This window comes from Lontra canadensis, unplaced genomic scaffold, assembly GCF_010015895.1.
Source record: "Lontra canadensis isolate GAN:19392208 unplaced genomic scaffold, GSC_riverotter_1.0 scaffold148, whole genome shotgun sequence".
NCBI classification, from domain to species: Eukaryota; Metazoa; Chordata; class Mammalia; order Carnivora; family Mustelidae; genus Lontra; species Lontra canadensis.
In genome coordinates, this window is record NW_022631142.1 from 2,380,797 (window position 1) to 2,638,278 (window position 257,482).

At 50.9% G+C, this 257,482-nt stretch overlaps 1 protein-coding gene across 1 annotated transcript; it reads right to left on the minus strand.

Annotated features, from left to right (window-relative positions):
* Positions 1-23,761: 23,761 nt before the first annotated feature.
* On the minus strand, positions 23,762-240,647 carry GLIS1 (GLIS family zinc finger 1). The gene is made up of 11 exons (XM_032844153.1): positions 240,552-240,647; positions 239,198-239,501; positions 108,370-108,547; positions 101,583-102,462; positions 44,636-44,797; positions 39,979-40,089; positions 37,056-37,188; positions 32,460-32,616; positions 27,485-27,663; positions 26,707-26,874; positions 23,762-24,264 (listed from the first exon to the last, which is right to left on the minus strand). The coding sequence occupies exons 2-11, from the start codon at positions 239,457-239,459 to the stop codon at positions 24,134-24,136; spliced, it is 2,361 nt and encodes a 786-aa protein (XP_032700044.1). The 5' UTR covers positions 239,460-239,501; positions 240,552-240,647; the 3' UTR covers positions 23,762-24,133.
* Positions 240,648-257,482: the final 16,835 nt, after the last annotated feature.

Below are 257,482 nucleotides of genomic sequence, written 5' to 3' on the forward strand. Positions count from 1 at the left end.
GTACACTTGGAATGGGCGAGAAGTATAACATGTGAATCCCATGCAAGCAAGCGGTTATTGAAATAAAAACGTGAGTGGGGATACCCCTGGTGGGAGACAGCCCCACCCACTGGTCACTAATTAAGGCACACAGCCCACGCTACGTGATGGATCTGCTATTTCCAAGATGCTAGCCTCCCGCCAGCATGATCACTGAAACTTCGGAAGCCATCCGCCTCCCCCGCAGGCTAGCTCCTAGGTGTGAGCCCACGACCACACTTCTCTCCCTGTTAATTGCATTCCTGGGTTGGAGGCAATACAGCGCGGCATCCCTGGTGATGGAGAAAGGATTCTGCATGGCCACAGATGGTGCTCCTGGCGGAAGCATCCAGCAGAAAAGGCAAATCTATACCCAGATTCCAAGAGGATTAATTGATGGCGCTCCTCATAGTGGAGACACCCACTGTGATTAACTTGCCATCATCATGGTTCCTGTGGAGTGGTGCCCAAACTGGGCAGCACTGGCCCGTGTTGCAGACAGACCGGGCCCTCACCAGTGGCAGTAGCCAAACCAGCTTTGGTAGGCGGAGGCCCATGCTGTCGAGCCTGAGAGGACCCTCTACCCCAGCTGGTATGGATGGAATGTGTGTGTCCCCCAGTAATTCATATATGGAAGGTCCAACCCTCCCATGTGGCTGTATTTGGAGACGGGGCTTCTACGGAGGTAATGAGGGTTAAATGACATTCTAAGGGAAGGGACCTGATCCCATAGGATTAGTGTCTTTCTAACAAGAGACACCCGAGAGTTCCCTCTCTTCCTTTCCATGCACACCAAGAAGAGGTCACGGAAGCCCAAAGTAAGACGGCACCACCTCTAAGCCAAGAGAAGAGGCCACAGAATGAAACCCACCTTGCGGGCACCTTGACCTTGAACTTCCCAGCCTCCAAAACCATGAGCAGTAAAATCCTGTTGTTTAAGCCACCCACTCTGTTATGGCGGCCCATGCAGACTAATACAATGCCTGCCATGGTCATTTTGTTCATGAGCCCATGGATGGAGGCCAGGACTGGCTGGGGAGAGAGTCGGACTGATGTCCAACTCGTCCCCCCAGTTCGCAAAAGCCTCTTCTGCAGTGACTACCCTCTGGCGTGCGTCTACTCAGGAGAGGAAGGTCTTCGCTCCTCACCTATCTGGAGAGGCTGGGCGGCATACCTACTGACCTGCCCCCAGCTTTCCAGTCTTGTTCAAGTCGCTGAGTAGCCGGCTGACCCCGGAACCTCTGCCTGTGAATCAGTGTAAGTGCATACCTCAGGCTGTCTCTCCTCCCGAAGGGGGCGGGCACACACCCCTGGAAGCACCTCCCTTCACGACTCGCTTTGGGGAGCCCCGAGTAGGGCTATAATGGCCTCCATCCACTCCAGTGCACACTCATGTGTAAACCTGGGGCTTCTAATGGTTTCTCTTCTGCAGGTCACAGGGACTTCCCCAAAGGAATGGTGGAACACCAGCAGCAGGTCCAATGGCATCTAAGCCATATGTCCATTTGATGTACTTGTGCCTGCTGGACCTGTTCTCCCCAGTTTTGTGCACGCGTCTACATGGAATGGGGGAGAGTTGCTGCTCACACCCAGCTTTATGATTTGGAGGGGTGGGTCCAATCCAGTGTGTTTGTTTTCTTTTGCTGCTTGGCAAATCACTACAGACTTAGCGGCTTCAAACAACACTCACTTGTCATCTCACAGGGACTGGAGGTCAGAAACTGGGTAATCGCACGCTTGCGTTCTCTGCTCGGTGTCTCACCAGGCAGAAATCAGAGGGACAGCCCGGACTGCAATGTTATCTGAGGCTTAGGGTCCTTGTTCAGACTCATTCTGCTTGTTGGCAGAATTTGGTTCCCGGCAATTGCAGGACTGGCGTCCCCCCCTTCCAGCTGGCTGTTGATTGGAAATCACTCAGTTCCTACCGGCCATCCTCTGGTCCTAATCACACGGGTCTCTCCCAGCATGCTAGTTTCTTCTTCAAGGCCAGCAGGAGAGTCTCCCTCCAGTGAGCCAGGATAGGGTCTTAGGTTACATAACCCCAGGCGTGACTGTTACAGCAGAGGGAGACTCAAGCGAAGGGGATTATACAGGACACATACCCCAGGGGGAAGGACCCTTGCCATCATTTCAGAATTCTGCCTGCATGGGGTGCCATGGTGGCTCAATTGGTTAAGTGTCTGACTCTTGATTTTGGCTCAGGTCATGATCTCAGGGTCTTAGAATCGAGACCTCTGTCGGGGTTCAGCTCTAAGCTCGAAAGGGAGTTTGCCTGAGATTCTCTCTCCTCCTCTCCCTCGCTACTTAAAAAAAAAAAAATTAAGTAAAATTCTGCCTACACACCTATCATCTTATAGGGTCCCAGCAGGAAACAGCGTGCTGAAATTGGGATAAGTTAAAGAGGGGTGTGTCAATAAGGGAACTCCTAAGAAGATTTGGTAGGTAGTAGGAAATTACACTGGGTTAGTGCAGTGGCTGGAGAGTTTGTTAGCATCCCTACGGCTGAAGAAGTGAGGGGACCAAGCAGCTAGTGGGACCTGGAAGGAGACAGTCATGTGGAGAATCTGCTATGACAGAGCAATGATGTCCCTCCCAGGGATACCCTGGAAAAGGGAGCCAGGAGAATAATGACTGTAACCTCTTCCCCGCCACTCCAGTCTCCTGCCAGGGTTCCTTGATGCTGAGCTCAACCAAAAGCCAGAGGGCAAAGGAGCCCCTTAATATAGTCCCATATGTTAGCCCCCTGGGGCCCAGAGCAGGGGAGAGGACAGGGGTCAGGGGAACAGAGGCACCAGGAGGACATCCAGCCAGCAGCTCAGGTCACACAGCCCTTGGGTGTCCCGTGACTGTGGGGTCCGGCCCCTCCCAGAGCCAGTGGCCAGGCTGGGCTGCTTTCTAAGGAGGAGAGCTGCCAGCAGGGGAGAGCAGGCTGGGCTCTGGAAGCTCAGCAGCATGCACTGATTCTGAGGGGCACAATGGCGATCGCACCCCGCCTGCGCCCCCATCTGCCCCAGAGCTTGCTCACCCCACTGGGGCTGCTGGGTCACATGGCCATGTAGCAGGCCAGCGGCCTGGACAGAATGTGGAGCCCTCTCTTACTTCAGGTCCATCCCAGGCTAGCAGGCCTGCCAGGTCCCCAGGAGATGATGGTCCCCATGTGTGTTGTAGACAACCCAAAATCCAAAGAGACCCTTCCAGTATGAGCTTCTTGTGCAGGTGTCATTGCTACAAGGTGTAACAGCACGTCTTTCACGGTGGCAGCAGTATTCCAGATTCTAGCCTCTCCTGCCCTCTGATCTCCTCCGGGAAACCAGACACTCAGGGAGCCCGGGGCATGCTGTCTACGGGGGTCATGGCTCCTCTGGACATAGCACGGGGTGGAGAAGAGAAGGGAGACACGAAGGGAGAGTAACCACTACACATCTCCAGCCTGAGGGACAAATCAGAGCCCTCACTTTAACAGCCCCTGCTGGCCCCCTGCACCCCCATATTTCCTCCTGCACCCCCACACAGCTCCCTGCATGGGCAATGGCAGTGGTCTTCTGACTGGCAGGTTTGCCTCCCTCTTTTCCCCACCCCTCACTTTGATTTCCATAAATAGAGGGATCCTTATAAAATGGGAATCAAATGAAGTCACTCCCCGGCCCAAACCCTGCAGTGGCTCCCACTGCTCTTTGAGTAAAACCCCAATCCCCGGGCCCAGTCTTGGAGGTTCTGGATCAAATGGCTCCTACCCAGGCTGGTCCATGAGACAAATTCACCATGGGTGCATTCATGAGCCTCTCAGGTTTGCTTGTTTGTTTATAATAATGTGATAAGCACCCACGAATCCATCGCTCCAGACAAAAGTCCTCTGCCCAGCCATCTGGTCCCCAATCCTGCTCTCACCTCCCCCACCCACGGTCACCAGCATCCTGAATCCCAGTGCCTCATTTGCTTGCTTTCCTTTTTTTTTTTTTTTAATTTCATCACATCCATATGTATTCCTGAATGGCTGGTTTTTTAAAGTTATTTTAGGCTATTGTCTTTGGAGCAAACTTTTTTCACTGAATATTACATTGCTCACACTCACCCATGTTGCCGTGGGCTGCTGTAGCCCATTTGTTTTACCTGCATTCTCACACTCTCCCTCCAGCTGGTACTCAGGTGTGCGGGTTCCACTGTGGGCTGGTGCTACTGAGGACATCACTGCCCAAGCCTCTACTGGCCCATCCCTCCCTTCACCTTCTGCCACTCTTCCCCTCACCCGCCATATGCCAGCAGGCTGGCCTCTTTGTACACACTCTGAGTTCATCCCTGCCTCAGGGCCTTTGCACCTGCTGTTTGCTCTCCCTAGAATGCTTTTGCTGTTTTGGCTCTTGTCTCTGTCTTTCTGGTTTCAGGGCAATGTTACCTTTCAGATGCCTGCCCTGGCCCACCTGAGTCTACAACTCTCCCCTCCCAGGAACTGTCCCCATGGGCCCAAAGTCTTGGGCAGCTCAGGGAAGGATGGCTGGAGCACAGGGGCACAAGGTTGGGGTAAGAGATGGGCCAGAGAAGCTGTTCAAGAGCAGATACAGGAAGCCTTGAATGCCATGGTAAAGAGGCCATGCACACTTTTGTCCTCTATAGTATGTTAGGATCAGTGCCCTCTATAGTATGTTAGGATCAGTGCCCCCAAAAGAAGCTAGTGCAGTCAGGGTTCTCCTCCGGACCTCTGAGGACAGGCAGCTCCCACATATGCTTGAACACAAGGCAAATGGGGTTTCCCCCCAATTTATCCCTCAGAAGAAAAGGGGTTGCCTCATAGTGGAGTCTACATAGTTTTACACTTATGGAGCTCTTGTTCAATTACTTTATTTTGAAAAACAAAGTGTTAGTTGGGAAATGCCTGATGGATTAAACAAACTCTGGTGTTCTGGACAGTTCTAAGGGTTACTGGAAACTTGGTAGAAAAGAGAACAGAGAACCTCCTCACTGGCAGGGTCACCATTCAGAGGGGTGTGACCTGACAATCATCAGAAGGGGAAACTGAGGCCCGGGGAGGTGCATAACTTCCCAGCATGCAGACCCAGGCCGAGAATACATGGTCCCTGCTTATTAGGCCTTTGGGCTTTTCCAGGACAGTATGACTAGAGAACAGCAGGCCAGCCACAAGGCGCACCAAAGCTCTCGGCTTTCTGGGCCTTGAAGGCCGGAGTGAAACTGTGTGTTTTGTAACCAGGAGACCTGGGTTTGAATTCCCAGCTTCCTCTCCAACCAGCCTTGGGACGGTGGGCACCTTGCCTCTCCTCTGGGGACATCAGTTTCCTCCTTTGCTGAGCGGACATAATGGTAGTGCCCTGTCCTGGGATGTTGTGAGGGTCAAGCTGCTGCAGAGTGGGGAGGCCCTCATTCCTTGGAGGCCAAAGGGCGGGGTGAGAGCCTGCTGGAGGGTGCCGGTGGTGCACAGTGGAGACGGGCAGGAGCGGGGCTGGGGGCGCAGCAGGTCCGAGAGCTCTCACTGTGGGAGCATGTGTTTGCCACCACAGGCCCTGAATGTCTGGTAAAACTCACAATTTGTTCCAAAGAATAAACAGCATGAAAGGGGGTGCAGAGGCTTCGTCTAGGCCTGGTGGTGGGGCGGGGAGTGGCTCGGAGGCTGGTTTCCATTTAAACCAGATTTGGAGGCATCTGTTCCTACAGGGCCCTGGGTCTGGGAAGCCCTGCCCGATACAGACTGTGTGCTTGGCTCTGGCCCTGAGTAAAGGACACAAGGCCTCACTTTCTCCATCTGTGCAGCAGAGGGAACAATGGGATTATTCTATACACTATAGGATAATATATGCAAAGTACTTAGAAAGTACCCAGGAAGGATGAACTCTTACTCTTCTAGGAGACACAAGTGTCCGTGTTCTGTGATATCCAGAGGGATCAGCACTAGACTGAGGAAACCTGGGACCTGTGGGACCTGTGGGACATGCGGAGGCGCTTGGCCAGCTTGAAGAGACCGAGGTTTCATGGAGGAGGGGACACTGGTTTTCCCCACATAAATTGGGGATAAGGTGGACAGAGATGGGTCCTGGCAGATAAGCAGCATGTGTAAAGGCTCTGAGGTTGGAGAGAGGTTTTCATGTTTGAGAAACTGAAAGGAATTCTCTGGGGCTCAGAGATCCAGGGGCTGGGTCACATGGTCATGACCTGCCCTTAGAGGATGCCCAAACTAGCCCGGGGCATCCCAGAAGCCTCCCTAAAGGAAGTGACACTCAGGCTTCGTGTTGAAGAATGAGAAGGCATTAGTTTGTAAGGAAGGGAAGGAAGGGTGTTCTAGGCAGAAGGAACAGCAGATGCAAAAGCCCAGAGAGCCAAGGGAGCAGGGCCTGATGTGGGATGAGCCTGGTGAGCTCATTGGGTGAATGCGCTGAGTGGGATGAAAAAGTGTCTGTTGGGTTCGGAAACAAGGTGATGGGGTGAATGTGGGGCAGGAAGGGTTAGTGAGAGAACACTGGCATTCTGAAGGGAGGACAGAAATAGGAAGTGGCTAGTGCGGGCAGGGGGCCCGGGCGTGTGTGAAGATGAGCTGAGAGTGTCTCTAAGTGCTGCTGAGGAAAGGGCAGAAGAAAGGCTGCAGAAGGAGGAGGCAGGGGATGGGCTGTGGAGGGTGGGGAAGGCTGTAGGTATAAGAGGGCCCTCGGATAGTGGGTCTGGGGGAGTAGGAGAGGAAGCCTGTGGTGGAGGCCTGGGGGACAGGAGAGAAGGGAGATGAGTGAAGGGTTGCTGTGAGCTCCAGGGGAGTCTGTCGCCAATACCTGGACATGGCCAGCCTGTGGGGGTTTCCAGTGTGTGGGCACTGAATGAGTGGAGGGGTGTGGAGTGGGGAGAGGGGTTCCAGGCCCCGAGGCTGAGGCTGCCCTGAGGTTGGGATGGGAACTCCAACTCGCCCTCAGCCTCAGTGACCATCCTGGTAGTGCTGGGGGTCTGGGGCAGGAGGAGCTAGGAGTCAGGCTGTGGGGAGGGAGGACAATGGAGGCAGTAGGAGGAGAGGGGAGTGCCAGACCAGAGGATTCTGGGGTCTGGGCAGGGGTAAGGGGTTTGTGGGAGTGGCTCTGGCTTCTCATCTGGTTCCCTGGTTCTGGGAGCCCTCTCTCCAGGACCAGCCAGAGCAGGATGGTGTCTCCCCCTCCCCTCAGCACTCCTGCACCTACTCCCTGGGCACATGTCACCCCTGCCTGGCATCTCTAGGCTGTTCTCAGAGTCCTGAGCTGCAGGGAGATTAGTAATCTCCAAAGTCCCTTCTGATGAATTCGTTTGGTTGTGGTGTTCAAGAGCTTGTCCAAGGTTTCACAGTGAGTGCAAGGTGGATCCAGGTCTCTGGCCCCTTCCCCCACTGGGAACAGCTCCCTGCAGCCTCTGGGCCCCCCAGTCTCCTGCCACCAGCCCTTTAAGAAGTGCCTGTGGGGAAAGCTGAAGGAATAGCCACTAGAGGGCGCCATGACCCAAGCCAAGCAGCTACTCAAGCATGCGTGCTTGGGGTCTTTATTATATATTTCTAAGGGGCTGTTAGCTGCAGTGGGAATTCTTAAGTTTATCATGGTGTAGGGTTTCTGCTGTCCTTGAGAGGAGGTAGGAGGACCAGTTCGGTTCTCAGATCTTCCAGAAGCTTCAAGCCAGTCCTGCCAGTGTGCTCTGGGCCTGTTTCCCCTTGGTCTATGGTGGTGTCTTATTCTCTTGGGTGGGTGAGGGCAGGAGAGGGTGCAGAATGGCCTGCATGTCCCACACACCTGCACTGTCTGTGGAGGCCTCCAGTAGTCCTCCTTCCTCAGGCTGCCCCCAAGGCTCCAGAGGGCTCTGGAGTTTGCTGAAGATGTTTCCACGCTGGCCTACAGCTCTCTGGGAAATCAGGGCCAGGAGCCCTGACCCCGCTGGCATGGAGACTGAGGCCCAGGGAGGCGAAGGCCTGAACATGCCCACAGCCCCGCACTCTGGGCCTGGAGGCCAGGGTGGGCTCTGTTTCTTCCATCCTTGTTCAGAGTGCCCAGGAGGCAGAAATCCCTAGAGACCAAGGTTAGCGGTTATGGAGATACTCATTAGCCCAGTAGAAGGCTGCCTGGAGGAAGGGCACTGAGCCTAGACACAGCCCCGGAGCGTGGCTGCCAACCTTAGAGGGCCTCCAAAGGGCTGGGACTCTGCCTCTAACACTTGCCCCACGTGGGTCTGAACCAGGGGACCAAGGACCATCGGCCGAGAAGGCACTTGTCCCTCTGTGGAGGCCACCCCAGGCTGGGAGTGCCTCCAAGCTTGGCAGTCACATTTTGGCTACTTTTTTCTTTCATTCCAGAGTAGTAACTGACACCCCCACTTCCTGCTGGTGAGACCCTTCCCCCTCCTTGTCCCTCTCCCCGTACCAGCACAGAGAGTAACCGCTGCCCATCCAGCCTAGGGGGGAGCCGCCTGCCTACTGCAGACCATGCAGCCAATGTGACCTGGGAAGTTCAGGGAAGAGTGTTCCAGACAGAGGGAACAGCATGAACAAACGCCTGGAAGCCAGAGGAAGAACTGAAAGATTTGGAGGGGAGGGGATGATGGGAAGAGGGCCTAGGCTCTGATACGGGGGACCTGAGGCCTCACTGAGGCCTTTGAGCTTTCAGTTGGGGGTAAGGGAGCTCGGATGTCTCTCACACTGGTCTGCAAGTGTCCTTTCACTTGAAAGTCTCCCACCTGGGGGCTCCCATTGCTAACTGTGTGCACCTACCCCTGGTACGCCCCTGAATACCGCTCCCTAGCGTTGAACTGACCCCGTTGGAATGCAGGCTGGGAGGGGGCAGTGGAACGGGATGCAGAAGTGGGCCTGTGAGATGGGGGTGGAGGGGGCAGTGAGGAGGTTGGGTGGGAAGCAGCTGATTTGTTTTAGAGCAAGAGGCTCTGGGCTGCTTTTCTAAACTGCAGCATCAAAGGCTGCTTGGAAACGTGTACAGAATAAGGTGGAATATTATGGAAATTGTCTCCTCTGCTTTGTGGCCTGGGAATTCACGGTCATTGAGAAGAATTTCCCCTGGTCCCATATTTTCCCGTCTTTGAAAGTAAAGCTTGTGGATCAAATAAATGCAAATACATTTCTTCTGAACTCAACTGGCTTCACCAGCCATAACATAAATGGACTGAACTTTGTTCCAGCCCTCCTTCCACCACTGGAGAGTCAACGGGACTCTTTTCCACATATTCAACGTGGTGACGTTCCTGTTCTCATCTTTCCTGTGACCATCACTTGCAGTCATGGGCCCCCGAGAGCTGCCTGGCAGCGGGGGACCCGGGCCCCGCCCTCATTTGGCCATGCCAATACTTACCCAAACCTCAGTGTCTTCTCAGCTTGTCTTCTCTTACCAAGAGGGATTAATTACACCGATTGCTCATTCGTTTTTCTTTTTCTGAAAGTCATGCAAACACATTGTTTCAAAGAACCAAATAATGTACCATGGGCTTTGACAAAAATCACCAGTCCCCACATTATCCTTCTCTCCCAGCTCCCTCCCAGCTGCACTTTCCAGAGCGGCTCCATTCAAACCCTGAAGCCGTTTCTTCTTGTCCACTTTCCTAACTAGTACGACATGTTAACTGCTGTTCCTGACTCCTCGCTTGAAGATACTGCTATTGGCTTCCTGGGGAGGGCAGTGACAATCTTTCCTCCAGTGCTCCCACCTCTTGTCTCTTCCCCAGGCTCCCAATAGTTGTGGCACACAATTTCAATGAGCAGAGGCCCTGCATTTCTGCTCTCATGACTGCGTAACTGCTCTCAGTTCCTCCAAGCACTGGAATATGATTATTTTCTTCTTGTATTTTTACGGTTTTCCAGAATTAAGAATGGCCTCGTTTTCTCATGTGTCTGGTTTTCTATGTTCCTCATACTAATTCTTTCCAAACGCCTTTTTTTATTTATTTAAGGAATCTCTGTACCCAACGTGTAGCTTGAACTCACAACCCTGAGATCAAGGGTCGCATGCAGTGACCACGCCAGCCAGGTGCCCCTTTTCCTGAATCTGCTGATAACCACGCACACCTCCTCTCCGCATCACTGTCCATTCTGCCAAACGTGTCAGAGCCTGCGGCTGCCTCAACCCCTGCTGCACTGCCTCCGCTTGACCTTGACCTTCACCTTGACGGTGTCTTGCGCTGATCTCCTCTTCGTAAGGTCCCGTGTCTTCTTGTCCTTGCTTTATTCTTTCTGCGGAGTTTATTCCCCAGTACTTTTTGAAAAAACTGGCATGTCTGAAAATATTTCTACACTCACCCTCAGTCAGTCATTTAGTTGGGCATAGAGTTCTAGGTTGAAAACTGTCTTCATTCAGAATGTTTTCGATCTTCGCTCCACACGTTTCTCTCTGTGTGCTCTGGGTATCGCTCTGAGAAATTTGATGGCATTCTGGTTCCCTCTCTTTGTATGGAGCTTTCTGTTTCTTCTCTCCATCTCCTCTTTTAGGGATGACCTCCTTTATCCCTGGTTTTCTGAAGTTCTCAAATGATGTGCCTCAGTGAGGGGCTTGTTTTCATCCATTGTACTGGGCACCCAGAGAGCCCCTTGAAGCTGGAGGCTCACATCCTTCCATTCTGGAAATTTATCTTATCATGCTCCTTTGATAACTTTCCTTCCTTCGCTTTGTCTTTTCTTTCTGGAACATTTATTAGTCAGATATTGACTCTTTTGATGGATCCTTAATCCTCCTTACTTATTTTTTTTTCCTATTCCCAATTTCTATGCCTTTTTGCCTACTGTCTGAGCAATTTCCTTCATGTTACCTTTCACAATTTCTATCAAAGATTTCATTTCCATTATCTTGTTTGTTTGTTTGTTTTGGTTTTGCTCTGCTGCTTTGTGGTCGGTTTCCTCCAGGGTTTATCCCCAGCATGTTCCTGGTGACCCTTGCTGGCATTAAAAACCCACAGGAAACTGGGCACCTGATTTCAGTTGGGGAGGAACAGGAATTGTTGACTGTGAGCTTCACTGGGGTCAACTGGTGGCAAGTCAGCTTTTTCAGGAGGGCTCCAAGTGCCCATTTCCAGAGGATGACTACTGTAAAGAACACTCCCCCTTCTCCCATCCTGGGTGTGCATGGTGGGGGTGGGGCCGGGGGCAGCTGCTCGGGTATTTCAGGGCCAGGATCCCCCCTCCTTCTGTCTCTGGAGCATGACCCCCATCTCTCGGTCTCCTGGGAGTGGCTGTGCAGGCTGGGAAAGGGGGTGCCAGGGAGCCAAATTGCTCCTACATTGGCTTGCCACCACCCCCCTTCTTTTTAATCCGCTCCCTTCCCTCTTCCTTAAGGCACCTTCCCTGGTGCCTCCAAGTCCCGAGTCTTTCTGAGGCTCTGCATCAGGCAGTGCTCCCTGTGCAGCCATGGAGCTGCTTCTGTCCCCGGTTCAGGCTCCCTCCCCACCAGCCCCATCTCCCACCCACAGCTCTCCTGCTCTCACGGTCTTTATTTCTATACTGTCACCTTCACGGACTTGTAGAAGGAGATGAAATCTACACTTATGTCTCATTTCTCTCCACTATCTCAGTTAGACTTTGCTCGTGTCAGGCCATCAGAGGGGAAGGCTCACTGTCACTATAACCGCCAATATCTGTCCTATGCTTGCTCCATTCCCAGAGCACTGCGAAGTGGTGGGAGTCCTCGTACCACCTTGTAGCGAGGGAAATCACAGATACAGAGCTGGGCCCAGGCAGGTGGGTGACTCGCCCAAGGTCACCCAGTGAGTCCAATTCCTCAGCCAGAGTAAGGGCCCTGGGTGGACCGGGTTGGCCGACCCCTCCCGCCTTCCCCCCTCCCCCTCCCCCCTGCTGCATTGGACTGAACTGTGCTCAGTGCTCTGCTCAGCCCACGTTCTCTCTCACTGCCACACCTTTGCACAGGTTGTTCCCCTGGAGAAGGAATCAAAGACATCGGGTGAAAGCTTGCTTGTAAGAATAAAGATTACCCAGACTCCCAAGGTGGGGGTGAAAGCCCTCAGCTCACCTCCCATGAGCCTTTGTGTCTGCAAGAGCCCCGCCCCACCCACAGTCTTTCCTTATGGTCTCTCTAGAAATAAAATTCTTTCCTTTATCAACTTTGGTTTTGTATAAAAGGTTTGCTGCCGTCTGTGCCTGGGATGTATGCCCTTCCCAGCAATTCTTTTTTTACTTGAGGAGAGTTTTTTTTTTTGTTTGTTTTTGTTTTTTTAAATATTTGGTGCCTAACCTGTTAGTTTCCTGTCTCTGAGGTAAGACAGCTGACCAAGCAAGGGACAGGGTTTCATACTGATGAGAAACACAGTGCCAGTGGGAAAAATAATAATTAGTCATTTGTTGCTGCTGCCAAGACGGTCACTTAATAGAATGCATGCGTTTTGTCATCATCAAGAGGTTTATAAGAAATTCAGCACGCAGACTCTCTTTTTACAAAAATAATTGCTTGGGGTGCCTAGGTGGCTCAGTCATTTAGCATCTGCCTTCGGCTCAGGTCCTGATCCCAGGGTCCTAGGATCGAGCCCTACATTGGGCTCCCTGCTCTGCGGGAAGTCTGCTTCTACCTCTCCCACTCCCCCTGCTTGTGTTCCCTCTCTCACTGTGTCTCTCTGTCAAATAAATAAATAAAATCTTTAAAAAAATAAATGCTTTATTGAGATACAATTTGTATACCATAAAACTCATGCATTTAAAGTGTACAACTCAATGAGTTTTAGCATATTCACGGAGTTGGGCAGCCATCATTACAATCAATTTTGCCTTCTCCTCACCCCTAGAAGAAACCCCATACTTATTAGCAGTTATTCCCCATTCCCTCTCAAGCCCCCATCCTGGACAAACAGGAATCTATTTTCTATAGCTCTACGTTTGCCTACTCAGGACATTGCATATAAGTGGAATCATATAATATGTGATCTTTTGTTACTGGCTTTATGTCCCTTAGCTTAATGTTTTCAAGGTTTGCCCATCTTGCCACAGTATTAATACATCATTTTTCACTGATCAATAACATTTCATTGTATGGACACACAACATTTTGTTTACGATGTACGTTTGAGTTGTTTCCCCTTTTTGGCTATCACACATCACGCTGCTCTAAACCTGGTCTTTGCCTGACTTTTTGATGACAGCCATCCTAGTGGATGGGACGTGGTATCCCATTGTGGTTTGGATTTCCATTTCCCTGGTGATGTTGAGTATCTTTTCACGTGATTGTTGACCATTTGTAAATCTTCTTTGGAGCAATGTTAATTCAGATCTTTTGCCCATTTTTCAATCAGCTTGTCTCTTTATTATTGAGTTGTAAAATTTCTCTCTCTATTCTAGATACAAGTCCCTTACCAGATATGCGGTTTGTAAGTACTTTCTCCCAATCCATAGATTGACTTTTTACTTTCTTGTGTCCTCTGAAGCACAATTTTTTTTAACTTTAGTGTCTAATTTATCTTTGTTGTGTTAGTGCTACTGTGCTTTTACTGTTGTATTTAAGAAAATATTGCCTGATCCAAGGTCATGAAAATTTACTTCTATATTTTTTTCTTACACTTCTATAGTTTGAGCTCTTCCATGGAGGTCTTTGGTTCATTTTAAGTTAATTTTTGTATGTGACATGAGATAGGGGTCCAACTTCATTCTTTTCCATGTGGATAGCCAGTTGTCCCAGCACCATTGGTGGAAAAGACTATTCCTTCCATCATTTAACTGTCTTGGCATCTTCTCCAAAACTCAACCAAAATGTGAAGCTCTATCTCTGAAACCTCAGTTTCGTTCTATTGATCTATACATCTGTCATTACGCTGGTATCACACTGCTTCAATTGCTGTATAGTTTTGGAGTGGATTGTGAAACTGGGAAGTGTGAGTCCTCTAACTTGTTCTTATTTTTCAAGAGTATTTTGACTGTTCTGGGTTCTTTAAATATAATATGAGTGTTATAAATATATTATCAATTTCTTCAAAGGATCCAGGTGGGATTTTGATAAGGACTGTGTTGAATCTGTAGATCAACTTGCAGAGTATTGCTATCTTAATATTAAGTCTTCTGATCCATGAAGATGGGATATCTTTTCATTTATTTAGGTCTTTTTTCATTTCTTTTTAAAATGTTTTGTAGTTTTCAGAATACGTGTTTTGGACTTCTGTTAAATTTGTTACTAAGTAGTTTACTCTTTTCAATGCTATCGTAAATGAACTTTTTCTTAATTTCATTTTTGGGTCACTTATTGCAAATGCATAGAAATTCAATTAACTTTCGTGTATTGATCTCATATCCTGCATGCTTGTTATAATCATTTATTAGGTCTAACAGTTTTATTGTGGATTCCTTAGGATTTTCTATATACAGAATCACATCACCTACAAACAGAGATGGTTTTACTTCTTTTCAAAACTTGATGCCTTTTATTTCTTCACCTAATAACCCTCGTTAGAACTTCTAGAATCCTATAGACATCAGTTAGGTTTACTGGTTTATAGTATTGTTCAGCTCTTCTATTTCCTTGCTGATCTTCTGCCTAGTTCTTTTTTTTTTTTTTTAAGATTTTATTTATTTATTTGAGAGAGAGAGCGTGAGGGTGAGATCACAAGCAGGGGGGAAGGGCAGAGGAAGAAGCAGACTCCCCGTTGAGCAAGGGGCCTGACACAGAACTTGATCCCAGGACTTCAGGATCATGACCCAAGCTGAAGCCAGACACGTAACCAACCGAGCCACCCAGGTGTCCCTCTTCTGCCTGGTTCTATCTATTATTGAAAGTGAGGTGTTAAAGCCTCCAACTATTACTAATTGTCTGTGTCTCTTTTCAATTCTGTCAGTTTTTGCTTCATGTATTTTGGGCTCTGCTCTTCAGTGCATTTATGTTCATAATTGTTATATTTTCTTGAGGGACTGACTGTTTTGTCACATATACCCCTTTATCTCTAGTAACTTTTTGGGGGGGGTTATTTTAAAATTGGTTTTGGACAGACTTTAAAAAAAATATTAGAATTGCAACTTCTCCCACAGGTTCCTGCTAGGTTCTAGGCGAGGAAAACCAGAGGCCTGTTTCAGGCTCTGTCAAATGGTCACTGTCCCCTTTTCCTTCTCCCCTAGGCAACAGTTCCATGCCTCAGTGTCCCTACCTAATGAGAGGATTGGGACTTATAGCTGCTAAGATTTTCTTTAGCCTTTTTTGGGTTCAGACATTCTGCAACTAATACTAATACCACGTTATTTATTAAATGCTTACTGCATATCTAGCACTTTCAGATAGCTCATCCTATTTACATACCTTCTAGTAAAGTAGAAATCATTTTTGTCCTTATTTTATAGCTTAGAAAACCAAGGCTGAAAAAAGCTGGAGTATATTTGGAAAGTAGGAATAGGCATGAAGAAGTAACAAGTGTCAGCATCAACTCCATCTTCCCAAGACAAACCACTCTCAGCCTTTGGAAGTACATTTGTCTAAACTTTCTTTTAGACGTGTATGTATTTTTAAGAAAATTGTTTTCACACCACATATACTACCTTCTTTCACTATATCATGTACCAAAAAATATTGAGGGAAGGATTTCCTCACAGTCAGAGTAATAAAAGATAAAAGAGGCTGCCTTGTTGGCGGTAAGCACCTCATCAGCGAGAGTGCATGAGCAAAGCCCTTGGTTCGCACAGTGCGACAAGGGCTCTAATGGGGGCTGTTTACGAGCCTGTCTTCTCCTCTGGACTGCGAGGCTGCCCAGGGCTAGGACAAGACTGAGCAATCTCACTTTCTTGTGCCCAGCTCAGAGAAGACGTGGAGACAGTTTGATGAATTGATCAGCATGAGCCAAGGGACTCAAGAGAAAATGAGAAACAGCTGAGTCTAAAGACTTTCTGGGCTGGATCTCTTCAGGAAACGGACTTGTGACAGAAGCATCCTGGCCTGGGTTCTGCACTCAGAGGGAACTTCCTACCCTTCCCTATCTGTAAAATGGGGAATAGCCTTTCTGGGATGGCTTGGGTAAAACTCCAAGTCTTGTTGACAGATGGACCTTGAAGCCATGAGACTCGGGCGTTGAGGCCATCTCCTGGGGTGAGGGGTCCGGGGGCAATAGCTGTGTGGGAGTCGCCAGCCAACCTGTTGGCATCCACGCTGGGGGACGTACTGAGTGTTTTGTTGTGTGGGAACAAGTCTTGCGTAACTTGACCTGGAGCGACTCCTCAGTACACCTTACATGTGACCGTGGTTTTCCATTTCTCAGTGGAGGGCATGGAGGCCCAGAGAGAGCTTATCTAAGGACACATAGCAGGGATTTGAATCAAGGTCACAGGCCCTGAGTTGACAGGCTGGGGTTTTCTGACCAGTGAGGCCTCTGCCCAAGACAGCCTGGGGTGATATGAGCACTGCTCTGGGAATCCTGAGATCAGATCCACTGCCAAATTGCCACATGTCCCCAGTCAATCAGACCATCGTCCTGGGCCTCAGTTTCCCTACTTGCAACGTGAAGTTTGGTTTAGAGTTATGGGGAGACTACTTGGGGGCAATATGGTTGGAACAATATGGTTGTATTTCTTGAGCACCTACTATATGACAGTATTGTCCCATTTAATCTGAGGGCCGAGAGAGGGTCATTGTCCCATCTGACACAGTAGAACACCGGCCTCTGTGAGGTGACCTGCCTACAGCCCCAGTCAGAGCAATTCTGGAGACACAGGAACCACTGCTGTCAACACTCTGGGCCTCCCCATCTTTTCAAGAGCCGCAAGCTCCGAGCCTCAGTTTCTCCGTCAAGAAGAAGAGAATAGCATGTGCCCATCACATTCAGGCCTCTTGGGCATGGCGCCACCTAATAAAGCCAGGCTCCCTGGAGACGCAGCCCAACGTGCAGCGCCTTGCTTGTCCTGGCAGACAGCCTCATGCAGGGCTCAGTGACCTCACCCTGGGGCCATCCTCCACCTCCCGCTTTGCTTCCTGGCAGGAGAAGCCCCTGAGCTTCCTTTCTGAGGGATCAGGCTCCAGTCCCCTGCCAGGTGCCCCTCGGGTTGCTCTGTGTCTGACGGTGGAAGTGAGACCGATGTGGAGGAAATCTTGGGTGAGGGCCAAGTGCCAAACATGGGTGAAAATACCAGCTCCATGTGGCGCCTGGATGGCTCAGTGGATTAAGCCTCTGCCTTCGGCTCAGTTCATGATCTCAGGGTCCTGGGATCGAGCCCCATATCAGGCTCTCCATTCAGCGGGGAGCCTGCTTCTCTCTCTCTCTCTCTCTCTGCCTGCCTCTCTGCCTACTTGTGATCTCTGTCTGTCAAATAAATAAATAAAATCTTAAAAACAAAAAACAAAACAAAAAAAAAACAGCTCGCCCAGGCACAGTGCAGATCTCCTGTTCCAATAGAGCTCCTGATCCCCCACATGGTAACTGGGGTTGACTCCCAATCCCAGGAATGCATCGCAACCTGACATCCTAACACCTTGTGGGAGTTGGGGGACACCAAAGTGCTGGGGTGCAGAGGCTGTCAAGGGGCAAGGGCTTTGCTCTGGAAGACAGGAGCCCGAAGCCTGGCTGGCCCGTGTGTGAGCCTGTGTGTGAGTCATTTCACCTTTCAGGTCATCAGTCTTCTCATCTGTAAAATGGGGATGATAATAAGCCCTGCCCTGCAGGGTTGAGTGAAGGTTAAGTGACCCCCTGTGTAGAGCACTCACAATGCCTGGCCCAGGGGGAGTGGGAGCCATTAGTAGAACCCCTTGACCAGAGTTCCCAGCCCTCCCTGCGTGCACCAGAGCCTCTAGGGAGCCTTTCCCACACAGAAGCCCTGCCCTCCCTCAGAGAGCTGATTCCACTGCTCAGAGGTGGGGTCCGGGTGGGGAGGTGTGGAAACTCCCGGATGATTCCAATATGTTGTCAGTGGGGGAGCAGATGGTTCTGCTTCAAGCCACACATCCTGCACGTGGGTAAACTTTCCTTCCCTGGGACTTAATCTCTCATACATCCCAACCTTCCCTCACTGCCCTCACCCTCGGGGCCAGTCTGAACTCTTGAGCCTTGGTTTCCCCATCTATGAGGGGCAATGTTGGCGAGATGCTGTCCCACCTGTGGCCTGGCCACCTTCCAGACTCCAAAGGCGGACAGAAGCTCGTGTGCTCCAGCCTGCAGCTCTGGGGCGCACGGCTCTTTCCCTGCAGCCTCCAGACAAGGTTTGGTTTCTCAACACAGAGGCTCCTAGTTGGGGAAACATGAGAACAGAGGCCCCCATCATGGCTGCCCCTTCCCGCTGTCCTGGGCTGCCCGGGTGTGAGGTCTGCCAGCCCCGAACCTCTGAGAAAATATTTAGGCAGTAACCCAAGCCTCGGCCACCTGCTTTCCCTGCGAACGTGCAATTAATCACCTGGACACACACTGCCCTGAGTCCAGCCTCAGGAATGATGCTGGGGTGGCAGGCCCCTCATTGCCTGGGTAGGCAGGAGACAGCTGTGTCTCAGGTTGGGCCTGAGAAGCGTGTGGAGGGTATGCGGTCCAGCTCTTGACCCAGGAACAGGACTGCTTCATAGCTTCCTGTCCACTCTTGCTTGCACACCCCCAAGGATGGGGAGCTCAGTTCATCCTAAAATAGTCCATTCTGCTTTAAAGGGCTTTGCCTTTTAGGAATCTGAGATTTGCCCCCATCCCACCCTCTAGGGTCCCAGCCTGCTTGGGGATCTCCCAGGATAGTCAGCTCCCTCTTTCCTGGCACTCTGCAAAGCTGTGGAGGTGTCTTCAGAGTCCCCCGCGTCTCTTGTACTCCGAGCCACACTTCCAGCACCTGTGACCAGCTTCAGGTGTGAGGTGAGGGGACTTCTCCCTGTCCTGGCCCATGTTCTGCAGACACTCTAATTGGTCAGTGGCAAGTTAATCTAGAGAACCATCTGTGTGCCAGGCACTGTACTGGGCTCTGGGGACACAAAGCTTCCCAAATGGCCGCTGCTGTGACAAGATAGGCCTACAGTAGAGGCGAAATTGGGCTCCGGACCCTCCTCTAGGGCCCTAGTCTGAATTTGCCTTCTGTACCCATCTAGGCTGCCAGACAAGCAAGGAAATCCCAGCCTGGCCACACTGGGATTGGGTCCATTTTTTTTCTTCTGGAAAATGTCAAACATCCACAAGAGTGTACAGATTATTATAACCAGGCCTGGAGAAGAGTATAATGGGCCCATTCTCCAGCTTCAAACTTTTCCACTTGAGGCAAAGCCTGTTTCCATCCCCTTCAAGCCCCCACCTCCTCCAAATGATCCTGAAACCGGGCTGGCCCTGTTCCTTGCTCTGACCAAACCCAGCCCCACATCCCATGCTCCCCCAGCCCCGTGGGAGCTCAGGCAGTCCCCACCCTCCTGCAGACACCCGGCACGTCTTCTGGTGGAAAGGCCTGGCACGCGGCTTACTGGAGGCCCGCTGCCTCCCCAGCCCCTTGATGGACTTTCTGCAGAGCCCGCTGTGCCATGGGCCTGGGGCCCCTGGGAGTAAACTGAAGAGTTTTGGCTCCGAGGCCGCAGCCTTTCCTTCCTGGTTCACGCCCCGTTTGCATTTCCCTCGAGAGACATGATCACTTAGAAACCTATAAATCCCTGGCAGGGCTGACGGCCCAGGCGAGTATATAAATCAGGACTTGGAAAAGCCGAACGGTTCCCGCGGGCTGGCGGAGAAGGGAGTGTGCCAAATCTCCACGGGCTGCACCCCACGACCCAAGTCGGTAGGGCCCTGGGGCCCAGTGCTGGGGCCACAGACCAGCTCTGGAATGCCAGCTCTGCCCTCACTCTCTGGGACTCAGTTCTTAACTCTGCAAAATGGGCTAATGACCCTCACCTTGCGGAGACAACATCGGTTCTGGCTGAGCAGGAAGGCAAAGGGATGTGGTGGGCATCCAGGTGGGCTGGCAGGATGGGCTGGGCAGAGGCCGTCTGGGGACCCGGAGGCCTGGGTTCTCCACTGCTGGCCACTGTCCTGCTCTGTAAACTGTGGACACTTCGTACTCTTGGGACCAGTCTTTTCATTCGGAAAATGAGGGGCTAGATGGGGTGGTGAGCTCACAAATACGTGTTATGGCCCTGATCTGCATGAGGTTCTGCACAGACGGGGCCCAGGTCCCTCGCTCCTGGCTCTCACGCCCCACGGATGTATTCGACAAACAAGTACTGAGCACCTGTTGTGTGCTGCAGGGGCCGAGCAGCCCACCATGAGGAGGGCAGAGCAGGACCCACCGCCTGAGTTTCCAGGGAGGCCTCACCCACTCCCTTCACAGCAGCGGGCAGAGGCACGTCCCAATGGCACACCCCACTCCTCCCCTTGCCCCGTGCCCTGTTCTCCATGTGCCCTGGGTTTCTCCATCCGTGGGGAAGGGGCAGAGCCAGTGGCCTCAGGGGACCTCTTAGTTCTAACGGTCTGGATAATGGGGACCCCAAGGGCCAGCAGCAACAGACACTCTGGAGTCAGAGGGAGTCCAGGCAGATCCTGGGATGGGGAATCCCTGTGCCCACCATCAAGGGGCCCTGGGCCTGACCATGAAGGGCAGAAGGGCAGTTCCTTATACCCGCTGTCCCCAAAGACCTCTGGCAGGTCATTGAGAAAGGGGTCGAGTGACCTGAGGCCCTTGCACCAAGGGCCTTTCCCATCAGCACTCTCCTGGGATGCCCTTTTTGGGTCCTCTCCCCCAGGCACTAGGGCTCTATGTTGCCTTAGGCCACAGACAGCAAGGCAAGAGTCATCGAGGAGGGGGCAAGGCAGGGAGAATGGGGCACAGAAGAAAGACTTGCAGTTTAAAGAAGGCAGGAGAAAGAAGAAAAAGAGACACGGGGGTGAACTGGGGCAGAGGAAGCAGAAAGGAGAGAAATGGGGGGACAAAAGGGCTCAGCAGAGATGGGGAGATGGAGGGTACAGGGGCAAAGAGCTGCTGGGGGACTAGGGGGACCAGTGAGGGAAAGCACAGAGGGACAAGGAACAATGGAAGACAGAGGGACGGGGGAAGGAAGACAGAGGGACAGGAAGAGACAGAAGACAGGGACAGGGGAACAGAGGACAGGGAGAGGGGGACAGAAAACAGAGGGACAGGAAGAGATGGAAGACAGTGGGCCCCTGATGGAGACAGTAATGAGGCAGAGTGGGGAAGAGATCAGTCTCAGCCTGGACTGGACAAAGGGCAGGGCAGCAGGGGCTGCCCCGAGTGGCTGGGCTGGAAGGGCAGTGCGGTCACCTGGCTGACTAGGGCAGCTTGTACCCTGGGTCCCGCTTTGGGGGCTCTTGGGCAGACTCAGCTCCATTGCCCTACAGACCCCACAGGGCCCCAAGTGGTGGTCCATCCTCCAGGGCCGCTCCAGGTACGAGATATTAACCACTTCCACCTGACCCGAAACCCCTGTGTGTTGCGGGGGGTGGGCAGTAAGCACCCTGCCCTGTGTTGGCAGCACAGTCCTGGCCGCAGGCCCTGGCACTTGGTCAGAGCTCAGGAGGGGCCGCGGTTCTCAGCGTTTCCTAAATAAGGGACGAAGAAAGCGTGGTCGGGAAGGGAGATCGGGTCCAGTCTCTTGGCGGATCCTGCCCCAGGGGCCCAGTTGCTGCTGTGCTCCCTAGACCAGGATGGAGACCTGCCGGCGTCTGGGAGGCGGGAGGCCTCCGGGTGCCAAGAGGAGGAGCGGAGGCTCAGCAGAGACCCCAGCAGGGGAAGGCGGCAGTCACATCTACAATTCAGGGTCAGGATGAAAGCTGCTATGACTGAGTCCCTACTGTGTGCCAGGACTTTGTCTCCAGCTCGCTCATCTGTCTTTCCTCTTTCTCTTTTGTTTCTTTTTGCCTTTGTCCCCCTCTCTCCCTCTCTCTCAGAAACTAAATGGGATCCAACTGCCAGCTCCTTGTGTGTTCTCCTGCTCACGGCGCAGCCCTTTCATTATTAATAGAAATATGTCCTCATTGTACAGCTTAATTCTGCTTATCTGGAGTGGATTAAGTGCTTACAATGACATGTAGTATTGATTCTGGGGCATCTCTGTTAAAGGAATTTTGCCACGACCTAATTAGTTCCATAAAACCAGTGGAGGATGGGACTACGGGACCAGGGGCGCCTGGGAGTCAGGAGCCCTGGGTCCTCGTCCCAGATGCCCACTTGCTGTGTGGCATTAGGTCAGAATCTCCCCACTAGAGGCCAGGACTGCCTGTTCTGGGAGCAGGAGGTGGGAGCCAGGTTGCCCTGAGTCCTTAGGGCTGGAAGTGCCGTGGGTGAGAATGTGTGTTCTGGAGCCCCCTCCCTGGGTTTGAATCCCTGCTCTACCACCCTCTGGCTGTTTCAGGTCCCTCCGTGTCTGCATCTTTAAAATGGGTTCACTGTCAGGCTCTGGAAGGAAACAGATGGGCCTCTGACTGGGGCAGGCGACGAGGGTTTAAGGAAAGGGCCACGTACAACAGTGTGGATGGCTGGCAGACTGACAAGGGACAGTGCGGTGCCCTGACTTTCCTAAGAGTGGGAGCAGTTTCAGCCTCCAGCCCAAGCCTGAAGAGGGAGGACAGGGGGTCACTGCTGTGACCGGCACGTTGTAGGGGGGTCACTTGGTTGGAGCTGGGGTCTTGAATGAGGACAGAGCCTGCCCAGGGACCCTTGCTCTCCCTCTTCCTTCCCAAGCTGGGCTCCTCACTTGCTAGAAACAGCTGGGAGGCAGAGGGATGGGAGCCCCAGACACGGTCCCCACAGGTTGGCCTGGACACAGAGCAGGACACATGGCCTCCCTAGGTTGCAGGGGGAGACCGGGCACGTATACAGGTGGCAGCCTTAGTCCTGTCACCACTTGGCTGGGTGGCTTCTCTGAACCTCAGCTTCCTTCTCTATAAAGAAGGGATTGGGGGTGCTTGGGTGGTGTTGTTCGTTAAGCATCCGACTATTGGTTTCAGCTCAGGTTGTGATCTTGGGGTTGTGGAATCGAGTCCCGCGTCAGGCTCCGCCCTCTGTGTGGAGTCTGCTTAAGACGCTCTTTGCCCCTCCCCTACCCAGCACTCTATAAAATACATAAACCATTAAAAAAAAAAAAAGAAGGGATTGATTAGATCTTTCCACCTTGCTTTGCCTCCCTGCCTCAGTCTTTGAACTGGGTTTGACTCCTGACTGCCCTGCCTCAGGACAGGGCGCTCCTCCACAGAGCTGTCCGAGGAGAGTCCGGCACACAGTAGGTCTGCAACACCCGCGCCTCCCCTTGTCTCATTTCACTTCGGCAATGCCGAGGTAGGAATTTTCCTGGAGGACTTCTTCTTCTCCTTTTTTTTTTTTTTTTTAAACCAGGTGACCTTCAGGGTGACATGGTGAGATGCAGGACACTGTCCAGGCCATCTGTCCAGGCCTAGATGAAGGGAAGGGAGCCAGGCAGGGGAGGACAGCAACCCCGAGTGAGCCTCGGTGCCCTCAGAACTGGTTTCCTTCCCCTGCCCAGACGGCGTGGAGTAGGGAGGGGATCTGCGTCTGGGCGGGGAGGCTGTCTGTAGCCTGACCCCCATCTTCGGGAGGTTGTTTGGACTCTGTCCTGCCTTCCCAGGCCTTCCCTGCTGACCTGAAGCCAGAGCCAGCATGAAAGCGCGTTCCAGTGGCTGAGAAGTCAGCTCAGAGAGCAAAGGTCTAAGCCAGCTGATCTGGGACCCAGTTTGAGCCTTAGCCTTGGTCTGCTCACCTGCCTTGCGGCATGGTCCTGGGACCAGCAGGCCGTGCGGGCCGTGTGAGGCAGCCCCCCTTCCCTGGGCCTCCGAGCCCCTCGCCCTGACTCCCTTACACACCCCTCCACCCTGCTGCCCGCCTCAGCCTTGACGCCCCCTTGCGGGCACAACCAGGCCCCCACAACTTGTTTCCAGTTTTTAATGTTTTTCTTGTAAAAAACCCAAAATATAAAAACTGGAAGGGGAATGGAAAACAAGTTCTGTACATTTTATATACACGAGGTCTGTGATTTCAAAACCGTTGGGGAAAGAAAAGGAAAACACAGGCGAGGGAATGTTGCAGCTCACGGATCCTGATGGGCACCCCTGCGCCGCCAGCTCGGGCTCAGGCCGGCGCTCCTGGCCAGTGCTGGCAGCCGCCGCAGCCTGGCACCCTGAGTCTGTGGGGAGCTGAGGCCTGCTGGCTCAGGCTGGGTACCCAGAGGGTGGGGACAGACGGCCAGTGGGCAAAGCAGTGTCTGCCATAGAGGGGGGCAAGGGCAGGCAGGGCCTTCCTTCAGGTGTCCGTGTAGATGGACGGGATGTGACTCAAGCAGTGGTCAAAGGCCCCGTTGGGGAAGAAGCTGCAGTCCTCGGGGCCGCTGGATGCCATGTCTTCGGATGGCTGTGGTGGCAGGGCCTCGTAGCCTGTGGGTACAGTGGGGAACAGGGTCCGGGCTGGAGAATGCAGGGGCTCTGCCTCATCGTCTTTGCCCAGCCCCCTCAACCCATCCTACTGCCCAGGGTCCCTTTCATAGTGTCTTCCGCAGAGCCTGCTCCGAGGCTTTACTCTTCCAGAGAAGGTTGCTGGTGGGTGGGATGAGACGCTCTAGGCCTAGCACTCTCCCAAGGGGCCGGGGCAGCTGGACAGACAGATGGTTGGCTTGGGGCAGTCTGTCACCCAGTGCTGGACTATAGGGCAGAATGCAGGGAAGAGAGGGAGGGCTGTCACAGTTCTTGCCCTTGGGGGCTTGTCCCCTCCTGGCAGAGGGAACCCAGCCCATCCCCACTCTTTCAGGTTCCTTCACCTAACCAGACACGAGAAACCCAAAGAAGGAGATGAGCACTTACTGGGTTCTTACTGAGGGCTCTTAAAGTCTTAACTCACTTAAGTCTCTCAACAATCCTGTGAGGTAGGAGTCACTATCCCATTTTACAGCTGAGAAGACAGGCTCAGAGAGGCCAAGACACTTGCTTAAGGCCAACTGCTTCTCAGTCGGGGAACTGGGATTTGAACCCAGATCCATCTGGCCCCAAGACACCTGGTTCTTCCATTGGACGTGCTGTCTGAGTGGGGTCACTGCTCAAAGGCCCTCAACCTGGAGGGTCTTATCCAGTCCGCCCAAAGAGCCAGGTCCCTGAGCTGCTGTCACAGATTTCTATAGCCTAACATAGGCAGCCTCAGTCTTTCCATCTGTGCAGTGGGATTAATCTGAACTACTCCTGGGGCCCCATAGTGCCACTCTGTGAGTCTGGATCAATCCATGTCTATTCTCAGCTTGGTGGGAGGTGTAGGCAGCTTTGTGGGTCCTGGGATGGGCCCCGAATGCTGGGCTGCCACCCAGATAGCAGGGGAGAAAGGAGGCCACAAGAATCCACTACATTGGTGTGGGGCATGGAAGCTGCCTCTTGCCTGTGCTCGTTCTTTGTTCCTGCTGCTAAGCCCAGAAACCCCGCTGCAGGCTGCATGGAGCAGGGGAAAGATGAAGGGTAAGAGCCGGCAGTGCTGGGATTGGGGCCAGTGCCTCACCACACACCAACCCACGCGTGTGCAAAGAGGAGACATACATCCCCCACCCCCCGTGCGCACCCTGGGAGAGGGTACACGTCTGCCTATGATGCACAGAGGTGACACGCCCCCATTCCCAGACACGCTTACAGCATGCTTGAATGCAGTCTGTGTGCACAGATTGGAGTCCTGGAATGGGAACAGTGTGTGTACAGTGTGTGTACAGATGGGAATAAAGGGTAGGGAGAGCGCGTGTACACAGTGCATGAACATCAGCATGAGTGTGACATCTGCACATGCATGTAGACACGAGCACCTGTGCCCTGTGAGCTCCTTAAACATGCAGGGGGGCTTGTAATGCTTGGAATCTGCTTGTATGGGCCCTATGATATGCACAGGCACCACGGACACTCACCACAAATGTGCGAAGAAAGAAGACACACACAGACGGGAGAGCACGTGTGTGAACGGGAACATAGGGACCCACGTGCAGATGTACCCACAGGCTTCTGGGCACTCGTCTATGGCCTTCTTGTTGTCCCTATGTCCTTAATCCTCTACCCCCAGCTGCACACACCCAGAGCTGTCCAAGGGGTCTCTGGCATGGGGCCTCAGGCTCCCCTCTGTCTGAGACCCCCATCCTGCCCACGCCTTGTAGCTTCCAGCTGGCTGCGGGCCTGGAGGCTGACTTGGGGTGGGGCTTGAGGAACTCCGGGAGGGTTGGCCCCAGCCCTCAGATGCCCCTGCTCTGATCGGCTCAGCCCTGCTGGTCTGAGCCCGTCCACCCTGGCCCGTCACTGGCTTTCTCCACTGCAGCGGGACCCTTCCTTGCAGAAGGCCCAGGGCTCCATAGGGGGGACACAGATGCCACACAAGGTACAAGCACAACCTCTAGGCTCCGTACTTTCCTAGTGTTCCTCTGTACTTTCCTGGAGTGTGGCCACTCCAGCCTCGTTTCATCTGTTCGACAGAGATCCGTCTTTGTCTCTTTCCCTGTTGTACCCCCAGGGTCTACAACTGTGCCTGGCATGCAGTAGGTGCTCAGTAAATAGTTAAAGGGCAACATCAGCTGGACTGTAAGCTCCCTGATTCTTCTCTGTCTTCAGAAACCTGCCAGTGCGCAGACATGTAGCAGCTGTGACAACGTGGAAGGAACACTGATCTGGAGACAGGCAGGATGCCCATCCCAATTCTGTGGGGTTCTGGGACCTCTGGGAGCCTCGATGTCTCCTTCCACCAAATGGGGATGACTCTGCCTTTTCGGGCCATCCCAGGGCTTCAGGACAATGTACATAAGCACCCAGCCCGGGGTTGGGCCATGGTAGGCAGTCAGGGAAGGGAGGCAGGCAGGTGGGGCTTACCGGTGGCAGATAAAGGTGCGTTGAGGCCGTGGTAGCTATTGGGCCGCAGGGGGTTGAAACCGTGGGCTTCCCCGGCCAGACCGTCCCCGCTGGCTGCTGGCTCAGCTGTCCGGTAGCAGTCACCGTAGGGGAAGCAATTCTGGATGGAGTGGAAGGTGCCCTGGTACCCTGCAAAGGGAGGCAGCAGGGGCTGCGTCAGCGAAAGATGAGTGCCCGGGGCGAGAGGGACCGGCCCTGCTGCGCTGTGCCGTCTCCCATATTGTTCTGTCCCTCCACACTGGGTGTGAAGGAGAGAACAGAGCTCCAGGGGGAGAAGGTGCCAGCAGTCCTGGGCCCCTTTCCCAGCTCTGCTGGCCGCTGGAAGGGGAGGGTAAGGTGGCCTCATGTGGCGGCCCCTGACTGGAGTCATTTGTGGCTGACGCAGTGCTCTGAGGGAAGGGACTGTCGGCCCCCCACTGCCACCTCCTGAGATGCCTGCTCCCTATCCTTCCTCCAAGCAGCAGGCTGTTCCCACCTGGTCAGTGCCAATGTTGTTCCCTTCAATGCCTTGTCAATGGAACAAACTTTTTCCCACCCCTCCAATGGAATTTCCTCAAGGAAGTGCCCCCGACTAGGTGTGTTGGGTCACTTGACTCCTGGCTTCTCCCACAGTGACCCTCAGCGCCCCCCCTCATTCTGATGCCCCACTGTCTCCCCCATCAGTGCCCCATACCCCTCGGGTACCCTGAGCAGAAGTCAGTGGGTATCTATGGAGAGAGGCCCCCCAGACAGGGCTTACCTTGTGGACTGGGCAGAGGTGGGGGTGGAGGGCTCTGGAAAGGTGGGTAGGGTGGCTTGCTGGAGAGTGTGGGGAAGGGCTGGACCCCTGGAGAATGGCTCTGAGAGGATGGTGGCAGCGGTGGTGGCCCAAGTCCCTTCAGTGGGCTGACCATAGGGGAGAGGAGGCCGGGTCCCAATCTGGAGAGAACAGAAGCAGTCATCAGCAGGATAGGCTCTGGGGGCCAGGGGGCCAAAGACATGGCTGCTGCTGCTTGCTTCCCTCCAGCCGTGAGGAGCTTGCTACCTGATCTGCTCTTACTTAAGGCACTGCAGTTAGAAGAGGAAGCTTTTACTCTAGATTATGTTCAAACTGGAATTAAATTTGAAAGTCATCTAAGCTTGAAAGTCCAAAGGGATCAGTAAAGAAGAACTTCTATCTGGTATTTAGGACTGGCAATCAGCAAGGAACACTGGTTATCAGAACGACCTTTGGAGTTGACAGAACTGTTTTAAAACCCATCTGCTCTCACTGGCTGGGACTTCAGCAAGATGCTTAATGTCTCTGAGCCGTGTGCTGCTCCCAGGGTTGCTGTGTCTCCAGCTGGGACACTGGGATTCTCATGACCTACGTGAAATACCAGCCGCCCCCGCAGGACCACGCTACTCTCACTCTGCACTTGCGCTCTGGCCACCGGGAGAACAAGCCCCAGAAGAGCTGCCCTGACAGCCCCATGGCACTAAGAGTCACCACCCACTGAGTCCCCGCCTCACCTCAGGCCCTGGGAGAGAACTTCTTGTGTCCGCCCCACACATCAAAACAGCAAGGTTCAGAGACGCGGCTCACCAGGTTAGTCCTGGCCACACTGACCTCACGGGTTAGGATGAGGGTAAAATTAAGTAAGTCAAAGGGGACATAGCACCCAACATGATGTCACATGTATTCTTAGCCACTCCATGAACCAGCATCATTATTATAAAGATGTAGGGAAAGAAAACAAGCAGATAGTTCTGATGTCTAAGCTGAGCTTTCTTCCCCCACACAGTGTGCTTTCAGAGAACTTCTGTCTCCATCCTTGCACTTGCATACCTCCCGTGATGGGGGGCTCACCACCTCTATTCATACAGAGCCTGAGGTAAGGCAGGCCTGAGCCTGTGCTCTCTGGAAGCTCACTGTCTGGAATAAGGTCATGGTAGCTGAGAGCTGTTCTGTCACCCTGACCGTAGCAGAGCTGAGGCAGGTTATCTAACTGGATGGCATGTCCATACAGCGTGGGGTCTTTCCTCATGCTGCTCCCTATACCTCTAGGGTCTGCTCACAGGAACCAGCCTGGCCCTGGGGCCAGATGGACTTGGGGGCTCTGGGGACCAGCCTGTAAAGCCCTTAGGTGCATTGCGGGAAGAGGCAGGGGGAGCTCAGAGTGTCCGCTCTCTGATTTGCCTTGGGGATCTGTTGAACCATCCACCTTAAAATATACTACAAATCCAATGTCTCAGCTAAGATGACCGTTATAGGCCAGAAACACTACCCCTGCCTACCCTCTAAACATGATGCGTTAGGGGAACAGATCAGCCCCTTTCTCTAAGGGAAGCAAGGCTATCCTGAAATGGAGAAAGATTTAGGGAGAGGCCAGTGGGCCCCAGGTCTGTAGCTCTGCTGGGTCCCCCCACCTGCTCCCTCCAGCCTGGGCACCCTCTGCTTACTGCCATCATTCAATGTCTGGAACCCCACCGCTGTGAGTGTGCTGAAAGTGACACAGGGGGCCTCTGTGCTGGCCCCTGGTTCCCAGCCCCCCATCTCACACACTGCGGGTACCTCCTCAGCATCAAATTGACGAACTGAATCCTCATCAAGGCCCCATGACCTTCTTATCATCCTCATGACTATTTTTAGGCTCCTCTCACAGAGCCGTCAAGTGGGAGAGGGTCTACCGCTGTGGTCTATATGCCGTGGTGGGCTGTGCGTAAGCCGTGTGTCCTCACAGCAGGTTCTCTGGCTGAGGCTGGGCTGAGGTGTGGCCCGAGGGGAGGCTGCATGGTGGCCCATAGGGGACCTATCCCCCTTCAGGCCCTCTGTGTGATGCCCACCTGCCTCACGCCCGGCCCAAGCTTGCACCCACACCAGCCCTTCCCTGACTTCCTGCCGGTGCCCTGCCCTGGGAGCTCCTGCGGGAGGGCTGGGCCTTGACTCTCAGGGGCACCGTGCTCAGCCCTGGGCTGGGGACACCGCAAACAGCTGATAAACACTAACCAACGGGTTTTTTAATTGCTCAGCTGCAAAACCCAGGGATTAACAGCGCTGCAGAATTAAGGAGAACCAGATCTGAAGGAGGAAAAAAAAAAACATGCATTCTCAAAGTTTGTTTTTCCTGTCTCAAACCTGCCATAAATTCACATTTGCCACCTTCACAGCCAGTGAAATTAAACAGAACACGACTCTCTCCACAGCTGACATGAAGGCTGAGGTTACGCTGCTCTACCTGAACTCTTTAAAAGGAAAAAAGATCATCTGGAGCTCCTCTTCTGAGTCATGCAAATGATTCCTAAATCAAATATTTTTGCTTCAATTGGAACCTATAAAAATTAATATAAAACCTCACTGGCTTGGCAGACTGAGGGCTTCATACCTCGTATGGGGCTGGGGGGGAAAACCGCCCTTTCGGCGTCTTCTCTGAGCCAGGGTAAATAAATTTGGTCATGAAGTCAGGCCCTCTTAGCATATTTTTGAGTGAATCAGATAATTCTGTCAAACTCTTTTAAACGTCCCAGCAAACCACCAGGGAGCCTCGAGTGGCCTTCCCTGTTGACTTTGGCAGGAAGGGGAGGCTGAAGGCCTTTTCCCTCTGCCTTGCCGCTCTTCTCAGGGGCTGAAAAAAGAAACTCCTTCAAGCTGGGCCTGGGCCTGCTGTCGGGCTTGAGAGCCCTCCTCTCCCACAGCCCAACGAGGGAGGCTGGGTGCCTGGCCCGTTGGGACGACTCGAGCAGGCATGGGCGCTTGGATGGTGGGCTGGGCTGTCCTGGTCTTGTCATCACTCTGCCACTCGCCACAGGAATCCCTGACGGGCACTTACACGCAGGCTGCAGGCAGGTGATGAATGAGGCAGAGCAGAGGGCCTGGGCCTGAGCGGGGAGAGACCTCTGTGGTTTATTTTAGTTTGGTTGGAGACATTTTTGGGGCTGGCGTGTGGGTGAGCAGGTGGCCTGAGCTGGTGGGTGGGTGGGTGGGGTAAAGTGGCCCAGTGTCTGTGGAACTGGCACCAGATGCCACGTACAAAACCAGCAGGTGTTGTGTCCGCTGTGGCTGCTCCTCACCATCTTCCTAAAGGAGAAGATTGTAATACCCATTTTATAGAGGAGGAAACTGAGGCTCAGGGAGGCCTGGTTCTCTGGGTCCCCTTCGGCTCCTCCTCAGGCTGCTTCTTTGTGGCTCTCCATGCACGCACCCCCCAAGTCTTCCCTGGTCCGTGAACGGCACTTCTGCCTCCCCAGGGGCCCATCCCGGGTGCCTCCTCCCTCCCCGCCCAGCTGCGTTTCCTTGCTGATTCTCTGATGCCTACTGGTGTTCCTCCTCTCCACCCAGCAGCCCTGGCTCAGGCCGCCACCCTCCCACATTCGATGCTGCCTCTGGAAACCAGCCCTACACTGCGGGCCATGCCGTCCTCCCCAAACTGACCACATCACTGCTCGGCTCCCTTTGGATATAGCCCCGCCACAGGCCGTGTGATCTGGCCCTGGCGACCTCCGTCCTGAGCTTGTCACCCTACACAAAGGTGCATGTTTCCCAGAACACAGCAAGGCTTCAAGGCTTCACCGTGTCTGCACTCCCACTGCTCCTTCCTCCCAATCTCTCCACTGGGTCAACTGCTACTTAACTGTGGAGGCCCTGTCTAGCACCACCTTCAGGAAGCCTTCCCTGCATTGTCCTCCAATGCACTGGGCTCTCCTCCAGGCTTCCACAGCCCTTTCTGCTTCTTCCCTCAGAGCCCTTGTCCTGCGTGGTCAGTCCCTGCGGTTCTATGTCCCTTCCTCATGGTGAGCTTCTCCAGGGCTGGGGTCATCGGTCACTCGAGCATGGGGCCCAGGGCCAGCCCCCTTCAGGGGCTCAGTAACTGGACGCTGACTGACTGGATGAGTGAGTAGCAAAAGGAGCCTAGTTCGGAGTCTGGACAGCAAATTTGGTGATGAAGCCAGGCTGGCCCCAGGCACGGACAGGCCAAGGCCAAGGCCAAGGCTGTGGCCTTGGGGAGGAAGGGCAGAGAAGGAAGGATACTGAGGCCAGGTCTTGGGGGTCAAGTTTGATCAAGTCCTGCTAGTGATAAGTGAAAGTGGCGGGGAGGGCAGGCTGTAGGGCTATGTGAACTCCCTCCGCACATTTGCAAGGAAAACAGGTTTTGGCAGCACCAGGGGCCAGCAATTAGCACATTTACCATTTCCAGCCAATTAAGTGGCCACAATGGGAACCACATTGAATACAGAAAGAGGCCGCTCCTCCTTGCAGTGATCCTGCATGACGGGCCCCTGGACAAACCCTGCGGGCGGGGCAGTGACCACAGTTGCTGTGGCCAGAAGTGGTGGTGAGAGCCAGACGAGCACCTCCGGAGTGAGCAGCAGGCAGCCTGCTCGCCAAACATGTGGCGTGAGCCAAAGAGAAGCCGGAGTGAGGCTCCCGAGGAGGCCCGGTCAGGCAGTCCAGGATGCAGGGCAGGGCACAGTGTCTTCAGCAGTCGCCCTTACGGGGGTGGGGGGAGAGGAGGAGCGCACGCGGCGAGGCGTCAGGAAGTCCATGTGCCAACACCCGCTGCCTGGTGCGTGGCCTCGAGGCACCAATGAGACCGTGCACAGGTGTCAGTCCAGGATACGGTACACAGTAAGCGCCGCATAAATGCTGACAGTTTGCATTATCAGTGATAACCATGGAGTGTGCAGGACGCCTCCCCTCACCTGCCCCTGTGCAGGTGTCTGCTTGTGGTCCCGGTGGACCGGCTTGCTGTACGTACCCGTCCCTGGTGCTCTCAGCCGTGGGGAGAGGGGACAGATGGTGGTGGGAACTGGTGCTGGCATCCAGTGGGTGGTGCCTGGAAGGGACCTCGTGCATGGGGGGCAGGATGCCCGATGCGAGCCCGTTATGGGGGGTGACAGAGCCAGGATACATGCCTGCAGGGAAGCAAACAATTACCACTGGGCTTCGGCCGCTCCCTAGAGATGGTTGTGAACCACCCAGGAGCTGTGTGTCTGCTGTCAGAAAGAGACAGACACGAAGTGAAACCAGCACTGTCGTATTAACAGGAGGTCGGGGGCCCAAACAAGGAGGGGATGGCCCTGCTCCACTGTTTGTGCTCTGGCTACAGAGCTATATATGGGCCTGAGGCTGTCCTGAAAACAGCGGAGGACTGAGAAGGGGCTGTCAGAGGCATCAGCAGGCCAGGCTGTGTGTGTGTGTGCACACTCGCTTGCATTTTTTTAGGGTGGTGGGTTGTATGGAGCATGCTGCCTCAAGTCTCCAGAGCTGTTCTGTGTAGCCCTAGAAGCAGACAGGGATCCTAGAATGGAGAGAAGCCTGAGAGAGACTCAGGGCTTGGCCATACTTCTCACAGGCAGACCTGGTGTAGAATAAGGGGCTGCCTTTGGAGGAAATGAATTCCCCGTCTCCAGAGACATGCAAGCACAGCCTGGATGTCCACCATGAGGGGTCCTAAAGACAGGGTAAGATTGTGCTCGCTGGATGTCAGGCTGGCCTAGGAGACCTATGAGAAGGGACACCACAGACGGTTGTACAGGCTGTACACAACACAAGGGTCCCGACAGAGGAGAGACAGCAGCCATGCTCTCATCTACAATTCTAAACCTCTAGAAGATGCCTGCAAGGTGGTACCACCTTCTACCACCTGTTACTCCCAAGGGTCTCACTCTTGTTAAGAAGACAGGTAGGGAATGAATCAATGGAGGACATTAGGTCATAGTTGTTGCTACAGGGGTCTAATGGAGGGTCTGGGAAGTAGTTACTGAGGCTAGTGCTTCCCAAATGCCTTCACCAAGGAACCCCAATTAGAAGGGAGAATGGACCCCAACTCTGGGACTAGAGCCTGAGAGGGACCCAGCAGAGGTGGCAAATTTTTCCTCTATTTTATCTGAAGAAAATGGGACCAATTTTGTTCCCCTTTTAAAATCTGGCCACATTTATTTCACTTTTATGACACTGACATCATTTTTCTAGAAATTAAGTCATTATATTGATGGCCCAGGACAACTCTGCAGGCTCGGGGCCACACCCAGAGCTCTGATGCAGGGTTCACACTGATTAGTCCGAGCTCGCCTGGGTCAGCTGCTGCAGTCTGAACAGCATCGTGGGTCCAGACCCAACGCTCTTTACCATGAAGACCACCCGAGCACACAGCACACTCTTTTCGTGGATGGAGTCAAGAAGGAACTTTTACATTCTCCAGTGGCTGGGGGCTTCCAAGGCTAGCCCATCCCAGGTGGGCCCCTTTCGTCCAGACCTGCAGCTCAGGAAGCTACCACCAGGAATTGAACAGGCTAGGGGAGCCTCCCTCCCTGAACTGTAGCGAATCAGGCCTCCAAGTGATACCAAAGAAAGCCTACTTAAAGCCAGGCCAAGGAACTGGCCTGGGGTTCCAGCTCAGGCTATGTCCGAGATGTCCACGTAGGGGCCTGTGGGCCACACTTCACTGTGGGCTGGCTGTGAGACCCCAGGGCTCTGAATGGGCTCTTGGGGGGCCCTCTGCCTCTCAGCTCCAGGCCTTACCCCTTCCCATCATGGAGACCTCTGGTCCCAAGGGCAGCCCCACCATCCATCCACCACACGTCCCTCCCTAGCTCTGTCAGGAAGGCACTGGAGGGGGTTTCTGGGGATAGAGCCTGGCTCGGCACTGCTCCTGGCTTGCTCCGCTCACCACTCTCCTGAGCATCTCACCTGCCATCTTGAACCAATTTGGAAGCCTGACAGTTAGGAAGGTCTAGAATCCTGATAAATCCTGCTCTCTCTCCCTCAGCCGTGCTGACCTCGTGCTTTTCGTATCCTCGCTGCCCATTACATTATGCTGGGTCTGCTAAAGGAGCCTGCCAGATAAGCTCCTGAGGGTTTCCTGTGAAGAGAGCTGGGCCTTCCAGTTGAGAGACAAGCTCTTGGGAGTTTACTATCATTAGACAACGAACATTTAATGTCACCTTTGCAAGCTCCTCCCTTTCCCTCCCCACTCTGTTCTGGACTCCTCTCTGTCCTAACACTCCTTGAATCTGCCCTGTTTCTCCCTGCCTTTGCCTACTTTCCCCTGTCCAGCCCTGTGCATGCTGAGTGTGTAGGCAGATGGCAATGGCGATGATGGTGGCACAGCATCACGAGGGCTGGCGGAAAGGGGATGCCATGGAGCCTGCTGGCCTCTCCCCAAAATGTACCATTTGAGGCTATAAATCACCATCTTCCATCATCAGCCTTGAGTGCTTGACCTCTGGCCCTACCATATTCCCAACTGCACCCCAAGCCTTTGCTGTGTGGCCTGCAGAAGCTAGTGGCTGACGGTGCAGAGGGATCCAGAAGTTCTGTACCTGCCTGGCTGGTCCTCGTCTCCCCATGGGCTGGAAGCAGCCTGCAGACAGGGACTAGCTCGGGGCCTTGTACCCAGCAGGTGCCAGTACGGTGAGGGGAGCATCGGCGGCTGGGAGGCTGCAGACTCTCTGATAATGGACAAGGCCTGTGGCTGCACAGACAGCCCAGGTTCAAGTCTGGCCTCTGCCATTGACTGGCTATGGAGCCTCAGCTTAACCTCTGGAGGACTTAACCTTAACCTCTGGAAGACTTAACCTTAACCTCTGGAGGACTAAACCCTAACCTCTGGAGGACCCCGTTCCCTCATCTGGAAAAAAAAAGAGCAGAGTAGTGTGCACTTTTTGAGGCGGATGTGAGGGTTTTGTTAATATGGGCACGTACAGTCCCCAGAGCAGCTCCTGGCATGGTTTCGGTAAACGGTGGGCCGTGCATTATCACGAGATGGGGGAGTACACAGTTCCTCTTCTCACTCACCACGGGTGACAACAGCAATACTTGCGATAAAATTATCTGCCACTCCGGGTTTATAGACGTGATCACATTGCAATCACGTTTGTTGTCATAGCAGGTCTCGGGGAGAAAGTGAGACTCGAGGCAGGGAAGATGCCACTCGCTCGCTGTCAGAGCAGGCGTGGGGTTACCCGGACGGTCCTCCCATGCTGCTGCCTCAGTGACTCTGCTTCTCCTCTGCAGCATGGGCTCATGGGGACCGAAGGAGAGGGTGTCCATTTAGTGACCAGCCCGAGCAGGTCCTCAAGACATGGCTATTCCAAGTCTGGCCCTTTTCCCTGGGAGAGGCCCCGGCCCGGTATCCTCGAGAAAAGACTTCCAGCCTGGACCAGCTGCTGACTTTTCCACGTGACCTTGGGTCAGTCCCCCTCCTGCCCAATCCTGAGTCTCCCCAGATTAAAAATGAAGGGGCTGCAGGGACCTCTGCCCCAGGCCAGCCACTGCTGATCAGTCACGGCCCTCCTTCCCGCTGGGGCCTCAGAATCCTTAACACATCCCTTATCCTTACGTCTCTTCTCGCCTGCTATTTCACCAATTCTGACCTTGTGAGAAGAAGCCCGTGGAAGAGGGTGCGATCCCTGCTCCATTCTCCTGGGGTGTCCTTGCCCTTAGAGACCTTTGTGAGCACAGATCCCTGTGAAGGGCAGCCCAGAGGAAGCGTAAACACCTTCTATTCCTGAGGCTGTCTGGTAAGGGCTCTGACAGAGTTTTAAATCTGCTGCTACTTCCACACTGAGGGGAAAGCATTAAAAATGAGAAAATAAAAAATGTTTAAGGTGGTTAGAGTAATTCAAGAAATCCCAGAGGGTGGGAAAAGCTTTCCTCTCTGATCCTGTGGTTTCTGTGGGGGGGCGCTGGGGGCACAACACCAGTCTTGTCAGTGGGAATCTCCCGTCAGGCCACGCCGCCAGCCACGCAGCAGGGATTCCTGCTGGGGCCTAGGGAGGACAGGCAGGCCACCTCAGCTGGACCAGAGGCTCTGAGCGTCCGGCTGGATGGACCTGCAGGGTCCCAGGGGTCGAGGGGCTCCATGTCTGGGCTGCAGAGTTTTAGAAGCTGGAAGGGATGACGGCCACGTGGTCCATCCTCTCTGAGGCTCTGTTTTCTCTTCTGAAGCCCGCTGTGGTGGTGTGGAGCCCTGGTGGGGCACATGGGACTCTGGCTTGAGGCCTGGGCCTGAAGCCTGACGTGGGGCCTGAAGGAAGTACAGGAGCTGCCTCAGCGACGGGCTGGAGAGGAGGCCGGCCGCGTGTACACAGCGGCTTGGAGACGAGAGGGAGCATGAGGTGCTCAGGAACCGTGTTTGATGTGCCAAGGCTGGGGTGGGCCTGGCCTTGTGAGGTCTCGAAGGCCAGGCTGAAAGGAGCCTGGACTTCCTCCTGTGGGCAAGAGAGCCACAGGAGAGGGTGAAGGAACGTACGTCAGGGGGGTGGGTGCCTGCGTGGCCCCTGGGAGCCCACAGAGCCTCACCATCTTCCTGCAGGGCTGTGCTGCCGGCCCTGCCTCCCTGCACACCTACCTGGGAGCAGCTCCTGGCCCAGGGGGCGGCCCCCCTTCCTTTCGCTGGCAGCCAGCTGTGTGGACCCATGGAGCTGCTGCAGGGCCAAACACTCGGTCAGGACGTCAGCCTCGGTGTCAGGGCCCGCGTGCAGCTGAGGAGCAAGCAAAGGGAGAGAGGGTGTCAGTGTGAGACCACCCACCACCAGCAACACTGGGCTTAGGGGACCGGACAGGAAGGGCTCCAGAGGAAGACCCTTCACCTCACTGCTCCTCGGCTTCCCCGTTTGTGAGATGGAACTAATTATACATGTTGGGTTAGTTCAGGGCTGAGAAGCAGATGCTAAGAGAAGAGTGAACAGGCCAAGACTTTTGCCTGAGAGAAAACCAGAGAGCTGGGCAGGCTGGGAGAGCTGTGGGCTGAGCTACAAGTCTGACCCAGAGTGAAGCGGGGAGGGAAGGAGGTTGGTAGAAGCGTCCTAGACTGAGTCTTCAGGGAGCAGCCGTGTGTTGGAAGTCAGGGGTCCTGTGTCCCCCGGACAGAGGTTTTGCCTCAGTATCCCTGCAGGGTCTGCCACACTCAGTTCCTGGCTGGGAGCAGCCTGCCAGACGCACAGCCTCACTCACGGGCCCAGACCGGTGTCCAAGGATGCAGCTGGGCCCTCCCCCAAGCAGCCAGCGTGTGCCGCATTCTCGTGGCTGCCACAGCGAACTCGTGTGTAACATACAGTGGGCACAGTGGAAGTGTCTTTCCTTCCTTCCCCCCGTCCCCGCATCTTTCTTTCTTCCTAACACGAGGCACAGTAGAAACAGCCTAGGGCTAGAGACAGAAGACCCGGGTTCAAATCCCAACCCATGTCTTCTGACTCCCTATGTGACACTAGACAAGTAACTTAACCTCTTCGGCTGTCCCCTGCCTGTAACAAGCAATGACAACTCCTCCCCCAACCTCCGGCTGCTGTGTGGAGTAAGGAGATGACATCTTTGAACGAGCTTGTTGAAGGTACTGTGCGAAGGGCTGGCTGAGCCCCACATGGTCACGTGACAGTCAGCATACTGGATCCACATACGGACTGAAGTCGCTGGCTGAGAGCAGCCTGGGCTGGCAAATATTTTGGCCAACAACTCTCAGTTGTCCTAAAGGCAGGCTTGAGCTCTGTACCCCAAAGTTCTTCACCTCCCCAGAGAGGGCAGATGGGGACAGGGTGTGGCTGGTTGAGGCCCTTGGGACCTGGGGCAATGAGGCAGGTCTGCACCCTCCCAGGGAAATCCCAAAGCCTGACTATCAGAGCCCTGAAGATGGACTTGTCCAGACTCTTCATTTCACCTGGGACAAAACTGGCCCAGAGAAGGCAAGAGCCTGGTCCCACTCGGCACAACAGCGGAGGGTCAGCCCACAGGCTTTTCCCCCACTCCCAGGCCAGAGAGCTGGCACCCAGGCTGGGGGATGGCTCGCCCAGCCTCCCGACAGGCTCTCAGCTCCTTGCCCCAGCAGCTGCTTTCCATGTAAATTCAGTTTCTGGCAAAAGAGGGCCAAGGCGTGTTCTTGCAGACCGCAATGTCGATTGGATTAGGAGCAGCAGGAGAGGAGCATTAAGGAAGAAAAGCATTTCTAATTCTCCCTGAAACGCAGCAGGACTGCCAAGGAGCTGTCATAATACAAGGGTCGCTTTACCCAGCAAGATACATCATCCCCGATGGCTTCTAATGGATGCCTATGGTTGGGAAGCTTGAAGATCTGCGGCCTCGGGTCCCTGGGGCTCAGTGCGAGCCAAGCACAGGGCCTGGGAAAACCAGGGCAGCATTCTGGTCCTCGGGCACCAGTGGGCTCAGGATAGACGCCTCCTTGGCATAGAGCCCAAGCCATTCTGCATCCCTGCCCGGGCCCTTCAGCCTGAGAGCAGTGGACAGAGCTCAGGCCCTGGAGACGGGCATGTCTGGGGTGAGACCCTGGTGGTCTCCCCTGCGGTTCATGACTCCATGCTGGGTTCAGTTTGGCCCTGCCTTGTCGCAGTGAGGACAGATGGGGTGTTCTCACCGGACAGCTCAGGTGTAGGATGAAGACCGAAGCCTCAAGCTTGGCTGTTGCCTCCACCCCGCCATGTCTTTCCAGCAGAGCCCTGTGTGTCCCAGACCCATCTCTGTACATCCCCACCCCACAGGACTGAAGCAGGCCTCTTTCTCCAGCCTCTCTGCCTCTCTCGGCTTGACTTACAGCCCTATCCACAGTTCTTAAAACAGTGCTTGGAAAATGATAGGTACTGCATAAATGCTGCAGGGTGAATTAACAGGCTCTCCCTGCTCTGTCCTCCGCTGTCACGCTGATACCCCTGGACTGGCCCTGGTGTTTCTCTTCATCACCCCCTTCCCTTGCACTCAAGTACCTGCCTCCCACAGCCCTGGTGCTCTTCTGGAGACGTGGGTTGAGCCCAGGGGTGGGCTGAGCTCCAAGTGGCAATTCCATCCCCCCACTGCCCTGGGTCCCTCTTGCTCCCACCCCAACAGGCTAAGGCCCCCTTATCTGCACCCCTGACTATTCTCTGTGGACTTCTACTGTCATCTTTATTATATTCTACCAAATGAGCTCTTTAGGTCTGTCTCTCCCTGCCAGGTCCCCATCGGAGGATGGGGGACTCTGCCTGCACAGAGCCTGCCATCAAATGTTAACTAAGCGAGCTAGGGCAAGGGGGCAGATGGATAATAGAGAAGCTGTATGTGGACGGTCTGTGGGTGGATAGATGTCTGGCTGGCTGGAGGTGAGCAAGTGAACTCAGGGGCCGGGGGGCGGCCGGTCTCGGACGATGGACAGCAGCATACCCAGGTGTGTGGAAGGGTGAATGCAGGCAAGGCGTGCAGGTACCTGGCTTGTCGCCCGATAGGGGTCTGCGAGGCTAGGGGTGCGGGGGAGACACTGGCAGAGGTGGGCCTGGAATGGAGACTCTTACCTTCTTACGCACCTGCTGCTCTTTGGCTGAATGGGCCTTCACGTGCTTGCGGAGGGAGCTGGGATCCGTGTAGCGCTTGGAGCAGCCGGGGATCTGGCAGGCGTAGGGCTTCTGTAACATCAGAAGGGCAGAGGAGGGGTGAGGGAGCAGCTGTCTGGCAGCCCAGTGTTGCACTCTGTGAGCCGCAGGGGGAGGGGAGCCAGCTCACACCCAGTCCCTCCCCGTGTCCCCAGCCAGGAGGGGTCTCACTCAGCCAGCCCTGCCAGGCCTCAGAGTGAAGGAGGGGTTGTAACTCCCTGCTACCCTCATGCTGGGACCTCAGAAAAGTCAACTCCCATCGCTGAGTCTCTCTTATAAAATGGAACCACCTGAATTCTAAGCATTCTCCCAGCTTGGACACTGGCTCTGAGGAAAGGGCACCCTGTGAGCCCACGGCTGCAGAGAAGGCACGAGTGGGCAAGGAGTACAGTGAGGCGGCTGTCTTAGAGGAGGAGGAGGGGGAAGAGAAGGGACAGCACAGGGCCAAGCTGGAGTACGGCAGGGACCCAGGGCTGGGAGTGACTAACCACACCTTGCAATGGCTCCAGACACCCCAGATTGCTCTGGTCGGTGAGAAACCCAGATCCTCAGTCCAGGGATCACAGGAGGCTGGGAGGGAGCTGGATCTCAGACGAAGGCCTGGGGAAGCCGGGGGTCTGGGCCCTTTGTGTACTTTCCCCTGAGCCCCTATCTCATTGCTCATCTAGAGCCAATCCATACTTTCTACTGCCTCCCCTGTTCCTGCCTGGGGCTCATACTGCTCTCTGTGACCCAATCTCACCTCCCACCACTGCCAGAGGACCCTTGGCCATGCTTTCACCTTTGAAAACCCCTCCATGGCTCCCTTGTGCGCTCTGACACAGCCCATCTCCCAGCACTGAAGGCCCTTTGGGACTTGGGCCTGCTGAAGTTCTCACCCCTCCTCCTGCCCCCATCCTTGTACACCCATCTGCCCAGCCCTTCTGGAATCTTCTTTCCACTTCTGCTCCCTGACCCACCCCCGGGCAGCACTGAGCACCCAGCACTGCTGGCCTTGTTCAATGTCTTTCTCCTACGAGATAGTGCATTTCCTCGGGGGATGGTCCCTTCTGATTCATCTTAGGTCCCAGGGACTGACTCAAGGAGCAGCTCTAAACTGAATTCTGAGCTTTCCCATAGAGGGTTCCACAGGACCCTGCTTGGGGTTCCAGCTGCTACTGGGGCTTGAAACCTTCCATCCCAATATATTTTGTGGTTCTGATTTCTCTAGGCCCTCCGGCCTCTAGCAACTGTAGGGAACTGGAGGGTGTGTGGAGGAGGGGGTACGTCTCAGATTAAGTACCGGGGACGGCCATGTTCCTGTGAGACACACCCAGTGGAAATGCCCCCCCCACCCCTCCCTAACCTCCAGGCAACTCGGTCCCCACTGGTGTGAGGAGAGGCCAGTCCAACTGCAGACCCAGGGACCTCATGGGGAGGGGGAAGCAGAAAGAGATGACCATACCTTGGTGCTGCTACGGACAGCCGCCAGGTTAAAGAAGTGGGGGAGAGCAAAAAGAAAGAGACAGAGAAGTGAGCGGCTTGCCTCCCTGAAAGGAAGGTGCTAGGCAGGAGGGCGGAGGGCACGCCTCAGACCTGCCCCTCTCTAGCCACGTGAGACACAGACGTGTATACACACACACACACACACACACATTCTCCTTGGGCCCTGCTCCCACCCCAACACATGGACATATGTACACATACATGTTCTCCCTCGTGGGCCCCAGCTGGTCAGGCCCCAGGCCCTGTCCCTCAGGGACACTGATACAAATCCGCACACTCTTGCCAGAAAGCAAACAAACAGAGCTCCGAGTGTGCAGGCGCACTTGCCTGGAAAGGGCACAAGGCCCATCTCCGTGTTTGTTTTTCCAGGGCCTGACATGTGCAGAACATTCCTCCAGCCCTGCTCCTCTGTGAGCCCTCAGGAAACCCTGTGGCTGTCCCAGGCGGCAGCCAAGCCCAGGCCTGGGGAGTCACCGTCCCGGCCCCGGAGCCTCTTTAGGAACAAGGACACTGGTGCTGGTGCAGGAAGGATGGAGGGCCATGGCCCATATGGCCCTCCAGGTCTGTGTGTGGCTACTCTCCACTGGAAACCTGTTCGGCTTCACACCACTGTGGGAGAAGCACGGAGGAGGAAACAGAGGCTGACGCGTTGCCCAAGATCGCAAAGCGAGTGTGTCAGTGACATTCTGGGGTGGGGGGGGGCTCTCCTTGCCTGGGCACAGGAGACCTGATCACCCTCTGCGCAGTGGCGGTCAGGACTCCGAGCACCAGGGGACACAGCCGGGTTTGGTCAGCTTTCAGTCAGCAAGTCAGAGCAGGGAAAGGAGGGACTCACGTTTGCCGTGTGGACCGTATGTCATGCCTACACCTGCATTGTTCCAGTTAATTTCCCCATGTCTCCCTGATGATGTAGGTGTTTGAGGAAAGTAAGGCCCAGAGAGGCTAGGTGGCATTCCTTGGAGCTCTGGGCCCAGGTGGAGGGCCAGACTTAAAACCTGGCTGGCTCTCTCTAGTCTGTTCTGCCACTTTCCTGCTCATGGTGAGAATCCCATGTTCTTTGGCGCCAGAGGGGAGCTGGGAACATGACTGGGTCCCTTCTGGAAAACAAGGCCCAGCCCACATGGGCTGACCTACTGGCCTCTGTGTGCTGGGAAGGCAACCTCTCTGGGCAGGATCGCCAGAGCTCTTTCTGTGGGGATGGGCACAGGTGGGAGCTGGGCTTCGCGGCTGTACCTCTAGGGCTTCACCAGGACCTGTGGGGAGATGAAGACCTGCCATAACCCTCTGGGCTCACTGTGGGCCTGACCTGACCTAGTCCTCACAGCTCTGTTCACATACCAAGTGGGGCCAGAGGCCTGCTGCTTTGGGGCTGGGTCCAGGAAATGCAGCAGGAAGGGAGGGAAGAAGGGGGCAAGTCAGAGTAGGTGACCCTGAGAGGCCCAGAGGGACACTGTTCAGGCTGGAGATTGCATGTGCAGAGGGCCTGGCGCTGTTGGTGCTGTCCTGCGGTCTCTGGGAGACATAACCAGGGGGCTTGGGCATGGGCTATGCCCCTCAGGGCCTGGGTGGGGACCAAGGACCCCAAGGCCAGGCTTGTGAGAATGTAATGAAAGCAGGGGTTGGTGAGAAAGCCTCACTTCACGTCCCCAGCACAGCCTGTGACAGCAAAGCCTGAGGGGGGAGGGGTGGAAAGAAGGGTTGGGTTCAGTTGGGGACAGGGCTCCTTCTTCCTACCCTGTCCCCTGTACTTAGATCCCTACTTTCCAGGGGGACTACTACCCCGGCTTTTCCAGCAAAGGGTCACTGGACTCTGCCATGTACCAGCTGTGTGACAGTCAGTGACTTTATCGGAGTCTCAGTTTCTTTGCAAAATGAGAATTGTGGCCTTTACCTTGTAGACTGTTACCAACATTAAACTGGGAAGAGTGTATGGGACACTGGCTGTGAAGGAAACGTACAGAACATCCTGGCCAGGACCTAACCTGCACCCACCCTGTGATTTCTCTATGTTTCTAACATATTGGCTCTTGGCTTTCCCAGCTCACTCCCAGCTCTGACTGCTGTTGTTACTCACTCTTGTGGGCCTCTGTTTCCTCATCCATGTATCTGTCTGTTAGACAGCCTGGGCCCATTGGCCACTTGGGTCTTCCAGTCCCCCACCAGCAGAGTCCCCCAACGTTTACCCAGAGAGCAGAGAGATACAGACATACACTCTGGATGCAGACCTGTCTCCTGCTGTACTTGGGGAAGGGGTCCTCCCAGGCCATATGCACCCCGGGGACTCGGGTGTGAGGTCCAGCTCCAAGTCCGCTCTGCCACCTCCCAGCTGGGCAGGCACTGAGCCTCCTGGAGCCCCACTTCCCTCAGTTATCAAAAGGGTCAGCGGTCCCCTGACAGGCAGGGTCAGTATGAGATCGTGGGAGACAATGTTTTTGAAAGTGTGCTGCTAACCGCTGAGGTCTGGATGCCCAAGAGAGAAGCTGGGACCGACACTGTGACAAAGCTGAGGGTTAGTGCCGTTTGACCCAAACGAGGGAAAGGGGATGGACATACAGGGATCTGGGGCCCAGATCTAGAGTCGGAGGCCCTGTTCACCTCAACCCCACTCCCACCGTGCTTAGGGGCTAAAGGACAGCCCTGGAGAGGCTCTGACCTGTCACCATGGAGGGTGTGGGATGGGAAGAACAGGGAAGGCCTGCTCTGCGGCTGGCTGATGGGTTGGGGGAGAGGCTGCACAGTGGTGAGCCCGCTCTCTCCATGGGGCATGTCTGGACACTGGTGCCCAGGCCAGGAGCCGCAGGCTGAAGCAGTGGTTCTCAACTTGGAAGACTTTACTTCCTCTTCCCCGGGCTATTTGGCAATGTTGAGAGACATTGGCCACAACCGGGAGATGGAAAATTGCCCCTACCTATCGGACAAACGTCCCATAATAACAGGCCTCCCTGCTCCTGGCATAGTCATGCTGCCCAGAATGTCCAGGACTCAGGACAAAGGCAGGTTTCCGCGCGGGCCCTGGCTGCTGGCCTGCACCACACAAGGGAGGGAGCGTGCATTCCGCCCACCCCTTCCCCTCGGCCTCTGCCCTTGGGCCTACCGTGTCCAGGTGGGTGCGCTGGTGCTTGGCGCGGTCGCTGGAGTTGCTGAAGGCCTTCTGGCAGCCGGGGTGCTGGCACAGGTACGGCTTCTCACCCGTGTGGCTCCGCAGGTGGATCTTGAGGTTCTCCAGCCGTGAGAAGGCCTTGCTGCAGCCTTCAAACTGCAGGAAAGGCTGGTGAGGGGTGCTCTACAGCCCCAGGGGGAAGCCCGCTACTCAGCCTGGGAGCGGCCCCAGCATCCCCTGCCCCCCAGTCCTGCCCAGAGCCTCCAGGTGTTCCACTTCAGCTCCCCATGTAGTGATCGGGACCCAGGCTCTATCCGGAAAACCCTAGTGGGTTCCTGTGCCTTAGAAATGGCCGTGAGGGTTAGAGAAGAAAGGGGTCTTCCCCTCTCTGGATCTGGAAGGATCCCCAGTGGCAGGTGGAAATGACATGCTATTGTTGGCAGCACAGCCTTGAAGGGACAGGAGAGCAGGGACAGATGGCCCCGGATTTGGGACCTGAGGCCTGCATGTGAGTGAGGCTTTGGGCAGTGCCCTTGACTGCCTTTATTTCTTCACCTACAGACTTAAGACTATGCGACCACCACTCTGGGCTGACACTGACTGTCAAAGGGCTCTGTCCATCTGGAGCGTGCATCAGTGCTGATCACTGTCAGAATAACAACCCATTTGTAAACTCAGGGTCTTCAACGCTTGTTTGGGCATCCGTCCAGTGCCCACCATGGGCCAGGCCCCATGCTGGGCAGTGGGCAAGCAGCAGTTGTGGCCCAGACACGGCGACGCCCCTGGTCAGGGTGGGTTGGACGGAGCCTCCTCCTGCAGCCCAGGGTGCCCCGTCCCCCCAGACTCTGCCAAGCTCCCCCCACCCCAGAACCCTCGGACTTCTCACTCCTCCCACGCTCTCCCCTACACGACCCCCTGAGGATGTCTCTGATGTAGAAACAGGGCGCCATGACTCTGCCTGAGGCCGGGCGCCCTGTATACCTTCCTGCCCCACAACTCCTGCCTGCCCCAAGCAATAGCAGGAGCCCACCTGGCCACTGCAAGCCCCAGTTCGCCAGTTGCTCAGCCAGGGACACCGTCTCTCTTATAATCATACATCCTATCCCCCGTCAGCCTTCAAAGTCCAGCTCTAATGCTGCCCCCTGGCACATTCCTGGACCCCTGTGTGGCTGGCCACTCCTCCCTGCTTGCCCTCATTGTCCAGGGTGTCCGGCCAGGCCGGCACTCCTGTGGGGCACACCAGGAGCTGGGAGGAGGACCCTGCTCAGACCCGGCCCCGCTCTATCCATGCAGACATGGATAAGCACACTCTTGTACCACACCATAACCCTGAGGTGTGTGGCCTCCACATTCCTGCCTCAGAGACAGAGACTTTGTGTGGTGACCGCAGGGCTGTGACACGGCAAAAACAGGACGCAGGCCCCCTCTGACGCCGAAGCCCAGATGGTTGTGCTATGGCCGCTGCCTTCCCAGGGCAAGTGGGCAGGGCAAGGCAACCCTTGAGGAGGAAGAGACAGAGGAACCAACTCCCGGGCCCATCATTAGTTTCATGCCCCAGCTTAGGACAGACATGAGGACAGGGACTTCGGGACAATAACTGGTCTGGTGTGAGCTGCCTCCACCCTCCGTCTTCTCCCTGAAGGCCCGGCCACAACCGCAGGCTATGCTCCGCTGGGGCTGAGCCAAGGCGGGCAGCCTGCCGCTGGGTTTTAGAGACTGTCCTGCCTCCTGCTCCCAGTCGATGGGCCTTTTCCACTTATGAAAACCAGGAGGAAATCCTGTTTGGGGAGTAAGTTGGCCACAAGCTACTCCTCTACTCTCCTACAATGGCTCCGTGCCAAGTTCACCCCAAAATGAGGTGGAAGAGCCACGGCTGGAAAGCGGGCTGCCTCTTGGCACCCAGCTGGTCCCTTTGTTCCTTCGTTGGCCGCTGCCAGAAGGGTAGACATCTAAGGCCGAGAAGCAATAAGTCCTCAGGCCCCGCCTGCTTTTCTGGACTGTGCGAGAGCCCAGCAGACTCTGGAGGCCCATGCATCATCGTCTTCTCAGAGGGGCCGTGTGCCTGTCTGGCCAGCCTCCGTCTCAGCAGTGGCTTTGTTCAGGCTGCACGCCCCACCCCCCATGGGACGCCTTCTCTTCCATCTCAATGACAATTTAATTCGTATATTTTTCAAAAGCCCAGGACCTGTGGCTTGGTGTTTGCACTCTTCTGCGGCAACCCTGTCGCCTCTCCCATCTGCACACACCCACCATGTCCTCCTGCTGGAGCTGCTCAGGAGTGACGACTCAGAGTGTCCTCGGGACTCTCATGCCCCCAGGCCTTTGCTTGAGCTGCTCCCTGGGCCTGGAATGCCTTTCCCTCCTTCACTCATTTTGCAGATGTCTTACTGGTCTAGGTCTACTCGTGGTGTTCAAGCATGGCCTCCTCCGAGAAGCCTTCCCATCCTCTGCCGCTCCTCTCTGGACACACTCTGAGCCTGCAGATTAGAAGATTTTTGCTGCACACCCATTGCCTTCTTGCCAGACCTCCAAGCTGAGGGTCTGGGAGTTCCTTGAGGGGAGGGCTGGCATCTCCTTTGTAGGACAAAGGCTGGATTAAAGACCTGATCCAGTGGGGGTGAGAACAGAAATCCCCAGGCCTGGGGTGCCTGTGCCCTTGGGAGTGCACCCTCTTCCCTGCAGGGTTCATCCAAACACTGATACCTGTGCCCCAGGTCTGTGCCACACCCATGTTCTACCCCCACATGAAGCAGACTCACAGGCTAGGGCACAACAAGCAGCGGTCAAGGGTGCCCTGATGGGATGCCCATCCCCCGAGGTGGAACTGGAGGTGGCAGCAGGTAGAAAAGGGGTGCTGCCTGATCCAAGACTGCTCTGGGGTGAAGACGCTGCGGGGCCCACTGCCGAGCCTCACCCCCAGCAGGCCAGCCCCCGGACACGCCAGGACACCTTGAGGCTATGGGCTCTGCTTGCAGCTGCTGCCATGGCTCACCTGGCTCTCTCCATCTAACCACCGCATGGATGGCCAACTGGGGCAGAGTGAGGAGGGTGGCACGCTCCCCGGTTCACAGCCATGTGCGCTCGCTCTGCTGGGCCTGTGCTGTGCCTGGGGTTACCCCACTCAGGGCTCTCCAGAGTTCCTCATGCCTTCCGACATCCAGCCAACCCCCTTAGCATTCAAGGCCTTTCCGGGGTCTGGTGTGGCACGACCTGAGGCCAAGGGTCCAGACTTAGGAAGCAAACAGCCCTGTGATCTTGGCAAGTCCGTGCCCCTCTCTGTGCCTCTCTTTCTTTCTCTATAAAATGAAGACAAACAAGCTCAGGCAGTTGGTGTAAGGGCAAGGCAAGGTGCATATCCACATGCGACACAGCACATATTCTCTGAATGTTCTATTATTACGGTAGTGATGGTTCCTATCCTGCCCTCAGAAAAGATACCAGTGAAGGTCAGGTTTTACCGACCCCAGAAGTAAAGAACAGGGGGCCCTGGCTGACAGGCTTGCCATTGGTCCGGCCCTAAAACCCTTTCAAGGTCAGTCCCATGGGGGCACTGCTTGGGTGCCCAAAACAGCCTTTTGGGGTGGGAATGGCCTGACAGAGCCCAATCCATTGGCTATGTGGGGGCTGGGAGGGCAGCACAGAGAGGTGCATCCCCACTGTTGTGTTGTGAGGGTAGAGATGCTTCCAGAATGGAGACATAGGTCTGGTAGCAGAAAAAGAGCCAACAGGGGCCTTGGTTTCTCTGAGGGGGGCTGGAGGATGGGCCCTGTGGCAATGCCACTGTGACCCAAAGGTGTAATGATCCTTCTATGGGGTCTGCAGCCCAGGGGGTGACACACAGGCCTTCCTATACTCCTCCCCCGACACAGTAGTCCCTTGAGGCTCTCAGGCAGATTTTGCCCTGGACAGATCCCTTGTTCTCTGCTGTGAATGTTCAGGTGTATAACCCCGCCGAACAGACCTCCTGGGATGTCCCCTACTCTGGTACAAGGGGGGCAAAGGGGGAGTGGCTGCTACTAGTCCAGAAGGGCTAAGCCACAGTCAGAACTGCTACCTCTTGTGGGAAGAGGGTCCCCCTCAATCTTCAACACAAGCCAGCAGTGTCAGGCAAAGCCCATGACTCTAAAAGTCATCCACGCACCCCATGCAACAGTCGCACACCCCCAACTTTACTGCACACCCTCGTCCCTGCTCGCTGGTACTCTGTCACCTGACCTTCATCTGCCACCCTTCCACCTCCTCACTGTTGGGATTCAGGCTCATCCTCTCATCTCTGTGCACATGGATTCATGTCTTGACTCACTCGGGTACCCCTGTGTGCCTGGCAGCGTGCTGGGAGCTGGGATTTTGGGGCAAAAAAGACCACAAAAGACCGGTTAAGTCCAAACAAAAGAGAATGCATCCAGGCCCATAAAGGGGCTGATGTCAGGGGGCTTCCAGCTGGGGAAGGCAGGGGGGCTCACTAAAGCCTTCTCGGAGGAGCCAGGACTTGATGCCTCAGCAGCGTTTGGACAAACAGCGTGGGAAGCACAGAGAGACTGGGAGGGGTAAAGAATGTTCTGAAGACAGCCAAGGATTTGCTAAGCTAGAATGAAGGGAAGCAGAGGAGAGGTGGAAGTAGAAATGGGAATGTGGGGGGTTCCCTTCGTTCCAATCCATGGAGTGCTGATTCATTCTGGAACAGGTTGAGTTTGGGGTATTTTTTCCCAGAAAACGCCACAGAAACCGCCCCACGCACTCACTGATGGGGCCCAGCCAATGAGTTTGCTCTTCACTTGGGGGACCCTGGTGCTGCTTCTTCTGGCTGGACTCCCAGCCCCTGATCTCCCACCTTCCACCCAGATGCTTGTGCCAAAAACCCATTCCTTCCTCCCTGGGCCCTGTATCCAACCAGCCACCAAGCCACGGAAATGCCACCTCTTAAACAACTTCCCGGTGCACCCTCTTCTCTTCTTTGCCGCCCTGATTCCTGGCCCACACCCCCAGCTCTGCTCACCCCAGTGACCGTACTAGCTGCCGTCCTGACTCCTGCCTCTCCTCTCCCACGAAATCTGGTATCTAGAAGGAAGACTTAAGCCTACAGGTCTGAGTCCTTCCCTGCCTAAATCCCACAGAGTATTCTAGTGCCTGGCAAGTATCAGTCTTCGTCACAGCATCCTGGAGGCTGTGCCCTGGCCCCTGGTGATGGCTTGGTGGTGCCTGCTCCCTCCAGCTCTCACCTCCACACTTCTATGTTTCAGCATCAGAGCAGCCAGGGTGCAAATCCACCAGTTCCCAGCTGGAGTCAGACCTTGGGCAAGTGCACTGGTTGGAGTTCCACCAAAAATGGGGGCATCACTTGGGCACCCCTGGGCACATAGCAGGGAGGTGCTGTCTGTAAGCCCAGGATGCGTGCAGCATTCGGTCTTATTTGGGGTGAATCTGAAACACACGAGCTCTAATAACCAAACACACAGCACATTTATGTGGCCAGGAAAAAACGCTCACATGCCATGGGCAACAGAGGGTAGCTACTGTGAGTGGGTGCGTGGAGACACGGAGAGAGAGGAGAAGAGACAGAAGGGACACCTGTCTAGAAAAAAATGTAAGAAGGGACGTCAGATACTTTTTACTTTAAAATGCATGAACATTAAAATGTTATCTTAAGACAACCCTGGGGTGATTCAGGATATAAGTGGCCAGGTGACACCCTCTTGGACACCGACCAAGGGCTGGCAGCTGCTGTGTGTCTCATGTGGTGTGTCACCAATCATGACAACATGTTCTGCCACTAAAGCTCCCTCCTTGCCCCACTCTGCAGACAAGGAGCGTGAGGCTCATCAAGGGGACACGCCTGGCTCCAGGTCACACGGCTGGTGACTGGCGGAGCTGGGATCTGGTCTCGAGTCTGGCTGATAGGCCTCTCTCTCTGTGCCCCTAACCACTCTGGTCACTGCTGTAGGCCCCCGAGGGAAACCACCAGAAACGGGGTCGCACTCAGCAGCTGTTACAATGACTTCCAACCAGGCCCACAGCCTGGGTTCCATTTCCAGCCAAAGGCCAGGCCCTGCCCAAGATGCAGAGCTGAGGCTGGGAGAGGAGGGTGCCCTTCCTCCTGGCCCCCCAAGACAGGAGATGCCACTGCACAAAGAGGTAAAGCATGGCGACGCCGCAGAAAGGAGCGAGCTGCGGCCGCCGCTCAGAGTGCACGGTCTTGAAAGGCCCAGTTTCCACATGTGGGGTGTGTTACAAAGGAAGATTAAAATAATGGGGGAAAATACCCCGGGAACCGTGAAGCCCCAGACCATCTGGAGTTTTATAGTAACAGGCAGGGGAAAATCAGAACCTAATTGAAAAAAGTCCACTGCAATCCATTATGGCTGCGTGCCGCTCACAGAACCAAGGGCAGGAGATGAAAGACCGAGGGGAGCCATCCCAGGAGCTGGGAAGGGCCCAGCATTTCCCTCTGCAGGCCGAGCCCAAGGACCCTTCAAGTTCTGGCTGGGGGAGGGGGAGGGCCCAGGGTCAGCTGTCGGAATCCAGCTGGGGCTGGGCTCACCCCGCTCAGCATCCTGCCCTCTCTGAGCCCTGCTCTCGGCTGCAGAGTGGCTAAGCGAGACTGCCGAGGGAAACATGCTGTCAGACACACCGTGTGCTGGGCAAGACTGTTCTCTCCCCGGGCCCCTGGGAAAGGAGCAAGAATGCTGCTTCACAGGTGAGGCATGGGGGTCAGTGTGATATGAGCCACAGACCATGAGATCCTGCAGAGAGAGGTCTGCACCGGCCTCCGCCAAGGGACAGTCACAAACAAACTTGGGCAAATCATGTGCCCTTTCTGCCCTCACTTTTCCTCCTCTCTGAAACGGGGCCACTGCTATTGACAGTGAGAAGTAAATGCAAGGATGTGCCCAGTGGAAGAACCGGAACACAGCAGGTTCCAGGTGAATGTCAAGTCTCCTCCCCATGGCGGTTGTGACCCACAGAGCAGAGAGGGCCCGGTTTCTCACGCTCTGGCTAAGAATCTGGACACAAAGGGCAAGGGGGGTGGTGTTGGGGAAACAGGGCATGGGTGGGGGCAGGGGAGGAAATGCCTCCAGTTTTGGCATTTGCCAGTGACTTGCTTCTAAACAAACACATTTCTGGTTTAAGGGTAAAATATATTGGGTTACAACAGTCTGGCAAGACATTCGGGGATCAACTTCTCATTTTTGTGCAAACTTTTAACTTACTTTATAACAATGATTGGGATGTGCGGTGCCAGAGCCTTCTCCAAGATGTCAGATAATTCTGTGTTTGGCCAGCTCGAAAGGCCAGCCAGCCAGGAGCTGAGGTCCCCTCCCCACCCCCTTACCCTGGCAGGGGGACTCTGGCCTGGAGATCACTGTCCTCAGAGCCCCATGGGGTTTCCACCGGAGTCTCCGCAGAGCCTGTGTTTTGCCAGTCCTCAGGGGGTCCAAGCAAGAAGGGGAGGGACAGATATGGAGAGAGTCCTGGGAGGTGAGGCCAGACGGCAGCAGCCTGGACTCTGCTCTGGGAGTTCATGAGGGTCTGGTCTCACTTCAGGCCCACGGTACTACCTGAGTCAACGAAGGACCCGGCAGACGTATACAGGAGGGAGACTGTGACGGGAACAGCAGCTCTCACATTTACCCTGTACCCGGGACTGGGCCAGACTCTTCCTACACATGATCTCCTTTGTCCCATTAGGACAGCATAACAACCCCTTCCTCATGACACAGGCAGAAAGCAAGGCCCAGGGAGTCTAGGTGCCAGATTCCCAGAGCTCCCGTGGGATAGACCCTAGGTTTGCCTCCAGTGCCCAGACTCCCGTGCCTCGGGCCACACTAGTGTCTTGGGCAGCCATGACCAAGATCCCAGGCCAGCGTGTGGGTCCCTTCACACCTGCTCAGCTCTCTGTGGCTTCCTAACCATCCAGAGAGGATGGCGGGCTGGAGGGGGTTGGGGAGGTGCTGTGAAGCACAGAAGGCAAAGGGAGAATGCGCCAGAGGGACCACAGCATTCCCCCTGCCCCCAGAGCCAGTCAGTTTTTACCTGCTCTTGGGAGATTTCCAAGGCTGGATGAGGCTGCAGACCCCCTGTCCCTTCTCACCAGGACTGCGCAGAAGGCTCTTGGCTGGGATCTCTCCAGCACAAAGTCTCTGGGTAAGAAGCACGTTCTTATTCCTGGCAAGCAAGGACCAAGAGAGCTAGGCCACCCATCCAGAGGTTTGTGGATCCCCCAAATGAGGAGGAGCAGAGGGGTGCAGAGTCTGCTCCTCAAGCACACAGGTGGGCCCTGGGGGAGCTCCTGGTGCTGAGCAGAGGCTGGACATCATGGAGAGGCAAACAGCAGCTCTGCCAGGGCCAGGGCCTGGCAGCAGGTGGATGGCATGGGATGGCTGTCGCACATGTGCACTGAGCCCCAGGTGCAGACCGGGAGACTCAGACACATACACGCACCTACACCTCCCGTCCCAACCAGGCCCGGCGTCAAAGACCGAGAAGCCCAGGACACCACCACAAAGCACTGATTCCAACACATGCTTACACCAACAGGGCTCAAGTCAGAGACACAGAGGCCAGCCCGTACACGCTCACACCTCTACACAAGGACCCTCAAGCCCCAGACCCCAGCACGGGCTCAAACACACAGACTCCCCGGGTCCCAGATGCACTGCCTGACAGCACCCCAGCACCACAGCACTGCACGGGCAGACTGCCCCACGTGTGGCCTTGGAACAGTCCGTGTGTGGTGGGGAGAAGACACTCACCCAGAGACAATATCTGGAAACAGCTTCTAGGAGATGAGTGGATAAAGACACATCCTCACACCGTCACAAAACCTGACCCAGCCAGACCTGGGGACAGTCACACTCCCACACACCTCTTTCCACGGCTCTAGGCAGCCTTCAGGGGCCCACAGTACCTCCCGACTTTCCCATGGCTGCTGGGCGGGCTCAGCTTTGGCGAGGGCACACGTGGCCTTAAAGAACCCCAAGGCAAGGCCAAGAACAGCCTCTGGCCACGCCGACTTCTAGCCCAGTGCTCTCTCCTCCTCCCCTGCTCAGCCATAAGCCACAACTGCCAGCCTTCAGGCCTGTATCTGTGTCCTCTGCACACGAGGGCCCTCGATTTGCCTGTCTAGTCATCCCTGTCTTCTAAGCCCCGGCTCAAGCCTCACATCCGCTCCTCTCCGAAGTCCTCGCATCATCCTTCCTGATTCTGCCCCCTTCTGAGGGCTAGGGACCGAGTTCTGCCTGGCTGCCATCATGGGTCTGACTCCAGGACTGCCCATCTCTCATTGCTCACACTTGGCGTGGACACCGCACTCACCCTGGGACCGTGCCAGCTGCTCGGCTTGGCCTCTAGGAACTCGGGCCTGGGAGGGGGAGGCCGGCAGGCAGAGGCTGGAGAGCCACATGGCAGCCCACACCACCTCCACAGCCAACTGCCAAGCAGAAGCACCTGGTCCCCTTTGTTGGAGGCTGTGTCTGACTACAAGTTGCATCGAGGTTGGCCAGTGCTATTTTGAGAGGAGGAGGAACAGGGACCACCATGAACAAAAGGGCCCTATCCAGCCCCCGGCTTCAACATCCCCTCCCCTCAGGCTTGCCTCCTAGCCTGGGCACAATATCTCCCCACCACCAGCAGAGTTGGGGCTCAGGTCTGGTTCCTCTTGGTCCTGGTCCCTATGCGGCTCTGTGTTCCCACCGTAAAATGTGGTGACACTGCTGGCCTCAGATGCCCATTAGGGACATCAGGGCGGCATGCCCCTGCTACTGGGTACAGGACAGCGCTCAGTGAATGGCTCCAAAAGGAGCCCCCCTTTTGGTTCCTCTCCCAAATTCCAAACAGAAACAGTGGGGTTGCGTCCATATGTGAAAACATCGAGGTTAAAGATCCGAGGCCAGATGTGGCTCTGTCACTGGCTGCTATGCAACCTTAGACCAGTCACTTGCTTAGTCACCCAAGGCTTGTCTGCCCAGGACAGTGGGGCAATGGGGGTGAACGCGCACCAGGGTCATCCTGGTGGCAGCTGCGTGACGCCTAGTGTCCTAGGACTGCCTGGGGAAGAAAGAGCCCCCAGACATCACCCCCATCTCCTGAAAGAAAACCTCACATCGGGTCACTCGGAATCCTTACAAATGTACAATGTGTGAAGATCCCGTCTAAGGTCGTGGGTGGCTGTGAGCCTCCTGCCTGCCCAGCGTGCTCTGGGGTTTGGATCTCATAGGATGTCCTGTGAGGCCCTGGGCTCCCACCTTAAGGGGGCGGTGTTCAGAAACAGGCTTGTGAGTGGCCGGGGCAGGGCTGGGCCAGACCACTAGTATGGGCAGTAAAAACCATGAATGTCTGTGGGAGAGTCACAAAGGCTGAGCTTGGAGTTCGGAGGAGACCCACCAGGGAGGAGGGGAGTGACCTGTCCCCAGTGTTCTGGAACCAAGCCAGGCAATTTTGTGTTCATCAAGGCTGCTTGGAGGGTGCAGATGTCTCCCAAAGCTACCAGCTCTAAATTGGGGTGCACTTGCCACCCAATGCCCAGTGCTATCAACAGGCTTACCAGCCTCAGCACCATCACCCCTCCCACCTGCCCCAGCTAGCCACCCGTTACTGACCAACAGAGGGGTGCCAAGGTGGGCTGACCCGGTGCAGGCAACTTAGGACCACACCCTGAATGGGGCTCGGGGGGCCCCCGTCACACCCTCCTACCGCTGTTCCAACCCAGCCCCCGGATTCACGGCAGATGGAAGGAAAGGGGAGTCTTGCACTCACATAGGAGCTAGTGAAGGAAGGTCAGTTACCATTAAGAACATACGACACAAACAAAAACCTAAATGAAATCCAAGCCCTGGAGGGGATAAGAAGTTAAGAAGAGACACAGCAAACCTTTCTGATGGCCGAGTGCCTCAGTGTTCAGAACACTCTTTGCCCTAGTCCCACCGGCATCACAGCAACCCTGTGAGAGGCAGGCCTGGGACCCAGAGGCCTACGCTGGGGTCTCTCTGAAGGGGGGACTGCTGCCAGTGACCCTCCTTCCTGGCCCCAACTTCCCTACCATGCATGGTGACATCCAGCAATAAGTCGGGTACCCCACTGGTCAGCCACGGGGCAACCCCCTGGGCCAGGTATCCAGGGAAAGTCCCTTTCCCGGCCGGGCCTCTGTTCTCATCTGTCAAATGGGTATGTGTGGAATAGTGTTACGGCCCTACTCAGGTGCCTCGGGGAGGAGATGACTTAACAGAAAGCAGAGCAGACAGGAATGAACTTCTGGCTTTTGGGTTTCGACATCCCAGGCCCCAGGGCCAAATGGAAAGATCTCTGGAGGCAGAGATGAGTCATGCACAGTTAAAATTTCAAATGATCTTTCTGCCACAAACCCATCTAAAAATGCCCAACACAGGGCCTGACACAGAGTGGGCTTTTGGAAGTATCTGTTAATGAATGAAAAAAACCCAAATAACAAACAACTGAGCCTTGAGGGAAGTGTGGGGTAGGGCGGGGAGACCCCAAATTAGTAGGGGGCAGGACAGGTTCTGCCAGGAGAAAGAGCCAAGCTTCCCATGTCCCCACTCCTGAGACTGCTCCCACTGGGATAGGGACACTAGAGGGGAAGCAAGACATGCATAGACATGCAAGACATGCAAGACATGCAGTCCCTAAAAGTGGGGAGGCTCTGAGTTTGGGGGCCATGCCCTGGGTGTGCCACAGCACCCCCAGCTCAGCTTGTGGGACCTGAAACAGGGTTCTTTGTAGGTGGGGCCCAGGCCCCCTACAGGCAGGGCTCCGGATGTCTCCGGAGGTACCAAGTGTAGCACCATGGGGGAGACGGAGTCCGAGCTGGGCCTGAGGCAACCTTTCGGAGGGATGGGACACACGCAGAGTCTGGCCAAAGAGAAAGGACGCCAGTACTCTCGAACTGCCAGCATGCAAACGCTCGGCCTGGGAAGGGAGTTCATGGAAAACGTCCACGTTGCATTTCTTTTTCCCTCACTTGAGTCTGAGGACTGCATGTTGGAACCGGACATAAAGAAGTCAGCCGTGCACTCTTTCTGTGCTCTGCGTTTTTTGACCTGCAGGCCGCCCTGGACACAAGGTGCCTCATGACCATCTCTCACAGAGAAGGAGACAGACGGTCCCAGAGAGCCTGGGCTCATGGCGCCCACAGAGTAAAGGGGCGGCATCGGGACTGAACCCAGGGATGGCTGATGCCAAAGAGCTTGGCCCTGTTCTTACACTGCATTCAACCAAAAGCAGATTGGTTAGGAAACACTAGGCCGTGGGAAAGAAAGGACAAAAAGCAAAGAATTCAGTTTCACATCACTAGGACATAACAATACTAGCAGTAACAACTTCCACACTGTCTCTCAGCTTCCCCGAGAGCGTTTGTTTCCCCTAAAGCCCCAGATCCCCCGCTCTTTAGCCCAGCACAGGCTGGAAAACTCTGGAAGAGTCTGGGGGAGGTGCCCCACCCCTCACCTGTGCCTGGGATGCCCCAGGGGTCTGAAGGGGATGGGCAGCTTCTGCCAGAGCAGGCAGGCTGTTTAGCTCTCGGGGGAGCCTTCTTCTTCTTCTTCTTTTTAAAGATTTATTTATTTATTTACTTGACAGAGAGAGAGAGAGAGCGCGCGCGCGCGCAAGAGAAACAACACAAGCAGGGGGAGTGGGAGAGGGAGAAGCAGGCTTCCTACCGACAAGGGAGCCTGATCTGGGCCTCGATCCCAGGACCCCAAGATCACGACCTGAGCAGAAGGCAGACGCTTAATCACTGAGCCACCCAGGTGCCTTCTGTCCCTTGGACAAGGGGAAGACCTCTGCCGCCACCACATGAAAGAAGACCAAGGAAACTGAAACAAACAAACAAACAAACAAAAACACTGTATGATAAAACAGGAAGGGATCCTGAAGGAGAAACTTGGCTGAGAACCAAGGGGGTGGCAGGAGGGGTGTTCCGGGGAGCAGGGCCCCTCCCGGAAGCCTGGCTCTGCAGAGTTGAGCCCGACTGGGGGCTGGGAAGGGGGAGTGATGCCTGGAACTCATTAGCATTATGTCAGGAATAATGTAAAATTAAAACATTTAGCTTTGGCTTCTAAAATGAAGGAGGACAAAAAGAGAAGGATGCCATTGTGCTGAGTTGCATTGCTCTGACTGGGGCACCAATAATTTACCAAACATAAATCTCGGCCTTGCACTTGGACCCAGCCCAGCCACTGAGGGCTGATGAGTCTGCAGCTCTGTCCTGGGGCAAGCGAGCTGGGAGCCTGGGAGGGGCAGGGGGCCCAGGGCTCAGGTGAGGTCTTCCAACTGCTTGCTCCCCACAGAAGGGCCAGGTATGCAGCCTCTCTCCTCACCAGCCCCTCCCTGCCTCCACCATGGCCATTGCCCCCAAATCCATCATCCATCCTGTAGTCAGACAGATTGCTAGATGGCAAGTCTGTCCTTGCCGTTGCACAAAACCCAGTGGTGGCTCCCTGTTGCCTTCAATGTACGACCCACAACCTTCAGGCCTGGTGTTTCTGACTCCCAGCATCTGAGTCTGCAGGCCTTCCAGCTGCGACTGGCTCCCAGGCTCCCGTTTCCTCCCCAGGCTCCAGTTACACTGACTGCTTGGGTTTTCAGAACTTCCTGTACTTCCGGAGCTTTTGCATATGCTGTTCCCTTAGCCTGGAACTCTCTCAGGCATCAAGGCGAACTAAGCTCCAATAGTGGCTCCTCGGCAGAAGCTCTGGGCTTTCCTCTCTGGGTCCACTCTGGCCCTCGAGGAAAGGCAGGGGGGCTGGGCCAGGCTGTGTAGGAACTCAGGACTCAATGTTAGGACCGGCTGGCCTTTGGAGGTCCTTGTGTTACAGATCCAGACCTCGAGGCAGACCAGAAAGGGCAGGGCTGACAAGGCTTCCCTGGGCCCCTGCCCCAGCTCTGGTCCCCTTGGATTCTTAGGGCAGACTCTTTCTGCTCCTACATGCTCATTAGCCGCCCAGGCCTGAGTTCAAGTTGTAACTCTCCTCCAGCTCCATGATCGGCACAAACCACCCAAGCTCTCCGGGATTCAGTGTGTGTTGGCATTCCAAGGATGGAACGAGAGTACAGGGCTCCCCCCACCTCCGCACCCAGGGCTGTGCAGAGTCAGCATCAGATACTGCCGAACACCAATCATTGCTACCTGCAACCCCCCGTGCAGATGGAGAAACAGGTCCGAGGTGACGGAGGATAGGGAGACAGTGGCAGAACGGAGTCCGAGGCTTCCTGCTCTGGAAGGCAGTCTGAAAGCCTGACCGGTGACACAAGACAGATGCCCATTCAGTCACTGGCCATCTGCTCGTCCTCATTCACTCACTTGCTCAGCTAAGAGCCCATAACCAGGTGTCCCAGACACAATGTAGTGTCAAGAGCGAGTCACCAGATAGTAAATATAGGAGGATTCTATTCTAGCACAGAGGACAATTATTGTATATACTGAGAAAAGTCTGGAAAAATACTCTAAAATGTTAAACAGTAGGTATTACTGAGTAGTCTCATTAGGAATAGCTTTTCTTTTTTCTCTTTACTGTTTTCTACTTCTTGATATGTCACACTTTTTACTATATATTTTATACCTCTGTGTTTTGTTGAAGTTTAAAAAGAAATCACAGTGGGCAGTGATCCTTTCTGGACAGACTGAGGTTACAGAACTAGATTCTGCTCGGTTCTACATGTGGCTTGGGGTGAGCTGTCCTGGGAACAGGACTGGAGGACGCTCCCATCCTTGATGTGGAGCCAAAGATCTGAGTCAGGTCTGGATGTGACATTTGCTCCTGTCCTCTGTGAACTCCATTTCCTTCCACATGATGACCTCTAGAGGGGATCTGAGGATCGGGGAAGGCATGGATGTGGAGATGAAGCCCATGACAATGACAGCTGTGTGCCTGCATCAGGAAAGCCAAGGCTCACCCTGTCGGATGCCCTGCCCCGGACAGGCACAGATGCCTCCTCACGGGGTATATCACCGAGCTGTCACACACGTGGTAGCCAGTGATGACCGAAGAGTCTCTGGAGACACGGTGGCCAGTTTAGTTAAATAGTGGTGACAGACGGCCTCACTCCTAGGTCAGAGGACACACAGGCAAATCTGAGCCACAAGTCTGGATGGGGGAGGGCAAGGCTGCTGCTCACCTCCCGGCAGCGGCCAAGAGCACCAGAAGAGTGACATTTCCCACACCCATCTCTGCAGTCTCGGCTGAACGTCTGAGGACACACTTCTGAGCCAGCTGGATGGGGTGTGGAAGTTTGGGGTCAGCCCGATCAAGGTTCAAGTCCCAGCTCTGCTGTGTACTGCCTTGGGTCCTTAGGCATGTTACTTAGCCTCACGGGTCCAGAATTGTTTTCTGAAAAGAGTTAACACGCCTTCCTGGTGGGTTTATTGTAAGGGCCAAATGAGGTAAGAGATGGCAGGGCCCACCATCTCTGGGGTCAGGGCAGGGCTCCACCCAGCAATACAACATGGCAATGATGGGCGTCACGCTCCAGGAAGCCTGTGCCTCTGCTCCCTTCACTCTCTACCCAGAGTGCCCTCCTCCCACCCCTTTACCTGGCAAAATCCTGCTCATCCTCCAAGCTTCAGCTCATAAGCCACCTCTTCCAGGGAGCCTTCCTTGATTCCCCCACTATTAAGGCCAGGCTCCTCTGGGGTCCCACCAAGCCCTGTTCTTCCCTCATCATAGCCCCTAGGACTCCGTATTTTAACTCTTGGCTTCCATGTCCTTTCCTCCTGCCAGCTGGGCGGTGTGAGTCAGAGAGGGGATGAGGCTGGTCCCACTGATGGGCCTCTCACTACACAGCCCAGCAATGACCTGGACACACAGCATGGACTCAGGGCACGTTTGCTGAGTGGAACAATGTGCTTGGTTGGGGTTAATCACCCTTGTCTCTTCCCATCCTTGGGTAAGAAGGAAGATTTTGGGTTTTTTATTTTTTTAAGATTTTATTTATTTTTTTGACAAAGAGAGACACAGTGAGACGGAACACAAGCAGGGGGAGTGGGAGAAGGGGAAGCAGGCTTCCCGCAGAGTAGGGAGCCCGATGCAGGGCTCGATCCCAGAACTCTGGGATCACAACCTGAGCCAAAGGCATACACTTAATGACTGAGCTAGCTAAGTGCCCCAGGAAGGTTCTTTTAAGATCACAGAGTTAGAAAGGGTGTTAGGGGATGTCTGTGGCTGGGGAAGGAGTGACTGGTTCAAGGCTGCCGGTTCAGTCAGTGGTGATACCAAGAGAGGGCGCCAGGTCCTCAGATTCCCCGCCCAGTGCTCCCTGACCTTTGGCCTCAAAGGGACTCTCCTCTCACCCACAGAAAGGCCAGCAGAGCCATCTCCTCCTGCACCCTCACAGAGCTAGCTCTTGACGGCTGGGGTCCCAAGTTCTATTCCACTTTTCACCACCTGCTCCTGCCTCTGAAGGATGGACGGTGTCATTTATCTCTGTAACATTCCATGTTTCAGGCCCTGACCCAGGCAGGCCAAATCCCCCTGACATACCTAGAATGTCACCAAGAGCCCACTCAAGCCTGGACCCATCAAGGGCCCTGCTTTAAAATGTATTTGCTAAGTGCTAGCACCACAGTGGGTTTTCATCATCTCTGGAATGACTGTACATTCTGGAACACAGACTTGGTGAACTTGGCTCAGACCAGGTCTGACAAAGTCTATTTCCCTGCCTCTCCCTTTGCACTGAGCCAAGCCTGGGCTGCCAGGGATTACCAGAGCAGAATGGGGGTAATTTCTCATTAGAAATATGGTTCATAAAGTCCATTTCTATTTTACTCAAGGAGCCAGGAGCAGCCCAAAGAGGTCCAACTTGAGAGTCTTTCTGTGTGAGGGGGCAGCTGTGAGGACTTTAATTTTCTTACAAATCTATGCTGTTGTGTTTTCCACATTTTCTGCAATAAGCATATAAAACATCTACATTTATTTTTCAAAAACTCAAGGACAGAATCCTCCTGCTTCTCCAACTGCCCCCCTCCCACCCCACCCCACTCCCCTGGCCTGCCTCCCTTGTTGCTTCTTTGCACAGGAGAAGTTTCTGCTAAACTTGGGATGAACCTCTCCCCCACTGCCAGTCGCCAAGCTCCACCTAGACCCTGGGTCTGCTCACTTTACCTTCTCAACAACTCTGCATTTTATTTTAAGTAGGCTCCATGCCCAGGATGGGACTTGAACTCACAACCCTGAGATCCAGGGTCCTATTGGCTGAGCCAACCAGGTGTCCCAACGACTTCATGTTTTAAAGAGGACTCTTGGCCAAAGCCACCCCAGGAGTCTGGGCTAAGATCTGAATGCAAGTCTGTCTGACTCCAAAGTACTTCCTCTTTTCTACGGTAACACCTCCCCTCTCTGGGCCTCAGTTTCCCCAGTTGTAAAAATAAAGAGGAAGAGGGCTGAAGATGGCCCCACAGGTACCCTCTGATGCTGGCATGCCCCACCTAGTGTGACTGGCTTCTTTCTCTTAGCGTAATGATTCCGAATTTCATCTGTGCTGTGGCATGGATCAACACTTCATTCCTTTTTATGGCCAAATTAATGTTTCATCACATGGAGAGATCACATTTTGTTTGTCCCTTCATCAGCTGGTGAACATTTCCTTTGTTTCCACCTTTTGTCTCTTATGAATCCTGCTGCTATGAACATTCCTGTACATTTTCTATAGACACATGTTTTCTTCTGCTTGGGGTGTATGCCTAGGAGCGGCATTGGAAGATCACGTGGTAGCTCTACACTGAATTGTTTGGAGAACTGCCAAATGACGCTCCAAAGCAGTTATACCGTTTTACGTTCCTATCGTCAGTGTGAAAGTTCCGATTTCTCCACATCCTTGCCAACACTTATTGTTCCCCATCTTTTTTATTGTAGCCCTCTTAGCAGGGGTGAAGTAGTAGCTCACTGTGGTTCTGATTTGCATTTCCCTGATGGCTAACGATGTTGAGCTACCTTTCCTGTGCTTTTGGCTATGTGTATGTTTTCTTTGGAGAAATGTCTACTCAAATACTTTGCCCACATTTATTTCTTATTGATTTTATTTTTTAATTTTTTTAAAGATTTTATGTATTTGAGAGAGTGCATGAGCCAGGAGAAGGGGGAAAGAAGGGAGGGGCAGAAGCAGAGGGAGAACCAGGTTCCCTCCTGAGAGTAGAGCCTGATGCTTGGCTCGATCCCAGGACCCTGGGATCATGACCTGAGCCGAAGGCAGAGAGGCTTAGCCAACTGAGCCCCCCAGGTGCCCCTTTTGCCCACTTTATATTGGGTTATTTATCTTTTTTATTATTGAAATGTAAGAGTTCTTATTATATTCTGGGGACAAGTCCCTTATCAGAGCTGTTATTGCAAAAGTCAAGTCATTTTCAAGCTAAAAGGATGCCAGCTAATAGGTACCGAGCACTTACTCTGTGCTGGGCCTTGGTGCAGGCGCTCTCCATGTCAGCAGTGTTTTCAACCCCGCAACAACCAGGTATGATTATTCTTGTTCGCTCTGTCATCATCCTCATATTACAGATGGGTCAACAGAGTCACAGAGCCGTACCCTCCTCAGGTCACAGGCAGTGGCAGAGTAGAAGCTCTGGGGCATGAAGGTCATGGTGCCTCCTGGGGCTGCCATGGGGCAGAGATGACAAGGGACCCATCAGAGCCAACATGATGCTCCTGACAGGAGCCCAGGCCACCAGGTGGAGTCCCACTCATGAGATTTTCCATCTCCTTGGCCAACCTCAGGAGACTTGGGTTCCATTTTATTGAGGAAGGATTCTGTTTCCTGATAGCCATGCAGGCTCAAATTAGGTGGAAACGGGTTTTCTCCCTGGAGACTTCACACTACAACTCAGGAACCAACTCCCTGTAATTGAGGGATGATGAGGTTTTGGGCCTTCGATGCCAGAGGGAAGCTAGCCCATTTGCACATTAGCAAGTGAGCATCCATGGCCTGGGCCCGAAGGAGGCGGGTGGTGGTGCCTAGAAAGCAGTGAGCCCAGATGGGACAAGGCCTTGCCCCCCGAGGGTTGGAGGCTTGAGAGACCCTGTGTAGGGTGAACCCAGACTGACACTTTGCCAGGTTCCAGCTGCCCCCCGACATCTGGGTTCTGGGCGCCCACCCAAGTTGGAGACCAGACAGGCTTTCTGCAAGAAGATAGTTAACAATATACTCTTGTTATGAAATCAGAGCAGTGGAAGGTCAGGGACAATGTAGATCCCACAGGGCCAGCAGACTGAGGTAGACTGCACCACCATCCACACGATGGACTGTCCTAGTGCTGCGAAACCCACAGGTGGCAACAGGCCACGTGACCAGGAAGCTCCTGAGTTGTAATGCTATTTCCAGGCTGATTCTCAAATCATCCTCACATAGGCACAGAAAGGTGACTACTTCACCTGACGTGAGGGCCGCACCGGGAGTCGGACCCTTCTCTAAGATCCCAGCAATGACTCTGAAGTTGCCCCTTGGTGAGCGCTTGCTGTGCGCCCGATGCTGTGCTAAGGGCTCTGCCAGGTACAGATGGGACCCGACCCAGGGGAAACAGCACTGAGTTGGTCCAGAGTCGCCTGCGCTCTCTTTTTGGTGTTGTAAAATCTCTAGCATCAGATGATGTTACATTTGTACAAAGAAACCCTACACACCCACCTCTTGGGGTCGCGGTGAAGCCCGAGGATGTCATGAGATGGCGCTCTGGACACTGGGGTGGCCCCTCTGCCCTCAGCACCCCAGGCTCAGGACGCAGGCCTCTCAAAGGTGATGGGACACACACTGGCCTCAGGCCACATCCTCCCTCCCATCCTGGGTCCTCATCTGTCCAGAGGGGTGACTATCTCCACCCTCCTGCCTCCTCGGGTAGCAGGAGGGCATCAGGTCAGTCACTCCAAGGCAGGCAGGGCAGAACCTGGGAGACCGATGGAAACCTCGTGAAGGGGCTGCCTCTCTCAGGGGCCCTCTGAGCCCTTCAGAAAGCACTGTCGTGCAGTGCAGGCAGTCCTGGCTCTCGAGGGCCTTGCCCATCTGGGATCTCTCTTCCTCCGTCCCACAGAATCTCGTCTTGCTACGGGCCTGCCATTCAGAGTCCCCATGTTGTGGCCCAAGCGCCACCTCCTACAGCTCTCCCTCACCTGACACTCGGCTATCCACGACCACGGCCTTCCCTGGGTGCAGGGCATGAGCTCCTTCCTTCTGGCCCCCCGGCCCAGAATGTCCTTGGGCACCAGTGCGCTCTTCACCACTCTAGCCTCTGCCCGTCTCCAGGAAACTTCCCCAGACGCCCCCTCCAATACCTCACACAGTCCTCGACTGAGGAGGAAGGAGTGAGGGCTCCAAGCTCCTGGGTTCAAATGCCAGCAAGGCTGGGCCAGCAGACACATCTCCCAGCTCTCCTCCAGCACCCCTACACCGGATGCACATGCACACACAACCCCACGTCAAATACACTCCCACGCCCCATACACATGTCCGTGCCCAAAACAAATTCTCAAACATATGCTCCTCCAACACACGTGCGCCTTGACCACACAGGCACACCCAGCACAGAATCGACACCCAATCAACACACACACCACACATCCGAACCCTCAACCACACCCTCAAACTCCTCTCCCCCAATATAAGCACAGGCCATGGCCGCACTATACCTCCCAAACTCAAGTTCAAACTCGTACTCATCCAACCTAACCACAGGCACATAGAGGCACAGCTACTGTAGGAGTGCGCTTGAGAGCGTGTCCTGGGAGCGTGTGCCGGCGTGTGGGTGTCCCCGGGTGCTGGATGTTTGTCTGGCAGTGCTACCGGGGGTGTCTGGGTATGCTCTGGGTGTTGACACATTGTGCCTATGTCTATTTCTACCATATACTCCTCCAGCCACATCCCCAATATATACATCCTTAATTGCATAAACACCCCTAGCCCACACCGAACTCCACAGCCCCCATCACCATCCCAAACATATACTCTGAAACCATCCACATTCCAATCCTATTGCAAACAGCCCCCATCCACACACACAACCCCCACAGATCTAATCACACAAACATGAAGCCCCATTCTCTCCTAATTCCTACAACACTCAACACGCATCCAGGTATAGTTAATCACACACACACACACACTTTCCCAGACCACCTGCCCCCTCCACCTGTCCATCCGAAGAAGGACCCCAGGACTCTCCCCTTCTGGTTCCCCAAGCCTCACCGCACACCCCAATCTTAAACTCCCAAGGGTAGAGATTGTGTCCACATGGGAATGGGACGGGCAGGTCCCTGCATGCATGGGCCAGATCTGTGTGGCAGGGGCCAGATCTGTGTGGCAGAGCCCAGATGGCAAGGGATGGGCAGCCCCCACCAGGCCTCCATCCTCGGACCCCCTGGCCACATTCCTGCCTGCTCCGGGGGCAGGCCCTTATTCTGCCCTTGTTCATTGATTAAAATACTTTTAACCCAACCACAAAGATTGTTGTCTTTGTCTTTCGTTCGTTCTTTCTTTTTTTAATATAAAAACCAACAGATGCATTTGGGGACCCTCTGATTTTCCTCCAGGGTGATTCACATGACCACAACCAGTTCTTGGAGAAGAAAAGCAAACATTCCCGTGGCCTAATAGAAACATTCCCCCCACCCCCCGCCATCCCTCCTCTCCTCTTCAGGCTCGGCTCCTTTCCCAGGGATGGCTTCCCACTTGGAGGCTGAGGGCCCAGAGGAGGATGTGAGACCAAGTCTACAAGACTTTTTCTGGTTTTAGTTTTATCATCCACCCTGGAGGAGGGAGTTGGGCAGGCAGAGACGAACCACCTCAGTGACAGAAAAGAAGGAAGCTCCCATTTACTTAATCAGGCCTTTTGAACCAACAAAGCAGTATCCCCTGGAGGGTGGGTTACTAGTGTGATTCCCATTTCACATGTGACAAAACTGACTCAGAGGTAATAAGTCACTCGTTCAGGGCCTCAACTAGTGGCAAGACTCAGCCAATGCAATACAGAGCTGGTATGTGAGCTGATCCCACAGCCTGAGCAAGGGGACTGCCACCCTTCTCGGCCTTTGCGACACTCTGCCCTGCCCAGCTGGTCCATGGTGGCTGGTCAGGCACATGTGGTAGACCCCAGCCCTGGAAGCCTCGGAGCACACAGATCATGCTTCAGAGCTAGAGGGCACCAGGAAAGCACAGCTAGAGCTAGAAGAATCTGTAGGGTTACTACATCCCGCCCTCCCCCAGGATAGGAATCCACTCCACGGCCTCCTTGCCAGGGACTATTCCCTTGGCTTACACACCTGTTGAGATGTCCCCCCCGCCACCCAAGGCAGCCTTTTCCTATCTAGCTACCACCTCTTCATCCAACCATGACTCCTCCATCTACATCCTCACCCGTCCATCATCCATCCAATGTTTAATGCCTACAAGATGCTGGGTGCCCTTTCAGCTGCTGGTGACACAGTGGTGAACAAGACACTATATGGCGTCTGCCCTAGCGCCAATCAAAGCAGGATGGAGCCACTAATTAGATGGGGAGCCGGGCTCTGGATGCTGAGGGATGTGGGCAGTGCTTGTCAGCTCACATGTTAGTGGGTGGTACAGAGACCAGCCAAATAAGCAAATACATAACACAATGTCAGACCTTGTAAGTGCTATGGGCAAAATCTCTTGGCCTTGCGGTATGATGGGAGTATTGTGATAGGGAAGAGATAATCAGAGAAAGCCTCTCTGTAGAGGTGGCATCTGAGCTAAGACCTCAAGGATGAGAAGATGCCAGGCACACACACAGCTCTAGGAATGAGGAATCCTAGCGGGGGGTGGGGGGGGGGTGTAGCCAATGCAAAGGCCCTGAGGCAGAAAAGGAGGTAGAGCAAGGAGGCCAATATGGTTAAAGCAGAGCAGGCAAGCAGGAAGACGGCCACAGGGGTCCAGCGAGGTGAGGGACCTGTTTCACTGGCCAGAGCAAGGGTCTGGCCAATGTTCTGGGAGATAGGGCCCACAAGATAGAGCAGTGTCCACCTCGACAGCTTCCTTGGGTGTCCCTAACCAGAAGAGAGGACACTGGACCTCTTCAAAGTCTGCCTCCAGGATCTCCTGCCAGGGCTACCTCTCAGTGCAGGAAATGCCCTTCTCTTTCTCCACAAGACCACAAGACTCCACCATGTGTTCCCAAACCCATACCTCACCTTATCACAGCCCTGTGGGACTTCCACATCTGGAATCCCATCTGAGCATCCCCAAAACAAGGAAGGGAGGCAGTCATACAATGTCCTTTTGACAAATGGGTAAACTGAGGCAGCAAGAGCTTGAACAATCACCCAGGGACTGGGACTTGCACCCAAGCCCTTTCTTTGGGGTGTCCAGAGGAACCCATCAGCCCCATCACAGCCCTGTGAAGTAACGTTTGGACAACTGAGGTAGTGGCAGGCAATGCCAGGCCATTTACATATGTTAGCTTGTAAAAGCAGAGAACCAAAGCTCCGAGAGGTGAAGGAACCTGCCCAAGGTCACAGGGCAAATCCGAGGAAGAGCCAGGACTTGCCTCAAGGCTGGCACCAAAGGACTCATCAAGCAGCTTGTTAGTTCAGGCAGATATCCACTTCTGGTGCTGATTTGCACTCTGGTTTGAGCCCATGGGCAACAGGACCCCTGGGGGAAGAGTTTGGGTATAGATGGGGAGGGGTCACACCAGGGAGGCTGTAAGACAGGCCCCACCAATTCTGCCTGTCACCAGGCCCCAACAGCTACCTTTGAGAAGCTGAGGGACACTCCCCCAAGAGCCACTGCCTCAGGGGCTCAAGAAGGCTCCCTACCCTTAACATCCCTTCTGGTCATTCTGAAGCCTCCAATGAAGAACACTCTGTCGTCTGCTCAGACTCCATCAGGGCCTGTGAGGCTTGAAAGAGATTCTCTGGAGTGCAGAATGGATAAGACCTCCCAAGAAGGGCAGAGGACCTGGGGATCTGAGCAGGATGGGCAGCTCCCAGGACCCTGAAGCTCTCTCTCTGGGCAGACGGAAGTGCTGCCCACTGGGTGGGTTCTCTAGGCTCAGCAACCAGCAGAGCTGGCATGTCCCAGAAAGTTCCATGGGGACTCTCAGATCCAAAGCCCAGCCACCCCTCCTTTCCCTTCATGTAGCTAAGTCTGTCCCTTCCTACAGAGCATTGTGTTGGGACAAGACCTCACTGTTAGGAAGCGAGGAAGCGTTCAGAAAGCCTCTTGGGGAGTTGTGAAGGAAAGAGGTGGGGGCAGCAGCGGGTGCCCTGATTCAGAGGAGCCACATACCCTGTGGCTGATGCCGCGCCAGGGGAAGAATGGAGCCTCCGAGCCCATCAGGTGTGCCCTGAAATGGAGCCAGCACGGATGGCACCGGTGCCTTGTAGGACAGGCAGCTACCATGAAATACCTCGTCACTCCAACTGTGCTTCTAAGTGCCTCTCCTAATTCACCTCCTGTAAAGTCAGACCGACTAAGCAAATATGTATCTTTTTCAAAGGAAGCATATTATAGTCCCTAAATGGTCTTTATCCAGTTCTTTCCAGTCTCTTGCCAATTTCTGATTTCTAAATAATCTCTTATCCATTCCATATGCCCCTCTGGAGTCACAGTTAAACAGAATGGCAGAGAACACGTAAACGATCCACCCTTCTGCACGGGCTTACGCCTGACTGCAGCCACTGCCAATCAGATGTCTTTCAGGGAGCGCCGATCAAAGCAGGATGGAGCCACTAATTAGATGGGGAGCTGGGCTCTGGATGCTGAGGGACGGTGGACAGTGCTTGTCAGACACAAGGGTGCGCTGTTGGAAGCTCATAATGTGCAGGCAACACGCAGGGAGCCCGGGCTCAGGAAGTGCCACAGCACATGGGTGGGGCAGTGGGGCACGGGGACACATGCAAAGGGTCCAGTGTAGCGAGGGCAGCCTAATGACCCATGCTGAGCGCAATCGCCCGCGGTTAAGTCACTGCTGTCACTATCAAAATGATCTTTTGGAAGCTGATGGTATCACCCCTCTGTGGAGCTCTAAGGTGATGTCCCAGCTGCTCTGTGCGTCTGAGGCACCATGTGACCCAGCCCTGGGGACCTTTCTCCTCTCCATCCTGGGCCCTCTGCTTTGGCCCCTGCAGACTCCTAGTCAGTCTCAGAACAGGACGGTCCTTGGCTTACACTGAACCCCCTTCTCTTCCTAAAAATCTTCCACCCCTTGGGCCACTCCACATGTCCTATTACCTGGATCCAGTGTCTGACCTTCCCACCAGACTCCAGGCAAGGTTGAGAAGGGTGTCCCATTCGTGTCATAGTCCCCAGCACCAGCCCAGAGCGTGGCCCAGCATAGCTCTCAGAAAAAGCTGAGGGAGTTTGTGAATGAACGCCCACCCTCCCCTGTGGTGAGCCAAGTGCCTTGCTCCATTCAGGACCCCGTACATCTGGGGCATCATCAGCATGTACTTCTTTGCGCTTCTGTGCCAGGCCACCCAGACCCTCACACAGTGCCATAAGGCCTGTAGGTAAACAGAGCACAAACCTGCACTTCTCTGTGCTGTCCCAGAAACCAAAAGGTAGGAGAGACCCAAAGCCCAAATTGGTGAGTGTGTGCCGTAGCTGACAAAATAGTCAGACGCACAGCTAGAAGAGCCTAGAAAATACGTTCTAGAGCCTAGAATTTTGGACCCACTTAGAAATAGGAACTCATAACACAGTGGGCTTCACTGGCCACTACCATTTTGTGTAAACCCTGTCTTTTCAGAGTCTGGCTTCTCTAGGGGCAGAGGCCTTTTTGGCTGTGCCAACCCCCTTAGAGCCCAACATAGTACAGACTGGACAGGACTGGGGCTGCTCACTGGAGAGACGACCTCTGGGCCTCAAAGACACAATCCTGCCTTGTCATGCATTCAGTCCCAGAATTGGCCCAGGACTTGGGAGTCTCTGTGATAGAAAGGCTCTGGGTCCCTGCCCTCCCCAATGTCTTCTCCTTTGACTGCTTGTCTCATCCCTCAGTCCTGGTGATTATCTTTCTTTACTTCCTACCATCCGCTTGGCCCTTGCCCTGATCCTGCCAAGCTACTTCTGGTTGGGATGATGACTGGCAGGCTCTAACTGGTATATCCAGCAGCTGGGCCTGCCCCTCCTGTCCATGCTCTCACGGTGTGGCTTCCCTTGTCCTCAGGATCAAGCCCGACTGCCTTAATGAGACAGGAGGCCCTGGTCCCAAGGCCCCTGTGACTCTCTCCACTGGCACACCCAGCTCTAGCCCATCTCAGCCCCTGCAATGGCCACCCTGACAGGCTCATGACTTCAGGACTCTGAGCCCTGCTGCCTGAAGGACCACAGGAAGTGCACGGTATTCTGTGTCCCTTCCACTCCTGCTCCTGCCCCACCAGGCATCATCAGGTGGCTAGACAGAGCACCAGAACCCCAATGTACACCCCATCACTGAGTCCCTACTCTGTACTGGAACAGTGATGTGTGCTCTACTGTCCTACTTCATTTGTTTGATCCCCACAAGGCAGAGGGACCTGCTCAACTTCTCCCAAGTCCCAGTCTGCCCCACTAGTCAAGTTATAGATGAAGAAAGGCTCAGAGAGGCTTAACCACTCACCCACAGTCACACAGCAAGCAGCAGAGAGCCAGGATTGAAACCAGGTCCCTCTTTCTAATAATCTTCTCGGGTCACTTTAACAAGCATCTACGCCACAGGGGCCTTGCAGGTAAGCAGAGCAGCAAGAACAGTTAAGAATATACTGCATTTATAGATGGTGTGCAGCTTTACAAGCCTCCAGCTATAATTTCATCATAGCGCAGACCCTGGAAAGTCTGCATAATCCTGGAAGGCGCTGGATTTCAGCTGAGAGATGACTGTGACTGCTAATTGGATCCCCGGCCTATGCTGTAAATCAGACCAAAGTGTGGGCACCTCCATGCAGTCTTTTCTCAAACAAGGACTGTATGTCTTTACATTACTGTTGGCCAACCAGGACCTTCAATAGTTTCTGTGCGACTGAGTTCATAAATCTGCCCTCGTGCCACGGCTGGCCAGTGCTGCCGGAGAAGTGCTCGCGCTCCCAAGGTAAACAGTTGGCTAGCAGCTGCCTCCCAGCCAGTAAGAGCCAGAGCGATGGGCCTGGGGTGGGGGCTGGGCTTGGACCTGGGAAGCCTCAGAACATGTGGGGCTTGGTAGGGGCCTATGGACCAGTCATCCTAAGGAGTGGAACCAAAGGAACTTGGGCCCCTTTGGGAGCCAACAGAATATTCTAGTTAGGTGGAACCTGCGGGCAAATAGCATGTCCAGAGGCAGGGAAGCTGGAGGGAACCCACCCTCATCATGGACCTACAGCATGCAAATCTTTTCACAGTCCTGGGAGACTGGCTTCACTGTCCCCATTTTAGAGGTGGAGAGACAGAGGTTCACAGAGGTTATGCTAGCTGTCCGCAGAGCCAGCAAGTGGAGAAGCCACCGTTTGGATGCAAGGCTGCCTAGTTCCAGAGCCTTTTTCCATGTCCCCCATGAAGATAGGGCCTGGGGGCAAACAGGTTACAGATACTTGCTAAACTGAAAACCTACCCGTGAGGAATGACAACTGCGAGGATGATGACGAGGGCGACACGACAGAGTGTTTGAACGTATGATGAAGTTAGAACACAATGTTAGGGGAAGGAGAGAGCTTCCCAGAGACAGACGAGCAGAGGCTCATGAAGATGCCGTCCATGTAGATGCAGCTGCTGTGCGATACGGTTGAGAAGACCCGTTGTTTCCCCTGGAGTCAGCATCTGCTGAACACCAGCAGGGCACCAAGCCCTTGCTGGGTGACAAGGAACCAAGAACAATCAGGGACTCCGAGGAACTCCACCATTCACGGAGCTAAGGAGTTAACAGAAAATAAGACACCAAGACTTCCACTGCCCACAGAGAAGAGACCCAGAAGGAACGTGGGGACATCTGAGAAGTGTGCCTCCACCAGGGAGGCCATTGGAGCTGCACCTCTGAGGGGTCTCACCATGTCCGGAGACTCCCTCCTGCACCCACAGCTTATGCCTCTGCTCCTCCTAAGGGAGGAGCCGGCACCCCAGGCTGAGCCGGCTCAAGATCAGCCAACAGAAACCCATTAGAGCCACACTCCTACCCTTTCTCTGGAGTCCTGCCCCGTCCTCCCCACTGCACCACACTGCCCCTCAACCAGCAGGCAGGCAGCTCACCCCACTCCCTGCCGCCCTAGGACATTCACAGCTAGTCTCATTTTCTTCTCCAACAACAACACAACAATGATAGTAATAACAGCGATGCAAATGAACCACTTAAAACATCAATTTCCTCCTTTGTAAAATGGAGGTGGTGACAGAACCCGATCTGCTGGAGGACTAAATGAAATAGTGCATGTAAAGCACTCAGCACCGTAAAAGATCAACAACATATGGTAGTTATACTTCAAATAACATTTTTACAGTGCTTTGCCATGTATGATTTTCTCTGATTCCTACAACAACTGTGGGGTAGCTGTTACATTGGTCAATGTCCTACAGATGAGGAAACTGAGGTTTTGCTTCTAGGTCCTTCTGCTGCAAAAGAACCAGATTATGCATAAAATAGTTTTTATTGAGTTGCTTGTATCCTAGAAGGTAAGGAAACTCTCAGAAGCTTGGGGAGAAAGAAAAGAACATGCTATGAGCTCAGACCAGACAAGTGAGGGGTCGAGTTGCCCCGTTAACACCAGGGTTGAAGCAAGGTTGGGAGACTGGACCTTTGACTCCTAGACTGAGCTTGGTTTGGGGTGACCTGATTCTGAGTGCTCCCTGGTTTCTGGCAAAAGCAAATGCTAATCCTCTATGGAGGAAATCACATCAACTCAGGCGTCCAGTGTGCCCAGAGACAAAGACCAACACATGAGCTCACGCTCCAACTCACCCAGCAGCAGGGGGGCACAAATAGAAGGAGAACCTAAAGACCTAAAGGAGCACAAAATCATATGCTCGCTCCAAGGGTTTCACAGTTTAAAACTATCAGACTTTGAAAACAAACTGTTATGGGTGAAATGTTTTAAAGAAATAAAGGATGGAACCACAAAATATGCACAAGTAATAAGAGACGGTCAAAAACAACCAGCGAGATTTGAAAAGGCTCAAATAGAACTTTGAGAAATTAAAAATATAATTGTTGAAATAAATGTTTGGAAACTGAAATGGGTAAAACAGCAGATCAGACAAGGCTGACCTGGAAGAGCTGAAGAAATTTTAGGAGTTCAGGCCAGAGAGATGTGCAGCTTGGGAAGTAAGAGGTGTGGGGGTCAGAATAAGAAGGCGTAAGACACCTTTAATCAAAACCTCAAAAGCAAAGGAGAAAGGACATAAAAGAAGCAATATTTGAAGAGATAATGGCTGAGGATTTTCCAGAGCTAAGGAAAAAAATAAAACAAGTTCATACCTACTCACAGGGTAGTGAAAATCCAGAACACTGAAGTAGAAGATCTTAAAAGCAGTAGAGTAAGAAAATACAAATAAACCCACAAAAAGAAGGGTGATTGTATCAACAGGCTTTTCTATGACAGAATGGGAGCCAGAGGCAATGGCATCATATACTCCAGAAAATAACTGTCAACCCAGAACTGGGTACTGCAAAAACTATCTTTCAAAATGAAGGTGAAAGAAAAGACATTTTCAGATAAACAAATGAGAGGGAAAGGGAGACTTAGTCAAGGAACTTCTAAAGGATGAACTTTAGGAAGAAGGAAAATGATCACAGAAGGAGGGTCTAAAATGTGCAAGAACGGATCACAGGCAAATAAATGTGTAAAGATGTAGGTAGAGCTAAACAAACATCGATTTACACAATAATAATGCTCTCTAATTTGTGGCATGGAAACAAGAACAGAAATCCTGGATGACAGCAGGATATAAATTTGGATGGGGTAATTTGGGGGAACATTCTAAGGTCCTTGTGTTGCTGGGGAAGGAATTAAGGTATTAACTTTAGGCTCCCTTAGATGAAGAATGAATTAAGAAAAAAGGCCAACAAACCCTCTCTTAATCGATCAAAAACGCAAAACAAAACAAAACAAAAAATTAAGCTAAGTAAACAAAAAAGTTAGCATAGAAAAAGCAGAGGTAGAAGCAAAATGTAAGATACCAGCAACATATCTAAATACATTAATAATCACAATAATTGAGAGTGGACTAAACTCTAATTAAAAGAGAGCATGTCAGGGCGCCTGGGTGGCTCAGTGGGTTAAAGCCTCTGCCTTCAGCTCCGGTCATGATCCCAGGGTCCTGGGATCAAGCCGGCATCAGGCTCTCTGCTCAGCGGGGAGCCTGCTTCCCTTCCTCTCTCTCTGCCTGCCTCTCTGCCTACTTGTGATCTCTGTCTGCCAAATAAATAAATAAAATCTCAAAAAAAATTTTTAAAAGAGAGCATGTCAGAATGAACTGAAGAAATAGACCGTAGCTTCTACTATTTGCTAATTACAATAAACGTACCTAAAACATAAACACATGAAAAAGTTAAAGGACAAAGAAAGATCATGCAAATGTTATCGAACAAAGCTGATATATCCATATTAATATTAGATGAAGTAGAATTTAAACAAAAAATGACTAGGAATAGAATTATCTAAATGATAAAAGCTTTTAACTTCTAGGAACTTAATGATCTTGCACATATTGATAGACATGCAGAGCTTACCCTCTTGGTGGGAGAGTTCAACATCTTTCTCTCAATTATTAATAAGTCCAACAAAGAAAAAATGAGTAAGGCTATAGAAATTTTGATTAATACAAGGCTGTCGATCTACTGAGTGAAAATAAAATGTACACATTCTTCTGAAGTCCCTATGGAACATTTACAAAACACTGCCTTATAAGTCACAATGGTTGATAGCATATAAAGAAATGTTCTTCAGTTACACTGAAATTAAACTAGAAGTCAATAACAAAAAGGGACAAATATTTCCCTACGTTTGGAAAATTAAAGACTCATTGAGTAAATCAAAGCATCATAATGGATATTAAAAATACTCGCTCAGAGCTAAAAAAAAATAATGCCAATGCTACACAGAAAAAATTCAAAGTTGCAGTAAAAGCAGCATTAAAAAAGAAATTTATTTTGCAAATCATTGTACTAGAAAAAGAGAAAGTCTGAAAAATTAATGAGCTAGGCGACCCATTTCAAAAATTAGAGAAGGGACAGCAAAACAAACTAAAGAATATAAAAGGAAGAAGATAAATACAAAAGAAGAAATTAATAAAGTAGAAAAAAAGATACAATAGAAGGAATAGAACAAATAGAAGGAATCAACAAAGCCAAGAATTAGCTCTTGGAAAGACTAATAACAGAGACAAACCTTTGGTGAAATGAATTAAGAAAAAAAGAGAGCAGGCACCAAAAAGAATATTGTTAGGAATAAAAAGGGAGACATAACCACTGATCCAGGAAAGATTTGAAAAATAAGAGAGAACTCTATGACCAATTTGGTGCCAATAAATTTGAAAACATACACAAAAGGGGCAAATTCGGGGGGGGGGGCAGACTTCAAAAGAAATAGAAAGCTTTAATAGTTCTATGCCCACTGGGGTGAGAGGAACAGTAGTTCAAAACCTTCCCACGAACATAACTCTAGACTGAGAGAGTTTTATACGCAAGTTTTGTCAAATATTCAGAGAACATATCATTACAATCTTATACAAACTTTTCAAGGAATAGAAAAAAAGAGGAATACTCCCTAACTCATTCTATGAAGTCCCCCCTCCCCACCAAAAAACAAAAAACAAACCCTATCCCTATTCCAAAATCAAATGAGGAAAGCACGTGGAAAGAGAACTATAGGCAAGTATCACTCATGAATAAAGATCCTGAATTTAGTAATATATTAAAAAAAAACTACACCATAATCACATTGGTTGGAGAATATAAGAATAATTTGACATTAAAAATGTATAAATTTTACTCACCATATTTATAAATTAATGTAGTTCAACTATATATATATATATATATATATATATATATACATATGTATGACAACTTTAATGGGTTCAGAAAGACCATCTGATACAATTCAATGCTCCTATTTTCTAAAATTCTTTGCAAATTAGAAATACAAAGGAATGCCTTGAACAAGACAAGGATGTCCTCTTTGACCACTCCTTTCCAACTTCACACTGAAAGTCCTAGCTAATGAAGTGAGGCAAGAGAAGAAAAGAAAATGAACAGAGATTAGGAAGGAAGAAATAAGACTTGTCTTTTTTCTGCAAGTGACATGAATGTCCATGTAGAAAATCCAAAAGAATCAACCAAAAAACTATCAGAACTAATGAGCAGTTATAACAAGGTTGCAGGATACAAGGTTAATATACAAACATCAATCACTTTCTTATGCTCTGGCAATGAACGAACACAGGGAACTTAATGTTAAAAGCACAACAGTATTTACATTAGCACACACACATGCCCTGAGAATGAAATACTTACATATAAATCTGACAAAATCTGTACAAGATCTATAGGAGGAAGACGACACAGTTTTTGTTTTGCATGTATGTGTGTAATGAAAGAAATCAAAGGACAAAATAAATGGAGAGATAATCCATGTTCATGTACGGGAAGTTCGTTCAACATTGTCAGGAAGCCAATTCTTTCCAATAACCTACAGATTCAACAAAATCCCAATCTAAATCCCAGCAAGCTATTTCGTGGATATTGACAATCTGATCTGAAAGCTTATACAGAGGCAAAACACCCAGAACAGCGAACGCAATGCAATAGAAGTACGAAGATGGAAGACTGACACCACGCGACTTCAAGAGTACTATAAACTACAGTAACCAAGACTGTGTGATATTGGTGAAAGAACAGACAAGTTGATCAATGAAACAGATCACAGAGCCCAGAAATAGATTCCCATAAATATAATGAACTGAACTTTGACAAAGGAAAAAGGGAAATGCAGTGGTATAAAGGTAGTCTTCTAAAAAATAGTGTTGCAACAACTAGACATCTACAAAAATAAACAAAGAATCTAGACACACACTTTATGTCCTTCACACAAATTAACTATAAATGGATAACAGACATAAGTACAAAATGCAGAACTACACAATTCCTAGAATATATCATAGGAGAAAATCTTGACCAAAGACATGATCTATGAAAGAAATGACAGATAAACTGGACTTCATTAAAATTAAAAACTCCCGTTCTGCAAGACATTGTCAAGGAAGCAAGAAGACAAGCCAAGACTGAGAGAAATATTTGCAAAAGACAGATCTGGTAAAGGACAATTACCTAAAATATACAAAGAACTCGTAAAACTAAACAATAAGAAAACAAACAATCTGAATAAAAAAATGGGGGAAAATCTGAACAGACAGCTCACCAAGGAAGATATACAGGTGGCAAATAAGCATATGAAAAGGTGTTCCACATTATATGTCTTCAGGGAATTGCAAATTAAGACAATGGAATACCCTTACACTATTCCTCTTCCTCTTCCTCCTCCTACTACTACACCACTACCATTCTATTAGAATGGCCAAAATCCCATACACTGACACCACCAAATGTTAGAGAGAATGTGGAGCAACAGGGACACTCATTCCTTTCTGATAGGAATGCAAAATGGTACAGTCACTCTGGAAGCCTTTTTGGCAGTTTCTTACAAAATTAAACATACTTTCACCATATGATCCAGAAATTATACTCCTTAGTACTTACCCAAAGGAGTTGAAAACTTATGTCCACACAAAAACCTGCACATGGATGTTTATAGAAACTTTATTTGTAACTGACAAAACTTGGAAGAAACCAAGATGTCCTTTGGTAGGTAAATAAACTGGTATAACCAGACAGTGGAATATTACTGCGTTCTAAAAACAAACGAGCTATCAAGCCATGAAAAGACAGAAAGGAACCTTAAATGCATATTATTATGTGAAAGAAGTCAATCTGAAAAAGGCTATATGTTGTGATTTCAACTACATGACATTCTGTCAAAGGGAAAGCTATGGAGATAGTGGTCTCTTGGGGTTAAGGGATAGGGAGAAATAAATATGCAAAACACAGAAAATTTTTAGGGCAGTGAAACTATTCTGTATGATAGTATAATGGTGGATACATGTCCTCTTCCATTTGTCAAACTCATGGAAGTACAACATCACGAGTAAACCCCTAATTATAAACTCTGAACTTTGAACTATATCTAATGTGTCAATGTAGGTTCATTGATTGTAACAAATATACATTGGAATCCAGGATGTTGATAGTTGGGGAGGCTGGGGAGGGCAAAGAATATATGAGAACTCTCGGCACCATCTATTCAATTTTTCTGTGAACCTAAAACTTCCCTAAAAAAAAAAAATCAATTTTTTTAGAATTATTTATTTATTTATTTGACAGAGAGAGAGAAATCACAAGTAGGCAGAGAAGCAGACAGAGAAATGGGGAAGCAGACCCCCTACTGAGCAGAAAGCTCGATGCGGGCCTCGATCCCAGGACCCTGAGATCATGACCTGAGCCGAAGGCAGAGGCTTAACCCACTGAGCCACCCAGGCGCCACCCAGAAATAAAATCTACTTTAAAAAAAGAAATGCCTTTCATCTGTTAGACGGTATCTACAAAAATCCTACTGGAAGCATTACATTAATGATAAAATGTTAGAAGCATTTAAAATCAGCAGTAAAACAAGGATGTCCACCATTATCTTTGTTCCTTTTCAAAGAAGTAAAAAAATATATAAATACTGAGAAGGAAGAAATAAAACCATCAGTATCTACATATATGAAAGCCTATATAGAAATACCAAAAGAATCTAATAATAAAAGAATTTGTTAAGATGGCTGGCTATAAGGTAAATATACAAATAGCAATTGTATTTCTATTCACCCGAAACAAAATAGGTAATTTAAAAAGATATCTAGGGATGCCTGGGTGGCTCAGTTGGTTAAGCAGCTGCCTTCAGCTCAGGTCATGATCCCAGCGTCCTGAGATCGAGTCCCACATTGGGCTCCTTACTCTGCAGGGAGCCTGCTTCTCCCTCTGCCTCTGCCTACCACTCTGTCTGCTTGTGCTCACTCTTGCTCCTCTCTCTCTCTGACAAATAAATAAATAAAATCTTTAAAAAATAAAAAATAAAATAAATAAATAAAAGATCTAATTAACATTAGCAACAAAAAACAAAAGAAACCTATGAATATATATTTAAAAGAAACATATGCAAAACATGTATGGAGAAACATAAAACCTTGCAGAAGATCATTAACAAAGACCATGTTTATAAACAGAAAGAATTAATACTATAAAGAGGTTCATTTCCCCAAAACGATCTACAGAATAAATGGAATTCCAATCAAAATCATGAACGTGTCCTTCATGGAAATTTTAAAATTGGGGCACCTGGGTGCTCAGTCAGTTGAGCATCTGCCTTCGGCTCAGGTCATGATCTTAGGGTCCTGGGATCAAGCCCGGCATTGGGCTCCCTGCTCAGCCAGAAGCCTGCTTCTCCCTCTCCTACTCCTCCTGGTTGTGTTTCCTCTCTCACTGTCTCTCTTTCAGTCAAATAAATAAAATCTTAAAAAAAAAAAGAAATTTTAAAATTGATTCTAAAATATATATGGAAATGTAAAGTCCCAAGAAGAGTAGAGGAACACTGAAGGAGACTGGAGTGGGAGTGGGGGATGGACTTTCCCATTAGATTAGCCAAGACTTCTTACAAAACTATGGTAATTAAGATAGTTTGATACTGGGGCACCTGGGAGGCTCAGTCGGTTAGGCGTCCAACTCTTGGTTTCGGCTCTGGTCATGATCTCAGGGTCGCTGAGATTTAAATAGTGCGTCAGACTCTCCGATCAGTGGGGAGACTGCTTGAGGTTCTCTTTCTCCCTCTCTCCCTGCCCCTCCCCCCCACTCTTTCTCTCAAACAAATCTTTAAAATGAAAAGATAGTATGATACTGTTACAAGACAGGAAAATTGACTAACAGAACTAAAGCACCTAGAAACAGACTCAAATGTACAGAAACTGATGTATGACAGATGGCACCATGTATCAATGGAGAAAAGATGGGCAATTCAATAAACAGTTATCCACATGGAAAAAAAACTAAACTGCATCCCTACCTCACACCATACCCCCTAATTCCACTGGATTAAAACCTTAAATGAGAGTAAAATGTTAATGCTTTAAAAACTTTAAAATAAATCCTCCCATTAAGAGACAAGATCATTTATTTGTAACATCAAGGTAGAGAAGGATTTCTTATAAAAACACAAAAGACAAAAATAATTCAAAGAAAGATTCATGAATGCAACTCATTAAAATTAAGACCTGCTCAAGAAAAACACAAAGAAATTTTAAGTCACAAACTGGCAGAAAATATCAAGAATTTCTGCAAACCAGTAAGAAAAGAGCAAACAGCCAGTAGAAAAATGGGCAAAGGACAAGGAAGCCATTTCACAGAGGAGGAAACATGAATGGTCCCGGAAATATGAAAAGGTACTGGTAATCATTAGTAATCAGCTAAATAAAAATTGAGAACAGCCCCAGATACCATTTCACAGCCACCAGACTGACAAAGTTCCATAATGATTTTGAGGGTGTGGAACAACAGAGCTTCTATGCACAGCTCTCCTCCACTATCCAAAACCAGAGCATTCCTAAGAAAACTTTTATAAACTGAAACACCTTAAAGCGAAGAAGCCATTGTCGTGAATTTACATAAAAAAACACTGAGGGTTTCCAGACCCAGAAAATAACATCTCTTAGGTTTTTCTGACACCTTAGGACACCATGTGCTACGATGCAGAGAATGCATGGACAGAAAGCATAGATGCTCACGGACACAGTTCAAGGCCCCACGGCTTGATGCTGAGATGGTTCCCAGGGTTGGAGCCAGGCGGCGTCCCTCTGGGTGCTCCGGGTGCATGCTGCCTCTGTACTAGCTTGCTACAAAACAAACCACTGTTGCAGCTTTTTTTCTTTTAAGATTTTATTTATTTATTTATTTGAGAGAGAGGGAACCCAAGCAGGGGGAGGGGCAGAGGAAGAAGCAGCCTCCCCACAGAGCATAGAGCCTGATGCGGGGCTCGATCCCAGGACCTTGAGATCATGACTTGAGCTGAAGGCAGATGCTCAACTGACTGAGCCACTCAGGGGTCCCTCAGCTTTCCTTTTTTTTTTTTTTTTTTGGTTAGCGCTTTTGGAAAGAGCGCGGCACCACTTTCTGTCCCCTGACCAGCCACTGCGTTTCCAGGCTCACATTCTCGTGGAGCCCTTCCACCGGCCTAGACAGACACGGGAGAATGGATGACTGTTCGCAGCAGCACGGCAAACTAGCAGAAACTGGAACGACCTAAACGTCCATCAACAAGAAAACGACCCAAGTTTGGATTATTCACACGATGTAGGATTACACAGTAGTGAAAATGAACGAATGGCAGCTACATACAATAAAAAGGATAAAATCTTAAAAACATAATATTATGTGAAACAATTGCAAAGACCACATACAGCCCGATACCAAAGTTTTAAACCAAGCGAAACTAAACAATGCCTTGTTTATGCATAGATGTGTATGATGAAATGATGTCAAGAAAAGCAGAGAATGTTAAGCAGAAAAAGAACAGTGGTTCCAGAAATTCATGGATGTTCATTTTGTTATGCCTTATTATGTGCATATATTTGCATGTATACTTTTGACTGTATTGAATATGATGTAATTTTTAAAAAATGTAAACATGAGTAAGGACTCTGGGGCTAATCAGTGCGGGTTTAAAGCCTGGCGCTTCTACCTCCTAGCGTGTGCCCTTGGCAATTCTCTTCTCTTTCCCAAGCTTCCGTTTCTTCATCTGTGAAACAGGATAGGGACACCTCCCTCCTGGGGTGCTGGGAGCCAGTCCCAACTTAGCATCATCTCTGACCTGTACTAAGCAGTAAGGAAGCGTTTGCTCTTTTTATTGCCAGGTAACCTCTGCTTTCCGAAAGTTCATATTATGCCACTTGGCATTTCTGAAAGATCTGCATTTTGGTTTATGAAAATTTTCAAAGGAACAGTTTATTTTCCAAGAACAAGGGAAACCTGTATTGGTATTGCTAATGATAAACAGAGTGTCAGGGCAGAGACCCAGGCCCCCTGCACCTCCCAATCCAACGCTCCTTCTATGTTGCACTTTCTGTCCCTGGGCCCCTGTGGGGGCTGTGGCAGGGTGCTGTTTTCAGGCCTTGTCAGAGCAGTAACTGCATCAGGCAGCACCCTGGCCAAAAGCCCCCGTGCGGTCAGTGGCCCTTTACATTCCTGGTGGATTAAAATCCCCAGCCCGCACTGCAGAGGCCTCCCTGGGCCTTGGTGATTAATAAGCTGGCCCTCGCACTAAGAGCTCTCAGAGGATGGCCGGCGGGCAGCGGGGGCGTTGCGGTCGGGGCACCTCTTGGATGCACATGAGCTCTGGGGACAGAAACGAGCCTCTTCCAAGCCCTGGGGGGCACCATCACCTGGCACTGGGGCAAAGGAGGCGGGCTGGAAGTTCAAGTCCTCTCGACTCAGGGATGTGGGTTCCACTCCTAGCTGTGCCTCTGCTTGCTGAGTGGACCCCAGGCAACCCGCTTCATGAGCTGGGCTTCTGTCTCCCATTGTAAATTAGCACCTGGTTCAGTGCATTAGCAAGCTTAGAGCAATGCCTAGCACAGTAAGGGCTCGAACTCATAGTATTATTGTTAGCAGTTGTGTTACTATTACTATTCTCAGGGCCCAAAAGCAGGGCTGGTATAGAATAAGAAGTTGCAGGGAATCTGTGCTAAATGAAACTGCTAAATGGCACGCCAGCCTCTGCTCCCACATTTTGGGATAAGAACCCCACTTTTGCCCTCCACTGGGCAAGGTCCTACCCATTAGAAAGTCATTCCTGGTACCGGGCTGCACTTGCTCCCTGACAGTTTCCTCCTGTGAGTTTTGAGAATGGAGGAAGGACAGTGGGGAGAAGAAGCTTCCTCATTCCCCATTTGTACCCACTTTCCAGGACCCGAATCCAACCGGCCCTTCTCAGTGGTACTCCCATGGCCACTCCGGCTGGGAAAAATATAGACACACATCCCTTAGAGTCACAGACGAACTCACAGGAACACCCATGATGCCCTGGCCCCTGGAGACACACTCAGCCGTGCACACACACATACATTAGAGACATGGGGATAAGCACCCAGAAACAGACGAACACATACAGATGTGGGCCCTCAGAGGCACGTGGGAACTCCAGAAACCAGACAACCAGGGTCAGAAGTCCTTAGGGCAGGAGGGCTCCATGCTTTCCTAGAGATGGACTTGACTGACCATGAACACATTCCCTGGGGGCAGCTCAGGCTGATGCCAGAGACCACAGGTCTCCCTCTGGCCACTCGGCAAGCCTGGCATGGGAAGGGCTTTTTTAGAAATGGCAGAAACAGGCCCTCCACTCCATGCAAGCCGCTGAACAAATTACAAGACAATGACAACGAGAGCAGCTACTGTTACAGTCAGCCTGTGCAAACGGACCTTGCTGCTCCCGCGCACCCGGCGCTCCAACACTGCGGCCTGGGACGGGGCCACTTGCACTTCTGACCTCCACTTCTGTGGTCCTGTTCCAAGTTCCTTCGAGGTCACTCTCTATGAGGCCCTGGTCAAGCACAGCCCTGAGCCTCACTTTCCCCAGATGCCTCAGGGCCGTCGGTCAGCTTCCCCAGCAAGTTCTGCACCTCGCCTGTCTTTCTTCCAGGTCCCATTCTGTGATTTGTCCCCAGCACCTCCCACATTGCTGGGTGTATTTCAAGGGCTCAGCAAACATTTGCTTAAGAACAAGCCCCTCTCCAGCCTGAAAGGCCGGTATCACCACTACCACTTCTACACACAGCAAATGTTGGGGTCTGCTTCTGGGACACCCCCTTAAGCCTCACTTCACAGAAGAGGAAACAGAAGCTTCAGAAAGGCAAAGGAATCTTCCCAACATCACACAGCACAGCCAGCCCCTGGGGATTAGTTTTGGGGAGGCAGCTCCCCACTCCTTATCTGACTGGGGAGGCTGAGGAGGTCCTGATGTCCAGGGTCTCTAATAAAGAAAACGCCCCATGCTGCCCTCATGTCCAAGCCATATTCATGGGTCCAGCTGTACCATTAATGAGGGCCACGGCGATCCTCGCCTAGCCATGGGGGCTAGACATTAATGTGATTTAAAAGAGGGGGACTGAGCTCAGCCAGGATTTGACCACAGACCCACAGGAGGGGGCATGCCTACCTGACCCAAAGCTTGGTCTCCCTCGGAGGGTCCCTGTCAACCAACAATACAATCCCTCCAGGTCTAGAGCAGGCGGCCCCGTCTGGCCCTGACGTCTCACAAGGGGTCCTCAGTGGACACCCTGGCCCGGCACCGAGGGTTCTCGGGCCAAGTTGGAAAACCTCCGGCAAGCGCAGTGTTCTCCAGCAGCCTCTATAAATCCGGAGAAAGGGGTTATTAAACCCTGAGAAACTGCAAACCAAAGACACTACGTTCTTGGAAAAGCCTCTAGAATCAAGTCATTACCTGTTAATTATCAAGAGTAGGGCAGAGATTTCAGTCGGGGCCCTGGCGTGACTGCTTGTTTGCTGGCTCTTGCGAGGCACAGGAAACATAAGCACGTGTATGTTCACACACGCACGTGACCCTCCAAATTCCAACAAGTCCAAGGTTCTCTCCCTTGAAACCAAACTCCTCACTCAACTCTTCAGCCCACTCCACCCGCCCCTCTGCTCTACCCGGCCGCCCAAACCCCTTATGTCTCTCCCCCGACCTTTGCCTCCCCTACCCCATAAAGTCTCTCTTCCCTATCACTGACCGCCTCCAGGCTGATGACACCCCCTCTCCTTGCATATCCCCAAATTCCCCACCCAGGGGTCCTCCGGCTGCCACCTCCCTACTCAGCAGGCCCCAAACCAGCTCACACTTTCTTCCCCTGTGCTGCCAAGGCTGTACTGGTGTCTCCTCAATGAACCCAGGCCAGAGTAGAGCACCAATCCCTCATTTAGCAGCCTCCCCGTCCCTTTCTGTCCACCATCCCCCCTGGGCATCTCTCAGCTCCAATCACTTCTGTAGCTGACAGATGTGCAGGTTCGACTGGCGGCCCAGTTTCCCCCCAGACTGAAGAATCCCTTGGTGTGGACCTTTATGCCCTCCACAAAGGAGGGAGCCACACCCTGTCAGCCTGAGGGAGACCAGAGATGGGCCTGGCCCATGGGGGCCCTGCCACAGCTTTGGCCCTGGAGTGAAAGCACGGAGGTGTCTGGATTTTGTGTTGTCTCTTAGAAAAGCAGTTGTGGGCTGTTTCCAGGCCTCTGGGAAAACGGAAATCCCACCCGTCCTCAAAATCTGCTCTTCTGTCCTTAGACAGATGTGTCTGTGGGCGCAAGGGCTGGCCAATAAATCCTAGGAGTAGGGGAGAGAGGCGGACACGGGGCCTATTATGGCCAGAGATGGTTTCTTCTTCTTGTAGGTCAGAAACCCGGCAGGGACCTCCTTTCTCCATTCTGCCATGGCTCTGACCAAGGTGTCAGCCTCTCATGTCAAGGCCCACACTAGTGATGCCTCCTGGGATGCCCTCTCTCACCTCTTCCACAATGCTATCCGGACTCCCCCTCCCTGAGGCCCAGGATGAGAGCTGCTCCTTCTCCTAGACCCCCAATGCCCCTGGAGCTCCCTCAGAGCACACAGCATACAGCCTTGCCCTCTTCTTTTTAAGATCCATAGAGTCTCCTAGGCTATGAACTCCTTGAAGATGGGATTGAATCTGCCCCAAGTAGTAAGCTGAAGTGTGAAGTCTGCAGAGAAAGGCCACTTGCCATAGAAGTCAGGCCCCACTGGATGATCAGGGTCAAGTTGCTCAGCTTCTCTCAGCCTTGGTGTCTTCATCTGTGAAAGGGGGATGGACAAACTAAGAGCACCACACAGCCTGGAGGACACAGGTAAGGTACATCCACTGGCTAGTATTTACTTGCCCTCTGGCTCTTCTCAAAGAACATTAGCAAAATTATCACTGAAAATAAGGTCTACTGTTTCGTTCAGTGATTCTGTATTACCATCGATCCATTCAACTGCCCTCCTCCAGCCATCAGCACGGGGGACCCTCACCACAGACTCATAAGGGTTTGAGATCCAGACAAAACTGGCCCCAATGCACAAGAGGGCTGCTCTGCTTCCTCTTCCAGACAGCCAAAGTCTGCAGTTCAACAAGTTGCCTTCTTTGCCTTAGCTTCCAGGAAGCTCCAAGAAAATACAGGGTTCAGTCATAATAACTAAATGAGCTTAGGGTTTTTGTGTATTTATGTCATTTTCTCTCACCTACATCAGTTCAACTACACACAGGTCTTTTTTTGTGAATGTCCATGAATCCTTAATGGAAGCCAAGAATTCAGTGATAAGGGGGGACAGAGTGGACCAGTATAGGAAGGAACAGACTAGAACATCATAACAGGATTTTCTGGTGTTTCCTGTGCCCAATCCTCTTCACAGAGGATGAAACAGAAGCCCAGAGAAAGGAAGGGATGAGGTAAGGCATGGACTGTATTTCAAGCCCTTCCAGCCTCTGCAGGCTCGGCTTCTGGGCTGACTTACCCACCAGCCATGCAGGCACAGTGGCTGGAGTCCACAGTATTTTCAGGGACTCATGAAAATGCTTTCATTTAAAATCGGAAGGAAAAAAAGGGGATTCTAGGTCAAAGAAAATATTTTAATACATAATATGAATGTGTCCTCATGCCAGTGCCATCATAAAACGTAATTTTTAGTATTTTTATGGAGGAAGAAGCTGAAGCCAGAAGTGCTAGGGTCAGCGAACGCCATGACAAGGCCCCCGTTCCCTTCACCACCTCACCAGTGAGTACGGGAAGCTCCTACTTCTTACTTGCCCAGCTTCCTGGGGGCCCAGGCCTCATCCGTGCTTCTCTGACAGAATCCAGTGGGAGCATTTTCAGGAATATTCCAGGGGGAAGTGGGGCCTTGCCAGGTGAATCTAATTTATACCCTTCAGAACCACCTCAGACAGCTCTTGAAAGGCTGTGGGAGGGGGATCTCCTGGCTGATTTCACCAACCAGTTGTCAGGACAAACCTTCCTGGGTTCACAATGTGGAGACAATTAAAGACTGGCGCTTTGAAGGCACGAGCCGAGAACTTACTGACAGAGGTGTTGACTGCAGGCGGCAGACCCTCTGTTCCTCAGTCCTCAGGACCACACCTCGTCTTCCCCCAACCCCTGGGCTGGGCTCACTGTGGGGGCAGCCGCGGCAGTGCTGGCCTGAGAAACACCAACATCACCCTGCACAACAGCTGACAGACTCAAAGGAGAGGTGCGATGGGGGAACAGCATGCCCTGGGCACGGCTGCTGACTCGCTGTGCGACCCTGGGCAAAGCTGCTGACCCACTGTGCGATCCTAGTCACAGCTGCTTACCCATTGTGCAACCCTGAGTACAGCTGCTGACCCACTGTGTGACCCTGGGCATGGCTGCTGACCTGTTGTATGACTCTGGGTAGAGCTGCTGACCCACTGTGTGACTCTGGGTATAGCTGCCAACCCAATGTATGACTCTGGGTAGGGTTGCTGACCTACTGTGTGACTCTGGGCAGGGCTGCTAACCTACTGTGTGACACTGGGCATGGCTGCTGACCCACTGTATGACTCTGGGTAGGACTGCTGACCTGCTATATGACCCTGGCCATGGCTGCTGATCCACTGTGTGACTCTGGGCAGGGCTGCTAACCCGCTATTGACTCTGGGCATGGCTGCTGACCCACTGTGTGACTCTGGGTATGGCTGCTGATCCACTATGTGACCCTAGGCAGGCCTGCTGACCCACTGTGTACCCTCTGTGTGACCCTGGGTATGATGGTGGGCCTGCTGTGGGACACTCTGCTGGACCCCCTGCCTGTCAAGGCCTGAGGGTCCTCACTGTGAAGGTGGGACAATGCTCCCAAGACGTGAAGTTGTGAGGATGATGTGGGGTGAAGAGCCATAAGCAATTCCACCGAGACAAGGCAGGATTATCATTCCCACCAAACGGATAAGGAAACTGAGACAAGAACAAGGAAATAATTTGCCCAGCCTAGCTCATGGCAAATAAGGGATTAGGCAAGATATTGGATATGAAACCTGGATTCCAGGAACCTTGAGGGCAGTGTCTAGATCTTCCTAAGGAGTGGTTACACCTGCAGGCTTACTTGGATTCAAGTCTCAACTCCAACTCTTACTGATTACAGGACCTCCCCACATTTTCTCTTCTGCCCCAGTATATGCCATCGTGAGTCACAGAGCCCTTCCATCCTGACCCTTTCTCAGGGCTGGAGCTCCTTTCGGACAGCCGCTCCCAAACCACTCCCTTCCTCTGATGCCTGCATGTCCCCCCTAAACTGTGAGGTCAGCTATCTTCCTGCACACAGAAGACAGAAAAGTGGGACATGAGGACCAGGCTTATGGTGCTAATTCCTGATACACCAACCCTTTCCCACCACCCAGTACAGAGAACTGGAAGGATCAGCTCCAAATCCATGAAAAGCCCGGATTCCATGTGATTATTTTCGAGAAGACACAGTAACTAATTAAGTTTCCTCTTCAGGGGTCTTCTGGGGCTAGCTCAATGAAAACAAGGAGTAATCAGCTCACCCTCAATTTCAGAAAATCACGTGGACACAGGGAGTATCCTGGAACAGTGGAAGGAGGCCAGGGTTTGGCATCCCAACACTTCGCTGAGCCTCGGTCTGCTCATCCCTAAAATGGGGCAATAATGCCAACATCAAAAATTCACTGAGAAAACATGAACAAAGGGCTTAATCCAGTATGTGGAGGAGAGCACACTCCTAACAAATACTACTTTGCTTCCTTCCTCACACTTTAAGGTAGCTATTTTTGGGTAATTTAATGTTTACCCTTGTTGCCTTCATGGCTGTCATGCATCTTGGTCACCAATTAATACAGAATTGTTCTCTTGCTCCAGCTCTGGGCCCATGGTCATAAAAACAGAACCCATGGAGACTGAATCCATGACCAGCCGCAGCAGCACACGGGACCAGAGGCCCACGTGGACGGAAGTTGGCCTGGGACAAGAGCATGCGGGGCAGAGGGGAAGAGTCAAGCAATGAGCCCGAGGTGGGAATGAACTTGGCATGTTGGGGGACCAGCCAAGAGCCAGGTGGCTGGAGTGGAGCAACAGAGAAGGAAATGGAAGAAGCTGAGACCAAAGGGCTTATCAGAGGCCCCACACCTGCCGCCTCCTTGTCCTCCATCTCCTTCCTCCTCCCTGGGGCCCTTCCAGGAATGCAGAAAGATAAAGATGGGGGTCTCAAAGTCTTGCGTTCAAAGATTGTAGGATTCCTGGAGTCCAAACCTTCCATTTTACAGGTCAGGAAACTGAGGGCCCAACAGGGTCTGGCGATTTCCCCAGAACCACAAGGCAGTTTGAATGCAGAGCTGAGGAGGGACCCGAGCTCTGAACGCCTGGGCCACTCTGTCTCTCCGTTTACTGCCCCAGTCAAGGTCCTGAGTCCTAAGAGCTTTGAACTAAGTCAAGTCCTCATCACACAGATGAAAAAATTGAGATCCTGAGGCCAGGTGGCTCTGTATGCATGAAGAAAACGAGGGCAGAGGCAGGCAGGGGAAGTGGATGCCTGTGGGCTTCTGCACAAGGCAGGCTTCTCAGGGCCTCAAGCCTGCAGTGATCAATCAATGTGCTTTTCCAACTCACGCAGAGGTGTGAGGCTTGAAACCCACTGCTGGTTAGAGTCTCCCTGGAGCCGGCTGTGTAGCGCTTCCTGAACCAGACCCTGTCAGGAGGGATGGCCATGCAGAAACATGTGGGCTGCAGAGGCCGCAAGCCATCCCCTGCCGGGTGACCTCTAGTGGGTCCTCAGGTCCCCATCTGTTGAAGGGTGCTGCAAGGCTTGGGAGCTGCAGCAGAGGAGATTTTCCGGAAGGTTCTTCCTCGGTGCAAACACCACACAGGCCTGTGTCCAAGCCCTCAGCATGGGGCCTAGCACCTAGTAGGTCCTCAACAGGTGGTGCCTCTGTATAGTGGGAAGGGCCTGGGCTGGGAGGCCAGGAAGCTGGGCTTCCCTTCCTTTGCCCTGTGATCTTCAGGGAGCCAAATCCTCTCTAGGGGCCTGCTTCCCCATAGGAAAACAGCAAAAGCACAAATAAGCATTCAGATTTATGGCCTCAAGGAACCCCTCTTCTTGTCCTGCATGTCTGGGGAGAAGGAATGGGGGCAGGAAGTAGGGGGTGGGAGGGGAGGAGGATCTGGAGGAACTATCCGAGGCCCGGCAGACTCCGTTTTCTTCCCAGAGCCACCTCTCTGGTCTCCTACTTGCTACGGTAGTCACTGGTAGCTAAACCTGGTCAGAAATGACCCTGTAGGTCAAAATGATTCCTAAAACTTGGGTTCAGTAGATTCTGGGAAGCAGGGACTCATGGTTAAACGGGGGTAAAAAGGCAACCGTGTGCAGTGGGAAGATCACGGAGCAGGGAGCCAAGGACATGAGGTGTAGTCCCAGAAGGGACACCTGCCCAGCCAGCACAAGCTCTGGATTTCAGGGACCTCACTGTAAAACAGGGGTCCTGCCACTGCCCTGTGCCCTCCCCCAGCACAGGGACCACCCATCAAAACTCTGCCTCCCAGGGCCCTGCTCAGGCTTCGGGGAGGTACAAATGTTACTTTCAGCTCCAAAACCCTACGCGTTTCTGCTCCAGTAAAACAGAGAGGCCATGGATGGTTCATCAGTTGAACGGACGCTCCCTGGGTGCTGACCTTGCTCCAGGCCCAGCAAAGACTTCCAGGTGTTGTCCCCTGAAATGCAGTCCTGTGGAGACCCCAGTCCCACTGTCCCATCTGCAAGAAACACACCGCCCAGTACTACCATGCTCACCTGCCCTCTTGGGCTTGTGCCCCTGGTGTAGCAGACTCATCCAGGGGGCTGGGGGCTTATGGAGGGCAGGTGCAGGCCTCGTTCTTCCGGGCGCCCACCTCCTGGCTATTTGGAAATGGCCACCTGCAAAGCCACAGAGTCCCCATGATGGGCTCCCATTTTATCACCCCCCATGTCAGAAGAATGCATTGGGAGGAGGCAGCCAGGCACCAGTCCGTGCCCTAATCACTTGCAGACCACGGAAGCCCTGTCCTGGCAGTGGAGAAGATTTATTGTAGGGACGGACAGAAAACAAAGAACAGTTGTGCAAACTTTACAAAGCCACATTATGGGAAATGCCTTTCCCGTTTCCCACTGGTAAATGTGCTGGACGCCGTTTCCAAAGGGGGTTGAGCTTGGTTACCCAACCTTGCAGACACGGTGCCCCAGTGCGGCTCACTGCTCTGGGCTGGGCTGGCCCGGCCTGGCCCGTAGTGCCCAGGCCCTGGCTCGGGGGCAGCTCTGGTGGACCTGGGGATGAGGGCTCCTTCCTGGGCCTCTGTGTCCTCATCTGCACGCTGTCACTCCCCCCATCCCCCCACCCGCCCCTGATGACTACATATGCCACATACCCAGTGTTCTCCACATTAACAGTTACTGAGTCCCTCTCCTGTTCAGAACCCTTCCACCACTCAGGGGAGAGTCCAAGCTCCTTATACTGAACTTGGAGGCCATTTATGGTCTAATTCCAAGCACCATTTCTGCTCCTGGCCACATGGAGGTAACACACTCATTCCAAGTATAGAAAACAGCTCTGCTTCCCACAAGGGTCAAAATTGTCACATCTCAAAACTTTGCCACGCTTTATTCTCCTTCCGCAAAGAGCCTTTCCTCATGATCTCCACCTGGAAAGCTCTTCCTCACCCTTCAAAGCTCAGCTCTCATGACACCCTGGGGGAAGCCTTCTCCCTCTTCTCTGTTAATTCCCTTGCTGCCAGACCATTCCTCACTTGGCACAGCATCTCATGCTTCTAGCATCAAACATGGCACAGCGTAGGTGCCAATAAAGCTATTGAAAAGTTGGCAGGGGTGAGGGGAGAGGCAATTTGGATGAGGACCAGGCTCTCTCCCAAAGGAGTGGACTTGGGGCATCCTGGGTCTTCAAGTATCCAAGGTGACTGAGGCCATAGGGGTCGTGTGACCATCACCCACTGAACAGAGGGGGACAGGATGCTGAGCTCTGTTGCTGCAGCCATCCCAGGGAGGTATGTAAAGTCTGCTCAGCTAACCCCGCTGCCATCCAGTGGAGAGAAGACCCTATTAATGCTCAGTCATGAAGGTTACCATTTCCAGGATGCTCCTCTCAGAAAATATGGTCTGGACACTTTCTTAGAGTCACTGTTGATTTTATCTGACTTTCTCATTCTAAGAAGAGAATCATTTCAATTCCATTTACATTAAATTAAAAAGCTTTTCCCCCCCCTTTGATTATTTTAAATTCAATTCAGACGGCTGTGCTTTTTTTTATCCTTAATTTTTTTCATATTCCATAAAGCAGGGCTGAGTTCACAGAACTCGGCCAGTGTGCCTCCCATACCCTTAAGTTTGGTGCTGCTAGGATGCTAGACCTTGGGTTTGATGACTCACCAAAAAAAAAAAAAAAAAAAGAAGAAGAAGAAGAAGAACAAGGGCTCCTGTTTTCAAGTGCCAAGTATTTGCCAGGCATGAGGTAAGCGCTCCACATGCGTGATCTCATTTAATCTCACAACTGTCTCCCCTTTATACACGTAGGAAACGGAGGCTCCCAGAGGCCACGTGACTTGTTTGAGGTCTCAGGGCTGGTCAGGTGTCCCCCTTGGCTCCTGGATTCCTGACTCAGAATTTAAATAAGACAGAAGGGGGTACGCAGGGATGAAGATGAAACAGGGGTGGGGGTGGGGAAGGGGATGGGAGGGTGGGGATGGGGGGTAGTGCCAATGGGGAGGGTGGGCTGTGGAGGGGCGAGGGGGCGTGGGAGCATTGCAGGCTAGTGATTATGTTTGGGGAGCATGCGGCTTCTCTACTACATGCCTAATGGCAAGAGCATGGCTGTGAGGGTGTCCGTGTCCTCCAAGGCCCGGTTGCGAGCAGGCGCACTGGACTGGGGGCCAGGAACAGAGCTGGCCCCCCCCCCCCCCCTTGCAGGCACTGTGAGGTTTGCAGAGCATGGCCACTCCACCCAGCACAGAGACTCTGCTGGGGTGAGCATCAGAGCCGTCATTTTACAGACTGAACCATGGAGACTGGGAAGGGAAGTGACTGCCTGAGGTGGCAGAGCTAGGGAGCCTCCCCTCCTTCTGCACCCAGGTCCTCTCCCCTTCCTCTAGGTAGGTTATTTCCATCTGGGGCCTCACTTCCTCCCTCTGTACAGGGCTCTGATCTCATTGTGAGGCCAGAGCTTCCAGGAAGCCTCTCCTTATGAAGTCTCTAAGTCTGATTTTTTAAAAACCAGAGGAGAGAGAAAGGCATCCCAGTTTAAGCCAAGCTCCGTGAAGCCAAGCTCCGTGGAGCTGGAACCTGGGGTTCCAGGTTCCAGGTCCCTGAGGGGAAAAGATAGTTGTATCTCTTGGGCCCCCACTGAACACAGAGTGCTAGACATTCTCCCATTTCCCAACTCAGGAAACTGAGGCTCAGCACTGTGAGGTGACCTGTCCAAGGTCACAGAGCCAGTCCATAACCAAGCTGGGACTTACATCAGACTTCTCTGTTCCTTTGGGGACGTTCATGACTGCACGACTATTTCAGATTCTCCTTTTTCTTTTTTCCTAATGCAAACTGCCCCAAATAGAACCATTTGCTGTACATTTACTATAAGTCAGCCACTGCGTAAGCTCCTCTTACACGGCATGTCACGGAAGCTTCTCTACTGTCCTGTGCCTCCACTACACAAGGTAAGAACCCGGGCCTTGCACAAGTCAAGTTACTCACACACGATCACAGGCTGACAGGGAGCATAGCCAGGTTTCCAGTTCAGGCTTTTCTGCAGAAAAACTTGAAGCACGAGATGAGAGGGTGGACACGCCTATCTTTAGGGCCCTGCCAATCTTGTGACTTCACAGGGAACTTATGTAGCCTTGGAGTGGGAAGGTCAGATCACCACTAGGGCAGAGCTTCTGCACCAGAGAGCGGGCTTAGCTCCTCAGCCTCCAAGACTGGGCCAGACATCAAAGGGCATGCGGTCCCCAAGACACTTGGCCACACCAGGAAACACTATTACATATGGGGCAACATGTGTGGGGAGAGCAGGAGGCATGGAAACAGGATAAGCCAAAGCCTAAATGAGTGAAAGGAACCGAAATATGCAGACTCTGTAGGAGTTTGGGAGCAGAGGAAGCCTCAGGGTGGGGAGAAGTAAAGCAGGCATCCCACGGCTTCCTTTAACTTGCTGGGTGACACTGGGCCACGGATGCACCCTCTCTGGGCTTCGGTTTCCTCATCTGATAGTAAGCAGACACAAGAACTGACCAATCCTAGGAGGGACCCCACTCGGGATTGTTAGAAAGGACATATCTGCATGCCAACTTAAAAGCTGCCTTTGCCCAGGAGACTTTTCCTACGCAGACCCTTCCCACTTTAGAACCAGGAGGTGAGGCTCAGCTGAGCCCCATTTCCAAAGTGGGTGGACTCAGCACCCCAGCTGGTTGGACCAGTTTGACCTCTCTGGGCTCCTTCACAGCAGGAGCTTCAAGGGCAGTGGTTTGAAAACACGCTCCATTTTGTAACGTCTTATCCTCCTGGAAACCCATCCTCCAGAAAGGAAGCTCATTTTCAGGTGACTCATTTATTGTAAAGAAGGTGAAATATCTTGCCCCTCATCCCACAAGTGCCCTCTCCTCCAAGACAGCATAAGATATCCTATCTGCAGGGCAGGGGACTTGCTGCAGTCTCTCAAGGTGATGGGCGGCTAGTATGGGAAAACCGTTAAATGCAAACATCTATCGCTTTCTCTGCTTAATGAGGGCTCCTCCAGGCCAAAAGCTGGCTTTGATTCCCTTCTGTGACCCCATGGCCCACGAGGGCGGGCCCAGCACCTCGGAGGTGCTCAGTAACAGCTTACTGAAATGAGTTTCAAATCGGGATATTTTCTTGAAATGATAAGCAGACTGATGGTTTTCTGCCTGGGAGGTGGCTTAGGGTCATGGTTAACGTATCATCTCTGGAGTCAGGCTGAGACCTGGTTTCAAGTTTGACCCTATGATGCACTTAAGGACTGAACTTGGGCCTGAACTGGAGCACCCTTCCCCCATTGTAAAGTGAGGATAACGATTCTGGTCTCCAGGAATTATTCCTCCACTCTGAGGAGCGCATGTGCAGAGCTCTGTGCAAGCTGAAAAAGACCCAAAATTGTTCTAGTATCCTTGCCTGACTTAGACAAGGTAATGCAGTCAGACCTCAACTCCTCAGCTCTTGGCTCCCCTCCCTCCCTCATCCAGCAATAACAACGTAAGACTCAAGGGTAGCTAGTGTCCTTCCTACGGAGCTTGAAGTCTCACATCACCTCATCTTTGTCTCAGGACCCCCAGCACCCACTGTGAAGCCCAGTACACATGAGGCAAGTGTTTCTGGGGAGGACTCTTCCCTCGTCTGAGGTAAATTTCCCACAGTCTAACCTTTCCCAGCCTTGGGTTATCAGCCCCTTCTGGTGTCTCCCTGTCCACTGAAGCTGCCCCATTTGCTGTGGGATCCTGCACCCCTCCCTGTCCTCTCAGGGTCTGTCTGCCCTGTCTCTGCTCTGTACATGACAAAGACAGACACGGAGCCCCACCTGCACACACATTTTGGGCTCTAGGAAAATTTGCAATGAGTTGGAGATGCTGACATGAGTCAGGGATGTCTGCTGCCCCAGAAACATGACCAACCTGCAAGGCTAGTCTCAGGACACGGCGTGGGGAAGGAGCAGATGCCCAGGGACTCCCCGCTGCCCAACCAACGTGGTTCGAGAAGCACCAAGGACTCGACTCTGCTAAGGAAGACACTGAGCAAAGGCAGATAGGAGGAAGGCTGTGTGGCTGAGGAATGGTCCAGGCAGCTGAGCCAGGAGACCCAGAGTAAAACATTTCATCTGTGAACATCAGTCTCTGCTAAAAAAAGGGAATGGTGGTTCATGGTTGTACATCACATGCCTCAGACTAAATCTGGGCTCTTATCCCTGAGGACTTTCCATAAGATAGGATCTCAGACCCCCAGTCAAGCTTCTCTCTGACAGTCTGGCAGAACAGGTATGCAAATCTGATGGGTAGCTGTGCCCTGCTACTTGGCAGACTGCGTGACCCTGGGATCTGATCTGGCCTCTCTGGGCCTCAGAGTTTTGACCAGAGTGTTTTTGAAGATGGACTGGGACATGGCTGGCACTGGGCCAGGTATTAGACTCCTGAGTCTCAACAAAGAGGAGCACCTTCTGCCTCCCCCACCCTTCCCAGCACCCAGTGCTATTTATTTCTCAAGAGTTGGGGGACCAAGATAAAGCATAAAGAGAGAGCCAGAAGCCCCAGGATTATAGGATATGAGAGTAGATTTGGCCTGGGCTGGCCCTCTGGGAGCTGGGGAGGCCCAGCCAGGTGGCTGGTATTCTGAGTTCCTTGGCTGATTATGGCCAATCAGTTAGGCTCAGCTTTTGATGGGATATATTTCCCTGGTCCATGGCCCTGGGGACAGACTGGCAAACGGGGAAGAGGAACATAAAGGATGGGGTGGTCAGTGCAAGTGAAGCTACCAGAGGAAGGCAGGCAGGATATAAGCCCTTCCTCAAGTTTCCCAAGCCTGTGAGGGCAAGGACCATAGCGTCCTCCCTAGGCCTCTGCCCTAGTTCCCCCTTCTAGCTCCAGTCATCCTGAGCAGACACGGTCTGGCACAGAGCAGGTGGTCTGCACTGCTGAGAGACAACTGACAAGGTCACTGGCAAGGTGAGTGACAACTGTGCCCCCCTCAACCACCAGCTGATGTGACAGAGCTGATAGGGGATGCACCACCCTAAGTTATCTCTTTAAATCCTAATGTTGGGACGCCTGGGTGTCTCCGTCATTAAGTGTCTGCCTTTGGCTCAGGTCATGATCCCAGGGTCCTGGGACCCAGCCCCACATTGGGCTCCCTGCTCAGCGGGAAGCCTGCTTCTCCCTCTCCCTCTGCCCCTGCTTGTGTTCTCTCTCCCGCCATCTCTCTCTCTGTCCAATAAATAAAATCTTAAGAAAATAAAATAAAATAAAATAAAATACATAAGCCCTAATGATGCAACCCTTAAAAGGTGGGTACTATCATCGTCCCACTTTACAACCGAGTGTGCTATGGTTCAGAAAGGCTAAGTCACCTGTCTGAGGTCACACAGCTGCTAGATGGCAGGCCCAGGTGGAGACCGGGGTCGGTGTGACTCCAGGCCTGGGCTTTTCATCACCTGTCTACACACACACTTCCCACCCTGCGCTCCCAGTTTCAGGAAAGCTCTTCACAAAGGCAGGGACCATCGCTGTTATTACTGTTGTTTTCTAAAACCCAAGGTTATGAAATGTTTTCCTTTTTCACCCTGCCTCTCTTTTTCTTGATGTACAGAAAAGCAAACTACTCAGCCTGCTAATTTCTGCAGTCTCAGACAATCAGAATTCCAACCGTCTGGGAGAGCCAACCTAAGAAAGCAAGAAATTAATCTTTTCAAAGTTAACGTCTTGGAGGCGTCGCAGCGGTATTTGGCTTGGACGTATCCTCACTACTCTAATGCAGATGAAACCCCACATTTAATAAGGCTAAGACAACTCGGACAACATAAGAAACATAACAGGATATTGCAAAGAGATTAGGGAGCTTCCTCTGGATGGCGTGGATGGGCCGCGGCGAGGGCAGAGCGGGGGGCCGGACGGCGCGGTCTAGCCCGGGGGCCCCCGCGAGCCGAGGCCCTATCCCGGGCCGCCCCAAGCCTGGAGAACCTGGGCAGGGGGCGGCCAGCTCCTCGCCGTGCCTCCCCGGGCCGCCTGGTGCGTGAGCGGAGGCTCGGTGGGCTAAATGGAAACCAGCTGCCGGGCTGGAGTGTTACAGTTGGACGGGGCGGGGAAGGCTTACCTCATGAAAGAACCGTGCACACGGCTGCTGGAAAGATAATAAAAGGATTAACTGCTATTTTAGTGGGCCATTTACTCTTCAATCAAAGTGTCTCATCTATTTCCTGTTCTCCAGAGGATCCGGGTCCAAAATTCCTTTGTCTATTACAGCACATGGTAGCAGAGGCCTGTCATGAGAAATTAATAATTTTACAGGGAAGGGAGATTCTATTTATTTGGGTGCGGGCTGGGGCCTGCCCCTTCCCCGAGGTCACCCACTGAGCCAGCAGGGCAGGAAGGGGGCGCGCCCCCATAGGGGGAGGGGAGGAGTTCAGAGGAGGTCTCTGACCCTACTCCAGATGACGGCACCCTCGGGGCTGGGCCCAGGACCCAGAGAACAGTGTTAACGGGACCATCTATGCAAACAAAAGCATCACAGTTTAGGAAGACGTGGGCTCATATTTCACTCTAATAGTTCCTAGCTGGGCAACCTCGGGCAAGTTACTTCCATTGCTGTTCCTATTATTACTATGATGATTATTAGCCTCTATTACTGTTGTTGTTATTCTTTGCCCCTCACTAGCTATGTGACCTGGGGCAAATTATGCAATCTGAGCCTCAGTTTCCTCATCTGTAAAATGGGGTTGATAGTATCTACCCCGTAGAGTTGTTACGAGGACCACACGGAGTTACCACTTAGAATGAATGGTTCCTGGGGCACCTGGGGGGGCTCAGTTGGTTAAGCATCCAACTCTTGCTTTTGGTTCAGGTCATGATTTCGGGATGGTGAGATCAAGCCCCACATTGGACTCCAGGCTGGGCATAGAACCTGCTTAATATTCTCTCTCCCCCACATCCCCGTGAAAGAATGGCTCCTACACATAGTCAACACTGAGAAGCTGCTTGCTACTGTTATCACCATAAGCCTGAACCCCGTGGGAGGCAAGAAAAAGTGTTCTCATAGTAGCACATAGAAGGTTGGCTGGACTCCACTGAACCCTTGTTTCTTCATCTGTAAAACCTTGGTTTTACAGGACTTCTATAAGGATTAAATGCAACTGTGGGTAAATACAGATATGGCTTGAACATTACCTCCTCCGTGAAGCCCTTTTGGGCCTCCTGTCCCTGGGCCTATACAAACTCCAGGCAGAACCTGCCCACACCCACCTCTCACCCCTCGCTGACCATAGGTGCCTGCCAGCGAAGACCTTGGAAAGTCCAGGTCTGTGTCCCCAGAGCCAGGCACCAACCAGGTATAAGCCAATGTTCTGTGGAGTCTGCTGAATCAGGTGAGATCCTGGCAGGCCCAGAAGAAGGAACCATAGAGAGAGATCCCCAGACTGTACTGGGTAGACTGGGCCTCTCTAACCTGCTCACCAGGCCTCTGTTTCCCAGAAAACAGGCAAAGAACGCTAGATTATCATCAAAGTCCCTGCAATCCACATGGGCACTATTGCAAGCTGTAATTCCACACAGGAGGCCCTGGAGATCGAAGACCACTGACCACACGGTACCAGAGCTTGGACCTCCACACCAGCCCCCTGCGGACACTAGTGGGATCCCCCATGGGAAAGGAGACATTAAGGACTGTGGCTTGGCAACTGTCCGCTCTGGGGTGTCAGGGGGAGAGGGGGCCCTCTGTCTTCTGGAAGTCTGCTGGGCATCTTCCAGGCAAGGGCATGTCTTTCAGCAAGCCACATGTCACAACACCCCAGACAAACGGGGCATCCCCAGGACCGGCCCGGTCACCACCTCCTTCCAGCATGCCCTCAACCCCAAGACACATGATAAAGTCAAATTCTCAACCTTCCCAGTTCAGCCTCTCCCCACAAAATCAACACACCAACCACAGGCTCCCTCCTATTCCTGTCCTTTTGCAGAGGCTGTTCATGACCCCCCATTTGTGACTCCTCCTCAAGATCCAACCCGGATGCCTGCCCAGACCACAGCTCCACGAGCAGATGGGACCGCAAGGGTGACCACCTCGTTCTGGGAGGGCGGAGTTTATGCTGTCAGCTGCCGAAGCTTCCTGCCTCCCCCCTCGCCGCTACAGATACTGCCCTGGGCCTGGAGCGGGGACAGAAGTGCACCCATTCCCAGAATGAAGACTTCAAGAAGCAGGGTCCAGCATCAGGGACAATGTGTGAGTGTGGAAGAACTCGGCGTTGGCTGGACCCCAGCCTTGTAGACTAGACTAGACATGCCGATTCCTCCCCTGCTTCCCCAATGCCCCAGTGGCTGAGAAGCTGGAGCTGGGCCGTCTAAGCCTGGGTGGCTCCTCCAGCCCTTCCATTCATGGGCAGGTGCCTCTCTGGGGGGAGAGCTGGGCCTTGAGGTAGGCCTTGGGGGTGGGCTCAGCAGCTCACCTGAGGATATCAGAAACAAAGACTCCGATATGGATTTCCACCACCCCGAAAGCACAATGCAGAAATGACAAGTCAGAGGAGCTGGAGACTAGGTGTCCACAGCGTGCGTTTGTGCGTGCGTGTGTTCCTGGAAACCTCAGGCTCAAACCCAGCCTGGGCACTGCTGGACCCTTATAGGCTAACCTGGCCTTAGCCCAAACCTGCCCAAGGGACCCATGGCTCCCAAGCTGGGTACCTGTGAGGACGGGGCACTCCTTGGAGCAAGCTGTGCCTGGGGCTGCTCCAAGGTCCAGAGAGCACCCCGGGGAATGCTGCCCTACAAGGGCCCAGCGCTAAAGGAAAGCAGGTGTCCCATGACTCACCTGACCACTGGTGGGTGAGACAGTGAGCATCTGCATGCAACAGGCAAGGCTGCCCGGGCCTGCTCTGACCTCAGAGCGCAAGTGTGTTTGATCACGTGGTATGCCGCGGGGGTGGGGGAGGGGGTTAGGACACATGGCGAGCAGAGGAACCCAAACAGCCGGGAGGGCTATCTTGACCAGTGGTCCCATCACCAGCATCAGTCTTCCCCTTGACCACCGCAGGACATCGCAGCCAGACCCCAGCCCTGGCCTGAAGCCCCCCAGGTAGGCCATCCCTAGGGCCAAGTGGAGGCTGCTCTGCACAGCGGGGTCGGGGCTGGCCAGCAGCCGTGGGAACTCACCATGCACTTGTTGGGCTTCTCCCCTGAGTGCACCCTCATGTGGATGAGCAGCTTATAGCGGGCGTTGAAGGGTTTGTAGCGGCGCACACAGCCCGCCCAGAAGCAGGTGAAGTCCTCGCCCTTGCGCTGGTCAATGTGGCTCTTCTCGATGTGCCGCACCAGCTCCTCCTGCTGCTCGTAGGCCGCACAGCAGTCCACCCACCGGCACGCCTGCCGGCCGGCCACCCCCCTGCCCACCAGCCTCAGCCCCAGCCCTCCGAGGCCCGAGCCCGGTGGCAACTGAGACGCGGGGTACGGGGGCGGCAGGCCCTGCTGGGGAGGCGGCCCAAAGAGATCCGAGAACTCGTCCGCAGGCTCCTGCTTCAGGAAGGCCGCCTTCCGGCAGGCTTCAAGCTGCACACTGCCCTCGTGGCTCTCCGCCGTCACCGGGCCAGGTCGGGCCCGCTTGGGAGGCACCCCCAGGTCTCCCGGCAGTGGGGGGCTCCGGAGTCCATTGACGCAGGTGACCAGAGATGTCTGGGAAGAGCGGATGATGGAGGTGACCTCGGACGAGGCACAGGGTGAGGAGGAGGCCGGGGAGGCGGGGGGCAGGCCCAGGAGGCAGCACCGCTTTACGCTGCCCTCAGGGAGGTGGGCCTCAGGTGGGGGGCCCAGGCCGGAGCTGGGTTCGCTGCCCAGAAGGTAGCAGGAAGGCGCGGGGTTAGCGAGGCCCCGGCCCGGCAGGTCCAGGTCTGTGTGCAGGCCAGTGGCTGGCGGGGCCCGGCAGTGAGCGGACAGCGGTGCGCGAGCTTCTGTCATGGCCTGGTAGTCGGGCAGGGACTCCTGCTTGATGTGCTGCGGAAGGCCACCATTCACATACGCGGCCTGAGGTCTGGGCGACCTGGAAAACAGGGAGCAGAGAGGCCATGGGGGGGAGCCACTCCACAGTGGGGAGGCCCTAGGGTGGGGGGAATGACAGGGAACCTGGGACCAAGGGATGGGAAGCCCAGAGCCGGGGTGGAGACAGAGGCCTAGAAACAGAAGGAGGGAGAAGCCAGAGGCTGGAGGTCTGGTGAGCAGGGAAGAATATGGATGGGACAACGGGGGAGAGAGAGGGAGAGAGAGAGAGAGAGGATGGGGCTGGGGAGAGGTTCAAGAAAGGCAGGGGGTCTGAAGAGGATGCCAGGAAAGAGCCCCGTGTCATCCTTTTACCAAATCCAGCCTTCCCTCTCCAGTCCCGGATGCCATCCTGCCCTGTTGCTGAGGCCTCCTTAGGGTCTGCCCTGACTTCTCCATGACCTTCTAGTGAGTTCTGGTATTTGGAGGGACATCCAGGGCCAGTTTGTTTTAAATTCTACCTACTTGTCCCTTTGATCTGAACTTTTATATCTTTCTTAATTTCTAGAAATGTTAATTCTATGACATTTTGCCCCAAGCAATGTGTCTTTTCCACAGTGAATATCAGCGGGCTGGGGTCTGAAACACAAATCATGGTGATGAGGGGCATCCCAAGAATGACTGAGGAAAAGCCTGGTGGGGGTGGTCCCGAGATTTCAAGCCCAGACACTGTGACTGCACAAAACACAACTCTGGGGGGGGGGGGCTGGGAGCTGGGAGGGCCACACCAGCGAGGCCGGGGACTGGGGTCTGAGGCCAGGTTCAGCCACTCCCCGCTGCACCAAGCTGGGCAAGGCACTCTGGGTCTCACTTCTCATCCCGACACTGAACGATTCATCATCACAGGACAGTGACGATGGTGCGATGCTGTCTTCATCACCCCTGTGCTACACGTGTTCCGAGAGAAGGCCCTCCCCACATAAGAACACGTAAATGCGGGAAGACACATCAGGGCCTCCGGCAACCAGGCAGGTGACGCCAACAGAAGGACAAAGTAGTCCCTTGGCTGGCTGGGAAGAACAGGAAGACTGCTTATGTGTTCAAAGCCTGAAGAGGACACCCCTTGTGTCCTTGGGCCTGTCTGCACCTCAGTGTCCTCCCCTGTGAAACGAGGACTAGCCTTCACTGCCTCAGAGGGTGGCTGCCAGGAACAAGAGGGATGGCAGATGCTGTGACAACCCTCTGGGTAGATGTTGCTTTCATTACTGCCAGATCACCGCCAGTGTTCTGGAACTCTCTGCAGAGGGGCTGTGGGATCATCACCTGTCCCCGCTTTCCATGCGGCCCTGCAGCCCGGCCTCCCTCTCTGGCTCCCTGGAGCTGGAAGGAGCAGGAGGGATGGAGAGAGGAAGGAAGGGTTAGGCAGAACCCAGTGGCCCTCCGAGAGCATGGGCTCCAACCCCATGACTGCAGAGGCAGGAAAGGAGCCAAGAGGGCACAAGGTTTGCCCACAGTTCTAAGCAGCAAGCTGGTGACAGGGTTTAGGCCGGGAGCCAGGCTCCCCTTCTCCTGGGGCTGTGTATTTCTCCAGGGGAGATGGGAAGTGCTTCCCAGATAAAGGCTTGTGAAAAGGGCCCTCCCGTTTCTCAGCTGCACTTGACCAATTCTCTGCCTTAGCCAGCAAAGGCCTCTCTTCCCTTCCCAGAGCGCGGCCCCTGGGAGGAAGCAGAAGGAGCGTGGACTCCAGGGTGGACAGCTAAAGCACAGCCCCCTTCCCTGGGCCTGAGGATGCTGGGCCATCGCTGCCACCAGAAAGCTCTGAGGAGCTTAAGGACCTGATAGGAAGATCTGATAGGAAGGATCTGATAGGAGGCTTGACTTCGTGAAGCTTAAAAGATAAATAACTAAAAGCACAGCTGTTCCTTGCGTGGTCATCATCCTGGGCCTGGCAGAGAGAGCATTAGGCTGAGCCACAGCAGCAGAGAACAGCCATTGCACTTGTAACTGAATTACCCGAATACAACAATGAAACCTCCTATGGCAGCAGGGGTTGGGGGGCGAGGGCAACTCAGGCTTCGGTAAGCTGAGGCAGCCCCCTGCCTGCCCTCGCCATCCCTCTGTCCCTGGCAGGCCAGCAGTGGCTCCTGCCCTGCCCTGCAGCTGAGCCCTGGGCTCCCCAGGTGACTCCCGTCACACGTCTGGACACTGTGGGCGAGGGTCCCTGGACAGAGCAGTCTAGCGCTGAGCAGCCCCACATGCTGGGCGCTTTCCTGAGGGCCGTCCCACACAGCGCCACTGCAGCACAGCGATGCATGCTATCTGCTGAATGCATAACCAAATTCTTCAGGGGAGAGCCCACCATCTGGTTTATACTTAGGAAAACTGAAGCCGCTTGGCCAACCCCTCAGAGGCAGGCCACGTTAGAGCAGGAATGTGAACCTCGATGGGTCTGAATCAGCAGTGTGCGATTTTCCCACAGCACTGTCCTGCCAGGGGCCCCAGCTTCCTCCCCTGCAAAATGATGGAACTTGATGACCGTTGGGTTTCCTGGCAGCCTCAACGTTCTGAGTATCAGGGACTCCGATGTTCTTCTGTCTGTCATCCCAGACTCTGAAGGGAGCTGCTGAACTTGGGAAAACTAGTGTTCCTCCAACAGAGGCTCAAGGGGATGGGAGGGTGACTTCGGATCTCATGGGGACTGTGCACCCACTGGTTCAGGGGCTGTGGCCTGGGCGGAGGGCCAGAAAGGTCCCTCTGCAGGCTTTGCCCTCTGTGCTGGGTGATGTTGGGGACACAAGACGGTGCACAAACCAGGTCCCTGCCCTTGAGAGACTTCCCTTCTCATGGGGGAGATGGAGGACCAGCTCTCACGGGAACACTTCAACTCTGCTGAGGGGTGGACAGAGTTCTGACAAACGTAAGGGACCAAAGTGGTGAGGGGGTTCTGTAGGCTAAGGCTTGAAGATGTGAACATGTGAGGCCCACTGGGCCCAAAGTCAAGGAGGCCAGCCAGATCACAGACTGCCTTCCCATACTACTGGGGGCCTGTGCACTCTGTGTTTCTATCCTCATCTTACAGTTAAGGAGATGAGGCCAGAAAGGTCAGCATTTTGCCCAAGGTCACTCAGAAAGTCAGTAATGGAGCTAGGCCTCAAACCGCATGTAATAATACATTCTACTGACCACAGTGGTGGTGGGTAGTCATTTTTAGCACAGAAATGACAAAATCAGAGTATTGCTGAAGTTACTTGAAACTCTTGCCATTTGCTGGGTGACGTCGGGCTAGTTTTGTGGCCCCTCTGCCTCAGTCTCCCCACCCTCTGGCAGATGGGAGTTGAGTAAGGTAATTACATGAAGAGTGCTTGGCCTCCTGTGTGGCACAGAGCAAGCACTCCAGGATTGCCGCTTATTAGGGGTGATGATTAAATGAGAGATGGGCACAAGCAGCAAGTCTTTGCAAAGTGGGAGCAATTTTATTTGTATTAGAAAGCTGGGCGGGAGGCACAGAGGCCTCCAGAAACCCAGGCTGTGGATCAGGGGTCTAGATATCAGGAGAGGGGAGGCGGCAAGGAGATGAGAAGGGACAGGGTCTGACAGGTATGGGTCAGGGGTGGAGCCCTGTTTTGCTTTAGGAGAATGAGGGTGTGTGACAGTGCCTGATCAGCAGGAGAAATGGCCACAGATCAGAATGATCCTGGTGTGGGGTTCTAGGTACAGGCTCTAGGTACAGGCTCTCTTAGGCTCTAAATTGTCAAAATGACAAATTTCTGATCATCTGTACAAAAAAAGAAAAACAGAGCTACCCTATGACCCAGCGATCGCACTACTTAGGTATTTATCCGAAGGACACAAATGTAATGATCCGAAGGGCACGTGCACCCCAATGTTTACAGCAGCAATGTCCACAATAGCCAAAGTGTGGAAAGTGCCCAGATATCCATCAACAGACAAATGCATAAAGAAGATGTGGTCTATATATACAATGGAATATTACTCAGCCATCCAAAAAATGAAATCTTGCCATTAGCAATGATGTGGATAGAACTAGAGGGTATTATGCTAAGCAAAATAAGTTAACCAGAGAACGATAAATACCATATGATTTAACTCATATGTGGCATTTAAGAAACAAAAGAAATGAATGTAGGGGAAGAGAAGGGAAAATAAAATAAGATAAAAACAGAGAGGGAAGCAAACAATAAGAGACTCTTAACTCTAGGAAAAAAAACAGGGTTGCTGGAGGGGAGCGGGGGAGATAGAGTACCTGGGTGATGGGGATTAAGGAGGGCACTTAAAATATGAGCACTGCATATTGCTTGCAACTGATGAATCATTAAATTCTACCTCTGAAACTAACAATACAGTATATGTTAACTAAACTTAATTTATATTAAAAAATTAAAATTAAGAAAAAATAAAATAAAAAATAAAAAAATAAAAGCAAGCAACCCACTTGCTTTAGCTTTCCCTAGGTTAGCATAGCTTCTGCCCTGAGATAGAAAGAATGTCCCTTGGGGAACCAGAGGCTGCTCAGGGAGCCTCAGGGAATAATCAAGCAGACAAATGCATTGGACTGTCACTGAACAACGGACAGCTCAAAGTCTAAAAGACGCTTGCTCTTTGTTACGTACTGAATCATCCCCCTCCAAAATTTGTATGTTGAAGTCCTAACCCTTAGCATGATGGTCTTTGGAGACAGGGACTTGTGGGAAGTAAGGAAGGTTAACTGAGGTTGTGAGGGGGAGGCCCTCATCCAGTACGACTGGTGTCCTTCTAAGATGAAGAGCATGCAAAGAGCAGAAAGGCCATGAACACCACAGGAAGGTGGCCTCGTGTAGGCCAAGGAGGGAGGCCTGAGGAGAGACCAAACCTGGGGACACCATGCTCTCAGACTTCCAGCCCCTAGAACTGGGAGAAAAGACATTTCTGCTGTTTGAGCCCCCCAGGCTGTGGTATTTTGTCAAGCCAGTGTGCGCAGACTAACACACTCCCATAGGTCAGAAGTCTCCCTGATATCCCCGAAGGCCACAGGGCATCTACATTCTCAAAGGAAAATGGCTCTGTGTGGGAAGAATCAGCATCCTGTTCTGGAGTCGTCTCCCCTGAGGCTCTCACTGCAATGTGAGCTCCACTGGGGAGCTCTCTGCTTGCTTTGCCAAGACATCTCCAACACCCCGCAGTGCCTGGCACACAGCAGACACTTAATAAATGACTGATAAAGGAATGAACTGAGAACAGGCCACTAGGCCAGTTTTTAGAGTCTCTGATGTGTGAGGCAGGCCTCAGCCAGCATGTCCGGGCGCTGGGGTGCAGGCCCAGGCTGAGCGGGGGGCACAGAGGACTGCCCATGGCTGACCTCTGCCTGTCAGCAGACCAGAGGGCACAGAGGTACAGCGGGGACCCTGGGAGAGCCACAGGAGGCAGATTCCAGCCTGATACACGATGTGATCAAACATCCGCCCACAAGCGGACATGACTGGAAATGCGCTGGCACTGGATGACAGTCCCCTGGCAAGGCTCTGAGAGCCACGGCTTCCTAGGGCAGGAGATGGCCCCAGGCGGAGGAACCCCTCCCTCGCCATGCTCCAAGTCATCCAGGGCTTGACACCGCGATGTGCATGAACCCTGAGCTGGGTGCTCCTTCCCCATCCCACCCCTGAGTCTTCCTCTTCCGTAATTTCTGATTCTCTGTGAAAAGCCTCCTCAGCTTCTGCAAGGGGGAAACACACCTCAGTGAAACCATCTCTGTCTCTCATGAGGCACTGCAACGTGGGGGGTTCAAGTCTTAGACCAGGCCTCCATCATTGTGCTACTGGCCTCTGGCTGGTCCCTGGCCCTCGTGTGCCTCAGTTTCGCCGTGTGACCCATAACCAGGCAGACTAGGTCCCACAAGGGCAGACAAGGCCCTTGGTCCTTGGCCTTCAGGAAGTGTCCACAGAAGACAGCTGATGGGTAAGGATGGAGCACTTACCTGCTGGGGTGAGGGAAATGCAGGAGCCTCTCGCAGGCTGGGGGCTGGCCCCGGGGTGGTGGGGTGCCTGCAGGGAGAAAAAGGCCCTGGCGGCAGGTGGGGCCGGGGCCCTCCACAAGGTCCAGGTCCAGCAGGCTCTTCTCCGAGCCTGGGGTGCAGTGGCCGTAGCTCCCATTCACTATGCAAAGAAAGACAGGAAGAGGAAAGAACGTGAGTGGGGACGGCCTGCAGAGGGGTGCAGGGAGAGGGCAGTCACTAGGGCACAGCGCGGGACACAGCAGCCTTGAGCCCAAGTTCACTGAACCCCTGCTGCATTCAAGGCACCAAGATCCCTTATTTAATTTCCACAATCACCAGCAGGATTGGGAGCAAAATCCCCAACACTCAGATGTGGATGCTGAGCTCCCGTGGCTGAATGACCGTTACACAAACACCGAGTCTTTACGATGTACCCTCACACCGCTAGGGGCAGGAAACCCTGGCGAGCCAGGCGGACAAGCTCCTGCCTCTGGGATCCTATAGTCTATGACCATCGCTCTGGTCACCAAACACTCACTGGACAAGGGTCACGGACGTGTGCCGGGGCTGTGCTGCTCAGCAGCCCGGGTGAGCGGCACAGACGTCGTAGGTAATGGAGCAGGTGCTCACCAAACCCCATCTGCTCTTGTTATTACCAAAACTCAATCTGCTTTTTTTTTCCCAAATTGCGTTACACCATGGAAATATGGTACACAGCTATTCACGCCTCCATATTCTCCACGGTTCTTTGACAGCCTATCGGTTGCCCTGCCTTGCCCAGTGACTGGGTTTTTAGGAAGACTAGAGGTCATCCTCACTGTAGAGAGTAGGGAGAAGTTCAGGGGCCTTGGGGTCTGAGATCACACCGCTAAGAATCTAGGCAGGATCTTGGGCTCAGGTCTGTCCAAACCCAAACCCCAATTCTGAACGGCTATGTAACAAGAAGTGGCCTCTTAAGACAAAAACCCGACCCCATCTTCAAGGAATCCACTTCCCCCCAACCCTAATTCCAGCCCAGCCCAGAGGCAGGCCCTTCCGCCCAGGAAGCTGGACACTCAGTGCTAACTCGCGGAGTGCCCACAGCTCTGCCAGTCACCAGGCATCCACCTGCCAAGCACAGTTCAGTTTGCAGAGCGGAATGCAACACTCCCAAGGTCCGGGGCAGGGAAGGGGCTCAGAGGAACCTCTGTGTTCCCAGGCACAGGCCAGCCTCCTCCAGAGGGCACGGAGGAAGATTCACTCAGAAGCCCCCTCACCTTCCCAGGCTGAGTCCTGGGCTCATTCCCATGGCAAGGAATGCTCACTCCCGCTGGCTCAGGCTGCTGCTGGGCCAGCCCCTCACAGGCTTATTTTTTAATAACTTGGTTGTTTTTTAATTAAAAAGAAATCCCTGGTAACAAACGTGAACGGCTGAGTTAATGAGAGCAGGCTGCCGCTCGTTTAGCTCCGTCCCTGTTTGGCGGTCTTTCCCTGTTCCAAATCGTTTCTGCATGCGCTTTTATTGTCCCATTGAGGCAAACCCTGGGCCTGGGCCTCAGAAAACTGTGGATAATTTTATGAGCATTAATAGCATTTGGAGCAAAGAAAGCTTAATCATCACGTGGGGTTGTTCCGCCAGGGTCTTTCTCCCAGAATCTTTGGGTCGGGAAGCGGGTTCTGAGCATCCTTTAAAAACCCACCAGATGAACTGGGGGCCTCTGGGTTACTCAAGGAGGATGTGTAGAGAGAGGGAAGGTGTGCCCCCAGAGAGGCATGGGGGAGCCCTGTATTTATCAACCCTTCCTAGGCCGTAGGCACATTGATCCATCTAAGTGTCCATCCCTGTGTGGTGGGCTCATTCTAGCCATTTTTCAGATGAGAAAAATTGAGTTTTGGAGAGATTAGGTGCCTCTGATCAGGCTCAGGGCTCTATAAGAGGTGGGCCACAGTTCAAACCCAGATCTCTCAGGCTTCAAAGCCTAGGTCCTGTCCTGCTGCCTCTCAGGCAACTGAGGAACAACTGGGGATCCCCTAGCAAACATCCCCACCTATGACTCCAATGAAGATCATGCTGGGAGGCTTTGGGGAGGTCAAAAACCATTCCAGTGACTCCTAAACCTCAGTCTCCATGACAGCTCTGCCAGATGGGTAACACTACTCTGCCTACAGACAAGCACATGAAGACTCAGAGAGGTCTAGTGGTTTACCTAAGGTCACACAGGAGTAAGGAACACACCTGAGAGGCAAACCCATCACCTCCATGGGGAAAACAAAACAAAACAAAAAACAGTTATTACCCAACAAATAACTGAGGCCTGTTGGCTTCTCCACTAAATATAGTAAGAAGTCTTCCTACAGCAAATAAACAAGCCAGCTCTTGGAGGGAGGAAAGACGGAGCAGGTCACAGTTTGATGCTGCTTTGGGGCTCCAAGCCCATTCAGGCCCTTGTCTTGTGTGACCTTCACAGTGCCCTGGATAAATCCATGAGCTTCCCTAACTTGCAGAGGGACGTGCGCATCAGAGTTGGCAAGTGACCATACCAGGTTGCCCGGCAATTGCTCCCAAAGCCCGTGCCAGAGGCTTCCCTAGGCCATCTGCTTTCTCAAAGGCTAGATATAAAACCAGAGGCTATAATGTGTGCCCAGAGATGCTGCCACCACTAGAAAGATGTGGGCACTGTCACCACTCCCCACCACAGGCCCAAGTCAGCCAGAAGACCTGCCACTGCTCTGGTGCCTACTGGCATCTTGCTTCTCTGACCCCAAAAGCATCACAGGACCCACACCTGCTCACTCTCTGTCTCTGGGGAGTGAGGATGGAGTGTTTCTCTACAGAGGCAGAGGAATGAGAGGGGCATGTTGGCCCTGAGGCAGGCTGGGGGTGCCCCAGGAAGGGGCTACACCCAGCAGCCATATCTCCCCCCGCCGCTCCGTACCACCGGATCCAAGAGCAGATCCTGGACCTGGCTTTCATGTAAGTGATGCTTCTTTGCAGAACTGGAGGGTGGGGGAGCCCTATGTTCATTTTTATGAGTTAGTGAGCAATTCAGGCCTGGGATTGACTGCCCATCCATTTAATTACTAGATGAAGAAACTGAGGCTCAAAGAAGGAAAGGACCTGCCTTGGTCGCACAGCAAACCCCTGGTGGAACGTGACTGGCCTCCCCGGAACTAGGTAAGAGTATGGTTTGCTTTCCTCTTGAAGTCTCTGTTTTCTCATCTATCAAATGGTGCTAATAACTACTCACAGGTTGTGAGGACAATCCCATGAGATTATGGACACAACACTTTGGCATGGTGCCCAGCTCACAGTAAGCACTTGAAAAGGCAGGAGGATGGTAACCAGAATGATTTCTCCTATTTATTCTTGTGAGAGGCAAGACCCTGCCTTCTATCCCTGCAAAGTCCAGACTCAGAAGACCAAGTCCCCAAGGCTCAGGGGTCACCAAATCCAAGACCAGGCGGCCTAAATGAGGTCACAGCCAGCAAATGTGAAGCAAATGACTCCAGTTACACACCAGAGAGTTTTGCAAATTACCGTAATGACTTGGCTATAAAGTGGTACCATATATAAGGTGACTCCCCACAAGAATTTTAATTTATGCTCAAACCTGCCAAGTCTGCACAAGAAGAACAATGATGCATTCAGCATCTCGGGTCCAGATGCCATCCCCTTGCCGTCCCTGGAGTGGCCAGCAGCCAGGTCTAGGAAGGCCCGCATGGTGACTATTCATTTGCCCACAAGCAGACCTTTAGTGCCCTCCCAGTGCCAGGCTGGTGACAAGTTTGCAGTCATTTTGCAGTCCACAAAACATCTTGCAGCCATCACCTATGAGCTTCACTACAACCCCCGAGAATTGGCTGGGCAGGCTCAGAGGGGGCAAGCAATTCTAAGCTCATGAAGCAAGTGTAGGGCTCAGACTCACACTGAATCTTCTGACTCCGCTCTCTAGTCTAGCAGACATTTTTAATCTAGCCAGCTTCTTTCTGTAAAGGGCAAGACGTAAATACTGTAGGTTTTGCAGCCACAGAGTCTCTGCCCCAACGACACAACAGTGAAAAGCAGTCACACACAGGACATAAACAGAGGAATGGGGCTGTGTTTCAATAAAACCTTATCGACAAAAACAGCTCATTGATTCTGGGATTGCAACTGGCCAACAGCTGAGCTAGTGCAGAATTTAGAGACAGGGTTTTGTAGTTATTCAAAAGGCAGAAATTCAAAATCCGAAACTATCATACTTCCTGCCTCCACAGCACGGGGAGAATTTTTAGAAGGTGGAGTTGAAGAGGTGGAAACTACTGTCAGACCCTGAACACAGGGCTGGCCCCAGCAGACCCTCAATAAATGGAGTGCCTTCAGCCTGGCTGGGGGGCCCTCACTGCCGGGGCTCAGCCCTTCCCCTGGACATTACCTTGTACTCCCACAATGCTTTGCTGCTATGCTCCACACATCCTTGCCTGTCCAATGAGAGTAGCCTGACACCTCCCAAACTCCTCCGGGCCCCCAGAGCATGGTAGAAGTGCATCTCCTTCCAGAACCTTCCTGCCCTTCCTGAGTTCCCCCACCTCAGCTCCCAGAAGTCCCTATGACCAGCTGCCCTTCCGGGTACACTTTATGCTCACTGGGCCCAGCCAAATACTTGACATATTTTATTTCTAAATTTCTACAACATCCCCACAAAATCAAGACTGTCATACTCTGTACTACCGCACCGATACTGTTAAGGGCATGTAAAACCCTGCCTCCCCCACAAGTCTATAAACTCCTTTAGGACAGGGGTTGTGGAGCCCAGAGCTGCTAAATGTCAGTGTATCCTGAGACATAATTTTGTTCAACCTACTTCACACACAGAAAACAGGGACCCAGATGAGGGACAGGCCTGTCCTGGTCGCCTAGGAAGCAGGCTCTGTAGACACCCGGGCCCACTTGGGGATTTCCCTATCCTGGCACACGGTTAGGCCCACACTAGGTGCCTGGAAACCCTGGGGAAGAGGGTGGCTGGAAGGACTGTCCCAAGTTAACCACCACATCCCCCCATGCCAGACTCTGTGACTTGTTTTTGTGACCCACACAGCTAGGTTGAAGGCCTGATTCTACCATTAACTTTCTGGCCATCTGACCCTAGATGGGCTACCTCACCCTTCTGATCCTCGATTTCTTCATACATAAAATAGGGTTAAGACTCCCGGCTCCCAAACATGGCTGTGAGGAATAAATGAGTTCCCGTACTTAGATGCACAGGGTCTGGTGCAGAGTCAGCATCCCCATAAAGGCCCCTCCGTTTTGCTCTCTTAACAGGCAGAGGAGACACAGGCATAGGCTCTCTGGTTGGTCTGTGCCTCCAGAAACAGAGGCATGTGCTCCCAGATAGGGAGCACTGATGGCCAAAGAAGGGCAACTTTAGGTTCCCAGGGCCTCGAGTCTGAGCCTGGGCGCTACAGGCTCCGTCCGTGCAGAGCAGGGCCTTGGCCCCCTCTCTGGGCCTCAGCTTCTCCCTCTGAGTCATGGTAGAGTCGGGCCAGGAGGAGGAACGCCATAGGTCCCACAGGACAGGAGACAAGGGGCTCCCCTTCTCAGGCCCAGAGAGAGCGAATGGCTCCCTCAGGACACACAGCAGAGGCACAGCCTGTGTGGCCACCCCCCTACAAGACCCCTTTTGCCTCCCGAGGCTGCACTGTCCCCTCTCCCTTCCTCACCAGGCCCAAAGGCCTGGCGAACAGCAGGAGGTGGGGGCTTCTGAGGAGAAGCAGGAAGGCAGATAGCCAGGTTCTTTCTCATCTCCAGAGCCTGGCTGGGATGGGCGGGCCAGGGCCCACTCCCCCATCTTACAGCCGCCCTGGGGCACTCACAGCCATCAGGGGGCCTGTAACCCAGGCAGGCTTCTGGAGCTCCAGAGCCCAGCCCTCAAGGCCTCACACCAGGCTTATGGCCGCCCCTCGTCTCTTAGCCCACATCACAAAAACTCTATAAACTCCCCCTTTAAAGCTGAGCTGGATTTACGGGGACTCAGGCTAGTGAAACCTGAGCAATACTAGGCTCTTTCCATGCCAGAATTATGAATGCCATTTTCTCGAGTAAGAGTAACTGACTTGTCCAAGGTCATGCAGCTGGGAAAGGGTGGAATCAAGATGCAAGCCCAGCTCTCTCGGACTTGGAAGGCAGTGTTGGCCTGATGCTGTTCCACATCATGAAGGGATTTAGACTGGATACAGCGATTGCTTTCCCCAGTGTATTAGTCGGCTCGGGCTGCCATAACAAAATACCACAGGCTGGAGGGCTTAAACAACAGACATGTCCTTTCCTCACAGTTCTGGAGACAGGAAGTCCAAGATCAAGATTCCTGCTGATTTGGTTTCTGGTGAGAGCTCTCTCCCTGGCTTGTAGATGGCGGTCTTCTCACTATATCTCCCATATGGCTTTTCCTCAGTGCATGCAGAGACAGAGAGAGATTGAGAGAAGAAGAGAGGAAGGGAGAGAGGGAATGCATACAACCTCTTCTTATAAAGACTCTAATTGTATTGGATCAAGGCCCTACCCTTATGACCTCATTTAACCTTAATTACTTCCTTAGAGGCCCCATCTCCAATTACAGTCATGTGCAGGTTAGGACTTCAACATATGGATTGAGGAAGCACAAACATCCCGTCCATAACACCTAGTATTTGGTCCCTAAGAAGGTCCATATTTCCTATATCTTTCTACAGGGCTTGAGAAGGAGACACAGTATAGACAGAAAGCAGGATTCTGGGGCCTGACTGACTAGATTGGAATCCTGGTTTTGCCATTGACTAGCTGTGACCCTATCTAAGTTAAATGGTTTAACATCTCTGTGCCAGTTCATGAAGGTGAAATGGGTTCATATACCACATGTAAAGTGCTTACAACAGAACACCTGGAACCCAGGAGAGGCTGTGTGCTCTCACTCTTGTTCTGATTAACCCCACTCCACAGGGGGCTGTGAAAGCCTGAACCCACTAGTATGATCTCCTGTTACCAGCCATGGTGCCAGAGTGTCCGGCTCAGAGCTAGGCACACAACACAAGCTGGTTTAATAGGAGTCCTGGGACTTCAGTTTGAAGCCTGGGGAAAGACCAACCTCTCCTCTACGGGCAACTGAGGAGACATGAGGCCTCCATAGCTAGTAGAGAGCATCTCATCATCCCAAGGGAAGCTAGTTGGAAGACAATGGCAAGAAACCAAGAGACACTGGAGCACTGGTGGCACCAAGAACCTTTTATGTGAAGAGCAGAGTTCTCATAGTGTTTCAAGCCTATCTTGGATGGGCCTTCTATTACATACAACCCAAAGCATCCTTATTAATACAATATTCTTCTAGAAAATAATTTTTATCTACTCTGACAATCTTTGTTTTTGAGTATTTAGTCCATTTATACCATTTTCATTTAACATAACTAACTTACATTTGGCTTTAAATCTATAATCTTACTATCTGTGTTTTATTTGTCCCACCTACTCTATATATTCTTTCTCTCTCCTTCCTTGCATTCTTTCAGATTAATCAAGTGTTTTTTATCATACTATTTTCTATCTCTATTAGCTTGTTAAACACACATTCTTTTATTATTAGTGGTTATTCCAGCAATTATAGCATCCTTCATTGACTTACTACCATCTAATACAGATTAGTATATTTACCACCTCCTGAAAAGTACAAGAACCTTGGGATTCTTTACACACATGCATTTTCTGTCTCTCTCTGGGTTATTTTTGTTGTGTATTTTAATTATACATATATTTTTAAACCTCACCGGTTATCATCATTGTTTTATATAGTCTCTATGTATTCAAATGTTTTCTCTTCCCCCTGCTTCCATATGGGAGTTATTTTACTTCTGCATGAAGATATTTAAAAAATTGTAAGTCTGCTGGCAAAGAATGCTCTCAACTTTTGTTTGTCTGAAATTTTGTGTTTTCACTTTGACTTCTGAGGGTATAGAATTCTAGGCTGGCAGTCACCTTCTTTTAGTACATTACAGAATCATTCCATGGTCTTCTGGATTACAGCTTTTCTATTAGAAAGTCATCTCTAGAACGTCTTTCAAGATACTACGTTGCCCCCCTAAGTCCTTTTTTAAGGTTTTCTCTTTATGTTTATTTCTCAGCAGTCTGTGACTAAGATGTGCTTAGCTGGGAATTTCTTTATATTTATTGTGCTTGAGGTTCATAGGGCTATTTAAATATGTGACTTAACATTTTTCTGTCAGTTTTGGAAAGTTGCTGGCCATTATCACTTCAGACATGACTTCTACCCATTATCTTCCTTGTGTATTTCTGGGGAAACAATGTACGTTAGGCCTTTTCACCATGTTTTATGAATCTTTTATGCTCTTTTCTGTAATGTCCATCCTTTTTAAATTCATGCTTCAGTCTAGATATTGTCCCCTAACTTATTTCCAATTCATTAATCTTCTCTTTAACTTTATCTAATCTATTAAATCCACCTTTTGAGTTCTTAAATTTATTCTTTCAGTTTTAAATTTTCCATTTCTTTGATTTCTTATAGCTTTCAGATATCTGTTGAAATTTTCCATTTGGTAATCTATTTTCTTGAATATATTCATCATAGTTATTTTAAATCTTGTGTCTGATAACTCCAAAATGTGGATTACCTGTGAGTCTGTTTTTACCATGATTTTTCCCCCCACCCATGGTCCTGCCTCCTTTATCCCTCATAATTTTTGACTGAATTCCCAATGTTGTGTATGAAAAGAGGGGATTTTCTTTTGCTTCTTAAAGGAAGTTAAAAGAGGGGAAGATCATCTTTATCCAGTTTAAGCTTTAATTGTTTCAAAGTTGGGTTTAAGGCTTTGTAAAAGTTGCTCTATTTCTTGTTCATCCTTTCTCCTAGGATGCTGCCCTTCAGGGACCCCAAACTAGAAGACTGGGATGCCAGGGCTCCTCCTCCTTGATTGACAATAAGCTTCAGTGTTATCTTCCTAGAACTTGAGGCTGTTGAAATAAAGCTCTGCCTAGCTTCTCAACCTCTTAACTGCCATCCTCGGTTGCTCTCTCAGCCACTTAGCCTGTGCCACTTAAGAAGCAACAAATATTTTGAAAGGCAAAGCAACATACTAAATGTTAGGCTTGCATTTTGCCACTTCCTATCTCCATGGAATCTTGGCTCTTCCAGAACTGCCTATCTTGGTAATCTTAAACTCCAGTTTTTGTCTCTCTAATAAAGTAAGGCTGTAGAGACACAGCTCTCTGACTCTGGGTCCTATGCCATTTGAAAACTAGCTAATACTTGGAAGGAAGAAGTGCCACAGAGTGTCAGATTCACATCAGTGTACTTCTTTTCTCCTTACAATGTTGGTTTTTCAAGCCCTGGATGTCTTCATGGCCCTTTAATGTCTTCAAACAGTTGGTTTCTATATTTATAAGGAGGAAAGGTCGGATACAAGTTTATCTGGTATAGCTAACTGTAAAAAGCCCCTTCCAGCAAATAATTTTAATGACTGTACAGTATTCCATTATATGGTTATACATGCTTTATTTAGCCTTTCCTCCAGAGTTGGGATTAAGATTGCTCAGAAAGTTTTAAAAGTAGAAACCATCATGTAATGAATGTCCTTACAGACCTGTCTTTATGTCCATCCATATTTATGGCCTTAAGATAAATTCCTAGACGTGGGGCTGCTGAGTCAAAGGACATGCAAAATTTTAAGAATTTTATTACCTGCAGTTCAAGCTGCTCTCCAAAATGAATGTATCAGTTTATACCATCAGCAGTATAGGAAAGCAACTCTTCCCTGCGCTCTCACCACTCTGAACATTCTTATTAAAATGAACAAATATCTCTTAATTTACCACTTCAGGGTCATTTATAACAGAAAAGAAGAGAAGACAGCCTATATATATCCAGTAATAAAAGCATGATTAGGGGGCACCTGGGTAGCTCAGCGGTTAAGCGTCCGCCTTCGGCTTGGGTAGTGATCCCAGGGTCCTAGGATCAAATGCTGCATCAGGTTCCTTCCTTGGTGGGAAGCCTGATTCTCCCTCTCCCACTCCCCCTGCTTGTGTTCCCTTTCTCTCTGTCTCTCTCTGTTGGAACTAGCCCATTATCACAAAACACACAGCACACAGGAACTGAGAACCTCTCATATGGTTATGGGGCAATCAGTTCCTAAGGCCAGCATGCCCTGTAAGCCACAGAGAAACGTGGGCTCTCAGTGCCCCATTTGTGAAGGGGCTGGACAGAGAGCAGAGGCTAGGGCCAGTGATGTTTTATATGAACTTGCCTTATCACAAGGCATCTTATGAGGGGGTTTGTTGCATTTATTAAAGGTTCTAATTAGAAGAGAAAATATTTGTAAGAGTTATATAGAACAAAAAGAGCAAGATTCAAACTTCATAGATATTAAAATAACCTGAGTCACAAAAAATGGAAAATTTTTTAAATGTCAAATGTAAAATGTACATCAAATGTTATTTATTCATTCGTCTCCTTAGCATATGTATACTGAATGCCTACTATGTGTCAGGACCAGACACTCATCAGCAGAAATGCTGTGGTCTCGGTACCAGTCAGGTAAGGAAGGCAGGTGAGGGAGAAAACAATTTCAAAAGTATACAGATAAATATATACTGTACTATCACTAGAGATGCATGTTGTGAATTTACAATAAGGGTAAGAAGCTAGAAAATGCAGAGAGATGGAGACGGTCAGGACAGTCAGGGTGTCTATATAGTGACTTGAGGGAAGGGAAGGAGGGAGCCAGGTGAAAGCAGGGGAAGAGCACTCACACAGACAGAGCAGCAAGCAAAAAGGCCCTGAGGTAGGAGCATTCTCCAGGGTAGGATCACAGGAAGTCCAGGTGTCTCTGTAGCCCACTGAGCAGAGGTGAAAGAGGCAGGTGATGAGGAAGTTGGACCTGACAGGCAGGATTATGGGTCCCGGTGAGGATCTGGGTTTAGAGTAGGGAGCCATCAGAGGGGGAAAGCAGAAGCAACCAGACCTGACACGGTGCGGGACCATGCCTGAGCATTGTGTTAAAAAAAAAAAAAAGACCTCAGAAGGAACAGAGTAGATGCAAGGAGAGCAGTGGCTTCATTAAAGGAATGTTTTCCAAACTCATCATTCTTTTGGAGGGGTGAGGTAACAATCCTAATTGCTGATTATAACGGTGTCTGCACTTCTGACGTAATGACTGTGCATTTGTCGAAATTCACCGAATTGTTCACGCTCACACGTAATGTGAATTTCCCCTTATGTAAATTTTTCAATAGCTTAAAAAAAAGAAACTCTGTGTTGGGACGCCTGGGTGGCTCAGTCAGTTTAGGTGGCTGTCTTTGGCTCAAGTCATGGTCCCAGGGTCCTGGGATTAAGTCCAGCACCTGACTCCCTGCTCAGCAGGGGGCCTTCTTCTCCCTCTGTCTGCCGCTCCCCCTGCTTATACTTTCTCTCATTCTCTTTCTCTAGCAAATAAATAAAATATTTTTAAAATAATGAAAAAACCCTCTGTATTACACATTTTGAAATATTCCCTATTATTTTAATAATTTAAAAACTGTGCTTAAAATCCATCCTTGATCATAGACCAAAGACAGAGTACGCTATTCTTCCAACCCTACCGTGGCCAGGACCCTCATCTAGTGCCCTGGTCCATAAATATGACCCCTTCCCTCCCAGCGCATCACCAGCACTTGCAGGGCAAGGGGTGTGTGAGCGTACCCACGGGACCTCTGGGTACCTTTCCTGTTAATGGCTTCCAGAAGGGACAGCCCTACAGGGTACAGGCACATCCACATGAGATAAGGCAGCTGACAGAAGAGCTATGCTGCCCAGCACGTCCTCTGGGGCTTCCTCTCGTCATGGTGAGTCTGTAGGAGCCCCTGCCCTCCCCCTGTTGTTTCATGCAGACTTCTGCCTGCCCTGCTGTTCCTCCTCCTCCCAGCTCCTTCCCTGGGCAAGGCTGAAAGGCTGTACCCACACCCAGTGTAAATGACTACTAATGCCCCTCTGGGAGTGAGAGAAGATTCCAGGTTGAGTGAGGAGGGAGAGGCACAAAGCAGGGATCCAAGGGCTGGCAGAAGAAAGCACTGTGGGTATTTAGCATATGTTAAGTATGAGGGGGTCTAATAAACTCTGATATCTCTTAAAATTCTCAGTTTCTACATTTCCTCATGCTGAGCCACGAAGATTCCAAAATGAGAAATTTCCATGCATCTGGGATTCTAAAATTCCCCAATTCTCTTCTTCTGTGATGATGCATTTTCCCACAACTAGGCATTTCAATGACTACGGTTCCAAGATTTTGTGACATCACCGATGAGTCACAAGGAGAGTCGGTGGTTCTGAGACTGTAAGGTTCCCCACATCTCCCATCAGAAGTCCTGCCACGACCTGGAGTGCCCTGAGCCCACACAGGCCCCTGCCTGCCCCCAAATCATTAGGAAGGGAGCCATAGTGATGATCGCTGAAACCCATTTGTTTTTATCCAAGCCCCAAACAGTCCAAGAGCGATGGGATGACAAGAAATCCAGAGGAAATGGCTGTTGAATCTATAAAAACTTCTCAAAGACAAACATATTCCATCTGTCTTTTTTTTTTCAGTAAATAGAGGACCATAAATGTTTATGTGAGGCATATATTTATTATTTCATGTTCAGCTTTTTTTTTTTTAACTCCTTCCCTTTACATCAAGCTAATTAACTCCTATGCTCATGTGGGTTTTTCTCCCCTCACTCCTCAAAAGTATATGAAACAAGAAGGAAGACATAACAATGAGGAGAAATGCTCAGCTCCAGGCAGCTGGGTGGGGGGCTGGGGTGGGATGAGAGAGGCCAAGTCTTAAAATCCCCTTCCTCCAACACAGGACATCTCGGGTCTCTCTGGGAGGAATCAGTTGTTCTGACTGAGAAAATCTGTAGGAAGACACTTACGCCTCCTGGAGGGGGTACATCCTGAGATACAGAATGGAGCAGTAGAGGGGACCTTTCTTCATCCCTCAGAGAAGCTTAGTTTTAGATTCCGTGGAAAAGATAATTTGCTCCACAGTAAGGCCAGAAAAGCTGGCAAAGCCTACTGAGGAAGTCACAGAAGTGCTCTGGCTTCTGAAAAATCCCCTGCACTGGGACCCCAGATCTAAAACCACATGGCTCCCAGGGCCTCTCCTCCAGGAAGCCCTCCCTGACTAGCCTTACCCACAGGGCTTCAGCTGTCCTCCTCTGCCCTCCCCAGCCAGTGTTCCAGTCTGCCCCCTCACCCACCAGGCACAAGGAGCATCACTGCCCTAGAGATTCTCTAGGGCACTCCCTAGGGTGGGAGGTTTTACCCCAGACGGCACAGTGAATGTCACTGGGGGACTTTCTTCTGGTCACAGGGACTGGGAGCCACTGCCATTTAGTGGGGAGGAGCCAGGGATGGCCCACAGGGAGGGTCAGCCCTCCAGTAACTTTTGGGTATCTTTCCAGATATCCAAAATAACTGTACATGAGCAATCTGGTCATCTATGCCTAGAACCTACCCCCATTTTACATATACACAACTTTTTTCATGGTTTTAACATTCACTGAATTTTCCAGGAATGGAACGACCATGTAAATTGAGGGAAGATTGTACTGTGTTATGTTTGGAACTTGACCAAGACTTGTTCACCATTTCAGAAAATCACGTCACCTCGGTCACTCCGCCTATGGTGTTTGTACGTCTGTGGCTGGCAGGTTCGGGGAGGCCGCACACAGGTGCGGGCGACTGACGACCTCATCCCGCCTCTGGAGAGTTGTGCCTTGGCTCATACATGGAATTACACGTCACTCAGGAGTTACTTCCCTTTCGTTTCTCCCTTTCTTTCTTTCTTTCTTTCTTTTTCTTTCTTTCTTTCTTTCTTACTTTCTTTCTAAGATTTCGTTATTTATTAGACGGAAAGAGAGCATGAGCAGGGTGAGGGGCAGAGGAAGAGGCAGACTTCCCGCCGAGCAGGGAGCCCTGAGTGGGGCTCGATCCCAGGACTCTGGGATCATGACCTGAGCTGAAGGCAGACGCTCAACCGACTGAGCCACCCAGACGTCCCTTGTTCCTTTTTTATAACACAACTAAAACATTATATGGAATTTTAAAAAATTAGGGTGCAGGCAAGTTACATTATCTATGAATTTCATTTGAGAAGAGAGTAAAGGAGGCAGGACAAAATGGGCCTTGTTAGAAAAAGGAAGCACTGATGTGAACCTTGGACCCCGGACAACTCCTCAGATTTCAGTCGGGGATAGCGAGGTCTCCTCAACAGTCACACAGTGAGGCAAGTCCAGGAGAGCCATGCAGCCAAGTGTGTCTGACTCTATGGTGCTGAGACATACCTAGGGCCTGCCCCTGTCTTGATGTCATTGAGACCCAGGGTCTGTTTCTGGACTCAGAGACACATAGCCCTGAGCCCAGAAGGGCCCACGAGAAGGCACGCACATGGTTCCAGGTGGGTCCCCAGGGAAGGGGGCTGGGGGCACAAGGTGCGGTGTGCCAGGCTGACTCTGGGAAGCCCCGGGAGAGACAGGCTAGAGAGAGCAGGTGCAGGCCCTGGTAATCAGCAGAGGCTGGGGGGTTGAGACCTTGCAACCACGCTCACATCCCCACGCCCTTCCCCACCCCAAACTTTCCTCTTCACCTGCAAGGTTCCCCAACTCAGCTCTTTCCTCTCCCTCAGTCCCTAGTCCTCCACTTAACCACTCTTGGTCCTCCCATGCCTCCCCACCTTTGCCTCATTTCAAACTACCACCGCCTTTCTCCTGAAGGACAGCTTCCCCTCCTTCCTGAATGCGATCCCTCCATTCCGGGTGCTCTTTCCAAAGCACGAAAGTCCAACCAGCCTCCCCCAGTTCCTAACTCTGCTCAGCCCCCACTACCCACAAGCCAGCGAAACAAGACTGTGCATCTTCTGTTTGCTCCAGCCCCTCTCCTGCCGGCTCCCAACTCATTCCCTGCTGCGGTGGTGCCCAGCTGTTCAAGGACCTGCCCAATTCTTTATGCCCTTGGCCCTTGCTGTCCACCCCTGACACAGGCCCTCACTACTTCCCCTCTGCAACCCCACCCCGCCACAGCTTGTGCCCCTGGCAGTTTCCCTGTGCACTCTGTCGTGTGCCTCAGGTGGAAGTTTGAAGAACAAACCCAGACAAGAATACATCCACGAATGAGGCCAAGATAGACCTAGAAAGCCAAGGGAGACAAGAAGTCTTTTCTCTAAGATGTAGCCCTTGGGGCAGACCTCACTCCAGCCATTACAGCCATTTACTGGCTGAACCCCATGGATTCCCCCAAGAGGTGGGGGTTGGAGACATCACGGACATTTCCACAAGCGTGTCTGGGGGACTGGGAAGCAGCACCTTGCAGTGTTTTCATTCCAAACAAGGGGTCTGCTCTGGGCTATGTGGAAGGTTCTCTAGGGAGTGCAGCTGATGAGGACAGCCCGTTCAAGGATGCCCTTGGCTGCTGGGCCTGCAGAAGAGAAAGTCTGCCCACAAGGCTACATTTCACAAACTCCATGGGGAGGGACAGACGGGTTCACATTCAAAGTAAACGATCGATGCTGTGTATTTTGGTCCAGCGGCCCCTGCGTTCAGTGCTGACCCCCTTCCTCACACTTCAGGTCAAGATTCCGAGGAAAGGCCCCCTGGGCAGGGAAGCAGAACCCGGTGTTCTAGGCTTTCCTGAAGATTCCCTGCATGTCTTGGGGCAGCTTCCAGCCTGTTTCCTTTCCTAAAAGATAAGGGAAGTGCACTGGGGTGCCTTTAAATGTTCGTGTTCTAGACCCAGAGAGCCATACGGAATCTGCAGTCAAAAGGCCTCATGACCCAGAGGAGGAGCTGGTGTTGGACAGGACCCAAGCCTCCCCCACTCTCCCAGGTCCTAACACTTGGGGCTCCACTTTGGGAAGTGGGTCCTGCCACTTCCCAAAGGAACCCAAAGCTTTCTCTGGAATGCAATGAAAATAGCACCTATCTGTCTCTTCCTTCCCACACCCTCTCCCCACATTCCTACTGTGTACCAGGCCTGGGCACTGGACACGGAGATGAGACAGACACTGGTACTCCCTCAGGAGCCCATAGTCTGGTGACCAACATGGACCTTTAAATAGAAAAAGACATCGGATGGATGAGTGCTGGAACCGAAGTGCTCCCCCACCCCCAAGAATGAAGGAGCATACCTTCCTTCCCTTATCCTCTCTCCAGCAGGGCCACTGCCTCCATGAAGCCTTCCCTCACTCTGCCACCCTCTCCTATGTGATCGGCTGCTCCCAGGAAGACTGGCAGTCCCCTCCTGCAGCCTTTACTGTGTGACGTAAGCCATGTCCATACCTGGTAGGGCAGAGCACTGTGCTAAATGTTTCAGCACCTCACGGTTACAGAGATGGTCTCCCTGAGCCTCCCTGAAGCCTCTCAACGTTCCTGCTAGATAGATCAATTAGCCCATTTTACAGGTAAGGAAACTAAGGCCCAGGAAGGTGAAACGACTTCTCCTGAATAACATACTTAGAAACAAGCTGGCCTGGGACTTGGGCCTAGGGCTGATGATTCCAGGCATGGAAGAATCCCCTGGCTGGGCTTACAGTGGCCATCTCATGGCCCACTCACAGACTCCCCCAGGCCCAGGGAAGCCATTCCCATGGAGAACACATACACATCCTAAGAGGCATATACCTCAGTCATTCTGAGGTAAAGTGTCAGGGCTAAAACACACTAAAACTTCTATTGGAAAGATTATCTAATCTCAGCCTTCTGTTTTACAGAAAAGGGAGACTGGGACCCACAGAGAGCAAGGGGTTTGTCGAAGTTCACACAACAATGGCCACATCAGGATCAGACGCAGTTCTCTGGAGTCCCCATGAGGCCCTCACTCCAGGCGCCTGCCTTCTACCTCTTAAAGGCAGCCGGAGGGGTAACACTCTCCTTAGCAGCCTGGGAGAGAGGAGATGTTTATAGGAACAACTGATCGTATCTCAAAGATTCTGCCTGGGGTCGAGCCCCGGCTCCCTCCAGGCTGCCGGGCTGCCAGTAACTGCCTGCCTCGACCATTCGGCACCTCACGGTTACAGAGATGGTCTCCCTGGGCCTCCCTGAAGCCTATGGCTAGCACTGACCCGTGCTTCTGATGCCAGCTCAGTGCCCTGGCATCGTTTCTTTGGGCCAGCCCTGACGTCATCATGTCCCATCCTAACGCACGCATCTGGCTGGAGAACAGGGTGGACAGAAAACGGGCAGAGGGCCTGGGCTTAGGACATGAGTTCCCCAAAGCCCGCCTGCTTCCTCCTCAGCCTGCTTGCTGCCAGGTTTTGCCGGGTGAGTTGTGGCAGGTCGCTGCCAAGCACGGGGACCCTGTCAGCAGGCCGGCTGTGAATGAGTCCAGTGTTTGGGAGCAGTCAACAAGATGGATGTTGTTTCGTTTCGGCTCCATGCACCGTAAACATTCTGGGGCAGACGCAGCTCCAGGTGGCTTGCTGGCTCACCCCCGACAGCTGGACCAGCCTGCAAAGGCCCATTAACGTGGACATAAACAAGGAGAGCTGGAAGACGGAGAGGCCTCTGGGGTCTGTCCCACTTTCAGAGACACCACAAAGGACACAAAGGAGCGGAGAAATCCAGGAGCCAGACTGGAGGCAGAGGTCGCCCAGAAAGGGCGAATGAGGCCCCACCTGGCTCCAATCCCAGCTCTGATGCTGATTAGCGGGGCGACCTTCTGTAAATCCCACAACGTGTCCAGGCCTCAGTTTCCTCATCTGGAGAAACAGGAAAAGGCTTCCCTGGCAGGCCACAGTGAGGCCCACAGAAATTCTTTTTGAATGAGCTGACTGCACCGGCAACAGCTTGAAGACAAGGACTACACCTGATCCGTCCAGACCAAGTGGATAATAGCATGGGCTTTAGAGACAGAGCTACCTGGTCTGGAATCCTCACTTTGCCACTCAACTGCCAGCGTGCTCATGGTCAGATAACCCAAGCTCTCTGAGCCTCCCTTCCCTTATCTGTAAAAACACGAATAATCATGCTTGCTGCACATGCTGGTTGGGAGGGTCAAATGACCACAGGCACTTAGCTCAGAGCCCAGCACACAGTCAATAAAAGGTCACTCTCATTCCGTTATTATCCGTAGCTCCCAAATCACTTGGAGCAGGGTCTCAGAATGAAGCAGTGGCCAATGCTGGGGGACAGCCAGGTCTTCTGGGATTCTCCCCTCCCGATCTAAGATGATCTTTGAATCCTGGACCAGGCACTCAGCCTGCCAGGCGCCCACGGGGGCCTCACAGCCTGGCCCCACACATCAAGCCCGGGGCCCATGTGGGAGGAGGTCCAACGTGACGAACATCAATTCTCCAAAAGCCAACTGGCCAAAAATCAACGTGTCAAATGACCAATTCATCATAAGCCAAATAGCCACAAATTACTCCGCCAAATGGCCGTATTCCCAAATTACCCAAACAGCTACCCCAAACTTGTCTGTTTTAACCATGTATAAAGACGACAATTTGGGTTGGAGGAGATGGTTTTAGGTTGAGTTAGTAAGTTCTCATTTTGCGTTCAGAGTAGCATTTTTAGAAGTATTACATTGATCAAAATCAAGGATCATAATTGAATTTGTCTCCCTAGTGAGTATTCAGTTCATTTCATTATCAGGAATCAAATATCACTGTTTCATACAGGCAACCTTCAAGTTTCACTGTACAGTAGGTTAAAGAGGAGCCCTGAAACGTTGAGTCCACATCAAATCCCTGAAACGTGTGAATGTGACCTTATTGGGACAGGGGTCTTTGCAGTTGAAATGAAGCTAAGATGGGAAGATCTTCCTGGATTATGCCGGTGTGCCCTAAAGCCGATGAGAAGCATCCTTATGAGAGGCAACAGACGGAAAGGAGACAATACACCCAAAAAGGCAGAGACTGGAGCAGTGGAGCCACAAGCCACGGAATGCCAACAGCCCCGAGAAGCTGGAGGAGGCGAAGAACAGATTCTTCCCTTGAGCTTCCAAAGCCAGCGCTTTGGTGCCAGACCCTTCCAGAACTCTAAGGGAACAAATGTGCCTTGTTTTTAAGCTACCAAGTTTGTTGTAATTTGCTACAGCAGACTCAGGAAACCAACACACATTTTTAAAATATCATTATTTTATACCATTTTCTGTTTTGCCAACTCTTTTTTTGGGGGGGGGTAAGGGATTCTTTTGCTAATTTCTCGAGAAACCTATTGACTTGAGTTTGAAAGAACTTTGAGTTCTCTCTAGCAACACACAACTGTGACAGAGCCATGGACATGACTTCTTAGGGAGTTCTTTACTTTAACCATCTTTTAGCGCTTTTTATGGTTTCTAAATCACGCCTCAGTCTTTTCTTTAAAATTTCCTATTTATGGTTAAAGTGTATCAAATTGGTTATCTATTCTCTTAGCAAATTAATGAATCAGACCCAGTAATATATTAAAAGGATAATTCATCATGACCAAGTGAGGTCCTCAGAATGCAATGTTCCAGATCAATCAACCTAATTCACTAAATTGAAAGGATAAAGAAGAGCCATATAATGAGCTTAACAGGTGCAAATAAAAAAAAAAAGCAATACTTATTCATGATAAAAACTCTCAGCACACCACCAATAGAAAAGAATTTCCTCAACGACACAAAATCAATGATAAACTATAGCTAGTATCATGCTTTATGGCAAAAAACTGAATACTTTTCCTTAAGCTTGGGAACAAAGTAAGGATGTCCATATTCATCACTTCTATTCAACATTTTATTAGAGGTCCTAGCTGGTGCAATTAGATAAGGCATGAAAATAAGAAGAGAAAAAGCATAACTCTTTATTCCCAGATGACATGACTATTTACACGAAAAGTCCTAAGCAATCTCCAAAATCAAAAACTTAGAAAAAATAAATTAATTCAGCTATGTCACAGGATACAAGGTCAACATATAAAAATAAATTATAATCCTATATACTGAGGAAATACTGCAAAAATGGAATTTAAGGAATAATCCAATTACAGCTAAAGCCATAAAACTTCCAGAAGAGAGCATGATTTGGGATAGGCAAAGGTTTCTTGGAACACAGTAACATAATCACATAAAAAAAAAAACAAACCATAAAATGCTTAGGAACAAAGTTAGCAAAAGTTGTGTAAGACCCTTTACCCTGAAAATTATTAAATTCCACTGACAGAAAGTTAAAAAGACCTGAAAAAATGGGGAAAGATACCATGTTCAGAGATGGAAGAGTCAACATTGTTAAGATGTCAATTCTATCTAAATCAACTACAAATTTAATGCCACCTCAATAAAAATTCCAGCAGGCTTTTTGGCAAAATTTGACAAGTTGATTCTAAAATACAGATGAAAATATTGAGAACCTAGAATAGTCCAAAAACATTAAAAATGAAGAACAAGTCAGAGGATTTAGACTATCTGATTTCAAGGTTTTTTCTAAATCTAAAGTCATCATTAAGATAATGTGATGGTGGTGTAAGAAAAGACATATAGATCATTGGAACAAACAGAAAATCTACAGGGGTACCTGGGTGGCTCAAACATTAAGCATCTGCCTTTGGCTCATGTCATGAGACCAGGGTCCTAATTCACTATCGAGCCCTGCATCCAGCTTCCTGATCGGCGGGAAGCCCACTTCTCCCTCTCCCACTCTCCCTGTTTGTGTTCTCCCCTCTCTTGCCATCTCTCTCTGCCAAATAAATAAATAATTTTTTTTTAAAAAAATAGAGAGCCTACAGATAAACCCACACTACTATGAACAATTTATTTTTTTACCGAAGTGCCAAGACAAACTAATGAGAAAGAAGTCTTTTCAGCAAATGTTTCTGGAAAAACCAAGTAACTGTATGGGAAAGACAACCTTGACTCTTATCTCACCTCAAAGACAAAAATCAACTCACAGTGCATGATCAACCTAAACTTAGAGCTAAAGCCATAAAACTTCTAGAAGAGCACCCCACTTGGGACAAAGGTTTCCTAGAACACAAAGAGCAAAACACAGAAAAGAAAAAGTTGATAAACCAGACTGCTTCAAAGTTGAAGAATCTTCATTCTTGAAAAACACCACTGAGAAACTGAAAAGGCAAGACAGGAAATGGCAGAAAATATTCCCAATCCATATCTCTAATGAGACTTGTATCCGGAATATCTAAAGAACTCTTACAATTTGGTAATAGAAGGAAAGACAATGCAAATGAAAAATGGACAAAGGGCTTGAAAAGACTGTGCTCGAAAAAAAACCTGCATATGCCAACATGCACACGAGAAGAGGAGAAGAGGCTTGACACCTGTAGTCCTCAGGATGATTAAGATAAAACGGGGGGAGCTGTGGTTCTAGCAACACTGGCGTGTTGGTATGTTGGTACCTGGACACCAACTGAAGAACTGTCTTCCGGCTGGCCAGCTCTAAAGAGAAACCAAAATGAAAGCCCATCTTCCGGCAGCATCAGGTCTGGATATCCACCCGGTATTAAGTTCTTTTCTAGCTTGCAAGCAGGAAGGAGTCGGAAAAACTGCCTACAGGAGATGACTCTGGAGCTAAATCCTGAAAGATCGCTTTCCAAAAATACAGGGCAAGGAGAACATCAAAATTGCGCAGACCACCATCCAGCCAGAGACACGCAACAGCAACAGGCTGTTGGAAGGCTTTGAGTTTTCAGACCTAGGACCAAGAGGCCCAGGAAGTAAGATGAGCAGGGCTGGAGCAAGTAGTGCCTTGTGGGCCCTTCAGTAACCTTGAACTCTCTCCTCTATCAGGATAGAGCATCGGATTTATCACTCAGCCCAGGTCTGGACCAAATCCCAACATGCAAGCCGTATTATCCCTTCATTCTTCATTCACTTGGATATTTATTCAAATATTAACTGTGCATCTACTATTACCATTCCTTTCTCCCTAGCCTAGAGAGGATTCCCCCAGTCCCAGTCCTCGCTCTTTGTCTAGGATATGCAACCACTACAGAGTAAGCTCTATTGTGTGCCAGGAGCTGGGCATGATGGTATATAAGCAAAATCTTATTTAATCATCAGGTTTTCTCTATTTGGTAGATGAGGAAATGAGAAGCTCAGAGAAGAAACTAATTTAAACCTAGGCCTATTTATTCACAAACCACTATTCCCATCAATCTATCCATTTGTGTAGACATGTGCAGGCTGTAGACCAGGCCCAGAGACCCACACAGAGGGACAGGTGGGGGCACAGGGGACCACAAGGCTGCCTTTGAAAGGTTCACACCTGCCTACCGTGACCGCCTCTCCCATCAGAAGTGGAGCCACCTTCCCTCAGACATCTGGGTGGGCTCCCAGATGCTGGGCTGAGTGACCTTAGAGCTGGAGTGAGAAATGACCCAGTCCCACTAGCATTCCCTTCTCTAGCTGCTCACAACAATGGATGCACTAACCCTTCGCCTCCTGGTGGAACCACGAGGCTGAGAGTAGGGGCTGCTCTTGGGAATGGCAAAGGGGGCAGGGCATGGTGCCAAGGTCTAGCCTCCCCCACTCCAAGCCCACACCTCTGGTATGACCGGATCCCGGCCAAATACTGAAGTTCCCATTACTGCAGCTAGCGGGGTCATTGATCCAATCAGAGGTGACTCAAATAAACAAACAACAGACACAGCAGTAATGTCCCCTAGGAGGCAGTCTCCCCCACATCCCTCTCTGGAGCTCCAGCCAAGTCTGACCTTGACAGCCCAGTAGTTACAGGTTTTGCACGCTGCCTCACCCTACTTCTGCTCCAAACCTTCTTCAGTGGCCCCCATCCCCTAGGTCTGATGGTCCTCCACCTGAGTCCAGAGGACTCCTGAACTGGTCAGGTGAAGTTCCTTGCCTTCTTACTAGTCCCTCATTGCTCTGCTCCTGGTACACCCACCATTATGGAGAGAATGCTTGTGTCCCCCCAAAATTCACATGTTGAAACCCTATCCCCAATGTGATGGTATATTTGGAGAAGGGGCCTCTGGGAGGTATTGAGGATTACATGAGGCCAAGAGTCTGGGGCCGCATGAATGGGATCAGTGCCCTTACAAGAAGCAACAGGAGGCAGCTCGCTTCTCTTGCTCTCCTCCATGAGAGGACATGGTGAGAAGACAGCCATCTGTGAACCAAGAAGCGGGCCCTCACCACATACTGCATGTGGGACTTCCAGCCTCCAGGACTGTATGTAAATGTCCACCGTATCTTCCTTCATTCCAGCAGCCTGAACCAACCAAGACACCTGCCTTGCCCTCAGACACACCTCAGAAACTTTGCATTTTCTGGCCTCTCTTCTCCAAGGTCCATAGAGCAGTTTCTTGTCACCATTCAAGTTTCGACATGAATGAAATGTTGCCTCCTCCAGGAAGCCTTCCCTGATGTCCTGGGAACCTCACGACCCCGTCCTGTTTAACCATCTTTATGGCACGCAGTGTTAACAGCGTCTTGTATTTTTGCTCACATCTTTGATTTTCTACGCTCTGAGGGCACGGACTTGGGTCTCTTTTGATCACCTCCCACGTCAGAGAACACGGCCTGGCTCGCAATAGGAATTGGCAAATACCTGTCACATGCACCAGCTCCAAAGGGCCCAGCTTAAATGACGCCTCCCCAGCAAAAACCATCTGGACACCCTTGCTCGGCTCCCTCGAAGCTGTAGACCTCTTCCTGCCAGAGCCTGAGGCCAGGGCTGTAGCTGATTCATCTCCACAACCAGCACCATGCACAGGGCCTGGCCTGCATATCCAAGGGCTGAACACATCACCACTGAATAAACAGATGAATGCAATTCAACCTCACCACCTAGGATGTGCGCAGAAGGGCAACCGTAAACTGTAGAGTGCTCTGTGCAAATGCATATGGGCATGCGTGTGCGCACACACACAGACACGGACACACATACGGACACACGCACACACCCTCCTTCCAGGGCCTGCTGGTCACAGGGCCCTTCCCTACATCTGTTGAACTGAATTCTGGGCAGTTCCTGCCTGTGCCCAACCAGGTCCTGTGACCACAGCCACACATTGGAACTGTGCATCCACTCCCCCAGTTGGCATTGAGTCTTGAACAATTACCTGAGCGGCCTGGGAGGCAGAGGTTAAGAAAACCCCAGCGCTGAGTGCTCTGAAGGCCTGGGAGGCAGGAGGCGCAGAGAGCCGCCGGCACATGTGAGCAACAGATGGTCAGCCTGGCTGATCGGGAGGGTTCTATTTCAGTGACAATTCATTTTCAGTAATTATCCCTCTCTCCTTTAAAGTCACCTAAGGCAGCCCTCGTGGGCACAGCGGATCTCTTCCCTGGGCGAACTTTCAAGTTATTTGCACTTTTGGAGATGCGTAGAATTAAAAGCAGATGTGCCAAATTGAGCCTCCTGCTTGCTGCTCCATCTCTGATTTTTTTTTTCCCTTGCTGGCCCACTGTAAATGTTTTTAAAATGGGACCCCGGTACTAGACATGTCAAAAGCTGAATTCAAGGTAGAGGAGGCTGCCAGCAGGGAAGACGGATGAAATTTAAAATCCCTTTCGACAGATTAACTAGAGACACTTTGAAGCCATAAATCATGCAGACAGTCTAGAAGAAGCTAATAATGGATTTCGGTTTTGTTCGTATTTGTTATCTTGAAGAGATAGCAGAATGTAGGGCCAATGCGCCTGGCTGGGAAACCCACTGGGGACTTCCCAAGGCTGATTGTCAACCAGAAAAGAGGTGGGATAGGAAGGGCAGAGGGACGTAAAGACTGGTATTAATTATGTATTTGCTGTGTGCCAGGCACTGGGCTTGGCATGACCTGTCTTATGTCAACCACAATGCACCCATATGAAGGACACCATATTGTTCCCTCGTTATGGAAGAGGAGGGACCCTAAGATGCTCCAGGAGATCTTGTTCCAAGCCGTACAGCTTCTCCTCCCTAAGTCTAAAGCTCTGTTCTTCCCACACAGCAGGATATAGGAAAAGAGATGACCCAAGGTGAGAGCAGAAGATCTCAGAAAGAAAGACAGACCACAAGAACATAAGCTCCAGCACCCCGAGGTCACCCCAAGTGACCTGTGTACTTGCCCACCCGAGGTCACCCCAAGTGACCTGTGTACTTGCCCACCGCTGGTCATTTCAGCCTTCCTGTACTCTCTACCTGGGGTGCCTTCAGTGGTCCTTTCTGGAGCTCATGATCATGCTGGGACCCGGCCTGGGTCCCTGCCTTCTTTTTTTTTTTTTTTTTAATTTATTTATTTGACAGAGATCGCAAGTAGGCAAAGAGGCAGGCAGAGAGAAAGGGGGAAGCAGAAGCAGACCCCTCACCGAGCAGAGAGCCCGATGCGGGGCTCTATCCCAGGACCCTGGGATCATGACCTGAGCCGAAGGCAGAGGCTTAACCCACTGAGCCACCCAGGCGCCCCAGGGTCCCTGCCTTCTAGAGCATACCATGCATTACAGCATTTTGTGTTTGCCTTACTGATCCCCAGAGGGCTTGCTTCAAACAAATATGACCCTATTCATCCCGCTACATCTGCCATGGCCATAAAGGAGAAGATCAATGCTGTTTTCACTGAATTCCCTGATGCCCTGGCACCTGAACACTAGGATTACATCCACCAAGGGCAGGGGAATGACAAGGGAGAGAAGCTAGTATTTTAGAGCAGTGATTCATTCAACAGACAGTTCTGATGCTGCCCACTCTGTGCCAGCACCAGGGATGGAACCATAAACCAGACACAGCGCCCACAGAGAGCTTACTCAAGAGCTTAAGGACCAGCCGCTTTGTATACTCATTTAACCTTATCGACCTAGGGGGGAGGAAGAGTTACCCCCACCTACCAGACAAGGAACCTGAGGCTCCGAATGTGAAGCCACTCAGCCCTGATCAAGTGGGGTGTGCAGCCAGCCACCCCACTTCGCACCATCAGAACCCCACCCCAGTTGCCAGCAGGGCCGGGCTAAGTGCGGTCTACTCTGTGCTGAGCTTCAGATGGTCAGCTGTGCCGAATGCAGGGACAGGCTGGACTTCATGACCAAGGGCTCGAATACAGGAACAGGAAACAACACCCTGAGAGGCCAGAGGGGCCACCACTGGGGAGGGTTCCCAGGGCAGAGGACAGAGCCCCCAACTCTCCCTATTTACTCTCCTCGGGAACTCCTTATCCATGGCAGTGGGCTCCAAACTCTGGCACAGCAGAATCACCCCGGGGATTTGATAAATCCCTCTGGGTCCTGCCCTGGATAAATGAGATCAGAATCTCTGGGGATATGGGCTGGGAAGATGTATTTCTATGAAGGTTCCAGAGAATCTTGCTGCAGCCAGCCTGGTGCCAGCCCTACCTAGCGTCTAGCCACCAATCCTCAAGGGCAGAGAGTCTCCCCTCTTTGGCCTGGCCCTGCAAACTACTTGCCTCCAAACCACTTCTCAGCTCTGGTCTGCCAGAACCACACACTCATACACTCACAACCCCCAATACTCATCCAGTCCCGGCCTAACAGTGATTTGCCACATTCCCCTGTTATGCCCTGAATGGGCACCCCTACCCCACCCCATGCTTAATGCTCTTCCCTCTCCTGAAATGTCCTTTTACCTACTTCAACATGGCCAATTCATTCCTACTTATCTTTCAAGGCCCAAATGTTTCCTCCCTGAAGCCCTCCCAGATCTCCTCTCCCATGAATAAGATCCCATGAATGAGATCCCTGTGAGCCCCATGAATAAGTCACCCCAGACCCCAGCTCCCCCCTGAGTTTGGCACCTGAAGTCCTCTTTCTAGTTCTCCCTCTAGCCTCCCTTCCTGGCCCAGTGCCTGGCTCAGAATGGTGCCCTGGAAACAAAGGAGTCATGAGATGGTCTTGGAGAGCAGGTCTTCCCCCAAAGATAGGAGGAGAAGAAGAAGAATCCCTGGGCTCCCGATTGCACTCTCCCCACTGCGGTGCGGACACGCTGGCCCCATCCCACAGTGGCAGCTCATTCCTCCTCCTGGGCCTTTGCACTAGCTCTTTCTTCCACCTGATATGTGTGTGGTCCCAGACAGGTAGGTCAAGGATGACTGCTTCTTGTCACGGAGCTCTCACTTCCCATGAGAGGCCTTCCCCGCCTTCCCTCAGACCCCATCACTCATTATCCCCTCACCTGCTTCCATTTTTCTTCCATGCCACTACCTCCATATCATGTCTGTGCTTGAGGGCTGTCTGTCCCACCCAAATGCAATCTACATGAGGGGAGGGAGCTCTAGAAAGTCTGGAGAGCCTTCTTGTCCTTTCCTGCGTGCACACACACAGCCTTGAGAAAGCCATCACAGATCGTTCAATATGCAAGCCTTGGGTCTTCCCTTGAGATGTCTTTGTGGCTAGCTGTACATGCTCCTCTATGGTGCGTTTTTGAAGGAAAATCTTCAAAAATTAAAAATAATTCCATAATCTCATCTGTCAGACAGCTTAGATTTTGATAGGCTCATTTTTTTCATTACACCTATGTGTGTGACCGTGTCTGTATACAGACATGCGTACACACACGCAAATACATATACAACTGTTTACCATCTTATTACAAACTGACATTTGTTTTGTGTTTGTTACACAAACCACAAGCACTTTCCCCTTGTAACGAAGGCTTCTTTGAAAACCCCCTTCTGAATGGCTGCATAGTACTCCGTCACATGATTGCACTTTCGTTTGCTTTGTTTCTCCCCCGTGTTAGACATTTAGGTTATTTCCAATTTTTTTACTGTTACAAACAATGCTATAATGAGCACTTCTTAAACATAAATCACTGTCTGGACCTCTGAATGCTTCCTCAGGATGACTTCCAAAGGGAGGAATTCCTGAGTCAGAGAGACAGAATATTTTCCGGGATCGTGGAACATATTGTCAGACTGCCCTCCAGGAAGACCGTCCCATTTACACTCACACCAGTGCCGGGGGTGGGCAGCCAATTTCACTCACACTGCAACAAGGAGGAACAGATTTCCTTTGTGTTTGCTAATTTGCGAGACCGAAATGATATTTCGTTTTTATTTGGAGTTTAATGCCAATGGGAGCAAATAACTGAAAATACTTTTTAGCTAACTGTATTTCTTCTTCTGTCAACGGCCTGTTCCTGTCCTTTCTCCATTTTTCTTATATTTTGGGGTGGCTTTATTATGTATTAAAGACATCAGGCTTGCTCTCTGTGACAAATGCTCTTCTCACTTTGTTGACTACCTTTTATTATTGTTTATAAATTTTACACATTAAAGTGTTCTAAGTTTTCACACGGTCCAATGTAACAGTCTTTGGTTGAGATCACTTTCGTGGGCTTTATGTAAAGCTAGTCGTTTTCCAACCAGACATAAGATAAATACCTCCCTATAATACCTTCTAATTTTTTGTGTGGCTTCCTTTTTCACACTTAACTCCTTAATCCATCTGGAATGTATTTTGCAGGATAATGTAGGTGAGGATTGAACTTTATTTTTTTCCCCAAATAGTTAACCAATTGTCCCCATCTGTGTTATTTTTTTTCAAGACCTCATGGCAGAATTTCTACCATCTCCCTTAGTAGCGCCATAATGTAATAGTAATCACAAATATCACATGTATGTACTTAACGCTTTACCAAACATTATTCATTCATCATTCATTCATCACGTTGCTGCTGAGCGCCTGCTGTGCATTGGGGACTATTCTAAGTGCTAGGAATACAGCAGGGAGTAATACGGGCAACAACCTCTGCTCTTATGCAATACACCTTCCAAAGGGGGGTGTGAAATAAATAAAATAAACAATGTAGAATGTTAGTGGTAAGGGAGAAAAATAAAACAAGAGGGGGTATTTGAGAGGAAAAGGCACTTCTACATAGGATTTTCAGGGAAGGCCTCACGGAGAAGTGCCCTTTGCCTAAAGACCTGAAGCAAGTAAGAGACGGAGCCGCGGGATGTTGGGCCCTAGAGAAGAGGACATTCCAGGCAGAGGAAACAGCCAGTGCCAAGGCCCTGAGGCAGCAAGTGACCGAACATGTTCCAGAATCAGCTGCAAACCAGTGTGGCTAGAGAGGAGTAAGCCTGAGGGCATGAAGGAGGAGCCGAGATCAGAGTAATAAGGGAGGTGTGTGGAGGTGGTTGTATGTGTGTGTGCGCTTGTATCATGTAGAGTCTCACAGGGCTTTATACAGATCTTGCTTTACCTCCACATCTGGATGAGATGATTTGTTTGGGTGGGTTTCCAGCAGAAGAATGACATTATGGATGTTTCAACACAGGGTTTTTCAATCCCAGCCCTACTGACACTTGGGGCTGGATAACTCATTGTCCTGAGGGGCTGTCTCTACAGGGCAGAATCCTCGGTAGCAGGCGTGCACACACACACACACACACACACACACACGCACCCAGCTGTGACAACTAAGAACATCTTCGGACACTGCCAAGTGTTCTCTACAGGACAAAATGGCTCTGGTTGCAAAGCACTGCTTTAACAGATTGCTGTGGCCACTGGGCTGAGGGGGCAAAGGCGGAGACAGAGAAATCAGTGACAGTGAGCTGACGAAGGGGCTGGACTGGGGCTCGGTGGCGAGCATGGAGGCCTCAGGGTCTATCAACAGAGCACCTATATGGAATGCAAGAAAAAGAGTCTATTTTGCAACCTCAAGACCTAGAGGGATGGTTGCCACTTACAGGGATGGGAAACCCAAGAGAAGGACCTGGTGACAGGGAGACTCTCAGGAGGTCAGTCTTGGGTTTTTTTGACCAGCAATGGAGATGCTGAAGAGCAGCTGGATTGCCAGGTCTGGAGTGTGGGGGCCAGAGACAGCGCTACAGATGAGAACACCAAGGGAGAAAGCATAACCAGCCAAGCAAGCCATCCAAGGACTTGGCGTGGGCACACTGGTGTTCAGAGGTCAGAGAGAGTGGGCGGGGGTGGCCAAGACACAGAAGGAAAACCAGTCTGCGTGGTGTCCTGATGCTGGGAGAAAGAACAGTTTCAGGGAGCAGAGAGTGACCCACCACATCCAAGGCTGCGGAGAGGACAACTGAAGTAACAACCGAGAGCTGTCCCCTGGATCTGGCCACGTGGAAGCCTCTAGAAACCTGGACCAGGGCTGCTTGGGGCGTGCGAGGGGCTGACTGGAGATCATTCATGAAGGAACGGGAGAGAGAAACCGAGAGGCTGAGCACAGGCAGCTCTTCCAGTTTGCGACAATGCATCCTTGGGCTTGTCTTGTGCTCCTTCCACACTCCTCCCCCCGCCCCAGCTGCCTCTGACTAGGTCACTGCTGTGGGGGCCAGATGCTGGCCAGCCTTTGGCCTGGTATGGGCCTCAGGCAGGGGCGGGCTGCCAGCACCACCTACAACATAAGCATGTGCCATGCAACCTCACACACCCTACCCTCCGGTGGGAAGGGGGGAGGCTCTGGAGCACCCTGGGCCAGTGGGTGCGGGCGCCCATGAATAAACACTTCCTCCTTGACAGCCCTCCAGGATGCATGTGGAAGGGGCTCTTGACGCCCCCCCCGCCCCGCAGCCCTGTTTCACTCCTCCATCTCTCAGGCTCCCTGGAATCACCTCCCAAGGAAACTACCTGTACCAGAGCATGCAAATCTCCACCTTCAGGGGAAGCCAAGCTAAGGCAGATGGGAAGGAAAGGAGAAGGAGACTGGAGGTGGATATACTGTCAGGAGAAGATTTTGCTTTGGTCTTTTAAAAGATGTCAGAAATAACAGCAGGCTTGTAGGCAGATGGCAAGGAGCTGGGAGGGAGGCAAAAATGGATACAGGGAAGAAGGGAGAATTGCCAAAGTGGTAGTATCCTTGAGAAAGTGAGAAGAAGGTCCACAGTCAAAACTGGGCCACAAAACCAACTCTCAATAAGTTTCAAAGGACTGAAATGAACAGAACATGTTCTCTGACCACACTGTAAGAGAAACTAGAAATCTCATATGATTAGAAATTAAGAAACGTGTCCCATTAACTGCGACTCAAAGACAATGGGAATGACAAAATATTTTGAACTGACTGATAATGAAACTTCTACATATCAACTCATGCAATGTTGCTAAAGCAGTACTTAAGAAAAGATCATAGTTTTCAAAGTCCCCGGTGAGTTTGTTGGAAGTGTTGAGATTTTAATGAGTTAAATATCCATTTCAAGAACAAAATAAAGCAGAAAGAGAGAAATTATAAAGATATGGGCAGAAATAGTAATATGGAAAATATATACACATGTGCCCACACATACAATAGAAATCAATAAATTAGTCTTAAAGTTGGTTGTTCGAAAAGATGAGTAAGATTGACAATGACAGATCACAAGAGAGAAGGATCAGAAATGAATAACTAATATCAAGGATAAAAAAAAACAGTCAACCCTTGATGTTATAGGCCAATAAGAAGTTTAGAGATTATTATAAATATCTTTATGCCAATAATTTTGAAATGTAGTCAAAATGGACACATTCCCAGGAAAATATAACTTACCAAAAGTGATCAGCGAAGAAGGAGAAAATCTGAATTGTCCTACAGGCATTTAAGTAATTGAATAAATGCTCTAAAATCTTCCCACAAAGATGGGACACCTGGGTGGCTCGGTTGATTAAAATTTTCCCACAAAGAAAATTTCAGGTCCAGATGGCTTTCCCAGTGATTTCAACCTAACACTTAAGGACGAAATAATTCTAATCTCTCACCCTTCCAGAAACTAGAAGAGGGAATAATCCAAAATTCATGGGCTAAGAAAACTCTGCTGTTGAACCTCAAAAAAGACAGTATGAGGAAGGAAAATTTCAAGTCAATTTCATTCATAAACATAAATGGGAAAATTTGAAATAAAATATTAACAAATTTAATCCAGCAGTATGTAAATGGAAAAAATACATTAATTACCAGATTCAGTATACTCAAGAAACTCAAAATTGGCTTAACATGAAAAAGTCATTTATTCACCACATCAGTAGATTTAAAAACAAAAACAATATACGTATCTTGATAATTGCAGAAAAAGCATTTGATAAAATTCAATATCCATTCATGATTTAAAAAGAAGACTGTCAGCCAATCTGGAAAAGAAAGGGACTTTCTTTATACAATAAGGAGGATTTACAAAAAGCCAACAGGAAATTTCAGTTAGTGGTAAACAGTTCAAAGCTCTCCCTTTGATGCTGGAAGCAGACAAGGATATCCGTCATCCTTGTCTTCCATCTTCCACTCCTATCGTATTCTGTATTATATTCTACATAGTAATGATAAATGTTATATATTAAGGAGGCCCCTGCCAGAATGGGAGGGCAAGAAGAAGAAATGAAAAGAGGCAGAATGTAGGAATACGGCGGACATGCACACCCAGGCTTCTCTGATTCGAGCCCACACAGAATGCCTCCACCTCCGATTCCAACTCAAGTTTTACCTATTTTTTCTTTTTTGTTTTTTTGTTTTGTTTTGCTTTGCTTTACCAGGCTTTAATCCTTCCTTTACTCCCTCGCTGGGTCATTCAGCAAGGGCCCGCTGGGCCGTCCATGAACCCACTTATCACCGGATACTTCCTGCCTACCACTGCTCTGTACCTGTGGTGTGTTCCAGACTCCCCTTTCTCACAGTCTGCATTCTGGGGGCCGGGGTCACTCTCCTATCGCTCTACTGGGGCTTCACTGTCCTGACCTCGGCTTCTTTAGTTCCTTGTGGGCAGAACAGATCTGCTTCCCTGGTGCCTCTTAAGTCCTGCAGGACCCAGCCTGTTCTTGTTGCTAGATGAATGGCTAAGTGGACCATGACAGCAGCTGCAGAATTCTGTTTCCCAGGAGGGGCCCTCATGCTTCACCCACATCCACCGGCTTCTGCCTTTCTTGCTTAAGAGACCGTTCCTGTTGCTGTGCACTGAGCAGCAGCTTTGTACTGCTGGTCCTAGGCTGGGTCCGTAGCCCACGCTGGGGGGCTGCTCGGGATACACAGGGTCACACTGAGATGTAGTCTCTCCCTGTCAGTGGACTGACAGTGCCCATGTGGGATGGTGGGAACAAGAAGGGGCCTGACCCAGCCTGCAAGGTCAGGAGAGGTTTCCAGGAGGAGGGGGCTTCTTTTTTTTTTTTTTTTAAGATTTATTTATTTATTTGACAGACAGAGATCACAAGTAGGCAGAGAAGCAGGCAGAGAGAGAGGAGGAAGCAGGCTCCCCGCTGAGCAGAGAGCCCGATGTGGGGCTTGATCCCAGGACCCTGGGATCATGACCCGAGCCGAAGGCAGAGGCCCCAACCCACTGAGCCACCCAGGCGCCGAGGAGGGGGCTTCTAAACTGAGCTACAGACGATGAGTCAGTGTTAGTGTTTGAAGGAGGGCACAGGTGGAAGGATGTCTGGGACTGGGGAGCTACAAGTGGGTCCCTGAGGGTAAAATGCTGTGAGTGTCAATGAGGAATAAAGGGGACCCTAAGAATAGAGAGGGAAGCCCACCCTGTACCCCAGGGTTCTAAGAATCTAAACTGTATCCCAAGGGTGGCAAAATCAAACTTTTCCAGACTCAGGGAAGAGAAGAGCTTCATTTGCTGTCCACTCTTGCCCATGATGTTGGCCAGGATCCAAAATAATGCCCCCAAGACTAACTAAGCCTGACCTCCCAGCTAGAATAGACACTATTTCCAGTTTGCAAGGGTCCTACAAGCCTTGGCCCAGAGCACAGGGCAGAGTGTGTCCAGAAGAGGCCTTGCGGTGGCTATAGGGAGGGAAGCTATCTGCCTCGTGAGCACCACCACAGCTACCAAAACTGCTGAGCACTTACCATACACCAAGCAGTGATGGACAGGCATACGCCAACAGGTAGGGAAGAGAAGAATGTTCCAGAAACAGGACATGTGTGAGCAGAGGATGTGGGCACGTAAGAGCTTGATGTCTCGGGAGGACTGGCCAGAGGATCCAAGGCCAGGATCCTGCCTGGACATGCATGGGAGAAGCTGGCCCCCATGGGCCAGATCCCAGCTTGGATGCTATCCTGAGGGCAGGAGACGGCCAGGATCCATTCTGGGCTTAGAGCCATCACTCTGGTTGGGTGTGAAGAGGGGTCCCACACGATGGCGGTAACTGAGGGAGGCAGTGCTCATGGAGGGGGCAGGGGGAGACCAGGAAAGGTTATCTCTAGGGAAAGGGAGGTGTACCTGTTTCTTTGCATTCTGACAGATAGTAACTACAGGCCTGCCTGGTGCTGGACACCAAAAATCCAAAGGCAAGGGTGCCTGTTGGCTCATTACCATCACAGCAACTATGATGGGTGTCGGCCATAGGAAGGAAAGACTGAGCAAAACAGATACTGGCCCAAAAGGATAGGCTTCCTCTGGGTCGCTCAGACCCAGCTGGTCAGTCCCGGTCCCTCCCTCAGCTGACAGATGAGGCCAGGACACTTAGAGGTCAACCGGAGGCCACTGCAGTGCTGTAGAGTATGGAAGTGGCCAAGCCAGTCCCGAATCTGGTCCGAGCTCCCCTCTCCCCAGCTTAGCTGCCTCCCAGCCTGAGCAGAGCCACTGAGGCAGCATGGAGTGATAGCAAGGCCCCAGGGGTCTGGGAGCAGGGAGTCCTTTGTCCATGTCTTAGCTGAACACCCCTGCGTGTTCCTGGACAGCTCCTTTCACTGCCACCTTGGGTCAGGTTGCTGTCCATAAGCCCCTTTCCAACCCAAAAAGTTCACTTGCCCAGAGGCCAAAGCAGGGATGTCCAAAAAGAGCCAATGGACATAAAACCAGCAGTGACCATAGAGGGGAGTGGTTAGGGAGGTCACTGGGAGAAGAAAGCAGGACCTGACCAGGTGACTGGAAAACAAAGGCAGCAGAACCAGCGGGAAGAGGGCCACTGGGGTCCCAGGCCTGGACTTCCTCATCCTTGTGTTGAGGGGCAGGGAATGGAGGGCAGAGGGAGCAAGCTGGGCCAGACACTTCCAAGGCCCTTCGGCTTCCTACCAACAGCACAAGCCTCAGTATCAGGATCTGCCTCTGGGAACTATGTGGCTTGCAACAAATCCTTCTGCTCTCTGAGCCTCGGTTGCCTCATCTGAAAACTGGGTATAACATCACCACCACACAGTGTTGTTCTGGAGATGGAACCACAGCAGGAGACACCAAACGGCCGTGTGACCACGAATGCACTCTCCAGAACTACATCAAGTGAGCACGGGGAGGCTGGGCGGGCCGGCGGGCTCCACCAGGACTCTGCTGCCTCTCCTCCCAGCTCACCAAGTCGGCCACCCCCGTGCCAGGCTGCCGGGGAAACCTCTCAGGCCCGAAGCCGGCCTCCTCGCTTCAGTCAGAGGAGTTTTCCCTGGCCTTCCCCTCTCCTCTTGTCCCACAGGGTGGCAGCTCTGAGAAGGCCTGTCCATCTCCTCAGGGCTGGCAGGAGGCGCCTTATAAATCAATCAATAAATTCCAAGCAGATGCGCACAAGTTGTTTGGGTTGGAACCCTGGCCCTTCTCCGTGGCTGCCGCGAAACCAGACACTCTCAGGTGATTCAGAATTTGACAGGGCCGGGCCTGGATCCACCAGAGGGTGACGATAATATTTTCTTTCCTGTCTTACCTCGGAGACAGGGTGGAGTTTTTTTTTTTTTTTCCAGGCCTCTCTCCTGGGCCGATGACGACGGCAAACCCACAATCCACGTTTACTCAGTGCGTATTTATAGACCCCCGGGCTGGGGGAAGCCAGGAAGGAGGACAGCCAGCTCCCTGCGGGACTTCCCAGTGAGTGAGCTCCTTCTCCTGCTGGACTCCATTTTCCTCACAGCCACCCGTGAGGCTCTGCCTGAGGAAGCCAATCGCGCGTGGACAGGGCTGAAAGCTGTGGCTTTCCTGCCCACGGTCCTGGGTCCTAACCCCAGCTCTGACACTTGGCCAAGCCTCAGTTTATACTTCCGTTTTGTTTTGGAAACAGGGATAAGAACGCATATGAATGGTAATGAGGTGAGAACTGAAGTAAAGTAACACACAGGAATGGCCTCCCCAGGGCCCAGAACATTTTAGGTATTTGGTAAATTGTCACCAGTAGTATGAACGGTGTGATGAGTGCTCAGGCAAGGGACACAGCTAGCCCTGTGACAAGGTCATAGCACAGTCAGAGTTCAGCCCACTAGCTCCAGAGTCCAGGCCGGTCTCCACTTCCTCCGCAGCCAACTGGACTGACTGGGCCCTCTCTCCCTCAACACAGGGGGGCACAAGGCTGCCAGTCAAGGAGCAGCAAAGGAAGGCAAGTCGGCCACAATGAGTGCGCCTGTGTGCCGGGCCGCCGCCCCAAGCAGCAGGGATGGGACACCGGAAGTCAGAGGCGTGCCCAGCGCCGCTCAGCCGGCTCCCGGGCAACACCAACTCACCCTCCCAAGGTTCCACAGACTCCCTTTATGGAGAATGCCCAGAAAGAAGGAAAAATACCTGAGTCTGCATCCAGCAATGGTTAATGACTCAACTACTTTTTGTTGTAACCAAACAGGAGGAGTACACAATTTAGGCCATGAGTCTGGTTTAAAAAACAAGCCAGTCACTCCACACCTTTTTTGGCAGAAATCCTGACCTGCCCCTCCCTGGGTGTCAGTTTTTCATCAGACAGCAGGGTTTCCGAGGTCTCCAGCACCCTGCCCTCAGTAGGGCCTGGACCTGAAGCTGCCTGTCGGCAGGGTGTGTGGGCTCTACCCTGCACAGCCATGTACCATGCAAGGACTATGGGCAGCCCCACACTGGGCACTGAGACTCTCCCCCTCCTCCCCCCAGCCCTGTGAGGTCACGACCCCCAGCCCGGTGCTCACTTTACAGAGGAGGGAAATTACCGTACAGAAAAGTTAAACAGCTGGCCCAAAGTCAACAAAGATGTGAAGGCAGGATTTGAAACCCAGGCAGCCTGAGCCCCGCTGCTGCCCCTTCCCCTCCTCGGTTCCCCTAAACACACGCACACACACACAGCAAACACACACACTCAGGTCTATGATACGGCAGCTCTGAGTCTAGGCTCAGCCGACATTCGTAGCAAGACTATGACCTCATCATTTCTGGACCGCAGTATTCTCATCCATAGAAAGGGAACAAAAGCACCTACCTTAGAGGGTTCTTCTAGAGACTAAACTACACCAGAGGACACACAGTTTCAGAAGTCAACCTGATACCACCTCCCTGCCCTTAGGAATTAACGAGACAGCCAAGAACAGAGAATTATGACAAAATGTAGACAGCACCGGTCTCAGCCAGGCCCCTGAGGCCCCCACAGCCTGGCCTCTGCCTACCTCTCACAATGACCCGCTCCTAGGGCCCGGCTCTCCCCAGCATCCTCCAGAGCAATCTGGCTTTTTGCTGTCTCTGGGCCTCTGCTCTCTGAATCACTCTGCCCATAAGGTCCTCCCTCACTCCTTTCCTTGGCAAACTCCTACTCATCCGTTAGAACTCAGCTCAGCAGCCACCTCCTCCAGAAAGCCTTTTCCAACTACTACAAGCCAGGATGGTGCCCTTTCTGGCTCGGCTGCTCCCCACTTCTCTGCCTCCTGCTCACTCTGGGTCGACAAGCTAGTACACACTCTTTCCCACTAGACTCTGGGCACTTCCAGAGCTAATGCCTGTCTATTCATCTGGGGTCCCCAGCAAAGGGCCCGGCCCAGAGTGGGTATTCAGTGGACCTCTGTGGCATAGATGAGCCAGGAACTCGGCCGGTGGGTAAGGCAGGGATGGGAAGCCAGAACAGCACCCCCAAAACCCAGCTCTGTGCCTCTCACATTGAAAATCTTCTCTGTGCCCTGAAAGCATCTTGTCCATCCACTCCCCTTATACCCTCTCCTTCAGGGCACCCGAATGGACACCCTCTCTGCGCTGGGCCCAGAGAACAGCGAGATGAACCAGAGGGGCTCAGAAGGGACTGGAAACACAGGTCCCCTTGGATTTCCCCACCAAGCACCGGTGTTGGAAAGGGAAGGGCTACAATGTCCCGATGGTCACCTGCTCAGCACCACGGTGTGGCCAGGCCAGGCAGGCCAGGCTACCAGAGCGGACTCTGCAAAGAGATAAAAGCCTGGGAAAGAAGAGTGTGCAATGGAGGGAAGGGTAAAGGGGAGAAGGAAAAAAATAATAAAAAAAGAGTTCTTTTGGTATTTGTTTTCAAAGCCACTGACGAAAACCAGATTTGAAGTTTAGGGGAAAAAAGGGATTTGGGCCTTTCAGATTCCACTCTCCACTAATTGACTGCAGTTTCCTTTGAAAGAGCCCCAGCTCTTCTGAACAATCAGCAGCCCAGCTGGGACTCAACAACCAGCGGCTTCCAGGCCTCCCGGCTCCAGAGGGTCGCTCCGGCTGTGTGAGCTCTGGATGGACAAACAGATGGACAGATGATGGGGCCCTGGGACACTCAAAATGAATACTCAGAGCCAAAGCCTGTACGAAATGCTTTCCATGGAAAGGGGTGAGGCCAGGGCTCAGACCCAGGTGTGTCTGACCCCAATGCCTGTTATGGTGCCATTTTCCTGCCTGTATCTCAAGGTGCTTAAGGCTTTTGGAGGCAGGAGGGAACCACAGCAGGTTCAAGCACAGAACTCCAGGTATGCGTCCCACCACTGTGTGGTCCACACTCCCTGGGGCTCTGGATCCTTATGGGGTTAGGTGCCCACTCTTTCACACATACTCCCCAGGGTCCCCTTCCCACTCAGCCAGTGAAAGCGTTCACATTCCCTGTTTTCCTCCCAACAAAGTCAGAAATGCCTCCCCATTAAGCCCTGTTAATCCTGCCTCTTCCCTTGCCTGACTTCAGAGCCTCTGGCCCATAGCTTCTTTCTGGGGCAGCTCAGAAACACATACCCCTTCTCCCACTTTTCACTTAGAGACACCTAACCCCAAAAGCCCAAGAATCCCAGCAACCCAGCTCTATCTGAGGACAGCTCAGACCATGAGCCCCTCCTTCCGTACGAGGCTCTTCTATCTCATGTCTCACACAGAGGTCCAAAGGGGCAGACAGACTTGCTCAAAGACATACCGTCAGCCCTAGAGTTAGCAGGGTCTAAACCCAAGCCCAACTGTGAGCCCTACCTCCTTTTCCCTAGACCGACCCATCCATCTGGACAAAAGCCTTACTCGCCTTCCTGAGCAATTGCCCAAAAGGGATCCATGAGCAGGAAAACCAGAAAGCCCTGGAAATGTCAGCTCTCTTTCCTTGGATGAAAATGACCAGCATTCTTCAACAAAAGCTGGCCTCCTGGCTTTTGCACCCAGGCAGGTCCCTCAGCCTGGAAAGCCCCTCCCCTTAAAGAGGTCTTACTCTAACAAGGTTTGGCCCAGTGTTCCCCTCCTCCAGGGCACACTCCTTGACCCCTCGGGGCTCCTGTGCTGTCCTCTCCTGTGCCCTGCTTGGCCTGGTGTAGAGCCGCTCTGCCCATCAGCGGACTCCCACAGATGAGCTGTTCTAGAGCATGGACAGCTTGCCTAGCGCGACACCCCAGGGCCCCACAGGAGGAACTCCAGTAGTGTCTGGGGAGGGAGGAGTGGAAGGGAGCCAGAGGGGAGCCTGGGAAAAGCTCTGAGAAAAGCAGGTCCTGACTCCATCACTTGCCAACCATGTGACCTTAGGGGAACTCACTTCCCCTCTCTGAGCCTTGGGCTCCTCACCCGAAAAACTGTGGGTGACTGACTCTGCCCGATGTAGCTGTTACACAGCTCAAGCCACACCGGGGTACGGAGGCACTTCGTGAAAGATGGAGCTTTAAGATGGTAAAGACAGTGGAGGGGTGGTGTCGGTAATGGGGTGCTACAGACAGGAAACCTCACAGCTAGAGTGAGGGGGTTCTCCCTAACACATCCTCCTGATGCGTGGCCACCTCTCCAGGGGCATCTCGGGAAGGAAGGGCTGGTCTACTCATCTGTGCTGGGAAAAGTAGAGGACTCCATGAGAACTGCCACAGCCAGCCCCTCTGCGGAGGCCCCTGACCCGAGGAGTGCGTAGTACCACTCTTTCACAAGGTAGTCGTGGATGCCAAGGGCGAGGGACTTGGCCCAGGCCTCATGTTCAGGGCAGCCCTGCCCCAGAGCCTGTCCTTTCCATAGCTTCCCCCCCAGGGTGAGCCCAAAGCTCTTCACAGAGTGTCCACCCCACCCTCAGGCACTGCAAAGCTTCGGGCCTCAGGGGCTGCTCTGGGGGCCAGCTGGCCAGGGCCAGGGCCCCTCAGTGGCCCAGCAGGCCCAGTGCTCCTCGGGCCAGGTCACACCCACCCTGATGAATCCCCAGGCAGCATGCTGCCCTGCTTCTGTTCCCCATTACGCTCAAGGACCGGCGCCCGTCAGAGAAGTCAAGCTCATGAAGTCTGATGAACGGTGACTGTGACGGTGGGAGGCTGTCAGGATAAAAAGCAGCTGCTTGGCAACCCGGGATCAGGGGAGCCGCCTTGCTGTGATGGGGGGACAAGGGGCAGAGCAACTGGATTTAGGCTTTCAGGACACTGCAAGCAGGAGGAGCCAGGGTCCTCTGCCCAGACCCCCCAGCACACTGCTAGGGACTTTCCAGTTGCTGCACGACACACAAGGTCTTCCAGCATAGGGTCCCGCCAAACTCTCCAGCCTGCACCTCGGTAATAGCCTGCACCTCGGTAACAGCCTGCAGGCACTGCTCACTGTGATGCCCTTTCCCACTTCCAGGCCTTTGCAAAGGTCATTCTAGCCATCCTGCCACAACCAGCTCCAACGCCACCTCCTCCAGGAAGCCTTCTGAGCATCCCACGCAGTAAAGCACTCCTTCCTCCTGCAGTCTCACAGAGCTAAGCTCCATCTTTGCTCATGCTTTAGCATAGGTCATTCCCCCTGCCATCCCCCTGCGGCTCTAAGTCCAACTCACTTCTCTTGTCTCAGATTAGATGTCTTCTCCTCTGGGAGAACTGCTTGATTGGCCACTAGGCTGCCTTGGATTGCTGCCTCATCCCTCCCAGCTCCTTGCACTTGGCCCCTGTACTGTAATTGTCAGTTTGCATGTTTGTGTCCTATCCTAATCTAGAAATTCTCTGTCTCTGACGCCAGCACAGGCCTGGCACATAGCTAATTCTCTGTGCTGATGGAGATTCAATCACTATCAAACAGCAAAGGGGCAGGATGATCTGAGGCCCCCAGACTGTGTCTAAGTCCTTTCTATCCCCTCTAAGACTGACCAGAAGACCCAGCTTCTACTAACTTAACACATGAAACCACCAAGGGCAGCCATGACCCAAACACAGCTTCATATGGAAGGAATCAAGGGGACTGAGGAATAAAGTATCCGTTGGAATAGATACTTTATTATCCAGGTCATAAAACTGATTTACACTCAGGTTTCTTCTTTCCAGAAGCTCTATAAAGCTTTACCTTTGCCCCACCAAGCCCTGGGAACAAACCTTCTGAGTAATAGGAAACTGCCCGTTTCAACTGGGGGACAGGAAGGGGCTCCCAGATGCCCCTGCCCTTGGGACAACCCTATGGGTCAAAGTCACCTGAATAAGGCAAAAGGGATGGCGTCTGGAGCGAGCCACAGGCCGGAGGCCTAGACACCTGGGTTCAGTACAGGCACTGCTGTGCCCATGGTGCAGCTTTACAAGAGACTCCACTTTCTGGCCTCAGTCTCTCCTTCTGCACGGTGCTGTGGGGAAGGAGGTGAGGCCAGATCTAGTGCTGAGGTTCAAGGACACGGTACAGCACAGCCGCTGTGGGTCTGAATCTCAGTTGCTGTGACTTGGGGAACTTACGGAAGCTCTGCCCCACTCTGGACACAACTAGCACGGGGGAGCTACATCAGGACGGCACCTGTCTCCCCAGGGGGCCAGTGTGAGCACTGAGGGGGTTAATACTGGAGATGGGTGTCGATGATCGCTCGACACACAGCAGGCCCTGTCCATGCTACTCCTGCAGCCACCCTCAGCCATGAGATGCTCACAAGGAGGAAAAATCCATTGTCCAAACTCATCCCTCAGACAAGCTGAGGGGTACACGTCACCTCCCCACTATAGATAAGAGAAATGAGGCTTGGAGAAGGGCTTTAACTTGCCTGTAATTCAGTCAGCTGGGAGCCTGGCCCTGGACTCCCAATGCCAAGGCCAGTGCTCTTTCCCTAACAAAGGATGTTCTAGGCCAACTTGTTTTGAAAAGAAGGGGCAAAATAGAAGGGGCCAGGGGGATCCATCTTAGGGTCAACTCATGTGAAGATGTGTCTAAAAGACACCACTTAGGGTAAGCCGTTTTGCCTCTGTCTCTATCTGTTCACCTTGTTCCCATTCGCTAGCTCCCGCTGTGGTCAGGAACCTGGACGTCCTTCCCCGCAGAGCACTGGGGCACCTCCCTCACTCCACCAGGCCTTTGTCTGGATGCCACTGTCTCAGACAGTCCCTCCTCACCCACCTAAAATACCAGCCCCACCCCACCAGCCTCTAGTCTCTTTTCCTTTCTTTCTTAAAATCACCATATGCCAGATACAATATCTGTTTTTTTCATTAAATATTAATTGAGCACCTATTATGTACCAGAAGCTATTGTAGACATTTGGGAAATGACCATGAACAAAACAGATGAAAGCCCGTGATTTCCTGGAACTTACATATACCAGAAGGAAGACAAATCACAAGTAATAAATATTGTATATTATATATATATATATATATATATAGAGAGAGAGAGAGAGAGAGAGAGAGAGAAAGGGAATATATATGTTAGAATGTGAAAAGTTAGTTGAAAAAGATGCAGCAGGGTGATGGGATCAGGTATGCCAGGGTCAGGCAGGGGGCAGCATTTTTAATTACAGTGTTGAGGTAGGCACAAGAAAGAAAAGGGGAGTTAGCCCAGCAGACATCAGAGGGAAGGGCATTCAGACAGATGGAACAGACAGCTCAAGGGCCCTGAGGAGGGAGGAAGTAGGAAGGAGGAAAATTAATGCTGCTGTGGTCAGAGGACTGCAGGCCGCTGTAGGCCACTATGAGGACCCAGGTCCTCACTCTGGGTGAAATGGGTATCACTTCACAACAGCCAATATTAATGGCAAAGGAGTGGCAGGTTAGACTCACAGCACAAAAGAAATCACTTGGGCTCCTATATTAAGAGCAGACTGTCTCAACTGTTAGTTGGTTTATTGTCTGTTTTCTCCACAAAACTGTGAGGTCCATGAGGGCAGCACTCTATCTGAGGTGATCCACATTATCTCCTCAGTGCCTAGAGCAAGGCTTGGCACATAACTGCTCGGTAAATGTCTGTGAAATGACTGACTGAGTAAACAAACAAACACCACACAGGCCTCTTGGTTATTTCTCACACCTGCCAAACATACTCTGGCCCCAGGGCCTTTGCACTTACTATGTGTCCTGCCCAGAATGCTCTTCCCACAGATATCGTCATTGTTTATTCCCACACTTCAGATCTTTAGTCAAACATCACATGAACCCCAAGGCCTTTCCTAGACACCCTATTGAAGAAGGGTATGTCAAATATCCCTCTCCAACATGTGCTACCCTCTCTTCCTGCTTTTTTTCCTCCGTTGCACTGTTACCAAATGACATACTCTATGGTTTCCTTTCTTACTATCTGTGTCCATCCACTCTATTTTTCACGATGAAATCCCAGTGTCTAAGACAGTTACTGACACATACCAGGATCCCAGTAAATGCTTGAATGACCGAGTCACTCCTTCTGCCTGTTGTTTTGTCCAACCCCAGTGAGCAGTATGGTAATAGGAGGTTGCTGTGGACTCCATGCCAAACAGCAAGACCCCCTGCAGACCACAGCCTTGGATCCAGAGGTGAGAACAGAAGGAAGGGCTCCATCACCCATTGCTAGGCTGTTTCATGGCAAGTTATCTCATACTAACCACACAAACCATTATCATTTCCATTTCGCTCAAGAGGAAAACCTGAAGCTGAGAGAAGCTAAGTAACTTTCCTAAGATCATAGAATTGAGGAGGCTGCAGCACTGGGATTGGAATCCAAGTCTATTTGGCTCCTTCTAAGTTTTTTTGTTTGTTTTTTGTTTCTTTCCAATCAAAGGCTACTGACCTGCCAGACCAGGCCCACCCCTGTGCTTGCTCCTGGGGAATGAAGCAGTGAACAAAGGGCTGGAGGCGGAGATGAGGAGAAACATTTCATGGAAGGAACAGCACATGCAAAGGCCCGGAGATGAGTGGTGTGGTCTGGACAGAGAGCTGTAAGGAGGCCAAAACGAGAGCTGTAAAGGAGGTAGGAGTCAAGTCGTGGAAGGCCTTCTTCATGAGATGCCTTAAGAAGTTGGCACCACCAGGTGAGTCAAGAGATGTGAGTCAAGACCACAGTTAGGTGCCATTTTACACCTTTGAGAGGCAAAAATTAGTGACTCTGACAGTATCAGGTGTAGGAGAAGCTATGGGTACCGCACGGTCTGCTCATGGTGTGCATGCTGGTCCACTACTCTGGAAACCAGTTGAGCATCATCTCAAGAAGGTGACTTCTCATGCCCTTCAGCCCAGGGATTCTACACCTTGGTGATACTTAACAACGGTGGTTATCAAGGTGGAGTCTGCAGACCACAAAAATCAGCAAACACGGCAATCAGCATCTGCTTTCCTCGGAGAGCCGGTTGTTACACATTTACTAGCACGCTATTGGCTAGAACCCATGCATGCAAAAGGCCCTGGGGCGTCCTCAATAATTCTTACAAGTATAAAGGGATCCTCAGACCAAAAGCTTAAGAACTACCACCCCAGAAAAACCCTTGCATATGTGCACCAGAAAATATGTAGAGAGAGTCAGTGTAGCAGCCCCTTTCGTAACAGCGAAAAGAAAAAAGAAACCTGGAAACAATCCAATTATCCAACAACTGGAGTGGATCACAAAACTGATCTCTCTTCCTAGGCTGCGGTGTTGCACAGCAGTGGGAATAAACGAACCCGAGGCACCTGCAATTACCAGTAACATCACGCTGTAGTTAAAAAGGGAGTCCCCAAGCTCACTAAATTAACTACAACTAAATAATAATTGTTTAGGTACACACACACGATAAAGACTTTTTCTGGATAAAAAGTATTTTACAGAAATAGAATGGCAAAGAAGACATCCAGATGGCCAACAGACACATGGAAAGAGATTCATCATCACTCATCATCAGGGAAATGTAAATCAGAACTACAATGAGCTACCACCTCACACCTGTCAGAGTGGCTGAGATCAACAACACAAGAAACAATGGGTGTTGGTAGGGATGTGGAGAAAGGAGAAGCCTCTTGCGCTGCTGGTGGGAATGCAAACTGGTGTGCAGCATCGTGGAAAACAGCAGGGAGGTTCCTCACAAAGTTGAAAATAGAACTACCCTACAATCCAGCACTTGCCCTACTGGGTTTTTACCCAAAGGATACAAGAACACTAATTCAAAGGGATACATGAACCCTGAGAACAGCCAAGATATGAAAGCAGCCCAAATGACCACCAGTTGATGAATGGGTAAAGAACGTGTGAGATACACACACACACACACAAACACACACAGGAATATTGAGCCATAGTAAAGAATGAAATCTTGCCACTTGCAACAACATGGATGGAGCCACAGAGTATAATGCTTATTAGCGAAACAAGTCAGTCAGATATAGACAAGTACCATATGATTTCACTCAGATGTGGAATTTAAGAAACAAAACAAACAAGTAAAGGGAAAAAAAGAGAAAGAGAAAGGCAAACCAAGAAACAGACTCTTGACTATAGAGAACTGGTTACTAGAGAGGAGGTGGCGGGAGAAGGGATGGGTTAAACAGGTGCTGGGGATCAAGGAGGGCACTTGTTCTGATGAGCACTGAGTGATGTATGGAAGTGTTGAATCACTATATTGTACACCTGAAACTAATATTACACTGTATGTAAAGTGGATTAAAAACTTAAAAAAAGTTCTTTTAAAAAAGAAATAAAATAACAAAATTTCCTCGTGCATAGACAGAGATGAAAGAAATAAAATATATAAGGGTTTAAAGAAAAAAATGGTTATGATTCACTGATGACAATCAGAAATCAAAAAGAATCTAGAAACAAGTGATTACCATTAATAACCAAATTTGACAAAGATATGCACATGGGGTGAATACTCAAAAATCAATTGCATGTTCATCTGTAATAAACAGAACAGGAAGTTTTTCAGGTATTTATGATAATATCAAAAAAACATCAAATACATAGGGATAAGTCTAATAGAAGGTGTGCAAGACTTCCAACATAGAAAGTCACAGAACATTATGGGAGAAATTAAAGGAGATTTAAATGAATTGAGAAGTATACATAGTCATGGGTTGAAAAATTCCAGATGTGAATTTGGAAATTCCAAATTCATCTTCCCAAATTTACCCAGAGATTTGAAAGCGATCCAACTCAAAATCCCAGCAGGTTCTTTTGTTGTGAGGAACTGACCGAGCTAATTCTAAAATTTATGTTAAAATGAGAACAGCTGACACGGGCCAGGGTAATCCTGAAGAACAAAATAGCAGACCCTCCACAACTGGACAGCAAGCCCGACTGTACAACCACAGGTTGTGAAATCGGCACAAAGATAAACAAACCAATGGAACGGAATAGATAATTCAGAAATGAACCCTCTTGCTTCACTGATTTATGGCAAGGGAGCGTGGAGAAAGGACAGTGTGTTCAGTGGAAGCCGGTGGCTCAGTCAGATTTCTATATGACAAAAACGAAACCTGACCCCTACCACACGCCATACACAAAAATCAAACCCAGATGGATTCGAGAGCTAAAAGCTCCAAGAAGAAAATACAAGAGACCATGTTCACCGTTGGAGGTAGACAATGGTTTCTTGACTAGGACATAAGTCGCACTAACCCTAAAAAAATAAAGATTAATAAAGTAGATGGTTTTTAAAAATTAAGAGCTTATACTCATCAAAAGTCACCGCGAAGAGAGGAAAACAACAAGCCAGGAAGGGAGAAGATACCTTTGGCACACCTGATTAACAGGGAGCTTAGACCCAGAATAAAGATCTATGCATCAAAAGGCCAATAATTCCCCCCCAAAAAATTTTGTTGAAGGACTTGAAGAGGCACCTCACAAAAGAGAGTATTCAAATGGTCAAGAAAACCTATGAAACAGGGCTCAGTATAACTGGTCCACAGGAAAATGCAAACGGAAACCACAGTAAATACCACCACGGCCACTCATCAGAAAGGCCAGAATCTTCCAAACAAGTGGCACCTGTCTTGGGAGGGTACTGAGCAGTGGGAATTCTGCTATCCTGCCAGTGGGCATCTTAAGACAGGGCAGTCCACTTGGGAAAACTGCATGGCATTACACATGAAGAATGAACACACCTATTCCTTCAGAGAACCCAGCCTAAGTGCAAATATATGTGCATCGTAAGACACACACATTTGAATTCATAGCAACATTACTTCTCGTGGTCAAAAACTAGGAACAACCCAAATGGTCACCAGCAGTGGAAAAGATCAAGGAACCTGTAATTCTACATATCAATTGAAATGAAAAAACAAATCAAAAGATTACAGCTACACAACAACATGACCAGCTTTCAGAAACATGATGGTGAGTGAAAGAAGCTAGATTGGGGGATAGTGTGTACTGTGCGACCCTGGCTGTATAAAGCCCAAACCCAGCAAAACCAACCTGTGCTGGAAGGCAGGCCTGCAGGTCCCCCTGGAGAAGGAGGGCAAGAGTAGAGTCTGGGAGGAAGTGTGAGCAGGGCTTGCTGGAGTGAAGGTCATATTCTATTTCTTTTTTTTTTTTAAGATTTTTAAAAATTTATTTGACAGAGAGAGATCACAAGTAGGCAGAGAGGCAGGCAGGGGGGGCGGGGAAGCAGGCTCCCTGCTGAGCAGAGAGCCCAATGCGGGTCTCCATCCCAGGACCCTGAGATCATGACCTGAGCCGAAAGCAGAGGCTTAAACCACTGAGCCACCCAGGCACCCCCGTAATCTATTTCTTGACCTGAGTACTAATTTCACAGTTACGGTCCCATTCTGATATGCACCGAACTGCACACTGAGAATCTACAAACTTTTCTAGATAGAAAATTTACTTCAGTAAAAAATGTCATTAAAATAGAACAACAGGAATGAAATTCAGTGAGATGATAAGTCCAGACTGGAAGCAGAGAGACCAGAGTGGGGAGAACTCTCAGGTAAGTGTATTTTCTTCTTAGTTAGTGTTCAAATGGGGAGGGGAGGTAGAAAAAAGGGAAACAGAGAGAGGTGGGCCCAATAATGGGGTCCCAGAGAAGATAGGGACACCAAGAACGGTGCTTGATCCAATTCTAAGCATTTCGCATTAAAAACATAAATACATAAAAATATAAAAAGGACCCACACTCGGAAGAAATCACCAGAACAAGAACACCACCACCTACCTACCTCAGAGGGTTGTGAGATAAGTTACGGGATATAGTGCCCTGTCAACAGTAGACTTTCTTGATCTGTCTTCAGCATTTAGAACAAGGCAGATCTCTGAGAAGTCAGTCCTGGGGGTAAAAGGTACAGCACAGTAACTATAGTTAACAGCACTGTGTTGCGTATACACCAGTTGCTAAGAGAATAGATCTGAAAATCTCACAAGGAAAAAAAAAATAATCTTAAGAGATGATGTTAACTAAACTGATATATTTTACCATATACACGTATCAGACCAAAATCTGGTACACCTCAGATTAAGACACTGTCATGTCAATCATATCTCAAAAAAACGGGAGAAGAAGAGACAGAGGCACACATGAATAGTAAGCAGGACTTGCCCCCTCCCCAAGGCTCTTCTCACCCTGTCCATCCACCAGCATCCTCTCCCAGGGCTTCACATTTCTTTCTGGCGGGGGCTGGCCTAATTAACATAGCCCTTATTAAAACCCCTCACCACCCTCTCTCTGGCAACACACCCTGGCCCTGGGAGCCCTGGTCACCGGGCCAAATAAGTTAACAATTTCCTTACAGCCCTATGGCGTTTCTCAAATGTTAGTCCATTTTTTCATAGCCTGAAAGAGCCAGAGTCTTTTTAACAGTCCGGTCCTGGGCTGGATCTGTCACCACGACAGTAAAAAATAAAAATTTAAAAAAAAAAAAAAGGTTTAAGTGCATCGTGTGCTTATAATAAATAGTTTTCACAAAATTATTCATTCCACATATGGGCAGAGCGATGCCTTTAATGTGCACATTGTTTGTGGAGAGCCCATAACCGAGGCTGTTACCAGGCAGAATGTGGAAGTCGTTTTCTACTATTAAATAAGGGAAACAAGGTTCTCATTTTAAAATTAATTCAATGAAAACTATTAAGCAGTTGGCCGTGAATGCCTCAGTATTTCTTCCAAACTGATACTAATAAGGGTTCCCATTCCCAGTCCTGCCGAAACAAAAAACACAGAATCAACCACGCAATTCCCAAGAAAGTTTTCCCAGTGTTGTTGTTTTGAGACACAAAACCAGAAGGAGCGTGCAGATCCGACCGAAACCAAGACCCCGGTCCCAGAGATGCTATCTTTGGGTGGTTTCAGGTGAGGCAGCTGCCTTCTGGTACCACAGGGCTGGTGCCTGGAGTCCTGGCCTCCCTTTGTTCTGCCATCAGCTGACTGGGGGTGGTGGATGCTCCACTCCAGTTTTGAAGGGTGGAAGGGACTTGGGGTGCAGGAGACCAATTCAAGTCCCCAAGCCTCTAAGGACAAACATGGTCAGCAATTGTCGATGGGGACTGCTATCATGGGGCAGCTGGTGAAGGGCAAAGACTGCAGGACTGGGAGACAGACAGACGTAGAGTCAAATCTCACACCGCTTCCTAGCAGGATGGTCTGAGCGTCCTCATCTAGAATGTAGGGCTGTTCTCTGAATTCTAAGTGTCCTTGGACACAGAGAATCCAGCATATGCTGGCAAAAAGCAAGTGGTCATCCGAGGTCAGGCCCCTTTCCCCCGGTCTACGCTAGCTTTGTGTGCAGGATGCAGACACGAGTCGGCCGCTATTTCCAGTGGACAACCAACTCATCAGAACAGGAAGCATGGGGGGCTGTGAGCTCAAGGGCAGAGGAGGCTGTGTGATCTGGGGCCGAGGGGCAGCGGGGAGTCTCATCTGGGCCATTCCTGAAGGGGTGTGTTCAGCTGCTGGGCCACTGAGGCCAGTGCTGAGCAGAAAAGGGGATGGCAGGGTGAGGTAAGGAATCCAGACCGGCATGACATGACCAAGAACTCTCTAGAAGCCCAGACTCTGTCCCCCAATCCTGTGGCCATCAGCCCTCCGAGGGCAGGGGTGGTATCTGACTCATTTCTGAGTCCCCAACACCCAGTCTGGGAGGGAGCAGACCCAAACTCAGTGAAGGCTAGTGACAAGAACATGAGTCCTCAACCACATCTTCCAGATGTTTTCTATGGTTTAGGAGGAAGGTCATCCTGGCTGGAAGCCTGGATCCCTGTGTAACACAGCCTCCTGGGTCACGTCTCTTAAAAATGAGGTCCACAGTGTCACAGAGAGTAATGCAAGGACAGCCTAAGGCCACCAAAAAGGAGGAAGAGGTGTCCTCTCTGCTGCCCAGAGGATCAAACAACATTACAAAGGAACAAGAAGTGCTGGACATGAGGTTCACCATCTCTCTCTCTCTCTCTCTGCTGTCTCTGTTGCCAGATTTGGACTGCAACCCTGCCATGGGTCAGGCTCTGCACCCTACAGGGGACAAGACCAGGCTAGAGGTCAGCCTAGAGGTTAGTGTGCACAGCCTGACTGTCAGCAAGGTTGGAAGAAGCAGAGGGGAAAGAAAAAGCACCATTGGATGGAAGCTTAGTAAATGTTGGATTGACAGATGGACGGATGGACAGATGGACATATGGATGGGGACAAAGGAATGATCAACAGAGAAGACAGGATTCAAACTTCCAGTTCCTGGTTCTTCCTTCTCCCACAGAGGCGGTTTGCTGTGCCCTGCCCATAAACACCTAACCCAGAACCACACTCTTGCCATGAACCAACAGAGAGGTCTGTGAACAGCTCTACCCTCCTACTCTGTGTCTGTTGTGTCTTCCCCGGTGTTCCATTTTTCGGGCTCTTTCTCCAGGTCTCTGACTTTCTCTGCCCCATTCTCCCATTCTGATTTCCTCGGTAGATGGGTCTCCTTCTTGGTCTCTCTTGGTGGCTTTGCCTCTTTCTGGCCTCCCTTCCTTCTTCCCTCTCCTTGTCCTCGCCACACCACCAGGCTGTCTTCCCAATACTCCTGTGAGGACCGTAGTTCCCCCAGCACAAGTGTGCCTACAGGTGTTTTAAGCAGGGAGACACCGCTTGCAAGCCACAAGAGAGGATCAGGGTGAGGCTGACGTCCCGCTGTGAGCTGTGCCATGGCCCATCCAGCTGGTATGTCACCCCTTCCAGCTGCCAGCAGTGGCAAGGAGGAAGGAGGGCACACAAGGGAAGTCTCCACCTGGATCAGACCCCAATGAACAGGTGCCAAGAAACCTCTGGGCTTACTTTTCACTAAGGGTCTCCTGGCCAAAGTACTACTCCCCACCCCATCCCCCGCCACAGGATGGAAGCAGGATTTCTCTGGAAGGGCAGCACCAAATTCAACTGGCTTGGGGCTGAGACCAAGACAAGCACAACATGGGTCACCTGCACACGCAGGCCCAGCACTTCACGGCTTCCAAGGTCCTGACACCCCATCCACCCATTCAACAGATACTCAGCAAGCACAGCTCGGGGCCAGGCACGGGTCTAGCTTCTGAACCTAGATGGAGTAGGAGCAAGGTGGGTAATGGCGCTGACCTTCTGGTGTTTATCAGCCTGACGTGAAGGACAGTGCTCACAGCGCTCCCGTCCCTAGGACAGAGTATGGAGACCAGAGGAGCCCGGGCCTGGGGCTGGCCACATGAAATCTGGCAGGCTGCCCAGACATCCATGTGCACATGCAGGGAAGGCTGCTTCGTGTACAAGTGTGAGCTCCGGCGGAAGGTCTGGGCTGGGCCCGTACACCTGAGGGTCAACAAAAGCCCATTCCTCAAAGCCACAGCCGTCATATGATCACAGAGAGAGGGGGAAAGCTCTGGGAGAGGGGGGGACAGGGAAGGGGGCTAGAAGGAGCAGAGGACCATGAGATCTGGGGACCGCAGAGTTGGCAAGGAGGTCAGCGAGCCTGGGGCTAACGCTGCTGCTGGGCACAGGGACAGACCAAGAGATGACGGCGGCCTGGGTCACACAGAGGCCATGGGGACCCCTCTGGGAGTCGCGTCAGTGCAGCTGTGGATGGAAGAGCTGAGCGTGCGCTCGGAAGAGAACAGAAGATAAACGGGACCAAAAATACAGCTGCCTTTTTCAAGGAGCTCTGTTCTAAGAAGAAGGAAAGAGTCCAGGGAGGATCTGAGGGGGGAAGTGTGTTGGGAGGTTTGTTTTGTTTTGTACTATGGGAGAAAGAACAGCTTGCTTACTTGCTTATGGGGACTTGGGAATGACTCAGCAGAAAGAACTGTTACCCAGACAGAAGCCGGCCTGCGGGGGGCCTCGTCCTGGAGCAGGTGAGAGGCATTGAGAGTGCTCATCCCTCTGGGCGCAGGGGCGCCTGTCCCCATTTTCTGGATGAGGGCCCCAAGGCTGCAAACCACTAACCTATATCTCCAGAAGTCATCCGGTGGTTTCCTTCCTCCCCTGCCTCTTCCTTACAAACCTCCTAGGCCCCCAAAGTGGGGCAGGAGTCTTCATTCATTTCCATTCATTTTTTAGAGGTGGCGGAGGAAATAGAGGAAGAAGGAGAGACAGAATCTTAAGCAGTCTTCATGCCCAGCATGCACCCCAACATGGGGCTCAATCCCACCACCTGACATCATGACCGGAGCCCAAATCAAGAGTCAGACGCTTAATCAACTGAGCCACCCAGGTGCCTGCTTTCTCTCCCTCTCTCTCTTCATTCATTCATTCATTTAAGGAGTCTGCATTCAGCCTGCTCCTTAAATATTTCTCAGGCACACTAAAGTTTGACACTCCCTGCTCTAGACTAGGAATCTCCAAACCTTTTTGATCTCATATCCCTATGAGGAGAAAATGTATTCATTTATAAATCATAGATGTGAACTATTATTCTACCACATGCTAGGTATGTGTGGCCTTGGCTGCACTGCCCAAGTAACAGCCTCTCTGTGCCTCAGTTTTCCCATCCGTAAAATGGGCACTAATAAGAGACAACCTATCTCATATGGTTGCTGTGAAGCCCACCACGTTGTAAAGTATGAGTTAAAAACACATGCAGTGTTCAGAACAGTGCCTGCCACATGGGACCACCATCATCTTCATTATTACCTCATTAAATGTGCGATGCATCAGAAATGTCAACCACATTCTAGTATCTCTTCCCCCCTCAAAGATGGTCTTGGTCCACACAATAAGGTCCTCAAGGACAGAGACCACGTGTTTTTTATTCATCTTTTCATTTCTGATGCCTAGTGGCGGGGTGGGGGGGGGTTTCATTTCTGATGCCTAGTGGTGGCCATGGGGTGGGGATACCCAGCCGGGGGTGGGGCAGGGTCCTGGCGCAAAGCAGGTGGCCAGCAAGCTGTTGCTGGAGTGAAGAACCAGCATTTCTTGAGGCCCACCTGTGAGCCCTATAACACCTGATCCTCGCAACCACCAATGAGATGGGGATCGGTATTTAATTTTTCAATGGGAGAAACGGAGGCTCTGATGGATTACGTGATTTGCTCCAGGTCGTAGGGCAAGTTACAGCAGACTGGGGGCCACGCCGGGGCGTTTGCCTCCCCAGTCCCATGGCTAGTGACCTCTCCCCTTCACCAGAGTGCCATCAGAATATGTTGCCAGGGTCTAGCTGCTTGTGGGACAGGGACTGGCCCTTAGCCGGACTGTTCACCCTGCCCCCAGCAGAAGAGGAAGGATTAGCTGGGCGCACACACATGCACACACACACACACACTCACTCACACCTCTCACAATGAGCAGAAGCACAGAGGAAAACAGGGCTGGGAGTAGGCAGGAAAGGCAGGAGGGGCAGAGGCCCTAACCTGGCGGCCCCCCCACGCCCCTCCCCCAGCCCCCACAGCCAAGGCTGGCCTGAGCCAGAGAGGCATTGCTTCCACTCGGGAATCTGCACCTTCCCTTCACCTCGCGCCTCCCTGCAGGCCAAGCTGTGGATCGGCGGGGGAGGCCGCATGAACGGATTTCTGAAATGTCACCAAGAACAAAGCTCCCCTTTCTGCCAGCCCCTAGTATTTACAAGCAAGCACAAATCTGTGAGAAAATTCAATTGAACGCAGATGGCAGGAAATTCCTCTAAAATGACAGTGGCCAAATTCAAACCACAAGACATGAAAATAACCCAACATACTAGACATGAAGAACACATCTTATAGACTTCTCCTCGTGCGATTTGCAATCTGTGATTGATTACCAGGAAGACAGACTGCAGATTTATTGGACTTCTGTAGAACACGGATTCCATTTGCAACAATTAAACCTTCCGTGGTTGAGAAAGGGCTTGGAGGGGCTAGAGGGAGATGGTGAAGTGAAGGAATGTGAAGGCTGACAGAGGCTGGTGTTAGCACCCAGAGAGCTGGGCGTCTGCCTGGCTCAGGTACTGGCTGGCAGGGGATGGTCCGGCCGTGCTGGGGCTTCTGGAACCCCGGCCAGTGGGCTGGAGGGCCAGCGTGTGGCAAAGGGTTGGGAGCAGAGACAAGCTGACAGGGTTCTGAAGGGACAGGAACGTGCAAATCCGGTGACCCCCTGGGTATACACGGCCAGACTAGAGCAGAGGAGGGACCCTCATGGCGGCAGCCCCAGGGGTGCTAAGGGGGAAAGAGAACAACCTGATCAGTGAGCCAAGGGACAGTGACACTGCCTTGCCCCTTCCCACGCCTTGGACAAAGCAGGTATCACGAAGAGATCACAAAATCTTTTTTCTGCTAAGCTCTGAATCCTTCACCATACAACTCTCCACACAGTACTAGCAAGTGGCCAAACCTGGGCCAAAGGCAGAAACCCGTCTGCCAACCCTCGGTTCACGCCCCTGGTGGACCTGTGGTGTGTGTTGAGGGCGGGAGCGCCAGCGGTGCGCTCTGGCATTGGAGGAAGCAGGTGTATGTTAAAGTCCTCGTGACCTCGATGCAGGCTAGTAAGCTAGAGGCTGCGTGTGTGTGACAGGCCTGCAACTGAGGTGTGTACTAACGGGTGAGAGACTCAAATCTGTGCTAACGTCAAGCTTCTCTACAAAGTGGCTGAGACCCCACATCTGTAAGATTCCACCTCCTTGTCCTCAGAAGGGCTCAGATCTCTCCAAGGGAGATGGCGGGGGTTGCACATGGGCTGATGGTCCTACCATTAGGAGGTGGCTCTGTGTCCCCTCTCTGAACCTGAGCTGGCCTGTGACCGCCTTGCCAAGTGGAGCTTGGGTGAAGGGATGCCGTGAGTGATCACGAACCTGCCTCTCTAAGGACTGGCCCCTTCCCTCTTGGTCTCCTGAAGCCCTGAGACACCACGCAGGAAGCTGGACTCTGCGACAGGAGACAGGAGGGAGATGGAGTGGGGCCCAGCTAAGCCCAGTCTCACAGCCATCCTCATCCCCCTGCCGGCATATGACCAATCAGACCCTTGGCCAACTGAATACCACCAAAGTGACCCCAGCTGATGTCACGTGGAGCGGAAGGATCACCCAGAAGAGCCTTGCCCCAAATTCCTGACCCACAAAATTCCAAGATACCGTGAAATACTTGGCGATTTGAGTCACTGAGTTTTGGGGTAACTGCTATGTAGGTCCTTCATCCTTGCCCTCTTTCTCTCCATCCTCATTTTTTTAGCCTCCTTTTTTAGCCTCATCACCTCGGCCTGGCCTGGAGGACCGCCCTGGCCTGTGTTCCCGGCATCCCAGCAGGTCCCCGACCAGCCCTGGCCTCCGGTGACCTTGTTAAACTGAAGCTCTGACCACACCCAACCTCAAAGCCCCGTGCGGTCCTGACCCCCTCTCCAGCCATGTTGCCCACTACTCCCTTCCCCCGCCCCTTGCTCAGCACTCCCCAGATGGAGTAATCTTGAGAGGCCACATGCTGTTGTGCATGCTGTTACCTCTGCCCAGTGCCTTTGGCAAACTCCTACTCATCTTTCAGTGCCCAGCTCAAATCCAGGGCATTTGTTGGCTTCTTCCTCTGGGCAGTTTTAGTCTCCACCACCCTACACAATCATTACATACGATGCTGGGAAGCAGCAGGAGGAGAACATGAAAGCTCTGGGTTTTCATCAGTGCTAACCTGGTAACTGGCATAGAGTCCAGCAGCGTTTCATTGAATAAATTAAGAAAATAACAAATCCATGATGCACGAAGGCCAGCACAAGGCCTGGCTCCAGGCTGTCAATAGGGAAGGAAAACATGAAAAGTTGCATTCCAACAAAGAGTTCAAACAAGCAACATAGCAGTGACTACTGGCTCAAGGTCAGAAAAAGGGGAAGTCGCTAGGACCTGGGTCGTCAGGAAGGACTCCCTGGAGGAGGAGGAGGAAAGCCATACTGGTGTTAGAGATGGCCTCCGGGCTGCCACTCCTACTCCCACTAGCTGCTCTCACCTGACTGCTCACGGGTCCCCATTCCCTGGTGCATCCACGGCGCCCAGCCAGGGGGCTCCAAGACAAGCGGACCTCTCCCATGTTTGTACTCTCCTTCCTCTGAGAGACAGGGACCAGCAGAAGCGCCACCCTGAGCACACACAGAGAAATGAGTGAGGGGGAGGTGAGGGCAGCACTGTGGGCAGGATGAAGCTCAGAAAGGCCCGAAGAGTCACAAGGAGCTGTGGGGTGCACACTCGGACCACTGTCCTGGCTGCGGGACCCCAGGGCCTCCCCTCAGTGAATGGGGATCGTGGCAGGGTGAGCACCATGTGTTTCTGGCATGAAGCATGTGTCCTGACGACGCCCAGTAAGCAGGAATCTGGGTACTAGGGAGTTCCTGGGAGGTGACCACAGGCCCTGAAGGCCTTTTGGAGCTCTGACACTGGGGAAGGCCTCTGGAAGGGCCCAGGAAAGGAAAGGAAGCATTTCCAAAGCAGCAGTGAAGGGCCAGCCGCTGGGTGTGGCGGCCACACTCACGGAGGGAGGGAGCACTGGACCAGGGGAACCAGGAGCACAGGCAGAGGAGAAACTCTTAGGCAGTCAGAGAGTTTGGTTCTTTGCAGAGAAGAGCTGTCCAGCACACAGATGGGCTGAGTAGACAGGTAGTGAGCTGCCCATCACAAGGTGATCAGTAAAAGGGAATATCAGGGCTGGATGGTCTTGTCAAGCTTCTTCATTGTACACATAGGGAAACAGAGGCCCAGAGGAGCAAGAGAACTTCCTCAAGGTCACCTGGTGAGTTGATGAGAGAGCCAGACTTGCATCCTGACCTACCCAGTCAAGACACCACTCTCCACTGGCCCTCCTCGGCTGACCCAGAGCCAGTGCCATCTATGGGGGATCCTACAGGCAAACCCCACCACAGACATCTCCCAACCCCTCCCACTGACGCTGAATCCTAACCCCGAGACCCTGCAGCCCCCAGAAGGTTGTGTCACCCTGGGAAAGTTGTTCAGCTACTTTGAGCCTCAGTTCGCTCATCTGCAAAATGCAAATAACAGCTCCCACCTTGGGATGCCTGAGTGGCTCAGTCAGTTAAGTATCTCCCTTCAGCTCTAGTAATGATCCCAGCGTCCTGGGATCGAGTTCCACATCAGGCTCCCTGCTCAGCGAAGAGCCTACTTCTCCCTCTGCCTGCTGCTCTCCCTGCTTGTGCTTGCTCGCTCTTTCTCTGACAAATAAATAAATAAAATCTTTAAAAAATAAAAATAAAATAATAAATCCTATGTCAAAGGGTTTAGGTGAGGATTAACAAGATTAAACACGAAAAGCCCTCACAACAGGCCGGGTATGTTGTAAGGGCTCGGTATATGTCGATTGTTGACTTTTTGACCATTTATTTGAGGCACTGAAACAGAAAGGAACCCTGCTCTGCTGCCTTCTGGCTGGGTGGCCTTGGGAAGGCCTCTTCCGCTCCCTGAGTCCCTCTGTCTCGAACATGAGCTATTTAGCTAAATGACTGCAAAGGTCCTGGGCAGCTCAAAAGTCCTTCCCATCTTCTTCAGGTTTTCCCGGGCACCCCTGGTGTTGGGGGCCACCTCCTGAGCATACGGGAAGACCTGCCCCTGCCTTCTCCAGACACCTCTGGTTGGAGATCAACTGAGAGGCACTAGGGCCTTCCTCAAGAAGCCAGGGATCCCCTGCCCCTCCCATTTTCCAGATCTCTGGCAAGGTCTTTCCTGGCTCACTTCACCTCACCCCACAGCTGTCTTCCCCAATCATCCTCCCTTCCCAGCAAGGAAGGGGCCCGTTTCTCACAGAGGAAGTGAGGAAAACTGACATCTATTCAGTACCTACTAGCCCACCAGGTAGGGCAACAGGTCTTCCACCTATGTAATTTCACCTAACTGTCGCAACAACTCGGGGACAGGGACAGCAAATGCCATTTGTGCCTAAGAAGCTGGCTCAGAGAAGGGAAGTGAGTGGAGGGACATGATGGAAAAGACACCGGTGGTGTCAGACACACACTCCACCCTCAGGTGCCTCCCCGGGACCCGAGGCAGAGGAAGGGGGGAAGAGGGAGAGAGCCTGGACCACAGTCTCTGAACTTGACTGCCAGCCTGGGGTGGGGAAAAGGGAGAGCCTGGGCTGGCCTGGAGTAGACCAGGGGGCGGTGGGGAAAGCAGCCTTAGGGAACCCCTACACCCAGGCCAGCCCAGATAGTCATCACACTCATCTTCTCATCTGGCTGGACAGAGGAGGCGGCTCTCCCTGCCTGCTCAGATTTATAGGAATGTGGCCCCCCAAGGTTCCATAGGGAGGGATGACTATAAAGAGAACAGTGGGTCACAGCAAATCAAAGCATGTCCTCCAGTGAGTGGCTCTTCTGGCTAGCCAGTGTGGACCAAGGCCAATAGGCACGGCACTTTCACTGGGGAGGTGGCTGGGTGGGGTAGAGTGTGTGCTGGCAGATCCACGTGTGAAGGGTGGCCCTATGACTGAGTGGCCTTGGGCAGCGCCCACCTCACAGGGCTGTAGGACTAAGCATGGCAATATACACGTGCACCCATTTCGGTGCTGCCCAGCTCCTGAGATACGATCAGGAGATGAGCAAAGTGGGAAACACAAACACTTCCTTGGAACCAGGAATAAGGCTGAGGTCCCTGCCTTTTAGGAAGATGGGAAAGCAAATCCTTGCTCAAAGAGAGATGCTAGAAGCCCAGTAAGGCCCCTTACTCAGTCAATAAGTTCTGAGAAGTCTTCCTGGAGGAGGGAGCATTTGAACTGGACAGCAGGATAGGAGGGGGGCAGTGGAGGCTGAAGGCAGCACATCTGGGGCAGAGGGCCAATGGAAAAGGAGGCCCATCATGGACGGCCTGTTTGCTTGGCTACACAACTGAACCTTGTCCTGGAAAAAAATTCCCCCCAAAAAAGCTTAATTTGCTTTCATCAAAAACAATCCCCCAACATCAACAACCCCCCAAAGGCCTAATCTTCTCATTCCCCCCACCAGACTACTGCACACAGGCCTATACAGTTAGAAGAAGAAAAGGAGCTGATAAAGGCATGACTGAGTTTCTGGGTTACCAAGGGACCTAAAGACCTTCTGGTTCAAGGAGGCCTAGAAGGTGCTGACTTGTCAGGGTTAAATAGAACCCAGACCCCCAGATACCCAGCCCTGGGCTCCTTCTCACCACCACTCCCCATGTGGTCTCTACTCTGCCCCCTCTCTGGGTAGCTTCAGGGTATGCCCCAATGGGGGACAAGATAGCAGAGACTGTGGCATAGATACAATACAGAGCTAAGGACTAAGTTGGTACGGGGGCTGGATACTACCTGGTCGTTTGAAAGGTCACTGGAAAGGCCTTTTGAAAGGCTTGTCCTGATGTCTCAGTCAAGTTGTGTGATCATCAGATCAGCAAAAGGGATAGAGAGCCATGGATTGGGGGACAGACCTCTGTTCAACTTAGGTAGTGAGATTCCTATCCCTGGGGGTATGTAATCAAGTGGCTGAACTGCTATTAGAGAGGGGAGGCCTGCCCTGTGCGGAAGGCTAAACTAAAAAAGGAAGACCCCATTCGCCCCCCATGCTAGCACTCAAGTCCCAGGCTCATAAGCCAGGACACCTCCAGCAAGTCACCAGCTTTCTCAGGGCCTCAGATTTTCTTGTCCAATGGGATGCTCCTTCCTGGCTGATGAGCCTTGTGAGGAGCCACAGTGAGGGCCAAACCTGACCACGGACGTGAGGGCACTTCGAAAAGTACAAAGCACTGTAAAAACGCGCGGCATTATTATCATTTGAAACAGACTTTCAGAGGAGTGGGCCCCATAGGACCCAAGAGAAATGCATCCTTTGCCTTCTATTGGAACCATGTGTTCCCAATGAGGTAATGGATGAGAAAACACTTTGTAAAATGTAAATCCCCACACAAATGGTAGTTATCATTGTCATTATCATGATGATGATGATGGTGATGATGACCATTGCTGTTCTCCCATCTCCTGCCTCGGGGATCCCAAGCAGCCCGAAATAATCAAGCTATAGATCCTGAAGGCAGACCTGTCACCTGCGGGGCCATCAGTCTCCTGGTGTGGAGGCAGCTGGGAAGTGGTTTCTGACAGGCCTGGCCAACTCCAGAAAGGCCTCCCCATCTCCAAGGGATGGCTCACAGGTACCCAGATTCAGCCCACCCCATTACCCCCATACCTGCTCCTCCCCTCCCACCTCCAGAGTCCCCGGAGCATCAGCTTCCAGGCTTCCCTCTGTCCCAGTCTCCCATCGGACCAGTCACCAATAGTAACAATGACATCTGAGACCCCCATACATGCTGAGATTGTTCTAAGCCCTTTTAAGGTTATCTCCCCTAGCCTGTGAAGAAAACACTGTTGGGGCGCCTGGACAGCCCAGTCGGTTGAGCATCCAACTGCTGATTTCAGCTCAGGTCATGATCTCATAGTCATGACTTGGAGCCCTGCACTGGGCTCTGCACTGGGCACGGAAACTCCTTGAGAGTCCGTCTCTCCATCTCCCTGTGCTCCTCCCCCTACTTGGAACGCACGTGTGCGCTCGCTTTCTCTAAAAAAAGAAAACGCTGTTAAACACCCCCATTTCATAGATGAGGAAGCTGAGGCACAGAAAAGGTAAGTAATCTGCCTGAAGTCACACAGCTGATAAATTCTGGGGCCAGAGTTTGAACTTGGGACAGCCTACATCCAATGAACTACCTCTCCCATCTGCTAGAGGTTTCACAGCTCCACTCTGCTCTGTGACATCTGCCATCACCCTAGTCAGGCCACCAGCATCTCCCTCAACTTGCATTACTGCCTGTCTGCCACACCAAGCCTCACTCAAGGGCTTGGACCTGTCTTTTCTTTCTAGGCTTCTAAATTTCGGCACAAGGCTGGGCCCAAAGCAGGCAGGCATCAGTGAGCACTGAATACATTGACCCAAGCCAAACCCACACAGGAGGCCTGGGGGCTGGTGCAGCGGATGCTGGGGGAACAGGCAGCAGATGGAAGGCCCTGGGTGCCAGGCATAGGCTGAGCACGTCTCATGCATGACCCCTTTTCATCCACACCAGGACACCTCTAGGTACAACTGTGCCACTCCATGGATCAAGGTCCCTTCTGTTTTTCCAGCTGGAGACTCTCCTTCTAGACCGCAGAGGGGAGCGATGGGTATGATTTAAGATGAGAGGTGAGGCTGACCTCTGGGCTCCACAAGGAGCCTCTTCATGGCTCCATCCCTCAGTTTCCTCGTCTGTTCTGTGGAGGTAAGCCATCCCTTCTTGGCAGGGTGGATGGGGAAGCCGGAGGAGTGAATATCACAGGATTGCTAGCCTAGCTCTGGCATGTCACTGGAGTTCGAGAAATGCTGGCTGCCCGTGCTCCATGGAGGTCTCTCTCAGGGGACGGTGCCCGGACAGGGGTCAGGAAGACAAAACGTTCCGAGGCTAAGCTGTGGCTCCCTCTGGGCCTAATGGCTGGGTGGCCCTGGGCCTTGGCCTTCACAAGGAGCCACAATTTATGGGCTCATGTCCTCGGAAAAGCCTCCTCTGATGTGGCTCCAGACACCTCTTAAAGGAGCCGGGAGAGCAGCGCAGGACTGGCCCCAGGCGGCCCCATCCCAAGTCAGCCCTCCCTGCTCCCTCCACTCCCTTTTGCTTTCTCCTGCCTGTCACTGTCGGGGAAGGCGACAGGGAACCCAGTTCAATAAAAGAAAGGCAACCCAGGATATGCTCTTCACCAAGCCGAACCGGTTCGCCAGAAGTTCTGAAACCACCCTGCTGGGGCTTGCCCAGCCCCCAGTCCCACAGACAGGGATTCTGGGGCGCAGCCCCTAGAGGCTTCCGAGCCGTGGGGTTACCTCACAGGGCTGATGTCGGAATGAGACGCTGGCTACAGGGAGGCCAGGCTGGGAGCAGGGAGAGGCAACAACCCAAAGAGGAACCGAGGAGGAGTGGAGTGGGCAGGGCTGCCAGCAGGGAAAGGATGGAAAGCTGTCAGACTCTGCCTCTGGGGCCAAGGTGCAACCAACAAGATTTGGAAATGGGTTTGCTGATGGATATCGGGGAGAGAGAAGTGAGAAGGGGACTCCCAAGGCTTTGGACCTGAGTACCTAGTAGGAGAGTGGGAGACCTGGGGTTACATGGCAGGGGTGTTTCCAGGAGTTGAGCTGAGGCTGCGCCAAGCTGGAGGCCTCCCTCAGACATCCCATGGCCAAGCGGGGCCGTCTGGAGTTCAGAGACCAGGGCCAAGCTGAAAGCAGGAGTGGGGACTCGCCATGGTTATTCAAAGCTGCAAAGCAGAGGAGATCACTTAGAGAGTGAATGCAGGCAGAGGTGAGATCCCCACCTAGGCTCACGGACATCTGGAGATTGAGAGGAAGACAAACCAACAGAGGAAGGGAGAGGGTACCACCAGGGGTCCAGGAGGAGAACCTAGACGTGTCCTCAAAGCAAAGTAGGAACGTGTTTCAAGGAGGGAGTGAACCCCTTGGGTCAGACATCCCGAAAGGCCAGGGAGAATGAAGCCTAAGAAGTCAGTCCTGGTACCACTAACACAGAGGCCCTGGGAACCCCACGATGGAGTGAGAGTCGGCATGAGAGCAGACCCAGAACAGAACCGAAGACCAAAACTGAGTACTTGCTCATGTAATACAGTGATCCTGTGGACTCCTCATAGCTTCAAATTTAAAACAATAAAACTAAAGAGACACAGAGAGGGCTAACCGGAGTGCCCGAGGCGGCAGAGCCAGCCAGCATGAAGCTAAGCTTTGACCCTGGCAGGCTGGCTCTGGGGCCCCTGGTCTCAAGCACTTGGCGCTGCTGTCGCTACTGCTGATGGACACACAGCCACCTGTTTAGGCAGCACCTGCCCTGGGCCCAGGCCAGCACTTCACAAACTCTACCTGACGGCATCCCATCTCCCTTCCACCTGCCACAGCTCTGTCATTTCTCTACCCTGTGCATGCGGAAACCCGGGCTCGGAGTCAGCAAGAGGTGAGACCAGCGTTTAGGACCGGGTCAGGATGACTCCGACGCCTGTGCCCTTCACTGACAGCTCCCGGGATTGTACCCCAGGTCCTGCTGGCTCACACCCTCTGTTCAGGCAAGGACCAGGCCAACCGCCTTGACGTGGGACTCCCAAAACCCACCCACTGACAAAGAGCACAAGCACCGTGGACAGCTCTTGGGTCCGTGGGGGGTCTGGCCCGGCTTCCCTCCAGCCTCATCTTCTGTCCGCCTCCCACCCCACTGCAGTCAGTCACTCCAGGGATCCAAACCCCGGCCCAGCAGACGTGAAGCCCAGCACAGAGAGGCATGCCTCTCTGGACGAAATATTCCTGTAACACACATATCCCCCGACAACGTCTACAACACTTGGCCAAACCCCTTCCCCTCTGCCGGCTTCAAGCCAGGCTGGGGAGCCACAGGGCGGGAGTGATGGAGTCAGATTCGGCCTCTCTCCCCATGCCTCCATTCTAGCAATGCCACCTCTCCCTGCAGGCTCATCCTGCCCCAAAGCCAGGGACTAGCCCTCTCCCAAGATGGGGCTCAGCCTGGCCTTTGTCCTCAAAGCATGTCGCCACCTTTCATAATCCTTCCTGCACTGTCCATCTCTGCACTGCTTTGTCCATCCATTCTCTACTGGGGAACCCCCACAGCTCCGTCTCTCACAGATAATGAAGAAAGATAATGATAATGTAAGCTTCTTAGTGTTAGAATAAGGGTAAGGGCAAGTCAGAGGGCTAAAGCACTGTGGAACTATGAAGTACTGGGTACACATGCCGCGCTGAGCCTACCCCATGAGCCCAGGCCCAGATGCACCCCCCAGCAGTACTTGATCCAGTCCCCACCTAATGCTTCCCCCAGCCCACACCCTCCTTCTCTGACACCAGCTCCCATCCCATCCACCTCTCCATCCCTGACTTGGGTGCAGCCACGACAGTTTCCATGCTGACCACAGCTCCTGAGGTCAGCCTCATTACTCCCATGCTATAGATGAAGAAAAGAGGCCCAGACCAAGGTGGTGCTTTCCCAGTGGTTCCCAGCCCATGTGGGGCGGAGCTCTGCTGTGTTCAAGCCCCAGGTCGGCCCCGCGGTCCATTCTCAGCCCTGATATCCAAGCAAGACTTCAAAACACCTTCTCATTGCTTTCTTCTGGAGACATGCCTTCAGGAGTTCTCTGCTGTCCTTGGGTAAAAACCCCACTCACCACCATGGCCCTGTGGCCCCGCAGAGCTCCACTCCCACCTCTCCCCTACCCACACCTGCTTCTCAGCAATATTCTCTCCATGGTGTTGCACAGGGAAATCCAGTTTGAACTCTCTGCATTCACAGCTGGGCTCTGTATGCTCAGAACTGCGCATATTTGGGGCCAGAGACTTTTGTCCCGAGGTCTGTCTTGTATGTTGTAGGATGTTAGCAGCACCAAGGATGATAAGAGATACCAAGCATCACCACAGATAGACAGTCAGACACACGAGCAGGCAGACAGAAGCCAGGACTGGGTCTGGGTCCCCCTGGCATCCCTGACTTCTGAAAGACATACAACATCGTACAAGGTGCTTCTGACCCGCAGTCTCCTTGGACCCACACCCCTTGGAGGCACCCCACATTCTAGATGAGGAAATGGAGGCACAGATCAGGGAAATGAACTGTGTAAAGTCGCATGGCAACTCAAGGTTTGGAAAAGCGGGACTCGGCCCAGATACACTCCCAGAGAGTGTTCAGCTAAAACTAGCCCTCCCTTGCCCCCAACTTCAGGAGCTGCTTCTCTGAGCATCTCATCTCTCCACAACGGCCCTTCGAGTATGTCCTCTGGCCTGGCCCTGTGCTTGAGTCCCTCCCTGTCCTGGTGGAGCTCTAGGTGAGAGGCACAGACACAGAGATGTGCACTGCAGATTCACTTGGGCTATGACGGATGACCCACCAGCCTGGGGTGGGCGTGAAGAGAGCCTCTTCTGAACCCCCAGTTACCAGCGCAGGGCCTGGATCCTGGCAGGCGCTCAGTAGGGGGCAGATGGGAGAAAGGGAGAAAGGAAAGGTGAAGGGGGGGATTTTTTCTATCAGGTAAGACTGGGGGCTGACTGATCCTCCTGCTCCCCCATATCCACGCTGGGTTAGGCACTGCCTAGTCATTCATTCGACAAATATTTACCAAGCATCTGTTCTGTCCAAGACAGCATGCTAGGTGCTGGAGGTAGTGCAGAGAACAAGCCAGACGTGACCCAGCCCACAAGTACCCTACGGGCTGGTGGGCTGTCCAGGCTCCGGAGCCCCCACACCTCCCTCGGTCCCAGCCCCTCCCATCACATGGGTACTGCCTGCTCTGTATCGGGCCTGCGAAGGCTGAGAGCACCCTGAAGGCAGAGACTGGGTCTAACTCCACCCCTGGGTCCCCACACCCAGCACTCAGCACGAGCCTGGCCCCAAAGAGACCGTTCACTGGCTGAACCAAACAAATGGTGCATCGAGGACTCCGGGTGAGGGGGTTCTGGAGAGGACCTCCTGAGCAGGCGGCCTACCACTCAGCACTGCTTGGCCAGGCTGGCAACAGACACTGGAAATCCAGCAGCCTCCGTGACAACAAATGGAGATTACTGGGCTGGATTTTTATCTGCTTTTATCTAAGTGACCTAAAGCATAAAACACAAGTGGCCCAGCAGTCCCAGACCAGGCAGGAGTCCTGTTTCTGGCCTGGCTCTCTCTCTCTGGCCATGAAAGCTCAGCTGACAGGAAAGGAGCATTCCCCCAGCCCAGACCCACATCGCCACGAGCAGAGATGCCTTCCCGGGCCACACAGCCCTGCCCAGCAGAGACAGGGTGCCTCAGGAGGCATCAAGTTTTACAAGTGAGGCAACAACACTTTAGACTATAAATGTCCCCAAAGTGAGACTCGATCCCTAAACTCCAGCCGGATGCCTTCCCCTTCTAGGCCCTCTAACTTTTCTGCACATGTCCTCTGGGATGTCCACACGGCTTTACCAACAAGACTGGTTCAAGGACAAGGACAAGCCCCACTCATTTCTTCTCTGCCCCAGACCCTAGTACACAGAGGTGCTTAATAAAAATGTGTGGTTTCCACATCTTAGCAATTCTCTAAAAGGAAGATGCTTTCCATTCAAACTGTCAGACACAGGCCCATGAAATCCTAAAGCACATGTCTTCCCATGATGAGGTTCACATACCCGCTGGGTCCTCCGAGCAGAGCTCCAGCCCCTGTGTCAACTCCCAGCAGAGAGCTAATCAGACTCTGGCCCAACCATCTGTTCACACCTCCATCTCCCCAGCCGACCATCCTCCTCCAAGGGGCCTCGTTCATCTCTGCCCTCCAGCGCCCTGCACATTCCCCGGGCCCATAGGAGGAGCTGACTGGCTCTTTGATCAGTGAAGATGTCCCTCCCATTATTATTTACGAGAGTAAGCAGGAAGCAGAAAACAACCTAAACATCCAGCAACGGAGGAAAGATTCCAAGTGCCCAGGTAACGAAACACTACATGGGCATTATTTTGAGCGGATATGGCTTATGAAGGAAAAGTTCAAATTAGAATATACAAGCAGCATCCATGCCATGATTCAAACTCTGTTTTGTATTTTTTTTTAATTGTTGAGGCTTGACTGATAAATGATTCAAAGTATCTTTTTTTTTTTTTTTTTTTTTTGACAGACAGAGATCACAAGTAGGCAAAGAGACAGGCAGAGAGAGAGGAGGAAGCAGGCTCCACACTGAGCAGAGAGCCCGATGCGGAGCTCAATCCCAGGACCCTGGGATCATGACCTGGGCCAAAGGCAGAGGCTTTAACCCACTGAGCCACCCAGGCACCCTAATTCAACGTATTTTTAAATCATGCATGTGGACAGAAAGGATCAGTGAGCAGGAGAAATATGATTTTTTTTTTTTGGTGGGGGCAGATTTGTGAAAGTGCATCTCATTTTGAATTAGTTATTGCTATCATGGTAGCAGTGAAGAATTCTTTTTAAAATAATTTACAGAAGAACAGGATGTGGGGGACTGTCTTACTGGCAGAGGATGTTTTTAAAGGATAGAGGGGGCTTTGAAGCATGGAGGTGTCTGTCTACCTGTTGGACTTCTACCTGTCTAGCTATTGGACTTCTCGGCGGCATTCGCTAGAAAAGGTCAGGTGTGAAAACTGTCCTCCTGGGCCCAGCTAGGGTACTCAGCTCCTGGCACAATTCTGAAAGGAGCTTGGGTAGCCTACTGTTGAGAAGGGCTCCCAGGGCTCGTGGGAAGAAGCTACAAGGGACCAGATTTCATTTCACGTAACAATTCTCTTCAAAGTAGAGAGCTCCTATCGCTAGGAGAGTTCAGGCAGACTGGAGACCTTCCTTCGGGAACACTTTCAGGAGACGGGCAGACTGAGCTCACGTATGCTGTGGGAGATGGAATTTTCTATTACTGACCATCTATATAAATTGGAATGCACTTTAAATATATGTTATTTCATTAAATCTTCCTAGTTTTTTTTTACAGATGAGGAGGCTGAGGCTTAAGAAGGGGAAACAGGACACTTGGGCATTCAAAGCTAGCCAAGGCAGAGCAGGGATTCGAACAGAGATCTGCCCAACGGTGAAGGTCCTTTCCCTCACCCCCACTTTTCACTCAAGTATTTCATCTACTAGCAAGAAGAGACTCTGAATCCTAATTCAGACTTCCTCATACTGCAGTATAAGAAAATTCTCAACTTCTCCAATTATGAGCTATCATGTGGCCTGCGGAATGAATGTAGCAGGCCCCAGCCAAGCTGGCCTGGCAATGGACCACTTGCAGGATTGGGGGGCCAAGGCCAATGGCATCAAGTCCTGCCTCCAGTCAGCCCTGAAGCTACCCTGCCGAGCCACTCCCTCTAATCCAGGTGCCGAAATGGAACAGAAGTCCAGGGCATGTCCTAAGCCTTCATAAGCCTCCTGCGGGTACCTGAGAGTAAACCTAGGAAGCAGTATGGGGCAGTGGGCCAAACACCGGATGAGGAATCAGGAGGAGGTCTGTACCCTGTCTTGGCAAGCCTCTCCCCCTTCCTGAGCTCTCCTTCCTTTTGTGCAAAATGGAACCATTCCGCCCACTTGGCCCAATGGAGAGTTGCATGGAGTTTCATGTATAATGTCTTCTCATCATCCTGTCTGTGAACTCCTACACATCCTTCAAGGCCCAGCCTCAATGTCACCCACTCTATGAAGCCTTCCTTGATCCTCCTCCCCCTGGGCCCAGAGTGAGTTACTCTGCTTCTCCAGGACTCGGAATATCCCCTATCCTTGAGCTATTTATTTGACTGTGGATCTTGAAGCAGGTTCCATGTTGTCTCCAGCCAGATGGGTGACCTGGATTGACAACAAGGCCTCTCTGCCAATCAGAAACCCCTGTGCCTTTAGGGACTTACATCTGCACAACTCTGGGAAGTCTGCCTGCAGCCTCTGAGAGCAGCCTTCTAACTGCTCCTCTTGCCCCATCTCTCCCTACAAGCCTCTGTTTCTCTCTGCTTCCTATGACCACAGTACCCCACTCAGGGCTAGACACAGAACAGGACCACGCCCTCCCAAATCAATCTGGGCAGGACCCAGAGAGTGGCCTGGAGCAGTTGCCACTGCCCTCCTCCCTCTACGGGGACTGGCCATACCACCTGGCCCTCAGCCACTCCTCACCCCGCCCACCAGGCTGAGGCCGTGCAGGGGCCGCCCCCAGGCCCCATCTGGCCAGACTGTTCCCAGGTCTCTGCGCAGCCAGGTCACTCCAGTGTTGGGTCCATTATTCCCTGAGCTGGCAAGCACGCCATGTTCCCTGCAATCTCGTGCCTGTAAAGGCAAAGCAGCGCCAGTGGTCGTAGAAGCCTCTTTCCGGTCTACATCCCTATGAGGCCCCCTCCACCTTCCCAAGGCCACGCACAGTTTGGGACCACAAGTGTTATATGTCTTTAACTTCCTGTCCACACCAACCCCACATAACTTTTTTTTTTTTTTTTTTATTAGTGGAATGCTGGAGAGGTTTAAAGCGGTAACAGTGACAAAACGCCTCTGAAAGGGCCTGGATCAGCTCTGGGGCCCTTTGCCCAGGGAAAACCCAACCTCAGATACACAGAGAGACAAAGTAAATCCGTACCTCTAGTTGGGCCATGCTGCAAAAATGAGCCAAAGGGTTTTAGAGAGAGGGAGCACAGTGCAGGGAGACGTGGCCTCAAGCCCTGCTTCCATGCTTATTAGCCATGTGGTTTTGGGCAACTCGCCTCCTCCAGGGAGCACTCTCTGATCCTCCTGCACTGGCTCCTATCCATGGGCACCCACCACTCCTGGGCTTCCCACGCATCTCCTGCTACACAGGGAATTCTTTCCAGTCCAGGACACCCAGCTCAGCTTGGGACAGAGGCGCAGTGAGTAGCTGCCTAGATGGACAGATGGATAGGAAAGCAAAAGGACAAACAAAGTTCCATCCTCAAGGTCTACTTTTCATATTTAGAACAAGAATCAAGCCTCCTTCCCTCTAACCGTAGTGCCAACTGTGACGCCTGGTGTGAGGCAATGCTAACAGCTTGAATGAGGGCAGGAATGATGGAAGCGGATGTTGCCGGGCTCCTGGGGGCTGTGCTGAGCCACACTGGAAATGGAAAGGGGGGGGGTTATCCACCCAAATATCTGTGTGAGGGTGGTTTAGTTCAGGGCTACCCAAAGCATGGGTCCCAGTGCAGCGGCACCAGCATCTCCTGGGAACATACTAGATGTGCACGTTCCCGGGCCCCCACCCCTGACCTATTTAAGACAGATTCTCTGGGCACTGGGACCCAGGCATGTGGATTTACGCAAGCCCATCAGATGATCTTTCTGCACAGGGAACTTTGAGAAACACTGATTCTGATCATAGGTTTGAGTTACGTATGTTCCCTGTACCCCTGCTTCCACCTCTGCAAAATGGACACACATAAATGTCCTCCGGAGGGTCACAGGCTGTCGGTACTACCTAACAACAGCAGGAGCCCAGCAGGCATGAGGGACTGGGAGGGACATGGACACAGCAGATACAGCCCCTTCCGCTCTCCAGAGTCCTGTTCCCCACAGCTTAGGCTCGGGACAAATGCACACTATACCTGTGCAGGCGTAATGACATGCTCAATGGTGTGGCTGGGGTCATACAAGCGAAATCTCATTGCCAACTTGTGCTCCTCGGGGGCTCTGGTCACTTCCCTGAATCAGAAACTCGGCTTTGTGCCCAGCTTACCCCCAAATTAGGTCCCAGGTTAGGTAAGTCACAGCCCCACTCTGAGTGAACCCAGATTCCCCAAAACCAGCAGGGAAAATCTGCTCTATCTCCCAGGTCTGTCTTCAGAAATCTAAAGAGAAGACAGAAATGAGGAGAAATGCAAACACGTGGGTGTCCTTGTCTGTCACCTCTCATTGCTGGCTGCAAGGCACAGACACTTACAAGGCTTATCTCCTCATGACCCTGAATGTGACACTTGAACAGAGGTTCAGAGTCATGGGGCCACAGAGCACAGAGCAGCAAAACCTGAAGTCGAACCCAGGTCTTCTGACTCTTAGGCCAGGGCCCCTCCCATCAGGGTCCTCACTGTCCCACCACCTCCTTCACCAAACCTCCTCCTCCAACACCCCCCCACCTTCTTTCACATCCTCTCTCTCTCTGGCCCAGAGCGTCCAACCTACAGCCAGCAGCCACCAGGACCCTGTCCAAGAATCCCCAGGGAAAAGCAGAAGGGGAAAAAGAGGCACTGCTACGATTTGAAACTTCTCGAACAGAACCTCTTTTTAGTTGGAGGAAGAAATCATAGATTCGGTTCCCAGTTCGGGAAAGAAAAAATTAATCTTTGGGTTTGGTTTGGGATTCAAGCAAATTAGCATCATTTGCTCTGGTTTGGGGTTTGATGTACTGGTCAAGTCTATGGGAGACAAAAGTTGGGGACACGTCATTCTATAGGCCCCAAAGGCTTCAGTCTCAATGGCTTTGTTTGAAGAACAGAGAATGAGAAAAGACGTTTAGGCAGGAGTCCGTCCAGGCCTGAATTGCGAAGCATCCCTCCTTGCCCAGGGCCATCTCCTCTTCCAGCCTGGCTGAGTGATGGACCAGCCCCCAGCCGGCTCGGAGGGAGCCCAGAGTCGCCCCCCTGGCACGGCTACCCAACTTGGATCCTCTGAGCCCAAGTGTTCCAACCCCATCCCACTCACCCCGCCCTGGTCTTCCTGATGATCTTTCCACCTCTCCCACACTGGAACCCAGCAGCAGGTCATGCCAGACACAGGCCTGTCCATAGCAAGTCCTCAGTCTGAAATCACCCACCCACTGGACCTGTCACATAGTTCTTAAGGAAAATCAGGCTGAAACAAACAAGGTGCCCGTCCCTTCTCCAACCCCCGGTGTGAGCCTTCCAGTTTTGGATGTCTGTGTCCTAGGGCCAGAGGCACCATCCATCCCAACATTCCACAGGGTGCCCTGCAACCTAGGGCCGAGCCATGGCTGCAGCCCCCTCCTCAGCCTCATCTGGGGGCCGGGAGCTTTAGTAACTTGAAGTTATTAAAATTTCTCTCTCGGGGCACCTGAGTGGCTCAGTCAGTTGGGCGTCTGCCTTTGGCTCAGGTCATGATCCCAGAATCCTGGGATTGAGTCCTACATGGGGCTTCCTGCCCAGTGGCGAGCCTGCTTCTCCCTCTGCCTGTCATTTCCCCTGCTTGTGCTCTTTCTCTGTGAAATAAATAAATAAAATCTTAAAAAAAAAATTTCTTTCTCATTCTTGCCTATACTCAAAGGAGCATGGGCTTTGGACAAACAGGTCTTCAAAACCCACCTCCCTCCCATGCAACCTTGAGAAGGCCTGAGACTTAGCCACAAAATGGGGGATATCAGTACTACCTGCTGTGTAGGGTCTCAAGGACAAAGCCGTATGCCACCACTTAACATTGCACCTAGCAGAATGACAAGCACACAGCAGGTCCCCGGAAAACCCACAGCCTCTTCCCTCCCCTCCCCACTCCCAGGGCACTGTTCCCTGTCTTCTCCCCATGAGGACTGTGTACCCCACTAGCCGCAGCTTGTGATTACAAATGCACGGTAGGGACATTATAAGCTTTATGCTGGGGTTCACAGTTCCATCAGCAGGAGGCCATTTGCAGTCTGTGATCATGGCGGTGCAGTTGCTAAAACTGCTTTTCACCAGTGAGCAAGCTTGGCGGCACCGATGGTCTCCTTCCACGCAGGACCTATGGCCACCCCCTCCTTCCAGGTAAGAAAATGAAGGCACAAAGCAGCCAAGCGACTTGCCAAAGTCACGTAGCCAGCCGTGACTGAGCTGGGCTGGAATTCAGGTCTGCAAGCGCTGGAGCCCAACACCCTCTAAGTGACAGCCTTGCCTCACCAACACCTCAGCCTGTTCCCGAAAGTTCTTTTTCCCAGCCTGGCCGTTCACGCACGCGGGCTGGCCAGAGGAAACACAGCCTTGTTTGGAAGGCAATAAAAATGTGTTTTTTCTTGCTAAACAAATTAGTTTACATCTGGTGATGTACAAATAAATAGAAGGGCCTCAGCCAGGCCCAGACCAGACGTCTCCCAGGGCCTGGGCCCCGTTCCGATCGGATCTGGCCCCGGGCGCTGTGCAGAGTACCCTTGCTTCCCACTTGCTCTCACGCCATTTCTGGGGTCCACTGCGCCTCCTCACGTCCTCTCCCTCTTCTCTATCATCACCTCAAGAACTGCCCATCTTGATGAGGATCCACCCCCCCATCCCAGTCCTTCTCCCCCAGGCCAGGGGCGGAGCAAGGTCTCTGGCATTTGCCTCCCGCCTCTCTGTTGTGAGGACCTCACATGTTACTCTCCTCCTGAGCCTCAGTCTCCCCATATATGAAGTAGAGATAAGGGGTGTCTTCTTGTCAGAACTGCTCTGACAATAAAAATACCCAAAACCCCCACCATAGTGCCTGACACAGAGGCAACAGCCCCAAAATGTGGGATTCCTTCATGGTTGCCTGGCAACGTCAGGCTCCTGGGGACACACTGGCTAAGCCTGGTCCTCCCACGCTCCGGAGGCAGTGAGCACCCCCAGCATTCCCAACTCTGCTCCCTGGAGATGTGTGGACCCCCCTTCCTGGAGATCCATACCGCATACCAGCACATTATACCCTCAGAGGGAGCCTGTCATCAGAGCCTTGCCGCAGAGCTCTCTTCAAAACACAAAGACCAACCGTCAGCCCTTAGCTCGGGAAATGCTGCCTTGTAAGGGGCTGTGTGGCTGTTTCACTCCAACCCGTGGATGAAGACACAAGGCCCAGAGAGATGAGACCATTTGCAGAAAACCAGGTCCCCAGACAGAAAACCACCATGCAGAAAACCAGGTCAGGTCCTCAGACTCCCAAAAGCCGGTACCAGCCACCTTAAGCCACAACGGGAAGGCCACTGCAGGGCCTTCTGTTATTGAACAGGCCACTGTTGGGCCTGTCCAAGTACTAACATTCACTGCAAGTGCCCGATTCCCTTTAGACTTAAAGCCTTCTGACTTCCACAGCCACTGATTAAAATGGAGTGTCACTGAAGGGGTCGGGCCAGGAGGAAGGGGGGCAGTTTCATACTTGGTACTGTCAGCCAGGACACAGACAGGAAGAGTGGAGAGCAGAGTCAGGGTGAGACATCTGGGGAGGTGAGGAGTGAAAGCAAGCAAGCCCATCCCTCACTGGACCTTAGTCCCCTTCCCTGTAAGAGGAACGCTCTAGACATGACTGCCCCCCCCCCAAAGGGTCCCTCCCTAGCCAGAAAATCTGACTTATTTGGACCCAACTTTCAGCCCATTTCAGCTAGAAAGTGAGGTGTGTGCCATCCTGGTAACCAGAGTGTGAACCTAAACCCAGGCCTGGCTGCTCCCTCCCTAGGGAAGTCATCCCCTCACCTCTGCATCATCCTCCCACCAGGCCTGGATCTGATGCTGGCCTTGGACAGCGCTCAGGTGGCCACAGAAGGGAGGGGGCCCCAGACCTCACTTCATCTCCCTCCACCGCGTCTGGGCCCCCCTGGGCCTCTGCCGGAAGGGGACCGGGTCCCCGGGGCCGGCAGGGAGGTAGCAGCCACGAACACCCTTAGCAGCCGTTGGAGGACTGTGGGAGCCAGGCCCACAATTAAAATAAACCCCGAAACAGCCTTAAAATAACTACAAGGCATTTCAAGAAGATTGTATTGTTGAATTTACTGTTTGTTTACTGCGAATCCGAGTTGGGTCTCAGATGAAAGGAGGAGGGAGACCAGATGTGAGGCTGAACATCTGACCTGCAGCATCTGCTGCTCCAGGAGTCCCGGCCTGGGGGTGGGGGGTGCCCAGTGGAGACCCGGAGCCCTGTCCCAAACCAGCGCTCAAGGTAGCCGGGGCCCAGAAAGCCGGCACTCCCCCGCCATCTGTCGACGTCTCCCTTTCACGTGGGAGCTGCTTGGAGGCAAGGTATCCCAGAAAGGACTCTCAGCGGCAGACTCACAGAGATGAACATCCAAATGCCAGCTGCGCAGACCTGGCTGACGGCACCACTCTGAGACTCTTCCTCTGCTGTAGCAGCAGGGGTGCGCAGGCTGGCCTCCCGCACTGCTGCAAGGACAGGACGGGAGGTGCCCGGAAAGCCCCTGGCATGGTGCTGGCCATAGGGTCTCTGTGACGGCGATGCCAGCCCCGCGGCGTCACGTCCCCCTCCAGCTCGTGGGTCCTCTCCAGTCATGAGTGACACCCAGGCTTCCCTGGGCAGCTAGAAGAGCACTTCAGTTCTGTGAACTCTTCAAGGTCAGGTACTGGGGCGGGTTCTCTGGGTCCTCCTGGGCTGGGCACCGAACAGCGGCTTCCAGCTATGTGTTGCATGACGGAAGGAACAGGGGAGGCCTCCAGGAAGGGTCTGACAGGCACAGACCATCCATCACACCGCAGCTACTCTTGGCTTTAAAACCTTTTCATGTCAAATGTGGTGTTTGTCCTTGACGTCCTCATAAGGAAAGGCAAGGAGAGAGCTTTCCATCCAACCCATTTCATAGATGGGAACACTGAGACACCAATTGATTCAGAAAACTGACTCTCCTGTCCACAAATCCCTGCTCTATCCCCTTCATGAGCATGGGGCCTGCCACGTGCCAGACTGGGATACGGCCGGGAGAGTGGATGGCCATGGGCCTGGGCTACTGACAGAGCTGCATCACCTTGGGGAAGATTCTCACCCTCTCTTAGCCTCAGTTTCCTTCTCCTACAAAATGGGGACAATAAAACCCCCTCACCCTATGAGCGTCAAATGAAGTAATGGAAGGGAAAGTGGTCTGTGAACTGCAAACAACATGGAAATGCCAGGGACTACTGCCCTCCTCGGGTGCTTTTCGGTCTAGGTCAGTGTATGTGTGTGTGCTGGGGGGGTTGGTGCACAGCTCCTGACACCTGCCGAATGGGTGAGTGCATGAGTGAACAAAGGGCAAAGCAGCCCAGGCCGCCTGATGTACTCTAAGACAAATCCACCCTCCTAACTACCAGCAGGAATCAAACAGCCGACCCACTGCTGTCCCACGTCTGAAGACTTGGAACCGACTATGGGAAAGACCTATATACCCCTTACCAAACCCAAGAGGTACCCCGCCCAAAATGGCCCACACACCCGTCACCGTCGGATTCTCCCGCCCTGCAGCAGACACTGGCCAGGTGTCAACCCTGACGCAGCTAGGGCAAGGTTTCCTGGACCTCGAGGTCAACCAGGCTGATACCATCTGCTGGTGTCAGGGGGAGGGGTCTCAGGCCCCTCTTCCCAGCCTTGAGGCCACGCAAGCCTCTGTCTCCTAAACCAAGTCCAGAACAAAGACTACAGCACTCACACAGCGGCCCGGAGACCTACCCCTGTGTTGGGAGCAGGGCTCTCTTTGGAGTCCATGGCTGCGTGAAGATGTACTCCCCGCTAGGAGTCACTGGACAGGGTAAGGGACACATGGCATGCTCCACACAAGAACAGGGAGTGCGGCCCATGGTGGGCAGAGATCATCGGGGCCGGGCTTCAGGGCCCCACTGCCTCTCGTCTGGGCTGCTGCAACAGCCCCTCACAGGCCTCACTGCTCGAGGGATGATGCCAAGTGGGGTTGGAATATGCTTGTCAGAGCCAGGAGAGGGGCCCGGATCTGAGAAGAGATTTAGGAGAAATCATGTAAAACTGAGCAAAATGAGAGAAGTAGATGCTGCTGGTCAGGGCCAATGTCTCTAATCCAAGGCAGCCAAGGAGGAGAACATGCCCATTCTCTCAGGGCTGGCGAAGGGAGAGCCTGGACTTCTTTCCACAGAGCCAGGAGGGGGACTGGCTTTCAAGGACTGCTAAGGAGGGGTGGATCAAGGAGCCGCTCGGTGATCTCCACCCCACAGACAAGTGTGGGTGCCTGGGACAGAGCAGCCCCAGACTGGGTCCCTGCCCTCTTTGGGAGCTCTCCCCCAACCATCTCCAAGGCTTAGCGAGGTGCTCACGTTCACACAGCAGACAGGCAGTGCAGCTGGGACTCAAGCCCCCGTTTTCTGACCTTCTACCATCTCCTTCCACAGAGCCACACACACCCAGCCCCTTGCTCCTTGTCTCGGGCCTTCCTGGACTGTCCCTCCCCACCCCAGCCCCGGACTCGCAGACACTCCTGGGACGAGTTTACACCACACTCACTTAAACCACTTTGTCGGCTACTTTGCAAGTGTTCTTAATCTTTCAGCTAATTCATCGGCTCTTGGAGAATAAAGGAAATTCGAAATTGCTGTGTTGCATGCAATAAACTCTTGGCACCTGGCCCGCCGAGGCCATTCTGGGCGGATTCCGCACCAGCCCTGCACAGATGCTTCCTGTCGTAAAGGTGAGGAGCCTCCCTCTCTCCCTGCCGCCCCTTCAACACCCCCAACCCCATGGCCAGCCCGCTCTGCAACTGTTCCCTCTCCCCTCCAGCCATCCGGCAGTCACTGACAGAGCGGACACCTGGCGGCGGACGGCAGCAGGCCAGGCCGCGGGCTGAGGGGGGTCCAGCCGAGTCCCAGCATCCCGGCTCGAGGAGTTCGCTGTCCAGGCAGGCCAAGGGCCTCTGGCCTCGCCCCCTGTGCACATGACTGAAATACACTGAACAGAATCAGAACGCAGCCTTCCTCTGCGGGTTGCCTCTTAACATGTGTCCCCCTAAGGAACACAGGGGGCGCACAGACGCCAAGGCCCCTGGCAGTGACCCTGTCTGCTGGGGCTGCAGGGTGGCAGCCTTCTCCCCAGTGGGTCTGGAAGCCCTCACCGCAGTACTGCCGCACTCCTGTCAGGACGGAATTTTTGTGAGCCATCACCACAGAGCCAGGGAGCTCAAGCAAGGAGGTAAAGGACGAGGAGAGGCCCTTTCACCTCTAGTTCATCTATGAGAATCTTTTACTTTAAAAAAAAAAAAAAAGGGGGCGACGGTAATTCATTAAGTCATACTATCAGCAGAGAGGGACCTTGAAGGTCATCTCGGACAACCGGCCATTTTACAGATGAGGAGACTGAAGCCCAGAAAAGAGAAGGAGCTGCTCCAGGCCTCCAGAAAAGCAGGTACAGGACATGCCCAGGAAGGCGTGAGACCCAGCATACAGGTGGATGCTGGCTTCATTAACCCAGACTGCTCCTGCCTCCCAGATGGAGGTCCTGGTGGCTGAAGGAGGATGTTGGCCCAACCCCACATTAGTGAGCTTCCATCATTAGTGAGCTTCCCGGCCAAGTGTTCTAAAGTGTTGCAAGAGAAAGTCCCCAGAGATGCTGACCACCTGTGAGACCTGAGCCAAATCCCACAGTCTTCCTGTCCTCCTGAAGGCCCACAGACACTTTCCCTTTCTTTCCTTTGAACTTACAGGCAACAAGCATTTGCTATGTGCCTACTATGGGCCACGCACTATGGACAAAATGAGGAGCTGAATCCACATCCCTGACTTGAGTGTGGCACCCCGTGAGGCAGTCAGGAAGCAAAGGATCACACAAACGCATGCAAAACAAAGTCTGCACGTGGCGCGGCCGGCCGCACCAGGAGCTGTGAGAGCCCAGAAGAGAAGTCCGGGAACGCTTCCGAACTGCAGAAGCAGCATTTGAGCTGAGACACGAGATGAAAAAAGGCTGCCGCAGAGGAAGGGGAACACGTTCCGAGTCCAGGGAACCACGTGTGCACGGGCCCGAGGCAGGGAGAGGTAACAGCACGCTGAAAGGGAAAGAAAGGAGGCTAGTGTGGTGAGAATATGGACAATGAGCGCACGGTCACTAAAGAATGACGCCACAGAGGCTGTCACATGCTGGACCGCCCAGACCCTGTGGACTAAGGCGCAAAATGTGTGTGTTATTCTGAGAACAGTAGCCATCTAGCAAAGTCTTAAGCAAGGTGAGGGTATGAGACAGGAACAGATCTGTGTGGGTAGAGGGTAGGAAAGAGCCTAGGCGGAGACATAGAGACCGGTGAGGTGGTCACTGCCATTGGCCAGGCTCAGACTACGCTGGTAACAAGCGAGGAGGACAAAAGTAGACACACTCAAGAGAGAACCAGGAGGGCAAAATGACAGGGCTTATGGAGGGACTGGACATAACCTGTGGTCAGGGAGCTGTTACCAAGAACAACTGTGAGCCAGGGACCCCAGGCAACGATCAGACAAGCTCAGTCCTGGCCTGTGGAATCTGGGGGCTCACTTCCTTGCTCCCTAACTGCACTGCTGGCAGATTCCACTTACACCTCTTCATAATTTAGCAAGAGCCAGGCCCTCTTCTGAGCACTCAAACCCAATGACTCTCTTATCATAATAAGAGAAGTGGTAGCTGCAACTAGGAACCTGTGCAGGCCATCTCCAGAGCCTGGAGCCCTCACACAGGCCCGCTCTGAGGTGCCTGGGGGACTCAGTCAGGTGAATGTCTGCCTTCAGCTCAGGTCATGATCCCGGGGTCCAGCCCCTCACTGGGCTTCCTGCTCAGTGGGGAGTCTGCTTCTCCCTCTGAACACGCTCTCTCTTGCACCCTCTTAAGTAAATAAAATCTAAAAAAAGAGAAAGAGAGACAGACACAAAGTCCCCCTCTCAACGAGCCAAAGGGCAAGACTGTGAGCTGAGTCTTGGGTTCAAAGCCCCAGCTCTGCTTCTCATTTCCTGTGTGACCCTGTGTGAGGGATCCCACCTCTGTCGGCCCCATCTGTGAAGTGGGGATAGGGTGGTGTCACCTACCGTGGACAGTCCCTGCACAGACCCAACGAGAGCATCCCACGGACCAGCCCTCAATATTGCCGGATCCGGGTGAACACAAGAACTAGAAGCGGCCTTAGCAGATCTGTGTTCCCAGGACTGGCAGGAGGCCCAGCACGGGGCAGGTCTGTGGAATGAAGGAACCAGCTCGGTGCCCTGTAAATGCTGAGCTGGTAGTGACTGTCACAGCCTGGAGGGAGTACACAGCGAGGGAGGGTGGACAGGGGAGACACTCAAGCACACATGGGGGGGGTCACCTGCTGGGGATCCTGTAAGGGATCGGGGCACCGGGAGGCCCTGCACTGGAAGGACGAGGGCTTTGTACAGTTCCTTCCAGGCCTGGAGTTCAGGGACTCCCTCAGCTCACCAGCCTGCTCTCAGAGCACGGGCAATGCTGTGGAGCTCAGTCTCTTAATCAACCTTACTCTGCTGGGGCTTAGAGCTGAATCCTTTCCCCAAATTGGACATTTATGGGGCTGGAGAAGGGACAGAAGAGCAGGATGGATGAAGTGTCCACATTCCAGCTGGGAGGTTACGGGCTTTTGTGTTCCTTCCTTCTAAACCCCCAGACGTTCCCAGCCAGGCCTGGGAGCATCCACGTCTCCTCAGATGCTGGGGGGTGGGGGGAGGTGCTCCCTCCTAGAACTCTCCTCCCTCCTGTCTCTGGAAACAGTGAAGGTGCTAGAACCTCAGAGGATCCCAGAGCTCAGCCCAGAGCTGATGCACGGTAGGTGTGTGTTTGTGGAGTGTGTAAGCCAAATTCAGCCTGATTTCAGGCTAGCTGTGGTCCCTCTCACTCTTGGACTGATGTGGCCTCCCCATGGTCAAGACCAGCCAGGGGCACCTCAGGGCCCTATGTGGGGGCCAGTGCAGGTGCGTCTCACTTTCCCCTGCAAGGTGAAACAGCTACCAGAAGTCCAACCCTTCAAGGAAGTTAGTTCAGAGGGATCCCACTCTCCCAGAAGTAGAAACTGAGGTCTCTCCGGAAGCACAGCTCTGTTTCCATCACTGTCCCCAGTCAAACCTTCAGGACACCCCCAAGCCCCAAGAGTCTAATCCAGGCTCCTCAGCCTGGCTCTCATTCCCATCTTCCCTTCCAGTGAACCTGCCTGCCCTCCAGCCTGGTGGAGCCCCCAGCCTCTCCTCGGCTGGGCAGTTGGCAAATCAGACACCTGGGGACTCATCACCCCGGTGGACAGGCCCCCAGCACCCCACCCCACTCCACGAGCAGCACCTCCCAGCACATGTCCCAGAGCTACTCCCAAGGCAGGTGAGCAGCGCTTGACCCTGCTTTGCTCTTTCCCTGTGGTTTCAGGGACTTGGCTCTGCCCAGATCGGCAAGCGCACATCTGCTCTGTGTCTGGCACAGAGTATCTGAGTCAGACACACAGGTCACAGAGAAGCGTGCTGCCATCAAGGGGCTCAGAGTAAGCAGGGGTTTGGAGACCCATACAGAAACAGATGACAACCAGGAATGACAGAAGCTATGGGGGCCAAGGGAAGACCCCTGACCCAGGCAAGCGGTCAGGGAAGTCTTCCTGGAGGAGGTCCTGGATGGGAGGCTCTTGACAGAGCAGGAAGGGTGTGAGAAAGCACGCCAAGGTGGAAAACAGGAGTTTGCATGCTCTGGCCGACCCCTGCCAGGGCCCAGCTAGCAGGGGCGGTCCCCAACCACAGAGGCCACGGACAGGGGGACCAGACTTGCACATGCACCCCCTGCCACCTTCATTCCCACCGGAGCCCGCGGACATGCCATTCCTTGTGGCCACCCCGCCGCAGAGCAGCGTGTCCCCAGAGCGCCGTGGTGTCTGCGCGGCCGGGTGCGATCTGTTATTATCTCCCGTCAGCGCGGCCGGCCTGTGTACATTCCTCGGGAATGAGTCTGACCCTCCTCGGCAATGTTTAATCAGAGCCTAATCGACCCTGGCTTTGATCTGCTTCATTTTCTGCAAAAACCCCAGTACCTGATTTTTACAATCTGATTAGCCAGGCTAGCTCTCCGAAGCCAAAATTACCCTGAGTTGCAGAGATCCCTGCTGAGTTCTTTGTGTTTTTCCCTTCTCTTCCAACAAGCTATTTCCTGAGACAACTGTCACTTCCCTACTTGCCCACTTCTGCCTCCCCCACCCCCATGCAGTCAGTCGCCCAGTCTCAAATAGTGTCCCCAACCCATCGCCTCCCCTCCCCACCAGCTCCGGCCCCGGCCACCGACCTCCTCTCTGCTCCAGTCCACATCTGATCAGAGTCAAGGCAGTCCCCGACCAACTGGCCTCAGGAACTGTTCCCTGACCCCTCTGGCCTGACCTGAGACCCCGCCCCCGCCCCCGCCATCGCCACCGTGGACATGCCAACTCTCATCCACAGGTTATGGGAGAAACACGCCCTCCCTTCTGCCGGATTCTTTAACCAGCTCCCATCTCTGTCAAGCTCACACCAGGCCACAGGGCTGGCCCCTCAGCTCCTACAGTCCTGAGGGCTCCCCTCCAGAGTCCCAGTCCTACCCATGGGCACCCTTTTCTCCATCTCTCCCACCAGACTGTGAGCCTCTTCAGACAGGGGCACTTTGATTCCCCACTGCTTCCCTGGGGGCTAGACAGGGCTTGGCATGCAGCTGGTGCTCACGAAATTCCCGCTGAGTGGACGGCTGGCTGGCTGGCTGACTGGCTGGCTGGAGATGCCCTGGCAGCCCAATATGGAGACAGCACATTGACAGGTCCCATAATGGCCCCTTCTTACCTTTCAGTTCCACAAGGCACAATTGTCCCCACCCTGCCTCAGCCCCATTCCACTTCCCACTGGCTTCGATGTCTCTCCGACAGAGCACACTGTGTTGTTCTCACCCACAGCACTGTCTCTCCCTCCAAACAGGAAAAGGAGTTGAGAAGTGGGGCCAGAACCCCTCACGAGCAGAGGAAAACAGCCCTCGCTTGTTCTGTGCCAGGCGCTGAGCTGAGCATTGAAGGCACAGGCGAACCAGGCCTCCTCCTCTTTACGAAGCTCAAAGCCTATCGAGGGAACCAGAGAACGAAGCTAAAAAAACAAGAACGCAGGGTAAAATGGTGCTTGCCTTTAGTCAGGAGAACGGACTCTGCTTGCAAAAGACAGGAGAATTTGAAGAGGGAATGACTGAGCTGAGTTTTGAGAGATCGATGAGAGCTCTCCAGTCGAGGAAACAGCCACCGTGCAAAGGCACAGAAGCATGAGAACACAGGGTGTGCCCAAAGGATGAAAAAAGTTCAGCATGTCCTGAAGGGAGCAAGGGTGGAATGGCAAGGTTATTAGGGCCGGACCAGGAAGGGCCTGTTCCACCATGCCCAAGAAGTCAGTCCACGTCCTACGGCATCACTGGGACTGCTACCTGACTGAGCCTCCTGATGGGGCTAGGATCTTCCCTTGCCTTGATATGCAGCGGATTCCAGAGCTGTGTGGAGGGAGCTCTGGAGAGCTATTCCAAAGCCAGGATTTGCGCTGGGAGAACACAGGTTGAGAGAGACCAAGCGACTTCGCGGAGATCACACAGCCTAGTGGGGGCAGAGCCTGGGCTGGAAGCCAGCTTTACCAGAGTGAAGGGAAGACTTTCATGGGCCGGGGGGGCCAATGAACAGGGGGAGGTGGGAGCTGGTCCCAGAACCAGGCCGGAGAGCCAGACTTGGAAGGGGGTGGCTCACCTCTGGTGCAGACCCTGGGAGGAAAGCAGGCCCTGCTCACATCATCTTTCACGCCCTTCAAGGTGCTGCCTGCCTGGATGTCTCAGACATGGTCTTGGGTGAGGGGTGACAGGAAGGAGGAAAAAAAGTAACGCTCTCCTGAGGGTTTCCCATCAGGCTTTTTTACAAATTATTTCTTCCCGGCCATTCCAGGAAAACTGTGAGGCCCCATCGACCAACCATCTAACCCAGCTTTTACCCAGTTTTGAAGCACTAAGCTTAATCTTCAATGATAAGGCCTCATGGTAGATACTGTTGTATCCCTGTTACCCTTACCTGGATGAAAGGCCAAGGAACATCCTCAAGGTCACCCAGCCTGAGTAGGTTTGTTTTTCTCTTCCTCAATCCACCAAATTCGCTCAACAAAAGATGGGTCTGCCCTGGGCCAATGTCCCTGTCTCCTGCCTTCCAGCCCAGGGGTCTTTCCTATGCCTTCTGGCCACCTCCCCTCCATGGGGAGGATGGTGAGGCAGGAACTCTGGCTAACGGGGGATCCAGTGAACCGGGCTTCACAGCCCCCAGGTCACCAGCTGATGGCGATAACTGCCCACATCCAGAGCTCCAGATGCAGGCTCTGGACAACTGCTCTCTTCCCCTGAATCGAAGTCTCCCTCTGACCTGGGGGAGGAGAGGTAGCCTTCTCAGGTGAGGAAGCAGTCACACAGGTAAGTAAGACTGCCTGGGGCCACACCGTGATGTCAAGCCTATGCGACCCCAGCCTCACCGCCCTCCCTGGGGGCCACCCCACTGGGGGCCAGATAAGCAGGGCTTCCTGCACAGCCAACTCAGCCCTGTGTGTGGCAGGCAAGGCCTGCTCAGTCCCTGGTTGGTGGCAAGCACCTCGTCAGACTCTCATTAGGCTCTGTTTTCTCTGCAAACATCTCCACGGGCCCGCCGCCCCTCCTGTGCCCAGGAATGCGACCATGGGCTCATGGGGATAAATCTGTCTGAGTCTCTATTTTGACTAGTCCCTACAACATGTGCTCTGAGCACTGAGCGAGGGAAAGTTGGGGAAGAGGGAAGAGGTGGGAGGGGAGAAGGATCTCCTCCCATCTTCACGCACACGGGCAAGCTCCCGCTGCTGCCAGTGAGCTGAGCACTAGGGACTGCTGTGCTAGCCCTCCCAGGCCTCGCCCCGACACCCCCGTGCCTGCCTTGGCCACTGCCCTTTCTGCTCTCCCTCCTGACCCCAACTAATACCCTTCCATTCGTTAAGGCCCAGAGCAAAGGGCCCTCCTCCAGGAAGTTTTCCCTGATTTATCCCTACAGAGGAGGATGCCATTCTTCCTGAGCTGCCACAGCATATTCTTCCTCCTTGAACGACACTTGCTTGCCCCACTAGACCATCAGCTCCCCCAGGGCAGGCCCACAGCACCCATCGAGTGCCGTGAACCATAGTTGGTGCTGAAGAAAAATCTGTTCGTTGACTAAGTCAGTGCGATCACTTGGAAGGTCTTCAGTTTTTTACTAAACAGTGGAGAATTCATTTGGCAAGTACCTTGAGAACTCCAGGGGCACAGGCACCTGTTAGCAGACACTTGGAGGCCCAGGAGCTGGGAAGGCCCTGCACTAGCCAGATGGCCCTAGCTCAGAGGCCCACTCTACACCAGCCATCGATAGGGGCACAAAACACAGCCATTGTCGTTTTAGAAATGGGAACACCACTTTTGCTTTTAATAGTCCTTTGTGAAAACGGAAATACTTCCTCTTGGGTTATTTGGTTGTCTCCACAGGCATCACCCCTGCGAGATGCGGGGAGGCTGAGACCAGCCCAAAGTCACAGATTGCATTCAACAGACAGGAGAACAACAAAACAGAGAAGAGGATGGGGGCGCAGACCCTGGAAGGGAAGGCAGTCTCAGGGAAGGCTTCACAGAGGCCACATCTGAGCCAAATTGAGCAAAGCCGGTAAGAAATGGGCAAAAATATCAAGAAGGGCAGCCCAGGCAGAGGGAAAAGCAGAGGAAAGGCGCAGTGCCACGTGGAAGGAGCACGTGGTTCAGTGTGGCCTGAGTAAAGGGAACAGGACAGATGTGGCAGAGTGCCGCAGGCAGACGCTGCATGCCAGGCCGGGTCCTCACTTCCAGGGGAGGGGGCAGAGGGGCTGCCCATCAGAGGCAGGCCCTGCCAGGGCACTACAGACATTAGCAGGAGGCAGGGAGAGAAGAAGGAAGGTTCTGGATCTTCAGGCAGCCCATCTACTCAGGAATGGAGCCCCCTTGGACCCTGTGCTCCCTCTGCGCTCCTGACCCTAAGTCAGTCTGTGTGGTCATTATCTCCTACCCAGCTGCCTGACAAGCCCCTTGAGACAGGCTTGGACCCGAAGGAGCAGAGCACTGGAACCAAACAGCGACAGGTCCCGCCAAGGCCTGAACCTCGTGCTGTAATGAAGGTGCCCCTCAACACCGTTGAGGAACATTCTAGGGCCACAGGCGGAGACTGGCTGTGTCTACCTTGTGCCACCCCACCCCCAGGCTCCAGTCCCCCCCCACCAGGAGCACCATGATGGGAAAGGGGTGATCTCCAAGGCCCTCAGAAGATCTGGGCTGCAGGACACAGCTGGGACCACTTCAGCCTCATGAGGGACACAGCAGGGTCTCCTCCCGGGACCAAGCAAAGTGCCTCCAGCCTGAACTGACTTGCCAAGCCCCCAGATGGAGGAAGAAGCCTTGAATGCAGTAAGCTGCATTCTCCCTCTGTTGCCCAGTGAGGCAGGCGGCACAGGAACGACTAACCCCTTTTCTCAGCTAAGAAAATGAGTGTCAGAATGAGGCACGTGTGATTGGGCCTCAGAAGGCAAAGATGGGAGGAAAGGGCATTTTGGCAGAGGGACTGGCGTTAGCAGGAACATCTGCCAGAGACAGTGCATAGACCGCCCAGGGGTGTGGCCAGAGCGAGAAGAAAAGCTAGGGGCCGCTCTAGCCACCCCGCATGTATTTAAACATTTAATCCTGGAGGTGAGGGGACTTAGGTCCCTCTTTTTACAGATGAGGCATGTGAGACACAAAGATTAAGTACCTTTCCCCAGGTTGCCCAGATGGCGGGTGATGGAACAGGGAGGACGCACACGCAGGCTCCAGAGCCATGTTCCTTCCTAATCACCAGACACTGCCTCCTCTCAAAGAGGAAGGGAGCAGGAGACAGCGCCCTATTCAGAGCCTGGCCCTTAATTCATATTTGATGAGCAAACAAGTGGATGAATGAATGGAGAGCCTCGGCATCTCTCCCCACTTGTAATATTAGCTCTCTAATCTGCAGTCCTTGGCTCTGGCTGGGACCACGCACCTCACAGCAGAGCACACTCATGCCCGCCCAGGCTGGGGGATCCATCCAACCAGCTGCCTGCTGGAAGATCTGGGAGGATTTTAAAGAACCTAGAGTGAGGCACTCAGGGCAGCCATTGGTCCTGCCCTGATTTTGGCCTCAACTCTGTGAGCAAGGCCACCGTGCCCTCACCACCCACACCATCATCATGTTTACTCTGGTCCTCCTCTGGCTCCCTAGCAGTGGACCCCCTCTTCTGACCTCCAGTCTGAGTCCCCACCCAGCTCATGGATGCCCCTACACCTTCGGTTTTGCCCGCTCTTGCAACCAGCTTCTAACAAAAGCCTTCCGACAATTCACTCCCATGGCCCCCAAGCTAGGCCCATCCCTCTCTCAGTCCCTCCACTGGGAGTCCCTCACGCCCAGGTCCAGCCCTTATTGCCGCCTGCAGCTGTCACATCATTCCCCACTACCCATTGCAGGAACCAGAGGTGGACCAAAGTCACTACTCCTCAGAGCCTGTTCCTTTGCCTTTAAATCTGTTTAAAATGCAGATTTCTGGGTTCCCCCAGGATTCCATGAGCCAGAGTCACTAGGCCCTGGGCCCGGGGTCTCAAAGGCACACACATTCAGAGGAGGTGGGTGCCTTACTCTCCCACATCCCTGTCTCCTCCCTGAACTCCCTTCTTCTCCAGTTCCCCCTTCCTCCCTGTTTCCCTTCCAGGGATTCCACTGGTCGCCTCCCGCATCCACTTTGCCAGCACTGAATCCTACACTGACTGAGCTCCAGATCTGCTAGGAAAGGGTCCTTCATCTCTGGATGGCTCGCCTTATCGAACTCCAGTTTCTCTAAGCAGCCTCTGTATCCCTTTCACAGTCAATTCCAACCTTCTTCCCCGCCCACCAACATTACCAGCTCCACAGCAAACCAGACCCGCCTGATGTCTACATCCCTGAAGGCACAAAGATCATTTAAATTATGATTATTTTCTCCAGTCCCACACATATGCGGCTGACGGGCTGAGGGGGATCTCTTTCCAAACTCACAGCCTGGTCAGGGGACATTGTCTGGCACCCCCAGGCCTGATCTGCAGCCCACTCTGCACTTCCTCCTACCTCGGATAGTCTCTTACCCCCTTGCAACTGCCTCATTTTTTTCTTAACACAATCTTTCTTTTCCTTCTCACCCAGCCTCTCTCTCCTGCCCCTCAACTAAAGAAGATTTGAGAAGTCCTTTTAAAAAATACCATAAAACAATGCCTGGGTGGCTCAGTCGGTTAAGCCGCTGCCTCCAGCTCAGGTCATGATCTCAGGAGCCTGGGATCAAGTCCCGCATCAGGCTCCTTGCTCAGCAGGGAGCCTGCTTCTCTCTCTGCCACTCTGCCTGCTTGTGCATGCTCACTCGCGCTCTCTGTCAAATAAATAATCTTTTAAAAAATAATAATAAATACCATAAAACAAGAAAGCCCCTTTTTGAACTAACCAAACCTCACAATGAGGCTTAAACCCACTGCCAGATTAGTCATCTCAGAACTGAGCTCCATGCCATACCCTTGCTTAAGAACCTTCTGTGGCTCCCCATCGCCTAAACGATAAAAGCACTCTGCACAACCAGAAAACAGCAAGACATATCCAATGTACTTGGGATTTATGTGGAAAGAATGGTGTAATGATATGAAAACTGTAACAATAACAATATCTAACAATTATTGAGCACTTCCTGTGTACTTCATACACATTAACACATACTTCTCACATCATCCTAGAGTTACGTGAAGCCTCACAAGACATGCAAGGCGGGTGCTACCCTTATCCCTGATTTAGAGTTGGAGCTTGTAGTGAGGAAAGGGCTGGGAAGGGAAGTTGGGGAAATTCAGGCCACCCCCACTGAGGTGGAACCACACAGTTGCCTGAGGCCCCCTTTAGGCCTGGTTCTCTGAACTGGCCCTGCCACCCTCACAGACCCTGCAGTGTTTCTGGAACCCACCTTCTGCCTGCCTGCGCTCTGGATGAAGGTGCTCAGTCTTTGCCAGACTGGCCCACTTGTCAGCCTAGCCCTTGGGTGGCTCCCAGTGGCTCAGCCTCCCCAGAAAGGTGGCCCAGCCTTCCAAGCAAACAGCTAACCAACCCGGCTCTCTCCTCCACCTCTGCCTCCCTTCTGAGAAAGCACAAGTGCACAGCGTTTTACCACATGCTTATAGCTTCATCCAGCCCTCACATCAACCAGCCCAAGGAGCTAAGCGGGGCAGCACCCGTCTGTACTGCACGGAGAAGGAAGTGATCGGTATGTTTCAGACCCTGCTTAAGGAAGCAACCCCCTTACAGCCCCCTCTGAGAATGCTATGCTGCCCCTTTCACAGGGGAGAAAACTGAGGCACAAAGAAGGTACGTGACTATCATGGCCTCCGGTGTCAACTCAGCAGCATCACTGACCAGGCATAGCTTGAACCCAGTCAGTCCCCGGAAGCCACCACTCTGGCCAGCTTAACTTCAAAAGGCCAGAGTAGGGTCTCCTGACTGGCTCAGTCAGTTAAGCGGCTGCCTTCAGCTCAGGTCATGATCCTGGGGTCCTGGGATCGAGCCCCGCATTGGGCTCCTTGCTCAGCAGGGAGACTGCTTCCCCTTCTCCTCCCCACTCATGCTCTCTTTAAAATAAACAAAAAATTTAAAAAAAAGGGGGGGGGGCTCAGTCTTGAAATAAAATCTTTAAAAAAATAAAATCTTAAAAAAAAGACCAGAGAAGTCTGATCCATCTCCCTGCTGCTACTGATCATCCCAAACCTTCAGGACGCTCAGACGTGTGGGACAGGCATCTGGCCAGCCACATGGAATGGTTTTCAGCAGCCCCCAGCACCTGAGGGCACAACCATTAAGTCTGGTCCTGGTGTGTTCATCCAGCCCCCTCCCAAGCCCGTCCAGGTCTCCCAGCACCCCAGCCAGAGCCACCCCCTACCCCAGCCTCTCACCCCCACCCACTGATGCAAATTTCCATTCTCTCAGCAGCATGAGCTCAGTGGGGAGGAAGGCAATCTGATTACAAGCAGTCCTGGCCTTGGGGTCGCCAAGGGTGTGGGCATCACAGGCAGGCACCATCGACGGCATTGGCGCGTGCAGGGGGAGGCAGACCAGCAAGCCTTGGACTTGGAGCTCAGTCACAGAGCGAATTCCTGAGCGTCCGTCTCCTTAACTTACACCGCCATGGCCTTACCAAACTCTGATAGTCAGGAGGCTCAAAGTAACAACGGATGTGGACATGCTTTGGAAAACGGACAATATAGGAGCCCTCTCGTTACTAATCAGACTGGACAAAATTTCCCTGAGCCAAGCCTGATGGGAGACACTGAGGACAGAGAAGAATAAACACAATCCCAGACCTCAAGGTCTGCTGCCTGGTCGGGGAGACAGACAGTGAAGAGGCGGCCATCACACAGGTGGTCAGGGCTATGGGGAGGGAGGCTCAGGGAACTATGGGGGCCTGAGAAGGGGCTCTAACCCAGCCTGGTGGTCAGGCAGGCCTTCTAGGGTGGTCCTGAAATGAGTCTTCAAAGACCAGCCAGAGTCAGCCGAATACAGAAGGAGGTGAGGGCTCCAGGCAGAGAGAAGGACACGGGGAAACGCATAGACAGAGGGAGTATGTGCTTTCGGGATAAATGTAGTTGGGTGCTGGGGGAAAGGGACAATTAGGAGAGACAGCATAGCACATGGCCCACGGCAGGTGTGGGCATTGTCCTTCCGTCCCCATGCACCCCCATGGATGCGTGTCCAAGCTCAGAACTCTGGACCCCCTTTCTACAAGCTAGCTGACCCTGGTCTGGAGGGGTCCTTTCTCCCTTCCTTATCTGCCTTATGGGAGGTAAATTCTACCATAATAAATTGAGGCAGTTTCAAAACCTTCTAGGCCAAAGGGCCCCCTCGGTAAGCAGGAAATGGGCAGGCATCAGCTCTGACACAGAGAGCAGCCAAAGTCATGGGGCGGGGAGGGGGAGTGGGCAGCCTCGGGTCAAGGCTGCTCAGGGCCATTCTGAAAACACAGGGTTTACTGCCTCTCCAGAGGGACGAGAGGGACATGAGGGACCAGGGCCAGGTGGCAAGTGATTCCTAGTAAGCCAGGGAAGGAAAGTCAGTGAAAATGTGACAGCACACAGTAGGCCTACCTCCATCTGTTGAAAAAGCCTTCTGTGTGGCCCTCCATGGCCTCTCTCCCCAGTGGCAGGGGACAGAATGGGACCGAATCCGCCATCAGAATGCTGCTGAGTACAAAGGTGCCAGAAATCCAAGAACCACAGGCCGCTCAGATCCTAGCAGTAAACCCCTGCTTTACAAGGTGGGACCATTCTGCGTGTTTTCCTTCCTTCGGGCGCCAGAGGGCTCGGAGCGGCTAATGCCGTGCTGGGCAGAGGGTTGAGTTTAATAAAACTAGAAGCAGCTAATGGCTAACAATAAAAAATAATATTTTTCCTTCAAGCAATTAAATTGTAATATAGAGCTCACTAATTCCTTCCTGTTCTTTCCCATGGGATTCTCAGATCAAGGACCAGGAGAAATAAATTATGTGTTTCTATTCCCTGCTTAAAACCCAAGTCTTAAGAACCTATGGGAGAAAAACTGCCTCCTTCATGAAGGCAGAAACTTCTGAGGATTTTTATAATGGCTGCATAACAAGTTAGTTCTCTGCAAACACAGGATCCTTACTACCCATCCCCATCTCAAAGAATGATCACTTCACTTCTTGCGCCTTCTCCGAAGAACCATGCTGTGTAAAAAACAAGGGTATCAGGGCACAGCTAAATGCTCTCCCTGGCTACCTGTGTCTATAGGAAAACAAAACTCCCCTCTCCCTCTGTCCCCTGCCTCACTTGGCCTGGCACACAAGACCCTCAAAGCTACTGTATTTCTCTCTCTTCCTGCCACAGACCCTTCACTCCAGCCAAGTAGAGCTCATGGCTGCTCCCCACACATGCCCTCTGCCTTTCCTGTCTGGTGCTTCTGCCCAGGCTGACAGTGCTGCCTGGCATCCTGGGCCCACCAATGCTCCAAGGCCCACACCCCCAACCTTGCTCAAAACCCCCAGCTGGAACAGGCCATCTGCTCGTGGAACTCCTGGGGCACCATCTTGTGAAGATCTTCCCCTTTGGACCTTGGGTATGAGCCTTATGGGAGAGCCACCTCAGACTAGGAACAGAATGCCTCCGACATGGTTATCGCCACACACACATCTTTGTACACCATGCCTGCCCCCCCAAACTGTGCCTAGCATGGCGCCCACGATTTTACAGGTGGGACCCCCAGATTCACTGGGTGAATTCATCCATGAACTTAGTAACTACTGAGCCTACCTCTGTCCACTGGGGAAGGGAGCTGGGAGAAGGCAGGGTAAGGACCCTCTGGGCACTAACTGCGCAGCAGGGGAGACAGTCACAAGGCATCGGGCCCCAAGAATGATGCAATGACTGCCTCTCTAAGGAAAGTGAGTGGAAAGACAACATCTGAAACCCTCCCGCGGCTTCTCTGCCTACCAGGGCAGAGTCTGAGCTTCCTTAGCCTGTGAGCTGATCAGCTCCCCACCAAGGAACCCCTAGTCATCCTTCAAAACACAATCCACTAGTACATTCCTGATCCCTGCCTCCTCTGGGGTGGGGGGCCAGAGGAGGGCACTGTCTGTCCCTGAGCCTCCCCCTGCCCCGGCTGTGAGCACTCCCTGGACGCCAGGCTCAGAGAAGGGATTCCCCTCTCACTGCAGGCTTGGTGAGTACCCGTGGAGCTGAACTAAACAGGAACTCGGAAGGAGAGAGAGCTCTGCTGGGAGGACCTACCGGTCCTCAGACCGCTTGCACAGTCTGGCTCACACTTACTTAGCACTAATTCTGTGCCAGACACTGTTCTGAAAGCTTTTGCATATATCGCCTTGCTTCATCCTAACAACTACCTATGAGGCAGGTGCTATTATTACTTTGCAGACCAGAGAATGGGGGCACAGAGAGGTTAAGAAACTTGCTGAGGCCACAGAGCCCGTAAGAAGTAGAACTGGGCGCAGAGCCAGTGGTTCTAAGCAGACAGCCAACGACTCTCTGAAATCCAAGGATCCACGGGGTGGGGCCAGCCCAGTTATTCCAGCAACCTTACCCCTTACGTTTGAAAACCTCCCCATCTCTGTTTTCTGACGTCTGCCCTCCTCGGCCCCAGAGAGGCCTTCTGTGCTGCCCAGGCCGACATTCCGAGGATCCCCACCCCACCCACCTCACCAGCCCAGACCAGACAGCAAACAAACAGGGCCTCCATTAAAGAACCAACCAGAAAATCCCATAAACGCTCCCAGGAACACACCCCTCCCCGTCACTCCAGTTCGGGATGTCTGAGCTGGGGGACAACTCAGCCCATGGCTCTGAAGTTAAATGGGACCAGCAACAGTCCCTTGGGATGCACTCCAGAGGGTGAGGAGGACGGAGCTCCAGACAGTGCTTTTCCATCTGAAGACTTCCACGTCCCTGATGTCACAGAGCACCAACAGGAGCCAAGCCGGCTAGTGCTTCTAGGTCTACTCGTCTCCCTACAGGCAGCCTTTGGCTACAGCTTGTGAGGTTTCTCTGTAGCCCAAGGTTCTCCCTCACTGAGGGAGGCACGGGCACGGTCACGAGCTGTGTGGGGGCTGTCCTCCCCCTCCCACATCCTGAGCAGGCACAGCTGCCTTTGGGAACCGGCCCCACTTCCCCTCCACCTGGCTCCCCAATCACCCACCTGTGGGGCTAGGCCCAGGGATCTCAATTCAGTGCTGTCACATGGGTATGGGCGGACAGATGCTGCAGCAGAACAGTCCCTTTCTCAAAGGTCCGTGTGGAGAGCTTCCTGGCCAGGAGTGCCCCTCAGACCTGCGGCCATGACAGTGCTACTCGCATTTCCTCTCACACTGCCCTGCCGGGCTTTCCCACTGTCTCTGCTCCATAAACACCGAGCCCCTTCTACAGGCATGCCATTTCACAGTTTACAAGCCCCTCGACCTAGATTATCTGATCTGAACCTTGCCACAGCCCTGCGTGGGTGGCACCTTGACCTCATTCTATGGAGGAGGAAAGAGTTCAGAGAAGCAAGGACTCCCCAAGGTCCCGCAGCTACGAATGACCATCACGGTCATAAGTGGAGCTGCATACTAAAAATAGCAGGGGTGCTTATACACGCCACTCACGGTGCTCTGCATTTTAGATCATTGTTCTTGTTACTGGCTTGTCTCGGTCTGCCCAGACTGCCATGACTAAACACCACAGGCTGACTGGCTCCAACAGCACACATATATGTCTCACAGTTATGGAGCCTGCAAGTCCCAGATCAGGATGACACACGGTTGGCTTCTGGTAAGAATGCTCCTCCTGGCTGGTAGATGGCCCCCTTCTTGATGTGTCCTCATATGGTGGAGAGAGAGAAAAAGGAGAGAGCTCTGAGGTATCTCTTCTTATAAGGGCGCTAATCCCGTCATAAGGACCCCTAGCCTCATGACCTCATCTAAACCTAATTTAGAGGAGGCCCCATCTCCAGATATCATCACACTGGGGAATGAGGCTTCGACAGATGAATTGGGAGACAGTGGCTGTGGGTGGGGGGACAATATGGTCTATAGCGAGCCTACCACAACCTGTGTCTACTAAAGAGGGCACTGAAGCCCAGAGAAGTTGGGCTTCCAGTAATCTGCAAAAGGTTACCCAGCTAGGAGAAGAGCTGGGATTCCAGTCCAGGCCTCCCTGACTCAGAGAAGGAACTCTGAGCTGGGCTGCCTCCACCAGGGGATAGCCAAGCCCAACCCCTGCTCCACCGAGGCCTTGGCCCCACCCTTATCCTACATGACCCCAAGCCTTCTGGAATACTCAGAGTGCATGAAATGCCTGGCCTGGTGGAAGTCATGAACAATGGAGGACTCAGATGCTCCTGATCTTGACACCCATCCCGGGCCGCTGCCTGCCCTGATTTCCCCTCCCAGTGGTCCTACACCATGTTTCAGGTGGGGAAACGGAGACCCAGAGGAAGGCGCCAGAATGCAGGAATGCAAGGCTCAGTGGCTGCAGAGCTCCAGATTTCCTCCCGTGCTGTCATCTACGAAGTACTTACTTATTGGCCCCGGACAGCCTGCCGAGGAGGAGCAGGACAGACAGGCATGTGAGCACAGATTTGGCTGCACCAGGTATTACTGGCTGGGGCGCAGAGTGAGGGGGGGGCAGGGGAGGGGCAGGGAAAGAGGTCAGAGCAGCAGGGCTTTCAGTTTTCCGATTCCTTTTTCTTAAGTCAAGGCAGAACCAGTGTACCACAAGACTTGCCCTTTTAAAGTGTTGTTTAATGGATTTTAGTATATTCACAGAGTTGTACACCCATCACCGTGCCCGGCGTTTCCAGACATTTTCATCAGCCTCAAAACAAACTGTGTACCTGTTACCAGGCACTCTTTATTTCCCCTCTCTCCCCTGCAGCCCCCAGCGACCACTAACCCGCTATCCATCCCCGTACGTTTGCCTACTCTGGGCGCGGAATCATGTGATATATGGCCTTTCGCTTCTAGCTTCTCCCTTAGCACAACAGTTCTCCACGCTCACATGTGGTAACACATTATCCGTAGTTCACCCCGTTATGGCTGAATGATATTCCACTGCATGGATTAATTCCATTTTGTTTACCCATTCATTGGCTGATGGACATCTGGCTTGATCCATTTTGGGTATGACAACGAATATTGCTATGAACACATGTGTACAAGTTTTGTGAGATGTAGGTTTTCGATTCTCTTAGCTACATTCTGTAGGAGCCACATCACTGGGTCACATGGGAACTCCGTGTTTCGCCTTCCGAGAAACTGACCCTGTTTTCTACAGCAGCTGCACCATCTCATATGCTTACCAACAGCATAGGAGGCTTCCGGTTTTTCCACAGCGTCACCAACACTTGTTATTGTCTGTCTTTTTGGTTCTAGCCATTCCAGTGTGCCGCGGCATCTCGCTGTGGTTTGGGCCGGGTTTTAAGCTCCTGACTCAGGGATAGTCATCTTCTCTCTTAAGGAAGAACTCTGGGATTCGGAGCTCCCAGAATATGCTCTCCTCCTCTCCCTCCTGCCCCACACCCTCTTCTCCTGCCCCAAAGAACACTGACTGAGTGGGCTCATGGCGGGCCAGGTACTATTCTAAATCCTATCGCTATCCCCATTTTACGGATCAGAAACTGAGGCATGGAAAGAACTGATCTCTGAAGCTGGTAAGTAGCAGAATAGGGGTTCAAACCTAAGAGCCTGGCTCTTAAGGACCAGGTTCTTCTGCTTCTCAACTTAAAAAAGACAATGCTGGGAACACACTTTGTTTGAAAATTAAGAGATTGTACCACTGTTAGCTATTACGGCTATCAGAAAGCCAAGGCTCCTCCACAGTCAGCCCAGTGCCCCAACCCCTGGAACAAGGCCCAGCAAACAGTAGGCACTTAATAAATGTTTACAGGCAGGCAGAAGGCCTTCATGTTATTTCTCCCTGCCTGCATTTGCTCACAGAGTCGACTTCTACTTCCAGCCCTTTTCTACTCTTCTTCACCCAGTGGACCCTTACGTTCACTACAGGGTCAAGATGGGGGCAGGGCAATGAAAATGACAGAAAGAGAAATTAAGAAATTAAGAAAATCCCACTTACAATTGCATAGAAAAGAATAAAACACCCAGGAATGAATTTAACCAAGGAGGTAAAAGACCTGTATTCTGAAAACTACAAGACACTGATGAAAAATATTGAAGATGACCCAAACAAATGGAAAGATACTCCATGCTCATGGATTAGAAGGCTTAATATTTTTAAATGTCCACACTACCCAGAGCAACCTATAGATTCAATGCAATCTTATCAATACCAATGGCATTTTTCACGGAACTAGAACAAATAACCCTAAAATTTGTATGGAATCACAAAAGACCCCAAAGAACTAAAACAGTCTCGAGAAAGTACTAAGCTGGAGGTATCACAATTCCAGATTTCAAGATATACTACAAAGTTGTAGTAATCAAAACAGTATGGTATTAGGCACATAGATCAATAGAACAGAATACAGAGACCAGAAATAAACTCACGCTTATATGATCAATTAATCTTCAACCAAGGAGGCAAGAGTATGCAATGCAAAAAAGATGGTCTCTTCAATAAATGATGTTGGGGTACTGCTGGTTGGCTCAGTTGGTTAAGCCTCTGACTCTTGATTTCGGCTCAGGTCATGATTGCAGGGTTGTAAGACTGAGCACCACATGGGGCCCTGTGCTGGGCATGGAGCCTATTTAAGATTCTCTCTCTCCCTCTGTACCCCCTCACTGCCCCTCCCCAGACACATGCGCACTCTAAGATTCTTTCTCTCTCTCTAAAAACAATGGTGTGGGAAAACTGAACAGCTACATCCAAAAGAATGAAACTGGGTCATTTTCTTAACACCATATACAAGAATCAACTCCAAATGGATTAAAGAGACCTAAATGTGAGACCTGAAACCATAAAACTCCTAAAGAGAACAGAGGCAGTAATCTCTTATACATCAGCCTTAGCAATACTTTTCTGGATCTGTCTCCTCAGGCAAGGGAAACAAACACAAAAATAAACTATTGGAACCACACCAAAATAAAAAGCTTTTGCACAGTGAAGGAAACCATCAACAAGACAAAAAGGCGGCCTACTAAGTGGGAGACGATACTCACACATGATATATACAACCAAGTATTAATATCCAAAGCATAAAAAGAATTCATACAACTCAACACCAAAAAAACAAAACAAAACAAGTAATTGGATTAAAAATGGGCAAAGGACCTGAAAAGACATTCTTCCAAAGAAGACATACAGATGGTTCACAGACATGTGAGAAAAAGCTCAACATCACTAATCAACAGGGAAACGCATATCAAAACCACAAGCTATCACCTTATACCTGTCAGAACGGCTAGTATCAAAAAGACAAGAAATAACTAATACAGATGAGGATGTGGAAGAAAGGGACCCCTCACACACAGCTGGTGGGAGTGTAAATTGTACAGTCATTATGGAAAACAGTATGGAGGTTCCTCAAACAGTTAAAAGCAGAAACATTATATGATCCAGCAATTCCACTTCTGGACATTTACCTGAAGAAATGGAAACACTAACTTGAAAACATATATGCACATCTATGTTCTTTGCAGCATGACTGATCACAGCCAAACTATGGAAGCAACCCAAGTGTCCACCCATAGATGAATGGATAGAGAATATGTGAGGATATGTGGTATAGACATACAATGGAATACTACTCAGCCATAAAAAAGAATGGGATCCTGCCACTCCCAACAACATGGACGGAGCCACAGGATATTATCCTAAGTGACCAAGTCAGGCTGAGAAAGACCAATACGTCATGATTTCACTCTTATGTGGCATCTAAACAACAAAACAGACAGACACAGACTCATAAACACAGAGAACAGACTGGGGGTTGCCAGAGGGGAGGCGAGTGGGGGGATGGGTGAAAGAGGCAAAGGGGATTAAAAGGTACAAACTTCTAGTTATAAAATAAGTAAGTCATGGGGATGAAAAGCACGGCATACGGAATATAGTCAATAATATCATAATAACTTTGATGACAGACATGACTACAGAAAAAAAGAAAAAGAAGGAGGAGGAGGAGGAGGAGGAGGAGGAGATGGAGATGAAGATGATGATGATGCTGGTGCTGGGGCTAGAAGTCCAGTCCTGACCATAATATCAGTGCTCCTCCCCCTCCCCGGACTGCCTCTCCAGGAGGATATCAAGGCTCTCTCCTCACCTGTAAAATGGGGATCCTATTAGTACCCACTTTATAGGGTTAGGGTGAAGACTCAGTGGGTTAATATAAAGAAAGCACTTAGAAGAGCCCCAGGCACAGGATAAATATACTATAAAGGTCAGGTCCCACAGGGAGCCTTCCCCCTGCTTCCACTCCCTTGCCGAAGTGCAGGGAGCATAGATCTATGGCCTGTGGGGTGGGAGGGCAGGGCGTCCTGACTGAAGGAGGACTGAGAAAGAGGTAGCCAACCCCGAGCCCCTGGCTGTGGGCCAGAGCTTCCTTCTCACCCTTCAGCCACACTCACTACCCAGGACCAGGGCACCCCTAACGGCACCCCCAAGTAGCAGGGGTGTGAGGCTGGGGATGCTCTCCAGAGCTGGGGTTACCACCGCTCTGCAGTCTGCTCTGAAACTTGACCCTGCCTAGTTAATGAAGAACAACTATGTCAGCAAGGGACCATCTGTCTTGAGACCTCAGTCACAGAAGATTCCAGCCACATTCTCCGCATGATCATAAAACTCTAAGCAAAGACTTGGCACTACCTAGTCTACTAAAACCCTCCCACAAGCCTTGGGACCCTGTCCTCAGAAGCCTAACCTGCCCACAGGACTTACAGGGGAAAGTGGCACTGGAGACCACCATGGTCTATCCCCTTGCAGAGATGCTCCTGTCACCTGGAGAGCATTGTGCCATAGAGGTTCTCATCTTCTGAGAACTTCTCTGGCTTCAAAGCCAACTGGACACAAACTTGAACCCCTGCTCTGCCACTCACCAATATGGGCAAATGACTTTACCTCTGTGAGCCTCAGCCATGGTCAATGTAAAAAGCAATTCCACCTCTTCCTGGCAGGAAGCTACTATTTACCATGCATTTACCCTGTGCCTGACAATGTCCTAAGCTCTTTCAAAGTATTAATTCACTTTACCTTCACTGTCCCCCTAGGAAACAGACACCATTATTATCCAGATTTCACAGAGAAGGAAACAAGACAGAAACGGACAAAAGACCACATATACGGGGACTCCTGGTACGGACCCTGGGATCTAGAGATGCTCAAAAGCAGTAATCGTCCTTCCCCAGAGTTGGTGCGAGCAGGGTGTGAGGTTTCTGAGAACACGAGGACAGCCTTTGTCCGAAAGAATCCATAGAGCAAGCTGGTCCCCACGCAGCCCTCAGCACAAACCTCCCAGCCCAGGGCAGTCGGATCCAGGGAGGCTTTCCAACTCCCTGCTGATAAAATGGGGTGCTGCATGGGCCAATCACCACCACAGGCCCTCTGTGGCCTCATGACTCTATAACCACGGCCAGGGAGACACAGGGCAGGGCAAAGCACTCCAGATCCCTCCACAGCCCAAACCGCACACATTTAAGCCTCTTAGATTTTCCGATTTTAATCAAGCCTAGCCCCAAGCAACATTCTTCAATAAGGGGGGATTTGTTTAGCTTGTTCTGAGAATCAGTGTTACCCACTAAAGAAACAAAACCCTCTCCCTTGTCCCACTTGTGCATTTAAGACCAAACGTGGCCCTTAAAAACCCTTCTCAGTTGGAAGAAACATTTCACAGCAGAGGCTGCAGAACACGAGGTCCTCTCCTAGGACCCCCTTGTGCTCATCACAGCACCTTGCGTAACAGCACTCTGAACCAGGTCCCACCTGCTCATTGTCAGGACTGCTTTTGCCCCACTGCAACAAATTCACGACAGGAATAAAGTAGGCACTCTCCATCCTGTCTTACTGATGGGAGAAATCGAGGCACAGAGACGAACCTTGCCCATGGACACACATAGTAATGGGGTTATTCGCTTGTTCATGCAGAGCTTTTAAATCAATGGGCTCCCCATCTTGCACCCCTGAGCCACATCACCGAAGTCCAGGTGAGCAGATGAACCATGGTAAAGAAGGGGAGAAGGGAAGAGAGTTCATTTAGGGCAGAGGGAGCTAGAGCTGTTGCCTGCTTAATGAGCCATTCCAGCCCCTGGAGTCCAGGGTCTCTCTGAGAGCGGACATCAGGGCGGGGGGCAGAGCAGGCCTGATCTGCTGGGGGACGGACCTCAAGTTAGCTCCCAGCTCTGTGGGGCCTTCTAGCCCCCCATATCTTGAGCAAGTCACCTCCACTCCCAGCACTGCCTCACCCTGAAAGAGGAGACCCGCCGTAGAGAACGCAGAGTTCCAGGGAGGCAAAGCTCTTCGTAACTTCCCATGTGACACATGGGGTGTCATCACTGTCTCTCAGATGGTCTGCAGTTTCTCAAGGGCTTCCCTAGGCCCTCCCTGCTATGAGACAGGAAAGGGATTCACCTCCCCGTTCTGCAAATGAGTAAAGAGAGGCCAGGGCAGGGGAAATGCACAGAATGAGCTTGAACTCGCACCTGCTCCCAACAGATGGAACAGGATACTGGGCAAGGAGCCAAGGAGGCCTTTGGCTTCTTGGGGCTTCTCCTAGGCCCTATGGTGCGTCCTAGGAAGATCTGGCAGATTCTAACTTGTTGGCAGCCCTTGCCCAGACCTCCACATCTACTATGGCAACTCTCTGTCATGAGGACACTGCGCTCAAAGGGAGAAAGCACCAGGCTCATGGCACCCAGATGGCAAGCGGCAAAACCAGAGGGCAAACCCAAGCTAGTTGACTCCAAAGCCAGATTCTCCCAAACCCCTCAGATTATTCTCAAACCCCTATAGGTGGGTGGAAGACAAATGTCCCATTCCCCCTGGAAATGGCAGGTGATGGTCAATAGAGGCTCTTCCAAAGACAAGAAGTCTGTGTTTCCAAAAGCAAGATTTTCCATTATGCCAGGTAGAAGGCGGGGCTGGCATCTTCCCACTTCTTCTTTGTCAATCACTGCTCCTGTAAAGCAGTTAGGCTACTCAGAGGTCCTAAAAAGAAATGTACGCATAAAAAAGGATTCAATCTGTTCTCATTAGTTCTCAGGTTGCCTGCTGCCATGTGACCAGCTAAGGAAAAAAAGTGAGTCTTCAGGCTGTGCTCAGTCCCATGGGTCAGCACCACATGCACACACACCCCTCCCACCCAGAACCCTTCTGAGACAACATGGGACAGAAGAAGGAAAGGAGGCGAAGAGGGTAAAGGAGGGAGAAGGGGAGGAAGGAGGGAGAGAGAAGGCAGGAGGGAGGGGTGGGGAAAGCCTTCCCAAGCTGTTTCCACTTTTTGCATTTACCCAAATCCTTTAACTGCCTTCCATGGAAAGACTCCCGATTCGGCTAATCCTGCCTATGAAGCTTTCCCATTAATGCTCCCGGGAAGTCTGGGGAAGGCTGAGGGAATACCCCACATCCCAGTGCAGGAGTCGGCAGGCAGGGGAGCTGCCCTGCCCGGCCACAGGCTGCCCGACCCAGCTCCTCCACCAGAGCCACCTGAGCAACAGGGAAAGGCTCTGGAACCTGAGGCCTGGGCTCCAGCCACAAGCCCCTACTGGCAGTGACCTTGGCTACTTACTCAGCCTCTCTGTGCCTCCACTTAATAACGATAGTGATGTTGGCTAATGTACTATGGAGCACAGACAATAATGGACACCATTACTGTCCCCATTTTACAGGTGAAGGGACAAAGGCTCAGTGAGATTAAATAATTTGCCCAGAGTCACAGAGAGTGGACAGCAGAGCCATCCGGGACTTAAAGCCATCCTGTGGGCTGAGTGAACGGTCTTAACCCATGCCATTCTGATGCCCCTTCAAGAAGGTAATAACCTGGGGCACCTGGGTGGCTCAATGGGTTAAAGCCTCTGCCTTCGGCTCAGATCATGATCCCAGGGTCCTGGGATCAAGCCCCGCATTGGGCTCTCTGCTCAGCGGGGAGCCGGCTTCCTCCTCTCTCTCTGCCTGCCTCTCTGCCTCCTTGTGATTTCTGTCTGTCAAATAAATAAATAAATCTTTAAAAAAAAAAAAAGGTAATAACCTCATAGTTGTCACAAGGTTCAGCTAGACTTTGCAGAAAAGCACTTATGTGACAGAGTCTGGCGCACAGTAGGTGACCTAAAAAGGAGTGCTCTTTTCCCTTCTCTCTTCCCCAGACAGTTGAGAGAAAGAAGGGCTCCTCATGCCCAGTTTTTTCAGACCTCTATGCAGCTCTGGTCTCTAGCTGGGAAGCAGCGACCAACAGGTCCCCTCCACGTGAAGGAACTGCTGCCACCTTCCGCATTTCCTACAGCCACAGCTGAGGGGGCAATTCCACTGTCAAGGCTCCACCAGGGACTGCCTCCTTCTCTCTGAACCTGGCCTTTCAAAGGGGCTTTCATTTATCAGGCTTTAATGTCTCACATGACTTAATCGGAAACACGTGCCTTGTAAATATCGTCTGTCATGTTCCATTAGGTTCACAGGGAAAAAGTACAAGTCAATAAACAAAGGTTGTAGCATAAATCTACCTTGAACACATAATACCTCAAATAAGAAAACCAAAACATGTGTGGCCTCTGACCTGTGGAGTTTCACAAGAGGGAACTCTGGGTATAGTCAGGAACGTTTCTTAATGTTCCTAATTAATAGGGAGGCTGGAGCTAGGCCCGTTTGCATAGTGTGAGTGCACGCAGAGCCCTTCAACAAAAGAATCTGCCCCTACAGCACCTGCTAAATCACAAAGCCTTGCTAGCTGGACCAAACCTTGCCATTTCCATGGCAAAACGACTCTTAGAGTCCAAGAACCTTCTTTTTTAATTAAAAAAAAAAAAAAGAGCACATGCCCCAATTTTCTCATATGGAGGATGGAGGAGAAGGTGGTATGATAAAAGCCTTCCCTCTTCTCTTCCGACTTCCCTGGTACTTTTCCAGGCTGTTTCAAGAGCCCTGAAATGGAGACAGGGGAAAAAGGAAGAGGTCTGGAGAATCCAATGGCCCTGGGTTCAAGTTCTAGTTCTGCCATTTAAGACCAAAGGCTGTTGTTGCCAAGGCTTGTCTGATAAGAAAGCAGTTAATAATAATACCTTCTGTTCCAGGGTTCCTGCTATTTAAGACACCAAAACCATTCACTGAATTTTTTTTTTCCTTAAACAGAAATGAAAATAAGCATTTGCCATCTTAGATGAGGTACTAGACAAAGAGGGGCTCCGGGACCCCAAATACCTACCCTTTTAAACACACCCATCCACCCACCCTCACTGAAGCTTTTCCTAAATCTCTAAAAGGAAAGTAAAGGTGGTAGGTGGCTTGACAGAGTGGGAAGACTCAGTTTTCTCATCTGCGAAATGGGGGTAGCCCGTCCTCCCCTCACAAGAATGTAACAAGGATTATTACTCAAAATGGTATATTCAAGAATGCATAATAAAACGTGATATAAATAGGTCTCCCCTTTTAATTAAATTCACATATCTCAGAGTCATGGTCCAGGAGACTTTATAGCATATCCAGTCCAACTCCATCATTTCGTGATTCCAGGACAGGGGCTCAGCATGGACAAGGGCCTGGCTTCACCCAGCAAGTAGGTACGGTGGCCAACACTGGAACCAGGGCATCGGGACGGTACTCAGGGTCAGATGGTATTTGGTCTACGTGTATCAGCAGGTTCCCCCGTACTTGTAACCTCCTAGGCTGAACTGTAGGCTCCCATCCCAGGGAAGTACTCCTTGGTTGCCTCTCTGGCCCCCTGTGGTCCTTCCATACTTACATGCACTCCAGTTCGGAGCACAGCACACAGACCTTGTGAACGTTCTCCTTGCCCAGACCTATCTCACCTCCAACTAGACTGGAAACTCCCTAAGGAGTTTCCTAGGCCATTCCCAGCACACAGAGGCACATACAGCAATCTTTATTTTTTTGTTTGCTTAGTGTCTGTCTCCCTTACTAGAAGGTAAACTCCACAAGGTCAAGGATTGTCTGCCTTGTTCCCCACAGGATCCCAAGTGTCTAGAGAAGTGTCAGGTACACAGTAAGTACTCAGCAACTGCTGTGTATATGAATTTGTTGGATAAATGACAATAGGACCTCTGTCTTGGGTTTCCACATAATACAAAATATCAGAGCTTTAAAACAGGTCCCAGGAACACAACTGATGCAGGTCATACATCAGGCTAGTAGTCCAGAATCCCAGCGCCTCTTCCATTTTGGAGTCTAAAAAATACATTTGCTGATGGTGTGAAGGTGAATGAGCAACAAGGCAGCTGGGTAGGTGAATAGGCAGTAGGGCAGCTGGGTGGCTCTGGCAGTTAGGTGATTTCATAGTCAGTTATAAACATGGGTGGGGAAGTAGGTGGGAGGCTGGAGAGATGGTTAGATGGATGGACACATGAATGAAAAGTGGGTGAATGGATAAACGGACAAGGAAGCAAAAGGGGAAGGAGAACTGGCAAGCAAAGACTGCTTCAGACTCACCCTCTGATCTGCTTCATCTGTGAAGCAGAGTCCCGAAGTTAACGACCTTCCTTGATGTCAAAGCCAGCCACACACCCCCTCCAACAGAGGTAGTTCTGACTCAGCAGAGGGTAATCTTTGCATATCGAGAGCAGGGGACATGACCAACTTGGTGAATGTGGGCTGATGGGCGACTAGGCAGAGGTATGAAAATACTGATGGATGTTCGTACAAATGGGCATGAAGATGGCTGTAGGGCTGGATGGATGAACGTCTTATCATGGGGGGCAGGAGCCAAGACACAGGGGCATATCCACAGACAAGGAAGAGTGGGAGTTGGGTGGGCAAAGTTCAAGGTACAAGAGATCGTTACCGGTGTCGCCAATTTCCTGAGGATAGCATGCTGCCCACACCCCCTCATCAATGGAGGGGAAACACTGAAAGTCCATCCCCCACAGACCCCTGCCGGGACTATCCATGCAGCCAGGAAAGCAAGGCCTTCTTGATGCCCCAAGAGTCCTCCTGGGTACTGCCCCGTGTTCAGCCATCCCTCTCCACCTCCAGGGGGCACCCCAAACCACACCCAGCCAAGGTGTTCCCCCACACAACTGTCAATGAAATAAATAGCCCCCGGGCCTTGTGCACGTCACCCCCAGAGTCACGTGTGCAGCACAGAGCCCAGGGTTCCCCACAAGTGGAGCTGTGCCCCATGGTAGCCCTGGTCACACATCAAGTCCTCTCATGGGGGACTTAGTTCATTTCATCTTCACAATGAGCCTGCGAGACAGACGCGGTCTTAGACGAGAGCTGAGGCTCGAAGAGGCAAAGGGACCTGCCCGAGGTTACACAGCAAGAGGACCAGTTTGGCCAACTGCGGATCCGAATCTGTGCTCTGTCGCTCTATGCAACTTTGAAATGCCGCCTTATTCCCTGTGGGGACAGTGCCACCTACTTCACAGGGGAGGATGAGAGACTAAAGGAGCTCTCCGCCACAAGCAAGGGTCAGGGGAGTCACTCCTCCCCAACTGCCTGCCGGGCCCCTGGGGAGAATCCCCGGAGCTCATCCAGCAGGAGCCCTGTCCCCGGGTGGCTGCGACGTTCCGACGCGGTGCCTGTCACGCTCGTGCAAATGCGGTCCTCCCCGCAGACCCCCAGCACATGTGGGAAGCCAGTGCCAGGCACCCTCCCACGCATGTGAATGTTCCTAAACAGAGTAATTAGAGTGCTGTTTAGGTAACTTTTACACAGGCCGCCTAATCAGAATCACATGTGGGACGGAGTCAGCCCTGGTGGCCGAGCTGGAGGGGCTGGTCAGCTCCTCCCTCAACACAGCTTCCCCCCATTCGGCTGTTCTGCAGCCTCGTTTCTCCACCTCCCACCCCAGGACTGAAACTCCCTGCACCCTATTATAGGCCAGCAGGAAAACACCCGTGGGCAGCAGAGTTAAGCCACCTCCAGCTGCTCTGACGTGACACATCACAGCATGACATACGCAAAGTCAGACTCAGAGCGGACCTTCAGGACTCTGCTAGAATTGCCGTGGAAACCCAGCACGGGAGAAACCAAGACCCAGGAGCTTGCTCACCCAAGGCCACCCAGAGAGCTTAGTGCTCGCCCCTGCCCCTGTGCGATCTTCCCCAAAACCGGGCTCTGACCATGTTCTACCTGCAGCTTCCCACGGCCTCCAGGATCATGCTCGAGCTTCTCAGCCTGTCCTCCGGGGAGCAGGTCACATGGGCCCTGGAGTCAGCCAAACATAAATTCAGAGCCCAGCTCTGTTCTCCAGTCACTCGTCCGTAAGCAGGTGAATGTACCTCTCAGAGCCTTAGTGTCTCGTGTGGTAAATGTGGATCACAAAAGGGGAAAGACCTATTTCACTGGCCCAACGGGAAGTACCTGATTCCACACCTGGCCTACGGCACGACCTTAATAAGCAGCAATCACTCTTATCACAAACAAATACATCCCCAAATAGCACCAGCTGTCCATCCCTCCCCCTATCTGCTGTGTGACCTTAAGCGAGTCACCTGGAGTCGCTGAGCTTCAGTTTCCTCCATTCACCTGGTGCAAAGGCAGGATCTCATGATCCTGAAAGGTCTTTGTGGACACGGTGGCCTGTGGGTCTATGGGCCTGGCAGGTCTGGGAAGCAGCAGGCATAGCCTCAGCTCCCTTCTCATCCTTAGTGGGTCATTGAAGGCCCAGTGCAGTTTGACTCCTACCTTCCTTTCTTGCCTCATTCAGGCCACCTTCAGCCACATCTCTGCCCCTGCAACACCAAATTCCTCCCCACTACTCAACACACGGGCTCTCCCCCACAACCTGCCCTTTGCACAGCCTTGGCCTAGAGCGGTGCTTCTCCAGCTTCGGTGTGCCCATGAATCACCTGGAAATCTTGTTCAAAGGCAGATTCTGAAACAGTAGGTCTGGGGTGCGGCCGGGATTCTGCATTTCTTAGAAGCTCCCGGGTGACGCCCATGCCATTGGTCTGCAAACCATACTTTGTTGTTGTTTTTTAAAGATTTGTTTATTTAAGAGAGCTAGGGGGAGAGAGAGGAGGGACAGAGAAAGAGAGCATTGGGTGGGGGGGCAAAGGGAGAGGAGGAGAGAGTCTCATGTAGACTCTGAGCCTGATGTGGGGTTTGATCTCAGGACCCTGACATCATGACCTGAGCTGAAACCAAGACTTGGACGCCCAACAAAATGCACCACCCAGCCGCCCTGGAAACCATACTTTGAGTAAGACAGTCTACAGGTCATGATCTCTGGATTTAGAGATCGAGCCCTGTGTCAGGCTCCACACTGGGTGAGGAGCCTACTTCAGATTCTCTCTCTCCCTCTGCCCCTGCCCACTCTTTTTCTCTAAAAAATAAAAAAAGAGAGAGAGAATAAGAGGACCTAGAAGGCCTTGTCCTTGTTCACCCACAGTGAAAGGCCTCCCCCTCCTTCATAGCCTGGCCCACGCAAACTGTCTGCAGAGAAGCCTGCACCCGCAGCAAGAGTCATAAAGCCCCTGCGGTGTCCTGTGTATACAGCTGATAATCACCCACCACAACAGGCACTTTCTGACTCTGCGTCCCTAACAAAAACCCCTTTAGGGCACGGCAGTGTCTCAGTGCCCAGCCCAGCACCTGAACAGAGGGAGGGTCAATGAGCATCCTCTGAGTAAGGTCACGGGCAGTAGGGTCATCTTCAGACCTGCCTCCGGGGGGCCGGCAGCCGGAGTGACCCGCAGAGGCCCGCCTTCCTTCCAGCCGGCCCCCAGGACTGTGTCCAGTTCTCCCATGGCCCTGTGTCTTTGTAGGCTTCTCCCAGGGCAGCTCAGGTGCCGGGAAGAGCCACCACGGGCTACCAAAAAGATTCTTCGTTCTCACAACCACAAAAGGAGCACTTGCCAGAAACGTCAGGTAGAGGGAACATAAACGGAAATAAGGACCCAGGAAGGCAGAAGCAGGGAGAAGGAAGGAAAAAAACACAGGCAATAAGGCAGAGAGAAGCTTAGACAGAAAGACATGGAAAGCTCCAGAAGGAAAAAAGAGAAAGAAGTAGAGACGGTAGAGAGACACCTAAAAGGAAGAAAAACAAACAGCAAGAGAAAAGAAGGGACCAACTATAGAGGCAGGCAGGCAGGCAGGCAGAGTACATGCCAGAGAGCAAGAGAGAAGGACAGGAGAGAGAGGGAGGAGAAGAGAATTTTTTTAAAGCGGGGAAGGGAGAGCCCCTAAGCCTGCAGCTAGCTCATCTGGAAAGGCATGAATCCCACAGGGTGCTGGAGAACCTCTTCTTTCTAAGCCTGCCACCCACACCCCTGGCTTCGGGGATCACACAGGGCTGCATGGGGGAGTCCTAAGACCTTGTCCCCACTTCCCCTACCTTCCCCCATCCTTCCCTCCCCCAAAAATTTACTAAAGAAGGATAAGTAACAAAGAAAAAAATCCAGCAATTTGGAGTTTGGGTTTTTTTGTTTTTTGGTTTTTGGTTTAAAGACAAACAAGATCCAAACATAGTAGGAGACAGAGGTGAGCCTAAGAAAACAGAGGCAGGCACGACAAGCTCCATGAGGTACCAGCAAGTCACGCATCTCCTCTGAGCCTCTGCTTCTTCAGGAGCAAAACTGCCAGGAGCCTCACAAGGCTGTCGGAAAGATTCACTGAGTTATGGAAACATGAGCACGGCAGCTTATTCTAGCCCCAGTGGGTGCCTCAGAAATTGTCCCTGCATTAGAACTGCAGAACAGGTTACACAAATCCCCTCTTTTTTAGTTGTTTTAGGTCCTTTCCAACCCCAGATCTCCCCTGAGCTTCACAGGGCCCCAGGCATGGACTACCATAGCATTCTACAGAGGAGAAAACGGAAACATTTTACACAGCAGCCCTAGAGCTCCAGGCTGTGTGGAAATTCAGGTCCACCATGGCCCCCTGACTTTTTTTTTTTTAATATGTATTTATGTATTTTTGAGAGAGGTTGGGGTGGAGGTGCCCGGGGAGAGAACCCACTGATGAGGGACTTGATCTCACAACCCATGAGATCATGACCTGAGCTGAAACCAAGGGTCAGACACTCAACCAACTGAACCACCCAGGGGCCCCAACCCCCATCTTTTCTATCATACTAGCTGTGGTCTGCATCAAAACTAAGACCTACACAAAAATAGCAAGAAATGCTATTTTTCCCCAACAAACAGGGACCTGGCCTCCACGGATGCTGCGCCAGGCCCTGTGCAGAGATGGGCACGGAGATGGATGAAGAGCGGCTTGCTTCCCAGGGACACTGACGATGTCCAGATGTGCACGGTGGCAATGGGACCGCGCTCCACCCACCCGGGGTCAGGAGCCTACTCTTTGCAAGCACCATCCTCTGCCCTAGCTTCTCGTAGGGCCTGCTTCTCGCAAGTACCTGCTTCTTGCAAGTGCAGGGTGACCCAGCAGGAACAAGAAGATCAGGAGAGCGACAAGCTCCCTCATGAAAATGTACCAGAGTTAACATCACAGAGAGGAACCGGGCAGGAGGTGATGTCGAAGCAGACGCCTGAGGCCAGCATGAGAAGATGTGCTAAAAAAGCACACGGGGCAGAGCGAGCAGGCCGTGCAAAGGCCCTAGAGGCAGGGCAAGCTTCCTGTGTTCAGAGGACAGGAAGGTCAGCGGGGCCGAAGAGCCAGGAGGGAGGCAGAGAGGGGCGCAGTCCATGAGAACGGACGTCGCCTCAGCCCAGAAGGCCAGGGCAGGAGCACAGAAAACCAAAGGAGGGCTTTAGACAGTGTCGTGCTACGATTTCCATTTGAAACCCTATTCACAACAGCTGTGTCTGTCAGAAGGCTATGGGATGGTGGACACAGGGAGGCAGGGATGCCGAGAGAGGCCAGTGAGGTGGCTCTGGCTGCTACCAAGAGAGAAGCACCGAGGAGGGACATGGTGCGGGTGGTGGCAGAGACATGGCGGGACAGAGCCTGGAGGCCACTGCCTCTAGAACTTCAGCCCTCGGGTGGAGAAGCCGGCTGGGGCCCTGAGAAGGGGCAGCCAGGGCAGGGCAGCAGGCAGAGAGAGCCTGGAGCTGTCCCTGTGTCGAACGCGGCTGCAGGGGCCTGGCACAGGGACAGGCAGGATGGCTCGACCGGGCCACGCAGAGGCCATGGGACAGCTTGACAAACCATATGTGGATGGGGCAGGCAGGCCTTGAAAGTGGGAAGGGAGACTTCCCACACAGCTCCTGAGGACACCTCACCTTCAGCAGAAGCAGAGGTGGGGCTAGCGCAGGAGGGAGCGAGACACTGAGGCAGGGACTGGCTGGAGGTCCTGTAGCACGTTGGGGTGAGACTGGCAAGGGAGCAGGAGCACACGAGATTGACACAGCAGGACAGGAGACCGCAGGGCCAAGTCTCCAAGGGAAATGGGAGCAGGTGGTTTGGACTTTGACAAAAGCAGGGCTCCAGGAGCACCCAGTGAGGAGGGGGGCTCTGGAGGGGCACTCTGGAGCTCTGGGCTGACAAGGCAGGCAGACCCTCAGGCACGTGGGGGGCTCCTCCAGCACCATCCAACAGGCAGGTGTGGGGGTGCAGCCTCAGCTAGGGCTGGGGGCTGGGGGTGAGAAGGATGACTTTTTGGAAACAGTGCTTGTGCTGACCACTTTTGAACACACGAGCTGGGCAGGAAGGACACCAGGGGCTACAGTGAAGAGCAGGAGGGTTAGTATAAGGGGATGTCTTTCTAAAGTCAGACAATTGTCACAGCATGTAACCTGGAAGGATAAGCCCAGTCAATCAAATGGAAAACAGGAACCCAGGGCACAGGAGAGAAGCGGTTTAAAAATCCCAATAATCAAAATAGTAATAACTATAAATTAAAAATTAAAAAAAAAATAAAATCCATAGGGCTCCTGGGTGGCTCAGTCAGTTAAGCATCTGCCTTTTGAAGTGTTTTAAAAAATAAATATAGAATCTGGGGCGCCTGGATGGCTCAGTGGGTTAAAGCCTCTGCCTTCAGCTAAGGTCATGATCCCAAGGTCCTGGGATCGAGCCCCGCATTGGGCTCTCTGCTCAGCGGGGAGCCTGCTTCCTCCTCTCTCTGCCTGCCTCTCTGCTTACTTGTGATCTCTGTCTGTCAAATAAATAAATAAAATCTTTTAAAATAAATAAATAAATATAGAATCTTAACAATTTCCTCAGAGAGATATGCTAAGATATTGCATTCATAAACAGAGATGGAATGCATGAAAAGGAATCATTAGAGATCGGGTGCTTTTACAAACTGAAATAAAAAATAAATGGGAGATAAAGTCAAAGAAATTCTCAGGAAACAGATCAAAGACATAAAGGCAAGAAAATTAGAGGATCAATACAGAACAACTAGGAGGATTTCCAGAAAAGGACAAGAAAGACATGGTATGGAAAAAAAAGTTGAATCTCCAGATTCATGATGCAAAGGGCCCACCAAGCACCCAGCCTAATTAATGGGGAAAAAAATCCACATCAAGGCACATCACTGCAAAGTTTTACAGCACCAGGGATGGAAAGAATATCTAGAAATCTTCTAGAAAACAGATGATGGGGAGTGGGGAAGGAACCTAGGCAAAGCCTCTGGAATCATGGCACCAGAACTGTCCACAGCAAGGAGGGAAGCCGGAAGACAATGGGACAATGTTGTCACAATTCTTAACAGGATCAGCTCTGAAGCTGGACCTCTGAGTTCTGATCCTGGCCCTGCCACTCACTGGCTGTGTGACCATGCCCAAGTTACTTAACTTCACTGGATCTTGGTTTCCTCGTCTGTAGAACAAGCACAGTAATCATCTCTACCAACTACTTTAATGGCTTGGTATAAGGATGAATGAATTCAAGTCAACTATGCCTAACACATAAGTCATAAACACTGGAATTATAGTTCTTATTATCAAAATTCTCCAGCCAAACAGTCAAGAATGAGATGCTTTTCAGACAATCATCTTTATTGACCTCTTACAACTTCATTGGAGGATGCCCTCCAGCAAATTACAGGGTTACACCAAGAAAACATGAAAATATAATGCAAAGGGCATTTGCCTTTCTTTCTGGGTGCCAGCATCTGAATCCCTTTCTTCTACTGGGAAAATTACTCACCTTATAAGGCACCCCCCCAACTCCACTTCAAACCGCCCCCAACACACACACAATGAAAATACACACAGAAGCTGAAAATATCTGATCCCTCACATCCTTTGGCTTTGTCCACCCATGTGCCCTACCATGAGCACCCTGTGAAGCAGTAGTCCCCCGCAACTTCCTCTGTTTTTTCTCCATAGTATTACCATCATTTGGTCAACTTTATACTTAACTTGTTCACTTCATAACTGTGCCTCCCCACTCTAGAATGTAAGTTTTATGAGTGTAGAAATTTTTTTGACTGTTGGTTTACTTTCTCGGCATCTAGAAGAGTACCTAGTTCAGAGGAGGTGCTCAACACAAATTTGTTGAATGAAGAAAGGATATGTTTCCCAGCCTCCTTTTGCAGCCTCCAATGGCACGTGTAAAAACAAGAAGTCAGCAATAACCAATGACCAAGGACCATGGCTCTGTTGCCAATGTCTGTCACCCACTGTTTTCAGCACACAGCCCTGTTGCAGGATTTGGAGTAAGATTCTTGGCTATGTAGTTTCCAAGCCTGGGTCTTTAGCCTTAGTAGGCAATTATGAGAGCCACCCACCATCCTTTCAAAAAAAAAAAAAAATCTCTTTTCTGCTTAAACCAGTTGCAGTGCATGATACAAGCATGAGCCAAGAAATGGGAAGTCCTGCAAAGGAGAGCTTCAAAGAAGGGCCCCAGGAGGTCAACCGTGCAGTAGACTAGCTCTTACTTCATTGAGTTGTAGGAGACAAAGAACGAAGATAACCTGATGTGTTCATGCATTTGGGGAAGTAGGATTGACAGGTGCCACAAAACTGATGGAATGTTTAGGGAGAAATAATAACAGATACATGAATTTGAGACTAGCAAATGAAGAAAGAGGGGATATATATCCAGGAAAACAACGTATTGCACTCCAAAGGAGAAATTCCCATAGTATAGGACTTGATTCCACCACCTGTGCCAAACCTAACACTATGTTGAAAAAGTGGACCCAGAGAAGGCTATAGAAACAATTTATCATTATTTCTCCCTTCCCAAGTCCCCCCTCTCAGCAACTTGTCCCTTTTAAAACCCAACCTGCTGACTTGCTCCCCATCCCCACCCCAGAGAAGTCTCTGGAAGTCCCATAACTCGTTGGTTCATTCGTAGATCATAAAACATCTTCCAGACACTTCAGTCCCCTGACAGCCTCGGTTTAGTAATTAAGATGTCCCATCCAGATTAATAATCTCAACATTGATCTTCATTTATAGGGAAGCTCCTCCCTTCCCAAACCTCGGACCTGCCTCAGGCTGGGAACTCTGTGCAGGACGAGGGCAACGTCTCCAGCCTCCTTACTCTGTCCATTGCAGTGGCACAAAGTGACTCTCTTGCCCGCCTTTGTGGGAGCTCTGTGGACCCAGCTGTTCAGTGGGAGAGCTCCCCTGGTTGGCAGACACCCCCCCCCACCCAACTGTATCCTGTGGGACACCTCCAGTCTCTCTCGCCCCTGCCTGACAAGATGCCATCTTGGGCAAAGAGGGTAGGTTTGAGAACCACCACCAGGCAGGTCCCCCAGAACACAACCTTCTGCCCCCTGTCACAGGTGGCAGTGGTGGAGCCACCCTCTTCAACCCCATCAGGCCGGGAGAGACACCATTCCTCAGCTTCAGGGGCTGTGCCAGGTTCTCTGGGTGGACCTCTCAGAACCCCCTCACTTGAGTTGTAGAGAGGAAAAAACAATCCTTTCCCCCTCCTCCCGCCACCAGCCATGGGGAAACAAAACGTCACAGCTTTTCAACAACTGCCTCCCAAGAAATCCCCTCTTTGGAGAATTAGCAGAAATCCAAGCCAACCCAAGGGAATGCCAGGTAAGGATCCCAAAATCCCAGTTTAGTTTGGGCACCTACAGCCCGGCTTTAGAACGCAGTGAAGCCCCGCTTTAGAAGATGGCCACCAGTGCCTCCGATCAATCCCTAGTGTCGGGGCTCAGCCAGAACCCTGAGGGCAAAATCCCCACAGGGGATTACACCCAGTCCTCACCGTGCACGGGCGTTAAGCAGAGACTGCGGCAGCCTGGGCTGCACCGAGTGTCGGACGCCCAGGCAGGGAAAGAACCGGGCTGGAGGCGGGGCTTTCGAGATCGGAATCCTCATTGGCCATAACAGGTGCCAGTCAAAAATGGGTACTCGGGACCCAGAGACAGCCCCACAAATCTTAGAGGCCGAGGAGCACAGCGATTAGGGCTTCACCACTCACCAGCTGTGTAGCCCGGGACAAGTCACTCTCCTCCTCTGGCTATGTCTCCTCGTCTGCAAATCCGGGAAAATAAGAGTAAACGTCTTCACAGCGTTGCTGGGAGAATTATGGGAATTATGTTTGTAACATGCTTAGAGCATGACTGGACCACAGTCGGTACCATGTTTAGCTCTTGTTTTTGTTTTTGTAACCTAGACACGAGGAAGAAAATATTAGAAAAGACAACTAAGTAAATTGAAGGCGGGGCCACCGTGTTGCCCAAGTCTAGGGAGCATCGTTCGTATAGATGGGGTTAAGTGGCGCCCCCTGGAGGTGCACACCCCAGCAGCCCTGGCTGAAGGCAGCTGCCCCCAGGAGTGGGCCCACGAAGGAACGGGGACCCGCTCTCTTTATTAGGTGATTTTAAAAAACTGGTTAGCATTATTTCACTAAAAATATGAATTTATTTTTAGAATGTTAATAAAACAAGCTCCCAAAAATAGTAACAAGAGAAAACAACAGCACTTGGCTAATGACAAAAAGAAGAGCAAGGAAGGAAATGACAAAGGAAAGTCTCGGGAAATATGACTACATAAAAAATTTCAAATTTCTGTTTTAAAATTATCATTAGAAACTTTAAACAGCAGACTCCTAAAAATATTAGCAACAGATACAATGAACAAAGCATTAACATTCTCAGCTTACAGTCTACCTATATGAAATAGTAAATGTTTAAATTTTTTAAGTAAGATATTCAGACTCCAGTGTAAATACCAACTTGCAAAAGAGAAGCTATGAATGTGAACTGACACAAAACAGATGTGCGGCTACACTAACGTTCAAATAAATGTAAAAAAAAAAAAAAAAACGATAACCGGATGTCACCTCCACCTTCAAATTAGGAAATTATTTTGGAAACTCTGGTGAAGTTGCAGGAAAGTAAGTTCTCTAAAACGCAGCATGCAGTTGTGAAAATGGGTGTAACCCTCTAAAGACCTATTTGATAATTTGTGTCAAATGTTACTACCCTCTCACCCAGTCATTTTCATCTCTGGGGATCCAGCCTAAGAAAATAATCAGAGATGCAAACAGGGATTACTGCATCAAGTTTACTGCAGCATTATCTGTACGAAGGGAAGAGGTAAAAAAATTCTAAGCACTATGCCCTGTGCAAGTAATATATACACAGATTTGTTTGTATGGGCATAAACTCCCTCTGAGAGGCCAAGCATCTCCAGCTGTCGCCAGCAAAGAGAACGGGGCAGGGGCAAAAAAGACAAAAGGAAGGCTTTTCTAAGAACCCTTTTTGGGTCTTCTGAATTTTAAACTATTTTAAGGGACTTCCTATTTAAAAAGATTTGACAAATTTAATAAAATGCGTGTATGCTTACAAGGAATTTTAATAACATGGAAGAGGTTATTACAATAGAATGTAGAGTTTAAAAATAAGTACTTAAGACTATATTCAGAATGATCTCAAGGGTATAAAAAATATAATTAATATAAAGTATTTTAAAAAAGAAGAGAAATGAAATATACTAAAATGTAAATGGCAGCCTTTGTGAGGGGGCCAAGGGGGGAGTAAAATTATAAGTAAATATTATTTCCATCTGCATATGCTTCTATAGTTTCCAATTCTTTTATGATAAGTATATACTACCAACACAAGTAAAAAAAAAAAAAGAAAGAAATTAAAAATAAAGAATAAAAACAAGCCAAATTATTTTTCAAAGAGTAATCCACCTCCCAAAGCAGAATTATAAATAACAGAAAGCAATTTGTCACAAGTCAAGAAGGCACTTCTATCTGAGAGGCTATAGCTGGGAGCCAGGAGGAAGCCTTGACCGTGATTCCAGCTTCAGAGATGTCCTTCTGTGAACCATCTGCCTTCTCTGGGCTGCTTCTGGGGGGAACCAGCAGAAACCAGTCATGCAAATGCTGCTTCTCGAGAAAGTCTGCTCTGATACACTTTGTCAGTGCTGACCTGTGAGCTCTCCTGAGATCAGGACAGACCCTAGGACTCATGTCCCATCCACAACAGGAGCCAGCCCTGGTAACCAGCATGCCGGCCCTACCTCCAAGTTACTATGTCCACCTGCTGCCCCGCCCCAAGGCAGAGGCTGAGCCTGGGCTACACCCACTTATCCAGGGCCAGATATAAAGCCTAGCATATGATAGGGTTCCAGGAAGCATTTGCTGAACAAATGAATAAATTAAAGAATGATATTCTAGACTGGTGCTGTCCAACTGAACTTTCTGTGGTGATGGAAATGTTCCACCTCTGTTCCATCCATTATGGGTGGCTACCAGCCACAGGTGTCTACTGAGCACTTGAAATGCGGCTTGTATGACTAAGGGACTGGATTTTCAATTTTATTTAATTGTAATTTATTTTAATTTTAAAAGTGTTCCATAAAAACACTGACATCACAGGGTAGTTTAAGATTACACAAGACAATCCTTTAAAAAAAAAAAAAAGAAAAGAAAAAGAAGGGGTGCCTGGCTGGTTCAGTGGTAGAACATGGGACTCCTGATCTTGGGGTTGTGAATTTGAGCCCCACATTGAGTGAAGAGATTACTTAGAAAAAAAATCCTTAATTAAAAAAGAAGAAGAAGACAAGGAAGAAGGGGAAAGGAAACTTCAAAGACCAAAATGGAAAGGCAAATCCCAGGCTAGGGAAAATATTCCCAATACATGTAACTGACAGAAGTTTTCTCTCCAGAACATACAAGAGAATACTTAAAACTTACTAAAAAGTAAGTTTTAGTTACTTAAGACAAGACTACTCAATAAAGGGGCACCAGGATGGCTCAGTGGGTTAAGTCTCTGCCTTCGGTTCAGGTCATGATCTCAGGGTCCTGGGATCGAGCCCCACATCGGGCTCTCTGCTCAGCAGGGAGCCTGCTTCCCCTTCTCTCTCTGACTGCCTCTCTACCTACTTGTGATCTCTCTCTCTGCCAAATAAATAAATAAAATCTTTAAAAAAAAAGACTACTCAATAAAAAAATAGGTAAATGCCTTGAAAGGGCACATCACAAAAGAGGTAGACTGGTGGCCAATCAGCATGTGGAAAAATGTTCAACATTACTGCCCATTCACAAATTAAAACAGATTCCACCACCCATCCACCAACCAGAATGGTTACATTTAAAAAGACTTACAATACCAAGTGTTGATGAAGATGTGGGAATGCAAAAATGGGGGGGAAATTTTATTTAAAGTCATCAATTAAAAAAGATAATCCAGTGTCTGGCAGTGTTCAGTAAGTGATTGTGACAGCATACTGAAAATGGGGGGGGTAGAGGGAAGGAGGGCCCCTAACAACCCCACCACCCCCTCCCCATGCCCACTATCGCACAATGGGAATTTACTTGTCTCTGGGTCTCTCTAGCTGAGAGCTCTCCTGTGCGAGCAGCCAGAGCCACCTTCCACCAGCAGACTGGGAGGAGTGGAAAGAGAAGCATGTGAGGCTGGGACAGGAGAGACTCTAAAGATTTCGCAAAATCAAAGTTCTCGGCCTATATTCCCAGAGACGATGAAAAAGGGCATTCTCTCCAAGAGCAAAGTTTAAGCAAGTAACAGGTACAAGAAAGGGGCTGGCAAAGGTGGTCCCCCTCCTTGGGACTGACTACCCTCCTCCAGAGCGTCCTGCCCTTCCCCGCAGACCTCACTGAGTCTCTCACTAGCTTTGCAAGGGGAGCTAAGCTGGCAAGTACTTCCATTTCCTATGCCTGCAAACCCAGGCTCAGAGACACGGTCCCAGGTCATGAGGTATTAGACTGGCTGAGCTCAGGAGTCTGCTCTGGACAGCAAAGCAGGTGATAAGGCGGTGAAGCTGCACAGAGGAGGAATGGGGACCCAGCCGGGCTGGGAGAGGCCCCGCACACACTCACCCAACTTGCTCTCCAGACTACAAGCTCCATGCAAGCGAGGGCTCTGTTAGACCACCACGGAGTCCCCAGGGCCAACCCAATGCTTGGGCCACAGAAGCCAGCCGTTCAGTACACACTGATGAATGAACCAACCAACAAGCAAACCCAAACAGCCCTCCCTGTTTTCAGGACATTTTCGCACACTGTACCCCATAGGCTCCTGATGACTGGCTGGGCAGGGACTCACTGTCCCCCGTTTTACAAATAAGAGACTGAGTCACCGAAATAGAAACCCAGTCTAGGTTGCTTTCCCGAAAATCTGCTTGAGGAACAGCCCCAGGAAAATGTCTCTTGGCTGGAAAGGGACAGATGAATTCTGCCGGGGTCCTGCGTTCATTCTGTTCTCTGGTCCACACTCCCTCCGCAGGGCGGAGATGCGTTCACTCCAGACCCTGCTCCAAGGAGCCCATGGTCTCAATACAGAGGAAAACGTCGACCCAAGCATCTGTAATACCTGACTGTTCAGTGAGAGAAAAGTAACAAAGGGCAGTCGGCGGATGAAGAGGGAATGGAAATCCTGGCTGGAAGAGGCGGTCTCTCAACAGTGATGCACGGGTAAGACTGGGCCCAAGGCAGCAGAGGTCCAAAGGAGCTGAAGGGGGATCCACAGAGGTAGCAGGGTGCAAGGAAGGGCAGGATCCTGGAGGGAGACTGACAGCTACCAGCTCTGGAATTTGGGGCAGGCCACTTAGCCTCTCCGGGCCTCAGCTTTTCTCATGTGTAAAATGAGGGTGCAGATGCTTCCCCACAAGGAGTAAATGTAGAAAGAATTAAATGGCCTTGTGGGTTCTTTACTCACAATAGGGTTCAACAAATGGAAGCACCTGCATGTGTGGGGAAAGGGGGCGCAGAACAGTAATGGCGTTACAAGTTAAGGAAGGGGAATGAAAGCAGTCCAGCTGGGTATTAGTCAGAAGTCAAATCCCAACCCAGTAAACAGGGGGCGAGGTGCTCTGCCTCCTGGCCCTTCCCATACCCCCTCCCGCTTCCCCCTGCTGCTGAACACCAGAGCCACCACAGACCGTGTGAGGGTCTTGGACTACCCAGAACCGGGACCAGTCAGACAGCTACATTGAGGCAGCCCACGCCCGTGTCAGCAGGGACCACAGCCCCTTACCTCCCCACAGCCTCAAGTGAGGCCAAGATGCCAGTCAATCACATCTGTGTCTTCCAGCGCTTAGATCAGAACCTCAGTCTCTCTGAGACTCCAGAGTCCTTATTCCTCTAACTTCACCAGAAAAAGAGAAACAAGGGGCACCTGGGTGGCTCAGTGGATTAAGCCTCTGCCTTTGGCTCAGTTCATGATCTCAGGGTCTTGGGATCGAGCCCCGCATTGGGCTCTCTGCTCAGCAGGGAGCATGCTTCCTCCTCTCCCTCCTACTGCCTCTCTGCCTACTTATGATCTCTCTCTCTCTCTCTCTCTCTCTCTCTGTCAAATAAATAAATAAAATCTTTAAAAAAAAAATGGAAAGGAAAGAAAAACAAGCACCAGAGAGAAGGGATAGGGTACTTGTGCCATAGAAGAGCATCAGAGGAAGTGAGGCCCGCGGACCTGTCCTGGCTCTCTCTCAGTAAGACCAGCAGCAACAGCAGCTCATTTCTGTTAACATGCTTACTGGGTGCTAGCCCCTGAGCTAGGTGCTCCCCACATCATCCCTAAGAGACAGGAATTACCTCCATTTTACAAATGAGGAAGACCGAGGTTCACCATTAATGACCTTGGCCAAGGTTCAGCAAGTGGTGTAGTAAGTAGTCCATAGTAAGGGTCTGAACCCAGTTCTGACTCCAAATGCCAAGTGGCCACATTTGCACAAGTAACAACATGGCCTCTCTGAACCTTAGTCTTCCCATCTGTTCAAGGGGGAGGATTGAATGAACAGTAATGATTTGGGCAGAGCTCATGGTTTACAGCCCTGAAGCCATAACAGGCCTGGACAGCAGGCCAACATGATGCCCCCACAGAGCTCTGTCGAAACCTGACCTGGAGTGGGGATCCAGGGTCTGTACACCAATTTCCACTCCTCAGCAGGACCTTGGAGATCCACAGTCTGGCTCCCGGTCCTCAGTTCCAACACCTGGTCCGAGGTTCTTCATCTTAGAGGAGTTTGGGTCAGATGTAGTATAACCACCAATATCTGCTCTTTAAACCACAAGATGACACACATTTTAAAATGTCTGAAATTTTGCCTTGGAGGGAGGGAGAGTGTGTGGCAGAGAGTACCTACAATCCTGGGCCAGTCCCTCTGGGATAGCCGTCATGCCCCTAGCTCCTCTACAAGCCCCTGGCCTGTCCTTGCATCCCAGAAAGGCCTGTGATCACTGAGGCCAACTCTTCCCAGAAACAAGAGGATAGGGAGGCCTAGACAGGTGAGAGGACATGCCCAAGGTCCCCTAGCAAGCTAGGGGCAGCCGTCATTATGCAGAGCCCCACGTAGGTGCTGGAAAGGGAATATGAGTGCGTGCACATGTGGGAACTCCTTGCATATTTGTCAGTCTCACATACACCGAGAGCTCACTGTGTGTTCAACCATGTTGGAAAAACAAGAGCACACAAACTGGATAGAGACTGGGTTGGATCCCATCCCCAGCCTTCCCAGACATCCACTCTGAACCAGACCCTGTGCCATGCAGGGATCAGGAAACTCTGCCCCTGTCCTCAAGAACACAGAAGTCAACAGAAAATCACCACAGGGTGAACAGTGCTATGGCAAAAGGAAGGATAAGGGCTGTGTGTGTGCTAGAGCTCCACCAAAACCCAGCCTAAGGAGAAAGGGAAGGCTTCTGGGAGGAGACGGCACTTGAGTTGGGTCTTGAAGAAGTAGGAGTCAGTCTGGTGGCAAGAGAGGAAAGGAAAGCCCTTCCAAGAGGTTCTGTTTACCAAACATTTACATGAGCAATAACAACAATAATCATAATCCCAAAATTTACTGAGCATTATACCATGGGCCAGTCCCTGTACCAAAGCACTTGTACATGTATTAACTCATTTCATCCTCTTGTGAGATCATTGCTATTATTATCCCCATTCTGAAGATAAGAACACCGAGGAGCAGAGAGCTCAACGACATGCCTCAAGTTCGCCATGTTGTCCCCAGAGCTAGGATTCAACCCTGGTGGCCTAGTTCCATGCCCAAAGCCTCAGCCGGCACCCTCAGATACGTACTTCATGCCAGACTTGGTACTGGACACAGGGGTACAGAGATGAATCAGAAGAAGCTCCCGGTTTATAAAGACAGAAGGGCAAGGAAAGGGAAAAACTCCAAGTCTGGAGCCATGTAAGGAAAAGTCCAACACTGCTGGAGAATGAGCAGAGCAGGCATTAGGAAGAGATGAGCTGGACTACTGGGAAAGCCCTGGACATCACACCAAAGGGCTCAGATTTTCCCATTGGCCAACCAGTTGCCAGTCTATGAACCAAGCTGTAGTATCAGAGGTGACCTTTAAAGCATGCACCAAAGACCAGAAAATAAATGGATGTCTCTACAGATGGGTAAGTGGATGATAAAATACCAATCTATTTAAAAGAGGGCTTAAAACTAATAACCTCATTAGGCATCTTGTCCATAAACACACACTAAAAATATAACTGCTGTCCTGTGGACTGGGGAAAGACTCTTGTCCTTGTATTCAGAAAACTTGGATACCCTTGCTGTCAAGGATGGGAAGTAACAAAAAGTTTCTAAGCAAGGAATTCTTGGATAGTAAGGTCTGGAATTTCTCTTCTCCGCCCACCCCTGGACCCCCGCTCTCTGAGCCCCTCAGCCTGCTGGAAGTCAACCATCTAAAGGCCCCAAGAAGAGCCAACCCGGGTGAGAAGCTCCAATGCAGAGATATTCTCACAAAAAGTGCTACGTAAGTACAAATGACTGTTTGATCAATCATTTGGCCTCGGCGTGGGATTTGGTTAGAATTAAAGCCATCTGGCTGCTGGGGGTTGGGGGGAGAGGGTGATGGGGGAGGAGACAAGCGGGCGGGAAAATGACCCACGCCCTCCCCCAGAAAGCATTGTTAAAATATAAGGGGGAAAAACAGTCAAGTCCCTGCTGTTATTTCAGCCTAAGCCACTTAATCCTTCAGCACATAAAGCAACTTATTTTACGATCTTTTCCCTTTAAAAAGTAAATCTGAAGACGCTGCCTTGAATTCAGATATCTCTGAAACACACAACTCATCCCTCCCAGTGAAATATCCTGTTTCATAAACCTTCTTCGAGATACTTGAAACTGCAGATCACTAAATGCCTAGCTTTAGGCATCTGACATTCCAGAGAATTAATATTTAAACTTATTATAGGAAAAAAAGAATTGAGTTTGGTTGAAGCATGAAATATTTAATAGCGTCTCCAAATTAGAAACCCTATTTTGTTACGCACTGGAAATGCCAACGTTATTACCTGGGCTTTGCACTCAAATAAGATAAAATGCACAGGCGGTCTTGAGATTAAACACATAATTACGGCCGTGTTCTCCAGAGAGAAGGGGAGTGAGGCAGGTTTGGGGAGTGGAAGCGATCGAGTTTCGTTTTTACGATACACTTAAAATTATACTATCATCCTCTGCCTGGAGGGTTGGGCTTGAGACCGTTGAAGCTACTTAATCACCAAAAAACCGTGTCAAGATCCATGGACCCACGGAGGCCTACTCACAGTCTCGCGAAGCCGTCTCTGCCTTGGAATGGGCCCGCTGCTGGACAAGACCCGGTAACTTTCTCTACTCGCTGGGACAAAAGTATTAAGTGGTTTGGGATAAAAATTAAGCTTCAATTGACACAGTGGATCCTGGCAACCTCGGCCAGCACATGTAATTTATTTACAGGGTTGGAAAGTCGGCAAAATACATCATCAGCTCTTACACAAACTTCTACTAGGTATTAAATACCCAAGCCTCAGAGAAGTAATTCATATAGTCCAGCAACGTTCCAAAACAAACCCACTCTCCAGCCCTCCGGAGAGCTTAAAACAGCAAATGGGATCTGTATTTTTAAAAGTAAGGTTTATAATTCTCCCTGGTTTCTTGCTAAAGCTTTATTTTCCATCAAACCTGTTATTAAAAAAAAAAAAAAAGAAGCAACAACATCTAAAAGAGTAATCTAGTTGTTAAAAAGACACAAGTAGGAAGAGGCCAGGCCACATGGCAACCAGTGCCCTCCAGATTCTTCTTCCTATTCTTCCTTTCAGACTCAGGGTCATCATCCAAAGGCAAAGAAGGCTGGGGCCATAAAGACTCCTGCCGTAAGTGTGATTCTCGGAGAATGTCCACCGTCTCATGACGTGACGTGTGCCCCCTCGTGTGAGGCCACAGACACAAACCAGCAGCGGGACTTTTCCTTCCCCTAGGGGTCATTTGATTCATTCTTCGTCTGACATAAAAGACCCATTTCCCACAAACTAACGCTCACATTTACTCTGATTCCTGGGCTGTTCTCCCTCCCAAGCCCTTCTTCGTCCCGTGATTGAACAGGAAATGACTGTTCAGCAGATCTTACGCCACATGCCCAATGAAGCATGCATTCTACCATAGGTGTGGTGGGGCTTAAGAGAAATTCTTTTCAAACATCGAAAGGTGTCTTCAGAAGCAGTGAAAGGGAGATCGCAACCAGTGCCTGGGCAAGGAATCACCCCGAACTGTGGGAAAGGCTCAAAAAGGGACTAGAACTCGCAATAACCACTAGGACATGTAAGTGTTCTGCTGCTTCGGAGAAGGAGCTGTTTCTAGAGGGTCCCTCCACAGCCTCAGGGAATCCTTGCTTGAGGACCCCATGTCACGACTGGGAAATGCTATCTTTCCCCCATTTCTACAGCAGGGAGGTGGACAGACGCACACAGTCTGCCCATAAAGTCACACCTCGACCTGTTAGCAGAGTCTCAGAATGGGCTCCTCCAGGGAACTGCTGTCTGGACCAGCCTGCAGCCTTCTACCATCTTCCCCCAGGATGGGGGGCCCACTCTCTAGACACGGCAACTCCTCACCACTGCCTAGAGTTTAAAGCCCGTCCTTAAGAATGCTGTGCTTTAGCCAGGAAAGTACAGGCTTTGCTGTCAGATAGAGCTGAGTTCAAACTCCAGGCTTTAAGACTTACTAGCTAGTGAGCTTATTACTGGCGTCAATCACTTAAACTTTCCAAGCCTCAGTTGCCCCATCTGGAAAACTAGAATAATGCCTCCTTTTCTCACAGGGTAATTGGGCATCATTAAATGCAGTCAAAGCTATAGCGCCCAGCCTGGCACACAGTAGGTGCTCAGTAAAGATTAGCTAACTGCCCCCCCTCACACTTATGTTTTCTCCGGCAGTCAGCCTCAGGGCTTAAGAGTTCAAAAGAGAAGTCAAGTCTGAGAAAAAGGTGACTTCTTCCCACAGCCTCGATCCTCCCTGACTTCCCCAGTCCAGTTCATGTGGAATCCCCGAGCTTCAGAGCAGAAAGGGACAACAGACCATCCCGTCCAACTGTTTCCCATTTTACAGATGGGGAAACAGAGACTCAAAGCCAAGAGCGTGGCCCGCATGCATCAAGGCTGCACAATGGTGCATGTGTTTGCTCCAGACAGGCCCAACCATAACCACCAAATAAATTCAGGCCATACAGGAAATGCATTATTCAGTTAGCGGACTGAAGGTCTCCTCAGTGCATCTGACTCAAATGCTGACTTTAAAAACACAGCTCGTAATGCTAACACAATCTGCCTCGATCCGCCGGAAACCCTCTGAAGGAATAACCCTTTGGAGTTTAGAGGAAGATGGGGGAAAGAAGAAAACAGATGCTTTCAGGGACTTTAAACTGTAAGACCCCTGGGTTAGGGTTGTATTCTCCCCACCCCCACCCCATCCCAGGTCTGTTTCCTTTCAGTTTCTTATAAATAAGGCCTAGGGAGACCAAAACAGCTACAACCACCCTCCCCCTTTTCAGCTATCAGTCCCGGACTTTGCTTCTAATGCTGAGACCTTTTTTTTTTTTTTTTTAATTATTCATGGTAAACTATTAATTCGCGCAGCCACTGTTGATAAACAAGAAGTCCGTTTTTAAACTGCTAGAATCATTAGCACAGTGAAGGCGAGCAGCACAAATATTTCAGGAGTTTGCTCTTTTTTTCCTGGCCCTGGTATTACAGCTGTGCTTTCTGCATAAGGCAGCTGAAGTTTTCAAAGCCCACTGCAGAAGTTTGTTTCATTTCTTCTCCCCCTTTGAACCGAAATGTCTTTGTTTCTTTAAGCACAAAAATAAACTACCCCCTACCAAAAGAAACAACACAACTCTCCAGGTCCAAACTCATTGCAACTAAAATCTGTATTAGCAAAATAAATGAACAAATCACATAATCTAACGTCATATATAATCATATGTCTATAAGGTGAGGTTGTTGAAATACCACCATATCAGTTTCAAAAAAGGGGATTCTGGTCCAAGAAAATTGAGGGAAAGGAAGAGCCATTACCCTCTCTATGCAAATGCCACAATTAGCAATAGTCACTGGTCAATTTACAAATAAAGTTGGTATTTATTTGTTTGTTGTTTCTTTTTTTTTCTAATCCTATCCAAAAAAGGATTGAAAACTTTAGTTTCTCTCCTTTTCTAGGATGCTGGCCAAACTCCACAAAATAAAACCGAAGAAAATGATGATAATTATGCAACATTCAGAACAAAGAACATAAGAATATATTTTTTTAAATGATTCATTGTGCACTTATGCCTGTAATGAGATTTTAACGCACTGTAAAACTAAGTGTGCTGGCTCATTTAGCTTCTCACGCAAATATAACGCAGAGAGATGAATAAGTCAAAGACGGGGTGGGCTTTTTTTTTTTTTTCTCAGAAGTGTGAAGGAAAACCACAGCATATAAAGAAACTTATGCTTTTAAATCACAGATGGAACAACACAGCCTATCTATATGATGCCACGGCTAAAGGGGTCCTCAGACCTCAGCCCAGCAAAGCACGACAGGTAAAATGATCAAAAACAACCAGGCCGAAATTAAGTCATGATCTCCTGTGATGGTCTCCTTTCCATTTGTATACCAAGTCCCAGCAGCTTCTAGAGAGCTTGGGAGGCAGGAAGGGAAGAGAAATTCTAGCCGCCCAGGATTCTTGGGGAATCTTTGGGAATTCTATTTCCGCTACACGTCTATAAAAGATTTGTCGGATACATAACTCTCAGGACTGTAGACGCAACATGTTCCTATCGCGTTTGTGTACCCACACACATACATGTCTCTCTTTGTCTCACAGAGCCTGACATTTGGCCAGCAGGTTTTTCTCCCCCTTTTTTGAAACCTCAAGCACCGAAAAAATTTGGATCTGATTATTTCCGGATCGCAGGACCAGCACTTTAAAATGGATGAAATGCAAGCAAATTGCCCACCAGAGCCGGAGGGGGTAAATGCTTTCAAAATAACTCATACCTTTCTATTAGGGGTGCGCTAGCCCCTCCAAAGACTCCCCAGGACATACAGGGGTTTCTGATTTGGATGAAGAAATTCTACCAGGTAACACCACCAAAACCATCGTGTTTACTCTCCACCATCGCCAGTCTCTAATGCCCGGCACACAAACTACAACTGCATTTTGTTTTCCTTTTTTTGAAAAAAAAAAAAAAATCTATATACTAGTTATTTTTTTAAGTTACAAGATTGACTACCTCTTGGCATTTACGGCCATGTTACGATGGCTGTTTACTAATGGCAGTGACACACATGTGTCACGATCCTCGGGCTCTTTTTTTTTTTGCTAGGACTTGTCCCGTCTCAGCACACTGTGAAAGGATCCCAGAGAGTCACTGTGAATTAAATAGTGAGCTCATTATCTGGCGTAGTCTGGGAAGAACAACTCTGGACAAATGGTAAACTAAGAAGTTTTCTAACTATGGCATAGGTATTACTTCCAAAAAGGACAGAAGAAACACCAAAAGCAAAAATATTTTAAATTCTCTGGGAATATTCAGGAGGCCATCCACTATGCCAGCTCTCAGCGAAGGTACAAGCTGGGGAACCAGAGTCGAATATTTGGAAGAGAGAGGCTTAGAAACCACCACTCTCAGGGACGCCTGGGTGGCTCAGTGGGTTAAGCCTCTGTCTTCCGCTTAGGTCATGATCTCAGGGTCCTGGGATCTAGCCCCACATCAGGCTCTCTGCTCAGCAGGGAGCCTGCTTGCCCCTCTCTCTCTGCCTGCCTCTCTGCCTACTTGTGATCTCTCTCTGTCAAATAAATAAATAAAATCTTTAAAAAAAAAAAAAAAGAAAAGAAAAGAAAAAAGAAACTGCCACTCTCAGTAGCTTTGAGCATATCCTTGAGCCTCAGTGTCTTCATCTATAAAATGGGAGCCAGAGTCATGATGTGCTCTAAAGACCGCAAAGCACTCTACATCTGTCCCCTTAGAGCAGCCCACAAGGTAGGCAGAGCACAGCTGGCGTGAGGGCAGATGAGAGAATGTGTGGGAACACACAGTGGAAACCGGAAAGCACTGTGCACAGGGAACAAGCGTCATCGGGCCATCACCACAAAGCCGTCTGCTTCCATAAAGCCCAGATGTTTACCTTCTTTCCTTGTCAGGACTTCCAAAGGCACAGTGTTGGGTGTTTAATAATAAGAAAGAAAAATGCAGCATCTGGTAATCTGGCCTTTGCAGCTGCCTGGAATCTGGATAAACGGGACTCTGCCATAAACAGATCGTGATTCTTATTGTAAATGATGACAATGTTAGTCCATGACGTCGCACCATCCCCAGCGCCTCCTGACTCCAGATCTGGAAACGCTGAGAAGCCCAGCATATATGATGGTTGCTAGACTCAAGGGCTCGCTCCCTTCCTCGGCTTAGGGTCTATCTGAAGCAGAAGACAGCTCATCTGAAACCTGACCCTAGACGGAGCAGTACCGTCTTCTCTCTGGGCAGACGTGGACACAAAAGACCCGAAGCTTGGCTCCTCTTGGCTTCCCCCGGCCAGCACACCCGAGAGTGAGCTTCACATTCAATATTTTAAAAATCAAACCGTTCTCCCTCCTTTCCCTGCCCCCTTCACCGCAAGTATCACTTACCCTAGCATGATGGTGGCCTGGCATGAATTAATAAAAGTGACCCCTTCTAGCTTCTTAGTTTATAAAGCATTCTTACGACCATCATTAGATTTACCCTGGGAGGAGACATTATTACCTCTCATGCAAATGAAAAACCAGAGGCTGAGCACGTTAAACACACCCCCAGAGGAATCCCCACAATAACCAGACACTGAAGTGGCCCTTTCACTAAAGCTCTCCTCAGTCTTTCCAACTCGGTCTCACACTAAATTGATAAGTGGGGAAACTAAGGCTCAGAGAGAGAACAGCTTCCCCCCAAGCTCCCACAGATCATATGTGGCGGGGCATAGTCCGTGGGTATTTTGTGATTGGTATTTGCATCTGTTTCAAATAAGCCTATGATTTGGAGCTAGACACCGAACATTCAAAGGGTTACGTGGTCTGGGGAATATTTGAGCGGGAGCAGGGGCAGTAAGATTCCTTGTGACATTTTTAAGAGAACTGCTGAAGCCCTGTGGGGAAGCTCATTTTGTCTCTGATCACTGAGGGACTGGACTGTGAGAAAGAACTCGCTTAGAAGGACGGAGGTCACGGTGGAAATTTCTTCAAGCCCAGGTCAGTGAGCAAAGGCTGGCCAGAGAACTCCCACCCAGATCCCGGGGTGGCCTTTTACATAGGAGACGTTTTCCCCACTCTCAGGCCTCAATTTCTTCATCTTTCAAATGGGTATGATAAATTCTACACCACCAGCCTCACTGGAGACCGTGAAGAAAATAGTTTAGAAGCCACTTCCAAAAGCTTAACCAGAACGACCATCTAAGGATACAAGGAAAGAGGCTGTTCCTCCCATCCCTTTATTCTCCTCTGCCCCTTCCAAATACAATCCTGACTTAAGTATCTCATATATTAGACATTGGTGGGGGAAGGGGAGTGTAAATAAAAATAATTAGGGTTTGGAAGAATGGAAGTAGGAAGTTCATGTGCAAAGCCTGATGAGGTCTCTAACCACGGCTCTGAGCAGAGACCACATTTAGGAGAGCCATTCACCAGGTCCTAAGAGAACTCCGTCTTCAGGAACAGCTACGATTTTTTTAAAACCTAAAACACTGCAGGAGGTACCTGTTTAAGGGAGGATTATGCGTGGAACAGCGCAAGTGAAAGAGCTCAGCACAGCAAATATTACTCATGTCTTGCTACCCACCACTCCTCTCTCCCCAGTAAAAGAACAACTCCTATGCATACCCCAGTAATAATACTCTGAAGCCATTGTTTGCTGTGTCTACCCTTTCAAACAGGATCCCTATCTGTTGGAGAATAGACTAACACTGAAAATGAGGCAAGAAACTGCACTCTTCAACAAAGTCAGGTGTTCTCATTAAGAAGAAAAACACTGTTTACGTTCATTTCATTTTACCACTGCCTGAATTGGGAAGTTGGTTATTTTCTCCCCAGAAGAAGCTCTCATCTCTAAAACCAAGACACCCTAACTTTTCTAAGTTGCTGGGGCTGATGCTAAAGGATTTATGTCTACAGAGCCAAAAGAAATCTTTGTCTTCCTTGAGAATCACCTGAAAATAGAACCAAGAAGCCCGAAAAGCTAAAATAATGAAATCCCAAGCCTTGGTTTCTTTCAGGGAGAAAATAAGGTGGGGGGAGGGGGTACCAATCTGCACCTTAACAATCTCCCCAATTTCTGGTTAATTATCTGTCAGCATGAAACTTATAAATAATGGCTCAATAATAATTAACTGTGATGAGAACGGGTTCATGAGAATGCCTGCATCATCGCCAACTTTGAGCCCATGAACCATACTGGGGCCTGCACCTTACGCCCACCAGCCTCACTGGGTAGAGGAAGGATATTGCAAAGGAACTTCTGACCAAGTATTATGCTTCTGAAGCTTCAAATTCAGAAAGGCCTTCTTTTAAACCAGAAATTGACTCAGGCTGGATCACACATTCATAAAATTTTCCAACAGGAATCCAGAAATCATCTGATATAATTAATTCCTTAATTGACAGAAGGGGAAACTGAGGTTCCAAGAGGGGAGAGGTCTTGCTGAAAGCCTCTGGTTTTTGTTATTTAGCATCAGAATATGTCCAAATATGCCTATAGGCAGCTCAGAGATACTCGAGTTGCTAGTCACTCTAATTTATAAGATTTTGTAAGTTTCACACAACTTTTATCAGAAATACACTGATGCGAAATCATGTAATCTGGACTTTCTATACACACCCTTCTCCAGCATAGGTTTATTGAGTTTAAATTAGATGCTTCCTAAACCGCCATCATTTTATAATGACGACCGAGTCGCAAACCACTAGAGAGAAACTCATGAACACTAGAGAAAGTACCACCAAGTTCCCACAAAGGTGTGCGGTGTCCCCGCCAGGCAGCCCGAACTTCTCCACATCTTCTGCCAGGCACGTTGGCGGGGCCAGACTTACCCTTCCCGGTGGCAGCGGCCTTGGACTGCCCAAAGTCTCGGGGGCTCCGTGGCCGGAGGAGGTCGTGGGCGCACGGCGGCGGCACAGGCGGCCGGGGCAGTAGGTCACGCGGGCCCCCATCCACGCAGCCACCGCCGCTCACGGTGACCCTGAAGGCCATGTGCGTACCGCCAAGGCCAGTGGGCCCGCGGCCTGGACCCGGAGCGCCGAGGGCCTCCTTCGGCCTCTTGTCTGAGCGCGCCTCCGCCACCTCGCAGTGCATGGCGCCGGGGCAGGGCGGGCCTCCGGGGGTCGCGCCGGGCTCCTGGAGAGGGGAGACAGCACCCGCGCATTAGAATGAGGGGAACAGCCCCCTTTCTTGTCCCGGGGTAGGTTTGGGCAGGTCACCACCACTCCTCGGTTTATTCCCCGTCTCTAAAATGGGTTAGCCCCACCACACTTACCTTAACCTGACAAACCCACCTGATCCCGCAAAAGCCCCTTCCCGGCACAGAGTGGCTCGCACTTCTTCTCTGGTGTGTCGAAGGCCCTGGCCCCGCTGCCACAGCGCATTCCGAGAAGCCCGTGCACCCTCCCGCTCAAATCTGTCTCCACCAACACCGGCCTTCTTCAAAGGAAGAATGGGGAAACTGAGGCCTGGAGCGGTGAGAGCGCCTGTACGGTGTCACCCAGTGAGACAGGAGCGGGCGGCAGCTAGGATTTCCAGGGCAGGACTCTGACGAAGCGGCGGAGGCTATTCCAGGTGGGGCAGGGGCTGCGCGCCTCCTGGGCGCTTCGGGGACCCGGCTGCGCGCAGGGATGATAAACTGCGCACCCACGGGTCTGGGGCGCGGACCCTCCGAGACTTACCCACTACCACCCAAGCCCGAGAGTGGGCGTCCGATGATGCGCGCTCACTCCCCCGGCACGAACCCATCACGAGCACACGGAGACACGCACACTCCCACACGCAGCAGAGAAAATAAACCCATCGCACGCGCAAACCCGCACAAAGTCGGTAACGCCCATGGACGCTGGCTCCCACGCATACCACACACCCCCGCAAATGCACACTGGGGACACGGCGTGCCACACGAATTGCTCTCTCATTCACCCGCTCAGACACTCAGCAACACCAGCAGCCTCACCGGCTCACACAACACAAACACGCGCGCTCGGTTCCCCTCCACAGGGTCTCGGCCCTTCCAACGTCCCTACTGGAACAAGGGCCCGGGGCCCCCAAACTCTCCTTTCCTCGCTGCGCTCCCGCGCCATTCCAAAGGTCCCGGGATTCCGGCGTCGCTGGGACCCTACCCTCGGACCTCGGCCCTGGCGCCCGCCCCCTCCCCGGGTCATGAGCCGCGCCCCCTCTCACCTTGCCGCCGCGGCTGCAGCTAGCGGGGCGCACGGCTCGGCGCGCCTCCACTGGCGCCGCAGCCCCCGCAGCCGCCGCTGCCGCCGCGTCTTGCGGGGCGGCATCCCGGGGCGGGGGCGGGGCCCAGACCTGCCGGACAGCCGCTCCAGCCACTGGCTCGATGAGGCTGCCGCGTAGAGGCCAATCGCGGCGCGAGGGCGGGGCCTCCTTGCCTGGGGGCCTGGGCAGGGCCCGGCGCGGGGCTGGGCCGAGGGTTTGACAGGCGGCGGCTGCCGGAGCCCTGCGCTGCCCGCTGCCCTCCGGCCGCCTGGCCGGGCAGGGCGGCGCCGCGGGCGGGAGAGGCAGGGCCCTGTCGTCCGAGCTGGGCTGGCTGGGCGGCTGAGCGCACTGGGCGTCAGGAGAGCCAGGCTGTATCCCCGACTGGCCCAGCAGCTGAGACCGGACCCTTCCCTTCTCCAAGTCAGTTTTCTCCTCATCAGATGGGATCCGCGAAACCTGCGCGCGGAGGTAACAGATGTGAAAGTGCTTTGAAAGTTTGGTTGCAGAATCCAAGCGACTCACTCAAGAACTTGCACCGCATTTCGCAGCCAGTCCGCGGCAGCGTTGGGACGAGAACCGGGGATCTCCGACCACTTTTCTTACGTTTTTGTTTTTGTGGTGTTTTTCACCGTAGAGTCCAGCTTAGAGGGTCTCAAACTCTGGAGTTGAAAGACAAACAAAAACAGGGGCACCTAGCTGGCCCAGTCAGAAGACCATGCAACCCATGATCTCAGGGTCGTGAGTTTGGGCATAGAGCTTACTTTTTAGAAAAATAAAAAAGTTTATTTAAAAAAAAAAAAAAAGACAAAACCAGATGCCGGGTCCCAAGTAGAAAATATTCTAATTGTATCTGTGCATCTGTCTGGGGGCAGGGCCCCAGCGCCTAGATTGTTAGCAAGCTCCCAGGAGATCTTAGAGTATTGGGGATTGAGACCCACTCCTCTAAGTTCTTTCCAGGCCTGGATTTGGGGCTTCCCTCACAGACAGCAGTGTCTCAGGGAACCCCGTCCAATGTATGGGAAGAACACCACCTAAAGAACAGGACTTATCACGTTGGAAGCAGTGGCTCAGTTCCCTTCTCTGAGCTTCAGTTCCCTCCTGTACAAAACAGGGCTGTTCAGGTGTGGCAGAGCTGGCAGCAGCATCCAGGCTTCCTGACTCCCAGTCTAGTGCTCTCCCTTCTATACCAGCCAGCTGCCTCTAATAGGTATAGGATGTCAACCAATCTGCCCATTACAAACAGGTCAAGGGCCAAGGGCTCCATAGAGCACCTCAAAGTCTTGTGTGTGTCTGGAGACTAGGAGTTGAGAATTGTTGCTACTTTTATGGTACGAGGAGAAGAGGTAGAAAGGTCAAAGGGTAGCTCACCAACCCCTCCAACTAGGTACCCCCTCAGAAGTTCTGTTCTGGCTGTGCGGTCAATAGGCCATGTGGCTTTAGCAAATCATAATCTCACACTGGACCTCAGTTTCCATTTCAAAAAGCAAGACAGTTGGAAGAAGGTGACTGGCATTTCCAGTTCTACCTTTCCGTGGGTCCAGGAGCTGAGTCCTCTGCACTTCCTCCCTCACCATACACACACACACACACACACACACACACACACACACACACAAATAGCACTGCACACTTAGGACTCTGAAAACACTTGCCGAATAAGTCATTTAATCAGCTATAACTGCAGACAAAGCTGTCCCAATTTCCAAGATGCAGCAACAGCTCATTCACTTAGTCTTTACCTGGGCACCTACCCTGAGCCAGCCCCTATAGCCTCAGCTAGGGTAATGGACATCCTGCCCTTCCCCCAGTGAGCTCACAGCTCCACCCCACCAGGACACATGGATTTGTAAAGCCTAAAAAAGCAATGAGAAGGCTAATCTGCTCAGTAAAATAGACCTTTTAAACACTTATATACTGTAGGACCCCTTTGGGGATATAAAGAACCTAGTGGGTGCATGCATTTTTTTTCCTAGAAGGAATTACAAGGAAGTGTTAACATTGGTTTAGGGAATGAAGCACTGGAGGGGTACTTTTTCATTTTTTTTTACTTTTTCTATCAGTATATATTGTCCTCCCTCTCTTTAAATAGGGATTATTTGAGTAGTAGGACTATGAGCTGTATTTTTTCTTTATAGTTTTGTTATAAAAATAAAATCATTAGTATTTTAATTATCATGAAAAAGACACAGCAAAACAAATAAAACCCACTTCTCCCTTCAGCAGGCCAGACAATAATGTATATTTTTTATACTAACCAGTGTTCCTGCTCAAACTGGTTTTTGCCCTTCTAGTCCCACACAGCCTGTCTACAGGATATGTCCATTTGGCTTCATCTCCAAAAGCAAACATGATGTTTCCTTTCCAATTTAGCTCCTCATTCTTGTGTCTACCTAGTGGATGGCCGATGGCCAAGTTCCCCCATGTCAGAAGTCTGATTCATCCAAGGTCCCCCCTCTCCCACATTCCCATATTTGATTCACCATCAATCCACCTAACACATCCCCACACACACATTTCTTCCCAATTTTTCTACTTGCCTCTAGCCTCATCCTCTTCCCTACCACCCATTTTCCATACAGGTCTCTCCCTCAGTCTCTAAAACATAGATTAGACCATGTCGCTTCCTGATGAAGTCACATTCACTGATGAAGATAATGATCATTAATAGATCTCAACAGCCATCTCAATGAAATCAAACAATTTTCTCACTCCACTACTGAGCCCTATCCTGTGTTCCCTAAAATATTTTCATTACCTAGAACCCAGAACATATATTCATGTCTTCATAGTTTTGTATATCATATTTCCTATACTAACATTTTTTCCTTTTGTTCTTCATACTCCTTCCCATGAATTGTTTGATAACCAGCTCAAGGGTCACTTTTCCCCAGAAGCCTTCCTGAAATCCTCTGGCTAGGATTATTTTCTTCTTGCACACTCTTACAGCGACCTCTACTTCAGTCTATCTCAGAACTTATATTATACCATTTTATAACTACCAGTTCAAAAGTCTGTCTTTTCCTCTAGATTGAGAGCTTTCTGGGAGCAGGGGCAGCCTTTTGTCTTTGTAACTCCAGAACCTAGAACAGATTCTGGCACAAAGTCAGGACTAGGTAAATGTTTATGGAATGCTGATTGAATTATTAGATACTGACCACTGCTTCATTTGCTTGACTGCATTTCCAGCTAAGCACTTCTTCAACCTATCCAGACCTCCCCACTTACCATCTTTGTCCAGGGTCGTAAACATATACTCAACAAACAGTTGAGGCAAAAATAGACATGTCAGTGTATCTAAGCGTCTCCCGTGTCCTGGAAATATGAAAAAGAGAAGGAATAGAGGTGATGGATGTTACACTGCTTACCCTACCTCTTTCTTGCAGCAAGAGAAGAATTAACATTCACTGGGGAACCTACTATGTCCCAGGTAGTATGGCTAACACTCTCCATATGTGATCTCACTTTATCCTGAAAACTCTGAGAGAAAGAGATTATCTTCTCCATCTTATAGGTGAGAGAAAAAAAAAAGTTCGAAATTAAGTGGTTTGCCAAAGTTCTCAGTTAAGAGTGTCTTCCTCCCATACATCCATAGTAAACTGATTTTCAACAAGAATGCCAAGACCCGGGTGCCTGGGTGGCTCAGTCGGTTAAGTGTCTGCCTTCAGCTCAGTCATGATCCCAGGGTCCTAGGATGGAGCCCTACATCGGGCTCCCTACTCATCGGGGAGTCTACTTCTCCCTCTCTCTCTGTCCCCACCCCACCCCCCGCTCGTGCTCTGTCTCTCTTAAGTAAATAAAAAAAAATCTTTAAAAATAAATAAACAGAAATAAGAATGCCAAGACCACTCATTGAGGAAAGAATAGTCTCTTCAACAAACAGTGCTAGGACAACTGACTATCCGCCTGTGAAAGAATGAAGTTGAATCCCCATCTCATTCCCTCTACAAAAAGTAACTCCAAATGGATCAACTTTCTAAATGCAAGAGCCAAAAAACATAGAATACTTATGAGAAAACATAGGGGTGATCTTTGTGACCTTGGATTTGGCAATGGATTCTTAGATGTGAAACCAAAAACACAAGCAACAAAATTTTAAAAATTGGACTTCTTCAAAATTAAAGACTTTTCTGCATCAAAAGACATTATGAAGGCAGTGAAAAGATAACCTACAGAATAGGAGAAAATATTTGCAAATCATACGTTTGATAAGAGTTTAGTATCCAGAATATATAAATAACTCACATAACCCAAGAGCAAAATGACAATGTAGTCAAAAAATGGGCAAAGGACACTTCTCCAAAGAAGATATACAATGGCCAGCAAGTATATGAAAAGATGCTCAAACTTATTAGTCATTAAGGAAATGTAAATCAAAATTACCATGAGGTATCATTTCATACCCACTAGGATATCTATAATTTTTTTAAAAAATGAAAAACAAAACAGAAAAGAATAAATGTTGGTGAAGATGTAGAGAAATTGGAACTCTCATACATTGCTGGTAAGAATATAAAATGGTTCAGCCACTGTAGAAAACAGTTTGATGATTCCTCATTACATTTAACATAGGATTACCATATGACCAGCAATTCCACTCCTAGGCATATACCCAAAAGAACATTGTTGTGGAAACAATCCAAATGTTCATCAATGGAGGAATGGATAAGCAAACTATGCTTGTATACACATCCACATTCACACAATGGAATACCATTCAGCCATAAAAAAGGAATGAAGTTCTGATACACGTTACAAGCTGGATGAACTCAAGAACACTACGCTAAGTGACAGAAGGACATAAAAGGTCATGCATTGTATGATTCCACTTATATGATCTATCCTTGATAGGTAAATCCATAGAGACAGAAAGCAGATTGGTGGTAACCAGGGCCTAAGGGGAGAGGCCAATGGGGATTATCTGCTTAATGGCTATAGGTTTTCTTTTAGTGAAAAGTTTTTGGAATTAGATAAAAGTGATGGTTGTACAATAACACGGATGTACTAAATGCCACTGAATTACTCATTTTAAGTGGTTTATTTTATGTTACATGAGCTTTATTGCAATAAATTTTTTAAAATTTAATTAAAATTAAAGATTATCTGCCGAGTCCAAAGCCTGGGTTTACTTCACTGCACTTTGTAACTTTCATTGAGAACAATCCATAAAATGACTTTAGTCATTTATGGAGCCTTTAAATGTTGTAGCTCTGGTGTTATCAAGCTAAGGGACACCAGCAAGTCACCATCCCAGGATCCTCAATACTGTGCCTGCCAAATAAAGATGACAGCTTCTGTGGAGGCTTCTGTGGAGACTCAGTGAGAAGAGTGAAGAAGATAGAATGAACCAGAAAAGGAGAGGTGATGATGATGATGAATGAAACACCCAACATACTTCTCCCACCACTTCCAGACTTCATTCTATTAAGTTGAAGGTACCCTTTTTAAAAGAAAATAAGGAAAAACTCCTGAAGAATCCCCATATGGAACAGTGTCATAAAGGGGCAGTAAAGCTGTTCTAGATAAAAATCTCATATATGGTTAGAGAGAGTAAGAATCAACTTGAACTATGAATAGAAAGGGACTTTGTTTTTTTAAGATTTTATTGATTTATTGGATAGAGAGAGATGAAAAGTACTTAGGAGGGTGGGGGGCAGGGGTGCAGAGACAGAGGGAGAAGCAGATCCCCCCCTGAGCAGGGAGCCCAACACAGGGCTCAATCCCAGGACCCTGGGATCATAACCCGAGCCAAAGGCAGACGCTTAACTGACTGAGCCACCCAGGCGCCCCAGAAAGGAACTTTCTCAACTAAATAAAGGGCATCTACAAAAACAAAACAAAACCTACAGCTAACATCACACATTTACACTATACTTAGTGGTAAAGGCTGAATGATTTCCCCCTGAGATAAAAGGAGATAAAGAACACACAATAGGAATATTTCTATTCGACATCACACTGCAAGTCCTACGCAAATGAGGTAGGGCAAGGGAGAAGAACACACACACAGGTTGGAAAAAGAGAAATTCTCTCTTGGCAGGCAACATTATCATGTATAAAATCTCATGAAATCTACAAAAAAAAAAGCTCCTAGAACTTATAAATGATGAGTTTATCAAGGTTGCAGGATACAAGGTTAATATTGAAAAATCCATTGTATTTATATATACTAGCAATAAACCATTAGAAATTTTAAAAATTTGCCCATCCTCTTTCTGGTATCTTTCCATGCTGCCATAATGGTACACATGAATGTCCCTGCAGATGCTCTCAAGAACATGAACAATGATGAGAAGAGAGGCAAATGCCAGTTTCCTATTAGATCATGCTCCAGAGTCATAGTCCAGTTTCTGACTATGAGGATGAAGCATGGCTCCACTGAAGAATTTGAAATCACTGATGACCAACAGCTGGGAAAACTGTGAACCTCATAGGCAGGTTAAACAACTATGGAGTAATCAGCCCCAGATTTGAGGTACAACTCAAAGAGCCAGAGAAGTGACAGAAGAATCTGCTCCCATCCCACCAGTTTGGTTTCACTGTACTGACAACCTCAGGGGGCATCACGGACCATGACGAAGCAAGATAGGAGGGAAGATCCTGGAATTCTTTTTGTAGGGATGTAATACATACAGGCAAATAAAGTGCCTCAACGGACAACATAAGTAAGCAAGTAAATAAATAAATAAATAAGGAAACAAATTTAAAGAACTATTTATAATAGCACTTAAAAAGATACAGCTAGATATAAACCTAACAACAATGTGCATTATCTCTATGCCACAAAATGCTGATGAAAGAAATCGAAGTAGATCTAAAAATTTGAAGAGGTATATTATATTCATCATTTGGAAGATTAAGTACTCTTAAGATGTCTAGTCTTCCCAAATTAATCTATAAATTCAAGACAACTTCAGTCAAAATTGCAGCAGAAGTTTTTAATAGAAAGCCACAAGCTGATTCTAAAACTTATTTAGAAAGGCAAGGAAATTAGAATAGCCAAAACAATCGTGAAAAAGAAAAAGATGGAGGACTTACTCACTGCCTGATTTTAAAACTCACTATAAAGCTACAGTAATCAAGACAGTGTGATACTGGCAAAAGGAACAGAATATTTCATATTCTATGGGACCCACATATGGTCAGTAGATTTTGTCAGAAGTACAAAAGCAATTCAGTAGAGGAAGGACAGTCTTTTAACAAACAGTGCTGGAACAGCTACTATACATATACAGAAAAACAAGCCCCAACCCATATTTCAGACGCTATACAAAAATTAACTCAAAATGGGTCAAAATGCAAAACTGTAACTTCCAGAAAAAAAAATATAGAAGAAAATCTCTGTGACTTTAGGTTAGGTAAAGAGTAATTAGATATGATGCCAAAAGCACAATCCATAAGGGAAAAAAATGTTAATTGGACTTGATAAAAAAATTTGGACCTCCAAAAGCTACTGATTAATAAGAGAATGAAAAGACACACCACAAACAGGGAGAAAATATTTGCAAATCATATATCCAATTAATGAACTGTATTCAGAATATATGAAGAACCCTTACAACTTAACAAAAAGAAAACAACCAAAGATTTTAAACGGAAAAGCGATCTGAAGAGATACTTCACCAAAGAAAATATGCAGATGGAAAACAAGCATGTAAAAAGATGTTCATCATCATTTGTCATCACGATGCAAATTATAAGCACACTGAGATAGCAGTACCGCCTATTAGAATGGTTAAAATTTAAAAATAGAAAAATACCAAATGTTGGCCATGATGTGAAGCAACTGGAACTCCCATAAATAGTTGGTAGAAATGCAAAAAGGGGGGCGCCTGGGTGGCTCAGTCAATTAAGGGACTGACTGTTGATTTTGGCCCAGGTCACGATCTCGGGGTCATGAGACCAAGCCCCCTGTGGAGCCCTGCATTGGGCTTCTGGTGCCATGGAGTTTGCTTGTCCCTCTTCCTCTGCTCCTCCCTTCCCCTACTCTCACTTGCTCTTGCTCTCTCTCTCTCAAATAAATAAAACAAAATGAAACCAGAGAGGGAGACAAACCATAAGAGACTCTTAATCAGAGGAAACAAACTGAGGGTTGTTGGAGGGGAGGGGGCTGGGGGGCTGAGGTAACTGGGTGATGGACATTAAGAAGGGCACGTGATATAATGATGTAATGAGCACTGGGTATTATGTACGACTGATCAATCACAGACCCGTACCTCTGAAACCAATAATACGCTATATGTTAATTTAAAAATAAAACCATTCCAAAATACAAAAAATAATAAAAAAGAAATGCAGACAGTTACAACCACTTTGGAAAACAATTTGATATTTTCTTACAAAGTTAAACATAACATTTATAGTACAACCCATACAAGTCAGTAATCCATTCCCAGCATGAAATGAAAATCTATGTTTACACAAAAACCTGTACATGAAAATTTTTAGGAAACTTATTTTTGATCCTCAAAAATATAAAATCAAATGTTTCTGAGCTGCAGAACAGATAAACTGTGGTAAATCCACAGAACGGAATACTACTGGGCAATAACACAAAATTGATCCTTGATATACTTAACAACATGGGTAAGTCACATTGTATCATCTAAGTAATTGAAGCCAGACTCAAAAAACCACCTACTGTATGACCCCATGGATGTAACATTCTGGAAAAGACAAAATTATAGAGAACAGATCCGTGATCGCCAGGAGTTAAGCATTGGAAAAGATTTTCCTGGAGTGAGGCCATTTTGGGGAGGAAGGGGCCATGATAGAGCTGTTCTGTATCTTGACTGTGGAAGTGTTTGCACAACTCTATGCCTTTATCAAAACTCATAGATCTGTGCACTGTGAATTTTACTGTATGCAAATTAAAAACAAAGAGTCAAGTTGGTTATTCCTAAAAGTAGAGTCTCTTCTAAATGAAGCCTCAGGTTAATCAGTCTCTAGAAATAGAAACCGATAAATTGTTGGGGAAACCAAGTTCTACTACACTCATTTCCTCTCCCTCTCCTCTCCTCATCCTGTGTTTTCTCTCACTGTGAATGATGACACCACCGAGCTGGGATCCTAGGGGTTCTCCTAGGCTCCCTATCTCCTCCACCCACACCCAGGCTCCGAGGCCTGTGGTTCCTACCTCCCAGGTGCTTCTCTCCATCTCCACACTGCAGCCCTCATCAGGCCTCATCATCTTTAGTCAGAATCACTGGGCCAGCCTCCCACCTGGGTCTCCTCCCTACAGCCACAGCAGTCTTTCTAAATCACTGATCCAACCATGTTGCTCTCCTTGCTGAAAGCCTTCTGAGTGCCTGTAGCTCTTTGGGGGCGAAAATTGTTTTAGGTGCCAGCCTAGCCCTAGTACTAAGCACAGACAGTGCCTGGTGTCCGTGCACACTCAGTGAATTATGGCTGAATCCAGGCATAAGTTAATAGAGTGAGTGAATGAGTTACTAAAGGATGTGCAGGCCTTGGGAAAGTCATTCAGAGAGGTCTGAAGTAGTGTATCCAGAGGACCCGCCGTCTTGGTCCAACAATATTGATTGTGAACCTACCATGCCCAGGAACTGTCCTGAGGAGCCAGAGAATCATGGAGCTCTCCTGACTGGTAGTGAACTCAAAGTCTTCAGCCAGTCATACAAAGGAGTGCACATCTGGGAATCATAGGAACCAACAAAGATAAGGTCCCGAAGGAGAAATGCTCCTCATGATGAGAGGCTGTGAAGTGGGAGGAGGAGTTGGAGGCTTGATGAAGTCACGGAAGGCTTCCTTGAGGAGGTGATGATTCAACTAGAATCTCGGAGGACACAAAGTCCCTGGTTGAGCAGCCGAGGAAGAGCTTTCCAGCAGATGGTCAAGTGTGCGCCCAAGTCCTGAGATGAGAGGAATAGAGATCCCTTCCAGGCAGTGAAGGAAGGGGGGTGGGATTGGAAGCCACAGAGTGAGGGGGAAGGCGCCAGATGAGATTGGGGAAGGGAAAAGGATGGGTCCAAAATTAATGAAGAATTTTAGGCTGAAGACTAACATGATCCGATCTGTTCTGAAAATGCCATTCTACCTGTTGCGTGGAAAGTGGATGGAGAAAGAGGCGAGTGTGGATGCTGTTAGAATTGTTACGAGGAGCCCCAGAGAGCAAGGCTGGGGAGCCTGCACTCAGGTGGCCAGGTCAGTGGGGAGGGACAGAAGGGGCTAAATGCAGCTTTACTTAGGAAGGAAACCTGACAAGCCTGGTACCTGTGAGTGACAAGGAGGGAAGGGAAGGGAGAGGCCCAGTGTCTGGAAGTAGCAGTTTTCAAGTTTGAAACTTCCCCTGGGTGGCCCAAGGCATTCTTCATCCTTAATGGTGGTTTCTGGAAGCAAGGTGTGGCAGCTGTCAGTCCACTAAGTTACACCCCTTCCTCACTCTCATTTCTAGGCAACTGCTCTTGCAGAACAACTTGCTTTGGGTTTTATGTTTTGGGGTTTTTTGAAAATAATTTTATTTTTTTAAAAAATCAAACTTCTGGGGCACCTGGGTGGCTCAGTGGGTTGGGCCTCTGCCTTCGACTCAGGTCGTGGTCTCAGGGTCCTGGGATGGAGCCCCACTTCGGGCTCCATGCTCATCGGGGAGCCTGCTTTCCTCTCTCTCTCTCTGCCTGCCTCTCTGCCTACTTGTGATCCCTATGTCAAATAAATAAAATCTTTTAAAAAAATCAAAAAATTTTTTTAACTTTTAAATTATGTTCAGTTAGCCACTGTATAGTACATAGTCCTCGATGCAGTGCTCAGTAATTCATTAGTTAAGTGTAACAACCAGTGCTCATCACAGTGTGTGTCCTCCTCAATACCCATCATCCTGTTACCCCCTCCTCCCACCCTCCTCCCCTCTGAAATCCCCAGATTGTTTCTTGTGGCTCATTGTTTCTCATGGTTCGTCTCCCTCTCTGATTTCTCCCCCTTCGGATTCCCCTCCCTTCCCCTATGGTCCTCCGTGCTATTGCTTATGTTCCACATATGAGTGAAACCATATGATAATTGTTTTTCTCTGTTTGACTTACTTCACTTAACATAATCTCCTCCAGTTCCATCTATGTTGATGCAAATGGTGGGTATTCATCCTTTCTGATGGTTGAGTAATATTCCACTATATATATGGATCACATCTTCTTTATCCATTCATCTGTTGAAGGGCATCTCGGCTCCTTCCATAATTTGGCTAGTGTGGACATTGTTGCTATGAACATTGGACTGCATATGCCCCTTCTTTTCACTACATCTGTATCTTTGGGGTAAATACCCAGTAGTGCAGTTACTGGTCATAGGGTAGCTCTGTTCTTAACATCTTGAGGAACCCCCATACTGTTTTCCAGAGTGGCTGTACCAGCTTGCATTCCCACCAACAGTGTAAGAGGGTTCCCCTTTCTCCACATTCTCACCAACATTTGTTGTTTCCTGTTTTGTTAATTTTTGCCATTCTAACTGGTGTGAGGTGGTATCTCATTGTGGTTTTGATTTGTATTTCCCTGATGGCTAATGATATTAAACAATTTTTGTCTGTTAGCCATTTGTGTATCTTTTTTAGAGAAGTGTCTGTTCATGTCTTCTGCCCATTTTTGACTGGGTTATTAGGCTTTTTGAGTATTGAGTTTAAGAAGTTCTTTATAGCTCTTGGACTCCAGCTCTTTATCTGCAATGTCATTTGCAAATATCTTCTTCCATTCCATGGGTTGCTTCTTAGTTTCATTGACTGTTTCCTCTGCTGTGCAGAAGCTTTTTATCTTGATGAAGTCCCAAAAGTTCGTTTTTGCTTTTATTTCACTTGCCTTTGGAGACCTGTTTTGAAAGAAGTTATTGTGGCTGAGGTTACTGCCTATGTTCTCCTCTAGGATTTTGTAGGTTACTGCCTATGTTCTCCTCTAGGATTTTGATGGAGTCCTGTCTCACATTGAGGTCTTTCATCCAGTTTGAGTTTATCTTTGTGTATGGTGTAAGGGAATGGTCCAGTTTCATTCTTCTATATGTAGCTGTCCAATTTTCCCAGCCCCACTTATTGAAGAGACTGGTTTTTTTCCCCCTTTGGATATTTTTTCCTGATTTGTCAAAGATTATTTGACCACAGAGTTGAGCACCCATATCTGGGCTCTCTACTCTGTTCCACTGGTCTATGTGTCTGTTTTTGTGCCAGTGCCATGCTGTCTTGGTGATCACAACTTTGTAATATAGCTTGAAGTCAGGCAACGTGATGCCCCAGCTTTGTTTTTCTTTTTCATCCTTCCCTTGGCAATTCAGGGTCTTTTCTGGTTCCATACACATTTCAGGAATTTTTTTCCAGCTCTTTGAAAAATGCCAATGGTATTTTAATAGGGATGACATTGAAAATGTAAATATCTCTGTGGAGGATAGACATTTTAACAATTTTTATTCTTCCAATCCATGAGCATGGAATGTTTTTCCATCTTTTTGTGTCTTCCTCCATTTCTTCCATGATGGTTCTGTAGTTTCTTGAGTATGGATCCTTCATTTTTTTAGTCAGGGTTATTCCTAGATATCTTGTGTTTTTTGTTGCTATTGTAAATGGAATTGATCCCTTAATTTCTTTTTCTCCAGTTACATTGTTAGTGTATAGAAAAGCAACTGATTTCTGCGCATTGATTTTATATCCTACCACATTGCTGAATTTGCTGTATGAGTTCTAGTAATTTGGGGGCTTTGATTTTCAGCACATCACGGTATTTGCAGGGAAATGGAACCAGACGATATAGTAGCCTCCTAACTAGTAGTCTTCCTGCTTTCACTCTTACTGGGTACCCACTCTCCCCAGTCTACTTTCCATGGGAAAGCCAGATAGAATTTAAAAAAAAAACAAGTGGCCCCGTGTTACTCCTTTGCTCAGAACTTTCCAATGACTGCCTTTGACTCAGAGTAAGAGCAAAGTCCTGATTGTAGCCCACCAGGCCTGACATGGAGGTCCCCTCCTGTGTCTCTGACCTCCTCTCCCCACTTTGCTATCTCTTGAACTTACCAAGCATGCTCTGGTACTGGGGTCCTGCTGTCTGGGACTTTTCCCCCAGGTATCCATATATTCTGTCTCTTACCTCATTCAGGTCTCTGGCTCAACACTGCTTTACCAGGAAGGCCTTCCCTGACCACAGCATCCCACTGTGCTATCTACTATCTACTTGTTTTTCAGAGTACTCACCACCACATGGCATTTGTTTATATTCCTCGCCTGTCTCCCCCAGCTAGAGCCTTAGTTTGGCTACTCTGAGCTACTTGCTATCCCTGTGAAAACTGGTTAAATATTTGCTGACAAAGAAAATAAGCCAGCTCCATCTTATTATTTAATTAAGAAGATCTAAAAGGGTAATATGGTCTTCTGATTTAATAAGAATAGTAATTGTGATTATTTATTATTATAGTTAATAGCAACCACAAAAACATTAACATTTTTGAAATAAGAATGATGGACTGCAGTATGCCAGGCCAATTTGGAAGACAGACTCCAAAATCCAATGTCCTTTTATAGCAGCCCAAAAGATACAAAGCCTTTTCTTGCTGTTCTCACATGACCTCTTCAGTGAGAACAGGGGGGGTCAAACTGACCACTCATTATCTGGTGATGAACACAGCTGTCCTCTCCTAACTCTCTAGCTTTGAGGAAAATCCTGGTGACTTATTCATATTTTAAAACATGAATAAATAAAAGTCCACTGAAACAGATTTATCTTTTCATTCACGAGCAGTATTTCCAAAGTTCGGAAGTTTTCCATTGGACTTATAAATTGAAATACGAAATCTTTTTAGTAAACTTGACTCACTAAATAAGTCTTAAGCTTGAAACATTTTTGGAGGCAATGTATTATAATGTTCTGTTTTCCCAGAGGCAGAGGAGCAAAGCCTGACAGAACCATCAGGGGTTCCCAGTTTCAAAGAAGACAAAGAAGTCTAGCTTCTTCAGGAAAGTCACAGGCTGAAATTAGCCAAAGAAAAACAGCAAGCTATTTCTAAGGTTTTGCTTCAAAAATACACACTCCTCTCACATATTCTGGGATTGTTGGCTTCTAAATGATAAAATATTCCTTCTTTGGGGCGGGGGAAGGGGAGGAGAAAAAGAAAACTCCCAAGAAAACTAAGAGCCAGACTTTGAAGACAGATCTTCCTGCATCTGAATCCCTTCTCTGTTAGCTGAGTGTCCTCGAGCAAATCATCTCACTTCTAACCTCAGGCTCCTCTTCCGGAAAACTGAGGTAAACGTCATGATAACCCTGGCAGATCAATGGCTATTAAAGAGACTTCGCATAGAGTCCAGTATCCAGCACCTAGCAGGTGCTAAAAAAAAAAAAAAAAAAAAAAAAAATGGTGGAAGTGATCGCTCTATAAGCATCTCTCTATGGAAGCCCACTCAAGCCATCAGCACTTTTAAACGCAATGTATATAAAAGCAATCAATTTCTAAGAACATTTAGAAAATACAGAAAAATATGAAAAAATAAATCCCCCATCAATACTACAAAGAAAACCTCCCCCGCCAAATGAGAAGTGGTGTGGACCACAGACTTCTCCTCTAACAATTTTGAAATAGTGACCTCTGCTGGCCAGCAGGAAACGTGAGCTTTCCAGCCAACTCACAATTGAGCAAGGGTTGAGTCAGCCAGGCTTGGTCCCTGTCCCTGGAACAAAAACCAGGTGTTGCATTACAAGGACAGAAATCGTCACAAGGGTTACCACGATGTAATTGGGATGTTAACAAAATTAAAGGCCGGCCTTTCCATTTGCTCATCTGCCCAGAAGATTCTTTTTTTTTTTTTTTTTTTTTCCCAAACCCCATGGTCTCCTATTTTTAAAATGTCATAATTGCATGCAAATGTTACAGCTGAAAAACAACGCAAGGGGCATTAAAAATCAATCTTCCATGTAAGCCTCAGATTTTCCAGCACGAAGATCCAAAAGCAGAAGTGGTGACAAATGTGTAGAAAACGTAGTGAAAAAGTCAGAATGCATCATTAAGAATATTACAACAAAAGGAGGGAAAAAAATCTTGGGGAATTCATGTCTGATTCAGCGGGAGTAAACAGCCAACTACAAAGGAGGCTTTAAAGAGCCCTGCAGACTTCTTATACGTAGGACCCAGAAATCCAACTAGGAAGCCGCAACGACCCTTCTCTTCGAGCAGAAGTGTACTTGATGGAAGAGGCTACTTAAGAGTCTGCTGGCGGGGCCACTGAGACATGAAACACATTCCCACCACGTCAGGTGTGAAATAAAACAGAGGTTGCGAACTGGCAGCCGTAGGGCTGTGTAGTTTGCTTTGGCACGGGCTCTATTTTTTTTTAATTAATTAGTTTCCAACACTTAAGAAATGGAGATTTCACATCAAAATCTGAATTTGTGCCTTCTTATAAACAGATGGGGAGATCTAGTCATCTCTGGCCAACACACTCCCATAGTGACAACCAGGGGCAAGCAGTGGCAGTCCTCCCTCCAGAGGGGGGTGCACACCCTCTGGTTTGCTGTTTCCCCATCCAGTCCACCTCGCTTGTCACATCACCTGTCTGCAAGCCCTTGGGTCTGAGACCCTGGGTTTCAAAAGCCCCAAGGCACTGGGGATGAACTCAATTCCATTCAAGCAAGTATCAACTACATTCAAGGCACTTAATATAGGCACAGGGGTTATAAGGAGTAGACATGATCCCCGAACCCCAGGAACTCCAAGGTCACAGTTTCCAGGGAGAGCTAGTAAACTTGAAATTATAATACATTACCACATATGCACTGAAAAGGCTTAGAAGTGGTAAAGACTAATGATTAAATTCCCTTCCTAGCTTTCTGAGATGGTATTTTGCTCACTTATTTCAGTCTTTCTTCTCTTCTCTATGCACTTAAGGGTATAAATTTCCCTCTAAGCACGGCATTAGCTAGATCTTTTAAGTGTCAACATGTATTTTCATGATCACCCAATTAAAACCATTTTCCCGGGGCGCCTGGGTGGCTTAGTGGGTTAAGCCTCTACCTTCAGCTCAGGTCACGATCTCAGGGTCCTGGGATCGAGCCCCGCATTGGGCTCTCTGCTCAGCAGGGAGCCTGCTTCCCTCCCTCTCTCTCTGCCTGCCTCTCTGCCTACTTGTGATCGCTGTCAAATAAATAAATAAATAAATAGCTCCTATTTATAAACAAACAAACAAACAAATAAATAAAATCATTTTCCCTCCCATGTGGTTTCTTCTTTGACCTGGGGGCTATTTAAAGGTGTATTTCTTAATTTCCCAATGTGCAGAATGTTCTAACACTCTTAATTGATCTCCACCTTGACTATCTTGTGGTCAGACATACTCTAAATGATTTTAATCCTTTGAGATCTGTTGAGACTTGCTTTATGGACCCACATCTGGCCAGATGTTCCATAGGTGCCCACTGGGTCAAGTTTGCTGATCGTGTCACTCAAATATTCTACAGCCTTCCTGACTTCTAAGATCCACTTATTCTACCAGGGGCTAAGAGAGGTACGTAGAAGACCTTACAATATGGCGGACTTGTTTATTCCTCCTTGTAAGTGGCTCTGTCCTTTTTTGTGGATTTTTGAAAACTGAGGTATAAAATACGGAAACCGTACACATACAGTTCAATGAATGCTCATACGCATACACCCCCGGTCCAAATCAAGCTACAGAACATTTCCAGCACCTCAGATTTCCAAGTCAATATGTTACCCCGCTCCATTACCACTATTCTGACTTAGGGTGAAAACATTTTCCCTGTTCTTGAAACACATACAAATGCAATCACAGTATATATCCCTTTGTGCCTGGCTTCTTTTGCTAAATATTATGTCTAAGAACTATGTCTACATTCATGTTGTGTAACACGGCAATAGTTCATTCTTTGGACTGCTGTGTGAAATTGTATTGTGAAAGTATGGCATGT

Excerpts from the sequence above, each read along its gene's own strand:
- GLIS1 (XM_032844153.1), bottom strand. The coding sequence starts at position 239,459 with ATGCACTGCGAGGTGGCGGAGGCGCGCTCAGACAAGAGGCCGAAGGAG. Across the intron at positions 37,189-39,978 it reads AGCAGCAGGTGCGTAAGAAG|CTGCACGCGGGCCCTGACAC; the intron begins GTAAGAGTCTCC and ends CTTGCTCCTCAG. Across the intron at positions 27,664-32,459 it reads GCTGAGAGCACCAGGGACGG|ATTGGGACCCGGCCTCCTCT; the intron begins GTACGTACAGCA and ends TGTTCTCTCCAG.